General features: G+C 43.4%; 7 protein-coding genes and 1 long non-coding RNA gene across 9 annotated transcripts in view; 6 read left to right on the plus strand and 2 right to left on the minus strand.

The window, feature by feature from the left end:
* Nucleotides 1-11,555: 11,555 nt before the first annotated feature.
* On the minus strand, nt 11,556-37,941 carry LOC139405233 (cytochrome P450 3A27-like). Its single transcript, XM_071147669.1, has 13 exons — nt 37,207-37,941; nt 36,915-37,005; nt 36,478-36,530; nt 34,910-35,009; nt 34,338-34,451; nt 25,314-25,402; nt 20,683-20,831; nt 20,237-20,364; nt 19,901-19,979; nt 19,625-19,785; nt 19,163-19,389; nt 18,789-18,951; nt 11,556-13,925 (listed from the first exon to the last, which is right to left on the minus strand). The coding sequence occupies exons 1-13, from the start codon at nt 37,281-37,283 to the stop codon at nt 13,803-13,805; spliced, it is 1,554 nt and encodes a 517-aa protein (XP_071003770.1). The 5' UTR covers nt 37,284-37,941; the 3' UTR covers nt 11,556-13,802.
* An 8,279-nt stretch (nt 37,942-46,220) lies between these two features.
* LOC139405235 (cytochrome P450 3A27-like) lies at nt 46,221-69,212 on the plus strand. Its single transcript, XM_071147670.1, has 13 exons — nt 46,221-46,553; nt 46,757-46,850; nt 47,173-47,225; nt 48,884-48,983; nt 49,590-49,703; nt 54,588-54,676; nt 57,285-57,433; nt 61,901-62,028; nt 62,373-62,451; nt 63,078-63,238; nt 63,491-63,717; nt 63,960-64,122; nt 68,583-69,212. Exons 1-13 carry the CDS (start codon nt 46,480-46,482, stop codon nt 68,706-68,708), a joined length of 1,557 nt encoding a protein of 518 aa, XP_071003771.1. The 5' UTR covers nt 46,221-46,479; the 3' UTR covers nt 68,709-69,212.
* A 2,266-nt stretch (nt 69,213-71,478) lies between these two features.
* Nucleotides 71,479-172,209, plus strand: LOC139405236 (cytochrome P450 3A27-like). Of its 2 annotated transcripts, XM_071147672.1 has the most exons (14): nt 71,479-71,812; nt 72,004-72,097; nt 72,479-72,531; nt 73,353-73,452; nt 73,679-73,792; nt 76,340-76,428; nt 78,846-78,994; nt 79,333-79,460; nt 79,805-79,883; nt 81,867-82,027; nt 82,183-82,409; nt 82,652-82,814; nt 94,699-94,861; nt 172,186-172,209. In XM_071147672.1, the coding sequence occupies exons 1-13, from the start codon at nt 71,739-71,741 to the stop codon at nt 94,822-94,824; spliced, it is 1,557 nt and encodes a 518-aa protein (XP_071003773.1). In that variant the 5' UTR covers nt 71,479-71,738; the 3' UTR covers nt 94,825-94,861; nt 172,186-172,209. The 2 variants fall into 2 exon arrangements, with proteins under 2 accessions (XP_071003773.1, XP_071003772.1); XM_071147671.1 differs by lacking the exon at nt 172,186-172,209 and having other exon boundaries at nt 94,699-95,626.
* LOC139405237 (cytochrome P450 3A27-like) lies at nt 97,317-172,979 on the plus strand. The gene is made up of 13 exons (XM_071147673.1): nt 97,317-97,605; nt 99,611-99,704; nt 100,193-100,245; nt 104,201-104,300; nt 104,424-104,540; nt 107,714-107,802; nt 111,556-111,704; nt 112,070-112,197; nt 115,102-115,180; nt 118,402-118,562; nt 118,819-119,045; nt 119,260-119,422; nt 172,031-172,979. The coding sequence occupies exons 1-13, from the start codon at nt 97,532-97,534 to the stop codon at nt 172,133-172,135; spliced, it is 1,539 nt and encodes a 512-aa protein (XP_071003774.1). The 5' UTR covers nt 97,317-97,531; the 3' UTR covers nt 172,136-172,979.
* An 830-nt stretch (nt 172,980-173,809) lies between these two features.
* On the plus strand, nt 173,810-195,271 carry LOC139405238 (cytochrome P450 3A27-like). Its single transcript, XM_071147675.1, has 13 exons — nt 173,810-174,050; nt 177,126-177,219; nt 177,560-177,612; nt 179,119-179,218; nt 179,453-179,566; nt 183,755-183,843; nt 187,328-187,476; nt 187,641-187,768; nt 188,193-188,271; nt 190,833-190,993; nt 192,153-192,379; nt 192,513-192,675; nt 194,253-195,271. Exons 1-13 carry the CDS (start codon nt 173,977-173,979, stop codon nt 194,376-194,378), a joined length of 1,557 nt encoding a protein of 518 aa, XP_071003776.1. The 5' UTR covers nt 173,810-173,976; the 3' UTR covers nt 194,379-195,271.
* Nucleotides 195,272-212,189: 16,918 nt separating this feature from the next.
* LOC139405255 (forkhead box protein K1-like) lies at nt 212,190-269,543 on the plus strand. Its single transcript, XM_071147700.1, has 9 exons — nt 212,190-212,907; nt 215,601-215,813; nt 227,927-228,104; nt 228,240-228,386; nt 261,726-261,919; nt 262,481-262,647; nt 266,291-266,575; nt 268,584-268,745; nt 268,911-269,543. Exons 1-9 carry the CDS (start codon nt 212,477-212,479, stop codon nt 269,129-269,131), a joined length of 1,998 nt encoding a protein of 665 aa, XP_071003801.1. The 5' UTR covers nt 212,190-212,476; the 3' UTR covers nt 269,132-269,543.
* A 1,457-nt stretch (nt 269,544-271,000) lies between these two features.
* On the plus strand, nt 271,001-272,311 carry LOC139405254 (uncharacterized). The gene is made up of 3 exons (XR_011633873.1): nt 271,001-271,492; nt 271,832-272,077; nt 272,202-272,311. It is a non-coding gene; the product is annotated as an uncharacterized lncRNA (long non-coding RNA).
* Nucleotides 272,312-277,278: 4,967 nt separating this feature from the next.
* LOC139405250 (ras-associating and dilute domain-containing protein-like) overlaps nt 277,279-288,358 on the minus strand; it is a 97,689-nt gene continuing 86,609 nt past the window's right edge. Inside the window, exons 18-20 of the mRNA XM_071147689.1 lie at nt 288,346-288,358; nt 279,894-280,033; nt 277,279-278,223 (exon numbers count right to left, since the gene is read on the minus strand). The exon at nt 288,346-288,358 is cut by the window's right edge and continues 118 nt beyond it. Coding sequence (XP_071003790.1) covers nt 278,124-278,223; nt 279,894-280,033; nt 288,346-288,358 — 253 coding nt within the window. The 3' untranslated portion in view covers nt 277,279-278,123. The remainder of the gene's footprint in view (nt 278,224-279,893; nt 280,034-288,345) is intronic.

A 288,358-nucleotide genomic window follows, 5' to 3' on the forward strand; every position in this document is an offset into this window, starting at 1 on the left:
GGAGATGGACAACCAAGGTTATGTTCTGTTCTGTTATTCCCTATAGAACCTGTTGGAGATGGACATCCAAGGTTATGTTCTGTTCTGTTATTCCCTATAGAACCTGTTGGAGATGGACAACCAAGGTTATGTTCTGTTCTGTTATTCCCTATAGAACCTGTTGGAGATGGACAACCAGGGTTATGTTCTGTTCTGTTATTCCCTATAGAACCTGTTGGAGATGGACAACCAAGGTTATGTTCTGTTCTGTTATTCCCTATAGAACCTGTTGGAGATGGACATCCAAGGTTATGTTCTGTTCTGTTATTCCCTATAGAACCTGTTGGAGATGGACAACCAAGGTTATGTTCTGTTCTGTTATTCCCTATAGAACCTGTTGGAGATGGACATCCAAGGTTATGTTCTGTTCTGTTATTCCCTATAGAACCTGTTGGAGATGGACAACCAAGGTTATGTTCTGTTCTGTTATTCCCTATAGAACCTGTTGGAGATGGACATCCAAGGTTATGTTCTGTTCTGTTATTCCCTATAGAACCTGTTGGAGATGGACATCCAAGGTTATGTTCTGTTCTGTTCTTCCCTATAGAACCTGTTGGAGATGGACAACCAGGGTTATGTTCTGTTCTGTTATTCCCTATAGAACCTGTTGGAGATGGACAACCAAGGTTATGTTCTGTTCTGTTATTCCCTATAGAACCTGTTGGAGATGGACAACCAAGGTTATGTTCTGTTCTGTTATTCCCTATAGAACCTGTTGGAGATGGACATCCAAGGTTATGTTCTGTTCTGTTATTCCCTATAGAACCTGTTGGAGATGGACAACCAAGGTTATGTTCTGTTCTGTTATTCCCTATAGAACCTGTTGGAGATGGACATCCAAGGTTATGTTCTGTTCTGTTATTCCCTATAGAACCTGTTGGAGATGGACAACCAAGGTTATGTTCTGTTCTGTTATTCCCTATAGAACCTGTTGGAGATGGACATCCAAGGTTATGTTCTGTTCTGTTATTCCCTATAGAACCTGTTGGAGATGGACATCCAAGGTTATGTTCTGTTCTGTTATTCCCTATAGAACCTGTTGGAGATGGACAACCAAGGTTATGTTCTGTTCTGTTATTCCCTATAGAACCTGTTGGAGATGGACATCCAAGGTTCTGTTCTGTTCTGTTCTTCCCTATAGAACCTGTTGGAGATGGACAACCAGGGTTATGTTCTGTTCTGTTATTCCCTATAGAACCTGTTGGAGATGGACAACCAAGGTTATGTTCTGTTCTGTTATTCCCTATAGAACCTGTTGGAGATGGACATCCAAGGTTATGTTCTGTTCTGTTATTCCCTATAGAACCTGTTGGAGATGGACAACCAAGGTTATGTTCTGTTCTGTTATTCCCTATAGAACCTGTTGGCGATGGACATCCAAGGTTATGTTCTGTTCTGTTATTCCCTATAGAACCTGTTGGAGATGGACATCCAAGGTTATGTTCTGTTCTGTTCTTCCCTATAGAACCTGTTGGAGATGGACAACCAGGGTTATGTTCTGTTATTTTATTCTCTATAGATCCCATTGGAGATGGACAAGCAGGGTTTGCTGATGCCCAAACGACCAATCAAACTGAGGCTGGAGTCCCGTAGCAACACCCCCAGCAACACCACTGCTGCCTTTCTGAGGAGTCCACTAACAACATTACCAAATGCAGAAGTAACCTACCCTACAGTACCCTACCCTACCCTACCCTACCCTACAGTACCGTACCCTAGAACACCCTACCCTACCCTACAGTACTCTACTCTACCCTAGAACACCCTACCCTAGCCTACAGTACCCTACTCTACCCTAGAGTACCCTACCCTACAGTAACCTACTCTACCCTACAGTAACCCACCCTACCCTACAGTACCCTACTCTACCCTAGAACACCCTACCCTAGGCTACAGTACCCTACTCTACCCTAGAACACACTACCCTACAGTACCCTACTCTACCCTAGAGTACCCTACCCTACAGTAACCTACTCTACCCTACAGTAACCCACCCTACCCTACAGTACCCTACTCTACCCTAGAACACCCTACCCTACCCTACAGTACCCTACTCTACCCTAGAACACCCTACCCTAGCCTACAGTACCCTACTCTACCCTAGAGTACCCTACCCTACAGTAACCTACTCTACCCTACAGTAACCCACCCTACCCTACAGTACCCTACTCTACCCTAGAACACCCTACCCTAGCCTACAGTACCCTACTCTACCCTAGAACACCCTACCCTACAGTAACCTACTCTACCCTAGAACACCTTACCCTACAGTAACCTACTCTACCCTAGAACACCCTACCCTACCGTACCCTACTCTACCCTAGAACACCCTACCCTACCCTACAGTACCCTACTCTACCCTAGAACACCCTACCCTACCCTACAATACCCTACTCTACCCTAGAACACCCTATCCTACCCTACAATACCCTACTCTACCCTAGAACACCCAACCCTACCCTACAGTACCCTACTCTACCCTAGAACACCCTACCCTACAGTACCTTACTCTACCCTAGAACACCCTACCCTAGCCTACAGTACCCTACTCTACCCTAGAACACCCTACCCTACAGTAACCTACTCTACCCTACAGTAACCCACCCTACCCTACAGTACCCTACTCTACCCTAGAACACCCTACCCTAGCCTACAGTACCCTACTCTACCCTAGAACACCCTACCCTACAGTACCCTACTCTACCCTAGAACACCCTACCCTACAGTACCCTACTCTACCCTAGAACACCCTACCCTACCCTACAGTACCCTACTCTACCCTAGAGCACCCTACCCTACCCTACAGTACCCTACTCTACCCTAGAACACCCTACCCTACCCTACAGTACCCTACTCTACCCTAGAACACCCAACCCTACAGTACCCTACTCTACCCTAGAACACCCTACCCTAGAACACCCTACCCTACCCTACAGTACCCTACTCTACCCTAGAACACCCTACCCTACCCTAGAACACCCTCCCCTACCCTACAGTACCCTACTCTACCCTAGAACACCCTACCCTACAGTACCCTACTCTACCCTAGAACACCCTACCCTACCCTACAGTACCCTACTCTACCCTAGAACACCCTACCCTACAGTACTCTACTCTACCCTAGAACACCCTACCCTACAGTACCCTACTCTACCCTAGAACACCCTACCCTAGAGTACCCTAATCTACCATAGAACACCCTACCCTACCCTAGAGTTCCCTACCCTACCCTAGAACACCTTACCTTAGAGCCCCCTACCCTACCCTAGAACACCTTACCCTAGGGCCCCCTAGCCTAGAGCACCCTATCCTACCCTAGATCACCCTACCCTACATTACCCTACCCTAGAACACCCTATCCTACCCTAGAGTACCCTACCCTAGAGTACCCTACCCTAGAGTACCCTACCCTAGAGTATCCTACCCTAGTGCACCCTACCTTACCCTAGAGCACCCTACTCTACCCTAGAGCACCCTACCCTAGAGTATCCAACCGTACCCTGAAGCACCTTTACCTACCCTAGTGTAACCTACCCTAGAGTACACTACCCTAGAGTTTCCTACCCAACCCTACAGATTCTCACCCCACCCTGGAGGACCCTACCCTACCCTGGAGTATACCACCCTACCCTGGAGGACCTTACACTACCCTGGAGGACCCCACCCTAGAGTTTCCTACCCTACCCTGGAGCACCCGACTCTAACCTGGAGTATACCACCCTACCCTGGAGGACCCCACCCTAGAGTTTCCTACCCTACCCTGGAGCACCCAACTCTACCCTGGAGTATACCACCCTACACTGGAGGACCTTACCCTACCCTAAATTTTCCTACCCTACACTGGAAATACCCTACCCTACCCTAGAGTTTACAACTCTACTCTAGAGTATACTACCTTACCCTAGAGTATACTACCTTAGAGTATTCTACCCTACCCTACAGTATACTACCCTACTCTGGATACACCCTACCTTAGAGTATACTACTCCACCATAGAGTACCCTACCCTACCCTGGAATATACGACCCTACCCTATAGGATCCTACCCTACCCTGGAATATACGACCCTACCCTAGAGGATCCTACCCTACCATGGAGTACCCACCCTACCCTGGAGATACATAACCTAGGGTACCCCCCAGAAATGTCCAGGACTTGCCGGTGCCTTAGTGGAAGAATGGGGTAACATCTCACAGCAAGAACTGGCAAATCTGTTGCAGTCCATGAAGAGGAGATGCACTGCAGTACTAAATGCAGCTGGTGGCCACACCAGATACTGACTGTTACTTTTGATTTTGACCCCCTCTTTGTTCAAGGACACATTATTCCATTTATGTTAGTCACATGTCTGTGGAACTTGTTCAGTTTATGTCTCAGTTGTTGAATCTTGTTATGTTCATACAAATATTTACACATGTTACGTTTGCTGAAAATAAACCCAGTTAAGAGGACGTGTCTTTATGTATTGATATATTGATTGATTGATGTTATTTATCAAGACATATTCACAATTCCATTCAACTAGGCTCCCGAGTGGCACTGTGTTTCAGTGCTAGAGGCGTCACTACAGACCCTGGTTCAATTCCAGGCTGTATCACAGCATTGTCCAGTTTTGGTCAGGTTAGGCCTTCATGGATGTAAATACACAGGCCTGGTAACTCGCCTGGTCCTATTCCAAACTACTGATCCACTCTCCACACTTTCCAGTTCTCTTGTACTTTCCGCGTTCATGAGCACAGTGCGGAGAATCTCTGGTCACCAAGTTCACCTCCTTCACACAGAGCGAAGTTTACCTTCATATCCCGATACAAAACAAACAGTTGAAGATAGCAGCGACCAAACAAGTAATCGGAAAACATTTCTCAATCTGGCCTGGAACCAAATACTAACCCTTCCCTTCCAAGGGATTAACTCTGTTAAGTGTTTACATTTTAGGGAGAAAAAAAAAAATATATATATATATATTTTTTTAAATCTGAAGATAATATTTCAACTTAGAATTAGTTGGAATTGCAGGCTCACACCTTAGATCTTAGATAACTTCCCTTTTCACCTAATTTAACACTGTATATATACAGAACCAGTCAAACGTTTGGACACACCTACTCATTCAAGGGTTTGTCTTTATTTTTACTATTTTCTACATTGTAGAATAATAGGGAAGAAATCACAACTCTGAAATTACACATATGGAATAATGTAGTAACCAAAAAAATGTTAAACAAATCCAAGTATATTTGAGATTCTTCAAAGTAGCCACTTCCTTGCCTTGATGACAGCTTTCCTCACTCTTGGCATTCTCTCAACCAGCTTCATGAGGTAGTCACCTGGAATGCATTTAAACGAACAGGTGTGCCTTGTTAAAAGTTCATTTGTGGAATTTATTTCCTGCAATGGAGCCAATCAGTTGTGTTGTGACATGGTAGGGGTTGTATACAGAAGATAGCTCTATTTGGCAAGAACAGCTCAAATAAGCAAAGCGAAATGCCAGTCCATCATTACTTTAAGACTTGAAGGTCAGTCAATGTGGAACATTTCAAGAACTTTCAAAGTTTCTTCAAGTGCAGTCGCAAAAACCATCAAGCGCTATGATGAAACTGGCTCTCATGAGGACTGCCACAGGAAAGGAAGACCCAGAGTTACATCTGCTGCAGAGAAATTGCACTAAATCAAATCTAATTTAATTTGAGATGTACTGGGCTGTATTCACTACCCTCTGTTGCCATACCAGGCAGTGATGCAACCAGTCAGGATGCTCTCGATGGTGCAGCTGTAAAACCTTTTGAGCATCTGAGGACACATGCCAAATCTTTTCAGTCTCCTTAAGGGGAATAGGTTTTGTCATGCACTCTTCACGACTGTCTTGGTGTGTGTGCTTGGATCATGTTAGTTTGTTGGTGATGTGGACACCAAGGAACTTGAAGCTCTCAACCTGCTCCACTACAGCCCCATCGATGATAATGGGGGCGTGCTCGGTCCTCCTTTTCCTGTAGTCCACAATCATCTCCTTTGTCTAGATCACGTTGAGGGAGAGGTTGTTCTCCTGGGACCACATGGCCAGGTCTCTGACCTCCTCTCTATAGGCTGTCTTGTCATTGTCGTTGATCAGGCATACCACTGTTGTGCCATCAGAAAACTTAATGATGGTGTTGGAGTCGTGCATGGATGTGCAGTCATGAGTGAACAGGGAGTACAGTAGGGGGCTGAGCACGCACCCCTGAGTGGCCCCCGTGTTGAGGATCAGCGTGGCGGGTGTGTAGTTACCTACCCTAACAACCTGGGGGAGGCCCGTCAGGAAGTCCAGGATCCATTTGCTTAGGGAAGTGTTTAGTTCCAGCAAACGTATTGATGAGCTTTGAGGTCACTATGGTGTTGAATGCTGAGCTGAGGTCAATGAACAGCATTCTCATATAGGTGTTCCTTTTGTCCAGGTGTGAAAGGGCAGTGTGGAGTGCAATAGAGATTGCAATCATCTGTGGATATGTTGAGGCGGTATGCAAGTCGGAGTGGGTTTCTGGGATAATTGTGTTGATGTGAGCCATGAAGTAGCCTTTCACAGCACTTCATGGCTACAGATGTGAGAGCTACGGGTCGGTAGTCATTTAGGCAGGTTGCCTTAGTGTTCTTGGGCACAGGGCCTATGGTGGTCTGCTTGAAACATGTTGGTGTTACAGACTCGGACAGGGAGAGGTTGAAAATGTCAGTGAAGACACTTACCATTTGGTCAGTGCATGCTCAGAGTACACATACTTTTATTCTGTCTGGGCCTACGGTCTTGTGAATGTTGACCTGTTTAAAAAGGTCTTATTCACATCGGATGCGGACAGTCGTCCGGAAACAGCTGATGCTCTCATGCATGTGTCAGTGTTACTTGCCTCGAAGAGAGCATAGAAGTAATTTAGCTTGTCTGGTAGGCTTGTGTCACTGGGCAGCTCTTGGCTGTGCTTCTCTTTGTAGTCTGTAATAGTTTGCAAGCCCTGCCACATCTGACCATCTCAGTCAATGCGGTCTTAGTGCTCTTAGCCTCTGACTGTGGTGGTGTGTAAACAGCTATAAATAATACAGATGAAAACTATCTCAGTAGGTAGTGTGGTCTACAGCTTATCATGAGATACTCTACCTCAGGCAAGCAATAGCTTGAGACTTCCTTAGACACCGTGCACCAGCTGCATCACCGGGGGCAAACTACCTGCCCTCCAGGACACCTACACCACCCGATGTCACAGGAAGGCCATAAAGATCATCAAGGACAACAACCACCCGAGCCACTGCCTGTTCACCCCGCTATCATCCAGAAGGCGAGGTCAGTACAGGTGCATCAAAGCTGGGACCGAGAGACTGAAAAAAAGCTTCTATCTCAAGGCCATCAGACACTAACATTGAGTGGCTGCTGCCAACACACTGACTCAACTCCAGCCACTTTAATAATGGGAATTGATGGAAATTGATGGAAAATATATCACTAGCCACTTGAAGCAATGCTACTTTATATAATGTTACTTACCCTACATTATTCATCTCATATGTATATGTATGTACTGTACTCTATTTCATCTACTGCATCTTTATGTAATACATGTATCACTAGCCACTTTAACTATGCCACTTTGTTTACATACTCATCTCATATGTATATACTGTACTCGATACCATCTACTGTATCCTGCCTATGCTGCTCTGTACCATCACTTATTCATGTATCTTTATGTACATATTCTTTACCCCCCTACACTTGTGTGTATGAGACAGTAGTTTTGGTATTGTTAGTTGGATTACTTGTTGGTTATTACTGCATTGTCGGAACTAGAAGCACAAGCATTTCGCTACACTCGCATTAACATCTGCTAACCATGTGTATGTGATAAATAAAATTTGATTTGATTTGATTTACCTATTGCAGATTCAGTCTTCCCAGCCTGGTGCAGGTCTACAATTTTGTTTCTGGTGTCGTTTGACAGCTCTTTGGTCTTGGCCATAGTGGAGTTTGGAGTGTGACTGTTTGAGGGCAGGTAGTTTGCCCCCGGTGATGCGTTGTGCAGACCTCACTACCCTCTGGAGAGCCTTACGGTTGTGGGCGGAGCAGTTGCCGTACCAGGCGGTGATATAGCCCGCCAGGATGCTCTCGAATGTGCATCTGTAGAAGTTTGTGAGTGCTTTTGGTGACAAGCCGAATTTCTTCAGTCTCCGGAGGTTGAAGAGGCGCTGCTGCGCCTTCTTCACGATGCTGTCTGTGTGGGTGGACCAATTCAGTTTGTCTGTGATGTGTATGCCGAGGAACTTAAAACTTGCTACCCTCTCCACTACTGTTCCATCGATGTGGATAGGGGGTGTTCCCTCTGCTGTTTCCTGAAGTCCACAATCATCTCCTTAGTTTTGTTGACGTTGAGTGTGAGGTTATTTTCCTGACACCACGCTCCGAGGGCCCTCACCTCCTCCCTGTAGGCCGTCTCGTCGTTGTTGGTAATCAAGCCTACCACTGTTGTGTCGTCCGCAAACTTGATGATTGAGTTGGAGGCGTGCGTGGCCACGCAGTCGTGGGTGAACAGGGAGTACAGGAGAGGGCTCAGAACGCACCCTTGTGGGGCCCCAGTGGTGGGGATCAGCGGGGTGGAGATGTTGTTGCCTACCCTCACCACCTGGGGGCGGCCCGTCAGGAAGTCCAGTACCAAATTGGAGTGGGTCTAGGGTGTCAGGTAGGGTGGAGGTGATATGGTCCTTGACAAGTCTCTCAAAGCACTTCATGATGACGGAAGTGAGTGCTACGGGGCGGTAGTCGTTTAGCTCAGTTACCTTAGCTTTCTTGGGAACAGGAACAATGGTGGCCCTCTTGAAGCATGTGGGAACTTGCGGAGGGAATAGTTGCACTGTTTGTATTCACCTTGCCCTGATTAAAAGCAGTGGTTCCCGCTTTCAGTTTCACGCGAATGCTGCCATCAATCCACGGTTTCTGGTTTGGGAATTTTTTTCATCGTTGCTATGGGAATGACATCTTCAACGCACGTTCTAATGAACTCGCACACCGAATCAGCGTATTCGTCAATGTTGTTGTCTGACGCAATACGAAACATATCCCAGTCCACGTGATGGAAGCAGTCTTGGAGTGTGGAATCAGATTGGTCGGACCAGCGTTGAACAGACCTCAGCGTGGGAGCTTCTTGTTTTAGTTTCTGTCTGTAGGCAGGGATCAACAAAATGGAGTCGTGGTCAGCTTTTCCGAAAGGAGGGCGGGGCAGGGCCTTATATGCGTCGCGGAAGTTAGAATAGCAGTGATCCAAGGTTTTGCCAGCCCTGGTTGCGCAATCGATATGCTTATACAATTTAGGGAGTCTTGTTTTCAGATTAGCCTTGTTAAAATCCCCAGCTACAATGAATGCAGCCTCAGGATGTATGGATTCCCGTTTGCAAAGAGTCAAATAAAGTTTGTTCAGAGCCATCAATGTGTCTGCTTGGGGGGGGATATATACGGCTGTGATTATAATCGAAGAGAATTCCCTTGGTAGATAATGCGGTTGACATTTGATGGTGAGGAATTCTAAATCAGGTGAACAGAAGGACTTGAGTTCCTGTATGTTGTTATGGTCACACCACGTCTCGTTAATCATAAGGCATATGCCCCCGCCCCTCTTCTTACCAGAAAGATGTTTGTTTCTGTCGGCGCGATGCGTGGAGAAACCAGCTGGCTGCACCGACTCCGATAGCGTCTCTCCAGTGAGCCATGTTTCCGTGATGCAAAGAACGTTACAGTCTCTGATGTCCCTCTGGAATGCTACCCTTGCTCGGATTTCATCAACCTTGTTGTCAAGAGACTGGACATTGGCGAGAAGTATACTGGGGAGTTGTGCACGATGTGCACGTCTCCGGAGTCTGACCAGAAGACCGCTTCGTTTCCCTCTTTTACGAAGTCGTTTTTTTGGGTCGCCGGCTGGGATCCATTCCGTTGTCCTGTGTGAAAGGCAGAACACAGGATCCGCTTCGCTTGGTTTGAAGAAATCAACTGTGGGAGCAATTATTAGGAAATGGAAGACATACAAGACCACTGATAATCTCCCTCGATCTGGGGCTCCACGCAAGAGCCCAGACCCCTGTGGGGTCAAAATGATCACAAGAACGGTGAGCAAAAATCCCAGAACCACATGGGGGGACCTAGTGAATGGCCTGCAGAGAGCTGGGACCAAAGTAACAAAGCCTACCATCAGTAACACACTACGCCGCCAGGGACTCAAATCGTGCAGTGCCAGACGTGTCCCCCTGCTTAAGCCAGTACATGTCCAGGCCCGTCTGAAGTTTGCTAGAGAGCATTTGGATGATCCAGAAGAAGATTGGGAGAATGTCATATGGTCAGATGAAACCAAAATATAACTTTTTGGTAAAAACTCAACTCGTTGTGTTTGGAGGACAAAGAATGCTGAGTTGCATCCAAAGAACACCATACCTACTGTGAAGCATGGGGGTAGAAACATCATGCTTTGGGGCCGTTTTTCTGCAAAGGGACCAGGACGACTGATCTGTGTAAAGGAAAGAATGAATGGGGCCATGTATCATGAGATTTTGAGTGAAGGAGTGGCTTCGTAATAAGCATTTCAAGGTCCTGGAGTGGCCTAGCCAGTCTCCAGATCTCAACCCCATAGAAAATCTTTTGAGGGAGTTGAAAGTCCCTGTTGCCCAGCAACAGCCCCAAACATCACTGCTCTAGAGGAGATATGCATGGAGGAATGGGCCAAAATACCAGCAACAGTGTGTGAAAACCTTGTGAAGACTTACAGAAAACGTTTGACCTCTGTCATTGCCAACAAAGGGTATATAACAAATTATTGAGATAAACTTTTGTTATAGACCAAATACTTATTTTCCACCATAATTTGCAAATAAATTCATAAAAAATCCTACAATGTGATTTTCTGGATTTTTTTCTCATTTTGTCTGTCATAGTTGAAGTGTACCTATGATGAAAATTACAGGCCTCTCTCATCTTTTTAAGTGGGAGAACTTGCACAATTGGTGGCTGACTAAATACATTTTTGCCCCACTGTATGTCTCTCCACGTGTTGTTCTGTTTGCTTCCGTTTAAAAGGCTATTTCCAAAATAGTTTTATTCTAATAATTAGTTTTATTTAGTATAGGAGAAGTTGGTCTTAAGGATCCTAAATAAGGCCATAGATCACATTAAAATGTATTAAACTAGGTGGCACTAGAAGTATGATGTAAGATGTGATCCTGGTGTTCCAATGAGCTGCAAGATTATCTCTGATTCAAAATGTTTTTCTGATTTACAAGAGCTGGAAAATGTGGAAAGTGGATTAACAGTTTGTAATGGGACCTGGGCTGTGTATTTACATCCAACGGCCACACAGGGGCGGTATTGGGATCTGAAAAGAAACGTGTGTGGATGACCAAGGTCGTAACACTACAATTAGGCCTAGCTGAATGAAATTATAAATACAGTATGTCTTGATAAAAAACACAAATCAATCTATATTGATCGTTCTCATGTATATGTGTGTGTTTGTGTCTTAAGTTTTGTCTTATGAATGTTAATGAATACACAGACGACCTTGTTCATTAGTGTGATGATTTTATTGGTTTGTGATGATTAAAGTGAAAACCAAGCAGCTGCAGGGATCATCTCAACAGACAGTAAAGATTCTATTTTGGAATGACTGGACAGCAGAACACCCAGAGGAACAGAATGAGAGTACAGTTCTAGAGAACACCAGCTAGAGTTCTACATTCTAGGAGAATTCCAGCCACACAGTAGTGTGCAGGATCCATACATGACATCATGCCATGGTGTCTAACTTTAACAAGACATGTACCTCTAATGCATCCATAGTATTACTATCTCTCTTCTCTCTGGTGGAAATGGGTTTCTGAGTCCTACTCAAACCAAGCATGAGACTGAGACGAGGCTTCAATCCCAGCGCTTTGTCAGCTATGTGCCATTTTAAAGGTAATTTCTGATTGAACTGACTTATCATACAGTCATTGTGAACACAGTCTTATTATCATATTATATTAAGTAGTAACTATAATCAGCTGCAGGGTCAGGACAGAATATTCAGTGGCCTATAGCAGGGTCAGGACAGAATATTCAGTAGCCTATAGCAGGGTCAGGACTGAATATTCAGTAGCCTATAGCAGGGTCAGGACTGAATATTCAGTAGCCTATAGCAGGGTCAGGACAGAATATTCAGTAGCCTATAGCAGGGTCAGGACTGAATATTCAGTATCCTATAGCAGGGTCAGGACTGAATATCCAGTTGCCAATAGATAGATAGATAAAGTGATTGATAGATAGATAGATAGATAGATAGATAGAGTGATAGAGCAATAGAGTGATAGATAGATAGTGATATACTTAACAAAAACGTTTCATGAGCTGAAATAAAAGATCCCAGAATTTTAACATACGCAGAAAAGGCCTATTTCTCTCAAATGTTGTCCACAAATCTGTTTACATCCCTGTTAGTGAGCATCTTATCCTTTGTCAAGAGAGTCCATCAACCTGACAGGTGTGGCATATCAAGAAGCTGATTAAACAACATGATCATTACACAGGTGCACCTTGTGCTGGGGGGAAATAACAGGCCACTCTAAAATGTGCAGTTTTGTCACACAATACAATGCAATGCCACAGTCAGCATGCTGACTGCAAGAATGTCCACCAGAGCTGTTTTCAGATAATTGAATGTTCATTTCTCTACCATATGCCGTCTCCAAAGTTGTTTTAGAGAATTTGGCTCTATGTCCCAACCGGCCTCACAACCGCAGACCACTTGTAACCACACCAGCGCAGGATCTCCACATTCGGCTTCTTCCCCTGCAGATCATCAGCAGGGGGAGGGGGCGTGCGGAGGAGTATTTCTATCTGTAATTAAGCCCTTTTGTTTGGAAAAACTCATTCTGAGTGGCTGAGCCTAGCTCCCCAGTGGGTCGGCTTGGCTCTCAAGTGGGTGGACATATGCCCTCACAGGCCCAGCCATGGCTGCACCCCCGGCCCAGTCATGTGAAATCTGTAGATTAGGGCCAAATTATTTTATTTCAATTGTTACATTTCCTTAAGTGAACTGTAGCAGAGAAAAATCTTTTAAATTGTTCCATGTTGCGTTTAGATTTTTGTTCAGTATAGATAGATAGATAGATAGACTCATATATGAAAAGATAGAGAGGGTAGGGTACTCTAGGGTAGGGTACTCTAGGCTAGGTTACTTTAGGGTAGGTTACTCCAGGGGAGGGGAGGGTGTTCTTGGGTAGGGTGCTCCAGGGTAGGGTAGGGTTCTCCAAGGTGGCGTAGGGTGTTCTAGGGTAGGGTGTTCTAGGGTAGGGTGTTCTAGGGTAGGGTACTCTAGGGTAGGGTAGGGTGTTCTAGGGTTTGGTGTTCTAGGGGAGGGTAGGTTCCTCCAGGGTAGGGGGCTCTATGGTAAGGTACTTTAGGGTAGGGCATGGTACTCTAGGGTAGGGTAGGGTATTCTAGGTAGGGGGCTCTAGGGAAGGTAGGGTCCTCCAGGGTAGGGTGCTCTAGGATAGGGTAGGGTGCTGTAGTTAGGGTAGGCTACTCTAGGGTAGGGTACTCTAAGGTAGGGTACTTTAGGGTAGGGTAGGGTACTTTAGGGTAGGGTAGGGTGCTGTTTGTGTTCTAGGGTAGGGTACTTTAGGGTAGGGTAGGGTGCTGTTTGTGTTCAGGGTAGGGTACTAGTAGAAAGAGTTATAGGTAGATGGTGTGATCGATCGATAGTACTCCAGGGTAGGGTACTCCTGCATTTGGTTCATGTCGTTGGACTGTTCAGAGTGGTGGTGGTGTTGCTAGAGGTGTTGCTACGGGGCTCCAGCCTCAATTTGATTGGTCGTTTTGGAATCAACAGAATCTGCTTGTCCAGCTCCAACGGGATCTATAGAGAATAACAGAACAGAACATAACCTTGGATGTCCATCTCCAACAGGTTCTATAGGGAATAACAGAACAGAACATAACCTTGGTTGTCCATCTCCAACAGGTTCTATAGGGAATAACAGAACAGAACATAACCTTGGATGTCCATCTCCAACAGGTTCTATAGAGAATAACAGAACAGAACATAACCCTGGTTGTCCATCTCCAACAGGTTCTATAGGGAATAACAGAACAGAACATAACCTTGGATGTCCATCTCCAACAGGTTCTATAGAGAATAACAGAACAGAACATAACCCTGGTTGTCCATCTCCAACAGGTTCTATAGGGAATAACAGAACAGAACATAACTCTGCTTGTCCATCTCCAACAGGTTCTATAGAGAATAACAGAACAGAACATAACCCTGGTTGTCCATCTCCAACAGGTTCTATAGGGAATAACAGAACAGAACATAACTCTGCTTGTCCATCTCCAACAGGTTCTATAGGGAATAACAGAACAGAACATAACCCTGGTTGTCCATCTCCAACAGGTTCTATAGAGAATAACAGAACAGAACATAACCCTGGTTGTCCATCTCCAACAGGTTCTATAGGGAATAACAGAACAGAACATAACCCTGGTTGTCCATCTCCAACAGGTTCTATAGGGAATAACAGAACAGAACATAACTCTGCTTGTCCATCTCCAACAGGATCTATAGAGAATAACAGAACAGAACATAACCCTGGTTGTCCATCTTCAACAGGTTCTATAGGGAATAACAGAACAGAACATAACCTTGGATGTCCATCTCCAACAGGTTCTATAGAGAATAACAGAACAGAACATAACCCTGGTTGTCCATCTCCAACAGGTTCTATAGGGAATAACAGAACAGAACATAACCCTGGTTGTCCATCTCCAACAGGTTCTATAGGGAATAACAGAACAGAACAGAACCTTGGTTGTCCATCTCCGACTGGATCTAAATAGAATAATAGACCATGTTAAAACAGATGCTGACCATGTTAAACAGGCAGTGACCATGTTAAAACAGGTGCTGACAATTTTCAAAAGGCGTTGACCATGTTAAAACAGGCGGTGACCATGTTAAAACAGGCAGTGACCATGTTAAAGCAGTTGGAGACCATGTTATAGCAGGTGGTGACCATGTTAAAACAGGTGGTGACCATGTTAAAACAGGTGGTGACCATGTTAAAGCAGGTGGTGACCATGTTAAAAGAGGTCAATTTTAAAGCAGGTGGTGACCATGTTACAGCAGGCGGTGACCATGTTACAGCAGGTGGTGACCATTTTACAGCAGGTGGTGACCATGTTAAAACAGGCACTGACCATGTTACAACAGACGCTGACCATGTTACAGCAGGTGCTGACCATGTTAAAACAGGTGGTGACCATGTTAAAACAGGCACTGACCATGTTATAACAGGCGTTATAACAGACACCGCCTGGTGTAGAGGTCATGGATGGCAGGCAGCTTAGACCCAGTGATGTACTGGTTCGTCCGCACTACCCTCTGTAGTGCCTTGTGGTCGGAGGCTGAGCAATTACTGTACCAGGCAGTGATGCAACCAGTCAGGATGTGCTCGATGTTGCAGCTGTAGAACCTATTGAGGATCTGAGGACCCATGCCAAATCTTGTTAGTTTCCTGAGGGGGAATAGGCTTTGTCGTGCCCTCTTCGCGACTGTCTTGGGGTGTTTGGACAATTCTAGTTTGTTGGTGATGTGGACGCCAAGGAACTTGAAGCTCTCAACCTGCTCCACTACAGCCCCGTCGATGAGAATGGGGGCCTGCTCGGTCCTCCTTTTCCTATAGTCCACAATCATCTCCTTAGTCTTGGTTACGTTGAGGGATAACTTGTTATTCTGGCACCACCCGGCCAGTTCTCGGACCTCCTCCCTATGGGCTGTCTCGTCGTTGATCAGGCATACCACTGTTGTGTAGTCTGCAAACTTAATGTCGGTGTTGGAGTCGTGTCTGGCCATGCAGTCGTGGGTGAACAGGGAGTACAGGAGGGGACTGAGCACCCACCCTTGGGGGGCTCCAGTGTTGAGGATCAGCATGGCAGATGTGTTGCTACCTACCCTCACCACCAGGGGGCGGCCCGTCAGGAAGCCCAGGATCCAGTTGCAGAGGGAGGTGTTTAGTCCCAGGATCCTTAGCTTAGTGATGAGCTTTGAGGTAACTATGGTGTTGAACGCTAAGCTGTAGTCAATGAATAGCATTCTCACATAGGTGTTCCTTTTGTCCAGGTTGGAAAAGGCAGTGTGGAGTGCAATAGAGATTGCATCATCTGTGCATCTGTTTTGGCGGTGTACAAATTGGAGTGGGTCTAGGGTTTCTGGGATAATGGTTTTTATGTGAGCCATTATTAGCCTTTCAAAGAACTTCATGGCTATGGACGTGATGTGAGTGCTACAGGTCTGTAGTCATTTAGGCAGGTTGTCTTCGTGTTCTTGGGCACAGGGACTATGGTGGTCTGCTTGAACCATGTTGGTATTACAGACTCAATCAGGGTTATGTTGAAAATGTCAGTGAAGACACCTGCCAGTTGGTCAGCACATGCCCCGAGCACACGTCCTGGTAATCCATCTGGACCCGCAGCCTTGTGTATGTTAAAACAGGTGACCATGTTAAACAGGTGTTGACCATGTTAAAACAGGTCCATGTTAAAACAGGTGGTGACCATGTTAAAACAGGTGGTGACCATATAAAACAGGTGGTGACCATGTTAAAACAGTTCCATGTTAAAACAGGTGGCTACCATGGTAAATCAGGTGGTGACCATGTTAAAACAGGTAGTGACCATGTTAAAACAGGTGGTGACCATGTTATACAGGTGCCTACCATGTTTAAACAGGAGAGGACCATGTTTAAACAGGTGGTGACCATGTTAAAACAGGTGGTGACCATGTTAAAACAGGTCCATGTTAAAACAGGTTGTGACCATGTTAAAACAGGTGGTGACCATGTTAAACAGGTGTTGACCATGTTAAAACAGGTCCATGTTAAAACAGGTGGTGATCATGTTAAAACAGGTGGTGACCATGTTAAAACAGGTGGTGACCATGTTAAAACAGGTGTTGACTAGGTTAAAACAGGTCCATGTTAAAACAGGTGGTGACCATGTTAAAACAGGTGGTAACCATGTTAAAACAGGTCCATGTTAAAACAGGTGGTGACCATGTTAAAACAGATGGTGACCTTGTTAAAATAGGCGGTGACCATGTTAAAACAGGTGGTGACCATGTTAAAACAGGTCCATGTTAAAACAGGTGGTGACCATGTTAAAACAGGTGTTGACCATGTTAAAACAGGTCCATGTTAAAACAGGTTGTGACCATGTACTAAAATAGGTGCTGACCATGTTAAAACAGGAGATGATCATGTTAAAACAGATGGTTACCATATTAAAACAGGTGGTGACCATGTTAAAACAGGTGGTGACTATGTTAAAACAGGTCCATGTTAAAACAGGTGGTGACCATGTTAAAACAGGTGTTGACCATGTTAAAACAGGTCCATGTTAAAACAGGTGGTGACCATGTACTAAAATAGGTGCTGACCATGTTAAAACAGGTGATGATCATGTTAAAACAGATGGTGACCATGTTAAAACAGGTGCTGACCATGTTAAAACAGGTCCATGTTAAAACAGGTGGTCACCATGTTAAAACAGGTGGTAACCATGTTATAACAGGTCAATGTTAAAACAGGTGGTGAACATGTTAAAACAGGTGGTGACCATGTTAAAACAGGTGCTGACCATGTTAAAACAGGTCCATGTTAAAACAGGTGGTCACCATGTTAAAACAGGTGGTAACCATGTTAAAACAGGTCCATGTTAAAACAGTTGTTGTCCATGTTAATACAGGTGGTGACCATGTTAAAACAGGTGTTGACCATGTAGTAAAATAGGTGGTGACCATGTTAAAACAGGTGGTGACTATGTAAAACAGGTGCTGACCATGTAAAACAGGTGGTGACCATGTTAAAACAGGTCCATGCTAAAACAGGCGGTGACCATGTTAAAACAGGTGGTGACCATGTTAAAACAGTTCCATGTTAAAACAGGTCCATGTTAAAACAAGTACTGACCATGTTAAAACAGGTGGTGACCATGTTAAAACAGGTCAATGTTAAAACAGGTGGTGACCATGTTAAAACAGGTGGTGACCATGTTAAAACAGGTGGTGACCATGTTAAAACAGGTGGTGACCATGTTAAAACAGGTGTTGACTAGGTTAAAACAGGTCCATGTTAAAACAGGTGGTGACCATGTTAAAACAGGTGGTGACCATGTTAAAACAGGTGTTGACCATGTTAAAACAGGTCCATGTTAAAACAGGTGGTGATTGTGTACTAAAATAGGTGCTGACCATGTTACAACAGGTGGCGACCGTGTTAAAACAGGTTCTGACCATGTTAAACAAGCACTTACCATGTTAAACAGGCGCTGACCATGTTAAAACAGGTGGTGACCATGTTAAAACAGGTCCATGTTAAAACAGGTGGTGACCATGTTAAAACAGTTGGTGACCATGTTAAAACAGGTGGTGACCATGTTAAAACAGTTGGTGACCATGTTAAAACAGGTGGTGACCATGTACTGAAATAGGTGCTGATCATGTTAAAACAGGTCCATGTTAAAACAGGTGGTGACCATGTTAACAGGTCCATGATAAAACAGGTGGTGACCATGTAAAACAGGTCCATGTTAACACAGGTGGTGACCATGTTAAAACAGGTGGTGACCATGTTTAAACAGGTGCTGCGGAAAGTGCAGTCTCTATCAATGAATGCTACTGATGTTTGATGATGCCATATTCTGTCTGCTCGGGTGAGCGTCTCACCTCGGTCTCGTCGCAGACGGAGAAAGTGAAACTCTGGAGGATCTCGACCATGGCCAGTTTGATCATGATCAGGGCGAAGCGCATCCCGATACAGTTCCTGGGCCCCGCCCCAAACGGCATGTACGTGTACGGATCAATAGGCTCCTTGTTCTCCTTACTGAACCTGGACAGGGGGAGGGCAGACACATTACACATTGTATTGTAGTTGATTTGTGGTTGTTGTTCAGACACAACACATTGCACTACAGTATTATAATGCACTGTAGTTGTGGTTAGCAAAATGTATTAATGATCTTGTGTTTGTATTGTGGTTGTATTATGGTTATGTTATGGTTGTGTTATGGTTGGATTGTGGTTACGGTGCGGTCCAGTACCTCTCTGGTTTGAACTCCTCAGGGTCGGACCAGATCTCTGGGTCACGGTGGAGGGTCCACGTGGGAACCAGGACAACGCAGTCTTTGGGGATGATGATGCCGTTAATCTCCACCGTCTTCTTGGCGACCCTCTCCAGTCGCGGGGAGATGGGGTACAGTCTCAGAGACTCATTCAACACACAGTCCAAATAGTCCATCTGCATCAGAGCTTCGTACTGGATTGGAGCCTGCACCGTGGTTATATACAAATCAGTACCTCACCTCATCTGACACCGGGGATACACACACATTACTACCTCACCCCATCTGACACCGGGGTTACACACACATCAGGACCTCAACATATCTGGCACCCACACAGTATCTATCTCCTCCTGTAGTTTGGTCATGGTGTGGGGGTTACCTTGTTGGGGAACACAGTATCTACCTCCTCCTGCAGTTTGGTCATGGTGTGGCGGTTACCTTGTTGGGGAACACAGTATCTATCTCCTCCTGAAGTTTGGTCATGACGTGGGGATTGGTTGCCAGGTTATAGGCCAGGAAACTCATAGTACTGCTGCTGGTCTCATAGCCGGCGAAGATGAAGATCATGGCCTGAGACAAGATCTCATGATCAGTCAGTCCTGTGGAGGGAGGGAGAGAGAGAGAGAGAGAGAGAGAGAGAGAGAGAGAGAGAGGAGAATAGTTTCCAGGTGTGTGTTGGTAACATTAGTTTCCAGGTGTGTGTTCGGCAGGTACCTTTAGTCTGTTCCCCTCCTGTCTTTGTGTCGCTGCCTTTCTGAGAGTCGATCATCAGCTGTAAGAAATCCACCCGACTCTGGAAGCAGAAAGACATGAGGTCAAATCCATCCAATCACATCCAACACAAACAGATTCCACTGGATCTGGTCCAATCACAAACAACACAAACATATTATTATGGATCTGGTCCAATCACAACCAACACAAACATATTCTTATGGATCTTGTCCAATCACAACCATCACAAACATATTCTTATGGATCTGGTCCAATCACAACCATCACAAACATAAACAAACAACATAATCAAATATAAATATAAAACATGTTTACGGTTGAGATCCCAGTTTCACGTCCAGATTTGATCTTAATCAGCGAGGCGTAAAAGAAGTCTGTCACCGCAGTCGGGAAGATAGAAAACTTCATCTTCTCCAAGATAGGACCAGTGAAGGGAAACAAAGCTGGAGAATGAGAGGAGAGGAGGAGAAGAGGAGAAGAGAGGAGGACAGGAGAGGAGAGGAGAGGAGAGGAGAGGAGAGGAGAGGAGAAAAGCAGAGGAGAGGCGGGAGAGGAGAGGAGAGGAGAGGAGAGGAGAGGAGAGGAGAGGAGAGGAGAGGAGAGGAGAGGAGAAAAGCAGAGGAGAGGCGGGAGAGGAGAGGAGGGGCGGGAGAGGAGAAGAGGAGGAGAGGAGAGGAACAATTTATTGAAAGATGTACAACTTCATATGATTAAAAAGTACAATTCTGCGTCCGTGTGTGTCTGTGCATGTGTTGTCTCACCGACTAGGAGGAACAGTGGGTTTAAAAGGTCAAACTTGACCATCTTCTTGACGTTGGAGACGAAGGGGTCTGAAGGGTTGTTCAGAGAGTCAATGTCCACACTGAAGGCTGTGCTGGTGACCACGTCCATACTGTAGGGCCCAAAGAACCTGCAACACAACCAGAATTACACAACTACTGATCACAACTACACAACTACTGACCCATTACTGCTCTCCAGCGCCTGACTTCCCTGCAGCTGTTATACACTCCCTTACATATAAAAGGGCACACTTAACGGCATTTGCTGTATAATCGATGAGAAACTCCATATTGCTAATGTTCGGTCCCTTACTAGACGTTCGCGAATATTTGTAAAATTTGCAGACGTGCACCGGGGCCAGATCTTCTGTGAAGTCATCGAACGAAGTCTCTCGGAAATTCCACCAGATGGCGAATGGACTCTTATTGCAAATGTACAAAACATCACCAATCACTACATGACCATTTCTCCTAAACGGAAAAGACATCGAAGATGAAACTTGGGCTGTCAGCACCGAAACAAGAGGCCTCAATGTATTTTGTGTTAAGGCCATTTTTCTGGGATTAAAGGTCAAAAACGAAAATAGAGCGCTAATTTGACCGCTTCACGTCAAAGTACATGAACCTACTGTGTAAGGAAAAAAGAACCAGCCATTTATCTATCATAATTTAAGAGAGATTGTACATTGTACAATTGGTGATGTTCAAATATATATACATTTTTTTAAAGTTTTTGATCCAGTTGCGGAATGTTCAGACGAATCTGTTAAAGTGGGTTTCGGAATTCGTGATTTCTGATATTTTATGTGATTTTTTGAAATAACACTCAATCATTCAACCCTCTGTAAATCAGTCAATTCTTAACATAAAGACTTTAAACTCAGGATTATTCTGTAAGAGCCTACCCCAATGAGGATATGTGTTTACTTTCAGCTTCCTGTGCCAACCGGAAGTGCCTTAAATTGGGGTCATAAGGGATGTTTCGAAGGGTTGAAACAGTCAGATCTTTCCAAAACTTCATAAGTGTGATTAGGCAACCCTCATGAACTGTAAATCAGTCATTTCTCCAATCAGATTTGCAAGAAAAACTCACACACACACAACAAGGATGGAGTGACACAGTGTGGGACTTACAGCCACACAGAGCCTGCAATAGTTACCTTTGTTCAAACAATCAAAGAACCGTCAGACCTAGAGCTCTGAAAGTTTGGAAACCTGTTCTAGAGCTCAAGTCAATAGTGCACGGTGAGTTATGTGGCTCTAGAATGTTATCAGACCGAGAAACAGCCTTGTACATTTGCAATAACTTCGATTAATTTTGACCGTCACGAAAATGACGACATTTAGAAAAGTCCCAGAGTTGCAAGACTAGGTGCATTGACACCGCCTCGGCCCATAGAGACGGATCCTTATGTTTCTGTCCGATAGCTCATTCAAGGACCCCGTAGCAATGCCCGGAAAATGTGGATTTTCAGCACCAATTAAGGTTGCAGCTCATGCTTCAAATGACATATCAAGCCAAAACTTGGGATTCGGGGGTCGCCTCAGCTGGACCCGCAGCTAGAACGTAACCACGTGTTTTACGTCTTTATTATGGTGTAAACTGAAAGAGCTGTGAATATTGGGTCTGCTCTGAAATATGTGATAGTTGGCTTTTAAACGAGTTGGAAACAGTAGGTTTGGTGTCAGTTGGTATCAGTTTGGTGTCAGAATTATATCTAATTGATGGATGGACGGTGACTTGCTAGCTGACTTTTGTCCATTTGCAATATGTCTAAACAGTGATAGACATTTAGGTACCATCACCAAATTGACAATCTGAAATCAACACCAACGAGCGATGGAGAGGAACCAGAATCACTGCCCGGCCATCCCGAGTTCATCGGGCCAGTCAATTTCACATTCCTGCAGTTTTTTTGAGCGTGTCAAATTTGTGATGGTAAATGCCCAATTAAACATATTGCAAATGGACAGTTGGGCGCCTGGTGATTGGAACGGGTTACCAGGAGCACATTTTAAAAATGGTTTTAATTGCCTTTAGGGGGTGCAAGGGGTCCACGGTTGGGTAGGGAGCACCCCTCACCTGTGCCCATCCAATAGGGGGTGCCCCTGGTCATTTTGGGAATTAAAAAAAAATTGACCTCAGTTTTGTAAGCATATATTGAAGATAAATACACATTGCAGAGTTTGAGAGTTTGAGAGGATGAGAGGACTAGAGTACTAGAGTACTAATGGTCAATAGTGAATTGTAAATAGGAGTTGGGTTTCAGTTCAACATTTGTTCATGTAAGGAAATACCCCCCTGAAATGGACAAAAATTAATGGGAACTTATTGGCATCGTACGAAACATATACACGATGTACAATACCACTCAAATGGACGCCATTTCATTCAAAACTTATTGCAAACGTCATATGGCCAAGTGTCACACAGCGAAAATCCAATAGATGGCAAGCGCGCTCCACGGTAAATTTTCATATTGCAAATGCACATCAAGTCCAAGAGTCAAATTTAGAAAGTTTGAAGAAAAAAAATAACGTATCACTGACCACAACCACACAACTACTGACCACAACCACACAACTACCGACCACAACTACTGACCACAACCACACAACTACTGACCACAACTACTGACCATATAACTACTGACCGCAACCACACAACTAAGTATGTGAATCCTTTGGAATTACCTGGATTTCTGCATAAATTAGTTATACAATTTAATCTGATCTTAAAGGCACAGCACACCAACAAAACCTCATCCCAACTGTGAAGTATGGTAGAGCATCACGGTTTGGGGCCTCAGGGCCTGCTTGCTGTTTGCAGCTTGCTGTAATCAACAGAAAAATACATTTCTAAGTTTATCAAGACTTTTTGCAGGAGAATGTAAGGCCATCTGTCTGCAAATTGAAGCTTAACAGAAGTTGGGTGAAGTTGGGTGAAGTAAATCAACAACGGAATGGCTTCAAGAGAAGAAAATTCACCATCTGGAGTGGCCCAGTCAGAGTCCTGACCACACAACTACTGACCACACAACTATTGACCACAACCACACAACTATTGACCACAACCACACCACTACCGACCACACAACCACCGACCTCAACCACCGACCACAACTACTGACCATACAGCTACTGACCACACAACTACCGACCACAGTTACTGACCACACAACTACTGACCACAAAACGATTGACCACAACCACACATCTACTGACCACACAACTATTGACCACACGACTACCGACCACACAACTACCGACCACAACTACTGACCATACAGCTACTGACCACACAACTACCCACCACATCTACTGACCACACAACTACTGACCACAAAACGATTGACCACAACCACACATCTACTGACCACACAACTATTGACCACACGACTACTGACCACAACTACTGACCGCACAACTATTGACCACAACCACACAAGTACTGACCACACAACTATTGACTGCATCCCCACAACCACTGACCACACAACTACTGACCACCTCTAGACCACACAACTACTGACTAAAACTACTGACCAGCTGGCAGCTTCATTAAATAGTACCCGCAAAACACCAGTCTCAACGTCAACAGTGAAGAGGAGACTCCGGGATTCTAGCCTTCTAGGCAGAGTTCCTCTGTCCAGTGTCTGTGTTCTTTTGCCCATCTTTACGTTTTATTGGCCAGTCTGAGATATAGCTTTTTCTTTGCAACTCTGCCTAGAAGGCCAGCATCCAGGAGTCGCCACTTCACTGTTGATGTTGAGACTGGTGTTTTGTGGTTACTATTTAATGAGGCTGCCAGTTGAGGACTTGTCAGAAGTTGGGTGAAGTTGGGTGAAGTTTCTCAAACTAGACACTCTAATGTCCTCTTGCTCAGTTGTGCACCGGGGCCTCCCATTCCTCTTTCTATTCTGGTTAGAGCCAGTTTACGCTGTTCTGTGAAGGGAGTAGTACACATCGTTGTACGAGCTTCAGTTTCTTTGGCAATTTCTCGCATGGAATAGCCTTCATTTCTCAGAACAAGAGTAGACTGACTAGTTTCAGGAGAAAGTTATTTGTTTCTGGACATTTTGAGCCTGTAATTGAACCCACAAATGCGGATGCTCCAGATACTCAACTAGTCTAAAGAAGGCCAGTTTTATTGCTTCTTTAATCAGAGCCATAGTTTTCAGCTGTGCTAACATAATTGCAGAAGGGTTTTCTAAGGATCAATTAGCCTTTTAAAATGATAAACTTGGATTAGCTAACACAACGTGCCATTGGAACACAGGAGTGATGGTTGCTGATAATGAGCCTCTGTAGATATTCCATACAAAATAATAAGTTTTCAGCTACAATAGTCATTTACAACATTAACAATGTCTACACTGTATTTCTGATCAATTTGACGTTATTTAAATGATGAAAAAAACGTGCTTTTCTTTCAAAAACAAGGACATTTCTAAGTGATCCCCAAATTCTTTGAACGGCACTGTATATGATATATATATTTATATGTTATAATATTTAAATATCTATGTATGTGTATTACAATGAAGACTCAGGGGTGTAAGGTGAAAGGTGTAGAGGTTAGAGGTTAGAGGTCAGAGTTCAGGACTCACTCCTTCACTTCGATGGTCTGGTCTTTATCTGCCTGCTTCTTCATTCCGTTCAGCAGGTTAGCAGAGTGCTGCTTCATGATACCAAACATCTAGATGTATAGAGAGAGACAGAGACAGAGAGAGAGAGAGAGAGACAGAGAGAAACAGAGACAGAGACAGAGAGAGAGAGAGAGAGACAGAGAGAGAGACAGAGAGAAACAAAGACAGAGGGAGACAGAGACAGAGAGCAATAGAGACAGAGAGAGAGAGAGAGAGAGAGAGAGAGAGAGAGAGAGGTTAACAGAGCGCTGCTTTATGATACCAAACATCTATATGTATAGAGAGAGACAGAGACAGAGACAGAGAGAGACAGAGAGAAACATAGACAGAGATAGAGACAGAGAGAGAGAGAGAGAGGTTAACAGAGTGCTGCTTTATGATACCAAACATATATATATATATATATATATATATATATATATATATATATATATATATTGTGGAGAATGCGGGCATTAGGTGGAGACCGCAAGGAAGGTGTACAGTCAAGGCAGGGAAAGTACCCCAGCTGAAGGTGCCATTATTGACTGGGAGAGACTGCCCCCTATATAAGGAGCTTCGGCACATTATTGACTGGGAGAGACTGCCCCCTATATAAGGAGCTTCAGCACATTATTGACTGGGAGAGACTGCCCCCTATATAAGGAGCTTCGGCACATTACTGACTGGGAGAGACTGCCCGCCATATAAGGAGCTTCGGCACATTATTGACTGGGAGAGACTGCCCCCTATATAAGGAGCTTCAGCAGATGACGTTACACACAGGAAAAAGGGGATCAGGTCTCTCTATCACACGGCAAGAGCCGGGCCACCGAAGGGGGACATGAACGCTAAACAAATCCAAGCTCGAGGTAGTAGCCCTACAAGGAAACGTAGCCTCGACCTCGTCCTCTGGAGCAGAGGAAGAAATAGCGACCCAACGTCTCCGACAGCTATTCCAGGAAACCACCGGTGAAGACACCTGCGAAGGGTTATATACGACCAGGAAGGAAGGAGCAACCAGGGGCTAAGCGATAAATTTGAAGCCCCATCCGAGGAGGGAACATGGAAAGGATTCTCCTCGGCACCCCTGGCGGGGATGGGGAACAACCTCCACACCCCTCTACCGAGGTCGACCTGTCCCAAGAATGAATGGGACAGTTCGGCACCTCTCAGCATAGAGACCCAGACCTACGGGATGCCATGAGGAAGGTGAAGGTGATCGACGGGAGGAACGTTGACGGATCAGGTGAGCCCTCTCTTCCCTACTATGCAATCAGGCAACGAAGGGGGAAAAACAGGAATTATTAATGGTGCCTAGACCATACAGGGATACTGTCCTACAGCTGGCACATTCCCACGTCTTAGGAGGACACCTGGCACGGGACAAAACTATCGACAGAATCATGCAGAGGTTCTATTGGCCCCGTGTCACCCGAGATGTGGCCAGGTATTGTAGGACGTGTGATCAATGTCAGCGTACAGCCCCACGGCAACACCTGAGGTTCTATTGGCCCCGTGTCACCTGGGATGAGGCCAGGTATTGTAGGACGTGTGATCAATGTCAGCGTACAGCCCCACGGCAACACCTGAGGTTCTATTGGCCCCGTGTCACCTGGGATGAGGCCAGGTATTGTAGGACGTGTGATCAATGTCAGCGTACAGCCCCACGGCAACACCTGAGGTTCTATTGGCCCCGTGTCACCTGGGATGAGGCCAGGCATTGTAGGACGTGTGATCAATGTCAGCGTACAGCCCCACGGCAACACCTGAGGTTCTATTGGCCCCGTGTCACCTGGGATGAGGCCAGGTATTGTAGGACGTGTGATCAATGTCAGCGTACAGCCCCACGGCAACACCTGAGGTTCTATTGGCCCCGTGTCACCTGGGATGAGGCCAGGTATTGTAGGACGTGTGATCAATGTCAGCGTACAGCCCCACGGCAACACCTGAGGTTCTATTGGCCCCGTGTCACCTGGGATGAGGCCAGGTATTGTAGGACGTGTGATCAATGTCAGCGTGCAGCCCCACGGCAACACCTGAGGTTCTATTGGCCCCGTGTCACCTGGGATGAGGCCAGGTATTGTAGGAAGTGTGATCAATGTCAGCGTACAGCCCCACGGCAACACCTGAGGTTCTATTTGCCCCGTGTCACCTGGGATGAGACCAGGTATTGTAGGAAGTGTGATCAATGTCAACGTACAGCCCCACGGCAACACCTGCGTGCTTTGATTCCTCTCCCCATCATAGAGACCCCCTTTGAACGCATAGCTATGGACCTCGTGGGACCCCTCCCAAAAATCTGCCAGAGGACACGAGTACATCCTAGTTGTCGTAGATTACGCTACCAAGTTCCCAGAGGCCATACACTTTCGTAACTTGTCGTCAAAGGGAATCTCCAAGGAATTGTTCATGATGTTCTCTCGGATGGGCCTTCCCAAGACAATCCTAACCGATCAGGGAACCCCGTTCATGTCCCGGTTGATGAAGGACTTGTGTCGGTTATACCAGGTTCAACAGATACGCACAAGCACATTCCACCCACAGACAGACGGTTTGTGCGAACGCCTGAACAAAACGATTAAAAGCATGTTGAGAAGAGTGATGTCCAGAGATGGGACAATCTGGGACATGCTTCTCCCTCTACTTAATGTTTGCCCTGCGAGAAGTACACTGGGTTTTCCCCATTTGAATTGCTCTACTGCAGGCCCTGTCGAGGGATCCTCGATTTAGTCAAGGAGACCTGGGAGACCCAACCATGCCCATTCCGGTCCACGATGGTACACGTTACCCTAATGAGAGACCGCCTGTCGGCAGTGTGGCCCATATTAAAGGCCCATATTAAAGGAGCATATGGAGAAGACGCAACGGACCCAAGGCCGGGCCTACGATAAGTCAGCGACACCCCGTGAGAGAAAGTGATGGTGCTCGTGCCCACGGCTGAACACCGCTTGCTAGCGTAGTGGAGGGGGCCCCTACGAGGTAGCGGAAAGGGTCTCACCGGTCAATTACCTCATCAAGCTGACCTCAACCTGACAGGAGGAAGAAGGTCCAACTCTATCACATAAACCTGTTGAAGAAGAGAGGAGGAGGTGGCTTTGATGGCCCTGGAGGGCAAAGGAAAAAGAGGAGGCCTTACCACAGGTGCGCCGTGGCCGAACTCTCCTGCCGGAGCAGTCGAGATGGCTTGACACGCTGATTATGCAATACGGCAGGGTGTTCTCAAAAACAGATGTCCTGTTTCACCATATCCACACTGAACCCGGCATATCCGGCCTTAGAGGAATTCTGAGGCCCGCCGAGTCATCGCTAAGAACGAGGTAAAGGGAGATGCTGAGGATGGGTGTGATCGAGCCATCGACGAGTGAGTGGTCCAGTCCCATAGTCCTGGTCCCCAAACCCGGTGGTAGTATGACATTCGACTTTAGGAGGGTGAACGCCATCTCTACATTCGAGGCGTATCCCATGCCCCGTGTGGATGAACTCTTGGAGCGCTTAGGAAAGGCCAAGTTCATCACCACCCAGGATTTGATGAAGGGATATTGGCAAGTGTCTGTGCTCTGGAGGATCGCCCAGTATGTGAGGATGCCCTTCGGACAGCATGGTACTGCGACAACTTTCCAACACCTCATGGATGCCATTCTACAGCCCCATCAAGAGTCTTCAGCGGCATACATAGACGATGTGGTCATCCACAGCGAGGACTGGGACAGTCACCTCCTGCGACTACGGGCGGTGCTCGTGAGCCTGAAAGCTACAGGGTTGACGGCCAATCACAAAAAATGCTGCCTGGGTCTGTCCGAAGCGAAATACCCGGGATACACCGTGGGGAACGGGAAAATACGCCCACAGGCAGAGAAGACCAGGGCAATTCGGGACTGGCCTCGACCCCAGACAAAGCGGGATGTTCGGGCCTTCTTGTGGATAACGGGATGTTATCGCCGTTTCATCCCAGGATATGCAACCATTGCCAACCCCCTCACAAACCTCATCAAGAAAAACCTGCCAAACCGTGTAGTGTGGAAGGACAAGACGCCTTTCAGTTGCTTAAAGATAGCCTGTGCTCTGATCCCGTCCTGCAGGCTCCTGACTTCTCCCAAGAGTTCATTGTGCAGGTCGACGCCTCGGATACGGGGTGAAGGCGAAGCAGAGAGGCCTATTCTCTTCATAAGTAGGAAGCGCAGTGATCGGGAACAGTGGGCCCTCGATTATCTCCGGTACTACCTGCTTGGACGTAGGTTTGCCCTCGTTACCGACCATGCTCCCCTCACGTGGATGACTGGTAAGAGAAACAATAACAACACAATAGCCAGATGGTTTCTTGCTTTACAACCGTTTTCTTTCCATGTCATCAACAGGGCCGGATCGAGGAACGGGAATGCAGACGTGCTGTCCCGGCCCTCCGGTCCGGTCCTGAGGGGGGAGGTATGTGGAAGGACCGCCAGATGGCTGGATAGTAGCCCAGCCAGGCATGTGGGTCAAGGTGATCAGAGGCAATTAAGCACAGCTGACAGTACTATTGACCTATTCTCTTTTCCCTACAAAAGAGAGGAGGGAGGTGGAAGATATAAAAGAAAAGAGTGTTTGCTCCTCCAAAGGAGGAGACGTACCTTTCAGAAGGTGAAAAGAAGAAGACAAACTACCTCAGGGGGAGGGAGCTATCCACGAACAAACCATTAAGACGGTGACAAATCAGTGATTTATGTTATAGTGTAAAGATACTCGTCTTGTGTTCCTTTTTCGTGTACAGAAGAAGATTTATGTTTTCCTTGGGAGATAATCATTGATTGTGTTGGAGTGTTGGAGTTGAAAGAAATCCCTCAATGGAGAACTTTGTTCAATTAAGAAAACATACTCCTGACTCGTTTATTCCACCTTTCCGCTTTAGAGTAACACCAAATTACTTGGTCCGCTCACTATATATATATATATATATATCGAGAGAGAGAGATAGAGAGAGAGAGACGTAGAGATAGAGAGAGAGAGTGAGAGAGAGAGAGAGAGAGAGAGATAGAGAGAGCGAGAGAGTGGTTAACAGAGTGCTGCTTCATGATACCAAACATCTACATATCTACATATATATATATATATATAGCAGTTATTAATTCAGACCCATAACCATTCAGATGGCAGTAGACTATAGCAGTTATTAATTCAGACCCATAACCATTCAGATGGCAGTAGACTATAGCAGTTATTAATTCAGACCCATAACCATTCAGATGGTGGTAGACTATAGCAGTTATTAATTCAGACCCATAACCATTCAGATGGTGGTAGACTATAGCAGTTATTAATTCAGACCCATAACCATTCAGATGGCAGTAGACTATAGCAGTTATTAATTCAGACCCATAACCATTCCGATGGGGGTAGACTATAGCAGTTATTAATTCAGACCCATAACCATTCAGATGGTGGTAGACTATAGCAGTTATTAATTCAGACCCATAACCTAACCATTCAGACCCATAACCATTCAGATGGTGATAGACTATAGCAGTTATTAATTCAGACCCATAACCATTCGGATGGTGGTAGACTATAGCAGTTATTAATTCAGACCCATAACCATTCAGATGGTGGTAGACTATAGCAGTTATTAATTCAGACCCATAACCTAACCATTCAGACCCATAACCATTCAGATGGTGATAGACTATAGCAGTTATTAATTCAGACCCCAGAATGACAGATTTGTACCTTGTCAGCGCGGGGATTTGAACTTGCAACCTTCCGGTTACTAGTCCAATGCTCTCACCACTAGGCTAACCTGCCGTCCCTACGCTCTAACCACTAGGCTAACCTGCCGTCCCTACGCTCTAACCACTAGGCTAACCTGCCGTCCCTACGCTCTAACCACTAGGCTAACCTGCCGTCCCTACGCTCTAACCACTAGGCTAACCTGCCGTCCCTACGCTCTAACCACTAGGCTACCCTGCCGCCCCTACGCTCTAACCACTAGGCTAACCTGCCGTCCCTACGCTCTAACCACTAGGCTAACCTGCCGCCCCTACGCTCTAACCACTAGGCTACCCTGCCGCCCCTACGCTCTAACCACTAGGCTAACCTGCCGTCCCTACGCTCTAACCACTAGGCTAACCTGCCGCCCCATGTATACAATTCTATCCATGTATTCCACAGATATGCTATATTGTCTAGCCACATACTGTCCATAATGTCTATACATCACATCACATATATATATATATATGTATCAGAGCATACTACTATATACAGTTGAAGTAGGAAGTTTACATGCACCTTATCCAAATACATTTAAACTCAGTTTTTCACAATTCTTCACACTTAATCCTAGTACAAATTCCCTGTTTTATGTCAGTTAGAATCACCACTTCATTTTAAGAATATGAAATGTCAGAATAATAGTAGAGAGAATGATTTATTTCAGCTTTTTACTTCTTTCTTCCACATTCCCAGTGAATCAGAAGTTTACATATGCTCAATTAGTATTTGGTAGCATTGCCTTTAAATTGTTTAACTTGGGTCAAACGTTTCGGGTAGCCTTCCACAAGCGTCCCACAATAAGTTGGGTGAATTCTGGCCCATTCCTCCTGACAGAGCTGATGTAACTGAATCAGGTTTGTAGGCCTCCTTGCTCGCACACGCTTTTTCAGTTCTGCCCACACATTTTCTATGGGATTGAGGTCAGGGCTTTGTGATGGCCACTCCAATACCTTGACTTTGTTGTCCTTAAGCCATTTTGCCACAACTTTGGAAGTATGCTTGGGGTCATTGTCCATTTGGAAGACCCATTTGTGATCAAGCTTTAACTTCCTGACTGATGTCTTGAGATGTTGCTTTAATATATCCACAAAATGTTCCCTCCTCATGATGCCATCTATTTTGTGAAGTGCACAAGTCCCTGCTGCAAAAAGTACGATCTTTGTCCCCATGTGCAGTTGCAAACCGTAGTCTAGCTTTTATATGGCGGTTTTGGAGCAGTGGCTTCTTCCTTGCTGAGTGGCCTTTCAGGTTATGTCAATATAGGACTCGTTTTACTGTGGATATAGATACTTTTGTACCTGTTTCCTCCAGCATCTTCACAAGGTCCTTTGCTGTTGTTCTGGGATTGATTTGCACTTTTCGCACCAACGTACGTACATCTCTAGGAGACCGAACGCGTCGCCTTCCTGAGCGGTATGACGGCTGCGTGGTCCCATGGTGTTTATACTTGTGTACTATCGTTTGTACAGATGTGGCACCTTCAGGTGATTGGAAATTGCTCCCAAAGATGAACCAGACTTGTGGAGATCTACAATAATTTTTTAGAGGTCTTGGCTGTTTTCTTTTGATTTTCCCATGATGTCAAGCGAAGAGGCACTGAGTTTGAAGGTAGGCCTTGAAATACATCCACAGGTACACCTCCAATTGACTCAAATTATATCAATTAGCCTATCAGAAGCTTCTAAAGCCATGACATTCTTTTTCTGGAATTTTCCAAGCTGTTTAAAGGCACAGCCAACTTAGTGTATGTAAACTTCTGACCCACTGGAATTGTGATACAGTAAATTATAAGTGAAATAATCTGTCTGTAAACAATTGTTGGAAAAATGACTTGTGTCATGCACAAAGTATATGTCCTAACCGACTTGTCAGAACTATAGTTTGTTAACAAGACATTTGTGGAGTGGTTGAAAAACGAGTTTAATTGACTCCAACCTAAGTGTATGTCCTAACCGACTTGTCAGAACTATAGTTTGCTAACAAGACATTTGTGGAGTGGTTGAAAAACGAGTTTAATTGACTCCAACCTAAGTGTATGTCCTAACCGACTTGTCAGAACTATAGTTTGTTAACAAGACATTTGTGGAGTGGTTGAAAAACGAGTTTAATTGACTCCAACCTAAGTGTCTGTCCTAACCGACTTGTCAGAACAATAGTTTGTTAACAAGACATTTGTGGAGTGGTTGAAAAACGAGTTTAATTGACTCCAACCTAAGTGTATGTCCTAACCGACTTGTCAGAACTATAGTTTGCTAACAAGACATTTGTGGAGTGGTTGAAAAACGAGTTTAATTGACTCCAACCTAAGTGTATGTCCTAACCGACTTGTCAGAACTATAGTTTGTTAACAAGACATTTGTGGAGTGGTTGAAAAACGAGTTTAATTGACTCCAACCTAAGTGTATGTCCTAACCGACTTGTCAGAACTATAGTTTGTTAACAAGACATTTGTGGAGTGGTTGAAAAACGAGTTTAATTGACTCCAACCTAAGTGTATGTCCTAACCGACTTGTCAGAACTATAGTTTGTTAACAAGACATTTGTGGAGTGGTTGAAAAACGAGTTTAATTGACTCCAACCTAAGTGTATGTCCTAACCGACTTGTCAGAACTATAGTTTGTTAACAAGACATTTGTGGAGTGGTTGAAAAACAAGTTTGATTGACTCCAACCTAAGTGTATTTAAACTTCCGACTTCAACTGTCATTTTATACTCCAGACTTCGACGTTGCTCATCCTAATATTTATATATTTCTTAATTCCATTATTTTACTTTTAGACTTGTGCGTATTGTTGTGTCTTGTTAGAAATTACTGCACTGATGGAGCCAGGAACAGAAACATTTCACTACACCCATAACTGCTAAATATGTGTTAGCGACTAATACAATTTGATTTGATTTAGGTTTGAGTTTATAACAAGCGATAATGAGTTAGTTTATAACAAGCTATAATGAGTTAGTTTATAACAAGCTATAATGAGTTAGTTTATAACAAGCTATAATGAGTTAGTTTATAACAAGCTATAATGAGTTAGGAAAGAGTTTATAACAAGCTATAATGAGTTAGTTTATAACAAGCTATAATGAGTTAGGAAAGAGTTTATAGCAAGCTATAATGAGTTAGTTTATAACAAGCGATAATGAGTTAGAAAACAGTTTATAACAAGCTAGAATGAGTTAGGAAAGAGTTTATAACAAGCTATAGAGTTTATAACAAATTGATAAAGCAGAAAGGGAGAGATGGAGGGATGGTTCTACCTCTTTCAGTCGTCCAGAGGTAAAGGAAGGTGAGAGGACACTGCGGATCCGTCTCCATGCATCGTCCTCGACAACGGACAACGCATCAAACATCTCACCATTCAGATGGAAGTCCTAAAGCATGGAGGACAGTTGTATTAATTATCAAACAGCTCACCATTCAGACAGACATCCTAAAACATGGAGGACAGGTGTATTAATTATCAAACAGCTCACCATTCAGAATGATGTTCTTAAACAACAGTTGTATTAATTATATGATTTAATAATGAACATATTATTTACATAATATTCACACTACTTTAAAATGAATGAATAATGAACGACACAAATAATGAATAAATAATATCAGTCATAATGTTAGGATTATTATTATTCAGATTATTATTAGGGGGATGTGTGTGTGTGTGTGTGTGTGTGTGTGTGTGTGTGTGTGTGTGTGTGTGTGTGTGTGTGTGTGTGTGTGTGTGTGTGTGTGTGTGTGTGTGTGTGTGTGTGTGTGTGTGTGTGTGTGTGTGTGTGTTTGTGTGTGTGTGTGTGTGTGTGTGTGTGTGTTTGTGTGTTTGTCTCACCCTGCGGTTGATGAAGATGTTGTAACACTCTTTAATCAGGATGGTCTTGATCATGCTTTTGTCCATGACACACAGAACAGGCTGCCTCCCATCATAGATCCTTCACAGAGGAGAAACACACACCTGGCTTTAACCACTATATATACACCTACATGGTACACAGAACAGACTGCCTCCCATCATAGATCCTTCACAGAGGGGAAACACACACCTGGCTTTATGGTACACAGAACAGACTGCCTCCCATCATAGATCCTTCACAGAGGAGAAACACACACCTGGCTTTAACCACTATATATACACCTACATGGTACACAGAACAGACTGCCTCCCATCATAGATCCTTCACAGAGGAGAAACACACCTGGCTTTAACCACTATATACCCAATTACATGGTACAGACTGCCTCCCATCATAGATCCTTCACAGAGGAGAAACACACAGGGTTGTATTGGCTGTATTGTCTGTTCATATGTGTAGGAGGAAACTCAGCGTAGCAGAACGGGTTAACTATCATGATGTGAATATGTCTGATGCATGTATTGACCCTGATGGGATGAATAAACTTTATTTGAGCTTTACTAATCGTCTGTGAGTTTTACTAGGTTCATTTAGAGCCTAACAGTAGAAAAGAGATGGAAGCCCACATAACCAACCCATGTCAGGATTTGGCCAGGGTTGTTCCGGTTTTTGGTCACTAGATGCCCCCATTGTGCTTTTTGACCCTTTTGTTTTCCCTTGTTCCCAGTTATTATTTGCACCTGTGCCTCGTTTCCCCTGATTGTATTTAAACCCTTAGTTTTCCTCAGTTCTTTGCTCTGTGTTTGTATGTTAGCACCCAGCCCTAGTATTCTGTGAACGCTTGTTGATCCCGGTGGACGCTCTTGTGGAATTCTGTTTTTGTTTATTTATTTTTGAGTATCTTTTGAGGCTTTTTATGCTATACCTACCACCTTGTGGATTTACCTTTTTGTCTTGGAGGATTACCTTTGTTCTTGTGGAATTCCTTTTGAGGTTGTGGAGTTACATGTTTTCCTGAAGGACTTCTCTTTTTACTTCATTAAATACACCGTCTCAAGTACTGCTGTGTCTGCCTCATCTTCTGGGTTCTGCCGACTATTCGTGGCTCAGTAGGTTAAGTGACTGTTTCTCACTCCGGAGACCCGGGTTCGTAACCGGGTCCTGACAACCCATAAAGTACAATGTATTGCCTCTTAAAGGGAAAGTAACCTAAAAGTAACTGAATGTAATCAGATTACATTATTGAGTTTGGGGTAATGTTGGACAGGTAAAATTAGTAACTGAATGTAATCAGATTACGGTACTGAGTTTGGGGTAATGTTGGACATGTAAAACTAGTTACGGATTACATTTAGAAAGTAACCATGGAAACCCACACATTTAACCACCTCTTATAAAAACTACATAGAAAACATTATTCTGGTCGTGGTTGATATTATTACTATTTTTCATGGTCACATGGCAGCTCGAGCAGGTGATGAATTGAACTGAAAGAGCATAGTACAGTTGTAAGTCATCCTAGTACGGTACAGCCGACTGAACTCACCCCCAGATTCTCCCGTACTTCTGAAAGCACTCTGTGTCAAAGTTAGTGAAACCCTGTAGAGAGACAGAGAGAGAGAGAGAGAGAGGTAGAGAGAGAGTGAGAGAGAAAGAGAGAGGTAGAGAGAGAGAGAGAGAGAGAGAGAGAAGAAGAAACAGCTGATTCATGCCATAGGAGGTCACGTAGGTGTGTCTGACACCTGAACAGATAACACACCTGAAACAGGTGAGAGTTGAGGAGGGTTTGTTATTTTCTATGGTCCCCCAGGGTCAAGGAACACAACTTCTAGACTGATCAAGTCTCGTATTACCTTGTATTTATCTATTGTTAAAACAACCGTCTAGTCCTCTTTTTCCTTCTCAATGCATTGTTTTACATGGGGGGAAATAACACTGTTGTTTAAAATATGAGAGAGATATTTATTCTGAATGGGTACTAACCTTTTTATACTCCAACATTGTGCCAAAGTAAGGTAGGGGTTTGGGACCAGGGATACCCATCTTAGTGAATACACCATAGGGCCAGTACCCGTACCAGTACACACACACACGCGCGTACGCACACACGCACACACACGTTAACTATCAGTATGTTCTAGAGAACTATACAATATATATATATATCCAGCTCATCTTGCATTGTTGGAAAAGGACCCCTAACTAAGCATTTCACTGTTAGTCTACACCTTTTAACTACGATAAATGTGATAACATTTGATTTGATGTAAGTCCTTACACTACAATGAGGGTGATGAGGAGGGCCAGGAGGGTCCAGGTCTCAGCGGAGAAGTATGGCAGAAAACTCATCATCTTTCCTCCGGTTCGGCTCCCTGCTGCTTCTGAAAAGCGTTTTCCGTTTTCTCTCAGACTCGTTCAAGTTCACTTCTCCGATGGTCTGACAGGTTGTGAGTTGTTTTTTCTGTTCAGGTTCTAGTTTGATTCTTCTGTGACGCGGCAGATCTCGACTAACGACCGTTGCTCTTCTCCGTTCTCTGTTTGAGACCGTGCAGGTTGGAAGTTACTCTTTTACCCCGTTGAAGTCCAACAGTGGCTGTATTAGAATTGCATTGAGGCAGACTTCTATTGCACTGTACAGCGTTACCTCTGGATCTTGGGTCCATGAAATGTGAAGAGTTTACACAAATATTAGCGTTTTAGCTCTTATTACAGGACTTTAACTGTGGAAATCACCTCACAATTCCATAAGTAAAAAAATAAAATAAATAATAATAATAATAATAAAATAAAATAATAACGTTTAACCTTTATTTAACTAGGCATGTCAGTTAAGAACAAATTCTTATTTACAATGACAGCCTACCCCAGCCAAACCCAGACGATGCTGGGCCAATTGTGCACCGCCCTGTGGGACTCCCAATCACGACCAGATGTGATACAGCCTGCATTTGAACCAGGGACTGTAGTGACGCCTCTTGCATAGCGATGCAGTGCCTTAGACCGCTGCACCACTCTGGAGCCCTGTACATTGCAATATGAATGTTCTATAGGCTGAGTTGTGAGGTGATTTCCCTCCGTTAAAGTCCTGCAATAAGAGCCGCGATTGAATATTTGTGTAAACTCTTTATAATTGTAATCTGTGGGTGTCAATGAGTAGGCTGGTACCCCGTGTCATGATCCCAAGATCCATAAGGCTGGTACGATATGTCATGAACCCAGGATCCATAAGGCTGGTACGATATGTCATGAACCCAGGATCCATAAGGCTGGTACGATATGTCATGAACCCAGGATCCATAAGGCTGGTACGATATGTCATGAACCCAAGACCCATAAGGCTGTACATTGAAGGTGTGTTTTAGTCCTGAAGACTATACATCCACAGTGCAATATAAACACATTTTTTGGGGGGCATCAAATTAAACAAATTATTGTCTTTTTAAAAATGTATATAACAGTATTCCAACCTTGTTTCGAATTATCTCGTCCAAATGTAGTGCAATACCAACAGATTTTATTTGGTGTCAAATGAACTAATTATTGTCTTTTGTTGAATGTATTATATATGTTTAGCAACATAAAGGCCCTCCAGGATTGTTGCATGATTCCACAATTTATTTCCATTTGCATCAGATTCAATGGGTAACTTTTATTTTGAAAACCGAACCGCCGATTTTACTATTGATGCTCAGGCAAATGTTGTTCACGACACAAACACAATAAAGAGATCAGAGGGAGACTGTGTGAGAGGTGAATGCGAAGCAGGGATATTTATTCTCCCTTTTGTACTTTAACTATTTGCACATCATTACAACACTGTGTGTAGACATAATATGACATTTGTGTTTTTGTGTTACGACACTTGTGTTGATGATCTATTTCACTTCTTTTTTGCAATGTAAACATATGTTTCCCATGGCCAATAAAGCCCCTTAAATTGAATTTAAATTGGTGAATGATCGACAAGAGAGAGCAGGGGTGTATTCATTATGGAAACCGTGTTTAAGAACTAAATGGAAGCAAACGGAGCAAAATTTGAGTTAATATTGGATAAATCCACATTTCGTTCAGTCCGTTTATTAAACGCTTTGCAACTAGGCCCCTGGCAGAGAGACTTTGAATACAAGAGTGCCATGCCAACAGTAACAACACAGCATTTTCCACTCACAAGAGTCAATCACAGATCAAACAATGAGCCAGATGTTGTTCAGTAGTTGTGTGTTCAGTAGTTGTGAGGTCAGTAGTTGTGAGGTCAGTAGTTGTGTGATTGTGGTCAGTGGTTGTGTGATCAGTAGTTGTGAGGTCAGGAGTTGAGGTCAGTAGTTGTGTGATTGTGGTCAGTGGTTGTGTGATCAGTAGTTGTGAGGTCAGGAGTTGAGGTCAATAGTTGTGGTCAGTAGTTGTGTGACTGTGGTCAGTGGTTGTGTGATCAGTAGTTGTGTGGTCAGTAGTTGCGGTCGGTAATTGTGGTCGGTGGTTGTGTGGTCAGTAGTTGTGCGGTCAGTAGTTGTGTGGTCAGTAGTTGTGTGGTTTTGGTCGGTGGTTGTGTGGTCAGTAGTTCTGGTCAGTAGTTGTGTGGTCAGTAGTTGTGTGGTTTTGGTTGGTGGTTGTGTGGTCAGTAGTTCTGGTCAGTAGTTGTGCGGTTGTGGTCAGTGGTTGTGTGGTCAGTGGTTCTGGTCAGTAGATCTGGTCAGTAGTTGTGTGATTGTGGTCAGTAGTTGCATAGTCAGTAGTTGTGGTCAGTAGATCTGGTCAGTAGTTGTGTGATTGTGGCCAGTGGTTGTGTGGTCAGTAGATCTGGTCAGTAGTTCTGGTCAGAAGTTTTGGTCAGTAGTTGTGTGATTGTGGCCAGTGGTTGTGTGGTCAGTAGTTGCTGTCAGTCGTTGTCGTCCATTGTTGTGCTCGGTAGTTGTGGTAGGCAGTTGTTTGGTCAGTAGTTGTGTGGTCAGTAGGTGTTGGGTCGGTAGCTGTGGGGTCAGTTGTTGTGGTCAGTAGTTGAGTGTTTGGTAGTTGTGGGAAAGTGGTCAGTAGTTGTGTGGTCACTAGGTGTTTGGTCAGTAGTTATGTGGTTGTAGTCAGTAGGTGTGGTCAGTAGGTGTTTTCAGTAGTTGTAGTCAGTTGGTGTGGGCAGTTGGTGTGGTCAGTTGTTGTGTGGTTAGCAGTTGATGTCAGTAGTTGTGTGGTCAGTAGCTGTGGTCGGAAGTTGTGTAGTCGATGTGTGTGGTGTGTAGTTGCAGTCAGTGGTTGTGGGACCGGTAGTTGCGAACCTCCAGACGAGCTTCAATTCCATACAACTCTCCTTCCGTGGCCTCCAACTGCTCTTAAACACAAATAAAACTAAATGCATGCTATTAAATCGATCACTGCACCTGCCCACCTATCCAGCATCACTACTCTGGACGGCTCTGACTTAGAATACGTGGATAACTACAAATACCTAGGTGTCTGGCTAGACTGTAAACTCTCCTTCCAGACTCACATTAATAACTGTTGCGACTCTAGGTGCAGAATTTTCATTTTTGGAAAAAAAACGTTCCCGTTTTATACGTGATATTTTTTCAGGACAATATGCTAGAATATGCATATAATTGACAGCTTAGGATAGAAAACACTCTAACGTTTACAAAACTGTAAAGATATTGTCTGTGAGTATAACAGAACTGATGTTGCAGGTGAAAGCCTGAGAAAAATCCAATCCGGAAGTGCTCCATATTTTGAAAGCACTGCGTTCCAATGAGTCCCTATTGAGCTATAAATGCCCTATCAACCAGCTTACGCTTTCTACGAATTCCCCAAGGTGTGTACAGCATTGTGACGTAGTTTTACGCATTTATGTTGAAGAATAGCCGTAGGTGGCTACATTGCGTAAGTGGTCACATGATGGCTCCGAGAATGATTCTCCCGTAAAATACAGAGATAGCCATTACTCCAATCGGTCCAACTGAAAAACTAAACTACGGATATATTATCGAATAGATATTAGAAAAACACCTTGAGGATTGATTATAAACAACGTTTGCCATGTTTCTGTCGATATTATGGAGCTAATTTGGAATATATTTCGCCGTTTTCTTGACGGGCGATTTCTCAGCCAAACGTGAAGAACAAACGGAGCTATTTCGCCTACAAAAATAATATTTTGGGGAAAAATGAACTTTGGCTGTCTACCTGGGAGTCTCGTGAGTGAAAACATCCAAAGTTCATCAAAGGTAAACAATTTAATTTGATTGCTTTTCTGATTTCCGTGACAAGGTTGCCTGCTGCTAGCAAGGCATAATGCTAGTCTATGATAAACTTACACAAATGCTTGTCTAGCTTTGGCTGTAAAGCATATTTTGAAAATCCGAGATGACAGGATGATTAACAAAAGGCTAAGTTGTGTTCCAATACATTTCACTTGTGATTTTCATGAATAGGAAGATTTTCTAGGAAGATTTATGTCCGTTGCGTTATGCTAAATAGTGTCAGGCGATGATTACGCTCCCGGACCCGGGATGGGGAGTCACAAGAAGTAGTAAAGCATCTCCAATCCAAAGTTAAATCTAGAATCAACTTCCTATTTCGCAACAAACATCCTTCACTCATGCTGCCAAACATACTCTCGTAAAACTGACCATCCTACCGATCCTTGACTTCGGTGATGTCATCTATAAAATAGCCTCCAACACTCTACTCAGCAAACTGGATGTAGTCTATCACAGTGCCATCCGTTTTGCCACCAAAGCCCCATACACTACTCACCACTGCGACCTGTACGCTCTCGTTGGCTGGCCCTCGCTTCATGCTCGTCGCCAAACCCACTGGCTACAGGTTATCTACAAGTCTCTGCTAGGTAAAGCTCCGCCCTATCTCAGCTCGCTAGTCACCATAGCAGCACACCCACTCGTAGCACGCGCTCCAGCAGGTATATCTCACTGGTCACCCCCAAAGCCAATTCCTCCTTTGGTCGCCTTTCCTTCCAGTTCTCTGCTGCCACTGACTGGAACAAACTGCAAAAATCACTGAAGCTGGAGATTCCCATCTCCCTCACTAGCTTTAAGCACCAGCTGTCAGAGCAGCTCACAGATCACTGCACCTGTACAGAGCCCATCTGTTAACAGCCCATCTATATACCTCATCCCCATACTGTATTTATTTATCTTGCTCCTTTGCACCCCAGTATCTCTACTTGCACATTAATCTTCTGCACATTCTACCATTCCAGTGTTTAATTGCCATATTGTAATTACTTCGCCACCATGGCCTATTTATTGCCTTAACTCCCTTATTTGACCTAATTTGCACTAACTTTTTCTTTTTTCTACTGTATTATTGACTGTATGTTTTGTTTATTCCATGTGTAACTCTGTGTTGTTGTATGTGTCGAACTGCTATGCTTTATCTTGGCCAGGTCGCAGTTGCAAATGAGAACTTGTTCTCAACTAGCTTACCTGGTTAAATAAAGGTGAAATAAAAAAATGAAATAAAAAATGTGAGAATGCTGTTCATCGAGGACAGCTCAGCATTTAACACCATAGTACCCTCCAAACTCGTCATCAAGCTCGAGACCCTGGGTCTCGACCTCGCCCTGTGCAACTGGGTACTGGACTTCCTGATGGGCCGCCCCCAGGTGGTGAGGGTAGGTAACAACATCTCCACCCCGCTGATCCTCAACACTGGGGCCCCACAAGGGTGCGTTCTGAGCCCTCTCCTGTACTCACTGTTCACCCATGACTGCGTGGCCATGCACTCCTCCAACTCAATCATTAACTCAATCATCAAGTTTTTCGTACGACACTACAGTGGTAGGCTTGATTACCAACAACGATGAGACGGCCTACAGGGAGGAGGTGAGGGCTCTCGGAGTGTGGTGTCAGGACAATAACCTCACACTCAACGTCAACAAAACAAAGGAGATGATTGTGGACTTCAGGAAACAGCAGAGGGAGGACCCCCCTATCCACATCGATGGGACATGCGCTGACCAACTGGCAAGTGTCTTCACTGACATTTTCAACCTCTCCCTGTCCGAGTCTGTAATACCAATATGTTTAAGCAGACCAACGTAGTCCCTGTGCCCAAGAACAGTAAGGTAACCTTCCTAAACAAATACTGACCCATAGCACTCACGTCTGTAGCCATGAAGTGCTTAGAAAGGATGTTCATGGCTCACCTCAACACCATCATCCCAGAAACCCTAGACCCACTCCAATTCGCATACCGCCCCAACAGTTCAACAGATTATGCAAATTCCATTGCACTCCACACCGCCCTTTCCCACCTGGACAAAAGGAACTCAGGGTTCAACACCATAGTGTCCTCAAAGCTCATCAATAAGCTCAGGACCCTGGGACTAAACACCTCCCTCTGCAACTGGATCCAGGACTTCCTGATGAGCCACCCCCTGGTGATGAGGGTAGGTAACACCATGCTGATCCTCAACACTGGGGCCCCCTCAGGGTTGCGTGTTCAGTCCCCTCCTGTACTCCCTGTTCACTCAAGACTGCACGGACAGGCATGACTCCAACACCATCATTACATTTGCTGATGACAACAGTGTCAGGCGTGATCAACGACGAGACAGCCTATAGGGAGGAGGTCAGAGACCTGGGCGTGTGGTGCCAGGACAATAACCTCTCCCTCAGTGTGATCAAGACAAAGGAGGTAATTGTGGACTACAGGAAAAGGAGGACGGAGCCACGCCCCCATTCTCATTGCCGGGGCTGCAGTGGAGCAGGTTGAGCGCTTCAAATTCCTTGGTGTCCACATCATCAACAAACTATTATGGTCCAAACACACCAAGACAGTCGTGAAGGGGGCACGACAAAGCCTATTCCCCCTCAGGACACTGAAAAGATTTGTCACGGGTTCCTCAGATCCTCAAAAGGTTTTACAGCTGCACCCTCGAGAGCATCCTGACTGGTTGCATCACTGCCTTTTATGGCAACGGCTCAGCCTCTGACCGCAAGGCACTACAGAGGGTAGTGCGAATGGCCCAGTACATCACTGGGGCCAAGCTTCCTGCCATCCAGGACCTCTATACCAGGCGGTGTCAGAGGAAGGCCTTAAAAATTGTTAAAGACTCCAGCCAACCTAGTCATAGACTGTTCTCTCTGCTACCGCACGGCAAGTGGTACCGGAGCGCCAAGTCTATGTCCAAGAGGCTTCTAAACAGCTTCTACCCCTAAGCCATAAGCCCCTGAGCCAAATGGCTACTGAGACTATTTGCAGTGCCCCCCCCCCCCCCACTCCCTAACCTCTCTTTACACCACTGCTGCTCTCTGTGGTCATCTATGTATAGTTACTTTAATAACTCTATCTACATGTACATACCACCTCAAATAACCGGTGCTCCTGCACATTGACTCTGTATCGGTACCCGCCTGTATATAGTCTCACTATTGTTATTTCACTGCTGCTCTTCAATTACTTTTTTACTTTTGTCTCTTGTTCTTATCTATATTTTTTTAAACTGCATTGTTGGTTAGGGGCTCGTAAGTAAGCATTTCAACATAAGGTCGACACCTGTTGTATTCGGCGCATGTGACTAATACAATTTGATTTGATTTGATTTCCGTTAGGGAACACCTACTCTGTGAGGTTAATGTGTGCATTGACTCAATTCGCCCTTGCACTCATCCTAAACAATGCCATTTTTTTTTTAAATTTGGCAAAGGCTAAAGTTGCCAACAGATTCTAGTTTGGGAAACAGAAAACCGACTGAGATATTATGTTTCGTCAATGAGAATCTCGCTCCGTCTTCTCCCACTGACGGCCACTGGACTTCCTCTCATCACCATATTTGGCGACGGAAATACCAACCGGATGCTTCAGGTGAAACATCTGTCTCGTTGTTCAATCTGTGATTTACTGTTGTGTATGGAAAATGCTGTGTTGTTACTGTTGGCACGGCACCAGGACTGATGATTACAGGTGAGTGACTGTGTCGGGTCAGGCGGCGATAACGTGTGTGTGTGCGTGCGTGCGCACGCATGCGAGTCTCCTAATGTAACGAGAAAGTGAGTTAGCTTGTTATTGTGTTTGTGATTTTAACCGTCCTTTCGACCAAAGTAAACATCCAGATGAACACTTTTCCACATCCAGATTTCAAATGTCGTATTATGTCTACACACAGTGTTGTAATGATGTGCAAATAGGGAGAATAAATATCCCTGCTTCGCATTCACCTCTCACACAGTCTCCCTCTAATCTCTTTATTGCGTGTGTGTGTCGTGAACAATATTTGCAGGAGCAACAATAGTTGAATCGGCGGTTCGGCTTTCAAAATAAAAGTTTCCCATTGAATCTGATGCAAACGGATACAAATGGAATCATGCTACATTTGGACGAGATCATTTGAAAACAAGGTTGGAATATTGTTATATAAATTCAACAAAAAAAATAATAATTAGTTAATTTGACACCAAATAAAATATGTTAAAATGGCACTGTGTATGTATAGTTTTTTGGACTGCAACATAGCGTCAATGTACAGCCTTATGGGTCTTGGGTTCATGACATGAGGTACCAGCCTACTCATTGACACCCACAGATTACAATTCTAAAGAGTTTACACAAATATTGGCAGGACTTTAACTGTGGGAAATCACCTCACAATTCAGCCTATAGTGCCTGTTGAACATTCATATTGCAATGTACAGGGCTCCCGAGTGGCACAGCGGTCTGAATTGTGAGGTGATTTCCCACAGTTAGTCCGCAATAAGAGCTACGATGCTAATATTTGTGTAAACTCTTCAGAATTGTAATCCGTCACTACAGTCCCTGAAACGAATACAGGCTGTATCACATCCGAATGTGATTGGGAGTTTCATAGGGTGGCGCACAATTGGCCCAGCATCATCTGGGTTTGGCTGGGCTAGGGCGTCATTGTAAATAAGAATTTGTTCTTAACTGACTTGCCTAGTTTAATAAAGGTTAAATGTTATTATTTTGTTTAATGAACTTATGGAATTGTGAGGTGATTTCCCACAGGTAAAGTCCTGCAATAAGAGCTAAGACGCCAATATTTGTGTAAACTCTTCACATTTCATGGACCCAAGATCCAGCGGTTACGCTGTACAGTGCAATAGAAGTCTGCCTCAATGCAATTCTAATACAGCCACAATGGGACTTCAACTATGTTTGTGTGTCAAATTAACTACTCATTGTCTTTTGTTTAATTCATATAACAACATTCTAACCCTGTTTAGCAATATCTAATCCAAATATGGCATTATTCCACCATTTGAATCCGTTTGCATCAGTTTCAGCATGGGACTTTTATTTTGAAGTCGAACCGCAAATTCCATTGTTGCTCAACCTTATTCTAGCTAGCATCACACAGGTGCTTTTCCGACGGGATACAATACTCGCTTGTAACAAACAGAGCACGGAGAAGAGCAACGGTCGTTAGTCGAGATCTGCCGCGTCACAGAAGAACCACACTAGAACTTGAACAGAAAAAACAACTCAAAACCTGTCAGACCATCGGAGAAGTGAACTCGAATGAGTCTGAGAGAAAACGGAGCCTTTGTTTTCAGAAGCAGCAGGGAGCCGAACCGGAGGAAAGATGATGAGTTTTCTACCATACTTCTCCGCTGAGACCTGGACCCTCCTGGCCCTCCTCATCACCCTCATTGTAGTGTAAGGACTTACATCAAATCAAATGTTATTTGTCACATTTATCGTAGTTAAAAGGTGTAGACTAACAGTGAAATGCTTAGTTAGGGGTCCTTTTCCAACAATGCAAGATAAGATATATATTGTATAATTCTCAAGAACATACTGATAGTTAACGTGTGTGTGCGTGTGTGTGTGTGTGTGTGTGTGTGTGTGTGTGTGTACAGGTACGGGTACTGGCCCTATGGTGTATTCACTAAGATGGGTATCCCTGGTCCCAAACCCCTACCTTACTTTGGCACAATGTTGGAGTATAAAAAGGTTAGTACCCATTCAGAATAAATATCTCTCTCATATTTTAAACAACAGTGTTATTTCCCCCCATGTAAAACAATGCATTGAGAAGGAAAAAGAGGACTAGCCGGTTGTTTTAACAATAGATAAATGAAAGGTTATATGAGACTTGATCAGTCTAGAAGTTGTATTATTGACCCTGGGGACCATATAAAATAACAAACCCTCCTCAACCCTCACCTATTTCAGGTGTGTTCTCTGTTCAGCTGTAGGACACACCTACACGACCTCCTAGGGCATGCCCAGGCATGAATCAGCTGTTTTCTCTTTTTTCTATCTCTCTCTGCAGGGCTTCACTAACTTTGACACAGAGTGCTTTCAGAAGTACGGGAGAATCTGGGGGTGAGTTCAGTCGGCTGTACCATACTAGGATGACTTACAACTGTACTATGCTCTTTCCTTTCAATTCATCACCTTCATCACCTCCTTTCAATTCATTCAGTTACTAGTTTACCTGTCCAACATAACCCCAAACACAGTAACGTAATCTGATTACATTCAGTTACTAGTTTACCTGTCCAACATTACCCCAAACTCAGTACCGTAATCTGATTACATTCAGTTACTAGTTTACCTGTCCAACATTACCCCAAACTCAGTACCGTAATCTGATTACATTCAGTTACTAGTTTACCTGTCCAACATAACCCCAAACACAGTAACGTAATCTGATTACATTCAGTTACTAATTTTACCTGTCCAACATTACCCCAAACTCAGTAACGTAATCTGATTACATTCAGTTACTAGTTTTACCTGTCCAACATCACCCCAAACTCAGTACCGTAATCTGATTACATTCAGTTACTAGTTTTACCTGTCCAACATTACCCCAAACTCAGTAACGTAATCTGATTACATTCAGTTACTAGTCTTACCTGTCCAACATTACCCCAAACTCAGTAACGTAATCTGATTACATTCAGTTACTAGTCTTACCTGTCCAACATTACCCCAAACTCAGTAACGTAATCTGATTACATTCAGTTACTAGTTTTACCTGTCCAACATCACCCCAAACTCAGTAACGTAATCACGGTTGTCATGGTGACTGGTACCAGACTGTGTCTCTTCTCCTCCAATAGGATCCCTGATAACGATAACATATCCTGACGAAACAGGAACATAAACATTATAATTTCCCCTCTTTCCATCAGTGACTGGAATATGTATATTTTATAGGGTCAAGCAATCAGAACCCAACACTAATATATATAATAATATGATTAAACAAATGTAAACTCTTTTCAATGCTGGTTTGAACGTCATTGAGAAAACAGAGAAGTGTCAAAGATTTAAAAAAATTCGCAAACATCCTTTTCTGATCTTAAAGTAATCCTCAAAGTTATCATCTAGTTTTAGTAATCTGTAATCTGATTATAATATATTTTGCTTTTAATTTAACAGATTACAGTTACCGTTTAAAAAAATCTATCTTCTTTACATGTAATCAGTTACTCCCCAACCCTGTGTGTTTCTCCTCTGTGAAGGATCTATGGTGGGAGGCAGTCTGTACCATGTAGGTGTGTATATATAGTGGTTAAAGCCAGGTGTGTTTCTCCTCTGTGAAGGATCTATGATGGGAGGCAGTCTGTAATGTGTACCATGTAGGTCTATATATAGTGGTTAAAGCCAGGTGTGTTTCTCCTCTGTGAAGGATCTATGATGGGAGGCAGTCTGTACCATGTAGGTGTGTATATATAGTGGTTAAAGCCAGGTGTGTTTCTCCTCTGTGAAGGATCTATGATGGGAGGCAGTCTGTAATGTGTACCATGTAGGTGTATATATAGTGGTTAAAGCCAGGTGTGTGTTTCTCCTCTGTGAAGGATCTATGATGGGAGGCAGCCTGTTCTGTGTATCATGTAGGTGTATATATAGTGGTTAAAGCCAGGTGTGTGTTTCTCCTCTGTGAAGGATCTATGATGGGAGGCAGCCTGTTCTGTGTATCATGTAGGTGTATATATAGTGGTTAAAGCCAGGTGTGTTTCTCTTCTGTGAAGGATCTATGATGGGAGGCAGCCTATTCTGTGTATCATGGACAAAAGCATGATCAAGACCGTCCTGATTAAAGAGTGTTACAACATCTTCACCAACCGCAGGGTGAGACACACACACACACACACACACACACACACACACACACACACACACACACACACACACACATCCCCTAATAATAATCTGAATAATTATAATCCTAACATTATGACTGATATTATTAATACATTATTTGTGTCGTTCATTATTCATTCATTTTAAAGTAGTGTGAATATTATGTAAATACTATGTTCATTATTCATTCATTTTAAAGTAGTGTGAATATTATGTAAATACTATGTTCATTATTCATTCATTTTAAAGTAGTGTGAATATTATGTAAATACTATGTTCATTATTCATTCATTTTAAAGTAGTGTGAATATTATGTAAATACGGTTATCATTATTCATTCATTTTAAAGTAGTGTGAATATTATGTAAATACTATGTTCATTATTAAATCATATAATTAATACAACTGTTGTTTAAGAACATCATTCTGAATGGTGAGCTGTTTGATAATTAATACAACTGTCCTCCATGTTTTAGGACGTCTGTCTGAATGGTGAGCTGTTTGATAATTAATACAACTGTCCTCCATGTTTTAGGACTTCCATCTGAATGGTGAGCTGTTTGATAATTAATACAACTGTCCTCCATGTTTTAGGACTTCCATCTGAATGGTGAGCTGTTTGATGCGTTGTCCGTTGCCGAGGACGATACATGGAGACGGATCCGCAGTGTCCTCTCACCTTCCTTTACCTCTGGACGACTAAAAGAGGTAGAACCATCCCCCCATCTCTCCCTTTCTATGTTTATCAACTCTTTAAAAAACTCATTATAGCTTGTTATAAACACTTTATAGCTTATTATAAACTCTATAAACTCATTATAGCCTGTTATAAACTCTATAAACTCATTATAGCTTGTTAAACTCTATAAACTCATTATAGCTTGTTATAAACTCATTATAGCTTGTTATAACTCTATAAACTCATTATAGCTTGTTATAAACTCTATAAACTCATTATAGCTTGTTATAAACTCTATAAACTCAATATAGCTTGTTATAAACTCTTTATAAACTCAATATAGCTTGTTATAAACCCTTTATAAACTCATTATAGCTTGTTATAAACACTTTATAGCTTATTATAAACTCTATAATCTCATTATAGCTTGTTATAGCTCTATAAACTCATTATAGCTTGTTATAAACTCAATATAGCTTGTTATAAACTCTATAAACTCAATATAGCTTGTTATAAACTCTATAAACTCAATATAGCTTGTTATAAACTCTATAAACTCAATATAGCTTGTTATGAACTCTATAAACTCAATATAGCTTGTTATAAACTCTATAAACTCAGTATAGCTTGTTATAAACTCTATAAACTCATTATAGCTTGTTATAAACTCTTTATAAACTCAATATAGCTTGTTATAAACCCTTTATAAACTCAGCTTGTTATAAACACTTTATAGCATTTTATAAACTCTATAAACTCATAGCTTGTTATAACCTCTTTATAAACTCAATATAGCTTGTTATAAGCTCTATAAACTCATTATAGCTTGTTATAAACTATATAAACTCAATATAGCTTGTTATAAACTCTATAAACTCAATATAGCTTGTTATAAACTCTATAAACTCAATATAGCTTGTTATAAACTCTATAAACTCATTATAGCTTGTTATAAACTCTATAAACTCATTATAGCTTGTTATAAACTCTATAAACTCAATATAGCTTGTTATAAACTCTATAAACTCAATATAGCTTGTTATAAACTCTATAAACTCATTATAGCTTGTTATAAACTCTATAAACTCATTATAGCTTGTTATAAACTCTATAAACTCAATATAGCTTGTTATAAACTCTATAAACTCAATATAGCTTGTTATAAACTCTTTATAAACTCAATATAGCTTGTTATAAACCCTTTATAAACTCATTATAGCTTGTTATAAACACTTTATAGCTTATTATAAACTCTATAATCTCATTATAGCTTGTTATAGCTCTATAAACTCATTATAGCTTGTTATAAACTCAATATAGCTTGTTATAAACTCTATAAACTCAATATAGCTTGTTATAAACTCTATAAACTCAATATAGCTTGTTATAAACTCTATAAACTCATTATAGCTTGTTATAAACTCTATAAACTCAATATAGCTTGTTATAAACTCTATAAACTCAATATAGCCTGTTATAAACTCTATAAACTCGTTATAGCTTGTTATAAACTCTATAAACTCATTATAGCTTGTTATAAACTCTATAAACTCAATATAGCTTGTTATAAACTCTATAAACTCATTATAGCTTGTTATAAACTCTATAAACTCATTATAGCTTCTTATAAACTCTATAAACTCATTATAGCTTGTTATAAACTCTTTCTAAACTTATTTTAGATACCTTATTTACATTATTACTCAAAGATGGAGTTATGCCTCCTCTGAAACATGACCCTTTTGACCACCTACTTCCTGCTTGACCTGGTTGTCAGCAGCACTAATGTGAATCACCCTTCGACTGACAACCCGAGTCAGCTTGCAGGCGCTCGGCCCTGTCACAAGGAGTCGCTGGAGCACGATAAGACAAGGTCCCGGACGGCGCTGGTACAATTGTGTGCCATCCTATGGGGTTCCCGGTCACAGTCAGTTGTGACACAGCCTGGGATCGAACACCAGGCTGTATTGTCGCTCTGCAATGGTATTGACCGCTGCACCACCCAGGACCCAGATCTTCTTCATATAGGACTAGAATTACATGGTGATGGCTTTCACTTCTCTTCACAAAGTTTTCATTCTTATTTGGGTCTGAATTAATAACTGCTATAGTCTACCACCATCTGAATGGTTATGGGTCTGAATTAATAACTGCTATAGTCTACCACCATCTGAATGGTTATGGGTCTGAATGGTTATGGGTCTGAATGGTTATGGGTCTGAATTAATAACTGCTATAGTCTACCACCATCTGAATGGTTATGGGTCTGAATGGTTATGGGTCTGAATGGTTATGGGTCTGAATTAATAACTGCTATAGTCTACCACCATCTGAATGGTTATGGGTCTGAATTAATAACTGCTATAGTCTACCACCATCTGAATGGTTTTGGGTCTGAATTAATAACTGCTATAGTCTACCACCATCTGAATGGTTATGGGTCTGAATTAATAACTGCTATAGTCTACCACCATCTGAATGGTTATGGGTCTGAATTAATAACTGCTATAGTCTACCACCATCTGAATGGTTATGGGTCTGAATTAATAACTGCTATAGTCTACCACCATCTGAATGGTTATGGGTCTGAATTAATAACTGCTATAGTCTACCCCCATCTGAATGGTTATGGGTCTGAATTAATAACTGCTATAGTCTACCGCCATCTGAATGGTTATGGGTCTGAATTAATAACTGCTATAGTCTACCACCATCTGAATGGTTATGGGTCTGAATTAATAACTGCTATAGTCTACCCCCATCGGAATGGTTATGGGTCTGAATGGTTATGGTTCTGAATTAATAACTGCTATAGTCTACCACCATCTGAATGGTTATGGGTCTGAATTAATAACTGCTATAGTCTACCACCATCTGAATGGTTATGGGTCTGAATTAATAACTGCTATAGTCTACCGCCATCTGAATGGTTATGGGTCTGAATGGTTTTGGGTCTGAATTAATAACTGCTATAGTCTACCACCATCCGAATGGTTATGGGTCTGAATTAATAACTGCTATAGTCTACCACCATCTGAATGGTTATGGGTCTGAATGGTTAGGTTATGGGTCTGAATTAATAACTGCTATAGTCTACCGCCATCTGAATGGTTATGGGTCTGAATTAATAACTGCTATAGTCTACCACCATCCGAATGGTTATGGGTCTGAATTAATAACTGCTATAGTCTATCACCATCTGAATGGTTATGGGTCTGAATGGTTAGGTTATGGGTCTGAATTAATAACTGCTATAGTCTACCGCCATCTGAATGGTTATGGGTCTGAATTAATAACTGCTATAGTCTACCGCCATCTGAATGGTTATGGGTCTGAATTAATAACTGCTATAGTCTACCACCATCTGAATGGTTATGGGTCTGAATTAATAACTGCTATAGTCTACCACCATCTGAATGGTTATGGGTCTGAATTAATAACTGCTATAGTCTACCATCATCTGAATGGTTATGGGTCTGAATTAATAACTGCTATAGTCTACCACCATCTGAATGGTTATGGGTCTGAATGGTTATGGGTCTGAATTAATAACTGCTATAGTCTACCCCCATCTGAATGGTTATGGGTCTGAATGGTTATGGGTCTGAATTAAAAACTGCTATAGTCTACCACCATCTGAATGGTTATGGGTCTGAATGGTTATGGGTCTGAATGGTTATAGGTCTGAAATAATAACTGCTATAGTCTACCACCTTCTGAATGGTTATGGGTCTGAATTAATAACTGCTATAGTCTACCCCCATCTGAATGGTTATGGGTCTGAATGGTTATGGGTCTGAATGGTTATGGGTCTGAATTAATAACTGCTATAGTCTACCCCCATCTGAATGGTTATGGGTCTGAATTAATAACTGCTATAGTCTACCACCATCTGAATGGTTATGGGTCTGAATGGTTATGGTTCTGAATTAATAACTGCTATAGTGTACCACCATCTGAATGGTTATGGGTCTGAATTAATAACTGCTATAGTCTACCACCATCTGAATGGTTATGGGTCTGAATGGTTATGGGTCTGAATTAATAACTGCTATAGTCTACCCCCATCTGAATGGTTATGGGTCTGAATTAATAACTGCTATAGTCTACCCCCATCTGAATGGTTATGCGTCTGAATTAATAACTGCTATAGTCTACCACCATCTGAATGGTTATGGGTCTGAATTAATAACTGCTATAGTCTACCACCATCTGAATGGTTATGGGTCTGAATGGTTTTGGGTCTGAATTAATAACTGCTATAGTCTACCACCATCTGAATGGTTTTGGGTCTGAATTAATAACTGCTATAGTCTACCACCATCTGAATGGTTATGGGTCTGAATGGTTATGGGTCTGAATGGTTATGGGTCTGAATGGTTATGAGTCTGAATGGTTATGGGTCCTAATTAATTTTGGCTATAGTCTACCACCATTGCGCGTTCACTCTTCTTTCAAACTACCCGTGATTTCTACCCGTGATTCTACCCGGGATTTCTACCAGTGATTTCTAACCGTGATTTCTATTCACTGCTGTATTTAACATTCAGCAAACAAGAGCATCCCTCTTCGATTAGTCTATTTGTATAGGAAATGCAACAACAACAACAATATTCAGCAAGCTATTCTAGTCTATCTTTTTCTGAATGGGAATCCAAGCACTAAGGAACGTAATTGACTGGTTCCTCTTAGTTATTTATCCCGGGAAAAGGGAGTGGTTTTGTGTGTTAATCTCGGTAACTGGTTTATGGCCATTCAACCCTAATAATGAAGCAGCACTCTCTCTACCTCTCTCTCTCTCGCTACCTCTCTCTCTACCTCTCTCTCTACCTCTCTCTCTACCTCTCTATCTCTCTCTCTCTCTACCTCTCTCTCTACCTCTCTACCTCTCTCTATCTCTCTCTCTCCTCTAGATGTTTGGTATCATGAAGCAGCACTCTTCTACCCTGCTGAGTGGAATGAAGAAGCAGGCAGATAAAGACCAGACCATTGAACTGAAGGAGTGAGTCCTGACCTCTAACCTCTTACCTCTGACATTTCACCTTACACCTCTGAGTCTTTATTGTAATACACATACATACAGTGGCAAGAAAAAGTATGTGAACTCTTTGGAATTACCTGTATTTCTGCATAAATGGTCATCAAATTTGATCTGATCTTCATCTAAGTCACGACAATTCTGTTGTTGATTTACTTCTGTGTTTTGGGTCGTTGTCCTGTTGCATCACCCAACTTCTGTTGATCTTCAATTGGCGGACAGATAGCCTTCCATTCTCCTGCAAAATGTCTTGATAAACTTGGGAATACATTTTTCCGTTGATGACAGCAAGCTGTCTAGGCCCTGAGGCATCAAAGCGGCCCTGAGGCATCAAAGCAGCCCCAAACCATGATGCTCCACCAGACTTTACAGTTGGAAAGAGGTTTTTATGTTGGTGTGCTGTGCCTTTTTTTCCTCCACACATGGTGTTGTGTGTTCCTTCCAAACAACTAAACTTTCTGTCCACAAAATATTTTGCCAGTAGCGCTGTGGAACATCCAGGTGCACTTCTGCGAACTTCAGATGTTCTGAAATGTTTTTTTTGGGGGAAAGCAGTGGCTTCTTCTGTGGTGTCCTCCCATGAACACCATTCTTGTTTATTGTTTTACGTATCGCAGACTCGTCCACCGAGATGTTAGCATGTTCAAGAGGTTTCTGTAAGTCTTTAGCTGACAATATAGGATTCTTCTTAATCTCATTGAGCATTCTGCACTGTGCTCTTGCAGTCATCTTTGCAGGACGGCCAGTCCTAGGGAGAGTAGCAACAGTGCTGAACATTCTCCATTCATAGACAATTTGTCTTACCGTGGACTGATGAACATCAAGGCTTTTAGAGATACTTTTGTAACCCTTTCCAGCTTTATGCAAGTCAACAATTCTTAATCTTAGGTCTTCTGAGATCTCTTTTGTTCGAGCCATGGTTCACATAAGGCAATGCTTCTTGTGAATAGCAAACTCACATTTTGTGTGTTTTTTATAAGGCAGGGCAGCTCAAAACAACATCCCCAATCTCGTCTCATTGATTGGATTCCAGGTTAGCTGACTCCTGACTCCAATTTGTTTTTGGAGAAGTCATTAACCTAGGGGGGTTCACATACTTTTGAATGTTTAAATTATGTATTCAAAATAGACAAGAAAAATACAATAATTTGTGTTATTAGTTTAAGAAGACTGTGTTTGTCTGTTGTTGTGACTTAGATGAAGATCAGATCAAATTGTATAACTAATTTATGCAGAAATCCAGGTAATTCCAAAGGGTTCACATACTTTGTCTTGCCAATGTAGTTGTGTGGTCAGTAGATGTGTGGTCAGTAGATTTGTGGTCAATAGTTGAGTGGTTGTGGTCAGTAGTTGTGTGGTCAGTAGATGTGTGGTCAGTAGATTTGGGGTCAGTAGTTGTGGTGAATAGTTGTGTGGTTGTGGTCAGTAGTTTTGTGGTTAGTAGTTGTGGTTGGTAGTTGTGGTCAGTAACTGTGTGGTTGTGGTCAATAATTGTGTGGTTGTGGTCAACAGTTGTGTGGCTGTGGTCAGTAGTTGTGTGGTCAGTAACTGTGTGGTTGTGGTCAATAGTTGTGTGGTTGTGGTCAGTAGTTGTGTGGTTGTGGTCAGTAGTTGTGTGGTCAGTAGTTGTGTAGTCAGTAAATGTGTGATTGTGGTCAGTTGTTGTGTGGTCAGTAGTTGTGTGATTGTGGTCAGTTGTTGTGTGGTCAGTAGTTGTGTGATTGTGGTCAGTAGTTGTGTGATTGTGGTCAGTAGTTGTGTGGTTGTGGTCAGTAACTGTGTGATTGTGGTCAGGAGTTGTGTGGCTGTGGTCAGTAGTTATGTGGTCAGTAACTGTGTGGTTGTGGTCAATAGTTGTGTGGTTGTGGTCAGTAGTTCTGTGGTCAGTAACTGTTTGGTTGTGGTTAGTAGTTGTGGTCAGTAACTGTGTGGTTGTGGAAAATAGTTGTGTGGTTGTGGTCAGTAGTTGTGTGATTGTGGTCAATAGTTGTGTGGTCTGTAGTTGTGTGGTTGTGGTCAGTAGTTGTGTTGTCAGTAGTTGTGTGGTTGTGGTCAGAGGTTGTGGTCAGTAGTTGTGTTGTGGTCAGTAGTTGGGTGGTCAGTAGTTGTGGTCAGTAGTTGTGGTCAGTAGTTGGGTGGTCAGTAGTTGTGGTCAGTAGTTATGCTGTTGTGGTCAGTAGTTGGGTGGTCAGTAGTTGTGGTTAGTAGGTGTGATCAGTAGTTGGGTGGTCAGTAGTTGTGTGGTTGTGGTCAGTAGTTGTGTTGTTGTGGTCAGTAGTTGGGTGGTCAGTAGGTGTGATCAGTAGTTGTATGGTGAGTAGTTGTGTGGTTGTGGTCAGTAGTTGTGTGGTTGTGGTCAGTAGTTGGGTGGTCAGTAGTTGGGTGGTCAGTAAGTTGTGTAATCAGTAGTTGTGTAATTGTGGTTGTGTTGTAGGTTCTTTGGGCCCTACAGTATGGACGTGGTCACCAGCACTGCTTTCAGTGTGGACATTGTTGTCAGTAGTTGTGTGGTCAGTAGTTGTGTGGTCAGTAGTTGTGTGGTTGGTGGTCAGTAGTTGTGGTTGTGTTGCAGGTTCTTTGGGCCCTACAGTATGGACGTGGTCACCAGCACAGCTTTCAGTGTGGACATTGACTCTCTGAACAACCCTTCAGACCCCTTTGTCTCCAACGTCAAGAAGATGCTCAAGTTCGACCTGTTCAACCCACTGTTCCTCCTAGTCGGTGAGACACACGCATGCGCAGACACACATGGACGCAAAGTTTACTTTTTAATCCTATGAAGTTGTATACCTCTGTATAAGAAGGGTATAAAGTCTGACCCTGGGAATTGTAGGCCTGTATATATCCTCTATGCAACATCAAAATCGTGCAGGGAATTGTACATGAGCAAATGTATGAATATGTTAAACCTGTTTGGGAAAGGGTGCAGTATTGTCTCCTCCGGATGAGAAGCGTGCCCAAAGTAAACTGCCTGATACTCAGGCCCAGAAGCTAGAATATGCATATAATTGGTAGATTTAGATAGAAAACACTCTAAAGTTTCTAAAACTGTTTAAATGATATGGCAGGCAAAGCCTCGAGGACAAACCATCCCCCCCAAAAAGATATTCAGTTTACCACTATTTTCAATGTCTAGTACTATAATTATAAGCCCAAGTCCTCCCAGATTGCAGTTACTAGGGCTTCCACTAGATGTCAACAGTCTTTAGAAAAAGTTTCAGGCTGGTTTTTGGAAAAAGGACACAGGCCTTAAATTGTATTATTTATTTGCGTATTAGGGTACCTAAGCTTTTCATTTTAAATGTTGTTTGACTTGTTTGTAAAAGTTTATTAGTAACGTTTGGGATTCATTTCGTATGCGTTTTGATGGAGGGAAACTGGATGGATTATTGACTGAGGCGCGCCAGCTAAACTGAGTTTTTATGGATATAAAGAAGGACATTATCTAACAAAATGACCATTTGTGATGTAACTGGGACCTTTTGGAGTGCCAACAGAAGAAGATCATCAAAGGTAAGGCATTTTTTTATATCGCTATTTCTGACTTTCGTGTCGCTCTGGTTGAAATATGTTTTTCATGTGTTGGTATGCGGGGCGCTGTCCTCAGATAATTGCATGGTTTGCTTTTGCCGTAAAGCCTTCTGGAAATCTGACACGGCGGCTGGATTAGAAGTTAAGCTTTATTTTGATGTATTACACTTGTGATTTTATGAAAGTTAAATATTTATAGTAATTTAATTTGAATTTGGCGCTCTGCAATTTCAGCGGATGTTGTCGAGGTGCTAGCGGCACGGCACGCCTTTCCCAAACAGGTTCTAATGTATGATTTTCAGTCGTTTTTTAGAAAAACACTGATTAATGTCTACTTTACTTGACTGACTTCATCAGGAAAGAGATTGATGAGGGAAATCTGTGTGGAATGGTACTGCTTGACCGACAGAAGGCCTTTGATACAGTTAACCACTGTCTCCTAATCTCCAAACTGGAGGCACTGGGGTTGAGCAGTATCCCTCTAGGCTGGGTAAAGTCCTATTTATCAGGAAGGGAGCAAGTAGTAGAGGTTAATGATTCACTGTCTCAGGCAAAACCAATGAGTTGTGGGGTTCCGCAGGGGAGCGTGCTTGGGCCTCTGCTGTTTTTATTGTATATTAATGATATGAAAGATGCTTGTTCTTGCCGTCTTTTTCTTTATGCGGATGACTACACTTCTGGTGTCTCACAAAAGTAAAACTATGTTGGAGAGCATACTTAGCACAGAGTTTACTAACATTAGAAAATAGCTTGGAAATATTAATTTATCTGTACTTAGGGAAAACCTGAAGCAATTATTTTTGGATCCAGACCTAAATTGAGTAGGTCCTCTAAAATCAGAGTGGAGTTAGGTGGGTGAGGTGCTGACTACTCAAACCTCTGTTAGCTACTTTGGATGTATCCTTGATGGATGCTTGGGAGATGTGAGCATGGCCAATAAGGTGCTAGGGAAGGTTAATGCCAGGACTAAGTTTTTGGCTAGAAAGTCCAAGATGTTGGATAAGGACTCCATGAAAGTGCTAGCTACTGCCCTCATTCAATGCAATTTTGACTATGCTAGTACTTCCTGGTTTGTGGGCTTACCTAAATTTATGAAGGGGAAGCTCCAGATAGCCCAGAATAAGCTGATCAGGGTAGTGTTGAATGTGAGTCCACATACACACTTAGGCAGGAGCTGCTTTCAGGAACTAAACTGGCTGCCTGTTGAGGCTAGGGTTTCCCAGATTAGACTAGGTTTGGTTTACAGAAGTATTTATGGTCCTGGGCCCAGATATCTACAGTGCCTTGCGAAAGTATTCGGCCCCCTTGAACTTTGCGACCTTTTGCCACATTTCAGGCTTCAAACATAAAGATATAAAACTGTATCTTTTTGTGAAGAATCAACAACAAGTGGGACACAATCATGAAGTGGAACGACATTTATTGGATATTTCAAACTTTTTTAACTAATCAAAAACTGAAAAATTGGGCGTGCAAAATTATTCAGCCCCCTTAAGTTAATACTTTGTAGAGCCACCTTTTGCTGCGATTACAGCTGTAAGTCGCTTGGGGTATGTCTCTATCAGTTTTGCACATCGAGAGACTGAAATGTTTTCCCATTCCTCCTTGCAAAACAGCTCGAGCTCAGTGAGGTTGGATGGAGAGCATTTGTGAACAGCAGTTTTCAGTTCTTTCCACAGATTCTCGATTGGATTCAGGTCTGGACTTTGACTTGGCCATTCTAACACCTGGATATGTTTATTTTTGAACCATTCCATTATAGATTTTGCTTTATGTTTTTGATCATTGTCTTGTTGGAAGACAAATATCCGTCCCAGTCTCAGGTCTTTTGCAGACTCCATCAGGTTTTCTTCCAGAATGGTCCTGTATTTGGCTCCATCCATCTTCCTATCAATTTTAACCATCTTCCCTGTCCCTGCTGAAGAAAAGCAGGCCCAAATGATGCTGCCACCACCATGTTTGACAGTGGGGATGGTGTGTTCAGGGTGATGAGCTGTGTTGCTTTTACGCCAAACATAACGTTTTGCATTGTTGCCAAAAAGTTCAATTTTGGTTTCATCTGACCAGAGCACCTTCTTCCACATGTTTGGTGTGTCTCCCAGGTGGCTTGTGGCAAACTTTAAACGACACTTTTTATGGATATCTTTAAGAAATGGCTTTCTTCTTGCCACTCTTCCATAAAGGGCAGATTTGTGCAATATACGACGGATTGTTGTCCTATGGACAGAGTCTCCCACCTCAGCTGTAGATCTCTGCAGTTCATCCAGAGTGATCATGGGCCTCTTGGTTGCATATCTGATCAGTCTTCTCCTTGTATGAGTTGAAAGTTTAGAGGGACGGCCAGGTCTTGGTAGATTTGCAGTGGTCTGATACTCCTTCCATTTCAATATTATCGCTTGCACAGTGCTCCTTGGGATGTTTAAAGCTTGGGAAATATTTTTGTATCCAAATCCGGCTTTAAACTTCTTCACAACAGTATCTCGGACCTGCCTGGTGTGTTCCTTGTTCTTCATGATGCTCTCTGCGCTTTTAACGGACCTCTGAGACTATCACAGTGCAGGTGCATTTATACGGAGACTTGATTACACACAGGTGGATTGTATTTATCATCATTAGTCATTTAGGTCAACATTGGATCATTCAGAGATCCTCACTGAACTTCTGGAGAGAGTTTGCTGCACTGAAAGTAAAGGGGCCGAATAATTTTGCACGCCCAATTTTTCAGTTTTTGATTTGTTAAAAAAGTTTGAAATATCCAATAAATGTCGTTCCACTTCATGATTGTGTCCCACTTGTTGTTGATTCTTCACAAAAAAGACAGTTTTATATCTTTATGTTTGAAGCCTGAAATGTGGCAAAAGGTCGCAAAGTTCAAGGGGGCCGAATACTTTCGCAAGGCACTGTAAGTGACTATTTTCCTCGTGGATGCACAATAGATCAGGTGTTGCTGATGTGTGCTTATACAGGTTCAGGAGTAATGCTGGGAAAGGTACTTTCTTGTATACTGGAGCCTCAGAATGGAATGAGTTGCCTCTGCCTATAAATACAACGTCCTCTCTGGACAGCTTTATAAACAAAGTAAAAATATGTTTGATGTCCTCTGTGCCCATATGAATAACCCCTATGATGTAACTGGAATGATGAGATAGATGTTCTTCTTCTCTGTTTTTGGTGAGACAGATGTTCTTCTTCTCTGTTTTTGATGAGACAGATGTTCTTCTTCTCTGTTTTTGATGAGATTGATGTTCTTCTTCTCTGTTTTTGTTTGATTATTTCTCAGCCATACCGGGTTGGATCTTGTCTAGTCATCTTGTCTGAAGAGGAACACAATGGAAATAAGTCCCAGACTTTATAGTGTGTTATCCTCCATGATTTAACAATGGAAATAAGTCCTAGAATGTATTGTTTGTTATCCTCCATGATCTAACAATGGAAATAAGTCACAGAATGAATTGTCTGTTATCCTCCATGATTTTACTCATGTGCATGTATGGCTTTTTCAAGTTTTATGTGTGCTTGTTTTTTTAAATGGTCAAATTAATAAACTAAACTAAAACTTTCTGTAAAACGTTCCTCTCCTCCTCTCCCGCCCTCCCCTCCATTCCTCTCCTCCCCTCCCCTCCTCTCCTCTTCTCCTCCCCTCCTCTCCTTCTCCAGTTGTGTTTCCCTTCACTGGTCCTATCTTGGAGAAGATTAAGTTTTCTTTCTTCCCGTCTGCGGTGACAGACTTCTTTTACGCCTCGCTGGCTAAGATCAAATCTGGACGTGACACTGGGAACTCAACTGTAAACATGTTTTATATTTATATTTGATTATGTTGATATTTTCATCTATACATTTATATTTGTATTGGAATATTCTGTATTTATTTATTAAGATTAGGAAAACCTCCGTAACTAGTAATGGACATCAATATGAAACGTCCATATCGATATCTTGTTGGAATTTAAAAAGACTATTATTGGGACCCTAATATCTACATTCATATTAGAATCTGTTTATGTTGGTTGTGATTGGACGGGATCCATTAGAATCTGTTTGTGTTGGTTGTGATTGGTCCAGATACAGTGGAATCTGTTTGTGTTGGATGTGATTGGACAGATTTGACCTCATGTCTTTCTGCTTCCAGAATCGGGTGGATTTCTTACAGCTGATGATCGACTCTCAGAAAGGCAGTGACACAAAGACAGGAGAGGAACAGACTAAAGGTACCTGCCGAACAAACACCTGTAAACTACTGTTACAAACACACACCTGTAATCTACTGTTACAAACACACACCTGTTACAAACACACACCTGTAATCTACTGTTACAAACACACTTTCCTGTAAACTACTGTTACAAACACACACCTGTAATCTACTGTTACAAACACACACCTGTAAACTATTGTTACAAACACACACCTGTAATCTACTGTTACAAACACACACATGTAAACTACTGTTACAAACACACACCTGTTACAAACATACACCTGTAAACTACTGTTACAAACACACACCTGTAAACTACTGTTACAAACACACACCTGGACACTACTGTTACAAACACACACCTGTAAACTACTGTTACAAACACACACCTGTAATCTACTGTTAAAAACACACACCTGTAAACTATTGTTACAAACACACACCTGTTACAAACATACACCTGTAAACTACTGTTACAAACACACACCTGTTACAAACATACACCTGTAAACTACTGAGACACACACCTGGAATCTCTCTCTCTCTCCTTTCCTCTCTCTCTCTCCTTTCCTCTCTCTCTCTCTCTCTCTCCTTTCCTCTCTCTCTCTCCTTTCCTCTCTCTCTCTCCCTCCACAGGACTGACTGATCATGAGATCTTGTCTCAGGCCATGATCTTCATCTTCGCCGGCTACGAGACCAGCAGCAGTACTATGAGTTTCCTGGCCTATAACTTGGCAACCAACCACCATGTCATGACCAAACTGCAGGAGGAGATAGATACTGTGTTCCCCAACAAGGTAACCCCCACACCATGACCAAACTGCAGGAGGAGGTAGATACTGTGTTCTCCAACAAGGTAACCCCCACACCATGACCAAACTGCAGGAGGAGATAGATACTGTGTTCTCCAACAAGGTAACCCCCACACCATGACCAAACTGCAGGAGGAGATAGATAGTGTGGGTGCCAGATGTGGTGAGGTACTGATGTGTGTGTAACCCCGGTGTCAGATGGGGTGAGTTACTGATGTGTGTGTAACCCCGGTGCAGGCTCCAATCCAGTACGAAGCTCTGATGCAGATGGACTATTTGGACTGTGTGTTGAACGAGTCTCTGAGACTGTACCCCATCGCCCCGCGACTAGAGAGGGTCGCCAAGAAGACGGTGGAGATCAACGGCATCGTCATCCCCAAAGACTGCGTTGTCCTGGTTCCCACGTGGACCCTCCATCGTGACCCAGAGATCTGGTCTGACCCTGAGGAGTTCAAACCAGAGAGGTACTGGACCGCACCGTAACCACAATCCAACCACAACACAACCTTAATACAACCATAACACAACCATAACATAACCATAACACAACCACAATACAAACACAAGATCATTAATACATTTTGCTACAACGTAACAGCACAGCACAACCACAAATGAACTACAATACAATGTGTAATGTGTCTGAACCACAACCACAAATCAACTACAATACAATGTGTAATGTGTCTGCCCTCCCCCTGTCCAGGTTCAGTAAGGAGAACAAGGAGTCTATTGATCCGTACACGTACATGCCGTTTGGGGCGGGGCCCAGGAACTGTATCGGGATGCGCTTCGCCCTGATCATGATCAAACTGGCCATGGTCGAGATCCTCCAGAGTTTCACTTTCTCCGTCTGCGACGAGACCGAGGTGAGACGCTCACCTGAGCAGACAGAATATGACATCATCAAACATCAGTATCTGTTTCAGGATGGTCACCACCTGTTTTAACATGATCACCTCCTGTTTTAACATGGTCACCACCTGTTTTAACATGGTCACCACCTGTTTAACATGGTCACCACCTGTTTTACATGGTCACCAGCTGTTTTAACATGGTCACCACCTGTTTTAACATGGTCACCACCTGGTTTAACATGGACCTGTTTTAACATGGTCACCACCTGGTTTTACATGGTCACCACCTGTTTTAACATGGACCTGTTTTAACATGGTCACCACCTGTTTTACATGGTCACCACCTGTTTTAACATGGTCACCACCTGTTTTTACATGGTCACCACCTGTTTTAACATGGTCATCAACTGTTTTAACATGGTCAGCACCTGTTTTAACATGCACCTGTTTTAACATGGTCAGCATCTGTTTTAACATGGTCACCACCTGTTTTACATGGTCACCTGATTTAACATGGTCACCACCTGTTTTACATGGTCACCTGATTTAACATGGTCACCACCTGTTTTAACATGGTCACCACCTGTTTTTACATGGTCACCACCTGTTTTAAAATGGTCAGCACCTGTTTTAACATGGTCAGCACCTGTTTTAACATGGCCAACACCTGTTTAAACATGGTCACCACCTGTTTAACATGGCCACCACCTGTTTTAACATGGTCACCACCTGTTTAACATGGTCACCACCTGTTTTACATGGTCACCAGCTGTTTTAACATGGTCACCACCTGTTTTAACATGGTCACCACCTGTTTTACATGGTCACCAGCTGTTTTAACATGGTCACCACCTGTTTTAACATGGTCACCACCTGTTTAACATGGTCACCACCTGTTTTACATGGTCACCACCTGTTTTACATGGTCACCACCTGTTTAACATGGTCACCACCTGTTTTACATGGTCACCAGCTGTTTTAACATGGTCACCACCTGTTTAACATGGTCACCACCTGTTTTACATGGTCACCAGCTGTTTTTACATGGTCACCACCTGTTTTAACATGGTCACCACCTGGTTTAACATGGACCTGTTTTAACATGGTCACCACCTGGTTTTACATGGTCACCACCTGTTTTAACATGGACCTGTTTTAACATGGTCACCACCTGTTTTACATGGTCACCACCTGTTTTAACATGGTCACCACCTGTTTTTACATGGTCACCACCTGTTTTAACATGGTCATCAACTGTTTTAACATGGTCAGCACCTGTTTTAACATGCACCTGTTTTAACATGGTCAGCATCTGTTTTAACATGGTCACCACCTGTTTTACATGGTCACCTGATTTAACATGGTCACCACCTGTTTTACATGGTCACCTGATTTAACATGGTCACCACCTGTTTTAACATGGTCACCACCTGTTTTTACATGGTCACCACCTGTTTTAAAATGGTCACCACCTGTTTTAAAATGGTCAGCACCTGTTTTAACATGGTCAGCACCTGTTTAACATGGTCACCACCTGTTTAACATGGCCACCACCTGTTTAAACATGGTCACCACCTGTTTAACATGGCCACCACCTGTTTAAACATGGTCACCACCTGTTTAACATAATCACCACATGTTTTAACATGGTCACCACCTGTTTTAACATGGTCACCACCTGTTTAAACATGGTTACCACCTGTTTTAACATGGACCTGTTTTAACATGGACCTGTTTTACATGGTCACCACCTGTTTTAATATGGACCTGTTTTAACATGGACCTGTTTTAACATGGTCACCACCTGTTTTAACATGGACCTGTTTTAACATGGTCAGCACCTGTTTTAACATGGACCTGTTTTAACATGGTCAGCACCTGTTTTAAAATGGTCAGCACCTGTTTTAACATGGTCACCACCTGTTTTAACATGGACCTGTTTTAACATGGTCAGCACCTGTTTTAAAATGGTCACCACCTGTTTTTACATGGTCACCACCTGTTTTAACATGGACCTGTTTTAACATGGTCACCACCTGTTTAACATAATCACCACATGTTTTAACATGGTCACCACCTGTTTTAACATGGTCACCACCTGTTTAAACATGGTTACCACCTGTTTTAACATGGACCTGTTTTAACATGGACCTGTTTTACATGGTCACCACCTGTTTTAATATGGACCTGTTTTAACATGGACCTGTTTTAACATGGTCACCACCTGTTTTAACATGGACCTGTTTTAACATGGTCAGCACCTGTTTTAACATGGACCTGTTTTAACATGGTCAGCACCTGTTTTAAAATGGTCAGCACCTGTTTTAACATGGTCACCACCTGTTTTAACATGGACCTGTTTTAACATGGTCAGCACCTGTTTTAAATTGGTCACCACCTGTTTTTACATGGTCACCACCTGTTTTAACATGGACATGTTTTAACATGGTCACCACCTGTTTTTACATGGTCACCACCTGTTTTTACATGGTCACCACCTGTTCTAACAATGTCACCACCTGTTCTAACATGGTCAGCAACTGTTTTAACATCATCAGCACCTGTTTTAACATGGTCACCTCCTGTTTTAACATGGACCTATTTTAACATGGTCACCACCTGTTTTAACATGGTCAGCACCCGTTTTACATGGTCACCACCTGTGTTAACATGGTCACCACCTGTTTTAACATGGTCAGCACCTGTTTTAACATGGTCACCACCTGTTTTAACATGGTCAGCACCTGTTTTAAAATGGTCAGCACCTGTTTTAACATGGTCACCACCTGTTTTAACATGGTCAGCACCTGTTTTAACATGGTCACCACCTGTTTTAACATGGTCAGCACCTGTTTTAACATGGTCACCACCTGTTTTAACATGGACCTGTTTTAACATGGTCAGCACCTGTTTTAAAATGGTCACCACCTGTTTTTACATGGTCACCACCTGTTTTAACATGGACCTGTTTTAACATGGTCACCACCTGTTTTTACATGGTCACCACCTGTTTTTACATGGTCACCACCTGTTTTTACATGGCCACCACCTGTTTAAACATGGTCTCCACCTGTTTAACATAATCACCACATGTTTTAACATGGTCACCACCTGTTTTAACATGGTCACCACCTGTTTAAACATGGTTACCACCTGTTTTAACATGGACCTGTTTTAACATGGACCTGTTTTACATGGTCACCACCTGTTTTAATATGGACCTGTTTTAACATGGACCTGTTTTAACATGGTCACCACCTGTTTTAACATGGACCTGTTTTAACATGGTCAGCACCTGTTTTAACATGGACCTGTTTTAACATGGTCAGCACCTGTTTTAAAATGGTCAGCACCTGTTTTAACATGGTCACCACCTGTTTTAACATGGACCTGTTTTAACATGGTCAGCACCTGTTTTAAATTGGTCACCACCAGTTTTTACATGGTCACCACCTGTTTTTACATGGTCACCACATGTTTGACATGGTCACCACCTGTTTTTACATGGTCACCACCTGTTTTAACATGGTCATCACCTGTTTTAACATGGACCTGTTTTAACATGGTCACCATCTGTTTTAACATGGTCATCACCTGTTTCAACATGGACCTGTTTTAACATGGTCACCGCCTGTTTTAACATGGTCACCACCTGTTTTAAAATGGTGAGCACCTGTTTTAAATGTGTCAGCACCTGTTTTAACATGGTCGCCAACTGTTTTAATATGGTCATCACCTGTTTTAACATGGTCACCATCTGTTTAACATGGTCACCACCTGTTCTAACATGGTCAGCAACTGTTTTAACATCATCAGCACCTGTTTTAACATGGTCACCTCCTGTTTTAACATGGACCTATTTTAACATGGTCACCACCTGTTTTAACATGGTCAGCACCCGTTTTACATGGTCACCACCTGTTTTAACATGGTCAGCACCTGTTTTAACATGGTCAGCACCTGTTTTAACATGGTCAGCAATTGTTTTAACATGGTCAGCACCTGTTTTAACATGGTCACCACCTGTTTTAACATGGTCACCACCTGTTTTAACATGGTCACCACCTGTTTTAACATGGTCAGCGCCTGTTTTAACATGGTCAGCACCTGTTTTAACATGGACCTGTTTTAACATGGTCACCACCTGTTTTAACATGGTCAGCACCTGTTTTAACATGGACCTGTTTTAACATCGTCACCACCTGTTTTAACATGGTCACCACCTGTTTAACATGGTCACCTCCTGTTTTACATGGTCACCTCCTGTTTTAACATGGTCACCTCCTGTTTTAACATGGTCACCACCTGTTTTAACATGGTCACCACCTGTTTAACATGGTCAGCACCTGTTTAACATGGTCACCACCTGTTTTAACATGGTCAGCACCTGGTTTAACATGGTCTGTTATTCTCTATAGATCCTGTTGGAGATGGACAACCAGGGTTATGTTCTGTTATTTTAATCTCTATAGATCCCTCTGGAGATGGACAACCAGGGTCTGCTGATGCCAAAACGACCAATCAAACTGAGGCTGGAGGCCCGTAGAAACACCCCTAGCAACACCACCGCTACCACTCTGAAGAGTCCAACAACGTGACCAAATGCAGGAGCACCCTACCCTGGAGTACCTCTCTCTCTCTCTCTCTCTCTCGCTCTTCCCTCTCTCTCTCTTCCCCCTCTCTCTCTCTTTTCCCCCCCTCCCCCCCCCCCCCCCCCCCAGACAAAAGGGCTTTACTACAGACAGAAAAACTCCTCCGCAAGCCCCCTCACCCCGCTAATGAAAATTTCTGGTATCTTTTATTTCAGCTCATGAAACATTTTTGTTCAACTGCCTCTCTATCTATCTATCTATCTATCTATCTATCTATCTGTCGATCGGCTACTGAATATTCAGTCCTTATCCTAACCCTGCTATGGGCTACTGAATATTCAGGGTGGGATTCAATAGGCTACTTAATATAATATGATATGATTCAAAAATAATATGATTCAAAAATGGTCATTCCAAAATAGAATCTTTACTGTCTGTTGAGATGATCCCTGCAGCTGCTTGGTTTTCACTTTAATCATCACAAACCAATAAAATCATCACACTAATGAACAAGGTCGTCTGTGTATTTATTAACATTCATAAGACAAATCTTAAGACACAAACACACACAAATATACATGAGAACGATCAATATAGATTGATTTGTGTTATTTATCAAGTCATACTGTATTTATAAATTCATTCAGCTAGGCCTAATTGTAGTGTTACGACTTGGTCATCCACACACGTTTCTTTTCAGATCCCAATACCGCCCCTGTGTGGCCGTTGGATGTAAATACATAACCCATTACAAACTATTAATCCACTTTCCACATTTTACAGCTCTTGTACTTTCTGCATTCATAAAAACAGTGCAGATAATCTCTGGTCGCGAAGTTCACCCCCTTCACATAGAGCAAAGTTCACCTCCTACACACAGAATAAAGTTCACCCCCTTCAAATAGAGCAAAGTTCACCTCCTTCACACAGAATAAAGTTCACCCCATTCACATAGAGCAAAGTTCACCTCCTTCACACAGAGCAAAGTTCACCTCCTTCACACAGAATAAAGTTCACCTCCTTCACACAGAGCAAAGTTCACATCCTTCACATAGAGCAAAGTTCACATCCTTCACATAGAGCAAAGTTCACCTCCTTCACACAGATCGAAGTTCACCTTCATATTCCGATACTAAACAAACCATAATCAGCTCAAATTAAAAACCATTTCTGGTTCTGACCCAGAACCAATGCCATGTGTCACGTACATGCAATCCGGTTCCTGGATCCGAGTACTAGCCCTCTCCCTTCCAAGGGCAGAGTCTGTTCAGCACCTTTTGAGGAAAGAAAGGAATCAGAAAAACATTTTGAATCAGAGATAATCTTGCAGCTCATTGGAACAACAGGATCACATCTTACATCATACTCCTAGTGCCATCTAGTTTAATACATTTTTTAAATGTAATATATGGCCTTATTTAGGATCCTTGGAGATGGAGAGACATACCTGAGTTTATCCCAGTAGAAACTCTCATTTTGCTCTGTGCTTCCTTTTAGTTCTTAAACGTTAAACTGTTTTCCGTAATGAATCTGCCCCTGCTCTCTCTGTCAATCATTCACCATCCCTCCCTGCTTCACTTTCACCTCTCACACAGTCTCCCTCCTATCTCCTTATTGCGTGTGTGTTGAACAACATTTTACAACAATAGTAGAATCGGCTGTTCGGGTTCAAAATAAAAGTTGCCCATTGAAACGGATATAAATTGTGGAATCGTGACACGATTGGACAATACAATCAGTCCCTCCAGGTGTCCAAGATCGCACAATTCAATGCCAAATCAACCAATCAGTGCATATTGCGCGAGTGCTCGCAATTTTGACCAATCCTCTCACCATTAGTGCATAAAATGATCCAATCAAAAGCGGCTTCGTAATTTTGACCAATTATTACCGTGGCAAAGGGCCCAAAATGTATTCTGCTTAAAATCGGCCAATCACTGAGCACATATGACTTTTTATTGCTTTACATGAAATTAACGTGAAAAGAAACATCACAAAATGTATCTCAGAATTTCGTAAAAATCAACTATTTTTATAAAACAGCTGAACAAGTTTGGAATATGTTATATAAACTCAACGTAAACAATAATTAGTTAATTTGACACCACAAAACATTTGTTGAAATTGCACTGTATAGTTTTCAGGACTGCAACATACCTTCAACGTACAGCCTGGATCATGGGGTACCAGCCTTATGGGTCTTGGGTTCATGACTTATCGCACCAGCCTTATGGATCCTAGGTTCATGACTTATCGTACCAGCCTTATGGATCCTGGGTTCATAACAGGGGGTACCAGCCTACTCATTGACACCCACAGATTACAATTATAAAGAGTTTACACAAATATTAGCATTGCAGCTCTTATTGCAGGACTTTAACTGTGGGAAATCGCCTGGCCTCATATTTTAATGTACAGCCTTACCAATGTAATTCTGAGGTGATTTCCCACAGGTAAAGTCCTGCAATTAGAGCTACGACGCCAATATTTGGGTAACTCTTCACATTTCATGGACCCAAGATCCAGAGGGAACGCTGTACAGTGCAATAGAAGTCTGTCTCAATGCAATTCTAATACAGCCACAGTGGGACTTCAACTATTTTTCGTGTGTTAAATTAACTACTCATTGTCTTTTGTTTAATTCATATAACAACATTCCAACCCTGTTCAGCATTATCTTGTCCAAATATGGCATTATATCCACTATTTTTATCCGTTTGCATCAGTTTCAGTATGGGACTTTTATTTTGAAGGCGAAACGCAAATTCCATTGTTGCTCATCCTTATTCTAGCTAGCATCACACAGGTGCTTTTCCGACAGGATACAATAATAACTTGTACGGTCTCAAACATAGTACGGAGAAGAGCAGTGGTCGGTAGTTGAGATCTACCGTGTGCACAGAAGAACCAAACTAGAACCGGACAGAAAAAACAACTCAAAACCTGACAGACCATCGGAGAAGTGAACTCGAACGAGTCTGAGAGAAAACAGAGCCTTTGTTTTCAGAAGCAGCAGGGAGCCGAACCGGAGGAAAGATGATGAGTTTTCTACCATACTTCTCCGCTGAGTCCTGGACCCTCCTGGCCCTCCTCATCACCCTCATTGTAGTGTAAGGACTTACATCAAATCAAATGTTATTTGTCACATTTATCGTAGTTAAAAGGTGTAGACTAACAGTGAAATGCTTATTGAGGGGTCATTTTCCAACAATGCAAGATAAGATATATATTGTATAATTCTCAAGAACATACTGATAGTTAACGTGTGTGTGTGTGTGTATGTGTGTGTGTGTGTATACAGGTACGGGTACTGGCCCTATGGTGTATTCACTAAGATGGGTATCCCTGGTCCCAAACCCCTACCTTACTTTGGCACAATGTTGGAGTATAGAAAGGTTAGTACCCATTCAGAATAAATATCTCTCTCATATTTTAAACAACAGTGTTATTTCCCCCCATGTAAAGCAATGCATTGAGAAGGAAAAAGAGGACTAGCCGGTTGTTTGAACAATAGATAAATACAAGGTAATTTGAGACATGATCAGTCTAGAAGTTGTGTTATTGACCCTGGGGACCATATAAAATAACAAACCCTCCTCAACCCTCACCTATTTCAGGTGTGTTCTCTGTTCAGCTATAGGACACACCTACACGACCTCCTAGGGCATGAATCAGCTGTTTCTTCTCTCTCTCGCTCTCTCTATATCTCTCTCTCTCTCTCTCTCTCTCTCTCTCTCTCTCTCTCTCTCTCTCTCTCTCTCTCTTTCTCTCTGCAGGGTTTCACTAACTTTGACACAGAGTGCTTTCAGAAGTACGGGAGAATCTGGGGGTGAGTTCAGTTGGCTGTACCGTACTAGGATGACTCACAACTGTACTATGCTTTTTCAATTCATCACCTGCTGGAGCTGTCATGTGATAATGAGGAATGATAGTAATAATATCAACAACAACCCAACTAATGTTTTCTTTGTAGTTTTATAAGAGGTGGTTAAATGTGTCGGTTTCCATGGTTACTTTCTAAATGTAATCCGTTACTAGTTTTACCTGTCCAACATTACCCCAAACTCAGTACCGTAATCTGATTACATTCAGTTACTAGTTTTACCTGTCCAACATTAACCCAAACTCAGTACCGTAATATGATTACATTCAGTTACTAGTTTTACCTGTCCAACATTACCCCAAACTCAGTACCGTAATCTGATTACATTCAGTTACTAGTTTTACCTGTCCAACATTACCCCAAACTCAGTAACGTAATCTGATTACATTCAGTTACTAGTTTTACCTGTCCAACATTACCCCAAACTCAGTAACGTAATCTGATTACATTCAGTTACTAGTTTTACCTGTCCAACATTACCCCAAACTCAGTACCGTAATCTGATTACATTCAGTTACTGGTTTACCTGTCCAACATTACAATGTCATTGAGAAAACAAAGAAGTGTCAAAGATATTTTTTTCTCACAAAGGATCTATGATGGGAGGCAGCCTGTTCTGTGTATAATGTAGGTGTATATATAGTGGTTAAAGCCAGGTGTGTGTTTCTCCTCTGTGAAGGATCTATGATGGGAGGCAGCCTGTTCTGTGTATAATGTAGGTGTATATATAGTGGTTAAAGCCAGGTGTGTGTTTCTCCTCTGTGAAGGATCTATGATGGGAGGCAGCCTGCTCTGTGTATCATGGACAAAAGCATGATCAAGACCATCCTGATTAAAGAGTGTTACAACATCTTCACCAACCGCAGGGTGAGACACACACACACACACACACACACACACACACACACACATCCCCTAATAATAATCTGAATAATTATAATCCTAACATTATGACTGATATTATTTATTCATTATTTGTGGCATTCATTATTCATACATTTTAAAGTAGTGTGAATATTATGTAAATACGGTTATCATTATTCAATCATATAATTAACACGTGTTATCATTATAACTGTCCTCCATGTTTTAGAACTTACGTCTGAACGGCGAGATGTTTGATTCGTTGTTCGTTGCCGAGGACGATGCATGGAGACGGATCCGCAGTGTCCTCTCACCTTCCTTTACCTCTGGACGACTGAAAGAGGTAGAACCATCCCTCCATCTCTCCCTTTCTGCTTTATCAACTTGTTATAAATGCTTTATAGCTTGTTATAAACTCTATAAACTCATTATAGCTTGTTATAAACTGTTTACTAAGTCTTTATAGCTTGTTATGAACTCAAACCTAAATCAAATCAAATTGTATTAGTCACAAACACATATTTAGCAGTTATGGGTGTAGTGAAATGTTTCTGTTCCTGGCTCCAACAGTGCAGTAATATCAAACAAGACACAACGATACACACAAGTCTAAAAGTAAAATAATGGAATTAAGAAATATATAATTATTAGGATGAGCGACGTCGAAGTCTGCAGTATAAAATTATATATATAAGTATATATTTTTAAAATTGATTTTACCTTTATTTAACTAGGCAAGTTAGTTATGAACAAATTCTTATTTACAATGACGGTGTAGGAACAGTGGGTTAACTGTCTTGTTTTTAGTGGCAGAACAACTGATTTGTACCTTGTCAGCTCGGGGATTCGATCTAGCAACCTTCCGGTTACTAGTCCAACGTCCTAACCACTAGGTTACCTGCCTCCCCTAATGTGATGTATAGACATTATGGACATTATGTTGATAGAATATATAGCAAATCTGTAGAATACATGGATAGAATTGTATACAGTTGAAGTTGGAAGTTTACATGCACTTAGGTTGGAGTCATGAACATCTCTGGGGGACGTGGGATGGTAGGAGTCCCAGCTGACCAACATCCAGTGAAATTCTCTGTTTTTTTCACCTGCCATATCAGTTATTTTATACTCACAGACATTATGTTTTGGAAACTTTAGCGTGTATTCTATCCAAATCTACCAATTATATGCTTCTGTGCCTGAGTAACAGGCAGTTTACTTTGGCCTCGCTTTGCATGCGGATGTCAAAATACTGCCCCCCAGTGAAGTTAAAACTAGTTTTTCAACCAATCTACAAATTTCTTGTTCACAGACTATAGTTTTCTCAAGTCGGTTAGGACATCTACTTTGTGCATGACACAAGTAATTTTTCCAACAATTGTTTACAGACAGATTATTTCACTTGTAATTCACTGTACAACAATTCCAGTGGGTCAGAACTTCACATTCACTAAGTTGACTGTGCCTTGAAACAGAAAATTCCAGAAAATGATGTCATGTTAATTAAACATGTTAAACTTAAACACGCAGCCTTCATACCGCTCAGGATGGAGACACGTTCTGTCTCCTAGAGATGATCACAATTTGGTGCAAATCAAGCCTAGAACAACAGCAAAGGACCTTGTGAAGATGCCGGAGGAAACAGGTGCAAAAGTATCTATATCCACAGTAAAAGGTGTGCTAAATCGACATAACCTGAAAGGCCGCTCAGCAAGGAAGAAGCAACTGCTCCAAAACGGCCCAAAAAATGCCAGACCATGGTTTGAAACTGCACATGGGGGACAAAGGTTGTACTTTTAGAGAAATATCCTCTGGTCTGATTAAACAAAAATAGAACTGTTTTGGCCATAATGACCATCATTATGTTTGAAGGAAAAAGGGGGAGGCTTGCAAGCTGAAGAACACCATCCCAACTGTGAAGCATGGGGGTGGCAGTATCATGTTGTGGGGGTGCTTTGCTGCATGAGGGACTGGTGCACTTCACAAAATCGATGGCACCATGAGGAACAAACATGATGTGGATATATTGAAGCAACATCTCAAGACATCAATCAGAAAGTTAATGCTTGCTATTCCAAATGGACAAATGACCCCAAATAGTTTCTGACCCGGAATGTATGAAATAAATAAAAATAAAAGATGAAATAAAATAATTTATAATAATAATTCTCTCTACTTTTATTGTGACATTTCACATTCTTAAAATGAAGTGGTGATCCTAACTGACCTAAGACAGGGAATTTTTACTTGGATTAAATGTCAGGAATTGTGAAAAAAACTGAGTTTAAATGTATATACAGCAATAACTAGCCTTGACTAGAAACAGTATATACAGTGCATTCGGAAAGTATTCACTCTCTCTCTCTCTCTCTCTGTCTCAAAATCTTGCTGCTGTGATGGCAGGATGTATTTCATACAGTAGATCAAAATCGTGCTTGTTTTCAAATTATTTGTGTATCTGTGTAATCTGAGGGAAATATGTGTCTTTAATATGGTCATATATTGTGCAGGAGTTTAGGAAGTGCAGCTCAGTTTCCACCTCATTTTGTGGGCAGTGAGCACATAGCCTGTCTTCTCTTGAGAGCCAGGTCTGCCTACGACGGCCTTTCTCAATAGCAAGGCTATGCTCACTGAGTCTGTACATAGTCAAAGCCATCCTTAAGTTTGGGGCAGTCACAGTGGTCAGGCCAGGTTATGCCACTGTGTAGTCTCTGTTTAGGGCCAAATAGCATTCTAGTTTGCTCTGTTTTATATTAATTCTTTCCATCTCTCTCTCTCTCTCTCTCTACCTCTTTCTCCACCTCTCCATCTCTACCTCTCTCTCTCTCTCTCTCTGTCTACCTCTCTGCCTCTACCCTCTCTCTCTCTCTCTCTATCTCTCTCTCTCTAGATGTTTGGTATCATGAAGCAGCACTCTGCTAACCTGCTGAATGGAATGAAGAAGCAAGCAGATAAAGATCAGACCATCGAAGTGAAGGAGTGAGTCCTGATTCCTAACCTCTGGCTTTTCACCTTACAACTCTGAGTCTTGATTATAACACACACACACACACACACACACACACACACACACACACACACACACACACACACACACACACACACACACACACACACACACACACACACACACACCTCTGGTAATTCACCTTGTGCCACTTGAGATTCTGGTTCGAGTCCAGGCTCTGTCGTAGCCGCAAGCTATGAGACTGCTGAACAATTAATCAAATTGCCACCTAAACTGTATTTCTTACTTCAGTTTATTTAGTAAATATTTTCTTAACTCTAGTTCTTGAACTGCATTCTTGGTTAACTTAAGGGCATTTCACAGTTCACCGGCGGTGACAAATACATTTGATTTCATTTAGTTGTGTGGTCAGTAGTTGTGTAGTTGTGTGGTCAGTAGTTGTGTGGTCAGTAGTTGTGTAGTTGTGTGGTCAGTAGTTGTGTGGTCAGTAGTTGTGTGGTCAGTAGTTGTGTAGTTGTGGTCAGTAGTTGTGTAGTTGTGGTCAGTAGTTGTGTAGTTGTGATCAGTAGTTGTGTGGTCAGTAGTTGTGTGGTTGTGGTCAGTAATTGTGGTCAGTAGTTGTGGTCAATAGTTGTGTGGTCAGTAGTTGTGTGGTTGTGGTCAGTAGTTGTGTGGTCAGTAGTTGTGTGGTCAGTGTTGTGGTCAGTAGTTGTGTGGTTGTGGTTAGTAGGTGTGGTCAGTAGTTGTGTGGTCAGTAGTTGTGCTCAGTAGTTGTGTGGTCAGTAGTTGTGTGATCAGTTGTTGTGTAGTTGTGTGGTCAGTAGTTGTGTGGTCAGTAGTTGTAGTCAGTAGTTGTGTGGTCAGTAGTTGTGTGGTCAGTAGTTGTGTGGTCAGTAGTTGTGTGGTCAGTAGTTGTGTGGTCAGTAGTTGTGTAGTTGTGTGGTCAGTAGTTGTGTGGTCAGTAGTTGTGTAGTTGTGTGGTCAGTAGTTGTGTGGTCAGTAGTTGTGTGGTCAGTAGTTGTAGTCAGTAGTTGTGTGGTCAGTAGTTGTGTGGTCAGTAGTTGTGCTCAGTAGTTGTGTGGTCAGTAGTTGTGTGATCAGTTGTTGTGTAGTTGTGTGGTCAGTAGTTGTGTGGTCAGTAGTTGTAGTCAGTAGTTGTGTGGTCAGTAGTTGTGTGGTCAGTAGTTGTGTGGTCAGTAGTTGTGTGGTCAGTAGTTGTGTGGTCAGTAGTTGTGTAGTTGTGTGGTCAGTAGTTGTGTGGTCAGTAGTTGTGTAGTTGTGTGGTCAGTAGTTGTGTGGTCAGTAGTTGTGTGGTCAGTAGTTGTGGTCAGTAGTTGTGTGGTCAGTAGTTGTGTGGTCAGTAGTTGTGTGGTCAGTAGTTGTGTAGTTGTGGTCAGTAGTTGTGTAGTTGTGGTCAGTAGTTGTGTAGTTGTGATCAGTAGTTGTGTGGTCAGTAGTTGTGTGGTTGTGGTCAGTAATTGTGGTCAGTAGTTGTGGTCAATAGTTGTGTGGTCAGTAGTTGTGTGGTTGTGGTCAGTAGTTGTGTGGTCAGTAGTTGTGTGGTCAGTGTTGTGGTCAGTAGTTGTGTGGTTGTGGTTAGTAGGTGTGGTCAGTAGTTGTGTGGTCAGTAGTTGTGCTCAGTAGTTGTGTGGTCAGTCGTTGTGTGATCAGTTGTTGTGTGGTCAGTAGTTGCGGTCAGTAGTTGTGTAGTTGTGTGGTCAGTAGTTGTGTGGTCAGTAGATGTGGTTGGTAGTTGTGTGGTCTGTAGTTGTGGTCAGTAGTTGTGTTGTCGATGGTTGTGTGGTCGGTGGTTATGTGGTCAGTAGTTGTGTGGTCAGTAGTTTTGTGGTCAGTAGTTGTGTGGTTGTGGTCAGTAGTTGTGTGGTTGTGGTCAGTAGCTGTGTGGTTGTGGTCAGTATTTGTAGTCATTGTGTGTGTGGTCAGTATTTGTGGTCATTGTGTGTGTGGTCAGTAGGTGTGGTCATTATGTGTGTGGTTAGTAGGTGTGGCCGGTTCATGTGGTCAGTAGTTGGTGGTGACTAGTTGTGGTCTCTAGTTGTGGTCACTAGTTGTATGGTCAGTAGTTGTGTAATTGTGGTCAGTAGCTGTGGTCAGTTGTTGTGTTGTTGTGGTAGGTAGTTGTGTGGTTGTGGTCAGTAGTTGGGTGGTCAGTAGTTGGGTGGTCAGTAAGTTGTGTGGTCAGTAGTTGTGTAATTGTGGTTGTGTGGTCAGTAGTTGTGTGGTCAGTAGTTGTGTAATCAGTAGTTGTGTAATTGTGGTTGTGTTGTAGGTTCTTTGGGCCCTACAGTATGGACGTGGTCACCAGCACTGCTTTCAGTGTGGACATTGTTGTCAGTAGTTGTGTGGTCAGTAGTTGTGTGGTCAGTAGTTGTGTGGTTGGTGGTCAGTAGTTGTGGTTGTGTTGCAGGTTCTTTGGGCCCTACAGTATGGACGTGGTCACCAGCACAGCCTTCAGTGTGGACATTGACTCTCTGAACAACCCTTCAGACCCCTTCGTCTCCAACGTCAAGAAGATGCTCAAGTTTGACCTGTTCAACCCACTGTTCCTACTAATCTGTGAGACTGTATACGTACATACACACACAGACACAAAGTTGTCATTTTTTATCACATGAAGATGTTTACCTTTCTATAAAACTTTCCTCTCTACCTCTCCTCATCTCCTCTCCCATCATCCCCTCCTCTCCTCTCCTCTCCTCTTCTCCTCTCTTCTCCTCTCCCATCCTCTTCTCCTCTTCTCCTCTCCTCTCCCGACCTCTACTCCCCTCCTCATCTCCTCTCTGGTCCTCCACTCCTCTCCTCTTCTCCTCTCCCCTCCTCCTCTCCTCTTCTCCTCTCCTGTCCTCTCCTCCTCCCCTCCTCTCCTCTTCTCCTCCCCTCCTCTCCTTCTCCAGTTGTGTTTCCCTTCACTGGTCCTATCTTGGAGAAGATGAAGTTTTCTTTCGTCCCGTCTGCGGTGACAGACTTCTTTTACGCCTCGCTGGCTAAGATCAAATCTGGACGTGACACTGGGAACTCAACTGTAAACATGTTTTATATTTATATTTGATTATGTTGATATTTTCATCTATACATTTATATTTGTATTGGAATATTCTGTATTTATTTATTAAGATTAGGAAAACCTACGTAACTAGTAATGGGCATCAATATGAAACGTCCATATCGATATCTTGTTGGAATTTAAAAAGACTACTTTTGGGACCCAAATATCTACATTCATATTAGAATCTGTTTGTGTTGGTTGTGATTGGACGAGATCCATTAGAATCTGTTTGTGTTGGTTGTGATTGGTCCAGATACAGTGGAATCTGTTTGTGTTGGATGTGATTGGACAGATTTGACCTCATGTCTTTCTGCTTCCAGAATCGGGTGGATTTCTTACAGCTGATGATCGACTCTCAGAAAGGCAGTGACACAAAGACAGGAGAGGAACAGACTAAAGGTACCTGCCGAACAAACACCTGTAAACTACTGTTACAAACACACACCTGTAAACTACTGTTACAAACACACACCTGTAAACTACTGTTACAAATACACACCTGGACACTACTGTTACAAACACACACCTGTATAATAATGTAACAAACACACACCTGTAAACTACTGTTACAAACACACACCAGTAATCTACTGTTACAAGCACACACCTGTAAACTACTTTTACAAACACACTCCTGTAAACTACTGTTACAAACACACACCTGTAATCTACTGTTACAAACACACACCTGTAAACTACTGTTACAAACACACACCTGGACACTACTGTTACAAACACACAACTGTATAATAATGTAACAAACACACACCTGTAAACTACTGTTACAAACACACACCTGTAACAAACATACACCTGTAAACTGCTGTTACAAACACACACCTGTTACAAACACACACCTGTAAACTACTGTTACAAACACACACCTGTAAACTACTGTTACAAACACACACCTGTAATCTACGAATACAAACACACACCTGTAATCTACTGTTACAAACACACACCTGTAATCTACTGTTACAAACACACACCTGTTACAAACACACACCTGTAATCTACTGTTACAAACACACACCTGTAAACTACTGTTACAAACACACACCAGTAATCTACTTTTACAAACACACACCTGTAAACTACTTTTACAAACACACACCTGTAAACTACTGTTACAAACACACACCTGTAATCTACTGTTACAAACACACACCTGTAAACTAATTTTACAAACACACACCTGTAAACTACTGTTACAAACACACACCTGTAAACTACTGATACAAACGTACACCTGTTACAAACACACACCTGTTACAAACAAACACCTGTAAACTACTGTTACAAACACACACCTGTTACAAACACACACCTGTAAACTACTGTTACAAACACACACCTGTAAACTGCTGTTACAAACACACACCTGTTACAAACACACACCTGTTACAAACACACACCTGTAAACTACTGTTACAAACACACACCTGTAAACTACTGTTACAAACACACACCTGTTACAAACACACACCTGTTACAAACACACACCTGTAAACTACTGTTACAAACACACACCTGTTACAAACACACACCTGTTACAAACACACACCTGTAAACTACTGTTACAAAAACACACCTGTTACAAACACACACCTGTTACAAACACACACCTGTAAACTACTGTTACAAACACACACCTGTTACAAACACACACCTGTAAACTACTGTTACAAAAACACACCTGTAAACTACTGTTACAAACACACACCTGTTACAAACACACACCTGTTACAAACACACACCTGTAAACTATTGTTACAAACACACACCTGTTACAAACACACACCTGTAAACTACTGTTACAAACACACACCTGTAAACTACTGTTACAAACACACACCTGTTACAAACACACACCTGTTAACTACTGTTATAAACACACACCTGTAAACTACTGTTACAGACACACACCTGTAATCTACTGTTAAAAACACACACCTGTAATCTACTGTTACAAACACACACCTGTTAACTACTGTTACAAACACACACCTGTAAACTACTGTTACACACACACACCTGTAATCTACTGTTACAAACACACACCTGTCAACTACTGTTACAAACACACACCTGTTACAAACACACACCTGTTAACTACTGTTACAATCACACACCTGTTACAAACACACACCTGTTAACTACTGTTACAAACACACACCTGATACAAACACACACCTGTAAACTACTGTTACAAACACACACCTGTAAGCTACTGTTACAAACACACACCTCTTTCAAACACACAGCTGTTACAAACACACACCTGTAAACTACTGTTAACAATTATCTTGTTCCCTCTCGTTCTTTCTCTCTCTCTCTCTCTCTCTCTCTCTCTCTCTCCCTCTCTCCCTCCCTCCACAGGACTGACTGATCATGAGATCTTGTCTCAGGCCATGATCTTCATCTTCGCCGGCTACGAGACCAGCAGCAGTACTATGAGTTTCCTGGCCTATAACCTAGCAACCAATCCCCACGTCATGACCAAACTGCAGGAGGAGATAGATACTGTGTTCCCCAACAAGGTAACCTCCACACCATGACCAAACTGCTGTAGGAGATAGATACTGTGTTCCCCAACAAGGTAACCCCCACACCATGACCAAACTGCAGGAGGAGATAGATACTGTGTGGGTGTCAGATGGGGTGAGGTACTGATTTGTATGTAACAACGGTGCAGGCTTCAATCCAGTACGAAGCTCTGATGCAGATGGACTATTTGGACTGTGTGTTGAACGAGTCTCTGAGACTGTACCCCGTCGCCCCGCGACTGGAGAGGGTCGCCAAGAAGACGGTGGAGATCAACAGCATCGTCATCCCCAAAGACTGCGTTGTCCTGGTTCCCACGTGGACCCTCCACCGTGACCCAGAGATCTGGCCCGACCCTGAGGAGTTCAAACCAGAGAGGTACTGGAACGCACCGTAACCACAATCCAACCACAACACAACCTTAATACAACCATAACACAACCATAACATAACCATAACACAACCACAATACAAACACAAGATCATTAATACATTTTGCTACAACGTAACAGCACAGCACAACCACAAATGAACTACAATACAATGTGTAATGTGTCTGAACCACAACCACAAATCAACTACAATACAATGTGTAATGTGTCTGCCCTCCCCCTGTCCAGGTTCAGTAAGGAGAACAAGGAGTCTATTGATCCGTACACGTACATGCCGTTTGGGGCGGGGCCCAGGAACTGTATCGGGATGCGCTTCGCCCTGATCATGATCAAACTGGCCATGGTCGAGATCCTCCAGAGTTTCACTTTCTCCGTCTGTGACGAGACCGAGGTGAGACGCTCACCTGAGCAGACAGAATATGACATCATCAAACATCAGGATCTGTTTCAGCATGGTCAGCAACTGTTTTAACATGATCACCTCCTGTTTTAACATGGTCAGCACCTGTTTTAACATGGTCACCACTTGTTGTAACATGGACCTGTTTTAACATGGTCACCACCTGTTTTAACATGGTCACCACCTGTTTTAACATGGTCAGCTCCTGTTTTAACATGGTCAGCACCTGTTTTAACATGGACCTGTTTTAACATGGTCACCACCTGTTTTAACATGGTCAGCACCTGTTTTAACATGGTCAGCACCTGTTTTAACATGGACCTGTTTTAACATGGTCACCACCTGTTTTAACATGGTCACCACCTGTTTTAACATGGTCACCGCCTGTTTTAACATGGTCACCACCTGTTTTAACATGGTCAGCACCTGTTTTAACATGGACCTGTTTTAACATAGTCACCACCTGTTTTAACATGGTCACCACCTGTTTTAACATGGACCTGTTTTAACATAGTCACCACCTGTTTTAACATGGTCACCACCTGTTTTAACATGGTCACCACCTGTTTTAACATGGACCTGTTTTAACATGGTCACAACCTGTTTTAACATGGACCTGTTTTAACATGGTCACAACCTGTTTAACATGCTCACAACCTGTTTTAACATGGTCATTGCCTGTTTAAACATGGTCAGCACCTGTTTTAACATGGTCACCACCTGTTTTAACATGGTCACTGCTTGTTTAACATGGTCATCCCCTGTTTTAACGTAGTCACTGTTTGTTTAACATGGTCACAACCTGTTTAACATGGTTCACAACCTGTTTTAACATGCTCACTGCTTGTTTAACATGGTCAGCTCCTGTTTTAACATGGTCGCCACCTGTTTAACATGGTCACAACCTGTTTTAACATGGTCACCGCCTGTTTAACATGGTCACCACCTGTTTTAACATGGTCACGACCTGTTTTAACATGGTCACGACCTGTTTTAACATGGACCTGTTTTAACATGGTCACAACCTGTTTAACATGGTCACAACCTGTTTTAACATGGTCACCACCTGTTTTAACATGGTCAGCACCTGTTTTAACATGGACCTGTTTTAACATAGTCACCACCTGTTTTAACATGGTCACCACCTGTTTTAACATGGACCTGTTTTAACATAGTCACCACCTGTTTTAACATGGTCACCACCTGTTTTAACATGGTCACCACCTGTTTGAACATGGACCTGTTTTAACATGGTCACAACCTGTTTTAACATGGACCTGTTTTAACATGGTCACAACCTGTTTAACATGCTCACAACCTGTTTTAACATGGTCATTGCCTGTTTAAACATGGTCAGCACCTGTTTTAACATGGTCACCACCTGTTTTAACATGGTCACTGCTTGTTTAACATGGTCACCACCTGTTTTAACGTAGTCACTGTTTGTTTAACATGGTCACAACCTGTTTATCATGGTCACAACCTGTTTTAACATGGTCACTGCTTGTTTAACATCGTCAGCTCCTGTTTTAACATGGTCACCACCTGTTTTAACATGGTCAGCACCTGTTTTAACATGGTCACCACTTGTTGTAACATGGACCTGTTTTAACATGGTCACCACCTGTTTTAACATGGTCACCACCTGTTTTAAGAATGTCACCACCTGTTTTAACATGGTCACAACCTGTTTTAACATGGTCAGCTCCTGTTTTAACATGGTCACCGCCTGTTTTAACATGGACCTGTTTTAACATGGTCACCACCTGTTTTAACATGGTCACCACCTGTTTTAACATGGTCACTGCTTGTTTAACATGGTCACCACCTGTTTAACATGGTCACAACCTGTTTTAACATGGTCACTACCTGTTTTAACATGGACCTGTTTTAACATGGTCACAACCTGTTTAACATGGTCACAACCTGTTTTAACATGGTCATTGCCTGTTTAAACATGTCCAGCACCTGTTTTAACATGGTCACCACCTGTTTTAACATGGTCACTGCTTGTTTAACATGGTCACCACCTGTTTTAACGTAGTCACTGTTTGTTTAACATGGTCGCCACCTGTTTAACATGGTCACAACCTGTTTTAACATGGTCACCGCGTGTTTATCATGGTCACCACCTGTTTTAACATGGTCACGACCTGTTTTAACATGGTCACGACCTGTTTTAACATGGACCTGTTTTAACATGGTCACAACCTGTTTAACATGGTCACAACCTGTTTTAACATGGTCACCACCTGTTTTAACATGGTCAGCACCTGTTTTAACATGGACCTGTTTTAACATAGTCACCACCTGTTTTAACATGGTCACCACCTGTTTTAACATGGACCTGTTTTAACATAGTCACCACCTGTTTTAACATGGTCACCACCTGTTTTAACATGGTCACCACCTGTTTTAACATGGACCTGTTTTAACATGGTCACAACCTGTTTTAACATGGACCTGTTTTAACATGGTCACAACCTGTTTAACATGCTCACAACCTGTTTTAACATGGTCATTGCCTGTTTAAACATGTTCAGCACCTGTTTTAACATGGTCACCACCTGTTTTAACATGGTCACTGCTTGTTTAACATCGTCAGCTCCTGTTTTAACATGGTCACCACCTGTTTTAACATGGTCAGCACCTGTTTTAACATGGTCACCACTTGTTGTAACATGGACCTGTTTTAACATGGTCACCACCTGTTTTAACATGGTCACCACCTGTTTTAACATGGTCACAACCTGTTTTAACATGGTCACCACCTGTTTTAAGAATGTCACCACCTGTTTTAACATGGTCACAACCTGTTTTAACATGGTCAGCTCCTGTTTTAACATGGTCACCGCCTGTTTTAACATGGTCAGCTCCTGTTTTAACATGGACCTGTTTTAACATGGTCACCACCTGTTTTAACATGGTCACCACCTGTTTTAACATGGTCACTGCTTGTTTAACATGGTCACCACCTGTTTAACATGGTCACAACCTGTTTTAACATGGTCACTACCTGTTTTAACATGGACCTGTTTTAACATGGTCACAACCTGTTTAACATGGTCACAACCTGTTTTAACATGGTCACTGCTTGTTTAACATGGTCAATGCTTGTTTAACATGGTCAGCTCCTGTTTTAACATGGTCACTGCCTGTTTTAACATGGTCAGAACCTGTTTAACATGGTCATTGAGCGTTTAAACATGGTCACCATCTTTTTAACATGGTCACCACCTGTTTTTAACATGGTCACCACCTGTTTTAACATGGTCAGCACCTGTTGTAACATGGTCACCACCTGTTTTAACATGGTCAGCACCTGTTTTAACATGGTCACCACTTGTTGTAACATGGACCTGTTTTAACATGGACACCACCTGTTTTAACATGGTCACCACCTGTTTTAACATGGTCATCAACTGTTTTAACATGGACCTGTTTTAACATGGTCACCACCTGTTTTAACATGGTCACCACCCCTTTTAAGATGGTCGCCACCTGTTTTAAGATGGTCACCACCTGTTTTAACATGGTCACAACCTGTTTTAACATGGTCAGCTCCTGTTTTAACATGGTCACAGCCTGTTTTAACATGGTCAGCTCCTGTTTTAACATGGACCTGTTTTAACATGGTCACCACCTGTTTTAACATGGTCACCACCCCTTTTAACATGGTCATCAACTGTTTTAACATGGACCTGTTTTAACATGGTCACCACCTGTTTTAACATGGTCACCACCCCTTTTAAGATGGTCGCCACCTGTTTTAAGATGGTCACCACCTGTTTTAGCATGGTCACAACCTGTTTTAACATGGTCAGCTCCTGTTTTAACATGGTCACAGCCTGTTTTAACATGGTCAGCTTCTGTTTTAACATGGACCTGTTTTAACATGGTCACCACCTGTTTTAACATGGTCACCACCTGTTTTAACATGGTCACCACCTGTTTAACATGGTCACAACCTGTTTTAACATGGTCACTACCTGTTTTAACATGGACCTGTTTTAACATGGTCACAACCTGTTTAACATGGTCACAACCTGTTTACACATGGTCACTGCTTGTTTAACATGGTCAATGCTTGTTTAACATGGTCAGCTCCTGTTTTAACATGGTCACTGCCTGTTTTAACATGGTCAGAACCTGTTAAACATGGTCATCAGCTGTTTTAACATGGTCACCGCCTGTTTTAACATGGACCTGTTTTAACATGGTCAACACCTGTTTTAACATGGTCACCACCCCTTTTAACATGGTCATCAACTGTTTAACATGGTCACCACCTATTTTAACATGGACCTGTTTTAACATGGTCACCACCTCCTGTTTTAACATGGTCACTGCCTGTTTTAACATGGTCAGAACCTGTTTAACATGGTCATTGAGCGTTTAAACATGGTCACCATCTTTTTTAACATGGTCACCACCTGTTTTAACATGGTCACCACCTGTTTTAACATGGTCACCACCTGTTTTAACATGGTCAGCACCTGTTGTAACATGGTCACCACCTGTTTTAACATGGTAAGCACCTGTTTTAACATGGTCACCACCTGTTTTAACATGGACCTGTTTTAACATGGTCACCACCTGTTTTAACATGGTCACCACCCCTTTTAAGATGGTCATCAACTGTTTTAACATGGTCAGCACCTGTTTTAATATGGACCTGTTTTAACATGGTCACCACCTGTTTTAACATGGTCACCACCTGTTTTAACATGGTCACCACCTGTTTTAAGATGGTCACCACCTGTTTTAACATGGTCACAACCTGTTTTAACATGGTCAGCTCCTGTTTTAACATGGTCACAGCCTGTTTTAACATGGTCAGCTCCTGTTTTAACATGGACCTGTTTTAACATGGTCACCACCTGTTTTAACATGGTCACCACCTGTTTTAACATGGTCACCACCTGTTTTAAGATGGTCACCACCTGTTTTAACATGGTCACTGCTTGTTTAACATGGTCACCACCTGTTTAACATGGTCACAACCTGTTTTAACATGGTCACTACCTGTTTTAACATGGACCTGTTTTAACATGGTCACAACCTGTTTAACATGGTCACAACCTTTTTACACATGGTCACTGCTTGTTTAACATGGTCAATGCTTGTTTAACATGGTCAGCTCCTGTTTTAACATGGTCACTGCCTGTTTTAACATGGTCAGAACCTGTTAAACATGGTCATCAGCTGTTTTAACATGGTCACCGCCTGTTTTAACATGGACCTGTTTTAACATGGTCAACACCTGTTTTAACATGGTCACCACCCCTTTTAACATGGTCATCAACTGTTTAACATGGTCACCACCTATTTTAACATGGACCTGTTTTAACATGGTCACCACCTCCTGTTTTAACATGGTCACTGCCTGTTTTAACATGGTCAGAACCTGTTTAACATGGTCATTGAGCGTTTAAACATGGTCACCATCTTTTTTAACATGGTCACCACCTGTTTTAACATGGTCACCACCTGTTTTAACATGGTCACCACCTGTTTTAACATGGTCAGCACCTGTTGTAACATGGTCACCACCTGTTTTAACATGGTCAGCACCTGTTTTAACATGGTCACCACTTGTTGTAACATGGACCTGTTTTAACATGATCACCACCAGTTTAACATGGTCACAACCTGTTTTAACATGGTCACTACCCTTTTTAACATGGACCTGTTTTAACATGGTCACCACCTGTTTTAACATGGTCACCACCCCTTTTAAGATGGTCATCAACTGTTTTAACATGGTCAGCACCTGTTTTAATATGGACCTGTTTTAACATGGTCACCACCTGTTTTAACATGGTCACCACCTGTTTTAACATGGTCACCACCTGTTTTAAGATGGTCACCACCTGTTTTAACATGGTCACAACCTGTTTTAACATGGTCAGCTCCTGTTTTAACATGGTCACAGCCTGTTTTAACATGGTCAGCTCCTGTTTTAACATGGACCTGTTTTAACATGGTCACCACCTGTTTTAACATGGTCACCACCTGTTTTAACATGGTCACCACCTGTTTTAAGATGGTCACCACCTGTTTTAACATGGTCACTGCTTGTTTAACATGGTCACCACCTGTTTAACATGGTCACAACCTGTTTTAACATGGTCACTACCTGGTTTAACATGGACCTGTTTTAACATGGTCAGAACCTGTTAAACATGGTCATCAACTGTTTTAACATGGTCACCGCCTGTTTTAACATGGACCTGTTTTAACATGGTCACCACCTATTTTAACATGGACCTGTTTTAACATGGTCACCACCTGTTTTAACATGGATCTGTTTTAACATGATCACCTCCTGTTTTAATATGGTCAGCACCTGTTTTAACCTGGACCTGTTTTAACATGGTCACCACCTGTTTTAACATGGTCACCACCTGTTTTAAGATGGTCACCACCAGTTTTAACATGGACCTGTTTTAACATGGTCACCACCTGTTTTAACATGGTCACCACCTGTTTTAACATGGATCTGTTTTAACATGATCAACCCCTGTTTTAACATGGTCAGCACCTGTTTTAACATGGACCTGTTTTAACATGGTCACAACCTGTTTTAACATGGTCAGCTCCTGTTTTAACATGGTCACCGCCTGTTTTGACATGGTCAGCTCCTGTTTTAACATGGACCTGTTTTAACATGGTCACCACCTGTTTTAACATGGTCACCACCCCTTTTAACATGGTCATCAACTGTTTTAACATGGTCACCACCTGTTTTAACATGGACCTGTTTTAACATGGTCACCACCTGTTTTAACATGGTCACCACCCCTTTTAAGATGGTCATAGACTGTTTTAACATGGTCAGCACCTGTTTTAACATGGACCTGTTTTAACATGGTCACCACCTGTTTTAACATGGTCACCACCTGTTTAACATGGTCACCGCCTGTTTTAACATGGTCAGCTCCTCTTTTAACATGGACCTGATTTAACATGGTCACCACCTGTTTTAACATGGTCACCACCTGTTTTAACATGGTCACCACCTGTTTTAACATGGTCACAACCTGTTTTAACATGGTCAGCTCCTGTTTTAACATGGTCAGCTCCTGTTTTAACATGGTCACCGCCTGTTTTAACATGGTCAGCTCCTCTTTTAACATGGACCTGATTTAACATGGTCACCACCTGTTTTAACATGGTCACCACCTGTTTTAAGATGGTCACCACCTGTTTTAACATGGTCACTACCTGTTTTAACATGGACCTGTTTTAACATGGTCACAACCTGTTTTAACATGGTCACTGCTTGTTTAACATGGTCAATGCTTGTTTAACATGGTCAGCTCCTGTTTTAACATGGTCACTGCCTGTTTTAACATGGTCAGCACCTGTTTTAACATGGTCACCACCTGTTTTAACATGGTCACCACCTGTTTTAACATGGTCAGCACCTGTTTTAACATGGTCATAACCTGTTTTAACATGGTCACCACCTGTTTTAACATGGTCACCACCCCTTTTAACATGGTCATCAACTGTTTTAACATGGTCACCACCTGTTTTAACATGGACCTGTTTTAACATGGTCACCACCCCTGTTAACATGGTCATCAACTGTTTTAACATGATCACCGCCTGTTTTAACATGGACCTGTTTTAACATGGTCACCACCTGTTTTAACATGGTCACCACCCCTGTTAACATGGTCATCAACTGTTTTAACATGGTCACCACCTGTTTTAACATGGACCTGTTTTAACATGGTCACCACCCCTGTTAACATGGTCATCAACTGTTTTAACATGGTCACCACCTGTTTTAACATGGACCTGTTTTAACATGGTCACCACCTGTTTTAACATGGTCACCACCTGTTTTAACATGGTCACCACCTGTTTTAACACGGTCACCACCTGTTTTAAGATGGTCACCACCTGTTTTAACATGGTCACAACCTGTTTTAACATGGTCAGCTCCTGTTTTAACATTGTCACCACCTGTTTTAACATGGTCAGCTTCTGTTTTAAGATGGTCACCACCTGTTTTAACATGGTCAATGCTTGTTTAACATGTTCAGTTCCTGTTTTAACATGGTCACTGCCTGTTTTAACATGGTCAGAACCTGTTTAACATGGTCATTGAGCATTTAAACATGGTCACCATCTTTTTTAACATGGTCACCACCTGTTTTAACATGGTCACCACCTGTTTTAACATGGTCAGCACCTGTTTTAACATGGTCACCACCTGTTTTAACATGGTCACCACCTGTTTTAACATGGTCAGCACCTGTTTTAACATGGTCACAACCTGTTTTAACATGGTCACTACCTGTTTTAACATGGACCTGTTTTAACATGGTCACAACCTGTTTAACATGGTCACAACCTGTTTTAACATGGTCACTGCTTGTTTAACATGGTCAATGCTTGTTTAACATGTTCAGCTCCTGTTTTAACATGGTCACTGCCTGTTTTAACATGGTCAGAACCTGTTTAACATGGTCATTGAGCGTTTAAACATGGTCACCATCTTTTTTAACATGGTCACCACCTGTTTTAAGATGGTCACCACCAGTTTTAACATGGACCTGTTTTAACATGGTCACCACCTGTTTTAACATGGTCACCACCTGTTTTAACATGGATCTGTTTTAACATGATCACCTCCTGTTTTAACATGGTCAGCACCTGTTTTAAGATGGTCACCACCAGTTTTAACATGGACCTGTTTTAACATGGTCACCACCTGTTTTAACATGGATCTGTTTTAACATGATCACCTCCTGTTTTAACATGGTCAGCACCTGTTTTAACATGGACCTGTTTTAACATGGTCACCACCTGTTTTAACATGGTCACCACCTGTTTTAACATGGATCTGTTTTAACATGATCACCTCCTGTTTTAACATGGTCAGCACCTGTTTTAACATGGACCTGTTTTAACATGGTCACAACCTGTTTTAACATGGTCAGCTCCTGTTTTAACATGGTCACCGCCTGTTTTGACATGGTCAGCTCCTGTTTTAACATGGACCTGTTTTAACATGGTCACCACCTGTTTTAACATGGTCACCACCCCTTTTAAGATGGTCATAGACTGTTTTAACATGGTCAGCACCTGTTTTAACATGGACCTGTTTTAACATGGTCACCACCTGTTTTAACATGGTCACCACCTGTTTTAACATGGTCACAACCTGTTTTAACATGGTCAGCTCCTGTTTTAACATGGTCACCACCTGTTTTAACATGGTCACCACCTGTTTTAACATGGTCACCACCTGTTTTAAGATGGTCACCACCTGTTTTAACATGGTCACTACCTGTTTTAACATGGACCTGTTTTAACATGGTCACAACCTGTTTAACATGGTCACAACCTGTTTTAACATGGTCACTGCTTGTTTAACATGGTCAATGCTTGTTTAACATGTTCAGCTCCTGTTTTAACATGGTCACTGCCTGTTTTAACATGGTCAGAACCTGTTTAACATGGTCATTGAGCGTTTAAACATGGTCACCATCTTTTTTAACATGGTCACCACCTGTTTTAAGATGGTCACCACCAGTTTTAACATGGACCTGTTTTAACATGGTCACCACCTGTTTTAACATGGTCACCACCTGTTTCAACATGGATCTGTTTTAACATGATCACCTCCTGTTTTAACATGGTCAGCACCTGTTTTAAGATGGTCACCACCAGTTTTAACATGGACCTGTTTTAACATGGTCACCACCTGTTTTAACATGGATCTGTTTTAACATGATCACCTCCTGTTTTAACATGGTCAGCACCTGTTTTAACATGGACCTGTTTTAACATGGTCACCACCTGTTTTAACATGGTCACCACCTGTTTTAACATGGATCTGTTTTAACATGATCACCTCCTGTTTTAACATGGTCAGCACCTGTTTTAACATGGACCTGTTTTAACATGATCACAACCTGTTTTAACATGGTCAGCTCCTGTTTTAACATGGTCACCGCCTGTTTTGACATGGTCAGCTCCTGTTTTAACATGGACCTGTTTTAACATGGTCACCACCTGTTTTAACATGGTCACCACCCCTTTTAAGATGGTCATAGACTGTTTTAACATGGTCAGCACCTGTTTTAACATGGACCTGTTTTAACATGGTCACCACCTGTTTTAACATGGTCACCACCTGTTTTAACATGGTCACAACCTGTTTTAACATGGTCAGCTCCTGTTTTAACATGGTCACCACCTGTTTTAACATGGTCACCACCTGTTTTAACATGGTCACCACCTGTTTTAAGATGGTCACCACCTGTTTTAACATGGTCACTACCTGTTTTAACATGGACCTGTTTTAACATGGTCACAACCTGTTTTAACATGGTCACTGCTTGTTTAACATGGTCAATGCTTGTTTAACATGGTCAGCTCCTGTTTTAACATGGTCACTGCCTGTTTTAACATGGTCAGCACCTGTTTTAACATGGTCACCACCTGTTTTAACATGGTCACCACCTGTTTTAACATGGTCACCACCTGTTTTAACATGGTCAGCACCTGTTTTAACATGGTCATAACCTGTTTTAACATGGTCAGCACCTGTTTTAACATGGTCACCACCCCTTTTAACATGGTCATCAACTGTTTTAACATGGTCACCGCCTGTTTTAACATGGACCTGTTTTAACATGGTCACCACCTGTTTTAACATGGTCACCACCCCTGTTAACATGGTCATCAACTGTTTTAACATGGTCACCACCTGTTTTAACATGGACCTGTTTTAACATGGTCACCACCCCTGTTAACATGGTCATCAACTGTTTTAACATGGTCACCACCTGTTTTAACATGGACCTGTTTTAACATGGTCACCACCTGTTTTAACATGGTCACCACCTGTTTTAACATGGTCACCACCTGTTTTAACACGGTCACCACCTGTTTTAAGATGGTCACCACCTGTTTTAACATGGTCACAACCTGTTTTAACATGGTCAGCTCCTGTTTTAAGATGGTCACCACCTGTTTTAACAGGGTCGCTGCTTGTTTAACATGGTCAATGCTTGTTTAACATGTTCAGTTCCTGTTTTAACATGGTCTCTGCCTGTTTTAACATGGTCAGAACCTGTTTAACATGGTCATTGAGCGTTTAAACATGGTCACCATCTTTTTTAACATGGTCACCACCTGTTTTAACATGGTCACCACCTGTTTTAACATGGTCAGCACCTGTTTTAACATGGTCACCACCTGTTTTAACATGGTCACCACCTGTTTTAACATGGTCACCACCTGTTTTAACATGGTCAGCACCTGTTTTAACATGGTCACCACCTGTTTTAACATGGTCAGTACCTGTTTTAACATGGTCACCACTTGTTGTAACATGGACCTGTTTTAACATGATCACCACCTGTTTTAACATGGTCACCACCCCTTTTAACATGGTCATCAACTGTTTTAACATGGTCACCACCTGTTTTAACATGGACCTGTTTTAACATGATCACCTCCTGTTTTAACATGGTCAGCACCTGTTTTAACATGGACCTGTTTTAACATGGTCACCACCTGTTTTAACATGGTCACCACCTGTTTTAACATGGTCACCACCTGTTTAAAGATGGTCACCACCTGTTTTAAGATGGTCACCACCTGTTTTAACATGGTCACAACCTGTTTTAACATGGTCAGCTCCTGTTTTAACATGGTCACCGCCTGTTTTAACATGGTCAGCTCCTGTTTTAACATGGACCTGTTTTAACATGGTCACCACCTGTTTTAACATAGTCAGCACCTGTTTAACATGGTCAGCATCTGGTTTTACATGGTCTGTTATTCTCTATAGATCCTGTTGGAGATGTACAACCAGGGTTATGTTCTGCTCTGTTTTTCTCTATAGATCCCATTGGAGATGGACAAGCAGGGTTTGCTGATGCCAAAACGACCAATCAAACTGAGGCTGGAGTCCCGTAGCAACACCCTTAGCAATACCACCGCCACGTCTCTGACAAGTCCAACAACATGACCGAATGCAGTAGCACTCTACCCTGTAGTACCCCTCCCTCTCTCTCTCTCTCTCCCCACACACAAAAGGGCTTTACTACAGACATAAATACTTCTCCGCATGCCCCCTCACCCCGCTAATGATCCTGAGCTGGTGTGGTTACATGTGGTCTGTCGTTGTGAGGCCGGTTGGACGTGCTGCCAAATTTTCTATCTATCTATCTATCTATCTGTCTATCTATCTATCTATCTGTCTGTCTGTCGATCGGCCACTGAATATTCAGTCCTTATCCTGACCCTGCTATAGGCTACTGAATATTCAGGCTGGGATTCAATAGGCTACTTAATATAATATGATAATAAGAACTGCATTCATGATAAATGTTGCATATGTCAGTTCAATCAGAAATGACCTTTAAAATGGCACATAGCTGACAAAGCGCTGGGATTGAATCCTGGTCTCAGTCTCATGCTTGGTTTGAGTAGGACTCAGAAACCCATTTCCACCAGATAAAAGAGAGATAGTAATACTATGGATGCATTAGAGGTACATGTCTTGTTAAAGTTAGACACCAGGAGGTATTAAATCCATGGCATGATGTCATGTCTGGATCCTGCACACTACTGGCTGGTGGCTGGAATTCTCCTAGAATGTAGAACTCTAGCTGGTGTTCTCTAGAACTGTACTGTCATTCTGTTCCTCTGGGTGTTCTGCTGTCCAGTCATTCCAAAATATAATCTTTACTGTCTGTTGAGATGATCCCTGCAGCTGCTTGGTTTTAACTTTAATCATCACAAACCAATAAAATCATCACACTAATGAACAAGGTCGACTGTGTATTTATTCATAAGACAAAACTTAAGACACAAACACACACAAATATACATGAGAACAATCAATATAGATTGATTTGTGTTATTTATCAAGACATACTGTATTTATAATTTCATTCAGCTAGGCCTAATTGTAGTGTTACGACTTGGTCATCCACACACGTTTCTTTTCAGATCCCAATACCGCCCCTGTGTGGCCATTGGATGTAAATACACAGCCCAGGTCCCATTACAAACTATTAATCCACTGTCCACATTTTCCAGCTCTTGTAAATAAGAAAAACATTTTGATTCAGAGATAATCTTGCAGCTCATTGGAACACCAGGATCGCATCTTACATCATACTCCTAGTGCCATCTAGTTTATTACATTTTTTAAAGTAATCTATGGCCTTATTTAGGATCCTTAAGACGAACTTCTACTATACTAAATAACACTAATTATTAGAATAACAGTGTGGTTTCAAATGAAACTATTGTGGAAATAGTTTGACTTTAAACGGAAGCAAACGTAACGAAACATGGAGAGACAAACCTGAATTTATCCCAGTAGAAACTCTCATTTTTCTCTGTTGCTTCCTTTTAGTTCTTAAACGTTAAACTGTTTCCGTAATGAATCTGCCCCTGCTCTCTCTGTGAATCATTCACCATCCCTCCCTGCTTCGCTTTTCACCTCTCACACAGTCTCCCTCTAATTTCCTTATTGTGTGTGTGTCGTGAACAACATTTGCCTGAGCATCAATAGTAGAATCGGTGGTTCGGTTTTCAAAATAAAAGTTACCCATTGAATCGGATGCAAATGGAAATAAATTGTGGAATCATGCAACAATCCTGGAGGGCCTTTATGTTGCTAAACATATATAATACCTTCAACAAAAGACAATAATTAGTTCACTTGACACCAAATAAAATCTGTTAAAATTGCTCTGTGGATGTTTAGTATTCAGGAATGCAAAATACCTTCAACATGCAGCCTTATGGATCTGGATTCATGACATATCGTACCAGCCTTATGGGTCTGGGTTCATGACATATCGTACCAGCCTTATGGGTCTGGGTTCATGACATATCGTACCAGCCTTATGGGTCTGGGTTCATGACATATCGTACCAGCCTTATGGGTCTGGGTTCATGACATATCGTACCAGCCTTATGGGTCTGGGTTCATGGCAGGGGGTACCAGCCTTATGGATCTGGGTTCATGACATATCGTACCAGCCTTATGGATCTTGGGTTCATGACATATCGTACCAGCCTTATGGATTTAATGTACAGCCTTACCTATGTACTTGTGAGGGGATTTCCCACATTTAGTCCTGCAATAAGAGCTATGACATAATTATTTGCGTAATCTCTTCACATTTCATGGACCCAAGATCCAGAGGTAACGCTGTACAGTGCAATAGAAGTCTGCCCCAATGCAATTCTAATAAAGCCACAGTGGGACTTCAACTATTTTTTATGTGTCAAATGAACTACTTACTGTCTTTGTTTTAATTCATATAACAACATTCCAACCTTGTTTAGCATTATCTAATCCAAATATGGCATTATATCCACCATTTGAATATTTTTGCATCCGTTTCAATATTGGACCCTTATTTTGAAGGCGAACTGCAAATTCCATTGTGGCTCATCCTTATTCTAGCTAGCATCACACAGGTGCTTTTCCGAAGGGATACAATAACAACTTGTAACCTGCACGGTCTCAAACAGAGTACGGAGAAGAGCAGCGGTCGGTATTCGAGATCTGCCGCGTCACAGAAGAACCACACTAGAACCGGGCAGACCCAACTCAAAATCTGTCAGACCATCGGAGAAGTGAATTCGAACGAGCCTGAGAGAAAACGGAGCCTTTGTTTTCAGAAGCAGCAGGGAGCCGAACCGGAGGAAAGATGATGAGTTTTCTGCCATACTTCTCCGCTGAGACCTGGACCCTCCTGGCCCTCCTCATCACCCTCATTGTAGTGTAAGGACTTACATCAAATCAAATGTTATTTGTCACAGGCATCATAGTTTATCTCGTGGAAATAATCAGTCAATAATATTTCACAAATAAAATAAAAGCCGAGCTGGTTCGTGAAAACAACAACTTTTCCAGTCTTGGCAAACACTTCTTATACAGCTGTCCTCCTTACGTGACACCCATAGTAACTCCTCTCAATGACTCGTCACCTCTGGCATTTAACCACCGTTATCTTATTGTCTTGCATTAAGTTTAGGGTATGGACACTTTAGAGCCACAGCAATAGTTCAACACTACAGACTAGGACCATAGCAACAGTCCATAGAAATAACCAATACATGTCATCCTGCTAACTCCTCTGAAAGGAACACTCATGTTCTGATAAAATCCCAAGAGGTATAACAATAGCAAACAGTATATATTAGACCATACCACTGCTACCAAAATAAACAGCCATGTCCACTCCCCAGACAGGTGCATGTCTAATGGTGTTTGATGACCCAAACCCACATAAAGAGGGCACTTATCTTGCAGACCTTCCTGAAATGTATCATGGCCACACATGTTCTGGAAAGGGCTCAATGTTAACCGATGTAGACTAATAGTGAAATGCTTACTTACGGGTCATTTTCCAACAATGTATCATAACTCAAGAAGAGACCTAGATGGGGTCACGGGAGGAAGATGGTAGGAGTCTTAGATGTTTAATCATCCAAAAGGAGGAAAGTGAATGGTCGTGGACAGGCAAAAGGTCAAAACCAGATCAGAGTCCCGGAGGTACAGAGTGGCAGACAGGTTCGAGGTCAAGGCAGGCAGAATGGTCAGGCAGGCGGGTACAGAGTCCAGGAGGTACAGAGTGGCAGACAGGCTCGAGGTCAAGGCAGGCAGAATGGTCAGGCAGGCGGGTACAGAGTCCAGGAGGTACAGAGTGGCAGACAGGCTCGAGGTCAAGGCAGGCAGAATGGTCAGGCAGGCGGGTACAGAATCCAGGAGGTACAGAGTGGCAGACAGGCTCGAGGTCAAGGCAGGCAGAATGGTCAGGCAGGCGGGTACAGAGTCCAGGAGGTACAGAGTGGCAGACAGGCTCGAGGTTAAAGGCAGGCAGAATGGTCAGGCAGGCGGGTACAGAGTCCAGAAACAGGCATGGGTCAAAATCAGGAGGACTAGAAAAAGGAGAAAGAGCAAAAGCAGGAGAATAGGAAAAAACGCTTGTTGACTTGGACATAGAAGACGAACTGGCACAGAGAGACAGGAAACACAGGGATAAATACACTGGGGAAAACAAGCAACACCTGGAGGGAGGTGGGGGAAATTACAAGGACAGGTGAAACAGATCAGGGTGTGACACAATGATAACATGGTTATTTGCAGAATAACATGGATATATACAGAACAACATGGCTATATACAGAATAACATGGCTATATACAGAACAACATGGCTATATACAGAATAACATGGCTATATACAGAATAACATGGCTATATACAGAATAACATGGCTAGATACAGAATAGCATGGCAATATACAGAATAACATGGTTCTATACAGAATAACATGGCTATATACAGAATAACATGGTTAAATACAGAATAACATGGTTATATACAGAATAACATGGCTAGATACAGAATAACATGGTTATATACAGAATAACATGGCTATATACAGAATAACATGGTTATATACAGAATAGCATGGTTATATACAGAATAACATGGTTATATACAGAATAACATGGTTATATACAGAATAACATGGCTATATACAGAATAACATGGCTATATACAAAATAACATGGTTAAATACAGAATAACATGGTTATATACAGAATAACATGGTTATATACAGAATAACATGGTTATATACAGGGATACTATACTTAATATAACTTCTCTATAACATATTACTATTTACTGTGTGTGTGTGTGTGTGTGTGTGTGTGTGTGTGTGTGTGTGTGTGTGTGTGTGTGTGTGTGTGTGTGTGTGTATATGTATATATATACAGGTACGGGTACTGGCCCTATGGTGTATTCACTAAGATGGGTATCCCTGGTCCCAAACCCCTACCTTACTTTGGCACAATGATGGAGTATAGAAAGGTTAGTACACATTCAGAATAAACATCTCTCTCATATTTTAAACAACAGTGTTATTGTTCTCCTATGTAAAACACTGTATTGAGAAGGAAAAAGAGAACTAGCTTTGTTTGTTGTTTTAACAATAGATAAATACAAGGTCATTTGAGACATGATCAGTCTAGAAGTTGTGTTATTGACCCTGGGGACCATATAAAATAACAAACCCTCCTCAACCCTCACCTATTTTAGGTGTGTTCTCTGTTCAGGTGTAGAACACACCTACGCGACCTCCTAGGGCATGTTTTTTTCCTCGCTCGCTCTCATTCCATCTCTCTCTCTCTCTCTCTCTCTCTCTCTCTCTCTCTCTCTCTCTCTCTCTCTCTCTCTCTCTCCCTCTCTCTCCCTCTCTCTCTCTCTCTCTCTCTCTCCCTCTCTCTCTCTCTCCCTCTCTCTCTTTCTCTCTCTCTCTCTCTCTCTCTCTCTCTCTCTCTCTCTCTGTCTCTCTGCAGGGCTTCACTAACTTTGACACAGAGTGCTTTCAGAAGTACGGGAGAATCTGGGGGTGAGTTCAGTTGGCTGTACCGTACTAGGATGACTCACAACTGTACTATGCTTTTTCAATTCATCACCTGCTGGAGCTGTCATGTGATAATGAGGAATGATAGTAATAATATCAACAACAACCCGACTAATGTTTTGTTACATTACAGCATTATTCTGAAATGGATTCAATTGTTTTTTCCCCTCATCAATCTACTCACACAATACCCCATTATGACATCACCATACCCCATAATGACATCACAATACCCCATAATGACAAAAACAAAACCTGTTTGTTTTTTAAAGTTTTGCAAATGTATAAAAACAAAACAAATTAAATATCACATTTACGTAAGTATTCAGTCCCTTTACTCAGTACTTTGCTGAAGCACTTTCGGCAGCGATTACAGCCTCACGTCTTCTTGGGTATGATGCTACTAGCTTGGCACACCTATATTTGGGGAGTTTCTCTAATTCTTCTCTGCAGATCTGGTCTCTGGCTGGGCCACTCAATGACATTCAGAGAACTGTCCTAAAGCCACTCCTGTGTTGTCTTGTCTGTGTGCTTAGGGTTGTTGTCCTGTTGTAAGGTGAACCTTCACTCCAGTCTGAGATCCTGAGCGCTCTTAAGCAGGTTTTCATCAAGAATCTCAGTACTTTTCTCCGTTCATCTTTCCCTCGATCCTGACTAGTCTCCCAGTCCCTGCCGCTGAAAAACCTCCCCACAGCATGATGCTGCCACCACCATGCTTCACTGTAGGGATGATGCCAGGTTTCCTCCAGACGTGACACTTTTCATTCAGGCCAAGGAGTTTAATCTTGGTTTCATCATCAGACCAGAGAATCTTGTTTCTCATGGTCTGAGTGTCACGACTTCCTCCGAAGTTGGTCCCTCTCCTTGTTGACGTCACTGGCCTTCTGGCCGTCGCCGATCTACTTTTCATTTTCCATTTGTTTTGTCTTTGTCTTTTTCACACCTGGTTTCAATTCCCCAATTACTTGTTCATTATTTAACCCTCTGTTCCCCCATGTTTGTTTGTGAGTAATTGTTTGTATGTTATGCGGTCCGTTATGTGCTTTATTGTATTGTATTTTGAGTATCTTGAGTAAATTCCGTTTATTTACTCATATCTGCAGTCCTGCTCCTGACTCCTCTACACAGGCTACACAAAGACCTCATTACACTGAGAGTCTTTAGGTACCTTTTGACAAACTCCAAGCAGGCTGTCATGTGCCTTTTACTGAGGAGTGGCTTCTATCTGGCCACTCTACCATAAAGGCCTGATTGGTGGAGTGCTGCTGAGATGCTTGTCCTCCTGGAAGGTTCTCCCATCTCCACAGAGGAACTCTGGAGCTCTGTCAGAGTGACCATCAGGTTATCTCCTTGACCCAGGCCCTTTTCCCCCGATTGTTCAGTTTGGACAGGCGGCCAGCTCTAGGAAGAGTCTTGGTAGTTATTTGATTAAAGAATGATGGAGGCCACTGTGTTTTGGGGGACCTTCAATGCTGCAGAAATGTTTCCCAGATCTGTGGCTCAACACAATCCTGTCTCGGAGCTCTACGGACAATTCTTTCGACCTCATGGCTTGGTTTTTGCTCTGACATGCACTGTCAACTGTGGACCTTTATATAGACAGGTGTGTGCCTTTCCAAATCATGTGCAATGAATGGAATTTACCACAGATGGGTATTTCTGTTTTCGGTTTCTCGTTATGGGGTATTGTGATGTTGTTATAGGGTATTGTGATGTTGTTATAGGGTATTGTGATGTTGTTATGGGGTATTGTGATGTCATTATGGTGTATTGTGATGTCATTATGGTGTATTTCTTTCACCTTTATTTAACCAGGTAGGCTAGTTGAGAACAAGTTCTCATTTGCAACCTGGCCAAGATAAAGCGTAGCAATTCGACACATACAACAACACAGAGTTAGACATGGAATAAACAAAACATACAGTCAATAATACAGTAGAACTAAAGAAAACAAAAAGTCTATATACAGTGAGTGCAAATGAGGTAAGTTAAGGAAATAAATAGGCCATGGTGGCGAAGTAATTACAATATAGCAATTAAACACTGGAATGGTAGATTGGCAGAACATGAATGTGCAGGTAGAGATACTGGGGTGCAAAGGAGCTAGATAAATAACTAAATAAATAAATACATACAGTTTGGGGATGAGGTAGGTAGATAGATGGGCTGTTTACAGATGGGCTATGTACAGGTGCAGTGATCTGTGAGCTGCTCTGACAGCTGGTGCTTAAAGCTAGTGAGGGAGATATGAGTCTCCAGCTTCAGAGATTTTTGCAGTTCGTTCCAGTCATGGGCAGCAGAGAACTGGGAGGAAAGTAGACCAAAGGAGGAATTGGCTTTGGGGGTGACCAGTGAGATATACCTGCTGGAGCGTGTGCTACAAGTGGGTGCTGCTATGGTGGCCAGGTAGCTGAGATAAGGTGGGGCTTTACCTAGCAGAGACTTGTAGATAACATGTAGCCAGTGGGTTTGGCGACGAGTATGAAGCGAGGGCCAACCAACGAGAGCGTACAGGTCGCAATGGAAGGTTGTGTATGGGGCTTTGGTGACAAAACGGATGGCACTGTGATAGACTGCATCCAGTTTGTTGAGTAGAGTGTTGGAGGCTATTTTATAGATGACATCACCAAAGTCGAGGTTCGGTAGGATGGTCAGTTTTATGAGGGTATGTTTGGCAGCATGAGTGAAGGATGCTTTGTTGCGATATAGGAAGCCGATTCTAGATTTAATTTTGGATTGGAGATGCTTAATGTGAGTCTGGAAAGAGAGTTTACAGTCTAACCAGACACCCAGGTATTTGTAGTTGTCCACGTATTCTAAGTCAGAGCCGTCCAGAGTAGTGATGCTGGACGGGCGAGCAGGTGCGGGAAGTGATCGATTGAATAGCATGCATTTAGTTTTACTTGTGTTTAAGAGCAGTTGGAGGCCACGGAAGGAGAGTTGTATGGCATTGAAGCTCGTCTGGAGGTTAGTCAACACAGTGTCCAAAGAGGGGCCAGAAGTATACAGAATGGTGTCGTCTGCGTAGAGGTGGATCGGCGACTCACCAGCAGCAAGAGTAACATCATTGATGTATACAGAGAAGAGAGTCGGCCCGAGAATTGAACCCTGTGGCACACCCATAGAGACTGTCAGAGGTACGGACAACAGGCCCTCCGATTTGACACACTGAACTCTATCAGAGAAGTAGTTGGTAAACCAGGCGAGGCAATCATTTGAGAAACCAAGTCTGTCGAGTCTGCCTAGAAGAATGTTGTGATTGACAAAGTCGAAAGTCTTCGATGAATACGGCTGCACAGTAATGTCTCTTGTCGATGGCGGTTATGATGCCGTTTAGGACCTTGAGCGTGGCTGAGGTGCACCCATGACCAGCTCTGAAACCAGATTGCATAGCGTATTGTGTGTAGATTTATGAGGGTTTTGTATTTATCCATTGTAGAATAAGGCCGTAACTTAACAGAATGCCATAGATGTACGATGAGAGGTACTGTCACGCCCTGACCTTAGTTCTCTTTGTTTTCTTTATTATTTGGTCAGGGTGGTGTGTTGAGTTTTTTTATTGTATAGGGGTTTATCTAGTCTAGGTGTTTATATGTCTATGGTTGCCGAGATTGGTTCTCAATCAGCTGTTTATCGTTGTCTCTGATTGGGGACCATATTTAGGTAGCCATATTCCTTGGAGAGTTTTGTGGGTTGTTATTCTATGTTTTGCTTACGACGCTGCCTCTTTATGACGACCAGTCTCCTCGTTACGGTGAAATGCCTCTGCGATCTATGATGGGAGGCAGTCTGTTCTGTGTACCATGTAGGTGTATATATATAGTGGTTAAAGCCAGGTGTGTGTTTCTCCTCTGTGAAGGATCTATGATGGGAGGCAGTCTGTACCATGTAGGTGTGTATATATAGTGGTTAAAGCCAGGTGTGTTTCTCCTCTGTGAAGGATCTATGATGGGAGGCAGCCTGTTCTGTGTGTCATGGACAAAAGCATAATCAAGACCGTCCTGATTAAAGAGTGTTACAACATCTTCACCAACCGCAGGGTGAGACACACACACACACGCACACGCACACGCACACACGCACACACACACACACACACACACACACACACATAAACTGAATAATAATAACCCTGATTAATACAACTGTCCTCCATGTTTTAGAACTTTGCATTTCTGAATGGGGAGATGTTTGACGCGGTGTCCGTTGCCGAGGACGATACATGGAGACGGATCCGCAGTGTCCTCTCACCTTCCTTTACCTCTGGACGACTGAAAGAGGTAGAACCATCCCTCCATCTCTACCTTTCTGTTTTATCAACTTGTTGTAAACTCATTATAGCTTGTTATAAACTCTTTAAAAACTCATTATAGCTTGTTATAACTCTTCATTAACTCATTATAGCTTGTTATAAACTCTTTATTAACTCATTATAGCTTGTTATAAACTCTTAATAAACTCTATAGCTTGTTATAATTCTTCATTAACTTATTATAGCTTGTTATAAACTCTATATAAACTAATTATAGCTTGTTATAAACTCAGAACTTGTTATAAACTCTTCAACTCATTATAGCTTGTTATAAACTCATAACTTGTTATAAACGCTATATAAACTCATTATAGCTTGTTATAAACTCATCATAGCTTGTTATAAACTCATAACTTGTTATAAACTCTTCAGCTCATTAAAGCTTGTTATAAATTCTATATAAACTCATTGTAGCTTGTAATGAACTTTATCACATCACAAATAAATTTAAACTGAGCCAAATTTCCCTGTCTTGGGTCAGTTAGGATCACCACTTAATTTTAAGAATGTGAAATGTCAGAATAATAGTAGAGAGAATGATTTATTTCAGCTTTATTTCTTTCATCACATTCCCAGTGGGTCAGAAGTTTACATACACTCAATTAGTATTTGGTAGCATTGCCTTTAAATTGTTTAACATGGGTCAAATGTTGTGGGTAGCGTTCCACAAGCTTTCCACAATAAGTTGGGTGAATTTTGGCCCATTCCTCCTGACAGAGCTGGTGTAACTGAGTCCGGTTTGTAGGCCTCCTTGCCCGCACCCTCACAACATGATGCTGCCACCCCCATGCTTCACGGTGGGATGGTGTTCTTCGGCTTGCAAGCCTCCCCCTTTTTCCTCCAAACATAACGATGGCCATTATGGCCAAACAGTTCTATTTTTGTTTCATCAGACCAGAGGACATTTCTCCCAAAAAGTACAATATTTTTCTCCATGTGCAGTTGCAAACCGTAGGCTTTTTTATGTCAGCTTTGCAGCAGTGGCTTCTTCCTTGCTGAGCGGCCTTTCAGATTATGTCGATATAGGACTCGTTTTACTGTGGATATAGATACTTTTGTACCTGTTTCCTCCAGCATCTTCACAAGGTCCTTTGCTGTTGTTCTGGGATTAATTTGCTCTTTTTGCACCAAAGTGCGTTTATCTCTAGGAGACAGAACGAGTCTCCTTCCTGAGCGGTAGGACGGCTGCTATTGTTTGTACAGATGAACGTCGTACCTTCAGACATTTGGAAATTTCTAGGACAATGCCTCAGGACTACCTGGCCTGATTACTCCTTGCTGTCTCCAGTCCACCTGGCCATGCTGCTGCTCCAGTTTCAACTGATCTGCCTGCGGCTACGGAATCCTGACTTGTTCACCGGACGTGCTACCTGTCCCAGACCTGCTGTTTTCAACTCTCCAGAGACAGCAGGAGCGGTAGAGATACTCTGAATGATCGGCTATGAAAAGCCAACTGATATTTACTCCTGAGGTGCTGACCTGTTGCACCCTCGACAACCACTGTGATTATTATTATTTGACCCTGCTGGTCATCTATGAACATTTGAACATCTTGGCCATGTTCTGTTATAATCTCCATCCGGCCCAGCCAGAAGAGGACTGGCCACCCCACATAGCCTGGTTCCTCTCTAGGTTTCTTCCTAGGTTCTGGCCTTTCTAGGGAGTTTTTCCTAGCCACCGTGCTTCTACACCTGCATAGCTTGCTGTTTGGGGTTTTAGGCTGGGTTTCTGTACAGCACTTTGAGATATCAGCTGATGTACGAAGGGCTCTATAAATACATTTGATTTGATTTTGATTTGCTCCCAAGGATGAACCAGACTTGTGGAGGTCTACAATGTTTTTTTCTGAGGTCTTGGCTGATTTATTTAGTTTTTCCCCATGATGTCAAGCAAAGGGGCACTGAGTTTGAAGGTAGGCCTTGAAATTCATCCACAGATACAACTCCATTTGACTCAAATTATGTCAATTAGCCTATCAGAAGCTTCTAAAGCCATAACATAATTTTCTGGAATTTTCAAAGCTGTTTAAAGGTACAGTCAACTTATTGTATGTGAACTTCTAACCCACTGGAATTGTGATACAGTGAATTATAAGTGAAATAATCTGTCTGTAAACAATTGTTGGAACAATTACTTGTGTCATGCACAAAGTAGACTGACAACCAGAGTCAGCTTGCAGGCGCCCGGCTCTGTCACAAGGAGTTGCTAGTGTACGGTAAGCCAAGGTCCTGGACGGCGCTAGCCCAATTATGTGCCATCCCTATGGGGTTCACGGTCACGATCGGTTGTGACACAGCCTGGGATCGAACACCAGGCGGTGCAGTGTTTTCACCGCTGCACCACCCAGGACCCCTTATTCATTCTAATGACATGATTGAATCATAATATAGGACTAGAATTAGATGCGGGTCACTTCTCCTCACGAAGACTTAATGGTTTAATGCTAAAGAGCTTTTTTTAAAGACACGTCATGCTGTTCATACAAATAACTTACCGGCTCCTCCTCCATTCCTTTCTCTCTGTTCTTTATCCTGGGAAAGGGGAGGAGTTACCGGTTTCGCTCTGTTCTTTATCCTGGGAAAAGGGAGGAGTTACCGGTTTCTCTCTGTTCTTTATCCTGGTAAAGGGGAGGAGTTATCGGTTTCGCTCTGTTCTTTATCCTGGGAAAGGGGAGGAGTTACCGGTTTCTCTCTGTTATTTATCCTGGGAAAGGGGAGGAGTTACCGGTTTCTCTCTGTTATTTATCCTGGGAAAGGGGAGGAGTTACCGGTTTCTCTCTGTTATTTATCCTGGGAAAGGGGAGGAGTTGCCTGTTTCTCTCTGTAATTTATCCTGGGAAAGGGGAGGAGTTACCGGTTTCTCTCTGTTATTTATCCTGGGAAAGTTATTGGCGTAAATCTGGGTAACTGGGTTATTGCCATTCCACCCTAATCATTAGGCAGCACTCTGCTAACCACTCTCTCTGTCTCTCTGTCTCTCTCTACCTCTCTCTTTCTACCCCTCTCTCTCTCTCTACCTCTACCTCTCTCTCTACCTCTCTCTAACTCTACCCCCCCCCTCTCTCTCTCTCTCTCTCTCTCTCTCCCCCTCTCTCTCTCTCTCTCCCCCTCTCTCTCTCTCTCTCTATCTCTCTCTCTCTAGATGTTTGGTATCATGAAGCAGCACTCTGCTAACCTGCTGAATGGAATGAAGAAGCAAGCAGATAAAGACCAGACCATCGAAGTGAAGGAGTGAGTCCTGATTCCTAACCTCTGGCTTTTCACCTTACAACTCTGAGTCTTGATTATAATACACACACACACACACACACACACACACACACACACACACACACACACACACACACACACACACACACACACACACACACACACACACACAGCCACCAATTGCCTTGATAACAGCTTTGCACACTCTTGGCCTGAGGTAGAGTACCTCATCATAAGCTGTAGACACTATCTACAAAGATTTCATCTATAGACATCTATAGACATATATATATATATATAGACGTCATTGAACCACCAACAGATCCATAGCACTCACGTTGGTATCCATGAAGTGTTTTGAAAGGCTGGTCGTGGCTCACATCAACACCATCATCTCGGAAACACTACACCCACTCCAATTCACATAACGCCCCAACTGATCCACAGATGATGCAATCTTTATTGCACTCCACACTGCCCTTTCCCACCTGGACAAAAGGAACACCTACGTGAGAATGCTGTTCATTGACTACAGCTCAACGTTCAACACCATAGTGCCCACAAAGCTCATCACTAAGTTAAGAACCCTGGGACTAAACACCTCCCTCTGCAACTGGATCCTGGACAGCCAATAGGGAGGAGGTCAGAGACCTGGCTGTGCGGTGCCAAGACAACAACCTCTCCCTCAATGTTTGCAAGACAAAGTAGCTGATCGTGGACTACAGGAAAAGGAGGACTGAACACGCCCCCATTCACATCGACAGGGCTGTAGTGAAGTGTGTCGAGAGTTTCAAGTTCCTTGGCGTCCACATCACCAACAAACTAACATGGTCCAAACACACCAAGACAGTCGTGAAGTGGGCATGACAACGCCTTTTTTTACCTAAGGAGACTGAAAAGATTTGGCATGGGTCCCCAGATCCTCAAAAGGTTCTACAGCTGCACCATCGAGAGCATCCTGACCGGTTGCATCACCGCCTGGTATGGCAACTGCTCGTTATCTGACAGTAAGGAGCTACAGAGCGCAGTGCATACGGCCTAGTACATCACTGGTGCCAAGCCATCCAGGACCTATATACTAGGCGGTGTCAGTTTAGTTAGTTTATTTAGGAAATGTTTTCTTAACTCTGTTTCTTGAATTGCTTTCTCAGTTAAGGGCTTGTAAGTAAGCATTTCACGGTTCTACACCTGTCGTATTCTGCGCATGTGACAAATACATTTCATTTGATTTAGTTGTGGTCTGTAGTTGTGTGGTCAGTAGTTGTGTGGTCAGTAGTTGTGTGGTCAGTAGTTGTGTAGTTGTGATCAGTAGTTGTTGTCAGTAGTTGTGTGGTCAGTAGTTGTGTGGTCAGTAGTTGTAGTCAGTAGTTGTGTGGTCAGTAGTTGTGTGGTCAGTAGTTGTGTGGTCAGTAGTTGTGTGGTCAGTGGTTGTGTGGTCAGTAGTTGTGTGGTCAGTAGTTGTGTGGTCAGTAGTTGTGTGGTCAGTAGTTGTGTGGTCAGTAGTTGTGTGGTTAGTGGTTGTGTGGTCAGTAGTTGTGTGGTCAGTGGTTGTGTGGTCAGTAGTTGTGTGATCAGTAGTTGTGTGGTCAGTAGTTGTGTGGTCGGTAGTTGTGTGGTCAGTAGTTGTGGGGTCAGTAGTTGTTTGGTCGGTAGTTGTGTGGTCAGTAGTTGGTGGTCAGTAGTTGTGTGGTCAGTAGTTGTGGTCAGTGGTTGTTGCCAGTAGTTGTGTGGTCAGTAGTTGTGTGGTTGTGGTCAGTAGTTGTGTAGTTGTGGTCAGTAGGTGTGTGTTCAGCGGTTGTAGTCAATAGGTGTGTTGTCAGTAGTTGTGGTCAGTAGTTGTGTGGTTGTGGTCAGTATGTGTGGTCGATAGTTGTGTGGTCGGTAGTTGTGTGGTCAGTAGTTGGTGGTCAGTAGTTGTGTGGATAGTAGGTGTGGTCAATAGTTGTGTGCCCAGTAGGTGTCAATAGTTGTGTGGTCAGTAGTTGTGTGGTAAGTAGTTGTGTGTTTGTGGTCAGTAGTTGTGTGGTCAGTAGTTGTGTGGTTGTGGTCAGTAGTTGTGTGGTTGTGGTCAGTAGTTGTGTGGTTGTGGTCAGTTGTTGTGTGGTCAATAGGTGTCAATAGTTGTGTGGTCAGTAGGTTTGGTCAATAGTTGTGTGGTCAGTAGGTGTGGTCAATAGTTGTGTGGTCAGTAGGTGTGGTCAATAGTTGTGTGCCCAGTAGGTGTCAATAGTTGTGTGGTCAGTAGTTGTGTGGTAAGTAGTTGTGTGTTTGTGGTTGTGGTCAGTAGTTGTGGTCAGTAGTTGTGTGGTTGGTAGTTGGTGGTCAGTAGTTATGGTCAGTAGTTGTGGTCAGTAGTTGTGTGGTCAGTAGTTGTGGTCAATAGTTGTGTGGTTGGTAGTTGGTGTTCAGGAGTTGTGTGTTTGTGGTCAGTAGTTGTGTGGTCAGTAGTTGTGTGGTTGTGGTCAGTAGTTGTGTGGTTGTGGTCAGTAGTTGTGTGGTTGTGGTCAGCTGTTGTGTGGTCAGTAGTTGTGTGGTCAGTAGTTGTGTGGTTGTGGTCAGTTGATGTGTGGTCAGTAGTTGTGTGGTTGTGGTCAGTAGCTTTGGTCAGTAGTTGTGTGGTTGATAGTTGGGGGTCAGTAGTTGTGGTCAGTAGTTGTGTGGTCAGTAGTTGTGTGGTTGGTAGTTGGTGGTCAGTAGTTGTGTGGTCAGTAGTTGTGGTCAGTAGTTGTGTGGTTGGTAGTTGGTGGTCAGTAGTTGTGTGGTCAGTGGTTGTGTGGTTGGTAGTTGGTGGTCAGTAGTTGTGTGGTTGTGGTCAGTGGTTGTGTGGTTGTGTTCAGTAGTTGTGGTCAGTAGTTGTGTGGTTGTGGTCAGTAGTTGTGTGGTTGTGGTCAGTGGATGTGGTCAGTAGTTGTGGTCAGTAGTTGTGTGGTTGTGGTCAGTAGTTGTGTGGTTGTGGTCAGTAGGTGTGTGGTTGTGGTCAGTAGTTCTGTGGTTGTGGTCAGTAGTTGTGTGGTTGTGGTCAGTAGGTGTGTGGTTGTGGTCAGTAGTTCTGTGGTTGTGGTCAGCAGTTGTGTGGTTGTGGTCAGTAGGTATGTGGTTGTGGTCAGTAGTTGTGTGGTTGTGGTCAGCAGTTGTGTGGTTGTGGTCAGTAGTTGTGGTCAGTAGTTCTGTGGTTGTGGTCAGCAGTTGTGTGGTTGTGGTCAGTAGGTATGTGGTTGTGGTCAGTAGTTGTGTGGTTGTGGTCAGCAGTTGTGTGGTTGTGGTCAGTAGTTGGGGGTCAGTATGTGTTTATTTTTATTTAAGCTTTATTTTTTTCAACAGTTAAGAACAAATGACAGCCTAGGAACAGAGGGTTAACTGCCTTGTTCCGGGGCAAAACAAGATATTTTTACCTTGTAATCTTGGGGATTCGATTTAGAAACCTTTCGATTCCTGGCCCAATGCTCTAACCACTAGGCTACCTTCCGCCGCGGTGTGGTCAGTAGTTGTGGTCAGTAGTTGTGTGGTCAGTAGTTGTGTGGTCAGTAGTTGTGTGGTTGTGGTCAGTATTTGTGTGGTTGTGGTCAGTATTTGTGGTCATTGTGTGTGTGGTCAGTAGGTGTGGTCATTATGTGTGTGGTTAGTAGGTGTGGCCGGTACATGTGGTCAGTAGTTGGTGGTGACTAGTTGTGGTCTCTAGTTGTGGTCTCTAGTTGTGGTCAGTATTTGTGTGGTCAGTAGTTGTGTGGTCAGTAGTTGTGTGGTTGGTGGTCAGTAGTTGTGGTTGTGTTGCAGGTTCTTTGGGCCCTACAGTATGGATGTGGTCACCAGCACAGCTTTCAGTGTGGACATTGACTCTCTGAACAACCCTTCAGACCCCTTCGTCTCCAACGTCAAGAAGATGACCAAGTTCGACCTGTTCAACCCACTGTTGCTCCTATTCGGTGAGACCACACACAGACACACGGACACAAAGTTGAACTTTTTAATCATATGCAGTTGTACACCTTTCTATAAAACGTTCCTCTCCACCTTACTTCTGCTCTTCGCCTCTCCTGTCCTCCCCTGCTCTCCTCTTCTCCCATCCTCCCCTCCTCTCCCCTCCTCCTCATCTCCTCTCCTCTTCTCCTCTCCTATTCTCCTCTCCCCTCCCTTTCTCCTCTCATACTCCTCTCCTCTCCTATTCTCCTCTCCTATTCTCCTATTCTCCTCTCCCCTCCCTTTCTCCTCTCATACTCCTCTCCTCTCCTCATCTCCTCTCCTCCCCTCCCCTCCTCTCCTCTTCTCCTCCCCTCCTCTCCTTCTCCAGCTTTGTTTCCCTTCACTGGTCCTATCTTGGAGAAGATGAAGTTTTCTTTCGTCCCGTCTGCGGTGACAGACTTCTTTTACGCCTCGCTGGCTAAGATCAAATCTGGACGTGACACTGGGAACTCAACTGTAAACTTGTTTTATATTTATATTTGTATGATTGTTATATTGATATTTTCATCTGTACATTTGTATTTGTACTGTAATATTCTGTATTTACTTATTATATAACTATGAAACTATGAAATGTAACTAGTGATGGGGACCAATATGGAATGTCTATATCGATATCATGTCGCAATTTAAAAACACTATTATTGGGACCCAAAAATCTACAGTCATATTAGAATCTGTTTGTGTTGGTTGTGATTGGACCAGATCCATTAGAATCTGATGGTCTTGGTTGTGATTGGACGAGATCCAGTAGAATCTGTTTGTCTTGGTTGTGATTGGACCAGATCCATTAGAATCTGATTGTCTTGGTTGTGATTGGACCAGATCCATTAGAATCTGTTTGTGTTGGTTGTGATTGGACGAGATCCAGTAGAATCTGTTTGTCTTGGTTGTGATTGGACCAGATCCATTAGAATCTGATTGTCTTGGTTGTGATTGGACCAGATCCATTAGAATCTGATTGTGTTTTGCATGTTTTTGTATTTTGTATTTTATTAAGCTCCCCATGGGGAGGCAGGTAGCCTAGTAGTTAGAGTGTTGGACTAGAAACCGAAAGGTTGCAAGATCGAGTCCCTGAGCTGACAAGGTAAAAATCTATCCTTTTCCACCTGAACAAGGCAGTTAACCCAATGTTCCCTGGTAGGCCGTCATTGAAAATTAGAATTTGGTCTTGACTGACTTGCCTAGTTAAATAAAACAATTAGATGTTGCAAAAGCAGCAGCTACTCTTCCTGGGGTCCACATAAAACAGAACATTATGAGGCAAGGACAGAACTACATACATTTTAAAAAGGCACACGTAGTCTACATATCAATGCATATACACAAACTGTCTAGGTCAAATAGGGGAGAGGCGTTGTGCTGTGAGGTGTTGCTTTATCTGTTTTTTGAAACCAGGTTTGCTGTTTATTTGAGCAATATGAGATGGAAGGAAGTTCCATGCAACAAGGGCTCTATATAATTCTGTACATTTTCTTGAATTTGTTCTGGATTTGGGGACGATGAAAAGATCCCTGGTGGCATGTCTGGTGGGACAAGTGTGTTTGTCAGAGCTCTGTGTAAGTTGACTATGCAAACAATTTGGGATTTTTAACACATTGTTTCTTATCAAAAGTGATGCAGTCAGTCTCTCCTCAACTCTTAGCCAAGAGAGACTGGCATGCACAGTATTTATATCAGCCCTCTGATTACAATTAAGAGCAAAACGTGCCGCTCTGTTCTGGACCAGCTGCAGCTTAACTAGGTCTTTCCTTGCAGCACTAGACCACAGATTAGACAAAACTAGAACCTGCAGAACTTGCTTTTTGGGTGTCAAAAAAGCGGAGCATCTCTTTATTATGGCGCGACCTCTCCCCATCTTTTTAAAAATGCCAGTTGAGAACAAGTTCTCATTTACAACTGCAAACTGGCCAAGATAAAGCAAAGCAGTGCGACACAAAAAACAACACAGAGTTACATATTGAATAAACAAGTGTACAGTCAATAACACAATAGAAAAAGAGAAAGTCTATATACAGTGTGTGCAAATGGCGTGAGGAGGTAAGGCAATAAATAGGCCACAGTAGCGAAGTAATTACAATTTAGCAGATTAACACTGGAGTGATAGATGAGCAGATGATGATGTGCAAGTAGAAATACTGGTGTGCAAAAATAAAAACAAGATGTGGATGAGGTCGGTAGATTGGGTGGGTTGTTTACAGATGGACTATGTACAGCTGCAGCGATCGGTTAGCTGCTCAGATTGCTGATGTTTAAAGTTAGTGAGGAAAATGTAAGTCTCCAGCTTCAGCGATTTTTGCAATTCGTTCCAGTCACTGGCAGCAGAGAACTGGAAGGAAAGGCGGCCAAAGTTGGTGTTGGCTTTGGGGATGACGAGAGAGATATACCTGCTGGATCGCGTGCTACGAGTGGGTGTTGTTATCGTGACCAGTGAGCTGAGATAAGGTGGAGCTTTACCTAGCATAGAATTATAGATAACCTGGAACCAGTGGGTCTGGCGACGAATATGTAGAGAGGGCCAGCCTACTAGAGTATACAGGTCGAAGTGGTGGGTGGTATAAGGGGCTATGGTAACAAAACGGATGGCACTGTGATAGACTACATCCAATTAGCTGAGTAGAGTATTGGAAGCTATTTTGTAGATGGCATCACCGAAGTCGAGGATCGGTAGGATAATCAGTTTTACGAGGGTAAGTTTGGCGGCGTGAATGAAGGAGGCTTTGTTGCGAAATAGGAAGCTGATTCTAGATTTGATTTTGGATTGGAGATGTTTGATTTGAGTCTGGAAGGAGAGTTTACAGTCTAGCCAGACACCTTGGTATTTGTCGTTGTCCAAGTATTCTAGGTAGGAACCGTACAGAGTAGTGATGCTAGTCAGGCGGGCGTGTGCGGGCAGCGAACGGTTGAAAAGCATGCATTTGGTTTTACTAGCATTTAAGAGCAGTTGGAGGCCAAGGAAGGAGTGTTGTATGGCATTGAAGCTCATTTGGAGGTTAGTTAACACAGTGTCCAAAGAAGGGCGAGATGTATACAGAATGGTGTCGTCTGCATAGAGGTGGATCAGGGAATAACCCGCAGCAAGAGCGACATCGTTGATATATACAGAGAAAAGAGTTGGCCAAAGAATTGAACCCTGTGGTACCCCCATAGAGACTGCCAGAGGAAAGGACAACAGGCCCTCCGATTTGACACACTGAACTCTGTCTGTGAAGTAGTCGGTGAACCAAATATCTGTTGGTTGTGATTGGACCAGATCCAGTAGAATCTGTTTGTGTTGGCTGGGATTGGACCAGATCCAGTAAAATCTGTTTGTGTTGGCTGTGATTGGACATATTTGACCTAAATTCATTCTGCTCGCAGAGTCGGGTGGATTTCTTACAACTGATGATCGACTCTCAGAAAGGCAATGACACGAAGACAGGAGGGGAACCGACTAAAGGTACCTGCCGAACAAACACCTGTTAACTACTGTTACAAACACACACCTGTAAACTAATGTTAAGAACACACACCTGTTACAAACACACACCTGTAAACTAATGTTAAGAACACACACCTGTTACAAACACACACCTGTAAACTACTGTTACAAACAAACACCTGTAAACTACTGTTACAAACACACACCTGTAAACTACTGTTAAGAACACACACCTGTAAACTAATGTTACAAACACACACCTGTAAACTACTGTTACAAACACACACCTGTAACTACTGTTAAGAACACACACCTGTAAACTAATGTTACAAACAAACACCTGTAAACTACTGTTACAAACACACACCTGCAAACTACTGTTACAAACACACACCTGTAAACTAATGTTAAGAACACACACCTGTAACTACTGTTACACACACCTGGAAAGACAGGACAATACAGTGGCCTAGAAATGTTTCATGTACGAGACTGAGAGCGCGCCTTTCTTGTTTACCTTTTATATTGACGACGTTATTGTCCGGTTGAAATATTATAGATTATTTAGGCAAAAAAAAACAACCTGAGGATTGATTTTAAACATTGTTTGTACGAACTTTACGGATACTATTTGGATTTTTTGTCTGCCTGTTGTGACTGCGTTTGAGCCTGTGGATTACTGAACAAAACGTGCAAGCAAAACTGAGGTTTTTGGATATAAAGAGAGACTTTATCGAACAAAACAAACATTTATTGAGTAAAAGAATGTCTTCTGCGTGCAACCATATGAAGATCATCAAAGGTAAGTGATTCATTTTATCTCTATTTCTGACTTGTGTAACTCTTCTACTTGGCTGGTTACTGTTTGTTATGATTTGTCAGCTGGGCGCTCTTCTCAGATAATCGCATGGTATGCTTTAGCCATAAAGCCTTTTTGAAATCTGACATCGTGGTTGGACTAACAAGAAGTTAATCCTTAAACCTATGTATAACACTTGTATGTTTTATGAATTTTTATATTGGGTATTTCTGTTTTTGAATTTGGCGCTCTGCAATTTCACTGGACGTTGGCCAGGTGGGACGCTAGCGTCCCACTTACCCTAGTGAGGTTTTAAACTACTGATACAAACACACACCTGTTAAAAACACACACCTGTTACAAACACACACCTGTTACAACCACACACCTGTTACAAACACACACCTGTTACAACCACACACCTGTTACAAACACACACCTATAAACTACTGTTACAAACACACACCTGTTAAAAACACACACCTGTTACAAACACACACCTGTTAAAAACACACACCTGTTACAAACACACACCTGTTACAACCACACACCTGTTACAAACACACACCTATAAACTACTGTTACAAACACACACCTGTTACAAACACACACCTGTAAACTACTGTTACCAGCACACACCTTTACACTACTGTTACAAACACACACCTGTTACAAACACACACATGTTACAAACACATACCTGTTACAAACACACACCTGTAAACTTCAATTACCAACACACACCTGTAAACTACTGTTACAAACACACACCTGTTACAAAAATGTCACGTAGAGTAGAGCTAGAAGTCTAAATTGAAAAACCTGACCTCTATCAAATATAATGATGGCGGAGCCACAAAAGGTCTTCTGGGTGTTTATTTACAGAGTGATTCCGGAAGAAAAACAACAGTAGTCATCCAAAGTATCCTTTATGGGGGCAGCTTAACCTCTCTTGGGTAGGGGGCCTCCGGATGAAAATGGAGCCCAAAGTAAACTCCCTGTTACTCAGGCCCATAAGCTGGGATATGTATAACATTGGTAGATTTGGATTAAAAAAAACACTCTAAAGTTTCTACAACTGTTAAAATAATGTCTGTGGGTATAACAGAACTGAAATGGTAACCCCGAGGATGAACCAACCCCCCTCCCCCCTCAAACAAATTCTACCACTATTTTCAAGGACTGTCACTTTTATTATAAGGCCAAATCCTCCCAGATTGCAGTTCCTAGGACTTCCACTAGATGTCAACAGTCTTTAGAAAGAGTTTCAGGCTGTTTTTTGTAATTTGGCTAGATGAGGTAACAGTAGTAGTGGGTCCCGTTTTGGCTGTAGTGTTACCATGCGCATGGACGAGAGCGCGTTCTTTCTGTTTATCTCCGGTAAAGATAATAACGATTCTCCGTCTTAAAATGTATCATTTTTTTACGTATTAGGGTACCTAAGGTTGGATTATAAACGTTGTTTGACTTGTTTAGATACGTTTATTAGTAACGTTTGGGATTCATTTTGAAGGAGGGAAACCGGTGGATTATTGAATGAAGTGAGCCAGCCAAACTGAGTTTTTATGGATATAAAAAATAACTTTATGAAACAAAAGGACCATTTGTGATGTGACCGGGACCTTTTGGAGTGCAAACAGAAGAAGATCTTCAAAGGTAAGGCATTTATTATATCTATTTCTGACTTTCATGTCATGTCTATTTCTGACTTTCATGCATTTGTATGCTGTCCTCACATGGTGAGCTTTCGCCGTAAAGCCTTTTTGAAATCTGACACAGCGGCTGGATTAACAAGAAGTTAAGCTTTATTCTGATGTATTGCACTTATATTTTAATGAATGTTAGATATTTATAATACTGTAGTTTGTATTTCACTTGTATTTTAATGAATGTTGAATATGAATGATATTTAAAATACTGTAGTTTGAATTTCGCGCTCTGGAATTTCACAGGATGTTGTCGAGGCGCCCCGCACGTCTAACCGTAACATTACACACCTGTTACAAACACAAACACACACCTTTAAACTACTGTTACAACCACAAACCTGTTAATGTAACTAATGTTACAAACACACACCTTTAAACTACTGTTACAACCACACACCTGTTAATTTAACTAATGTTACAAACACACACCTGTTACAAACACACACCTGTTAATTTAACTACTGTTACAAAATCACACCTGTTACAAACACACACCTGCTACAAACACACACCTTTAAACTACTGTTACAACCACACACCTGTTAATTTAACTAATGTTACAAACACACACCTGTTACAAACACACACATAAACTACAGCTACAAACACACAACTGTTACAAACACACACCTGTAATCTACTGTTACGAATACACACCTATAAACTACTGTAACAAATACACACCTGTTACAAACTATTCCCTCCTCTCTGCTCCCTCTCTCCCTCCACAGGACTGACTGATCATGAGATCTTGTCTCAAGCCATGATCTTCATCTTCGCCGGCTACGAGACCAGCAGCAGTACTATGAGTTTCCTGGCCTATAACCTGGCAACAAATCCCCACACCATGACCAAACTGCAGGAGGAGATTGATACTGTGTTCCCCAACAAGGTAACCCCCACACCATGACCAAACTGCAGGAGGAGGTAGATACTGTGGTCCCCAACAAGGTAACCCCCACACCATGACCAAACTGCAGGAGGAGATAGATACTGTGTTCTCCAACAAGGTAACCCCCACACCATGACCAAACTGCAGGAGGAGATAGATACTGTGTGGGTGCCAGATGTGGTGAGGTACTGATGTGTGTGTGTATCCCCGGAGTAAGATGGGGTGAGGTACTGATGTGTGTGTAACCACGGTGCAGGCTCCAATCCAGTACGAAGCTCTGATGCAGATGGACTATTTGGACTGTGTGTTGAACGAGTCTCTGAGACTGTACCCCGTCATGCTGCGACTGGAGAGGGTCGCCAAGAAGACGGTGGAGATCAACGGCATTGTCATCCCCAAAGACTGCATTGTCCTGGTTCCCACGTGGACCCTCCACCGTGACCCAGAGATCTGGTCCGACCCTGAGGAGTTCAAACCAGAGAGGTACTGGACCGCACAGTAACCACAATCCAACCATAACACAACCATAACATAACCATAATACAACCACAATACAAACACAAGATCATTAATACATTTTGCTACAACTTAACTACAGTGCATCATTATATCATCATACAATGTGAAATGTTTCTGAACCACAACCACAAATCAACTACAATACAATGTGTAATGTGTCTGCCCAATCCCTGTCCAGGTTCAGTAAGGAGAACAAGGAGACTATTGATCCGTACACGTACATGCCATTTGGGGCGGGGCCCAGGAACTGTATCGGGATGCGCTTCGCCCTGATCATGATCAAACTGGCCATGGTCGAGATCCTCCAGAGTTTCACTTTCTCCGTCTGTGACGAGACCGAGGTGAGACGCTCACCTGAGCAGACAGAATATGACATCAACAAACATCAGTATCTGTTTCAGCATGGTCACCACCTGGTTTACCATGGACCTGTTTTAACATGGACCTGTTTTAACATGGTCACCACCTGTTTTAACATGGTCACCACCTGTTTTAACATGGTCAACACCTGTTTTAACATGGTCACCACCTGTTTTAACATGGTCAGCACCTGTTTTAACATGGTCAACACCTGTTTTAACATGGTCAGCACCTGTTTTAACATGGTCAACACCTGTTTTAACATGGTCAGCACCTGTTTTAACATGGTCAACACCTGTTTTAACATGGTCAACACCTGTTTTAACATGGTCAGCACCTGTTTTAACATGGTCAACACCTGTTTTAACATGGTCAGCACCTGTTTTAACATGGTCACCACCTGTTTTAACATGGTCACCACCTGTTTTAACATGGACCTGTTTTAACATGGTCACCACCTGTTTTAACATGGTCACCACCTGTTTTAACATGGTCACCACCTGTTTTAACATGGACCTGTTTTAACATGGTCACCACCTGTTTTAACATGGTCAACACCTGTTTTAACATGGTCAGCACCTGTTTTAACATGGTCAACACCTGTTTTAACATGGTCAGCACCTGTTTTAACATGGTCACCACCTGTTTTAACATGGACCTGTTTTAACATGGTCACCACCTGTTTTAACATGGTCACCACCTGTTTTAACATGGTCACCACCTGCTTTAACATGGTCGCCACCTGTTTTAACATGGTCAGCACCTGTTTTAACATGGTCAACACCTGTTTTAACATGCTCAGCACCCGTTTTAACATGGTCACCACCTGTTTTAACATGGACCTGTTTTAACATGGTCACCACCTGTTTTAACATGGACCTGTTTTAACATGGTCACCACCTGTTTTAACATGGTCACCACCTGTTTTAACATGGACACCACCTGTTTTAACATGGTCACATCCTGTTTTAATATGGTCACCACCTGTTTTAACATGGTCACCACCTGTTTTTTACATGGACCCGTTTTATCATGGTCACCACCTGTTTTAACATTGTCACCACTGTTTTAACATGGTCACCACTTGTTTTAGCATGGACCTGTTTTATCATGGTCACCACATGTTTTAACACAGTCACCTCCTATTTTAACATGGTCACCACCTGTTTTAACACGGTCACCACCTGTTTTAACATGGTCACCACCTGTTTTAACATGGTCACCACCTGTTTTAACATGGTCACCACTGTTTTAACATGGTCACCACTGTTTTAACATGATCACCACCTGTTTTAACATGGTCACCACCTGTTTTAAGATGGTCAGCTCCTGTTTTAACATGGTCACCACCTGTTTTAAAATGGTCAGAACCTGTTTTAACATGGTCACCGCCTGTTTTAACATTGTCACCACCTGTGTTAACATGGTCAGACCCTGTTTTACATGGTCACCACCCGTTTTAACATGGTCACCACCTGCTTTAACATGGTCGCCACCTGTTTTAACATGTTCAGCACCTGTTTTAACATGGTCAACACCTGTTTTAACATGCTCAGCACCCGTTTTAACATGGTCACCACCTGTTTTAACATGGACCTGTTTTAACATGGTCACCACCTGTTTTAACATGGTCACCACCTGTTTTAACATGGTCACCACCTGTTTTAACATGGACCTGTTTTAACATGGTCACCACCTGTTTTAACATGGTCAACACCTGTTTTAACATGGTCAGCACCTGTTTTAACATGGTCAACACCTGTTTTAACATGGTCAGCACCTGTTTTAACATGGTCACCACCTGTTTTAACATGGACCTGTTTTAACATGGTCACCACCTGTTTTAACATGGTCACCACCTGTTTTAACATGGTCACCACCTGCTTTAACATGGTCGCCACCTGTTTTAACATGGTCAGCACCTGTTTTAACATGGTCAACACCTGTTTTAACATGCTCAGCACCCGTTTTAACATGGTCACCACCTGTTTTAACATGGACCTGTTTTAACATGGTCACCACCTGTTTTAACATGGACCTGTTTTAACATGGTCACCACCTGTTTTAACATGGTCACCACCTGTTTTAACATGGACACCACCTGTTTTAACATGGTCACATCCTGTTTTAATATGGTCACCACCTGTTTTAACATGGTCACCACCTGTTTTTTACATGGACCCGTTTTATCATGGTCACCACCTGTTTTAACATTGTCACCACTGTTTTAACATGGTCACCACTTGTTTTAGCATGGACCTGTTTTATCATGGTCACCACATGTTTTAACACAGTCACCTCCTATTTTAACATGGTCACCACCTGTTTTAACACGGTCACCACCTGTTTTAACATGGTCACCACCTGTTTTAACATGGTCACCACCTGTTTTAACATGGTCACCACTGTTTTAACATGGTCACCACTGTTTTAACATGATCACCACCTGTTTTAACATGGTCACCACCTGTTTTAAGATGGTCAGCTCCTGTTTTAACATGGTCACCACCTGTTTTAAAATGGTCAGAACCTGTTTTAACATGGTCACCGCCTGTTTTAACATTGTCACCACCTGTGTTAACATGGTCAGACCCTGTTTTACATGGTCACCACCCGTTTTAACATGGTCACCACCTGCTTTAACATGGTCGCCACCTGTTTTAACATGTTCAGCACCTGTTTTAACATGGTCAACACCTGTTTTAACATGCTCAGCACCCGTTTTAACATGGTCACCACCTGTTTTAACATGGACCTGTTTTAACATGGTCACCACCTGTTTTAACATGGACCTGTTTTAACATGGTCACCACCTGTTTTAACATGGTCACCACCTGTTTTAACATGGACACCACCTGTTTTAACATGGTCACATCCTGTTTTAATATGGTCACCACCTGTTTTAACATGGTCACCACCTGTTTTTTACATGGACCCGTTTTATCATGGTCACCACCTGTTTTAACATTGTCACCACTGTTTTAACATGGTCACCACTTGTTTTAGCATGGACCTGTTTTATCATGGTCACCACCTGTTTTAACATGGTCACCACCTGTTTTAACATGGTCACCACCTGTTTTAACATGGTCACCACCTGTTTTAACATGGTCACCACCTGTTTTAACACAGTCACCACCTGTTTTAACATGGTCACCACCTGTTTTAACACAGTCACCACCTGTTTTAACACGGTCACCACTGTTTTAACATGGTCACCACTGTTTTAACATGATTTTACCTGTTTTAACATGGTCACCACCTGTTTTAAGATGGTCAGCTCCTGTTTTAACATGGTCACCACCTGTTTTAACATTGTCACCACCTGTGTTAACATGGTCAGACCCTGTTTTACATGGTCACCACCTGTTTTAACATGGTCACCACTGTTTTAACATGGTCACCACTTGTTTTAGCATGGACCTGTTTTAACATGGTCACACTGTTTTTACATGGTCACCACCTGTTTTAACATGGTCACACTGTTTTAACATGGTCACCACCTGTTTTTAACATGGTCACCACCTGTTTTAACATGGGCACCACCTGTTTTAACATGGGCACCACCTGTTTTTAACATGGTCACCACTTGTTTTAGCATGGACCTGTTTTAACATGGTCACACTGTTTTTACATGGTCACCACCTGTTTTAACATGGTCACCACCTGTTTTAACACAGTCACCACCTGTTTTTAACATGGTCACCACCTATTTTAACATGGGCACCACCTGTTTTAACATGGACCTGTTTTAACATGGTCACCACCTGTTTTAACATGGTCTGCACCTGTTTAACATGGTCACCACCTGTTTTAACATGGTCACCACCTGTTTTAACATGGACCTGTTTTAACATGGTCACCACTTGTTTTAACATGGTCACCACCTGTTTTAAAATTGACCTGTTTTAACATGGTCTCCACCTGTTTTAACATGGTCACCACCTGTTTTAAAATTGACCTGTTTTAAGATGGTCACCATCTGTTTTAACATGGTCACAACCTGTTTTAACATGGTCACCACCTGTATTAACATGGTCACCACCTGTTTTAACATGGTCAACTCCTGTTTTAACATGGTCACCGCCTGTTTTAACATGGTCACCACCTGTTTTAACATGGTCAGAACCTGTTTTAACACAGTCACTACCTGTTTTAACATGGTCACCACCTGTTTTAACATGGTCACCACCTGTTTTAACATGGTCAGAACCTGTTTGAACATGGTCAGTTCTTGTTTAACATGGTCACCACCTGTTTTAACATGGACCTGTTTTAACATGGTCACCACCTATTTTAACATGGACACCACCTGTTTTAACATGGTCACATCCTGTTTTAATATGGTCAGCACCTGTTTTAACATGGTCACCACCTGTTTTTTACATGGACCCGTTTTATCATGGTCACCACCTATTTTAATATTGTCACCACTGTTTTAACATGGTCACCACTTGTTTTAGCATGGACCTGTTTTATCATGGTCACCACCTGTTTTAACATGGTCACCACCTGTTTTAACATGGTCACCACCTGTTTTAACATGGTCACCACCTGTTTTAACATGGTCACCACCTGTTTTAACACAGTCACCACCTGTTTTAACATGGTCACCACCTGTTTTAACATGGTCACCACTGTTTTAACATGGTCACCACTGTTTTAGCATGGACCTGTTTTAACATGGTCACACTGTTTTTACATGGTCACCACCTGTTTTAACATGGTCACCACCTGTTTTAACACAGTCACCACCTGTTTTTAACATGGTCACCACCTGTTTTAACATGGTCACCACCTGTTTTAACATGGACCTGTTTTAACATGGTCACCACCTGTTTTAACATGGTCAGAACCTGTTTGAACATGGTCAGTTCTTGTTTAACATGGTCACCACCTGTTTTAACATGGTCACCACCTGTTTTAACACAGTCACCACATGTTTTAACACAGTCACCTCCTATTTTAACATGGTCACCACCTGTTTTAACACGGTCACCACCTGTTTTAACATGGTCACCACCTGTTTTAACATGGTCACCACCTGTTTTAACATGGTCACCACCTGTTTTAACATGGTCACCACTGTTTTAACATGGTCACCACCTGTTTTAACATGGTCACCACCTGTTTTAACACAGTCACCACCTGTTTTAACACAGTCACCACCTGTTTTAACATGCACCTGTTTTAACCTGTTGCGACGACCAAACCCGGATCCGGGATTCTATTTATAGACCTAAGCTCATTACCATAACGCAACGTTAACTATTCATGAAAATCGCAAATGAAATGAAATAAATATGCTATCTCTCAAGCTTAGCCTTTTGTTAACAACACTGTCATCTCAGATTTTCAAAATATGCTTTTCAACCATAGGAAAACAATCATTTCTGTAACAGTAGCTAGCTAGCGTAGCATTTAGCGTTAGCATTAGCGTTAGCATTTAGCAGGCAACTATCACAAAAACAAGTAAAGCCTTCAAATAAAATAACTTACCTTTGAAGAACTTCTGATGTTTTCAATGAGGAGACTCTCAGTTAGATAGCAGATGCTCAGTTTTTCCAAAAAGATTCTTTGTGTATTAGAAATAGCTCCGTTTTGTACATCACATTTGGCTACCAAAAAAAAAAAAAAAAAAAAAAAAAAAAAAACGAAAATTCAGCCCTCAAAACGCGAACTTTTTTCCAAATTAACTCCATAATATCGACTGAAACATGGCAAACGTGGTTTAGAATCAATCCTCAAGGTGTTTTTCCACATATCTCTTCAATGATATATCCTTCGTGGAAGCCTGGTTTCTCCTTGCTCTCAAATGGAAAAATAATTGCACCTGGCTTTACGCTCCAATTTCGACGCAGGGACACCAGGCGGACACTTGGAAAATGTAGACTCTTATGGTCAATCTTCCAATGATATGCCTACAAATACGTCACAATTCTGCTAACGCCTTGGGGGAACGACAGAAAGTGTAGGCTCATTCCTTGCGCAATCACAGCCATATAAGGAGACAATGGAAAACAGAGCTTCAGAAATTCTGCTCATTTCCTGGTTGACGCATCATCTTGGTTTCGCCTGTAGAATGAGTTCTGGGGCACTTACAGACAATATCTTTGCAGATTCTGAAACTTCAGAGTGTTTTCTTTCAAAAACTGTCAAGAATATGCATAGTCGAGCATCTTTCGTGACAAAATATCGCGCTTAAAACAGGAACGTTTTTTATCCAAAAATGAAATAGCGCCCCTAGAGATCAAAGAGGTTAACGTGGACCTGTTTTAACATGGACCTGTTTTAACATGGACCTGTTTTAACATGGTCACCACCTGTTATAACATGGTCACCACCTGTTATAACATGGTCACCACCTGTTTTAACATGGGCACCACCTGTTTTAACATGGACCTGTTTTATCATGGTCACCACCTGTTTTAACATGGTCACCACCTGTTTTAACATGGTCACCAACTGTTATAACATGGTCACCACCTGTTTAACATGGTCACCACCTGTTTTAACATGGTCACCACCTGTTTTAACATGGACCTGTTTTATAATGGTCACCACCTGTTTTAACATGGTCACCACCTGTTTTAACATGGTCACCACCTGTTTTAACATGGTCACCACCTGTTATGACATGGTCACCACCTGTTTAACATGGTCACCACCTGTTTTAACATGGTCACCACCTGTTATGACATGGTCACCACCTGTTTAACATGGTCACCACCTGTTTTAACACAGTCACCACATGTTTTAACACAGTCACCTCCTATTTTAACATGGTCACCACCTGTTTTAACACGGTCACCACCTGTTTTAACATGGTCACCACCTGTTTTAACATGGTCACCACCTGTTTTAACATGGTCACCACCTGTTTTAACATGGTCACCACTGTTTTAACATGGTCACCACCTGTTTTAACATGGTCACCACCTGTTTTAACACAGTCACCACCTGTTTTAACACAGTCACCACCTGTTTTAACATGCACCTGTTTTAACCTGTTGCGACGACCAAACCCGGATCCGGGATTCTATTTATAGACCTAAGCTCATTACCATAACGCAACGTTAACTATTCATGAAAATCGCAAATGAAATGAAATAAATATGCTATCTCTCAAGCTTAGCCTTTTGTTAACAACACTGTCATCTCAGATTTTCAAAATATGCTTTTCAACCATAGGAAAACAATCATTTCTGTAACAGTAGCTAGCTAGCGTAGCATTTAGCGTTAGCATTAGCGTTAGCATTTAGCAGGCAACTATCACAAAAACAAGTAAAGCCTTCAAATAAAATAACTTACCTTTGAAGAACTTCTGATGTTTTCAATGAGGAGACTCTCAGTTAGATAGCAGATGCTCAGTTTTTCCAAAAAGATTCTTTGTGTATTAGAAATAGCTCCGTTTTGTACATCACATTTGGCTACCAAAAAAAAAAAAAAAAAAAAAAAAACGAAAATTCAGCCCTCAAAACGCGAACTTTTTTCCAAATTAACTCCATAATATCGACTGAAACATGGCAAACGTGGTTTAGAATCAATCCTCAAGGTGTTTTTCCACATATCTCTTCAATGATATATCCTTCGTGGAAGCCTGGTTTCTCCTTGCTCTCAAATGGAAAAATAATTGCACCTGGCTTTACGCTCCAATTTCGACGCAGGGACACCAGGCGGACACTTGGAAAATGTAGACTCTTATGGTCAATCTTCCAATGATATGCCTACAAATACGTCACAATTCTGCTAACGCCTTGGGGGAACGACAGAAAGTGTAGGCTCATTCCTTGCGCAATCACAGCCATATAAGGAGACAATGGAAAACAGAGCTTCAGAAATTCTGCTCATTTCCTGGTTGACGCATCATCTTGGTTTCGCCTGTAGAATGAGTTCTGGGGCACTTACAGACAATATCTTTGCAGATTCTGAAACTTCAGAGTGTTTTCTTTCAAAAACTGTCAAGAATATGCATAGTCGAGCATCTTTCGTGACAAAATATCGCGCTTAAAACAGGAACGTTTTTTATCCAAAAATGAAATAGCGCCCCTAGAGATCAAAGAGGTTAACGTGGACCTGTTTTAACATGGACCTGTTTTAACATGGACCTGTTTTAACATGGTCACCACCTGTTATAACATGGTCACCACCTGTTATAACATGGTCACCACCTGTTTTAACATGGGCACCACCTGTTTTAACATGGACCTGTTTTATCATGGTCACCACCTGTTTTAACATGGTCACCACCTGTTTTAACATGGTCACCAACTGTTATAACATGGTCACCACCTGTTTAACATGGTCACCACCTGTTTTAACATGGTCACCACCTGTTTTAACATGGACCTGTTTTATAATGGTCACCACCTGTTTTAACATGGTCACCACCTGTTTTAACATGGTCACCACCTGTTTTAACATGGTCACCACCTGTTATGACATGGTCACCACCTGTTTAACATGGTCACCACCTGTTTTAACATGGTCACCACCTGTTATGACATGGTCACCACCTGTTTAACATGGTCACCACCTGTTTTAACATGGTCACCACCTGTTTTAACATGGTCACCGCCTGTTTAACATGGTCACCACCTGTTTTAACATGGTCACCACCTTTTTTAACATGGTCACCACCTGCTTTAACATGGTCGCCACCTGTTTTAACATGGTCAGCACCTGTTTTAACATGGACCTGTTTTAACATGGTCACCACCTGTTTTAACATGGACCTGTTTTAACATGGTCACCACCTGTTTTAACATGGTCACCACCTGTTTTAACATGGACCTGTTTTAACATGGTTCGCACCTGTTTTAGCATGGTCACCACCTGTTTTAACATGGTCACCACCTGTTTTAACACGGTCACCACCTGTTTTAACATGGTCACCGCCTGTTTTAGCATGGTCACCACCTGTTTTAACATGGTCACCACCTGTTTTAACATGGTCACATCCTGTTTTAATATGGTCACCACCTGATTTACATGGACCCGTTTTATCATGGTCACCACCTGTTTTAACATTGTCACCACTGTTTTAACATGGTCACCACTTGTTTTAGCATGGACCTGTTTTATCATGGTCACCACCTGTTTTAACATGCTCACCACCTGTTTTAACACAGTCACCACCTGTTTTAACATGGTCACCACCTGTTCAAACACAGTCACCACCTGTTTTAACACGGTCACCACTGTTTTAACATGGTCACCACTGTTTTAACATGATCACCACCTGTTTTAACATGGTCACCACCTGTTTTAAGATGGTCAGCTCCTGTTTTAACATGGTCACCACCTGTTTTAAAATGGTCAGAACCTGTTTTAACATGGTCACCGCTTGTTTTAACATTGTCACCACCTGATTTAACATGGTCAGACCCTGTTTTACATGGTCACCACCTGTTTTAACATGGTCACCACTTATTTTGGCATGGACCTGTTTTAACATGGTCACACTGTTTTTACATGGTCACCACCTGTTTTAACATGGTCACACTGTTTTAACATGGTCACCACCTGTTTTTAACATGGTCACCACCTGTTTTAACATGGGCACCACTTGTTTTAACATGGGCACCACCTGTTTTTAACATGGTCACCACTTGTTTTAGCATGGACCTGTTTTAACATGGTCACACTGTTTTTACATGGTCACCACCTGTTTTAACATGGTCACCACCTGTTTTAACACAGTCACCACCTGTTTTTAACATGGTCACCACCTGTTTTAACATGGGCACCACCTGTTTTAACATGGACCTGTTTTAACATGGTCACCACCTGTTTTAACATGGTCTGCACCTGTTTAACATGGTCACCAACTGTTTTAACATGGTCACCACCTGTTTTAACATGGACCTGTTTTAACATGGTCACCACTTGTTTTAACATGGTCACCACCTGTTTTAAAATTGACCTGTTTTAACATGGTCTCCACCTGTTTTAACATGGTCACCACCTGTTTTAACATGGTCACCACCTGTTTTAAGATGGTCACCACCTGTTTTAACATGGTCACAACCTGTTTTAACATGGTCACCACCTGTATTAACATGGTCACCACCTGTTTTAACATGGTCAACTCCTGTTTTAACATGGTCACCGCCTGTTTTACCATGGTCACCACCTGTTTTAACATGGTCAGAACCTGTTTTAACATGGTCACCACCTGTTTTAACATGGTCAGTTCTTGTTTAACATGGTCACCACCTGTTTTAACACGGTCACCACCTATTTTAACATGGTCACCACCTGTTTTAACACGGTCACCACCTATTTTAACATGGTCACCACCTGTTTTAACACGGTCACCACCTGTTTTAACATGGTCACCACCTGTTTTAACATGGTCACCACCTGTTTTAACATGGTCACCACCTGTTTTAACATGGTCACCACTGTTTTAACATGGTCACCACCTGTTTTAACATGGTCACCACTGTTTTAACACAGTCACCACCTGTTTTAACATGCACCTGTTTTAACGTGGACCTGTTTTAACATGCACCTGTTTTAACATGGTCACCGCCTGTTTTAACATGGTCACCACCTGTTTTAACATGGTCACCACCTGTTATAACATGGTCACCACCTGTTTAACATGGTCACCACCCGTTTTAACATGGACCTGTTTTATCATGGCCACAACCTGTTTTAACATGGTCACCACCTGTTTAACATGGTCACTACCTGTTTAAACATGGTCACCACCTGTTATAACATGGTCACCACCTGTTTTAACATGGACCTGTTTTAACATGGTCACCACCTGTTTTACATGGTCACCACCTGTTTACATGGTCACCGCCTGTTTTAACATGGTCACCACCTGTTTTAACATGGTCACCACCTGTTTTAACATGGACCTGTTTTAACATGGACCTGTTTTAACATGGACCTGTTTTAACATGGTCACCACCTGTTATAACATGGTCACCACCTGTTTTAACATGGACCTGTTTTATCATGGTCACCACCTGTTTTAACATGGTCACCACCTGTTTTAACATGGTCACCAACTGTTATAACATGGTCACCACCTGTTTAACATGGTCACTACCTGTTTAAACATGGTCACCACCTGTTATAACATGGTCACCACCTGTTTTAACATGGACCTGTTTTATCATGGTCACCACCAATATGCATAGTCGAGCATCTTTTCGTGACAAAATATCGCGCTTAAAACAGGAACGTTTTTTATCCAAAAATGAAATAGCGCCCCTAGAGATCAAAGAGGTTAACGTGGACCTGTTTTAACATGGACCTGTTTTAACATGGACCTGCTTTAACATGGTCACCACCTGTTATAACATGGTCACCACCTGTTATAACATGGTCACCACCTGTTTTAACATGGGCACCACCTGTTTTAACATGGACCTGTTTTATCATGGTCACCACCTGTTTTAACATGGTCACCACCTGTTTTAACATGGTCACCAACTGTTATAACATGGTCACCACCTGTTTAACATGGTCACCACCTGTTTTAACATGGTCACCACCTGTTATAACATGGTCACCACCTGTTTTAACATGGACCTGTTTTATCATGGTCACTACCTGTTTTAACATGGTCACCACTGTTTTAACATGATCACCACCTGTTTTAACATGGTCACCACCTGTTTTAAGATGGTCAGCTCCTGTTTTAACATGGTCACCACCTGTTTTAAAATGGTCAGAACCTGTTTTAACATGGTCACCGCCTGTTTTAACATTGTCACCACCTGATTTAACATGGTCAGACCCTGTTTTACATGGTCACCACCTGTTTTAACATGGTCACCACTTATTTTGGCATGGACCTGTTTTAACATGGTCACACTGTTTTTACATGGTCACCACCTGTTTTAACATGGTCACACTGTTTTAACATGGTCACCACCTGTTTTTAACATGGTCACCACCTGTTTTAACATGGGCACCACTTGTTTTAACATGGGCACCACCTGTTTTTAACATGGTCACCACTTGTTTTAGCATGGACCTGTTTTAACATGGTCACACTGTTTTTACATGGTCACTACCTGTTTTAACATGATCACCACCTGTTTTAACACAGTCACCACCTGTTTTTAACATGGTCACCACCTGTTTTAACATGGGCACCACCTGTTTTAACATGGACCTGTTTTAACATGGTCACCACCTGTTTTAACATGGTCTGCACCTGTTTAACATGGTCACCAACTGTTTTAACATGGTCACCACCTGTTTTAACATGGACCTGTTTTAACATGGTCACCACTTGTTTTAACATGGTCACCACCTGTTTTAAAATTGACCTGTTTTAACATGGTCTCCACCTGTTTTAACATGGTCACCACCTGTTTTAACATGGTCACCACCTGTTTTAAGATGGTCACCACCTGTTTTAACATGGTCACAACCTGTTTTAACATGGTCACCACCTGTATTAACATGGTCACCACCTGTTTTAACATGGTCAACTCCTGTTTTACCATGGTCACCACCTGTTTTAACATGGTCAGAACCTGTTTTAACATGGTCACCACCTGTTTTAACATGGTCAGTTCTTGTTTAACATGGTCACCACCTGTTTTAACATGGTCACCACCTGTTTTAACACAGTAAGCACCTATTTTAACATGGTCACCACCTGTTTTAACACGGTCACCATCTGTTTTAACATGGTCACCACCTGTTTTAACATGGTCACCACCTGTTTTAACATGGTCACCACCTGTTTTAACATGGTCACCACTGTTTTAACATGGTCACCACCTGTTTTAACATGGTCACCACCTGTTTTAACACAGTCACCACCTGTTATAACATGGTCACCACTGTTTTAACACAGTCACCACCTGTTTTAACATGCACCTGTTTTAACGTGGACCTGTTTTAACATGCACCTGTTTTAACATGGTCACCACCTGTTATAACATGGTCACCACCTGTTTAACATGGTCACCACCCGTTTTAACATGGACCTGTTTTATCATGGCCACAACCTGTTTTAACATGGTCAACACCTGTTTAACATGGTCACTACCTGTTTAAACATGGTCACCACCTGTTATAACATGGTCACCACCTGTTTTAACATGGACCTGTTTTAACATGGTCACCACCTGTTTTACATGGTCACCACCTGTTTACATGGTCACCGCCTGTTTTAACATGGTCACCACCTGTTTTAACATGGTCACCACCTGTTTTAACATGGACCTGTTTTAACATGGACCTGTTTTAACATGGACCTGTTTTAACATGGTCACCACCTGTTATAACATGGTCACCACCTGTTTTAACATGGGCACCACCTGTTTTTAACATGGTCACCACCTGTTTTAACATGGGCACCACTTGTTTTAACATGGGCACCACCTGTTTTTAACATGGTCACCACCTGTTTTAACATGGGCACCACTTGTTTTAACATGGGCACCACCTGTTTTTAACATGGTCACCACTTGTTTTAGCATGGACCTGTTTTAACATGGTCACACTGTTTTTACATGGTCACTACCTGTTTTAACATGATCACCACCTGTTTTAACACAGTCACCACCTGTTTTTAACATGGTCACCACCTGTTTTAACATGGGCACCACCTGTTTTAACATGGACCTGTTTTAACATGGTCACCACCTGTTTTAACATGGTCTGCACCTGTTTAACATGGTCACCAACTGTTTTAACATGGTCACCACCTGTTTTAACATGGACCTGTTTTAACATGGTCACCACTTGTTTTAACATGGTCACCACCTGTTTTAAAATTGACCTGTTTTAACATGGTCTCCACCTGTTTTAACATGGTCACCACCTGTTTTAACATGGTCACCACCTGTTTTAAGATGGTCACCACCTGTTTTAACATGGTCACAACCTGTTTTAACATGGTCACCACCTGTATTAACATGGTCACCACCTGTTTTAACATGGTCAACTCCTGTTTTACCATGGTCACCACCTGTTTTAACATGGTCAGAACCTGTTTTAACATGGTCACCACCTGTTTTAACATGGTCAGTTCTTGTTTAACATGGTCACCACCTGTTTTAACATGGTCACCACCTGTTTTAACACAGTAAGCACCTATTTTAACATGGTCACCACCTGTTTTAACACGGTCACCATCTGTTTTAACATGGTCACCACCTGTTTTAACATGGTCACCACCTGTTTTAACATGGTCACCACCTGTTTTAACATGGTCACCACTGTTTTAACATGGTCACCACCTGTTTTAACATGGTCACCACCTGTTTTAACACAGTCACCACCTGTTATAACATGGTCACCACTGTTTTAACACAGTCACCACCTGTTTTAACATGCACCTGTTTTAACGTGGACCTGTTTTAACATGCACCTGTTTTAACATGGTCACCACCTGTTATAACATGGTCACCACCTGTTTAACATGGTCACCACCCGTTTTAACATGGACCTGTTTTATCATGGCCACAACCTGTTTTAACATGGTCAACACCTGTTTAACATGGTCACTACCTGTTTAAACATGGTCACCACCTGTTATAACATGGTCACCACCTGTTTTAACATGGACCTGTTTTAACATGGTCACCACCTGTTTTACATGGTCACCACCTGTTTACATGGTCACCGCCTGTTTTAACATGGTCACCACCTGTTTTAACATGGTCACCACCTGTTTTAACATGGACCTGTTTTAACATGGACCTGTTTTAACATGGACCTGTTTTAACATGGTCACCACCTGTTATAACATGGTCACCACCTGTTTTAACATGGGCACCACCTGTTTTAACATGGACCTGTTTTATCATGGTCACCACCTGTTTTAACATGGTCACCACCTGTTTTAACATGGTCACCAACTGTTATAACATGGTCACCACCTGTTTAACATGGTCACTACCTGTTTAAACATGGTCACCACCTGTTTTAACATGGTCACCACCTGTTTTTTACATGGACCCGTTTTATCATGGTCACCACCTATTTTAATATTGTCACCACTGTTTTAACATGGTCACCACTTGTTTTAGCATGGACCTGTTTTATCATGGTCACCACCTGTTTTAACATGGTCACCACCTGTTTTAACATGGTCACCACCTGTTTTAACATGGTCACCACCTGTTTTAACATGGTCACCACCTGTTTTAACACAGTCACCACCTGTTTTAACATGGTCACCACCTGTTTTAACACAGTCACCACCTGTTTTAACACGGTCACCACTGTTTTAACATGGTCACCACTGTTTTAGCATGGACCTGTTTTAACATGGTCACACTGTTTTTACATGGTCACCACCTGTTTTAACATGGTCACCACCTGTTTTAACACAGTCACCACCTGTTTTTAACATGGTCACCACCTGTTTTAACATGGTCACCACCTGTTTTAACATGGACCTGTTTTAACATGGTCACCACCTGTTTTAACATGGTCAGAACCTGTTTGAACATGGTCAGTTCTTGTTTAACATGGTCACCACCTGTTTTAACATGGTCACCACCTGTTTTAACACAGTCACCACATGTTTTAACACAGTCACCTCCTATTTTAACATGGTCACCACCTGTTTTAACACGGTCACCACCTGTTTTAACATGGTCACCACCTGTTTTAACATGGTCACCACCTGTTTTAACATGGTCACCACCTGTTTTAACATGGTCACCACTGTTTTAACATGGTCACCACCTGTTTTAACATGGTCACCACCTGTTTTAACACAGTCACCACCTGTTTTAACACAGTCACCACCTGTTTTAACATGCACCTGTTTTAACCTGTTGCGACGACCAAACCCGGATCCGGGATTCTATTTATAGACCTAAGCTCATTACCATAACGCAACGTTAACTATTCATGAAAATCGCAAATGAAATGAAATAAATATGCTATCTCTCAAGCTTAGCCTTTTGTTAACAACACTGTCATCTCAGATTTTCAAAATATGCTTTTCAACCATAGGAAAACAATCATTTCTGTAACAGTAGCTAGCTAGCGTAGCATTTAGCGTTAGCATTAGCGTTAGCATTTAGCAGGCAACTATCACAAAAACAAGTAAAGCCTTCAAATAAAATAACTTACCTTTGAAGAACTTCTGATGTTTTCAATGAGGAGACTCTCAGTTAGATAGCAGATGCTCAGTTTTTCCAAAAAGATTCTTTGTGTATTAGAAATAGCTCCGTTTTGTACATCACATTTGGCTACCAAAAAAAAAAAAAAAAAAAAAAAAAAAAACGAAAATTCAGCCCTCAAAACGCGAACTTTTTTCCAAATTAACTCCATAATATCGACTGAAACATGGCAAACGTGGTTTAGAATCAATCCTCAAGGTGTTTTTCCACATATCTCTTCAATGATATATCCTTCGTGGAAGCCTGGTTTCTCCTTGCTCTCAAATGGAAAAATAATTGCACCTGGCTTTACGCTCCAATTTCGACGCAGGGACACCAGGCGGACACTTGGAAAATGTAGACTCTTATGGTCAATCTTCCAATGATATGCCTACAAATACGTCACAATTCTGCTAACGCCTTGGGGGAACGACAGAAAGTGTAGGCTCATTCCTTGCGCAATCACAGCCATATAAGGAGACAATGGAAAACAGAGCTTCAGAAATTCTGCTCATTTCCTGGTTGACGCATCATCTTGGTTTCGCCTGTAGAATGAGTTCTGGGGCACTTACAGACAATATCTTTGCAGATTCTGAAACTTCAGAGTGTTTTCTTTCAAAAACTGTCAAGAATATGCATAGTCGAGCATCTTTCGTGACAAAATATCGCGCTTAAAACAGGAACGTTTTTTATCCAAAAATGAAATAGCGCCCCTAGAGATCAAAGAGGTTAACGTGGACCTGTTTTAACATGGACCTGTTTTAACATGGACCTGTTTTAACATGGTCACCACCTGTTATAACATGGTCACCACCTGTTATAACATGGTCACCACCTGTTTTAACATGGGCACCACCTGTTTTAACATGGACCTGTTTTATCATGGTCACCACCTGTTTTAACATGGTCACCACCTGTTTTAACATGGTCACCAACTGTTATAACATGGTCACCACCTGTTTAACATGGTCACCACCTGTTTTAACATGGTCACCACCTGTTTTAACATGGACCTGTTTTATAATGGTCACCACCTGTTTTAACATGGTCACCACCTGTTTTAACATGGTCACCACCTGTTTTAACATGGTCACCACCTGTTATGACATGGTCACCACCTGTTTAACATGGTCACCACCTGTTTTAACATGGTCACCACCTGTTATGACATGGTCACCACCTGTTTAACATGGTCACCACCTGTTTTAACATGGTCACCACCTGTTTTAACATGGTCACCGCCTGTTTAACATGGTCACCACCTGTTTTAACATGGTCACCACCTTTTTTAACATGGTCACCACCTGCTTTAACATGGTCGCCACCTGTTTTAACATGGTCAGCACCTGTTTTAACATGGACCTGTTTTAACATGGTCACCACCTGTTTTAACATGGACCTGTTTTAACATGGTCACCACCTGTTTTAACATGGTCACCACCTGTTTTAACATGGACCTGTTTTAACATGGTTCGCACCTGTTTTAGCATGGTCACCACCTGTTTTAACATGGTCACCACCTGTTTTAACACGGTCACCACCTGTTTTAACATGGTCACCGCCTGTTTTAGCATGGTCACCACCTGTTTTAACATGGTCACCACCTGTTTTAACATGGTCACATCCTGTTTTAATATGGTCACCACCTGATTTACATGGACCCGTTTTATCATGGTCACCACCTGTTTTAACATTGTCACCACTGTTTTAACATGGTCACCACTTGTTTTAGCATGGACCTGTTTTATCATGGTCACCACCTGTTTTAACATGCTCACCACCTGTTTTAACACAGTCACCACCTGTTTTAACATGGTCACCACCTGTTCTAACACAGTCACCACCTGTTTTAACACGGTCACCACTGTTTTAACATGGTCACCACTGTTTTAACATGATCACCACCTGTTTTAACATGGTCACCACCTGTTTTAAGATGGTCAGCTCCTGTTTTAACATGGTCACCACCTGTTTTAAAATGGTCAGAACCTGTTTTAACATGGTCACCGCTTGTTTTAACATTGTCACCACCTGATTTAACATGGTCAGACCCTGTTTTACATGGTCACCACCTGTTTTAACATGGTCACCACTTATTTTGGCATGGACCTGTTTTAACATGGTCACACTGTTTTTACATGGTCACCACCTGTTTTAACATGGTCACACTGTTTTAACATGGTCACCACCTGTTTTTAACATGGTCACCACCTGTTTTAACATGGGCACCACTTGTTTTAACATGGGCACCACCTGTTTTTAACATGGTCACCACTTGTTTTAGCATGGACCTGTTTTAACATGGTCACACTGTTTTTACATGGTCACCACCTGTTTTAACATGGTCACCACCTGTTTTAACACAGTCACCACCTGTTTTTAACATGGTCACCACCTGTTTTAACATGGGCACCACCTGTTTTAACATGGACCTGTTTTAACATGGTCACCACCTGTTTTAACATGGTCTGCACCTGTTTAACATGGTCACCAACTGTTTTAACATGGTCACCACCTGTTTTAACATGGACCTGTTTTAACATGGTCACCACTTGTTTTAACATGGTCACCACCTGTTTTAAAATTGACCTGTTTTAACATGGTCTCCACCTGTTTTAACATGGTCACCACCTGTTTTAACATGGTCACCACCTGTTTTAAGATGGTCACCACCTGTTTTAACATGGTCACAACCTGTTTTAACATGGTCACCACCTGTATTAACATGGTCACCACCTGTTTTAACATGGTCAACTCCTGTTTTAACATGGTCACCGCCTGTTTTACCATGGTCACCACCTGTTTTAACATGGTCAGAACCTGTTTTAACATGGTCACCACCTGTTTTAACATGGTCAGTTCTTGTTTAACATGGTCACCACCTGTTTTAACACGGTCACCACCTATTTTAACATGGTCACCACCTGTTTTAACACGGTCACCACCTATTTTAACATGGTCACCACCTGTTTTAACACGGTCACCACCTGTTTTAACATGGTCACCACCTGTTTTAACATGGTCACCACCTGTTTTAACATGGTCACCACCTGTTTTAACATGGTCACCACCTGTTTTAACATGGTCACCACCTGTTTTAACATGGTCACCACTGTTTTAACACAGTCACCACCTGTTTTAACATGCACCTGTTTTAACGTGGACCTGTTTTAACATGCACCTGTTTTAACATGGTCACCGCCTGTTTTAACATGGTCACCACCTGTTTTAACATGGTCACCACCTGTTATAACATGGTCACCACCTGTTTAACATGGTCACCACCCGTTTTAACATGGACCTGTTTTATCATGGCCACAACCTGTTTTAACATGGTCACCACCTGTTTAACATGGTCACTACCTGTTTAAACATGGTCACCACCTGTTATAACATGGTCACCACCTGTTTTAACATGGACCTGTTTTAACATGGTCACCACCTGTTTTACATGGTCACCACCTGTTTACATGGTCACCGCCTGTTTTAACATGGTCACCACCTGTTTTAACATGGTCACCACCTGTTTTAACATGGACCTGTTTTAACATGGACCTGTTTTAACATGGACCTGTTTTAACATGGTCACCACCTGTTATAACATGGTCACCACCTGTTTTAACATGGGCACCACCTGTTTTAACATGGACCTGTTTTATCATGGTCACCACCTGTTTTAACATGGTCACCACCTGTTTTAACATGGTCACCAACTGTTATAACATGGTCACCACCTGTTTAACATGGTCACTACCTGTTTAAACATGGTCACCACCTGTTATAACATGGTCACCACCTGTTTTAACATGGACCTGTTTTATCATGGTCACCACCAATATGCATAGTCGAGCATCTTTTCGTGACAAAATATCGCGCTTAAAACAGGAACGTTTTTTATCCAAAAATGAAATAGCGCCCCTAGAGATCAAAGAGGTTAACGTGGACCTGTTTTAACATGGACCTGTTTTAACATGGACCTGCTTTAACATGGTCACCACCTGTTATAACATGGTCACCACCTGTTATAACATGGTCACCACCTGTTTTAACATGGGCACCACCTGTTTTAACATGGACCTGTTTTATCATGGTCACCACCTGTTTTAACATGGTCACCACCTGTTTTAACATGGTCACCAACTGTTATAACATGGTCACCACCTGTTTAACATGGTCACCACCTGTTTTAACATGGTCACCACCTGTTATAACATGGTCACCACCTGTTTTAACATGGACCTGTTTTATCATGGTCACTACCTGTTTTAACATGGTCACCACTGTTTTAACATGATCACCACCTGTTTTAACATGGTCACCACCTGTTTTAAGATGGTCAGCTCCTGTTTTAACATGGTCACCACCTGTTTTAAAATGGTCAGAACCTGTTTTAACATGGTCACCGCCTGTTTTAACATTGTCACCACCTGATTTAACATGGTCAGACCCTGTTTTACATGGTCACCACCTGTTTTAACATGGTCACCACTTATTTTGGCATGGACCTGTTTTAACATGGTCACACTGTTTTTACATGGTCACCACCTGTTTTAACATGGTCACACTGTTTTAACATGGTCACCACCTGTTTTTAACATGGTCACCACCTGTTTTAACATGGGCACCACTTGTTTTAACATGGGCACCACCTGTTTTTAACATGGTCACCACTTGTTTTAGCATGGACCTGTTTTAACATGGTCACACTGTTTTTACATGGTCACCACCTGTTTTAACATGATCACCACCTGTTTTAACACAGTCACCACCTGTTTTAACATGGTCACACTGTTTTTACATGGTCACCACCTGTTTTACATGGTCACCACCTGTTTACATGGTCACCGCCTGTTTTAACATGGTCACCACCTGTTTTAACATGGGCACCACCTGTTTTAACATGGACCTGTTTTATCATGGTCACCACCTGTTTTAACATGGTCACCACCTGTTTTAACATGGTCACCAACTGTTATAACATGGTCACCACCTGTTTAACATGGTCACCACCTGTTTTAACATGGTCACCACCTGTTATAACATGGTCACCACCTGTTTTAACATGGACCTGTTTTAACATGGTCACCACTGTTTTAACATGATCACCACCTGTTTTAACATGGTCACCACCTGTTTTAAGATGGTCAGCTCCTGTTTTAACATGGTCACCACCTGTTTTAAAATGGTCAGAACCTGTTTTAACATGGTCACCGCCTGTTTTAACATTGTCACCACCTGATTTAACATGGTCAGACCCTGTTTTACATGGTCACCACCTGTTTTAACATGGTCACCACTTATTTTGGCATGGACCTGTTTTAACATGGTCACACTGTTTTTACATGGTCACCACCTGTTTTAACATGGTCACACTGTTTTAACATGGTCACCACCTGTTTTTAACATGGTCACCACCTGTTTTAACATGGGCACCACTTGTTTTAACATGGGCACCACCTGTTTTTAACATGGTCACCACTTGTTTTAGCATGGACCTGTTTTAACATGGTCACACTGTTTTTACATGGTCACCACCTGTTTTAACATGATCACCACCTGTTTTAACACAGTCACCACCTGTTTTTAACATGGTCACCACCTGTTTTAACATGGGCACCACCTGTTTTAACATGGACCTGTTTTAACATGGTCACCACCTGTTTTAACATGGTCTGCACCTGTTTAACATGGTCACCAACTGTTTTAACATGGTCACCACCTGTTTTAACATGGACCTGTTTTAACATGGTCACCACTTGTTTTAACATGGTCACCACCTGTTTTAAAATTGACCTGTTTTAACATGGTCTCCACCTGTTTTAACATGGTCACCACCTGTTTTAACATGGTCACCACCTGTTTTAAGATGGTCACCACCTGTTTTAACATGGTCACAACCTGTTTTAACATGGTCACCACCTGTATTAACATGGTCACCACCTGTTTTAACATGGTCAACTCCTGTTTTAACATGGTCACCGCCTGTTTTACCATGGTCACCACCTGTTTTAACATGGTCAGAACCTGTTTTAACATGGTCACCACCTGTTTTAACATGGTCAGTTCTTGTTTAACATGGTCACCACCTGTTTTAACATGGTCACCACCTGTTTTAACACAGTAAGCACCTATTTTAACATGGTCACCACCTGTTTTAACACGGTCACCACCTGTTTTAACATGGTCACCACCTGTTTTAACATGGTCACCACCTGTTTTAACATGGTCACCACCTGTTTTAACATGGTCACCACTGTTTTAACATGGTCACCACCTGTTTTAACATGGTCACCACCTGTTTTAACACAGTCACCACCTGTTATAACATGGTCACCACTGTTTTAACACAGTCACCACCTGTTTTAACATGCACCTGTTTTAACGTGGACCTGTTTTAACATGCACCTGTTTTAACATGGTCACCGCCTGTTTTAACATGGTCACCACCTGTTTTAACATGGTCACCACCTGTTATAACATGGTCACCACCTGTTTAACATGGTCACCACCCGTTTTAACATGGACCTGTTTCATCATGGCCACAACCTGTTTTAACATGGTCACCACCTGTTTAACATGGTCACTACCTGTTTAAACATGGTCACCACCTGTTATAACATGGTCACCACCTGTTTTAACATGGACCTGTTTTAACATGGTCACCACCTGTTTTACATGGTCACCACCTGTTTACATGGTCACCGCCTGTTTTAACATGGTCACCACCTGTTTTAACATGGTCACCACCTGTTTTAACATGGACCTGTTTTAACATGGACCTGTTTTAACATGGACCTGTTTTAACATGGTCACCACCTGTTATAACATGGTCACCACCTGTTTTAACATGGGCACCACCTGTTTTAACATGGACCTGTTTTATCATGGTCACCACCTGTTTTAACATGGTCACCACCTGTTTTAACATGGTCACCAACTGTTATAACATGGTCACCACCTGTTTAACATGGTCACTACCTGTTTAAACATGGTCACCACCTGTTATAACATGGTCACCACCTGTTTTAACATGGACCTGTTTTATCATGGTCACCACCAATATGCATAGTCGAGCATCTTTTCGTGACAAAATATCGCGCTTAAAACAGGAACGTTTTTTATCCAAAAATGAAATAGCGCCCCTAGAGATCAAAGAGGTTAACGTGGACCTGTTTTAACATGGACCTGTTTTAACATGGACCTGCTATAACATGGTCACCACCTGTTATAACATGGTCACCACCTGTTATAACATGGTCACCACCTGTTTTAACATGGGCACCACCTGTTTTAACATGGACCTGTTTTATCATGGTCACCACCTGTTTTAACACAGTAAGCGCCTATTTTAACATGGTCACCACCTGTTTTAACACGGTCACCACCTGTTTTAACATGGTCACCACCTGTTTTAACATGGTCACCACCTGTTTTAACATGGTCACCACCTGTTTTAACATGGTCACCACTGTTTTAACATGGTCACCACTGTTTTAACATGGTCACCACCTGTTTTAACATGGTCACCACCTGTTTTAACACAGTCACCACCTGTTATAACATGGTCACCACTGTTTTAACACAGTCACCACCTGTTTTAACATGCACCTGTTTTAACGTGGACCTGTTTTAACATGCACCTGTTTTAACATGGTCACCGCCTGTTTTAACATGGTCACCACCTGTTTTAACATGGTCACCACCTGTTATAACATGGTCACCACCTGTTTAACATGGTCACCACCCGTTTTAACATGGACCTGTTTTATCATGGCCACAACCTGTTTTAACATGGTCACCACCTGTTTAACATGGTCACCACCTGTTTTAACATGGTCACCACCTGTTATAACATGGTCACCACCTGTTTTAACATGGACCTGTTTTATCATGGTCACTACCTGTTTTAACATGGTCACCACTGTTTTAACATGATCACCACCTGTTTTAACATGGTCACCACCTGTTTTAAGATGGTCAGCTCCTGTTTTAACATGGTCACCACCTGTTTTAAAATGGTCAGAACCTGTTTTAACATGGTCACCGCCTGTTTTAACATTGTCACCACCTGATTTAACATGGTCAGACCCTGTTTTACATGGTCACCACCTGTTTTAACATGGTCACCACTTATTTTGGCATGGACCTGTTTTAACATGGTCACACTGTTTTTACATGGTCACCACCTGTTTTAACATGGTCACACTGTTTTAACATGGTCACCACCTGTTTTTAACATGGTCACCACCTGTTTTAACATGGGCACCACTTGTTTTAACATGGTCACCACCTGTTTTTAACATGGTCACCACTTGTTTTAGCATGGACCTGTTTTAACATGGTCACACTGTTTTTACATGGTCACCACCTGTTTTAACATGATCACCACCTGTTTTAACACAGTCACCACCTGTTTTTAACATGGTCACCACCTGTTTTAACATGGGCACCACCTGTTTTAACATGGACCTGTTTTAACATGGTCACCACCTGTTTTAACATGGTCTGCACCTGTTTAACATGGTCACCAACTGTTTTAACATGGTCACCACCTGTTTTAACATGGACCTGTTTTAACATGGTCACCACTTGTTTTAACATGGTCACCACCTGTTTTAACATGGTCACCACCTGTTTTAACATGGTCACCACCTGTTTTAAGATGGTCACCACCTGTTTTAACATGGTCACAACCCGTTTTAACATGGTCACCACCTGTATTAACATGGTCACCACCTGTTTTAACATGGTCAACTCCTGTTTTAACATGGTCACCGCCTGTTTTACCATGGTCACCACCTGTTTTAACATGGTCAGAACCTGTTTTAACATGGTCACCACCTGTTTTAACATGGTCAGTTCTTGTTTAACATGGTCACCACCTGTTTTAACATGGTCACCACCTGTTTTAACACAGTAAGCACCTATTTTAACATGGTCACCACCTGTTTTAACACGGTCACCACCTGTTTTAACATGGTCACCACCTGTTTTAACATGGTCACCACCTGTTTTAACATGGTCACCACCTGTTTTAACATGGTCACCACTGTTTTAACATGGTCACCACCTGTTTTAACATGGTCACCACCTGTTTTAACACAGTCACCACCTGTTATAACATGGTCACCACTGTTTTAACACAGTCACCACCTGTTTTAACATGCACCTGTTTTAACGTGGACCTGTTTTAACATGCACCTGTTTTAACATGGTCACCGCCTGTTTTAACATGGTCACCACCTGTTTTAACATGGTCACCACCTGTTATAACATGGTCACCACCTGTTTAACATGGTCACCACCCGTTTTAACATGGACCTGTTTTATCATGGCCACAACCTGTTTTAACATGGTCACCACCTGTTTAACATGGTCACTACCTGTTTAAACATGGTCACCACCTGTTATAACATGGTCACCACCTGTTTTAACATGGACCTGTTTTAACATGGTCACCACCTGTTTTACATGGTCACCACCTGTTTACATGGTCACCGCCTGTTTTAACATGGTCACCACCTGTTTTAACATGGTCACCACCTGTTTTAACATGGACCTGTTTTAACATGGACCTGTTTTAACATGGACCTGTTTTAACATGGTCACCACCTGTTATAACATGGTCACCACCTGTTTTAACATGGGCACCACCTGTTTTAACATGGACCTGTTTTATCATGGTCACCACCTGTTTTAACATGGTCACCACCTGTTTTAACATGGTCACCAACTGTTATAACATGGTCACCACCTGTTTAACATGGTCACTACCTGTTTAAACATGGTCACCACCTGTTATAACATGGTCACCACCTGTTTTAACATGGACCTGTTTTATCATGGTCACCACCAATATGCATAGTCGAGCATCTTTTCGTGACAAAATATCGCGCTTAAAACAGGAACGTTTTTTATCCAAAAATGAAATAGCGCCCCTAGAGATCAAAGAGGTTAACGTGGACCTGTTTTAACATGGACCTGTTTTAACATGGACCTGCTTTAACATGGTCACCACCTGTTATAACATGGTCACCACCTGTTATAACATGGTCACCACCTGTTTTAACATGGGCACCACCTGTTTTAACATGGACCTGTTTTATCATGGTCACCACCTGTTTTAACATGGTCACCACCTGTTTTAACATGGTCACCAACTGTTATAACATGGTCACCACCTGTTTAACATGGTCACCACCTGTTTTAACATGGTCACCACCTGTTATAACATGGTCACCACCTGTTTTAACATGGACCTGTTTTATCATGGTCACTACCTGTTTTAACATGGTCACCACTGTTTTAACATGATCACCACCTGTTTTAACATGGTCACCACCTGTTTTAAGATGGGCAGCTCCTGTTTTAACATGGTCACCACCTGTTTTAAAATGGTCAGAACCTGTTTTAACATGGTCACCGCCTGTTTTAACATTGTCACCACCTGATTTAACATGGTCAGACCCTGTTTTACATGGTCACCACCTGTTTTAACATGGTCACCACTTATTTTGGCATGGACCTGTTTTAACATGGTCACACTGTTTTTACATGGTCACCACCTGTTTTAACATGGTCACACTGTTTTAACATGGTCACCACCTGTTTTTAACATGGTCACCACCTGTTTTAACATGGGCACCACTTGTTTTAACATGGGCACCACCTGTTTTTAACATGGTCACCACTTGTTTTAGCATGGACCTGTTTTAACATGGTCACACTGTTTTTACATGGTCACCACCTGTTTTAACATGATCACCACCTGTTTTAACACAGTCACCACCTGTTTTTAACATGGTCACCACCTGTTTTAACATGGGCACCACCTGTTTTAACATGGACCTGTTTTAACATGGTCACCACCTGTTTTAACATGGTCTGCACCTGTTTAACATGGTCACCAACTGTTTTAACATGGTCACCACCTGTTTTAACATGGACCTGTTTTAACATGGTCACCACTTGTTTTAACATGGTCACCACCTGTTTTAAAATTGACCTGTTTTAACATGGTCTCCACCTGTTTTAACATGGTCACCACCTGTTTTAACATGGTCACCACCTGTTTTAAGATGGTCACCACCTGTTTTAACATGGCCACAACCTGTTTTAACATGGTCACCACCTGTATTAACATGGTCACCACCTGTTTTAACATGGTCAACTCCTGTTTTAACATGGTCACCGCCTGTTTTACCATGGTCACCACCTGTTTTAACATGGTCAGAACCTGTTTTAACATGGTCACCACCTGTTTTAACATGGTCAGTTCTTGTTTAACATGGTCACCACCTGTTTTAACATGGTCACCACCTGTTTTAACACAGTAAGCACCTATTTTAACATGGTCACCACCTGTTTTAACACGGTCACCACCTGTTTTAACATGGTCACCACCTGTTTAAACATGGTCACCACCTGTTTTAACATGGTCACCACCTGTTTTAACATGGTCACCACTGTTTTAACATGGTCACCACCTGTTTTAACATGGTCACCACCTGTTTTAACACAGTCACCACCTGTTATAACATGGTCACCACTGTTTTAACACAGTCACCACCTGTTTTAACATGCACCTGTTTTAACGTGGACCTGTTTTAACATGCACCTGTTTTAACATGGTCACCGCCTGTTTTAACATGGTCACCACCTGTTTTAACATGGTCACCACCTGTTATAACATGGTCACCACCTGTTTAACATGGTCACCACCCGTTTTAACATGGACCTGTTTTATCATGGCCACAACCTGTTTTAACATGGTCACCACCTGTTTAACATGGTCACTACCTGTTTAAACATGGTCACCACCTGTTATAACATGGTCACCACCTGTTTTAACATGGACCTGTTTTAACATGGTCACCACCTGTTTTACATGGTCACCACCTGTTTACATGGTCACCGCCTGTTTTAACATGGTCACCACCTGTTTTAACATGGTCACCACCTGTTTTAACATGGACCTGTTTTAACATGGACCTGTTTTAACATGGACCTGTTTTAACATGGTCACCACCTGTTATAACATGGTCACCACCTGTTTTAACATGGGCACCACCTGTTTTAACATGGACCTGTTTTATCATGGTCACCACCTGTTTTAACATGGTCACCACCTGTTTTAACATGGTCACCAACTGTTATAACATGGTCACCACCTGTTTAACATGGTCACTACCTGTTTAAACATGGTCACCACCTGTTATAACATGGTCACCACCTGTTTTAACATGGACCTGTTTTATCATGGTCACCACCAATATGCATAGTCGAGCATCTTTTCGTGACAAAATATCGCGCTTAAAACAGGAACGTTTTTTATCCAAAAATGAAATAGCGCCCCTAGAGATCAAAGAGGTTAACGTGGACCTGTTTTAACATGGACCTGTTTTAACATGGACCTGCTATAACATGGTCACCACCTGTTATAACATGGTCACCACCTGTTATAACATGGTCACCACCTGTTTTAACATGGGCACCACCTGTTTTAACATGGACCTGTTTTATCATGGTCACCACCTGTTTTAACACAGTAAGCACCTATTTTAACATGGTCACCACCTGTTTTAACACGGTCACCACCTGTTTTAACATGGTCACCACCTGTTTTAACATGGTCACCACCTGTTTTAACATGGTCACCACCTGTTTTAACATGGTCACCACTGTTTTAACATGGTCACCACCTGTTTTAACATGGTCACCACCTGTTTTAACACAGTCACCACCTGTTATAACATGGTCACCACTGTTTTAACACAGTCACCACCTGTTTTAACATGCACCTGTTTTAACGTGGACCTGTTTTAACATGCACCTGTTTTAACATGGTCACCGCCTGTTTTAACATGGTCACCACCTGTTTTAACATGGTCACCAACTGTTATAACATGGTCACCACCTGTTTAACATGGTCACCACCCGTTTTAACATGGACCTGTTTTATCATGGCCACAACCTGTTTTAACATGGTCACCACCTGTTTAACATGGTCACCACCTGTTTTAACATGGTCACCACCTGTTATAACATGGTCACCACCTGTTTTAACATGGACCTGTTTTATCATGGTCACTACCTGTTTTAACATGGTCACCACTGTTTTAACATGATCACCACCTGTTTTAACATGGTCACCACCTGTTTTAAGATGGTCAGCTCCTGTTTTAACATGGTCACCACCTGTTTTAAAATGGTCAGAACCTGTTTTAACATGGTCACCGCCTGTTTTAACATTGTCACCACCTGATTTAACATGGTCAGACCCTGTTTTACATGGTCACCACCTGTTTTAACATGGTCACCACTTATTTTGGCATGGACCTGTTTTAACATGGTCACACTGTTTTTACATGGTCACCACCTGTTTTAACATGGTCACACTGTTTTAACATGGTCACCACCTGTTTTTAACATGGTCACCACCTGTTTTAACATGGGCACCACTTGTTTTAACATGGGCACCACCTGTTTTTAACATGGTCACCACTTGTTTTAGCATGGACCTGTTTTAACATGGTCACACTGTTTTTACATGGTCACCACCTGTTTTAACATGATCACCACCTGTTTTAACACAGTCACCACCTGTTTTTAACATGGTCACCACCTGTTTTAACATGGGCACCACCTGTTTTAACATGGACCTGTTTTAACATGGTCACCACCTGTTTTAACATGGTCTGCACCTGTTTAACATGGTCACCAACTGTTTTAACATGGTCACCACCTGTTTTAACATGGACCTGTTTTAACATGGTCACCACTTGTTTTAACATGGTCACCACCTGTTTTAACATGGTCACCACCTGTTTTAACATGGTCACCACCTGTTTTAACATGGTCACCACCTGTTTTAACATGGTCACAACCCGTTTTAACATGGTCACCACCTGTATTAACATGGTCACCACCTGTTTTAACATGGTCAACTCCTGTTTTAACATGGTCACCGCCTGTTTTACCATGGTCACCACCTGTTTTAACATGGTCAGAACCTGTTTTAACATGGTCACCACCTGTTTTAACATGGTCAGTTCTTGTTTAACATGGTCACCACCTGTTTTAACATGGTCACCACCTGTTTTAACACAGTAAGCACCTATTTTAACATGGTCACCACCTGTTTTAACACGGTCACCACCTGTTTTAACATGGTCACCACCTGTTTTAACATGGTCACCACCTGTTTTAACATGGTCACCACCTGTTTTAACATGGTCACCACTGTTTTAACATGGTCACCACCTGTTTTAACATGGTCACCACCTGTTTTAACACAGTCACCACCTGTTATAACATGGTCACCACTGTTTTAACACAGTCACCACCTGTTTTAACATGCACCTGTTTTAACGTGGACCTGTTTTAACATGCACCTGTTTTAACATGGTCACCGCCTGTTTTAACATGCACCTGTTTTAACATGGTCACCACCTGTTATAACATGGTCACCACCTGTTTAACATGGTCACCACCCGTTTTAACATGGACCTGTTTTATCATGGCCACAACCTGTTTTAACATGGTCACCACCTGTTTAACATGGTCACTACCTGTTTAAACATGGTCACCACCTGTTATAACATGGTCACCACCTGTTTTAACATGGACCTGTTTTAACATGGTCACCACCTGTTTTACATGGTCACCACCTGTTTACATGGTCACCGCCTGTTTTAACATGGTCACCACCTGTTTTAACATGGTCACCACCTGTTTTAACATGGACCTGTTTTAACATGGACCTGTTTTAACATGGACCTGTTTTAACATGGTCACCACCTGTTATAACATGGTCACCACCTGTTTTAACATGGGCACCACCTGTTTTAACATGGACCTGTTTTATCATGGTCACCACCTGTTTTAACATGGTCACCACCTGTTTTAACATGGTCACCAACTGTTATAACATGGTCACCACCTGTTTAACATGGTCACTACCTGTTTAAACATGGTCACCACCTGTTATAACATGGTCACCACCTGTTTTAACATGGACCTGTTTTATCATGGTCACCACCAATATGCATAGTCGAGCATCTTTTCGTGACAAAATATCGCGCTTAAAAAAGGAACGTTTTTTATCCAAAAATGAAATAGCGCCCCTAGAGATCAAAGAGGTTAACGTGGACCTGTTTTAACATGGACCTGTTTTAACATGGACCTGCTATAACATGGTCACCACCTGTTATAACATGGTCACCACCTGTTATAACATGGTCACCACCTGTTTTAACATGGGCACCACCTGTTTTAACATGGACCTGTTTTATCATGGTCACCACCTGTTTTAACACAGTAAGCACCTATTTTAACATGGTCACCACCTGTTTTAACACGGTCACCACCTGTTTTAACATGGTCACCACCTGTTTTAACATGGTCACCACCTGTTTTAACATGGTCACCACCTGTTTTAACATGGTCACCACTGTTTTAACATGGTCACCACCTGTTTTAACATGGTCACCACCTGTTTTAACACAGTCACCACCTGTTATAACATGGTCACCACTGTTTTAACACAGTCACCACCTGTTTTAACATGCACCTGTTTTAACGTGGACCTGTTTTAACATGCACCTGTTTTAACATGGTCACCGCCTGTTTTAACATGGTCACCACCTGTTTTAACATGGTCACCACCTGTTATAACATGGTCACCACCTGTTTAACATGGTCACCACCCGTTTTAACATGGACCTGTTTTATCATGGCCACAACCTGTTTTAACATGGTCACCACCTGTTTAACATGGTCACTACCTGTTTAAACATGGTCACCACCTGTTATAACATGGTCACCACCTGTTTTAACATGGACCTGTTTTAACATGGTCACCACCTGTTTTACATGGTCACCACCTGTTTACATGGTCACCGCCTGTTTTAACATGGTCACCACCTGTTTTAACATGGTCACCACCTGTTTTAACATGGACCTGTTTTAACATGGACCTGTTTTAACATGGACCTGTTTTAACATGGTCACCACCTGTTATAACATGGTCACCACCTGTTTTAACATGGGCACCACCTGTTTTAACATGGACCTGTTTTATCATGGTCACCACCTGTTTTAACATGGTCACCACCTGTTTTAACATGGTCACCAACTGTTATAACATGGTCACCACCTGTTTAACATGGTCACTACCTGTTTAAACATGGTCACCACCTGTTATAACATGGTCACCACCTGTTTTAACATGGACCTGTTTTATCATGGTCACCACCAATATGCATAGTCGAGCATCTTTTCGTGACAAAATATCGCGCTTAAAACAGGAACGTTTTCTATCCAAAAATGAAATAGCGCCCCTAGAGATCAAAGAGGTTAACGTGGACCTGTTTTAACATGGACCTGTTTTAACATGGACCTGCTATAACATGGTCACCACCTGTTATAACATGGTCACCACCTGTTATAACATGGTCACCACCTGTTTTAACATGGACCTGTTTTATCATGGTCACCACCTGTTTTAACATGGTCACCACCTGTTTTAACATGGTCACCACCTGTTTTAACATGGTCACCGCCTGTTTAACATGGTCACCACCTGTTTTAACATGGTCACCACCTTTTTTAACATGGTCACCACCTGCTTTAACATGGTCGCCACCTGTTTTAACATGGTCAGCACCTGTTTTAACATGGTCAACACTTGTTTTAACATGCTCAGCACCTGTTTTAACATGGTCACCACCTGTTTTAACATGGACCTGTTTTAACATGGTCACCACCTGTTTTAACATGGACCTGTTTTAACATGGTCACCACCTGTTTTAAGATGGTCACCACCTGTTTTAACATGGTCACAACCTGTTTTAACATGGTCACCACCTGTATTAACATGGTCACCACCTGTTTTAACATGGACCTGTTTTATCATGGTCACCACCTGTTTTAACATGGTCACCACCTGTTTTAACATGGTCACCACCTGTTTTAACATGGTCACCACCTGTTATAACATGGTCACCACCTGTTTAACATGGTCACCACCTGTTTTAACATGGTCACCACCTGTTTTAACATGGTCACCACCTGTTTTAACATGGTCACCGCCTGTTTAACATGGTCACCACCTGTTTTAACATGGTCACCACCTTTTTTAACAATGTCACCACCTGCTTTAACATGGTCGCCACCTGTTTTAACATGGTCAGCACCTGTTTTAACATGGTCAACACTTGTTTTAACATGCTCAGCACCTGTTTTAACATGGTCACCACCTGTTTTAACATGGACCTGTTTTAACATGGTCACCACCTGTTTTAACATGGACCTGTTTTAACATGGTCACCACCTGTTTTAAGATGGTCACCACCTGTTTTAACATGGTCACAACCTGTTTTAACATGGTCACCACCTGTATTAACATGGTCACCACCTGTTTTAACATGGTCAACTCCTGTTTTAACATGGTCACCGCCTGTTTTACCATGGTCACCACCTGTTTTAACATGGTCAGAACCTGTTTTAACATGGTCACCACCTGTTTTAACATGGTCAGTTCTTGTTTAACATGGTCACCACCTGTTTTAACATGGTCACCACCTGTTTTAACACAGTCACCACCTGTTTTAACACAGTAACCACCTATTTTAACATGGTCACCACCTGTTTTAACACGGTCACCACCTGTTTTAACATGGTCACCACCTGTTTTAACATGGTCACCACCTGTTTTAACATGGTCACCACTGTTTTAACATGGTCACCACCTGTTTTAACATGGTCACCACCTGTTTTAACACAGTCACCACCTGTTTTAACACAGTCACCACCTGTTTTAACATGGTCACCACTGTTTTAACACAGTCACCACCTGTTTTAACATGGTCAGCACCTGTTTTAACATGGTCAACACTTGTTTTAACATGCTCAGCACCTGTTTTAACATGGTCACCACCTGTTTTAACATGGACCTGTTTTAACATGGTCACCACCTGTTTTAACATGGACCTGTTTTAACATGGTCACCACCTGTTTTAAGATGGTCACCACCTGTTTTAACATGGTCACAACCTGTTTTAACATGGTCACCACCTGTATTAACATGGTCACCACCTGTTTTAACATGGACCTGTTTTATCATGGTCACCACCTGTTTTAACATGGTCACCACCTGTTTTAACATGGTCACCACCTGTTTTAACATGGTCACCACCTGTTATAACATGGTCACCACCTGTTTAACATGGTCACCACCTGTTTTAACATGGTCACCACCTGTTTTAACATGGTCACCACCTGTTTTAACATGGTCACCGCCTGTTTAACATGGTCACCACCTGTTTTAACATGGTCACCACCTTTTTTAACAATGTCACCACCTGCTTTAACATGGTCGCCACCTGTTTTAACATGGTCAGCACCTGTTTTAACATGGTCAACACTTGTTTTAACATGCTCAGCACCTGTTTTAACATGGTCACCACCTGTTTTAACATGGACCTGTTTTAACATGGTCACCACCTGTTTTAACATGGACCTGTTTTAACATGGTCACCACCTGTTTTAAGATGGTCACCACCTGTTTTAACATGGTCACAACCTGTTTTAACATGGTCACCACCTGTATTAACATGGTCACCACCTGTTTTAACATGGTCAACTCCTGTTTTAACATGGTCACCGCCTGTTTTACCATGGTCACCACCTGTTTTAACATGGTCAGAACCTGTTTTAACATGGTCACCACCTGTTTTAACATGGTCAGTTCTTGTTTAACATGGTCACCACCTGTTTTAACATGGTCACCACCTGTTTTAACACAGTCACCACCTGTTTTAACACAGTAACCACCTATTTTAACATGGTCACCACCTGTTTTAACACGGTCACCACCTGTTTTAACATGGTCACCACCTGTTTTAACATGGTCACCACCTGTTTTAACATGGTCACCACTGTTTTAACATGGTCACCACCTGTTTTAACATGGTCACCACCTGTTTTAACACAGTCACCACCTGTTTTAACACAGTCACCACCTGTTTTAACATGGTCACCACTGTTTTAACACAGTCACCACCTGTTTTAACATGCACCTGTTTTAACGTGGACCTGTTTTAACATGCACCTGTTTTAACATGGTCACCGCCTGTTTTAACATGGTCACCACCTGTTTTAACATGGTCACCACCTGTTTTAACATGGACCTGTTTTAACATGGACCTGTTTTAACATGGACCTGTTTTAACATGGTCACCACCTGTTATAACATGGTCACCACCTGTTTTAACATGGTCACTACCTGTTTTAACATGGACCTGTTTTATCATGGTCACCACCTGTTTTAACATGGTCACCACCTGTTTTAACATGGTCACCAACTGTTATAACATGGTCACCACCTGTTTAACATGGTCACTACCTGTTTAAACATGGTCACCACCTGTTATAACATGGTCACCACCTGTTTTAACATGGACCTGTTTTATCATGGTCACCACCAATATGCATAGTCGAGCATCTTTTTGTGACAAAATATTGCGCTTAAAACAGGAACGTTTTTTATCCAAAAATGAAATAGCGCCCCTAGAGATCAAAGAGGTTAACGTGGACCTGTTTTAACATGGACCTGTTTTAAAATGGACCTGCTTTAACATGGTCACCACCTGTTATAACATGGTCACCACCTGTTATAACATGGTCACCACCTGTTTTAACATGGGCACCACCTGTTTTAACATGGACCTGTTTTATCATGGTCACCACCTGTTTTAACATGGTCACCACCTGTTTTAACATGGTCACCAACTGTTATAACATGGTCACCACCTGTTTAACATGGTCACCACCTGTTTTAACATGGTCACCACCTGTTATAACATGGTCACCACCTGTTTTAACATGGACCTGTTTTATCATGGTCACCACCTGTTTTAACATGGTCACCACCTGTTTTAACATGGTCACCACCTGTTTTAACATGGTCACCACCTGTTTTAACATGGTCACCGCCTGTTTGACATGGTCAACACCTGTTTTAACATGGTCACCACCTTTTTTAACATGGTCACCACCTGCTTTAACATGGTCGCCACCTGTTTTAACATGGTCAGCACCTGTTTTAACATGGTCAACACTTGTTTTAACATGCTCAGCACCTGTTTTAACATGGTCACCACCTGTTTTAACATGGACCTGTTTTAACATGGTCACCACCTGTTTTAACATGGACCTGTTTTAACATGGTCACCACCTGTTTTAAGATGGTCACCACCTGTTTTAACATGGTCACAACCTGTTTTAACATGGTCACCACCTGTATTAACATGGTCACCACCTGTTTTAACATGGTCAACTCCTGTTTTAACATGGTCACCGCCTGTTTTACCATGGTCACCACCTGTTTTAACATGGTCAGAACCTGTTTTAACATGGTCACCACCTGTTTTAACATGGTCAGTTCTTGTTTAACATGGTCACCACCTGTTTTAACATGGTCACCACCTGTTTTAACACAGTCACCACCTGTTTTAACACAGTAACCACCTATTTTAACATGGTCACCACCTGTTTTAACACGGTCACCACCTGTTTTAACATGGTCACCACCTGTTTTAACATGGTCACCACCTGTTTTAACATGGTCACCACTGTTTTAACATGGTCACCACCTGTTTTAACATGGTCACCACCTGTTTTAACACAGTCACCACCTGTTTTAACATGGTCACCACTGTTTTAACACAGTCACCACCTGTTTTAACATGCACCTGTTTTAACATGGTCACCGCCTGTTTTAACATGGTCACCACCTGTTTTAACATGGTCACCACCTGTTATAACATGGTCACCACCTGTTTAACATGGTCACCACCCGTTTTAACATGGACCTGTTTTATCATGGCCACAACCTGTTTTAACATGGTCACCACCTGTTTAACATGGTCACTACCTGTTTAAACATGGTCACCACCTGTTATAACATGGTCACCACCTGTTTTAACATGGACCTGTTTTAACATGGTCACCACCTGTTTTACATGGTCACCACCTGTTTACATGGTCACCGCCTGTTTTAACATGGTCACCACCTGTTTTAACATGGTCACCACCTGTTTTAACATGGACCTGTTTTAACATGGACCTGTTTTAACATGGACCTGTTTTAACATGGTCACCACCTGTTATAACATGGTCACCACCTGTTTTAACATGGGCACCACCTGTTTTAACATGGACCTGTTTTATCATGGTCACCACCTGTTTTAACATGGTCACCACCTGTTTTAACATGGTCACCAACTGTTATAACATGGTCACCACCTGTTTAACATGGTCACTACCTGTTTAAACATGGTCACCACCTGTTATAACATGGTCACCACCTGTTTTAACATGGACCTGTTTTATCATGGTCACCACCAATATGCATAGTCGAGCATCTTTTCGTGACAAAATATTGCGCTTAAAACAGGAACGTTTTTTATCCAAAAATGAAATAGCGCCCCTAGAGATCAAAGAGGTTAACGTGGACCTGTTTTAACATGGACCTGTTTTAACATGGGCCTGCTTTAACATGGTCACCACCTGTTATAACATGGTCACCACCTGTTATAACATGGTCACCACCTGTTTTAACATGGGCACCACCTGTTTTAACATGGACCTGTTTTATCATGGTCACCACCTGTTTTAACATGGTCACCACCTGTTTTAACATGGTCACCAACTGTTATAACATGGTCACCACCTGTTTAACATGGTCACCACCTGTTTTAACATGGTCACCACCTGTTATAACATGGTCACCACCTTTTTTAACATGGACCTGTTTTATCATGGTCACTACCTGTTTTAACATGGTCACCACCTGTTTTAACATGGTCACCACCTGTTTTAACATGGTCACCACCTGTTATAACATGGTCACCACCTGTTTAACATGGTCACCACCTGTTTTAACATGGTCACCACCTGTTTTAACATGGTCACCACCTGTTTTAACATGGTCACCGCCTGTTTAACATGGTCACCACCTGTTTTAACATGGTCACCACCTTTTTTAACATGGTCACCACCTGCTTTAACATGGTCGCCACCTGTTTTAACATGGTCAGCACCTGTTTTAACATGGTCACCACCTGTTTTAACATGGTCACCACCTGTTTTAACATGGACCTGTTTTAACATGGTTCGCACCTGTTTTAGCATGGTCACCACCTGTTTTAACATGGTCACCACCTGTTTTAACACGGTCACCACCTGTTTTAACATGGTCACCGCCTGTTTTAGCATGGTCACCACCTGTTTTAACATGGTCACCACCTGTTTTAACATGGTCACATCCTGTTTTAATATGGTCACCACCTGTTTTTTACATGGACCCGTTTTATCATGGTCACCACCTGTTTTAACACTGTCACCACTGTTTTAACATGGTCACCACTTGTTTTAGCATGGACCTGTTTTAACATGGTCACCACCTGTTTTAACATGCTCACCACCTGTTTTAACACAGTCACCACCTGTTTTAACATGGTCACCACCTGTTTTAACACAGTCACCACCTGTTTTAACACGGTCACCACTGTTTTAACATGGTCACCACTGTTTTAACATGATCACCACCTGTTTTAACATGGTCACCACCTGTTTTAAGATGGTCAGCTCCTGTTTTAACATGGTCACCACCTGTTTTAAAATGGTCAGAACCTGTTTTAACATGGTCACCGCCTGTTTTAACATTGTCACCACCTGATTTAACATGGTCAGACCCTGTTTTACATGGTCACCACCTGTTTTAACATGGTCACCACTTATTTTGGCATGGACCTGTTTTAACATGGTCACACTGTTTTTACATGGTCACCACCTGTTTTAACATGGTCACACTGTTTTAACATGGTCACCACCTGTTTTTAACATGGTCACCACCTGTTTTAACATGGGCACCACTTGTTTTAACATGGGCACCACCTGTTTTTAACATGGTCACCACTTGTTTTAGCATGGACCTGTTTTAACATGGTCACACTGTTTTTACATGGTCACCACCTGTTTTAACATGGTCACCACCTGTTTTAACACAGTCACCACCTGTTTTTAACATGGTCACCACCTGTTTTAACATGGGCACCACCTGTTTTAACATGGACCTGTTTTAACATGGTCACCACCTGTTTTAACATGGTCTGCACCTGTTTAACATGGTCACCAACTGTTTTAACATGGTCACCACCTGTTTTAACATGGACCTGTTTTAACATGGTCACCACCTGTTTTAAGATGGTCACCACCTGTTTTAACATGGTCACAACCTGTTTTAACATGGTCACCACCTGTATTAACATGGTCACCACCTGTTTTAACATGGTCAACTCCTGTTTTAACATGGTCACCGCCTGTTTTACCATGGTCACCACCTGTTTTAACATGGTCAGAACCTGTTTTAACATGGTCACCACCTGTTTTAACATGGTCAGTTCTTGTTTAACATGGTCACCACCTGTTTTAACATGGTCACCACCTGTTTTAACACAGTCACCACCTGTTTTAACACAGTAACCACCTATTTTAACATGGTCACCACCTGTTTTAACACGGTCACCACCTGTTTTAACATGGTCACCACCTGTTTTAACATGGTCACCACCTGTTTTAACATGGTCACCACTGTTTTAACATGGTCACCACCTGTTTTAACATGGTCACCACCTGTTTTAACACAGTCACCACCTGTTTTAACATGGTCACCAATGTTTTAACACAGTCACCACCTGTTTTAACATGCACCTGTTTTAACGTGGACCTGTTTTAACATGCACCTGTTTTAACATGGTCACCGCCTGTTTTAACATGGTCACCACCTGTTTTAACATGGTCACCACCTGTTATAACATGGTCACCACCTGTTTAACATGGTCACCACCCGTTTTAACATGGACCTGTTTTATCATGGCCACAACCTGTTTTAACATGGTCACCACCTGTTTAACATGGTCACTACCTGTTTAAACATGGTCACCACCTGTTATAACATGGTCACCACCTGTTTTAACATGGACCTGTTTTAACATGGTCACCACCTGTTTTACATGGTCACCACCTGTTTACATGGTCACCGCCTGTTTTAACATGGTCACCACCTGTTTTAACATGGTCACCACCTGTTTTAACATGGACCTGTTTTAACATGGACCTGTTTTAACATGGACCTGTTTTAACATGGTCACCACCTGTTATAACATGGTCACCACCTGTTTTAACATGGGCACCACCTGTTTTAACATGGACCTGTTTTATCATGGTCACCACCTGTTTTAACATGGTCACCACCTGTTTTAACATGGTCACCAACTGTTATAACATGGTCACCACCTGTTTAACATGGTCACTACCTGTTTAAACATGGTCACCACCTGTTATAACATGGTCACCACCTGTTTTAACATGGACCTGTTTTATCATGGTCACCACCAATATGCATAGTCGAGCATCTTTTCGTGACAAAATATTGCGCTTAAAACAGGAACGTTTTTTATCCAAAAATGAAATAGCGCCCCTAGAGATCAAAGAGGTTAACGTGGACCTGTTTTAACATGGACCTGTTTTAACATGGACCTGCTTTAACATGGTCACCACCTGTTATAACATGGTCACCACCTGTTATAACATGGTCACCACCTGTTTTAACATGGGCACCACCTGTTTTAACATGGACCTGTTTTATCATGGTCACCACCTGTTTTAACATGGTCACCACCTGTTTTAACATGGTCACCAACTGTTATAACATGGTCACCACCTGTTTAACATGGTCACCAGCTGTTTTAACATGGTCACCACCTGTTATAACATGGTCACCACCTTTTTTAACATGGACCTGTTTTATCATGGTCACTACCTGTTTTAACATGGTCACCACCTGTTTTAACATGGTCACCACCTGTTTTAACATGGTCACCACCTGTTATAACATGGTCACCACCTGTTTAACATGGTCACCACCTGTTTTAACATGGTCACCACCTGTTTTAACATGGTCACCACCTGTTTTAACATGGTCACCGCCTGTTTAACATGGTCACCACCTGTTTTAACATGGTCACCACCTTTTTTAACATGGTCACCACCTGCTTTAACATGGTCGCCACCTGTTTTAACATGGTCAGCACCTGTTTTAACATGGTCAACACTTGTTTTAACATGCTCAGCACCTGTTTTAACATGGTCACCACCTGTTTTAACATGGACCTGTTTTAACATGGTCACCACCTGTTTTAACATGGTCACCACCTGTTTTAACATGGACCTGTTTTAACATGGTTCGCACCTGTTTTAGCATGGTCACCACCTGTTTTAACATGGTCACCACCTGTTTTAACACGGTCACCACCTGTTTTAACATGGTCACCGCCTGTTTTAGCATGGTCACCACCTGTTTTAACATGGTCACCACCTGTTTTAACATGGTCACATCCTGTTTTAATATGGTCACCACCTGTTTTTTACATGGACCCGTTTTATCATGGTCACCACCTGTTTTAACACTGTCACCACTGTTTTAACATGGTCACCACTTGTTTTAGCATGGACCTGTTTTAACATGGTCACCACCTGTTTTAACATGCTCACCACCTGTTTTAACACAGTCACCACCTGTTTTAACATGGTCACCACCTGTTTTAACACAGTCACCACCTGTTTTAACACGGTCACCACTGTTTTAACATGGTCACCACTGTTTTAACATGATCACCACCTGTTTTAACATGGTCACCACCTGTTTTAAGATGGTCAGCTCCTGTTTTAACATGGTCACCACCTGTTTTAAAATGGTCAGAACCTGTTTTAACATGGTCACCGCCTGTTTTAACATTGTCACCACCTGATTTAACATGGTCAGACCCTGTTTTACATGGTCACCACCTGTTTTAACATGGTCACCACTTATTTTGGCATGGACCTGTTTTAACATGGTCACACTGTTTTTACATGGTCACCACCTGTTTTAACATGGTCACACTGTTTTAACATGGTCACCACCTGTTTTTAACATGGTCACCACCTGTTTTAACATGGGCACCACTTGTTTTAACATGGGCACCACCTGTTTTTAACATGGTCACCACTTGTTTTAGCATGGACCTGTTTTAACATGGTCACACTGTTTTTACATGGTCACCACCTGTTTTAACATGGTCACCACCTGTTTTAACACAGTCACCACCTGTTTTTAACATGGTCACCACCTGTTTTAACATGGGCACCACCTGTTTTAACATGGACCTGTTTTAACATGGTCACCACCTGTTTTAACATGGTCTGCACCTGTTTAACATGGTCACCAACTGTTTTAACATGGTCACCACCTGTTTTAACATGGACCTGTTTTAACATGGTCACCACCTGTTTTAAGATGGTCACCACCTGTTTTAACATGGTCACAACCTGTTTTAACATGGTCACCACCTGTATTAACATGGTCACCACCTGTTTTAACATGGTCAACTCCTGTTTTAACATGGTCACCGCCTGTTTTACCATGGTCACCACCTGTTTTAACATGGTCAGAACCTGTTTTAACATGGTCACCACCTGTTTTAACATGGTCAGTTCTTGTTTAACATGGTCACCACCTGTTTTAACATGGTCACCACCTGTTTTAACACAGTCACCACCTGTTTTAACACAGTAACCACCTATTTTAACATGGTCACCACCTGTTTTAACACGGTCACCACCTGTTTTAACATGGTCACCACCTGTTTTAACATGGTCACCACCTGTTTTAACATGGTCACCACTGTTTTAACATGGTCACCACCTGTTTTAACATGGTCACCACCTGTTTTAACACAGTCACCACCTGTTTTAACATGGTCACCAATGTTTTAACACAGTCACCACCTGTTTTAACATGCACCTGTTTTAACGTGGACCTGTTTTAACATGCACCTGTTTTAACATGGTCACCGCCTGTTTTAACATGGTCACCACCTGTTTTAACATGGTCACCACCTGTTATAACATGGTCACCACCTGTTTAACATGGTCACCACCCGTTTTAACATGGACCTGTTTTATCATGGCCACAACCTGTTTTAACATGGTCACCACCTGTTTAACATGGTCACTACCTGTTTAAACATGGTCACCACCTGTTATAACATGGTCACCACCTGTTTTAACATGGACCTGTTTTAACATGGTCACCACCTGTTTTACATGGTCACCACCTGTTTACATGGTCACCGCCTGTTTTAACATGGTCACCACCTGTTTTAACATGGTCACCACCTGTTTTAACATGGACCTGTTTTAACATGGACCTGTTTTAACATGGACCTGTTTTAACATGGTCACCACCTGTTATGACATGGTCACCACCTGTTTTAACATGGGCACCACCTGTTTTAACATGGACCTGTTTTATCATGGTCACCACCTGTTTTAACATGGTCACCACCTGTTTTAACATGGTCACCAACTGTTATAACATGGTCACCACCTGTTTAACATGGTCACTACCTGTTTAAACATGGTCACCACCTGTTATAACATGGTCACCACCTGTTTTAACATGGACCTGTTTTATCATGGTCACCACCAATATGCATAGTCGAGCATCTTTTCGTGACAAAATATTGCGCTTAAAACAGGAACGTTTTTTATCCAAAAATGAAATAGCGCCCCTAGAGATCAAAGAGGTTAACGTGGACCTGTTTTAACATGGACCTGTTTTAACATGGACCTGCTTTAACATGGTCACCACCTGTTATAACATGGTCACCACCTGTTATAACATGGTCACCACCTGTTTTAACATGGGCACCACCTGTTTTAACATGGACCTGTTTTATCATGGTCACCACCTGTTTTAACATGGTCACCACCTGTTTTAACATGGTCACCAACTGTTATAACATGGTCACCACCTGTTTAACATGGTCACCACCTGTTTTAACATGGTCACCACCTGTTATAACATGGTCACCACCTTTTTTAACATGGACCTGTTTTATCATGGTCACTACCTGTTTTAACATGGTCACCACCTGTTTTAACATGGTCACCACCTGTTTTAACATGGTCACCACCTGTTATAACATGGTCACCACCTGTTTAACATGGTCACCACCTGTTTTAACATGGTCACCACCTGTTTTAACATGGTCACCACCTGTTTTAACATGGTCACCGCCTGTTTAACATGGTCACCACCTGTTTTAACATGGTCACCACCTTTTTTAACATGGTCACCACCTGCTTTAACATGGTCGCCACCTGTTTTAACATGGTCAGCACCTGTTTTAACATGGTCAACACTTGTTTTAACATGCTCAGCACCTGTTTTAACATGGTCACCACCTGTTTTAACATGGACCTGTTTTAACATGGTCACCACCTGTTTTAACATGGACCTGTTTTAACATGGTCACCACCTGTTTTAACATGGTCACCACCTGTTTTAACATGGACCTGTTTTAACATGGTTCGCACCTGTTTTAGCATGGTCACCACCTGTTTTAACATGGTCACCACCTGTTTTAACACGGTCACCACCTGTTTTAACATGGTCACCGCCTGTTTTAGCATGGTCACCACCTGTTTTAACATGGTCACCACCTGTTTTAACATGGTCACATCCTGTTTTAATATGGTCACCACCTGTTTTTTACATGGACCCGTTTTATCATGGTCACCACCTGTTTTAACATTGTCACCACTGTTTTAACATGGTCACCACTTGTTTTAGCATGGACCTGTTTTAACATGGTCACCACCTGTTTTAACATGCTCACCACCTGTTTTAACACAGTCACCACCTGTTTTAACATGGTCACCACCTGTTTTAACACAGTCACCACCTGTTTTAACACGGTCACCACTGTTTTAACATGGTCACCACTGTTTTAACATGATCACCACCTGTTTTAACATGGTCACCACCTGTTTTAAGATGGTCAGCTCCTGTTTTAACATGGTCACCACCTGTTTTAAAATGGTCAGAACCTGTTTTAACATGGTCACCGCCTGTTTTAACATTGTCACCACCTGATTTAACATGGTCAGACCCTGTTTTACATGGTCACCACCTGTTTTAACATGGTCACCACTTATTTTGGCATGGACCTGTTTTAACATGGTCACACTGTTTTTACATGGTCACCACCTGTTTTAACATGGTCACACTGTTTTAACATGGTCACCACCTGTTTTTAACATGGTCACCACCTGTTTTAACATGGGCACCACTTGTTTTAACATGGGCACCACCTGTTTTTAACATGGTCACCACTTGTTTTAGCATGGACCTGTTTTAACATGGTCACACTGTTTTTACATGGTCACCACCTGTTTTAACATGGTCACCACCTGTTTTAACACAGTCACCACCTGTTTTTAACATGGTCACCACCTGTTTTAACATGGGCACCACCTGTTTTAACATGGACCTGTTTTAACATGGTCACCACCTGTTTTAACATGGTCTGCACCTGTTTAACATGGTCACCAACTGTTTTAACATGGTCACCACCTGTTTTAACATGGACCTGTTTTAACATGGTCACCACTTGTTTTAACATGGTCACCACCTGTTTTAAAATTGACCTGTTTTAACATGGTCTCCACCTGTTTTAACATGGTCACCACCTGTTTTAACATGGTCACCACCTGTTTTAAGATGGTCACCACCTGTTTTAACATGGTCACAACCTGTTTTAACATGGTCACCACCTGTATTAACATGGTCACCACCTCTTTTAACATGGTCAACTCCTGTTTTAACATGGTCACCGCCTGTTTTACCATGGTCACCACCTGTTTTAACATGGTCAGAACCTGTTTTAACATGGTCACCACCTGTTTTAACATGGTCAGTTCTTGTTTAACATGGTCACCACCTGTTTTAACATGGTCACCACCTGTTTTAACACAGTCACCACCTGTTTTAACACAGTAACCACCTATTTTAACATGGTCACCACCTGTTTTAACACGGTCACCACCTGTTTTAACATGGTCACCACCTGTTTTAACATGGTCACCACCTGTTTTAACATAGTCACCACTGTTTTAACATGGTCACCACCTGTTTTAACATGGTCACCACCTGTTTTAACACAGTCACCACCTGTTTTAACATGGTCACCACTGTTTTAACACAGTCACCACCTGTTTTAACATGCACCTGTTTTAACGTGGACCTGTTTTAACATGCACCTGTTTTAACATGGTCACCGCCTGTTTTAACATGGTCACCACCTGTTTTAACATGGTCACCACCTGTTATAACATGGTCACCACCTGTTTAACATGGTCACCACCCGTTTTAACATGGACCTGTTTTATCATGGTCACAACCTGTTTTAACATGGTCACCACCTGTTTAACATGGTCACTACCTGTTTAAACATGGTCACCACCTGTAATAACATGGTCACCACCTGTTTTAACATGGACCTGTTTTAACATGGTCACCACCTGTTTTACATGGTCACCACCTGTTTACATGGTCACCGCCTGTTTTAACATGGTCACCACCTGTTTTAACATGGTCACCACCTGTTTTAACATGGACCTGTTTTAACATGGACCTGTTTTAACATGGTCACCACCTGTTATAACATGGTCACCACCTGTTATAACATGGTCACCACCTGTTTTAACATGGGCACCACCTGTTTTAACATGGACCTGTTTTATCATGGTCACCACCTGTTTTAACATGGTCACCACCTGTTTTAACATGGTCACCAACTGTTATAACATGGTCACCACCTGTTTAACATGGTCACTACCTGTTTAAACATGGTCACCACCTGTTATAACATGGTCACCACCTGTTTTAACATGGAATTGTTTTATCATGGTCACCACCTGTTTTAACATGGTCACCACCTGTTTTAACATGGTCACCACCTGTTATAACATGGTCACCACCTGTTTAACATGGTCACCACCTGTTTTAACATGGTCACCACCTGTTTTAACATGGTCACCGCCTGTTTAACATGGTCACCACCTGTTTTAACATGGTCAACACCTGTTTAAACATGGTCACCAACTGTTATAACATGGTCACCACCTGTTAAACATGGTCACTACCTGTTTAAACATGGTCACCACCTGTTATAACATGGTCACCACCTGTTTTAACATGGACCTGTTTTATTATGGTCACCACCTGTTTTAACATGGTCACCACCTGTTTTAACATGGTCACCAACTGTTATAACATGGTCACCACCTGTTTAACATGGTCACCACCTGTTTTAACATGGTCACCACCTGTTTTAACATGGTCACCGCCTGTTTAACATGGTCACCACCTGTTTTAACATGGTCACCACCTGTTTTAACATGGTCACCGTCTGTTCAACATGGTCACCACCTGTTTTAACATGGTCACCACCTGTTTTAACATGGTCACCACCTGTTTTACATGGTCACCACCTGTTTTCCATGGTCACCGCCTGTTTTAACATGTTCACCACCTGTTTTAACATGGACCTGTTTTAACATGGTCACCACCTGTTTTAACATGGTCACCACCTGTTTTAACATGGTCACCGCCTGTTTTAACATGGTCACCGCCTGTTTTAACCTGGTCACCACCTGTTTTAGCATGGTCAGCTCCTGTTTTAACATGGTCACCGCCTGTTTTAACATGGTCAGCTCCTGTTTTAATATGGACCTGTTTTAACATGGTCACCACCTGTTTTAACATGGTCACCACCTGTTTAAACATGGTCAGAACCTGTTTGAACATGGTCAGTTCTTGTTTAACATGGTTACCACCTGTTTCAACATGGTCACCACCTGTTTTAACATGGTCAGAAAGTGTTTGAACATGGTCAGAACCTTTTTTAACATGGTCAGTTCTTGATTAACATGGTCAGTGCCTGTTTAACATGGTCACCTCCTGTTTTAACATGGTCACTACCTGTTATAACATGGACCTGTTTTAAAATGGTCACCATCTGTTTTAACATGGTCACCACCTGTTTTAACATGGTCACCACCTGTTTTAACATGGTCAGCTCCTGTTTTAACATGGTCACCACCTGTTTAAACATGGTCAGAACCTGTTTGAACATGGTCAGTTCTTGTTTAGCATTGTTACCACCTGTTTTAAAATGGTCACCATCTGTTTTAACATGGTCACCACCTGTTTTAACATGGTCACCACCTGTTTTAACATGGTCAGCTCCTGTTTTAACATGGTCACCGCCTGTTTTAACATGGTCAGCACCTGTTTTAACACAGTCACCACCTGTTTTAACATGCACCTGTTTTAACGTGGACCTGTTTTAACATGCACCTGTTTTAACATGGTCACCGCCTGTTTTAACATGGTCACCACCTGTTTTAACATGGTCACCACCTGTTATAACATGGTCACCACCTGTTTAACATGGTCACCACCCGTTTTAACATGGACCTGTTTTATCATGGTCACAACCTGTTTTAACATGGTCACCACCTGTTTAACATGGTCACTACCTGTTTAAACATGGTCACCACCTGTAATAACATGGTCACCACCTGTTTTAACATGGACCTGTTTTAACATGGTCACCACCTGTTTTACATGGTCACCACCTGTTTACATGGTCACCGCCTGTTTTAACATGGTCACCACCTGTTTTAACATGGTCACCACCTGTTTTAACATGGACCTGTTTTAACATGGACCTGTTTTAACATGGTCACCACCTGTTATAACATGGTCACCACCTGTTATAACATGGTCACCACCTGTTTTAACATGGGCACCACCTGTTTTAACATGGACCTGTTTTATCATGGTCACCACCTGTTTTAACATGGTCACCACCTGTTTTAACATGGTCACCAACTGTTATAACATGGTCACCACCTGTTTAACATGGTCACTACCTGTTTAAACATGGTCACCACCTGTTATAACATGGTCACCACCTGTTTTAACATGGAATTGTTTTATCATGGTCACCACCTGTTTTAACATGGTCACCACCTGTTTTAACATGGTCACCACCTGTTATAACATGGTCACCACCTGTTTAACATGGTCACCACCTGTTTTAACATGGTCACCACCTGTTTTAACATGGTCACCGCCTGTTTAACATGGTCACCACCTGTTTTAACATGGTCAACACCTGTTTAAACATGGTCACCAACTGTTATAACATGGTCACCACCTGTTTAACATGGTCACCACCTGTTAAACATGGTCACTACCTGTTTAAACATGGTCACCACCTGTTATAACATGGTCACCACCTGTTTTAACATGGACCTGTTTTATTATGGTCACCACCTGTTTTAACATGGTCACCACCTGTTTTAACATGGTCACCAACTGTTATAACATGGTCACCACCTGTTTAACATGGTCACCACCTGTTTTAACATGGTCACCACCTGTTTTAACATGGTCACCGCCTGTTTAACATGGTCACCACCTGTTTTAACATGGTCAACACCTGTTTTAACATGGTCACCACCTGTTAACATGGTCACCGTCTGTTCAACATGGTCACCACCTGTTTTAACATGGTCACCACCTGTTTTAACATGGTCACCACCTGTTTTACATGGTCACCACCTGTTTTCCATGGTCACCGCCTGTTTTAACATGTTCACCACCTGTTTTAACATGGACCTGTTTTAACATGGTCACCACCTGTTTTAACATGGTCACCACCTGTTTTAACATGGTCACCGCCTGTTTTAACATGGTCACCGCCTGTTTTAACCTGGTCACCACCTGTTTTAGCATGGTCAGCTCCTGTTTTAACATGGTCACCGCCTGTTTTAACATGGTCAGCTCCTGTTTTAATATGGACCTGTTTTAACATGGTCACCACCTGTTTTAACATGGTCACCACCTGTTTAAACATGGTCAGAACCTGTTTGAACATGGTCAGTTCTTGTTTAACATGGTTACCACCTGTTTCAACATGGTCACCACCTGTTTTAACATGGTCAGAAAGTGTTTGAACATGGTCAGAACCTTTTTTAACATGGTCAGTTCTTGATTAACATGGTCAGAGCCTGTTTAACATGGTCACCTCCTGTTTTAACATGGTCACTACCTGTTATAACATGGACCTGTTTTAAAATGGTCACCATCTGTTTTAACATGGTCACCACCTGTTTTAACATGGTCACCACCTGTTTTAACATGGTCAGCTCCTGTTTTAACATGGTCACCACCTGTTTAAACATGGTCAGAACCTGTTTGAACATGGTCAGTTCTTGTTTAGCATTGTTACCACCTGTTTTAAAATGGTCACCATCTGTTTTAACATGGTCACCACCTGTTTTAACATGGTCACCACCTGTTTTAACATGGTCAGCTCCTGTTTTAACATGGTCACCGCCTGTTTTAACATGGTCAGCACCTGTTTTAACATGGACCTGTTTTAACATGGTCACCACCTGTTTTAACATGGTCACTACCTGTTTTAAAATGGTCACCACCTGTTTTAACATGGTCAGCTCCTGTTTTAACATGGACCTGTTTTAACATGGTCACCACCTGTTTTAACATGGACCTGTTTTAACATGGTCACCGCCTGTTTTAACATGGTCACCACCTGTTTTAACATGGTCACCTCCTGTATTAACATGGTCACCACCTGTTTTAACAAGGTCACCACCTTTTTTAACATGGTCAGCTCCTGTTTTAACATGGGCCTGTTTTAACATGGTCACCACCTGTTTTAACATGGACCTGTTTTAACATGGTCACCACCTGTTTTAACATGGACCTGTTTTAACATGGTCACCACCTGTTTCAACATGGTCAGCTCCTGTTTTAACATGGTCACCACCTGTTTTAACATGGTCAGCTCCTGTTTTAACATGGACCTGTTTTAACATGGTCACCACCTGTTTCAGCATGGTCACCACCTGCTTAAACATGGTCAGAACCTTTTTTAACATGGTCAGTTCTTGTTTAACATGGTCAGAGCCTGTTTTAACATGGTCATCACCTGTTTTAACATGGTCACCACCTGTTTTAACATGGCCACTACCTGTTTTAACTTCTTGCTCCTACTTGAGACGCAGATGTCTCAAGTAGACACCTGGAAATGCAAATGCGCTACGCTAAATGCTAAATGTACTCGTTAAAACTCAAACCTTAATCAAAATTCACATGCAGGGTATTGAATTAAAGCTACACTCGTTGTGAACCTAGCCAACAAGTCAGATTTTTAAAATGCTTTTCGGCGAAAGCATGAGAAGCTATTATCTGATAGCATGCAACACCTCAAAATGCCTGAATGCGACGTAAACAAAGACTTTGCTTATCCGGCGCTACACAAAACGCAGAAACAAAATATAAAACATTCATTACCTTTGACGAGCTTCTTTCTTGGCACTCCTATATGCCCCATAAACATCACTATTGGGTCTTTTTTTCGTTTAAATCGGTCCATATATACCCAAAATAGTTTTCTATGGAAGCGGTGTCATTCAGAAAAAAACATTGTTTTTAAACGCTGCGTCATTTTTTAAAATTAAAAAAGTCGACGATAAACTTTCACAAAACACTTCGAAATACTTTTGTAATCCAACTTTAGGTATTAGTAAACGTTTATAATCTATCAAAATGATTACAGGGCAATGTATATTCAATAGCTCCTCGTCTGCAAATCAATGGCTGCCAATGTGCACATTCAAAACATCCTGGTGGAGACCGGAAGAAACGGAATCCAGTTAGTTGGATTTACCAAGAAAAAACTCCATTGAAAATGACGACAATGGCGACATCGTGTGGAATCTGTAGGAATTGCATGCAGGTCGATAATATAATAATTTTTAGCTTTCAGAGAGCAGTTTTTCTTGCGCTTTTCAATGAAACACACGATCTGTTATAGTCACAGCCGTGATTTAACCAGTTTTAGAAACTTCAGAGTGTTTTCTATCTACACATACTAATCATATGCATATACTATATTCCTGGCATGAGTAGCAGGACGCTGAAAAGTTGCGCGATTTTTAACAGAATGTTCGAAAAAGGAGAGGGTAGACTTAACAGGTTTAACATGGACCTGTTTTAACATGGTCACCACCTGTTTTAACATGGTCACCACCTGTTTTAACATGGTCACCACCTGTTTTAACATGGTCACCACCTGTTTTAACATGGTGAACTCCTTTTTTAACATGGACCTGTTTTAACATGGTCACCATCTGTTTTAACATGGTCACCACCTGTTTTAACATGGTCACCACCTGTTTTAACATGGTGAACTCCTTTTTTAACATGGACCTGTTTTAACATGGTCACCACCTGTTTTAACATGGTCACCACCTGTTTAAACATGGTCAGCTCCTGTTTTAACATGGTCACCACCTGTTTTAACATGGTGATCTCCTGTTTTAACATGGACCTGTTTTAACATGGTCACCACCTGGTTTTACATGGTCTCTTATTCTCTATAGGTCCTGTTGGAGATGTACAACCAGGGTTATGTTCTGTTCTGTTTTTCCCTATAGATCCCATTGGAGATGGACAAGCAGGGTTTGCTGATGCCCAAACGACCAATCAAACTGAGGCTGGAGTCCCGTATCAACACCCTTAGCAATACCACCGCCACCTGACAAGTCTAACAACATGACCGAATGCAGTACCCCCCTCTCTCTCTCTCTCTCTCTCTCTCTCCCCACACACAAAAGGGCTTTACTACAGACAGAAATTCTTCTCTGCAAGCCCCCTCACCCCGCTAATGATCCTGAGCTGGTGTGGTTACATGTGGTCTGCCGTTGTGAGGCCGGTTGGATGTGCTGCCAAATTTTCAATCTATCTATCTATCTATCTATCTATCTATCTATCTATCTATCTATCTATCGGCTACTGAATATTCGGTCCTTATCCTGACCCTGCTATAGGCTACTGAATATTCAGTCCTTATCCTGACCCTGCTATAGGCTACTGAATATTCAGGCTGGGATTCAATAGGCTACTTAATATAATATGATAATAAGAACTGCATTCACGATAAATGTTGCATATGTCAGTTCAATCAGAAATGACCTTTAAAATGGCGCATAGCTTACAAAGCGCTGGGATTGAATGCTGGTCTCAGTCTCATGCTTGGTTTGATTAGGACTCAGAAACCCATTTCCACCAGATAAAAGAGAGATAGTAATACTATGGATGCATTAGAGGTACATGTCTTGTTATAGTTAGACACCAGGGGGTATTAAATCCATGGCATGATGTCATGTCTGGATCCTGCACACTACTGGCTGGTGGCTGGAATTCTCCTAGAATGTAGAACTCTAGCTGGTGTTCTCTAGAACTGTACTCTCATTCTGTTCCTCTGGGTGTTCTGCTGTCCAGTCATTCCAAAATATAATCTTTACTGTCTGTTGAGATGATCCCTGCAGCTGCTTGGTTTTAACTTTAATCATCACAAACCAATAAAATCATCACACTAATGAACAAGGTCGTCTGTGTATTTATTCATAAGACAAAACTTAAGACACAAACACACACAAATATACATGAGAACAATCAATATAGATTGATTTGTGTTAGTTATCAAGACATACTGTATTTATAATTTCATTCAGCTAGGCCTAATTGTAGTGTGACGACTTGGTAATCCACACACGTTTCTTTTCAGATCCCAATACCGCCCCTGTGTGGCCGTTGGATGTAAATACACAGCCCAGGTCCCATTACAAACTATTAATCCACTTTCCACATTTTACAGCTCTTGTACTTTCTGCATTCATAAACACAGTGTAGAGAATAGAGCAAAGTTCACATAGAGCTACTATCTACCATTACTGCATAGTGAGGTGATTTCCTCCCAGTTCACATAGAGCTAATATCTACCATTACTGCATCGTGAGTTGATTTCCTCCCAGTTCAGCCTATAGTGCCTATTGACCATTCATATTTTAATGTACATTCTTACCTATGTACTTGTGAGGTGATTTCCCACAGTTAAAGTCCTGCAATATGAGCTATGACACAATTGTTTGTGTAAACTCTTCACATTTCATGGACCCAAGATACAGAGGTAATGCTGTAAAGTGCAGTAGAAGTCTGCCTCAATGCAATTCTAATACAGCCACAGTGGGACTTCAACAATTTTTTTGTGTGTCAAATGAACTACTTATTATCTTTGTTTAGCATTATCTCATCCAAATATGGCATTATTACATGATTTGTATCTGTTTGCATCCGTTTCAATATTGGACTCTTATTTTGAAGGCAAAACGCAAATTCCATTGTTGCTCAACCTTATTCTAGCTAGCATCACACAGGTGCTTTTCCGACAGGATATAATAATCACTTGCAACCTGCACGGTCTCAAACAGAGCACGGAGAAGAGCAGCGGTCGGTAGTCGACATCGGAGAAGTGAACGAACCTGAGAGGAAACGGAGCCTTTGTTTTCAGAACCAGCAGGAATCCGAAACGGGGGAAAAGATGATGAGTTTTCTGCCATACTTCTCCGCTGAGACTTGGACCCTCCTGGCCCTCCTCATCACCCTCATTGTAGTGTAAGGACTTACATCAAATCAAATGTTATTTGTCACATGCATCGTAGTTTATGTCGTGGAAATAATCAGTCAATAATATTTCACAAATTCCGGAGCCTGTGAGTTCAAATAGACTTGTATTAAGACTTGTATTAAAAGCAGAGCGAGCTGGTTCATTGAAAACAACAACTTTTCCAGTCTTGGCAAACACTTCTTATACAGCTGTCCTCCTTACGTGACACCCATAGTAACTCCTCTAAAGGACTCAATCCCATCTGGCATTTAACCACCGTTATCTTATTGCCTTGCACTAAGTTTAGTTTGGTTTCACTTTAGGGCTTGGAAACTTTAGAGCCACAGCAATAGTTCAACAATACAGACATGTTCTCGACTAGGACAGGTGAATGTAGGAACATAGCAGCAGTCCATAGAAATAACCAGTACATGTCATCCTGCTAACTCCTCTGAAAGGAACACTCATGTTCTGATAAAATCCCAAGTTGTATAACAATAGCAACAGTCCATAGAAATAACCAGTACATGTCATCCTGCTAACTCCTCTGAAAGGAACACTCATGTTCTGGTAAAATCCCAAGAGGTGTAACCATAGCAACAGTATATATTAGACCATACCACTGCTACCAAAATAAACAGCCATGTCCACTCCCCAGACAGGTGCATGTCTAATGGTGTCTGATGACCCAAACCCACATAAAGAGTGCACTCATCTTGCAGACCTTCCTGCAATGTATCATGGCCACACATGTTCTGGAAAAGGCTCAATAGACAGGTGAAACAGATCAGGCTGTGTCACAATGGTAACATGTTAATATACAGAATAACATGGCTATATACAGAAAAACATGGTTATATACAGAGTAACATGGCTATATACAGAATAACATGGTTATATACAGAAAAACATGGTTATATACAGAATAACATGGTTATACACAGAATAGGATGGTTATTTAGAGATTAGCATGGTTATATACAGAGTAACATGGCTATATACAGAATAACATGGTTATATACAGAAAAACATGGTTATATACAGAATAACATGGTTATATACAGAATACCATGGTTATATACATAATAACATGGTTATGTACTAAATAACATGGTTATACACAGAATAGCATTGTTATTTAGAGATTAGCATGGTTATATACAGAATAACATGGTTATGTACAGTTTAACATGGTTATATACAGAATAACATGGCTAAAAACAGAATAACATGGTTGTATACAGAATAACATAGCTATATAGAGAGTAACATGGCTATATACAGAATAACATGGTTATGTACAGTTTAACATGGTTATATACAGAATAACATGGCTAAAAACAGAATAACATGGTTGTATACAGAATAACATGGCTATATACAGAGTAACATGGCTATATACAGAATACCATGGTTATATACAGAATAACATGGTTATGTACTAAATAACATGGTTATACACAGAAAAGCATGGTTATTTAGAGATTAACATGGTTATGATGACTCCTTGCTGTCCCCAGTCCACCTGACCGTGCTGCTGCTCCAGTTTCAACTGTTCTGCCTTACTATTATTCGACCATGCTGGTCATTTATGAACATTTGAACATCTTGGCCATGTTCTGTTATAATCTCCACCCGGCACAGCCAGAAGAGGACTGGCCACCCCACATAGCCTGGTTCCTCTCTAGGTTTCTTCCTAGGTTTTGGCCTTTCTAGGGAGTTTTTCCTAGCCACCGTGCTTCTACACCTGCATTGCTTGCTGTTTGGGGTTTTAGGCTGGGTTTCTGTACAGCACTTTGAGATATCAGGTGATGTAAGAAGGGCTATATAAATAAATTTGATTTGATTTGATATACAGAATAACATGGTTAAAAACAGAATAACATGGCTATATACATAATAACATGGCTATATACATAATAACATGGCTATATACATAATAACATGGCTATATACATAATAACATATACATATTAACATGGTTATATACAGAGTAACATGGCTATATACAGAATAACATGGTTATATGCAGAATAACATGGTTATGTACTAAATAACATGGTTATACACAGAATAGCATGGTAATTTAGAGATTAACATGGTTATATACAGAATAACATGCCTAAAAACAGAATAACATGGTTGTATACAGAATAACATGTTTATATAGAGAGTAACATGGCTATATACAGATTAACATGGTTATATACGCAATAACATGGTTTTATACAGAATAACATGGCTAAAAACTGAATAACATGGTTATACACAGAATAGCATGGTTATTTAGAGATGAACATGGTTATATACGCAATAACATGGTTTTATACAGAATAACATGGCTAAAAACTGAATAACATGGTTATACACAGAATAGCATGGTTATTTAGAGATTAACATGGTTATATACGCAATAACATGGTTTTATACAGAATAACATGGCTAAAAACTGAATAACATGGTTATACACAGAATAGCATGGTTATTTAGAGATTAACATGGTTATATACGCAATAACATGGTTTTATACAGAATAACATGGCTAAAAACTGAATAACATGGTTATATACTGAATAACCTGGCTATATACAGAATAACATGGCTATATATAGAGAATAACATGGCTATATACAGAATAACATGGTTATATACAGAATAAAATAGGTATGTACAGAATAACATGGTTATGTACAGAATAACATGGCTATATACAGAATAACATGGCTATATACAGAATAACATGGTTAAATACAGAATAACATGGCTAGATACAGAATAACATGGTTATATACAGAATAAAATAGGTATGTACAGAATAACATGGTTATGTACAGAATAACATGGCTATATACAGAATAACATGGCTATATACAGAATAACATGGCTATATACAGAATAACATGGTTATACACTGAATAACATGGTTATATACAGAAACACTTGGTTATTTACAGATATTTTACTTAATCTGACTTCTCTAGAACATATTACTATTTACAGTGTGTGTGTGTGTGTGTGTGTGTGTGTGTGTGTGTGTGTGTGTGTGTGTGTGTGTGTGTGTATGTGTGTGTGTGTGTAAACAGGTACGGGTACTGGCCCTATGGTGTATTCACTAAGATGGGTATCCCTGGTCCCAAACCCCTACCTTACTTTGGTACAATGATGGGGTATAGAAAGGTTAGTACCCATTCAGAATAAATATCTCTCTCATATTTTAAACAACAGTGTTATTGTTCTCCTATGTAATACAATGAATTGAGAAGGAAAAAGAGGACTAGCCAGTTGTTTTAACAATAGATAAATACTAGGTAATTTGAGACATGATCAGTCTAGAAGTTGTGTTATTGACCCTGGGGACCATATAAAATAACAAACCCTCCTCAACCCTCACCTGTTTCAGGTGTGTTCTCTGTTCAGCTGTAGGACACACCTACACGACCTCCTAGGGCATGAATCAGCTATTTTCTCTCTCTCTCTCTCTCTCTCTCTCTCTCTCTCTCTCTCTCTCTCTCTACAGGGCATCACTAACTTTGACACAGAGTGCTATCAGAAGTACGGGAGAATCTGGGGGTGAGTTCAGTTGGCTGTACCGTACTAGGATGACTCACAACTGTACTATGCTCTTTCAATTCATCACCTGCTGGAGCTGTCATGTAATAATGAGGAATGATAGTAATAATATCAACAACAACTCGACTACTGTTTTCTTTGTAGTTTTATATGAGGTGGTTAAATGTGTGTCTGTGTTTCTACTCTGTGAAGGATCTATGATGGGAGGCAGTCTGTTCTGTGTACCATGTAGGTGGATATATAGTGGTTAAAGCCAGGTGTGTTTCTCCTCTGTGAAGGATCTATGATGGGAGGCAGTCTGTTCTGTGTACCATGTAGGTGGATATATAGTGGTTAAAGCCAGGTGTGTTTCAGTCTGTTCTGTGTACCATGTAGGTGTATATATATATAGTGGTTAAAGCCAGGTGTGTTTCTCCTCTGTGAAGGATCTATGATGGGAGGGAGTCTGTTCTGTTTATCATGTAGGATTGTAGGTGCATCCAGACAACCTTCACTTTCTTCCACATTTATTTACATTATAGCCTTATTCTAAAATGGATTTAATCGTTTTTTTCCTCATCAATCTACTCACACAATACTCCATTATGACATCACAATACCCCATAATGACAAAGCAAAACCTGTTTGTTTTCACTCCAGTCTGAGGTCTTGAGCAGACTTTCATCATGGATCTCTCTAAACTTTGCTCTGTTCATCTTTCCCTCAATCCTGACTAGTCTGCCAGTCCCTGCCGCTGAAAAACATCCCAACATAATGATGCTGCCACCACCATGCTTCACCAAAGGGATGGTGCCATGTTTCATCCAGACGTGAACCTTGGCATTCAGGCCAAAGAGTTTAATCTTGATTTCATCTGACTAGAGAATCTTGTTTCTCATTGTCTGAGAGTCTTTAGTTACCTTTTGACAAACTCCAAGCGGGCTGTCATGTGCCTTTTTACTGAGGAGTGGCTTCCGTCTGGCCACTCTACCATAAAGGCCTGATTGGTGGAGTGCTGTAGATATGGTTCTCCTCCTGGAAGGTTCTGCCATCTTCGACCTCATGGCTTGGCGTTTGCTCTGACATGCTCTGTCAACTGTGGAACCTTAAAAAGACAGGTGTTTGCCTTTCCAAATCATGTCCAATCAATGGAATTTACCACAGGTGTACTCCAATCAAATTGGAGAAACATCTCAAGCATGACCAATAGAAACAAAATGCACCTGAGCTCAATTTTCAGTCTCTTAGCAAACGGTCTGAATACTTATTTAACTAAGGTATTTCTGTTTTTCTCTTCTCGTTATGGGGTATTGTGATGTCATTATGGGGTATTGTGATGTCATTATGGGGTATTGTGTGTAGATTTATGATTTTTTTATTTTATTTAATCCATTTTAGAATAAGGCTGTAACTTAATGAAATGCCTCTGTGAAGGATCTATGACGGGAGGATCTGTGAAGCATCTATGATGGGAGGCAGTCTGTTCTGTGTACCATAAAGCCAGGTGTGTGTTTCTCCTCTGTGAAGGATCTATGATGGGAGGCAGCCTGTTCTGTGTATCATGGACAAAAGCATGATCAAGACCGTCCTGATTAAAGAGTGTTACAACATCTTTACCAACCGCAGGGTGAGACACACACACACACACACACACACACACACACACACACACGCACACGCATACACACACATACACACACCCCTAATAATAATCTGAATAATTATAATCCTAACATTATGACTGATATTATTTATTCATTTTTTGTGGCATTCATTATTCATACATTTTAAAGTAGTGTGAATATTATGTAAATACTGTGATCATTATTAAATCATATAATTAATACAACTGTTGTTTAAGAACATCATTCTGAACGGTGAGCTGTTTGACGCGGTGTCCATTGCCGAGGACGATACATGGAGACGGATCCGCAGTGTCCTCTCACCTTCCTTTACCTCTGGACGACTGAAAGAGGTAGAACCATCCGTCCATCTCTCCCTTTCTATGTTTATCAACTTGTTATAAACTCATTATATATGTTATATATGTTATATGTTATATATGTTATAACTCTTCATTAACTCATTATAGCTTGTTATAAACTCTATAAACTCATTATAGCTTGTTATAAACACTTAATTAACTCATTATAGCTTGTTATAAACACTTAATTAACTCATTATAGCTCGTTAAACACTTAATTAACTCATTATAGCTCGTTATAAACACTTAATTAACTCATTATAGCTCGTTAGAAACACTTTATAGCTTGTTATAAACACTTTATTAACTCATTATAGCTTTATATAAACAACTTATAGCTTGTTATGAACTCTTTACTAACTCATAGCTTATTATAAACTCCTCAAACTCATTATAGCTTGATGTAAACTCTTTATAAACTAATTTTAGCTTGTTATAAACTCTTTATAAATTAATTATAGCTTGTTATAAACTCTCTATTAACTCATTATAGCTTGTTATAAACTGTTTACTAACTCATTATAGCTTGTTATAAACTGTTTACTAACTCATTATAGCTTGTTATAAACTGTTTACTAACTCATTATAGCTTGTTATAAACTGTTTACTAACTCATTATAGCTTGTTATAAACTGTTTACTAACTCATTATAGCTTGTTATAAACTCTTTATAGCTTGTTATAAACTATTAACTCATTATAGCTCGTTATAAACTCTTTACTAACTCAATTTAACTTGTTATAAACTCTCTAACTCATTTTAGCTCGTTATAAACTCTGTATAGCTTGTTATAAACTCTTTACTAACTCATTATAGCTTGTTATAAACTATTAACTCATTATAGCTTGTTATAAACTATTAACTCATTATAGCTTGTTATAAACTCTTTCCTAACTCATTATAGCTTGTTATAAACTATTAACTCATTATAGCTTGTTATAAACTCTTTCCTAACTCATTATAGCTTGTTATAAACTATTAACTCATTATAGCTTGTTATAAACTATTAACTCATTATAGCTTGTTATAAACTATTAACTCAGTATAGCTTGTTATAAACTTTTTACTAACTCATTATAGCTTGTTATAAACTCTTTCCTAACTCATTATAGCTTGTTATAAACTATTAACTCATTATAGCTTGTTAGAAACTAACTCATTATAGCTTGTTATAAACTAACTCATTATAGCTCATTATAAACTCTTTATAAACTCATTATAGCTTGTTATAAACTCTTTACTTACTCATTATAGCTTGTTATAAACTAACTCATTATAGCTCGTTATAAACTCTTTCTAAACTCATTATAGCTTGTTATAAACTCTTTATAAACTCATTATAGCTTGTTATAAACTCTTTATTAACTTATTATAGCTTGTTATAAACTCTTTATAATCTCATTATAGCTTGTTATAAACTCTTTATTAACTCATTATAGCTTGTTATAAACTAACTCTTTATAGCTTGTTATAAACTCTTTATAATCTCATTATAGCTTGTTATAAACTCTTTATAAATTAATTATAGCTTGTTATAAACTCTTTATTAACTCATTATAGCTTGTTTTAAACTCTTTATAACTTGTTATAAACTATTAACTCGTTATCGCTTGTTATAAACTCTATTTAAACTAATTTTAGCTTGTTATGAACTAACTCATTATAGCTCGTTATAAACTCTTTATAAACTCATTATAGCTTGTTATAAACTCTTTATAAACTCTTTTTAGCTTGTTATAAACTCTTTATAAACTCTTTATAGCTTGTTTTAAACTCTATTAACTCATTATAGCTTGTTATAAACTCTTTATAACTTGTTATAAACTATTAACTCGTTATCGCTTGTTATGAACTCAAACCTAAATCAAATCAAATTGTATTAGTCACAAACACATATTTAGCAGTTATGGGTGTAGTGACATGTTTCTGTTCCTGGCTCCAACAGTGCAGTAATATCAAACAAGACACAACAATACACACAAGTCTAAAAAGTAAAATAATGGAATTAAGAAATATAGAAATATTAGGATGAGCAACGTCGAAGTCTTGAGTATAAAATATAATATAAAAGGATATCTTTTTAAAATGGATTTTACCTTTATTTAACTAGGCAATTCAGTTACAAACAAATTCTTATTTACAATGACGGCCTAGGAACAGTGGGTTAACTGGTCTAGGAACAGTGGGGTTAACTGGTCTAGGAACAGTGGGTGAACTGGTCTAGGAACAGTGGGTTAACTGGTCTAGGAACAGTGGGTTAACTGGTCTAGGAACAGTGGGTTAACTGGTCTAGGAACAGTGGGTTAACTGGTCTAGGAACAGTGGGTTAACTGGTCTAGGAACAGTGGGTTAACTGGTCTAGGAACAGTGGGTTAACTGGTCTAGGAACAGTGGGTTAACAGGTCTAGGAACAGTGGGTTAACTGGTCTAGGAACAGTGGGTTAACTGGTCTAGGAACAGTGGGTTAACTGGTCTAGGAACAGTGGGTTAACTGGTCTAGGAACAGTGGGTTAACTGGTCTAGGAACAGTGGGTTAACTGGTCTAGGAACAGTGGGTTAACTGCCCTTTTCAGGGGTAGAACAAATGGTTTTTACCTTGTCAGTTCGGGGATTCGATAAAGCAACCTTCCTGTCCTAGCCACTAGGTTACCTGCCTCCCCTAATGTGATGGGATGTATAGACATCATGTACATTATGTTGATAGAATCGTCGGTGAGGACATCTACTTTGTGAATGACAAAAGTACATTTTTCCAACAATTGTTTACAGACAGATTATTTCACTTATAATTCACTATATCACAATTCCAGTGGGTCAGAAGTTCACACACACTAAGTTGACTGTGCCTTTAAGTTTGGAATATTCCAGAAAATTCTGTCATGGCTTTAGAAGCTTCTGATAGGCTAATTGACATCATTTGAGTAAATTGGTGGTGTACCTGTGGATGTATTTCAAGGCCTTCCTTCAAACTCAGTGTCTCTTTGCTTGACATCATGGGAAAATCAAAAGAAATCGGCCAAGACCTCAGAAAAAAAAATGTAGCCCTCCAAAAGTCTGGTTCATCCTTGGAAGCAATTTCCAAATGGTCGGTCTGTCTGCAGTATATACACGAAATCAACAAAAGTATGTGGACACCTGCTCGTCAAACATCTCAATCCAAAATCATGGGCATTTGCATGGAGTTGGAATCTAGTTTTCTCTGTTTTTAATTATATCTTTCCATCTCTCTCTACCTCTTTCTCTGTCTACCTCTCTACTGCTCTCTACTGATGTCTCTCTACCTCTCTCTCTACCTCTCTCTCTCTACCTCTCTACTGCTGTATCTCTACCTCTCTCTCTTTCTCTACCTCTACTGCTCTCTACTGCTGTCTCTCTACCTCTCTCTCTCTACCTCTCTACTGCTCTCTACTGCTGTATCTCTACTTCTCTCTCTCTCTACCTCTCTACTGCTGTCTCTACCTCTCTCTCTCTCCCCCTCTCGCTACCTCTCTAACTCTCTACTGCTGTCTCTCTACCTCTCTCTACCTCTCTACTGCTCTCTACTGCTGTCTCTACCTCTCTCTCTCTCTCTCTACCTCTCTACTGCTGTCTCTCTACCTCTCTCTCTCTCTCTACCTCTCTACTGCTCTCTACTGCTGTCTCTCTCTCTCTCTCTCTCTCTCTCTCTCTCTCTCTCTCTCTCTACCTCTCTACTGCTGTCTCTCTACCTCTCTCTCTCTCTCTACCTCTCTACTGCTCTCTACTGCTGTCTCTCTCTCTACCTCTCTCTCTCTACCTCTCTACTGCTCTCTACTGCTGTATCTCTACCTATCTCTCTCTCTACCTCTCTACTGCTCTCTACTGTTGTCTCCCTCTCTCTCTCTCTCTCTCTCTCTCTCTCTCTCTCTCTCTACCTCTCTACTGCTGTCTCTCTACCTCTCTCTACCTCTCTACTGCTCTCTACTGCTGTCTCTCCTCTCTCTCTCTCTCTAACTCTCTACTGCTGTCTCTCTACCTCTCTCTCTCTCTCTCTCTCTACCTCTCTACTGCTCTCTACTGCTGTCTCTCTACCTCTCTCTCTCTCTCTCTACCTCTCTACTGCTGTCTCACTACCTCTCTCTCTCTCTCTACCTCTCTACTGCTCTCTACTGCTGTCTGTCTACCTCTCTCTCTCTCTCTACCTCTATCTCTCTCCTCTAGATGTTTGGTATCATGAAGCAGCACTCTGCTAACCTGCTGAATGGAATGAAGAAGCAGGCAGATAAAGACCAGACCATCGAAGTGAAGGAGTGAGTCCTGATTCCTAACCTCTGGCTTTTCACCTTACAACTCTGAGTCTTGATTATAATACACACACACACACACACACACACACACACACACACACACACACACACACACACACACACACACACACACACACACACACACACACACACACACACACACACACACACACACACACACACATATAGCCACCCATTGCCTTGATAACAGCTTTGCACACTCTTGGCCTGAGGTAGAGTACCTCATGATAAGCTGTAGACCACACTATCTACCAAGATTTCACCAATAGTATCGTAGCAGTCTATTTACCACCACAACCCGACGCCCCCGACCAATAGTATCGTAGCAGTCTATTTACCACCACAACCCGACGCCCCCGACCAATAGTATCGTAGCAGTCTATTTACCACCACAACCCGACGCCCCCGACCAATAGTATCGTAGCAGTCTATTTACCACCACAACCCGACGCCCCCGACCAATAGTATCGTAGCAGTCTATTTACCACCACAACCCGACGCCCCCGACCAATAGTATCGTAGCAGTCTATTTACCACCACAACCCGACGCCCCCGACCAATAGTATCGTAGCAGTCTATTTACCACCACAACCCGACGCCCCCGACCAATAGTATCGTAGCAGTCTATTTACCACCACAACCCGACGCCCCCGACCACACTCTTGGCCTGAGGTAGAGCACCTCATGATAAGCTGTATAAGGGACAGTATCATTGAAAATAAAAATGTAATCTTAACTGACCTGTTAATTAAAGGTCAAATAAAATGTAATCTTAACTGACTTGCCTAGTTAATTAAAGGTCAAATAAAAATATACAAAAATAAGGCCATGAGCGGTGTGGCCGGGGACTTTAACTTAAATCCGTTTGATCTAATATCTACCAGTCAACCGCAGGGCAGGACGGATTACCAGGATGTGTACTCAGAGCATGTCCTGACCAACTGGCAAGTGTCTTCACTGACATTTTCAACCTCTCCCTGTCCGAGTCTGTAATGCCTACATGTTTCAAGCAGACCGCCATAGTCCCTGTGCCCATGAAAACGAACGTAACCTGCCTACATGACTAGCATACTGCGCCAACAGATCCATAGCACTCACGTTGGTAACCATGAAGTGCTTTGAAAGGCTGGCCGTGGCTCACATCAACACCATCATCTCGGAAACACTACACCCACTCCAATTCACATACCGCCCCAACTGATCCACAGATGATGCAATCTCGATTGCACTCCACACTGTGTTTTCCCACATGGACAAAAGGAACACCTATGTGAGAATGCTGTTCATTGACTACTGCTCAGCGTTCAACACCATAGTGCCCACAAAGCTCATCACTAAGCTAAGAACCCTGGGACTAAACACCTCCCTCTGCAACTGGATCCTGGACTTCCTGATGGGCCGCCCCCAGGTGGTGAGGGTAGGTAACAACACATCCGCCACGCTGATCCTCTCCACGGGGGCCCCGCATGGGTTTGTGCTTAGACCCATCCTGTACTCCCAGTTCACCCACGACTGCATGACCAGGCACGACTCCAACACCATCATTAAGTTTGCTGATGAGAAGACAGTGGAAGGCTTGATCACCGACAACGATGAGACAGCTTATAGGGAGGAAGTCAGAGACCTGGCAGTGTGGTGCCAAGACAACAACCTCTCCCTTAATGTGAGCAAGACAAAGTAGCTGGAATAAAAAATAAAAAGGAGGACCGAACACGTTCCCATTCACATCGACGGGGCTGTAGTGAAGTGGGTTGAGAGTTTCAAGTTCCTTGGTGTCCACATCACCAACAAACTAACATGGTCCAAACACACCAAGACAGTCGTGAAGAGGGCACGACAAATGCCTTTCCCCCCCTAAGGAGACTGAAAAGATATGGCATTGGTCCCCAGATCCTCAAAAAAAGTTCTACAACTGCACCATCGAGAGCATCCTGACCGGTTGCATCACCACCTTGTATGGTAACTTCTCAGTATCTTACCATAAGGCACTACTGAGGGTAGTGCGTACAGACCAATACATCACTGGGGCCAAACTTCCTGCCATCCAGGACCTACAGTTGAAGTCGGAAGTTTACATACACTTAGGTAGGAGTCATGGTCGCTTTTCAACCAGTCCACAAATGTCTTGTTAACAAGCTATAGTTTTGGCAAGTCGGTTAGGAAAAAGGGGGAGGCTTGCAAGCCGAAGAACACCATCCCAACCGTGAAGCACGGGGGGTGGCAGCATCATGTTGTGGGGGGTGCTTTGCTGCAGGAGGGACTGGTGCACTTCACAAAATAGATGGCATCATGAGGAACGAAAATTATGTGGATATATTGAAGCAACATCTCAAGACATCAGTCAGGAAGTTAAAGCTTGGTCGCAAATGGGTCTTCGAAACGGACATTGACCACAAGCATACTTCCAAAGTTGTGGCAAAATGGCTTAAGGACAACAAAGTCAAGGTACACGAGTGGCCATGACAAAGCCACGACCTCAATCATATAGAAAATGTGTTGGCAGAACTGAAAAAGCGTGTGCGAGCAAGGAGGCCTACAAACCTGACTCAGTTACACCAGCTCTGTCAGGAGGAATGGGCCAACATTCACCCAACTTATTGTTGGAAGCTTGTGGAAGGCTACCCCAACACGTTTGACCCAAGTTAAACAATTTAAAGGCAATGCTACCAAATACTAATTTAGTGTATGTAAACTTCTGACCCACTGTGAATGTGATGAATGAAATAAAGCTGAAATAAATAATTCTCTATACTATTATTCTGACATTTCACATTCTTAAAATAAAGTGGTGATCCTAACTGACCCAAGACAGGGACATTTTACTAGGATTAAATGTCAAGAATTGTGAAAAACCGAGTTTAAATGTATTTGGCTTGGCTTCCGACTTCAACAGTGTCATCCAGGACCTATATACTAGGCGTTGTCAGAGCCCCAAAACTTGTCAAAGACTCCAGTCATCCGGAGCCTCCCAAGTGGTCTAAAGCATCACAGTGCCACTAGAGATCCTGGTTCGAGTCCAGGCTCTGTTGCAGCTGGCAAGTTGTGTGACAAATACATTTGATTTGTTTTAGTTGTGTGGTCAGCAGTTGTTGCCAGTGGTTGTGTGGTCAGTAGTTGCGGTCAATAGTTGTGGTCAGTCATTGTGCAGTTGTGGTCAGTAGTTGTGTGGTCCGTAGTTGTGTTGTCGGTAGTTTTGTGGTCTGTAGTTGTGTGGTCTGTAGTTGTGTGGTCGGTAGTTTTGTGGTCTGTAGTTTTGTGGTTGTGGTCCGTAGTTGTGTGGTCAGTAGTTGTGGTCAGTAGTTGTGTAGTTGTGGTCAGTAGTTGTGGTCTCTAGTTGTGTGGTCAGTGGTTGTGTGGTCAGTGGTTGTGTGGTTGGTGGTCAGTAGTTGGTGGTGACTAGTTGTGTTCTCTAGTTGTGGTCACTAGTTGTATGGTCAGTAGGTGTGTAATTCTGGTTGTGTTGCAGGTTCTTTGGGCCCTACAGTATGGATGTGGTCACCAGCACAGCCTTCAGTGTGGACATTGACTCTCTGAACAACCCTTCAGACCCCTTCGTCTCCAACGTCAAGAAGATGTTCAAGTTTAATCTGTTCAACCCACTGTTCCTCCTAATCTGTGAGACCACACACAGACACAAAGTTGTTCTTTATAATCGTGTGTACCTTTTTATAAAACTTTCCTCTCCTCTTCCATCCTCAACTCCTCTCCTCCTCTCCCGTCCTCCTCTCTTCCTCTCTTCTTCCCTCCCCTCCTCCTCCTCCCCTCCTCTCGTTCTGCAGTGTTTTTTCCCTTCACTGGTCCTATCTTGGAGAAGATGAAGTTTTCTTTCTTCCCGACTGCGGTGTTGGACTTCTTTTACACCTCGCTGGCTAAGATCAAATCTGGACGTGACACTGGGAACTCTACCGTAAACATGTTTTATATTTATATTTGATTGTTATGTTGATATTTTCATCTGTACATTTATATTTGTACTGTAATATTCTTCACCAATATGGAATGTCCAAATCGATATCATGTCGGAATGGAAAAACACTATTACTGGGACCCAAATATCTTCATTCATATTAGAATCTGTTTGTGTTGATTATTATTGGACGAGATCCATTAGAATCTGATTGTGTTGGTTGTGATTGGAATCAGATCCATTAGAATCTGATTGTGTTGGTTGTGATTGGACCAGATCCATTAGAATCTTATTGAGTTGGTTGTGATTGGAATCAGATCCATTAGAATCTGATTGTGTTGGTTGTGATTGGACCAGATCCATTAGAATCTTATTGTGTTGGCTGTGATTGGACATATTTGACCTAATTTCATTCTGCTCGCAGAGTCGGGTGGATTTCTTACAGCTGATGATCGACTCTCAGAAAGGCAACGACACAAAGACAGGAGAGGAACAGTCTAAAGGTACCTGCCGAACAAACACCTGTAAACTACTGTTACAAACACACACCTGTAAACTACTGTTACAAACACACACCTGGAAACTACTGTTACAAACACACACCTGTAAACTACTGTTACAATCACACACCTGTAAACTACTGTTACAAACACACACCTGGAAACTATTGTTACCAACACACACCTGTAAACTACTGTTACAAACACACACCTGTAAACTACTGTTACAAACACACACCTGTAAACTACTGTTACAAACACACAACTGTAAACTACTGTTACAAACACACATCTGGAAACTACTGTTACAAACACACACCTGTTACAAACACACACCTGTAAATTACTGTTACAAACACACACCTGTAAACTACTGTTACAAACACACACCTGGAAACTACGGTTACAAACACACACCTGTTACAAACACACACCTGTAAACTACTGTTACAAACACACACCTGGAAACTATTGTTACCAACACACCTGTAAACTACTGTTACAAACACACACCTGGAAACTACTGTTACAAACATACACCTGGAAACTATTGTTACCAACACACCTGGAAACTATTGTTACAAACACACACCTGGAAACTACTGTTACAAACACACACCTGGAAACTATTGTTACCAACACACCTGTAAACTACTGTTACAAACATACACCTGGAAACTATTGTTACCAACACACCTGGAAACTATTGTTACCAACACACCTGTAAACTACTGTTACAAACACACACCTGTAAACTACTGTTACAAACACACACCTGTAAACTACTGTTACAATCACACACCTGTAAACTACTGTTACAATCACACACCTGTAAACTACTGTTACAAACACACACCTGTAAACTACTGTTACAAACACACACCTGTTACAAACACACACCTGTAAACTACGGTTACAAACACACACCTGTTACAAACACACACCTGTAAACTACTGTTACAAACACACACCTGTAAACTACTGTTACAAACACACACCTGGAAACTATTGTTACCAACACACACCTGGAAACTACTGTTACAAACATACACCTGGAAACTATTGTTACCAACACACCTGGAAACTATTGTTACCAACACACCTGTAAACTACTGTTACAAACACACACCTGGAAACTACTGTTACAAACACACACCTGTTACAAACACACACCTGTAAACTACTGTTACAAACACACACCTGTTACAAACACACACCTGTAAACTACTGTTACAAACACACACCTGTTACAAACACACACCTGTAAACTACTGTTACAAACACACACCTGGAAACTATTGTTACCAACACACCTGTAAACTACTGTTACAAACACACACCTGGAAACTACTGTTACAAACATACACCTGGAAACTATTGTTACCAACACACCTGGAAACTATTGTTACCAACACACCTGTAAACTACTGTTACAAACACACACCTGTAAACTACTGTTACAAACACACACCTGTAAACTACTGTTACAATCACACACCTGTAAACTACTGTTACAATCACACACCTGTAAACTACTGTTACAAACACACACCTGTAAACTACTGTTACAAACACACACCTGTTACAAACACACACCTGTAAACTACTGTTACAAACACACACCTGTTACAAACACACACCTGTAAACTACTGTTACAAACACACACCTGTAAACTACTGTTACAAACACACACCTGGAAACTACGGTTACAAACACACACCTGTTACAAACACACACCTGTAAACTACTGTTACAAACACACACCTGTTACAAACACACACCTGTAAACTACTGTTACAAACACACACCTGTAAACTATTGTTACAAACACACACCTGTAAACTACTGTTACAAACACACACCTGGAAACTATTGTTACCAACACACACCTGTAAACTACTGTTACAAACACACACCTGGAAACTACTGTTACAAACACACACCTGTTACAAACACACACCTGTAAACTACTGTTACAAACACACACCTGTAAATTACTGTTACAAACACACACCTGTTACAAACACACACCTGTAAATTACTGTTTCAAACACACACCTGTAAACTACTGTTACAAACACACACCTGTAATCTACTGTTACAAACACACACCTGTAAACTACTGTTACAAACACACACCTGTACACTACTGTTACAAACACACACCTGTTACAAACACACACCTGCAAACTGCCGTTACAAACACACCTGTTACAAACACACACCTGGAAACTACTGTTACAAACACACACCTGTTACAAACACACACCTGGAAACTACTGTTACAAACACACACCTGGAAACTACTGTTACAAACACACACCTGTAAATTACTGTTACAAACACACACCTGTTACAAACACACACCTGTAAATTACTGTTTCAAACACACACCTGTAAATTTCTGTTACAAACACACACCTGTAAACTACTGTTACAAACACACACCTGTAAATTACTGTTTCAAACACACACCTGTTACAAACACACACCTGTAAATTACTGTTTCAAACACACACCTGTAATCTACATATTCTCTCTCCGTCTCTCCCTCCCTCCACAGGACTGACTGATCATGAGATCTTGTCTCAGGCCATTATCTTCATCTTCGGTGGCTACGAGACCAGCAGCACTACTATGAGTTTCCTGGCCTATAACCTGGCAACCAATCCCCACACCATGACCAAACTGCAGGAGGAGATAGATACGGTGTTCCCCAACAAGGTAACCCCCAAACCATGACCAAACTGCAGGAGGAGATAGATACGGTGTTCCCCAACAAGGTAACCCCCACACCATGACCAAACTGCAGGAGGAGATAGATACTGTGTTCCCCAACAAGGTAACCCCCAAACCTTGACCAAACTGCAGGAGGAGGTAGATACTGTGTTCCCCAATAAGGTAACCCCCACACCATGACCACACTGCAGGAGGAGGTAGATACTGTGTTCCCCAACAAGGTAACCCCCACACCATGACCAAACTGCAGGAGGAGATAGATACTGTGTTCCCCAACAAGGTAACCCCCACACCATGACCAAACTGCAGGAGGAAATAGATACTGTGTTCCATAACAAGGTAACCCCCACACCATGACCAAACTGCAGGAGGAGGTAGATACTGTGTTCCCCAACAAGGTAATCCCCACACCATGACCAAACTGCAGGAGGAGGTAGATACTGTGTTCCCCAACAAGGTAACCCCCACACCATGACCAAACTGCAGGAGGAGGTAGATACTGTGCACCCCAACAAGGTAACCCCCACACCATGACCAAACTGCAGGAGGAGATAGATACTGTGTTCCCCAACAAGGTAACCCCCACACCATGACCAAACTGCGGGAGGAGAAAGATACTGTGTTCCCCAACAAGGTAACCCCCACACCATGACCAAACTGCAGGAGGAAATAGATACTGTGTTCCATAACAAGGTAACCCCCACACCATGACCAAACTGCAGGAGGAGATAGATACTGTGTTCCCCAATAAGGTAACCCCCACACCATGACCAAACTGCAGGAGGAAATAGATACTGTGTTCCATAACAAGGTAACCCCCACACCATGACCAAACTGCAGGAGGAAATAGATACTGTGTTCCATAACAAGGTAACCCCCACACCATGACCAAACTGCAGGAGGAGATAGATACTGTGTTCCCCAATAAGGTAACCCCCACACCATGACCAAACTGCAGGAGGAGATAGATACGGTGTTCCCCAACAAGGTAACCCCCACACCATGACCAAACTGCAGGAGGAAGTAGATACTGTGTTCCCCAACAAGGTAATCCCCACACCATGACCAAACTGCAGGAGGAAATAGATACTGTGTTCTCCAACAGATGTGGTGAGGTTCTGATTTGTATGTAACCACGGTGCAGGCTCCAATCCAGTACGAAGCTCTGATGCAGATGGACTATTTGGACTGTGTGTTGAACGAGTCTCTGAGACTGTACCCCATCGCCCCGCGACTGGAGAGGGTCGCCAAGAAGACGGTGGAGATCAACGGCATCGTCATCCCCAAAGACTGCGTTGTCCTGGTTCCCACGTGGACCCTCCACCGTGACCCAGAGATCTGGTCTGACCCTGAGGAGTTCAAACCAGAGAGGTACTGGACCGCACCGTAACCACAATCCAACCACAACACAACCTTATTATTAATACAACCACAGTACAACAATAACACAACCACAAATCAACTACAATACAATGTGTAATGTGTCTGCCCTCCCCCTGTTCAGGTTCAGTAAGGAGAACAAGGAGCCTATTGATCCGTACACGTACATGCCATTTGGGGCGGGGCCCAGGAACTGTATCGGGATGCGCTTCGCCATGATAATGATGAAACTGGCCATGGTCGAGATCCTCCAGAGTTTCACTTTCTCCGTCTGCGACGAGACCGAGGTGAGACGCTCACCTGAGCAGACAGAATATGACATCATTAAACATCAGTATCTGTTTCAGCATGGTCACCACCTGTTTTAACATGGTCACCACCTGTTTTAACATGGTAACCACCTGTTTAACATGGTAACCACCTGTTTTAACATGGTCCTGTTAACATGGTCACCACCTGTTTTAACATGGTAACCACCTGTTTTAACATGGTCCTGTTAACATGGTCACCACCTGTTTTAACATGGTCACCACCTGTTTTAACATGGTCACCACCTGTTTTAACATGGACCTGTTTTAACATGGTCACCACCCTGTTTTAACATGGACCTGTTTTAACATGGTCACCGTCTGTTTTAACATGGTCACCGTCTGTTTTAACATGGTCACCACCTGTTTAACATGGTCACCTCCTGTTTTAACATGGTCACTGCCTGTTTTAACATGGACCTGTTAACATGGTCACCACCTGTTTTAACATGGACCTGTTAACATGGTCATCACCTGTTTTAACATGGTCACCGCCTGTTTTAACATGGACCTGTTAACATGGTCACCACCTGTTTTAACATGGTCACCACCTGTTTTAACATGGTCACCGCCTGTTTTAACATGGACCTGTTAACATGGTCACCACCTGTTTTAACATGGTCACCACCTGTTTTAACATGGTCACCACCTGTTTTAACATGGTCACCACCTGTTTTAACATGGACCTGTTTTTACATGGACCTGTTAACATGGTCACCGCCTGTTTTAACATGTTCAGCACCTGTTTTAACATGGTCACCGCCTGTTTTAACATGGACCTGTTAACATGGTCACCACCTGTTTTAACATGGTCACCACCTGTTTTAACATGGTCACCATCTGTTTTAACATGGTCACCACCTGTTTTAACATGGACCTGTTTTTACATGGACCTGTTAACATGGTCACCGCCTGTTTTAACATGGTCAGCACCTGTTTTAACATGGTCACCACCTGTTTTAACATGGTCACCACCTGTTTTAACATGGTCACCGCCTGTTTTAACATGGACCTGTTAACATGGTCACCACCTGTTTTAACATGGTCACCACCTGTTTTAACATGGTCACCACCTGTTTTAACATGGACCTGTTAAAATGGTCACCACCTGTTTTAACATGGACCTGTTAACATGGTCACCACCTGTTTTAACATGGACCTGTTAACATGGTCACCACCTGTTTTAACATGGTCACCACCTGTTTTAACATGGACCTGTTAACATGGTCACCACCTGTTTTAACATGGACCTGTTTTAACATGGACCTGTTAACATGGTCACCGCCTGTTTTAACATGGTCATCACCTGTTTTAACATGGACCTGTTAACATGGTCAGCACCTGTTTTAACATGGTCACCGCCTGTTTTAACATGGACCTGTTTTAACATGGACCTGTTAACATGGTCACCGCCTGTTTTAACATGGACCTGTTAACATGGTCACCACCTGTTTTAACATGGTCACCACCTGTTTTAACATGGACCTGTTAACATGGTCACCACCTGTTTTAACATGGTCACCACCTGTTTTAACACGGTCTGTTATTCTCTATAGATCCCTTTGGAGATTGACAACCAGGGTTTGCTGATGCCAAAACGACCAATCAAACTGAGGCTGGAGCCCCGTAGCAACACCCTTAGCAACACCCCCGCCACCTCTCTGAAGAGTCCAACAACGTGACCAAATGCAAGAGCACCCCACCCTACCCTAGAGCACCCCACCCTACCCTAGAGCCCCCCACCCTACCCTACCCTGGAGAACCCTACCATATACAGTGGGGCAAAAAAGTATTTAGTCAGCCACCAATTGTGCAAGTTCTCCCAATTAAAAAGACGAGAGGCCTGTAATTTTCATCATAGGTACACTTCAACTATGACAGACAAAATGAGAAAAAAATCCAGAAAATCACATTGTAGGATTTTTTATGAATTTATTTGCAAATGATGGTGGAAAATAAGTATTGGTCACCTACAAACAAGCAAGATTTCTGGCTCTCACAGACCTGTAACTTCTTCTTTAAGAGGCTCCTCTGTCCTCCACTCGTTACCTGTATTAATGGCACCTGTTTGAACTTGTTATCAGTATAAAAGACACCTGTCCACAACCTCAAACAGTCACACACACAATGAATGTTCAGTTCAGTCAGTTCAATCAGAAATGACCTTTAAAATGGCACATAACTGACAAAGCGCTGGGATTGAAGCCTGGTCTCAGTCTCATGCTTGGTTTGAGTAGGACTCAGTAACCCATTTCCACCAGATAAAAGAGAGATATTAATACTATGGATGCAATAGAGGTACATGTCTTGTTAAAGTTAGACACCAGGGGGTATTAAATCCATGGCATGATGTCATGTCTGGATCCTGCACACTACTGGCTGGTGGCTGGAATTCTCCTAGAATGTAGAACTCTAGCTGGTGTTCTCTAGAACTGTACTCTCATTCTGTTCCTCTGGGTGTTCTGCTGTCCAGTCATTCCAAAATAGAATCTTTACTGTCTGTTGAGATGATCCCTGCAGCTGCTTGGTTTTAACTTTAATCATCACAGACCAATAAAATCATCACACTAATGAACAAGGTCGTCTGTGTATTCATTAACATTCATAAGACAAAACATTATAGATGATAGTCTACTGTAGGCATGTTGGTTGAAGCTCACTGTTGAATTCAAATTTCTTCATCTAAACCAATCTCTTAGGAAAATTCACAAATCAACTTGATTGGAGGCACACAACACAAGTTTAAATACACTTAGGTTGGAGTCATTAAAACTAGTTTTTCAACCACTCCACAAATTTCTTGTTAACAAACTATAGTTTTGGCACGTCGGTTAGGACATCTACTTTGTGCATGACACAATTTTTCCAACAATAGTTTACAGACAGATTATTCCACTGTATCACAATTCCAGTGGGTCAGAATTTTACATGCACTAAGTTAACTGTGCCTTTAAACACATTGGAAAATTCCAGAAAATGTCATGGCTTTAGAAGCTTCTGATAGGCTAATTGACATCATTTGAGTCAATTGTAGGTGTACCTGTGGATGTATTTCAAGGCCTACCTTCAAACTCAGTGTCTCTTTGCTTGACATCATGGGAAAATCAAAAGAAAGCAGCCAAGACGTCAGAAAAGAAATGTAGCCCTCCAAAAGTCTGGTTCATCCTTGGGAGCAATTTCCAAACACCTGAAGGTACCACGTTCATCTGTACAAACAATTTTACGCAAGTATAAACACCATGGGACCACTCAGCCGTCATACCGCTCAGGAAGGAGACCCGCTCTGTCTCCTAGAGATGAATGTACTTTGGTGTCGAAAAGTGCAAATCAATCACAGAACAACAGCAAAGGACCATGTGAAGATGCTGGAGGAAACGGGTACAAAAGTATCTATATCCACAGTAAAACGAGTCCTATATCGACATAACCTGAAAGGCCGCTCAGCAAGGAAGAAGCCACTGCTCCAAAACCGCCATAAAAAAGCCAGACTACGGTTTGCAACTGCACATGGGGACAAAGATTGTACTTTTTGGAGAAATGTCCTCTGTTCTGATGAAACAGAAATAGAACTGTTTGGCCATAATCACCATCGTTATGTTTGGAGGAAAAAGGGGGAGGCTTGCAAGCCGAAGAACACCATCCCAACTGTGAAGCACGGAGGGTGGCAGCATCAGGTTGTGGGGATCCTTTGCTGCAGGAGGGACTGGTTCCCTTCACAAAATAGATGGCATCATGAAGCAGGAAAATTATGTGGATATATTGAAGCAACATCTCAAGACATCAGTCACAAAGTTAAAGCTTGGTCGCAAATGGGTCTTCCAAATGGACAATGACCCCAAGCATACTTCCAAAGTTGTGACAAAATGGACAACAAAGTCAAGGTGTTGGAGTGGCCATCACAAAGCCCTGACCTCAATCCCATAGAAAATTTGTGGGCAGAACTGAAAAAGTGTGTGCGAGCAAAGAGGCCTACAAACCTGACTCAGTTACACCAGCTCTGTCAGGAGGAAAGGGCCAAAATTCACCCAACTTATTGTGGGAAGCTTGTGGAACGCTACCCGAAACGTTTGACGCAAGTTAAACAATTTAATGGCAATGTTTCCAAATACTAATTGAGTGTATGTAAACTTCTGACCTACTGGGAATGTGATGAAATAAATAAAAGCTGAAATAAATAATTCTCTCAACTATTATTCTGACCTTTCACAATCTTAAAATAAAGTGGTCATCCTAACTGACCTAAGACAGGGAATTTTTACTAGGAGCTGAAATAAATAATTCCCTCTACTATTATATTCTGACATTTCACATTAAAATAAATGATCCTAACAGACATAAAACATTGATACAGATTAATTGTCAGGAATTATGAAAAACTGAGTTTAAATGTATTTGGCTAAGGTGTATGTATCCTTCCGACTTCAACTGTATATAAGTCTCAAATATTAATGTTTCAGGTGAGATCTATGCACAGCAAGTTTTTTTTGTCAATTAGTAATTAAGCTATTCTTGGAATATTTTTTAACGGTGTCCCAATTACATGGCTTTACTGTTTAATCCTAGTTTTCCCAACCGTGCAGATTTATTTCGGCTATACAGTTCCGGTCAAACGGCTAAAGGGACATTAATGCTCAGTTAGAGAACTGCTACACGTTATGTTTTGAATTGGCTATCCAGTCATCATTATATGCTGCTGAAATGTCGCGGTTCTCTCTTCGGATAACGGACACACACACACACCGCACGCGCACTGAAGGGTCATTGCGGTAATGAATTCTTACAATTTCTGAGTGTCAATCTGGACCGGTTTTAGGCTACTTTGTTTAATAGAGGAATCCCAAAAATTAGAAGTATCGGTAAGGCGCTCTGGACAGCTCCGGCCCAAGTCAAGCACTCTCCATATATATAACAATACGAGCGTTTATTTCAAAGAGCGCTCCATAAGCCACGCCCCAGTGGGCGGAGCTAGGCACGTTGCAGTGGGACACCTTTTAATATGGTGAAGAGCCTCTCATTTTACCAATGGGTCCGCCGTGGTTCTGTGTTGCCTAGTTATGGTAATACAGGTTTAAAGCAGTGAATGTCTTCTATTAATTTACTAGCAGCCATATAACAGCCAGGGGAAACCAATTGTTCTCACTTTATGATACTTCACAATGTTCTGCCTTGACTGGGGCGATCTTTACCCGAATTGTTAGGATTTTCTTGTGAATCCCAGGAAAACGAGTTAAATAAATGGTGTTTTATTTTTAAAGAGACGAGCCTGGTTTAGAATAGAACATTCCGTTTTCTGCCTGAGTGTGGCGCTGTCTATTGCATTTTTTTCTGGATTATCTTGTGACCGGGAACAAAACGACTTATTTTACTCAACTAGAGATTGAAATAAATGGTGTTTCTTTAAAAAAAAAAAAGATGCGCCTAGTTGACATGGAATGATTCCTCACCTTATTCTGCTTTTCGTTATCTATGGTTGTTGGTTATTTACCAGGCAATAAAAGGTGAAAACGGAACTAGATTGAAATAAATTGTGTTTCTTTGAAAAGATGGACCTGGGTTGACATGAACATTACATTTAGGGGAAAAGATCCTCAGACACAGAGGCTGATTATCGTTCGGGCAATCATGTCGTTATTTAAATTTCTGGTTGCCATGGTAAACACAAACACAGGAGGAACTTGGAATGCTTTCTGAATTCACCCAGTAAAGTAACATAAGTAGTTCTACAGTATCACAGCCAGGTCCAAACAGGTGCAGTAGTCCTACAGTATCACAGCCAGGTCCAACAGGTGCAGTAGTCCTATAGTATCACAGTCAGGTCCAACAGGTGCAGTAAGACTACAGTATCACAGCCAGGTCCAACAGGTGCAGTAGTCCTACAGTATCACAGCCAGGTACAACAGGTGCAGTAGTCCTATAGTATCACAGTCAGGTCCAACAGGTGCAGTAAGACTACAGTATCACAGCCAGGTCCAACAGGTGCAGTAGTCCTTCAGTATCACAGCCAGGTCCAAACAGGTGCAGTAGTCCTTCAGTATCACAGCCAGGTCCAAACAGGTGCAGTAGTCCTTCAGTATCACAGCCAGGTCCAACAGGTGCAGTAGTCCTACAGTATGACAGCCAGGTCCAACAGGTGCAGTAGTCCTACAGTATCACAGCCAGGTCCAAACAGGTGCAGTAGTCCTACAGTATCACAGCCAGGTCCAAACCGGTGCAGTAGTCCTACAGTATCACAGCCAGGTCCAAACAGGTGCAGTAGTCCTACAGTATCACAGCCAGGTCCAACAGGTGCAGTAGTCCTACAGTATCACAGCCAGGTACAACAGGTACAGTAGTCCTACTGCACCTGTTTTAGACCAGGGCCCATAGGGCAATAAATATAGTTTAGGGGCAAATTTATGTAATCTTGTCATCAGGAGATTTCATTAGCTATTTACTCATACTTATTCCCTCACAGAACACTACTGTTATTCCCCACAGAACTCTACTGTTATTCCCCACAGAACTCTACTGTTATTCCCCACAGAACCCTACTGTTATTCCCCACAGAACACTACTGTTATTCCCCACAGAACACTACTGTTATTCCCCACAGAACACTACTGTTATTCCCCACAGAACAACACTGTCATTCCCCACAGAACAACACTGTTATTCCCCACAGAACACTACTGTTATTCCCCACAGAACACTACTGTTATTCCCCACAGAACACTACTGTTATTCCCCACAGAACACTACTGTTATTCCCTCACATGTGTTTTACTATTCCACTTCTTCACAGCTATGCCAGTGTAAATCACATGGTAATAATCTGATATCCATACTAGTGTGTTTTGACAACGAAAGATATGAGGTTATGTATTTATTTTTTTTTGCAGCCATTCATGGACTGTTTTGAATAAAGTCATACAAATAAGCATTGGATATGAAACAAATACGAGAAACAAATATAATTTATTGACATGTTATTATTGTGCATATATATATATACATATTAGGAAGAGATGGTAGGGGGGGGGACTCTCAACTCATAAACACATCATCTTTTCCCTCTGTAAAGGTAAGATGACGTCGTGGATCTTCAACCGGTCGGCATAAAACCACCTGAATATTGACATTAATTTAGATTGTTCTAGAAAGTTGGGTGATTTTGAGAAATGAATCGTTATGACAAGAACATTTTTCCAAACACCCAGAACAGACACAGATCAAGGGATGTCCAACTCTCCTGGAGAGTTTCTTCCAGACATATTGTTAAAGAGATAGTTCACCAAAAATTACTAAATGTTTTGCGTCCTTACCTTGAAAGTAGTCTTCGGACAAGCAGACTGCAATCTATGATTTGGTTCCCTTCTGCCATTAACAATTAATAGAACATCCTTCCTGTGCAGAGCCTTGGTGTGGTGGTAAAACTCCCTGGCACGTTGTCACATACAACTTTCCACCTGAGAACATGGATCAATCCCTGCATCCCAACCTTCTCACCGTTTCTAGCATTTGCCAGTCTCCCGATCTCATTTCCTTACTGTCTGAATAAACCAATAATTCCCCCCCCCTCCTCCCCCCCCAAAAAATATATATTATCACACTTTCCATTTCATTCCCCATAAATCTCAAAGCAAAAAAAGTAGTCTAATTTGTTGTGTTCATTTCATGTTTATCTAATTTGTTGTGTTCATTTCATGTTTATCTAATTTGTTGTGTTCATTTCATGTTTATCTAATTTGTTGTGGTCATTTCATGTTTACCTAATTTTCCACCCTGGTCATAGACATGTCTATGTATTGTATTGTAGGGTTAAAGGTATTGTATTATAGGGCTAGAGGTATTGTATTGTATTGTAGGGCTTAAGGTATTGTATTGTAGGGCTAGAGGTATTGTATTGTAGGGCTAAAGGTATTGTATTGTAGGGCTAAAGGTATTATATTGTATTATATAGAGGTATTGTATTGTAGGGCTAAAAGTACTGTATTGTAGGGCTAGAGGTATTGTATTGTAGGGCTAGAGGTATTATATTGTAGGGCTAGAGGTATTGTATTGTATTGTAGGGCTGAAGGTATTGTATTGTAGGGCTAGAGGTATTGTATTGTAGGGCTAAAGGTATTGTATTGTGGGGCTAGAGGTATTGTATTGTAGGGCTGAAGGTATTGTATTGTAGGGCTAGAGGTATTGTATTGTAGGGCTAGAGGTATTGTATTGTAGGGCTGAAGGTATTGTATTGTAGGGCTAGAGGTATTGTATTGTAGGGCTAGAGGTATTGTATTGTATTGTAGGGCTAGAGGTATTGTATTGTAGGGCTAGAGGTATTGTATTGTAGGGCTAGAGGTATTGTATTGTAGGGCTAGAGGTATTGTATTGTAGGGCTAGAGGTATTGTATTGTAGGGCTAGAGGTAATGTATTGTATTGTAGGGCTGAAGGTATTGTATTGTAGTGCTAGAGGTATTGTATTGTATTGCTAGAGGTATTGTATTGTATTGTAGGGCTAGAGGTATTGTATTGTAGGGCTAGAGGTTTAGTATTGTAGGGCTAGAGGTATTGTATTGTATTGTAGGGCTAGAGGTATTGTATTGTAGGGCTAGAGGTATTGTATTGTAGGGCTAGAGGTATTGTATTGTAGGGCTAGAGGTATTGTATTGTAGGGCTAGAGGTATTGTATTGTGTTGTAGGGCTAGAGGTATTGTATTGTAGGGCTAGAGGTATTGTATTGTATTGTAGGGCTAAAGGTATTGTATTGTATTGTAGGGCTAGAGGTATTGTATTGTGGGGCTAGAGGTATTGTATTGTAGGGCTAGAGGTATTGTATTGTATTGTAGGGCTAGAGGTATTGTATTGTAGGGCTAGAGGTATTGTATTGTAGGGCTGAAGGTATTGTATTGTATTGTAGGGCTAGAGGTATTGTATTGTAGGGCTAGAGGTATTGTATTGTATTGTAGGGCTAGAGGTATTGTATTGTATTGTAGGGCTAGAGGTATTGTATTGTATTGTAGGGCTAGAGGTATTGTATTGTATTGTAGGGCTGAAGGTATTGTATTGTATTGTAGGGCTAGAGGTATTGTATTGTATTGTAGGGCTAGAGGTATTGTATTGTATTGTGGGGCTAGAGGTATTGTATTGTAGGGCTGAAGGTATTGTATTGTAGGGCTAGAGGTATTGTATTGTAGGGCTAGAGGTATTGTATTGTAGGGCTAGAGGTATTGTATTATATAGAGGTATTGTATTGTAGGGCTAGAGGTATTGTATTGTAGGGCTAGAGGTGTTGTATAGTAGGGCTAGAGGTATTGTATTGTAGGGCTAGAGGTATTGTATTGTAGGGCTAAAGGTATTGTATTGTAGGGCTAGAGGTATTGTATTGTAGGGATAGAGGTATTGTATTGTATGGCTAGAGGTATTGTATTGTAGGGCTAGAGGTATTGTATTGTAGGGCTAGAGGTATTGTATTATAGGGCTAGAGGTATTGTATTGTAGGGCTAGAGGTATTGTATTATAGGGCTAGAGGTATTGTATTGTAGGGCTAGAGGTATTGTATTGTAGGGCTAGAGGTATTGTATTGTATTGTAGGGCTAGAGGTATTGTATTGTATTGTAGGGCTAGAGGTATTGTATTGTAGGGCTAGAGGTATTGTATTGTAGGGCTAGAGGTATTGTATTGTATTGTAGGGCTAGAGGTATTGTATTGTAGGGCTAGAGGTATTGTATTGTAGGGCTGAAGGTATTGTATTGTAGGGCTAGAGGTATTGTATTGTAGGGCTAGAGGTAATGTATTGTATTGTAGGGCTAGAGGTAATGTATTGTATTGTAGGGCTAGAGGTATTGTATTGTAGGGCTAGATGTATTGTATTGTGTTGTAGGGCTGAAGGTACCACCTGTGTATCTGAAGATTGTGGGTTCACTTCCTGGAGTATACATTTAGACAATTCTTAATTTACAGTGTTGACATCCCCCTTCTCCGACACACACACACACGCACGCACGCACACACACAGACAGACACACACACACACACACATACACTTATTTCCATTTATTAAGTGTGGTACTACCGTGTGTGTCTTACTAGTGTCAGTGAGTGTGGTGGTACTACTGTGTGTGTCTTACTGGTGTCAGTGAGTGTGGTGGTTGGTACTACTGTGTGTGTCTTACAAGTGTCAGTGAGTGTAGTGGGTACTACTGTGTGTGTCTTACAAGTGTCAGTGAGTGGTACTACTGTGTGTGTCTTACTGGTGTCAGTGAGTGTAGTGGTGGGTACTACCGTGTGTGTCTTACTAGTGTCAGTGAGTGTGGTGGTTGGTACTACTGTGTGTGTCTTACTAGTGTCAGTGAGTGGTACTACTGTGTGTGTCTTACTAGTGTCAGTGAGTGTAGTGGGTGGTACTGTGTGTGTCTTACTAGAACAGAGGAGAGACCAGCTCTCATCGATTCTCATCTGTGAGATGCAGAAGCCATCACTACGGTACTGCCTAGGGACACAGTGGGTGGTACTAGAACAGAGAGACCAGCTCTCATCGATTGTTATCTGTGAGATGCAGAAGCCATCACTACGGTACTGCCTAGGGACACAGTGGGTGGTACTAGAACAGAGAGACCAGCTCTCATCGATTCTCATCTGTGCGATGCAGAAGCCATCACTACGGTACTGCCTGGGGACACAGTGCTTTATGGCAGAGTAGAGGGGGATTGTGGGAATGCGCCCCTTTGTCACGGAGAATGTCCGACTACTTATGCCAATTCAAAACGTAAACAGCAGTAAACGCACTGCGTCGCACACGATACTTAATATGTATGTTCTGTCTCCAAAGCTGTGAGTTCTCTGTTTTCCTATTTATTCTGCCATTTATAAATGAGGATGTGTGTGATGTTTTACTGGAGTTGGACAGCACAGTGAAATGCTGAATACAACAGGTGTAGTAGACCTTACAGTGAAATGCTGAATACAACAGGTGTAGTAGACCTTACAGTGAAATGCTGAATACAACAGGTGTAGTAGACCTTACAGTGAAATGCTGAATACAACAGGTGTAGTAGACCTTACAGTGAAATGCTGAATACAACAGGTGTAGTAGACCTCACAGTGAAATGCTGAATACAACAGGTGTAGTAGACCTCACAGTGAAATGCTGAATACAACAGGTGTAGTAGACCTTACAGTGAAATGCTGAATACAACAGGTGTAGTGGACCTCACAGTGAAATGCTGAATACAACAGGTGTAGTAGACCTCACAGTGAAATGCTGAATACAACAGGTGTAGTAGACCTCACATTGAAATGCTGAATACAACAGGTGTAGTAGACCTTACAGTGAAATGCTGAATACAACAGGTGTAGTAGACCTTACAGTGAAATGCTGAATACAACAGGTGTAGTAGACCTTACAGTGAAATGCTGAATACAACAGGTGTAGTAGACCTCACAGTGAAATGCTGAATATAACAGGTGTAGTACACCTCACAGTGAAATGCTGAATACAACAGGTGTAGTAGACCTTACAGTGAAATGCTGAATACAACAGGTGTAGTAGACCTTACAGTGAAATGCTGAATACAACAGGTGTAGTAGACCTTACAGTGAAATGCTGAATACAACAGGTGTAGTAGACCTCACAGTGAAATGCTGAATACAACAGGTGTAGTAGACCTTACAGTGAAATGCTGAATACAACAGGTGTAGTAGACCTTACAGTGAAATGCTGAATACAACAGGTGTAGTAGACCTTACAGTGAAATGCTGAATACAACAGGTGTAGTAGACCTCACAGTGAAATGCTGAATACAACAGGTGTAGTAGACCTCACAGTGAAATGCTGAATACAACAGGTGTAGTAGACCTCACAGTGAAATGCTGAATACAACAGGTGTAGTAGACCTTACAGTGAAATGCTGAATACAACAGGTGTAGTAGACCTTACAGTGAAATGCTGAATACAACAGGTGTAGTAGACCTTACAGTGAAATGCTGAATACAACAGGTGTAGTAGACCTCACAGTGAAATGCTGAATACAACAGGTGTAGTAGACCTCACAGTGAAATGCTGAATACAACAGGTGTAGTAGACCTCACAGTGAAATGCTGAATACAACAGGTGTAGTAGACCTCAGTGAAATGCTGAATACAACAGGTGTAGTAGACCTTACAGTGAAATGCTGAATACAACAGGTGTAGTAGACCTTACAGTGAAATGCTGAATACAACAGGTGTAGTAAACCTTACAGTGAAATGCTGAATACAACAGGTGTAGTAGACCTCACAGTGAAATGCTGAATACAACAGGTGTAGTAGACCTTACAGTGAAATGCTGAATACAACAGGTGTAGTTGACCTCACAGTGAAATGCTGAATACAACAGGTGTAGTAGACCTCACATTGAAATGCTGAATACAACAGGTGTAGTAGACCTTACAGTGAAATGCTGAATACAACAGGTGTAGTAGACCTTACAGTGAAATGCTGAATACAACAGGTGTAGTAGACCTTACAGTGAAATGCTGAATACAACAGGTGTAGTAGACCTCACAGTGAAATGCTGAATATAACAGGTGTAGTACACCTCACAGTGAAATGCTGAATACAACAGGTGTAGTAGACCTTACAGTGAAATGCTGAATACAACAGGTGTAGTAGACCTTACAGTGAAATGCTGAATACAACAGGTGTAGTAGACCTTACAGTGAAATGCTGAATACAACAGGTGTAGTAGACCTCACAGTGAAATGCTGAATACAACAGGTGTAGTAGACCTTACAGTGAAATGCTGAATACAACAGGTGTAGTAGACCTTACAGTGAAATGCTGAATACAACAGGTGTAGTAGACCTTACAGTGAAATGCTGAATACAACAGGTGTAGTAGACCTCACAGTGAAATGCTGAATACAACAGGTGTAGTAGACCTCACAGTGAAATGCTGAATACAACAGGTGTAGTAGACCTCACAGTGAAATGCTGAATACAACAGGTGTAGTAGACCTTACAGTGAAATGCTGAATACAACAGGTGTAGTAGACCTTACAGTGAAATGCTGAATACAACAGGTGTAGTAGACCTTACAGTGAAATGCTGAATACAACAGGTGTAGTAGACCTCACAGTGAAATGCTGAATACAACAGGTGTAGTAGACCTCACAGTGAAATGCTGAATACAACAGGTGTAGTAGACCTCACAGTGAAATGCTGAATACAACAGGTGTAGTAGACCTCAGTGAAATGCTGAATACAACAGGTGTAGTAGACCTTACAGTGAAATGCTGAATACAACAGGTGTAGTAGACCTTACAGTGAAATGCTGAATACAACAGGTGTAGTAAACCTTACAGTGAAATGCTGAATACAACAGGTGTAGTAGACCTCACAGTGAAATGCTGAATACAACAGGTGTAGTAGACATTACAGTGAAATGCTGAATACAACAGGTGTAGTTGACCTCACAGTGAAATGCTGAATACAACAGGTGTAGTAGACCTCACAGTGAAATGCTGAATACAACAGGTGTAGTAGACCTCACAGTGAAATGCTGAATACAACAGGTGTAGTAGACCTTACAGTTAAATGCTTACTTACAGGCTCTAACCAACAGTGCGAGAGAGAAAAAAGTGCGTGTGTGTGTTTGTAGGTAAGTAAAGAAATAAAAACTGGACATTTGTAGCTGAAGTTTTGTATTCAAGGGTTTGGAGCACCCATCCACTTTCAGATTGGTAAATATGTCTATAATTTTCTCTCGTGAGTTTTGTGCTTGTCTAATGACTTTGTATTTTGTAGCTGTTTCTCAGCAGTTTGTCATGTTGTTACAGTGTTTGTGGCAGGAGTTATCCAAATTTGCTCTTGACAATCTACAAGGTTATGCAGGTGAACAGCCCTACCTACGGTGGTTGTCTGGTTATGGAATGGGCAGGCATAAGCTACACAATTGCATTTTATCGATGGCAATTTGAATTGCACAGAGATACCGTGACGAGATCCTGAGGCCCGTTGTCGTGCCATCACTTCCTGTTTCGGCATGATAATACACGGTCCCATGTCGCAAGGATCTGTACACAATTCCTGGAAACTGAAAATGTCCCGGTTCTTCCACGGCCTGCATACTCACCAGACATGTCACCCATTGAGCATGTTTGGGATGCTCTGGATCGACTTGTACGACAGTGTGTTCCAGTTCCCGCCAATATCCAGCAACTTCAACCACAGCCATTGAAGAGCAGTGGAACAACATTCCACAGGCCACAATCAACAGCCTGATCAACTCTATACGAAGGAGATGTGTCGCGCTGCATGAGGCAAACGGTGGTCACACCAGACACTGACTGGTTTTCTGATCCACCAGCCCCTGAAAGAAAACCTTTACACAAAAAAACCCTGTATTCCCAGTCATGTGAAATCCATAGATTGACTGGCCTAATTTATTTATTTCAATTGACTGATTTCCTCATATGAACTGTAACTCAGTAAAATCTTATTTTTACATAACACATTAATATTTATATTTTTGTTCAGTGTAAGTTTAAAAGCAACATTTGCTTTCATTGAATTATTATTATTATTTTTTTAAAGCATGAAAAGGTATAGAGTAATGGGATACTATCTTACTGTGGTGTGTGAAGAATTCAATACGTTACCTTGTCTGTGGCACAAATCACACTATTGTGGAAGCACCTCCTCTAGCAGTATGAATGAGGCTGTTTGAGAAGGTTTTTGAATCCTAAGCAACCTGCCTTACACATTGTTTTAAAGTACAATAGACCAACATGGCTACTGTAGTAGGTCAAAAAGCTGTGGTGCTGGGAAAACCCTTGGTAGAGCATGGGTGGAAGAGGCCTTGTGGTGCTGGGAAAACCCTTGGTAGAGCATGGGTGGAAGAGGCCTTGTGGTGCTGGGAAAACCATTGGTAGAGCATGGGTGGAAGAGGCCTTGTGGTGCTGGGAAAACCCTTGGTAGAGCATGGGTGGAAGAGGCCTTGTGGTGCTGGGAAAACCCTTGGTAGAGCATGGGTGGAAGAGGCCTTGTGGTGCTGGGAAAACCCTTGGTAGAGCATGGGTGGAAGAGGTCTTGTGGTGCTGGGAAAACCCTTGGTAGAGCATGGGTGGAAGAGGCCTTGTGGTGCTGGGAAAACCCTTGGTAGAGCATGGGTGGAAGAGGCCTTGTGGTGCTGGGAAAACCCTTGGTAGAGCATGGGTGGAAGATGCCTTGTGGTGCTGGGAAAACCCTTGGTAGAGCATGGGTGGAAGAGGCCTTGTGGTGCTGGGAAAACCCTTGGTAGAGCATGGGTGGAAGAGGCCTTATGGTGCTGGGAAAACCCTTGGTAGAGCATGGGTGGAAGAGGCCTTGTGGTGCTGGGAAAACCCTTGGTAGAGCATGGGTGGAAGAGGCCTTGTGGTGCTGGGAAAACCCTTGGTAGAGCATGGGTGGAAGAGGCCTTGTGGTGCTGGGAAAACCCTTGGTAGAGCATGGGTGGAAGAGGCCTTGTGGTGCTGGGAAAACCCTTGGTAGAGCATGGGTGGAAGAGGCCTTGTGGTGCTGGGAAAACCCTTGGTAGAGCATGGGTGGAAGAGGCCTTGTGGTGCTGGGAAAACCCTTGGTAGAGCATGGGTGGAAGAGGCCTTGTGGTGCTGGGAAAACCCTTGGTGGAGCATGGGTGGAAGAGGCCTTGTGGTGCTGGGAAAACCTTTGGTAGAGCATGGGTGGAAGAGGCCTTGTGGTGCTGGGAAAACCCTTGGTAGAGCATGGGTGGAAGAGGCCTTGTGGTGCTGGGAAAACCCTTGGTAGAGCATGGGTGGAAGAGGCCTTGTGGTGCTGGGAAAACCCTTGGTAGAGCATGGGTGGAAGAGGCCTTGTGGTGCTGGGAAAACCCTTGGTAGAGCATGGGTGGAAGAGGCCTTGTGGTGCTGGGAAAACCCTTGCTAGAGCATGGGTGGAAGAGGCCTTGTGGTGCTGGGAAAACCCTTGGTAGAGCATGGGTGGAAGAGGCCTTGTGGTGCTGGGAAAACCCTTGGTAGAGCATGGGTGGAAGAGGCCTTGTGGTGCTGGGAAAACCCTTGGTAGAGCATGGGTGGAAGAGGCCTTGTGGTGCTGGGAAAACCCTTGGTAGAGCATGGGTGGAAGATGCCTTGTGGTGCTGGGAAAACCCTTGGTAGAGCATGGGTGGAAGAGGCCTTGTGGTGCTGGGAAAACCCTTGGTAGAGCATGGGTGGAAGAGGCCTTGTGGTGCTGGGAAAACCCTTGGTAGAGCATGGGTGGAAGATGCCTTGTGGTGCTGGGAAAACCCTTGGTAGAGCATGGGTGGAAGATGCCTTGTGGTGCTGGGAAAACCCTTGGTAGAGCATGGGTGGAAGAGGCCTTGTGGTGCTGGGAAAACCCTTGGTAGAGCATGGGTGGAAGAGGCCTTGTGGTGCTGGGAAAACCCTTGGTAGAGCATGGGTGGAAGAGGCCTTGTGGTGCTGGGAAAACCCTTGGTAGAGCATGGGTGGAAGAGGCCTTGTGGTGCTGGGAAAACCCTTGGTAGAGCATGGGTGGAAGAGGCCTTGTGGTGCTGGGAAAACCCTTGGTAGAGCATGGGTGGAAGAGGCCTTGTGGTGCTGGGAAAACCCTTGGTAGAGCATGGGTGGAAGAGGCCTTGTGGTGCTGGGAAAACCCTTGGTAGAGCATGGGTGGAAGAGGCCTTGTGGTGCTGGGAAAACCCTTGGTAGAGCATGGGTGGAAGAGGCCTTGTGGTGCTGGGAAAACCCTTGGTAGAGCATGGGTGGAAGAGGCCTTGTGGTGCTGGGAAAACCCTTGGTAGAGCATGGGTGGAAGAGGCCTTGTGGTGCTGGGAAAACCCTTGGTAGAGCATGGGTGGAAGAGGCCTTGTGGTGCTGGGAAAACCCTTGGTAGAGCATGGGTGGAAGAGGCCTTGTGGTGCTGGGAAAACCCTTGGTAGAGCATGGGTGGAAGAGGCCTTGTGGTGCTGGGAAAACCCTTGGTAGAGCATGGGTGGAAGAGGCCTTGTGGTGCTGGGAAAACCCTTGGTAGAGCATGGGTGGAAGAGGCCTTGTGGTGCTGTGAAAACCCTTGGTAGAGCATGGGTGGAAGAGGCCTTGTGGTGCTGTGAAAACCCTTGGTAGAGCATGGGTGGAAGAGGCCTTGTGGTGCTGGGAAAACCCTTGGTAGAGCATGGGTGGAAGAGGCCTTGTGGTGCTGGGAAAACCCTTGGTAGAGCATGGGTGGAAGAGGCCTTGTGGTGCTGGGAAAACCCTTGGTAGAGCATGGGTGGAAGAGGCCTTGTGGTGCTGGGAAAACCCTTGGTAGAGCATGGGTGGAAGATGCCTTGTGGTGCTGGGAAAACCCTTGGTAGAGCATGGGTGGAAGATGCCTTGTGGTGCTGGGAAAACCCTTGGTAGAGCATGGGTGGAAGAGGCCTTGTGGTGCTGGGAAAACCCTTGGTAGAGCATGGGTGGAAGAGGCCTTGTGGTGCTGGGAAAACCCTTGGTAGAGCATGGGTGGAAGAGGCCTTGTGGTGCTGGGAAAACCCTTGGTAGAGCATGGGTGGAAGAGGCCTTGTGGTGCTGGGAAAACCCTTGGTAGAGCATGGGTGGAAGAGGCCTTGTGGTGCTGGGAAAACCCTTGGTAGAGCATGGGTGGAAGAGGCCTTGTGGTGCTGGGAAAACCCTTGGTAGAGCATGGGTGGAAGAGGCCTTGTGGTGCTGGGAAAACCCTTGGTAGAGCATGGGTGGAAGAGGCCTTGTGGTGCTGGGAAAACCCTTGGTAGAGCATGGGTGGAAGAGGCCTTGTGGTGCTGGGAAAACCCTTGGTAGAGCATGGGTGGAAGAGGCCTTGTGGTGCTGGGAAAACCCTTGGTAGAGCATGGGTGGAAGAGGCCTTGTGGTGCTGGGAAAACCCTTGGTAGAGCATGGGTGGAAGAGGCCTTGTGGTGCTGGGAAAACCCTTGGTAGAGCATGGGTGGAAGAGGCCTTGTGGTGCTGGGAAAACCCTTGGTAGAGCATGGGTGGAAGAGGCCTTGTGGTGCTGGGAAAACCCTTGGTATAGCATGGGTGGAAGAGGCCTTGTGGTGCTGGGAAAACCCTTGGTAGAGCATGGGTGGAAGAGGCCTTGTGGTGCTGGGAAAACCCTTGGTAGAGCATGGGTGGAAGAGGCCTTGTGGTGCTGGGAAAACCCTTGGTAGAGCATGGGTGGAAGAGGCCTTGTGGTGCTGGGAAAACCCTTGGTAGAGCATGGGTGGAAGAGGCCTTGTGGTGCTGGGAAAACCCTTGGTAGAGCATGGGTGGAAGAGGCCTTGTGGTGCTGGGAAAACCCTTGGTATAGCATGGGTGGAAGAGGCCTTGTGGTGCTGGGAAAACCCTTGGTAGAGCATGGGTGGAAGAGGCCTTGTGGTGCTGGGAAAACCCTTGGTAGAGCATGGGTGGAAGAGGCCTTGTGGTGCTGGGAAAACCCTTGGTAGAGCATGGGTGGAAGAGGCCTTGTGGTGCTGGGAAAACCCTTGGTAGAGCATGGGTGGAAGAGGCCTTGTGGTGCTGGGAAAACCCTTGGTAGAGCATGGGTGGAAGAGGCCTTGTGGTGCTGGGAAAACCCTTGGTAGAGCATGGGTGTTCATTTCCTATCTTTTGTTTGGCTTCAGACCAATGTCCATTCTCACTTAAAACTGAGTTTCTGTTTTGTTTTTAATCACACACAATATATATATATATATATATATATATATATATATATATATATATATATATAAACTTTTTTTTTGATTGATCAATACACATTTATAATTTATTCAGTTAAGCCTAATTGTCGTGTTAAGACTGGGTCATTACGTAGGTTTCGTTTCCGATCCCAATACCGCCCTCGTGTGGATGCAAATACACAGCGCTGCCCTTACAACAACAACAAAAAAATATTAGTTTTGAAACATCAGTCAACTGTGGTATTTTGGATGCAGTATAATTACTCTATTTAAAAATATATATATAAAAAACAGTGCTATTTTGTACGCAGTATTTGTAACATACAGCTGTTAGACTTTAAATGCAGTTATACTGCACTGACTGCAATCTTTTTTCCCGTTAGGGTGGTAACTCGCCTGGTCCCATTCCAAACTGTTGATCCACTCTCCACACTTTCCAGTTCTCTTGTACTTTCCGCATTTATAAACACAGTGTAGAGAATCTCTGGTCACCAAGTTCATCTCCTTCACAAAGTGAAAAGTTCACCTTCATGTTACGAACAAACAGTCGGGGATAGCAGTGACCAAACAAGTAATCTGCTCAAATTAAAAAAACATTTCTCATTCTGGCCCGGAACCAATGCCATGTGTCACGCACGTGTCGTCCGGTTCCTGGAAACGAGCATTAACCCTCTCCCGTCCAAAGCCTCCTTTTCCCGTTTAGAAACAAATAAGACAAAAACAATTCATCTTAAGATAATATTGTTAAATAAGATTCCAATATGCCTAACATCTTCAATAATAAGTAATTCTGGTCTTGAACAATGCTACAAATAAATAGGCCTCGTGGGTTATAGGATGGGGGTGTATATATTGAGCAGCAACAGTGTGATGTTTACCACTTCTCTTATCGGTGTTATTGGACTGAGGGTCGAGACAACTTTTTCGAAACTAACGCCATTTCCGGATTCACACTCCCTCATTCACCCCGGGTTTTCGCCGCGGCCAGAATCCATGTTGTTTCTGTCTCTCTCCCACAGCGACGGAGCTCGTGAGCGGCCCGTCCAATAACCCTTCACGTTACTGGGACCTGTGTGTCTGAGAGTGTGTTTGTATTCACCCCCCCCCCCCCCACCCCCAAAAAAGAAGATGGCAGACTTTCGGGACGACACCGGAGCTCGAGCCCTACTGGCCTTGCAATCTGCCCCGTGCAGCCCTGTTCGAGTCGGGGTGACCTCACCCGCATACCCTCCCAATTTCACCTTCTCGGGCTCTTCGGTGCTGAGTCGGGGCTGCGCGATGCCTCCTCGCCTCGAGTCTCCTCCTCGGGCCCTGGCCAGGCTCGAAGGCCGGGACTTTGATTTCGTCATGAGGCAGCGGACGGTGACCGTAGGCCGTAACTCGTCGCACGGCTCCGTGGATATAAACATGGGTCACTCGAGCTTCATCTCTCGGCGGCACCTCCAGATCACCTTCGAGGAGCCGTGCGGGTTTTCGCTGCGCTGCCTCGGGAAGAACGGCGTGTTCGTGGACGGCGTGTTTCAGAGGAGAGGCGCGCCTCCCCTGCAGCTGCCCCGGGAGTAAGTACCTGCCACAAGTCACAGTTTTAGCTGCCTACTGTAAAGTTAGCAACATTAGCATGCTAGTTATGTTAAGCAAACTTTTTTTGGGGACTTGTTAATAAACAAACACCTGCCACAATTCACATTTTTAGCTTCCTACTGTAAGTTAGAAAGTTAAGACCACTAGTCAAAGTTGTCTACTCTATGCATTAGCCATTCGCATTGAAAAGACATTGTAAAAAAAAAAATATATATATATAGCGCCACAGTCTCCTAACTTGGTTTAAAACTACATTGGGAAGATACGAGCTAACTTGAGCTGTTTAGCTGAAGTGAATCCATTGCAGACGTGAGTAAAGTCGTATGGTCTTTAGGAGACAGTGTAGCTAAACGGAAACATTTTAGAGTTAATTTGTGTTAACTAGCTACTCACTGTGGGGTTTTGACGGACGGTGGTGGCGACATTGCGTCCCGTAAACACCAGAATGTAAACAGTCACTCTCAAGTCAGCATGACGGCTATTTACTATCAAATCAAAGTTTATTGGTCGCGTAACACAGATTTGCAGGTGCAGTAATATACGTGTGTTTCTAGCTCCCAACAGGGCACTAATACCTAGCAAGAAATAATACAAAAAAATACACACATTATCCCCCCCCCCCCCCCCCAAAAAAAAAGATCTATAGACAGACATCACACACTAATCCACTAATTTTAAGGGGTTTAATATATACATGAATAATACATGGCCAAAAGTGCGTGGACACTCCTTCAAATGAGTGGATTCGTTTATTTCAGCCGCACCTGTTCCTGACAGCTGTATATAATCGAACACACGGCCATGCAATCTCCATAGACAAACATTGGCAGTAGAATGGCCTTTAGTGAAGAGCTCAGTGACTTTCAACGTGGCACCGTCATAGGATGCCACCTTTTCCAACAAGTCAGGTTGTGAAATGTCTGCCCTGCTAGAGCTGCCCCCCAGTCAACTGTAAGTGCTGTTATTGTGAAGGGGAAACGTCTAGGAGCAACAACGGCTCGGCCTCGACGTGGTAGGACACACCATTTTTAAATGTTATTTATTTAATCTTTCAACTAGGCAAGTCAATTAAAAACAAATTCTTATTTATAATGACTGCCAAACCCGAACCTGGACAACTCTGGATTGATTATGGGACTCCCAATCACAGCTGGTTGTGATACAGCCTGGAATCGACCCAGGGTCTGTAGTGACACCTCTAGCGCTGAGATGCAGTGCCTTAGACCGCAGCGCCACCCGGGAGCCCAAGCTCACAGGAAGGGGCCGCTGAAGCGTCCATTTGTTGTTGTTGTTGTCTGTCCTCCGTTACAACACTCGCTACAGAGTTCCAAACTGCCTCTGGAAGCAACGTCAGCACAACAACTGTTGATCGAGAGCTTCATGAAATGGGTTTCGTGACTGAGCAGCCGCGCACAAGCCTAAGATCACCGTGCCGCAGCGCCCAAGCCGTCAGCTGATCACACAGATGACAATACTGTTGCTTTGTTTTTTTTGTAATGAGGAATAGAAATAAGAATCCTATGATGTCATCTAAAATCATCCAATGGGATCTCATCAATTAGAGATGTGTCTCCTCCTTTCCCGGTCTCACACACATTTTGAAAGGAGAACAAGGGATAGCTCCTGTTCTTACCCAGGTATGTGGGTGTTTTCAAAAAATGAAGTGTGAGGCAGGTACAGCTGTCAACGGAACTGTGTGTGTGTGTGTGTGTGTAAGTCTGCCTGTCTGTCTATATGCTAACCTGCTGCCATCAACTGAAAAACTTAATGGCACCAGTATCACCAAGAGAAAATGTTAGTCTGGAGGCCTGTACACACAGGTGTAACCAGGTGTGTTAAAAGCTTCCGCCCCTTTAAAAAAAAACATACCCAAAAACTAACTGCCTGTAGCTCAGGACCTGAAGCAAGGATATGCATATTCATGATACCAAAAGCAAGGATATGCATATTCATGATACTATTTGAAAGGAAACACTGAAGTTTGTGGAAATGTTAAATTAATGTAGGAGAATGTAACACATTAGATCTGGTAAATGATAATACATTTCCTTATCTAACTTAGGACTTAGGTGCAAATTAGATTTTGGCCACTAGATGGCAGCAGTGTATGTGCAAAGTTTTAGCCTGATCCAATGAACCATTGCATTTCTGTTCAAAATATTGTATCAAGACTGCCCAAATGTGCCTAATTGGTTTATTAATATATTTTCAAGTTCATAACTGTGCACTCTCCTCAAACAATAGCATGGTATTAGTTCACTGTAATAGCTACTGTAAATTGGACAGTGCAGTTAGATTAACAAGAATTTAAGCTTTCTGCCAATATCAGGTATGTCTATGTCCTGGGAAATGTTCTTGTTACTTACAACCTCATGCTAATCACATTAGCCTACGTTAGCTCAACCGCCCCGCGGAGGGACCCACCGATTCTGTTGAGGTTTTAAACTTATTACTGGGTTGGAACTAAAGCCTGCACTACCAGGAAGTAGGAAGTGTTCTACTGAAGAGATGTCTAGTAACTCTAAGATACACTGAAGTAAACACCTCTGTCCGTCTTTCTCCCGATCTCGTCTTCCCTCTCCTCCTCTTCCCTCTCCTCCTCTGCCCTCTCCTCCTCTGCCCTCTCCTCCTCTGCCCTCTCCTCCGCTTCCTTCTCCTCTCCTCCTCCTAGATGTGTGTTCAGGTTCCCCAGTACAGTGATCAAAATCCAGTTCTCCTCACTGTTGTCTGGGGAGGAGTCGAGAGAGGAGGAGCAGCGGTCTCCCCCGCCCCGCCTCACCCTCCTCCCACACATCTCCCCCCTCAAGATCAGCATTCCCACAATGCACCACGAGGACCTGCGACACCTGGTCAGCCCGCTGCCCTCTCCGACAGGGACCCTCAGGTGAGGAGACACACCAACACATGCCTGCTCACACACACACACACACACACTCAGAATCTCTGAATTGGCTTTAGTGGAGGCTCGTGCCATGACATCATCATTCAGGGGAAATTCAGATTGTCCCTTGTTTGTCTTGTTTTTGTTTTGGTGATTGTTAGTTCTCAAACAACATGATCTTATTTCAATATATAGATCTATCTTTTATTTCAATATATAGATCTATCTTTTCTACGTACTTTTATATCTGGGTTTTAGTCATTTTAATTTGACAATAAAAACATTTATCCGTTTTGAAAAATGATATACTTTTATTATTATTATTATTATTATTATTATTATTATTATTATTATTATTATTATTATTATTATCTTCTTTACTGTTTGGACATAGGCACCTGAAAACACTCGCCCAATACTTTGAATCAGAATTTTAAAAAACCTGGAAAGAGGAAGTATTCTAGCACATTCCCTGTGTGTCTGTCTCCCCCTGGTGGTGTGTGTGTTGTCCTGCACCACGTGGGCCATCCGGTGTCATAGTATGTGTACACAAGCCATATATGGCAGGGCAGCCGCTAGCAGGCTCCTGATTGGTCCAACCCCAGGTTTTTTTTTTTTTTTTTGCCTAGGCTTGTGTTTTTTTTCTCCTGCTCTCCACTCACTGGTTTCCTTTTCAGAGCTCCCCCTTAGGCCCCACTCACTCACACACACTCACTCCCCCCCCCCCATACACACACTCCCCCATACACACACTCTCCCCCATACACACACACACACCCCTTCCCTCGCTCCTATCACACTGTGACCTTTTTCAGGCTTGCTACCCCCCCACAACAATTAACACATATACGTACATACACATACACTAACACATACACACACACACACACACACACACACACACACACACACACACACACACACACACACTCCCAAAACAAAAACATTGGGCCTTCACATGGTAATACGAGCCACTGATCTAGTTGGACAAGTTTATACTGTGTGTGTTTATATTCTCCCCAAACCTCCCCCTCTCCTTGGCAGTTCTTGTGCTGACACTGTTGGGGGGGGGGGGGGGGAGACGGAGAAAAGGAGGGATGTGTAGGGAGAGGAGGGGGTGGAGTGTTGTCGTTTGTAGCACAAGTAAGGTGCTGAAAAAAGACTGATTTATTAAAAAATACATGAGTGAAGAAAAGGTTGTGAGAGGTTAATGACAGGGGTTACCACCCTGTTAATTACAACTATCTATTTCTCTAGTTCTACAGTTGTGTCGTTTTGGAGGTTCTAGAGTTGTACGCCTATTTGCATAGTTCTAGAGTTGTACACCTATTTACATAGTTCTAGACCTATTTACATAGTTCTAGAATTGTACACCTATTTACATAGTTCTAGACCTATTTACATAGTTCTAGAGTTGTACACCTATTTACATAGTTCTAGACCTATTTACATAGTTCTAGAGTTGTACACCTATTTACATAGTTCTAGACCTATTTACATAGTTGTACACCTATTTGCATAGTTCTAGAGTTGTACACCTATTTGCATAGTTCTAGAGTTGTACACCTATTTGCATAGTTCTAGAGTTGTACACCTATTTGCATAGTTCTAGAGTTGTACACCTATTTGCATAGTTCTAGAGTTGTACACCTATTTGCATAGTTTTAGAGTTGTACACCTATTTGCATAGTTTTAGAGTTGTACACCTATTTGCATAGTTTTAGAGTTGTACACCTATTTGCATAGTTTTAGAGTTGTACACCTATTTGCATAGTTTTAGAGTTGTACACCTATTTGCATAGTTCTAGAGTTGTACACCTATTTGCATAGTTCTAGAGTTGTACACCTATTTGCATAGTTCTAGAGTTGTACACCTATTTGCATAGTTCTAGAGTTGTACACCTATTTGCATAGTTCTAGAGTTGTACGCCTATTTGCATAGTTCTAGAGTTGTATCATTGTACTTTTCCAGTTAGTTCTACGGTTGTTTGATTATAGCTCCAGTTAGTTCTACGGTTGTTTGATTATAGTTCTACGGTTGTTTGATTATAGCTCCAGTTAGTTCTACGGTTGTTTGATTATAGCTCCAGCTAGCTCTACGGTTGTTTGATTATAGTTATATAGCTCCAGCTAGCTCTACGGTTGTTTGATTATAGCTCCAGCTAGTTCTACGGTTGTTTGATTATAGTTCTACGGTTGTTTGATTATAGCTCCAGTTAGTTCTACGGTTGTTTGATTATAGCTCCAGTTAGTTCTACGGTTGTTTGATTATAGCTCCAGCTAGTTCTACGGTTGTTTGATTATAGTTCTACGGTTGTTTGATTATAGCTCCAGTTAGTTCTACGGTTGTTTGATTATAGTTCCAGCTAGTTCTACGGTTGTTTGATTATAGCTCCAGCTAGTTCTACGGTTGTTTGATTATAGCTCCAGCTAGTTCTACGGTTGTTTGATTATAGCTCCAGTTAGTTCTACGGTTGTATTGATTATAGTTCCAGCTAGTTCTACGGTTGTTTGATTATAGTTCTACGGTTGTATTGATTATATTTCCAGTTAGTTCTACGGTTGTATTGATTATAGTTCCAGTTAGTTCTATGGTTGTTTGATTATAGCTCCAGCTAGTTCTATGGTTGTTTGATTATAGCTCCAGTTAGTTCTACGGTTGTTTGATTATAGTTCTACGGTTGTATTGATTATAGTTCCAGTTAGCTCTACGGTTGTTTGATTATAGTTCCAGCTAGTTCTACGGTTGTTTGATTATAGCTCCAGTTAGTTCTACGGTAGTTTGATTATAGTTCTACGGTTGTTTGATTATAGCTCCAGTTAGTTCTACGGTTGTTTGATTATAGTTCCAGTTAGTTCTACGGTTGTTTGATTATAGCTCCAGCTAGTTCTACGGTTGTTTGATTATAGTTCTACGGTTGTTTGATTATAGCTCCAGTTAGTTCTACGGTTGTTTGATTATAGCTCCAGTTAGTTCTACGGTTGTTTGATTATAGCTCCAGCTAGTTCTACGGTTGTTTGATTATAGTTCTACGGTTGTTTGATTATAGCTCCAGTTAGTTCTACGGTTGTTTGATTATAGTTCCAGCTAGTTCTACGGTTGTTTGATTATAGCTCCAGCTAGTTCTACGGTTGTTTGATTATAGCTCCAGCTAGTTCTACGGTTGTTTGATTATAGCTCCAGTTAGTTCTACGGTAGTTTGATTATAGTTCTACGGTTGTTTGATTATAGCTCCAGTTAGTTCTACGGTTGTTTGATTATAGTTCCAGCTAGTTCTACGGTTGTTTGATTATAGTTCCAGCTAGTTCTACGGTTGTTTGATTATAGTTCCAGCTAGTTCTACGGTTGTTTGATTATAGCTCCAGTTAGTTCTACGGTTGTTTGATTATAGTTCTACGGTTGTTTGATTATAGTTCTACGGTTGTTTGATTATAGTTCTACGGTTGTTTGATTATAGCTCCAGCTAGTTCTACGGCTGTTTGATTATAGTTCTACGGTTGTTTGATTATATCTCCAGTTAGTTCTACGGTTGTTTGATTATAGTTCTACGGTTGTTTGATTATAGTTCTACGGTTGTTTGATTATAGCTCCAGCTAGTTCTACGGCTGTTTGATTATAGTTCTACGGTTGTTTGATTATAGTTCTACGGTTGTTTGATTATAGCTCTACGGTTGTTTGATTATAGCTCTACGGTTGTTTGATTATAGCTCTACGGTTGTTTGATTATAGCTCTACGGTTGTTTGATTATAGCTCTACGGTTGTTTGATTATAGCTCTACGGTTGTTTGATTATAGCTCTACGGTTGTTTGATTATAGCTCTACGGTTGTTTGATTATAGTTCTACGGTTGTTTGATTTATAGTTCTACGGTTGTTTGATTATAGCTCCAGCTAGTTCTACGGTTGTTTGATTATAGCTCCAGCTAGTTCTACGGTTGTTTGATTATAGCTCCATCTAGTTCTACGGTTGTTTGATTATAGCTCCAGCTAGTTTTACGGTTGTTTGATTATAGCTCCAGCTAGTTCTACGGCCGTTTGATTATAGTTCTACGGTTGTTTGATTATAGTTCTACGGTTGTTTGATTATAGCTCTACGGTTGTTTGATTATAGCTCTACGGTTGTTTGATTATAGCTCTACGGTTGTTTGATTATAGCTCTACGGTTGTTTGATTATAGTTCTACGGTTGTTTGATTTATAGTTCTACGGTTGTTTGATTATAGCTCCAGCTAGTTCTACGGTTGTTTGATTATAGCTCCATCTAGTTCTACGGTTGTTTGATTATAGCTCCAGCTAGTTTTACGGTTGTTTGATTATAGCTCCAGCTAGTTCTACGGCCGTTTGATTATAGTTCTACGGTTGTTTGATTATAGTTCTACGGTTGTTTGATTATAGCTCTACGGTTGTTTGATTATAGCTCTACGGTTGTTTGATTATAGCTCTACGGTTGTTTGATTATAGCTCTACGGTTGTTTGATTATAGCTCTACGGCTGTTTGATTTATAGTTCTACGATTGTTTGATTTATAGTTCTACGGTTGTTTGATTATAGCTCCAGCTAGTTCTACGGTTGTTTGATTATAGCTCCAGCTAGTTCTACGGTTGTTTGATTATAGCTCCAGCTAGTTCTACGGTTGTTTGATTATAGCTCCAGCTAGTTCTACGGTTGTTTGATTATAGCTCCATCTAGTTCTACGGTTGTTTGATTATAGCTCCAGCTAGTTCTACGGTTGTTTGATTATAGCTCCAGCTAGTTCTACGGTTGTTTGATTATAGCTCCAGCTAGTTCTACGGTTGTTTGATTATAGCTCCAGCTAGTTCTACGGTTGTTTGATTATAGCTCCAGCTAGTTCTACGGTTGTTTTGATTATAGCTCCAGCTAGTTCTACGGTTGTTTGATTATAGCTCCAGCTAGTTCTACGGTTGTTTGATTATAGCTCCAGCTAGTTCTACGGTTGTTTGATTATAGCTCCAGCTAGTTCTACGGTTGTTTGATTATAGCTCCAGCTAGTTCTACGGTTGTTTGATTACAGCTCCAGCTAGTTCTACGGTTGTTTGATTATAGCTCCAGCTAGTTCTACGGTTGTTTGATTATAGCTCCAGCTAGTTCTACGGTTGTTTGATTATAGCTCCATCTAGTTCTACGGTTGTTTGATTATAGCTCCATCTAGTTCTACGGTTGTTTGATTATAGCTCCATCTAGTTCTACGGTTGTTTTGATTATAGCTCCAGCTAGTTCTACGGTTGTTTGATTATAGTTCTACGGTTGTTTGATTATAGCTCCATCTAGTTCTACGGTTGTTTGATTATAGCTCCAGCTAGTTCTACGGTTGTTTGATTATAGCTCCAGCTAGTTCTACGGTTGTTTGATTATAGCTCCAGCTAGTTCTACGGTTGTTTGATTATAGCTCCATCTAGTTCTACGGTTGTTTGATTATAGCTCCAGCTAGTTCTACGGTTGTTTGATTATAGCTCCAGCTAGTTCTACGGTTGTTTGATTATAGCTCCAGCTAGTTCTACGGTTGTTTGATTATAGCTCCAGCTCCAGCTAGTTCTACGGTTGTTTGATTATAGCTCCAGCTAGTTCTACGGTTGTTTGATTATAGCTCCATCTAGTTCTATGGTTGTTTTGATTATAGCTCCAGCTAGTTCTACGGTTGTTTGATTATAGTTCTACGGTTGTTTGATTATAGCTCCAGCTAGTTCTACGGTTGTTTGATTATATCTCCATCTAGTTCTACGGTTGTTTGATTATAGCTCCAGCTAGTTCTACGGTTGTTTGATTATAGCTCCAGCTAGTTCTACGGTTGTTTGATTATAGCTCCAGCTAGTTCTACGGTTGTTTGATTATAGCTCCAGCTAGTTCTACGGTTGTTTGATTATAGCTCCAGCTAGTTCTACGGTTGTTTGATTATAGCTCCAGCTAGTTCTACGGTTGTTTGATTATAGCTCCAGCTAGTGCTACGGTTGTTTGATTATAGCTCCATCTAGTTCTACGGTTGTTTGATTATAGCTCCAGCTAGTTCTACGGTTGTTTGATTATAGCTCCAGCTAGTTCTACGGTTGTTTGATTATAGCTCCAGCTAGTTCTACGGTTGTTTGATTATAGCTCCATCTAGTTCTACGGTTGTTTGATTATAGCTCCATCTAGTTCTACGGTTGTTTGATTATAGCTCCATCTAGTTCTACGGTTGTTTGATTATAGCTCCAGCTAGTTCTACGGTTGTTTGATTATAGCTCCAGCTAGTTCTACGGTTGTTTGATTATAGCTCCATCTAGTTCTACGGTTGTTTGATTATAGCTCCATCTAGTTCTACGGTTGTTTGATTATAGCTCCAGCTAGTTCTACGGTTGTTTGATTATAGCTCCAGCTAGTTCTACGGTTGTTTGATTATAGCTCCATCTAGTTCTACGGTTGTTTGATTATAGCTCCATCTAGTTCTACGGTTGTTTGATTATAGCTCCAGCTAGTTCTACGGTTGTTTGATTATAGCTCCATCTAGTTCTACGGTTGTTTGATTATAGCTCCAGCTAGTTCTACGGTTGTTTGATTATAGCTCCAGCTAGTTCTACGGTTGTTTGATTATAGTTCTACGGTTGTTTGATTATAGCTCCAGCTAGTTCTACGGTTGTTTGATTATAGCTCCAGCTAGTTCTACGGTTGTTTGATTATAGCTCCAGCTAGTTCTACGGTTGTTTGATTATAGCTCCATCTAGTTCTACGGTTGTTTGATTATAGCTCCAGCTAGTTCTACGGTTGTTTGATTATAGCTCCAGCTAGTTCTACGGTTGTTTGATTATAGCTCCATCTAGTTCTACGGTTGTTTGATTATAGCTCCATCTAGTTCTACGGTTGTTTGATTATAGCTCCAGCTAGTTCTACGGTTGTTTGATTATAGCTCCATCTAGTTCTACGGTTGTTTGATTATAGCTCCAGCTAGTTCTACGGTTGTTTGATTATAGCTCCAGCTAGTTCTACGGTTGTTTGATTATAGTTCTACGGTTGTTTGATTATAGCTCCAGCTAGTTCTACGGTTGTTTGATTATAGCTCCAGCTAGTTCTACGGTTGTTTGATTATAGCTCCATCTAGTTCTACGGTTGTTTGATTATAGCTTCAGCTAGTTCTACGGTTGTTTGATTATAGCTCCAGCTAGTTCTACAGTTGTTTGATTATAGCTCCAGCTAGTTCTACGGTTGTTTGATTATAGCTCCAGCTAGTTCTACGGTTGTTTGATTATAGTTCTACGGTTGTTTGATTATAGCTCCAGCTAGTTCTACGGTTGTTTGATTATAGCTCCAGCTAGTTCTACGGTTGTTTGATTATAGCTCCATCTAGTTCTACGGTTGTTTGATTATAGCTTCAGCTAGTTCTACGGTTGTTTGATTATAGCTCCAGCTAGTTCTACAGTTGTTTGATTATAGCTCCAGCTAGTTCTACGGTTGTTTGATTATAGCTCCAGCTATTTCTACGGTTGTTTGATTATAGCTCCATCTAGTTCTACGGTTGTTTTGATTATAGCTCCAGCTAGTTCTACGGTTGTTTGATTATAGTTCTACGGTTGTTTGATTATAGCTCCAGCTAGTTCTACGGTTGTTTGATTATAGCTCCATCTAGTTCTACGGTTGTTTGATTATAGCTCCATCTAGTTCTACGGTTGTTTGATTATAGCTCCATCTAGTTCTACGGTTGTTTGATTATAGCTCCATCTAGTTCTACGGTTGTTTGATTATAGCTCCAGCTAGTTCTACGGTTGTTTGATTATAGCTCCAGCTAGTTCTACGGTTGTTTGATTATAGCTCCAGCTAGTTCTACGGTTGTTTGATTATAGCTCCATCTTGTTCTACGGTTGTTTGATTATAGCTCCAGCTAGTTCTACGGTTGTTTGATTATAGCTCCATCTAGTTCTACGGTTGTTTGATTATAGCTCCAGCTAGTTCTACGGTTGTTTGATTATAGCTCCAGCTAGTTCTACGGTTGTTTGATTATAGCTCCAGCTAGTTCTACGGTTGTTTGATTATAGCTCCAGCTAGTTCTACGGTTGTTTGATTATAGCTCCAGCTAGTTCTACGGTTGTTTGATTATAGCTCCATCTAGTTCTACGGTTGTTTGATTATAGCTCCAGCTAGTTCTACGGTTGTTTGATTATAGCTCCAGCTAGTTCTACGGTTGTTTGATTATAGCTCCAGCTAGTTCTACGGTTGTTTGATTATAGCTCCAGCTAGTTCTACGGTTGTTTGATTATAGCTCCAGCTAGTTCTACGGTTGTTTGATTATAGCTCCAGCTAGTTCTACGGTTGTTTGATTATAGCTCCAGCTAGTTCTACGGTTGTTTGATTATAGCTCCATCTAGTTCTACGGTTGTTTGATTATAGCTCCAGCTAGTTCTACGGTTGTTTGATTATAGCTCCAGCTAGTTCTACGGTTGTTTGATTATAGCTCCAGCTAGTTCTACGGTTGTTTGATTATAGCTCCAGCTAGTTCTACGGTTGTTTGATTATAGCTCCAGCTAGTTCTACGGTTGTTTTGATTATAGTTTTATAGTTGTACAGTTTAATTTGAGTTTGAACGTTTTTTAATTCTAACTTTTCCTGTCTATTTTCTTTCTCTCTCCTTTCATACGTCTTTCACTCTTCTTCTTCCTCATCTCTCCTTCCTCTTCTTTTGTTTGAACCACCTGCAGACGCACTACAGCATCTGAGCCAAAACAAACACACACACTCTCCCCTGGAAACCAGTGTTTACTTTGCTGCCCAGAGGAGGGGCCTGTGTGTGTGTGGTCTTGGGATCTTCCACTGTAACGTAGGGATATACAGTGCCTTCAGAAAGTATTCAAACCACTTGACTTTTTACACCTTTTGTTAACGTTAAAGCCTTATTCTAAATTGGATTATATCGTCCCCCCCCCCACCTCATCAATCTACACACAATACCCCATAATGACATCACAATACCCCATAATGACATCACAATACCCCATAATGACATCACAATACCCCATAATGACAAAGGGAAAATAGGTTTTTAGAAATGTTTGCAAAAAAAATGATATATATATATATAATCACATTTTACGTAAGTATTCAGACCCTTTCCTCAGTACTTTGTTGAAGCACCTTCGGCAGCGATTACAGCATCGAGTCTTCTTGGGTATGACGCTACAAGCTTGGCACATCTGTATTTGGGGAAATTTCTCCCATTTTTCTCAGCAGATCCTCTCAAGCTCTGTCAGGTTGGATGGGGAGCGTCGCTGCACCGTTATTTTCAGGTCTCTTCAGAGATGTTTGATCGGGTTCAAGTCCGGGCTCTGGCTGCTGCTGGGGGTGCAGGCTTTTACTCCAGCCCTGCTCTAACACAACCACGTTGTAAAATATCAGCTGCTCAACCTTGATAAGCTGACTGGTGTGTTTGAGCAGGGTTGGACCAAGAACCTGCACACCCAGTAGCTCTCCAGATGGAGGGGTGACGGACCACATGTGTTTTATACAGCAGCCAATCAGAGCAGAGCAGGCTCCAATAGCAGGAGATGGTATCTAATACATGGGATCAGACAGCAGCAGGAGATAGTATCTAATACATGGGATCAGACAGCAGCAGCAGGAGATGGTATCTAATACATGGGATCAGACAGCAGGAGATGGTATCTAATACATGGGATCAGACAGCAGCAGGAGATGGTATCTAACACATGGGATCAGACAGCAGCAGGAGGAGATGGTATCTAATACATGGGATCAGACAGCAGCAGGAGATGGTATCTAATACATGGGATCAGACAGCAGCAGGAGATGGTATCTAATACATGGGATCAGACAGCAGCAGGAGGAGATGGTATCTAATACATGGGATCAGACAGCAGCAGGAGATGGTATCTAACACATGGGATCAGAGGTGTGTGGCGTTCGTCTAGACACATCACATACCCCTATTTTAGTGGTGTTAGTATGGTGGTGTTATTGGCACAGTGGGAGGTTATTTTAGTGGTGATGGTATGGTGGTGTTATTGGCACAGTAGGAGGTTATTTTAGCGGTGTTATTGGCACAGTGGGAGGTTATTTTAGCGGTGATAGTATGGTGGTGTTATTGACACAGTGGGAGGTTATTTTAGTGGTGATGGTATGGTGGTGTTATTGGCACAGTGGGAGGTTATTTTAGTGGTGTTATTGGCACAGTGGGAGGTTATTTTAGTGGTGATAGTATAGCTCTGTTATAGTAGTGATGGTGATAGCATGGTGGTGTTGTCATATGGTGGGTTATGGTGACACCCAGGGGCCTCTTTCAGTGTTACAAATCACCAAGGTCCAAATAAATTAATCTGGAACACAGCGTAGGGGTTGGCGGCGCTCAGTAAATCTGCACAGTTGTTCCAGGTAATGGGTTCTTGTCAAATGTTCCGTGTAAATGGTTTAAAGTAGTCCTAGGATTGTATGGTTTGTTCAACTTTGTACTCGATGGTTTCTCCTTGACATACATTTTTAAGTTTAAAAAAATGAGTGTATTCGCAATTCCCTTAGGTGGAGTTACCCTATTCTATTCTAGATCTTACTCTCTCTCTCCTCATCCTTCTCTCATCCTTCTCTCCTCATCCTTCTCTCATCCTTCTCTCCTCTCCTTCTCATTCTCCTCTCCTTCTCCCCTCTCATCCTTCGCCCCTCTCATACTTCTCCCCTCTCATCTTTCTCCTCTCTCATCCTTCTCCTCTCAAATCAAATTTTATTTGTCACATACACATGGTTAGCAGATGTTAATGCGAGTGTAGCGAAATGCTTGTGCTTCTAGTTCCGACAATGCAGTAATAACAAGTAATCTAACTAACAATTCCAAAACTACTGTCTTGTACACAGTGTGAGGGGATAAAGAATATGTACATAAGGATATATGAATGAATGATGGTACAGAGCAGCATAGGCAAGATACAGTAGATGGTATCGAGTACAGTATATACATATGAGATGAGTATGTAAACAAAGTGGCATAGTTAAAGTGGCTAGTGATACATGTATTACATAAGGATGCAGTCGATGATATAGAGTACAGTATATACGTATGCATATGAGATTAATAATGTAGGGTAAGTAACATTATATAAGGTAGCATTGTTTAAAGTGGCTAGTTATATATTTACATCATTTCCCATCAATTCCCATTATTAAAGTGGCTGGAGTTGAGTCAGTGTCAGTGTGTTGGCAGCAGCAACTCAATGTTAGTGGTGGCTGTTTAACAGTCTGATGGCCTTGAGATAGAAGCTGTTTTTCAGTCTCTCGGTCCCAGCTTTGATGCACCTGTACTGACCTCGCCTTCTGGATGATAGCGGGGTGAACAGGCAGTGGCTCGGGTGGTTGATGTCCTTGATGATCTTTATGGCCTTCCTGTGACATCGGGTGGTGTAGGTGTCCTGGAGGGCAGGTAGTTTGCCCCCGGTGATGCGTTGTGCAGACCTCACTACCCTCTGGAGAGCCTTACGGTTGAGGGCGGAGCAGTTGCCGTACCAGGCGGTGATACAGCCCGCCAGGATGCTCTCGATTGTGCATCTGTAGAAGTTTGTGAGTGCTTTTGGTGACAAGCCGAATTTCTTCAGCCTCCTGAGGTTGAAGAGGCGCTGCTGCGCCTTCTTCACGATGCTGTCTGTGTGAGTGGACCTCTCTCATCCTTCTCTCCTCCTTCTCTCCTCTCCTCCTTCTCCTCTCCTTCTCCCCTCTCATACTTCTCCCTCTCATACTTCTCCCCTCTCATACTTCTCCCCTCTCATCCTTCTCCCCTCTCATCCTTCTCCCCTCTCATCCTTCTCCCCTCTCATCCTTCTCTCCTCTCCTCCTTCTCCTCTCCTCCTCCCCTCTCATCCTTCTCTCCTCCTCCCCTCTCATCCTTCTCTCCTCCTCCCCTCTCATCCTTCTCTCCTCCTCCCCTCTCATCCTTCTCTCCTCCTCCCCTCTCATCCTTCTCTCCTCCTCCCCTCTCATCCTTCTCTCCTCCTTCTCCTCTCCTTCTCCCCTCTCATCCTTCTCCCCTCTCATTCTTCTCTCCTCTCCTTCTCATTCTCCTCTCCTTCTCTCCTCTCCTTCTCATTCTCCTCTCCTTCTCATTCTCCTCTCCTTCTCCCCTCTCATCCTCCTCTCCAGTGTTCCTAACTCGTGCCCGGCCAGTCCGAGGGGTGCGGGGTCATCGGGTTATCGCTACGGACGCAACGTGACATCTGACCTCCAGCTGGCTGCGGAGTTCGCTGCCAAGGCTGTCTCCGAGCAACAGCGGGGCGTTGCCGAGCAACACGGAGAGTCCGGCGGTGGAGACAGCCCCAAGGTATACTTCACTCTGTGTGTGTGTTTTATTTATATATATATATATATATATATATATATATATATATATATATATATATATATATATATATATATATATATATATAAATTAACCCCTCTCTCCTGTCTTATCCAGGATGAATCTAAGCCTCCCTACTCGTACGCCCAGTTGATAGTCCAGGCCATCTCTTCAGCACCAGACAGACAGCTGACCCTGTCTGGAATCTACACACACATCACCAAACACTACCCCTACTATCGCACTGCAGACAAGGGCTGGCAGGTAACTAGACACACACACACACGTCACCTACCACTACTACCAGGTAACTAGACACGTCACCTACCCCTACCACTACTACCAGGTAACTAGATACGTCACCTACCCCTACTACCAGGTAACTAGACACGTCACCTACCCCTACTACCAGGTAACTAGACACATCACCTACCCCTACTACCAGGTAACTAGACACGTCACCTACCCCTACTACCAGGTAACTAGACACGTCACCTACCCCTACTACCAGGTAACTAGACACATCACCTACCCCTACTACCAGGTATCTAGACACGTCACCTACCCCTACTACCAGGTAACTAGACACGTCACCTACCCCTACTACCAGGTAACTAGACACGTCACCTACCCCTACTACCAGGTAACTAGACACGTCACCTACCCCTACTACCAGGTAACTAGACACATCACCTACCCCTACTACCAGGTAACTAGACACGTCACCTACCCCTACTACCAGGTAACTAGACACGTCACCTACCAGGTAACTAGACACGTCACCTACCCCTACTACCAGGTAACTAGACACGTCACCTACCCCTACTACCAGGTAACTAGACACGTCACCTACCCCTACTACCAGGTAACTAGACACGTCACCTACCAGGTAACTAGACACGTCACCTACCCCTACTACCAGGTAACTAGACACGTCACCTACCCCTACTACCAGGTAACTAGACACGTCACCTACCCCTACTACCAGGTAACTAGACACGTCACCTACCCCTACTACCAGGTAACTAGACACGTCACCTACCCCTACTACCAGGTAACTAGACACGTCACCTACCCCTACTACCAGGTAACTAGACACGTCACCTACCCCTACTACCAGGTAACTAGACACGTCACCTACCCCTACTACCAGGTAACTAGACACGTCACCTACCCCTACTACCAGGTAACTAGACACGTCACCTACCCCTACTACCAGGTAACTAGACACGTCACCTACCTCTACTACCAGGTAACTAGACACGTCACCTACCCCTACTACCAGGTAACTAGACACGTCACCTACCCCTACTACCAGGTAACTAGACACGTCACCTACCCCTACTACCAGGTAACTAGACACGTCACCTACCCCTACTACCAGGTAACTAGACACGTCACCTACCTCTACTACCAGGTAACTAGACACGTCACCTACCCCTACTACCAGGTAACTAGACACGTCACCTACCCCTACTACCAGGTAACTAGACACGTCACCTACCCCTACTACCAGGTAACTAGACACGTCACCTACCCCTACTACCAGGTAACTAGACACGTCACCTACCCCTACTACCAGGTAACTAGACACGTCACCTACCCCTACTACCAGGTAACTAGACACGTCACCTACCCCTACTACCAGGTAACTAGACACGTCACCTACCCCTACTACCAGGTAACTAGAGACGTCACCTACCCCTACTACCAGGTAACTAGACACGTCACCTACCCCTACTACCAGGTAACTAGACACGTCACCTACCCCTACTACCAGGTAACTAGACACGTCACCTACCCCTACTACCAGGTAACTAGACACGTCACCTACCCCTACTACCAGGTAACTAGACACGTCACCTACCCCTACTACCAGGTAACTAGACACGTCACCTACCCCTACTACCAGGTAACTAGACACGTCACCTACCCCTACTACCAGGTAACTAGACACGTCACCTACCCCTACTACCAGGTAACTAGACACGTCACCTACCCCTACTACCAGGTAACTAGACACGTCACCTACCCCTACTACCAGGTAACTAGACACGTCACCTACCCCTACTACCAGGTAACTAGACACGTCACCTACCCCTACTACCAGGTAACTAGACACGTCACCTACCCCTACTACCAGGTAACTAGACACGTCACCTACCCCTACTACCAGGTAACTAGACACGTCACCTACCCCTACTACCAGGTAACTAGACACGTCACCTACCCCTACTACCAGGTAACTAGACACGTCACCTACCCCTACTACCAGGTAACTAGACACGTCACCTACCCCTACTACCAGGTAACTAGACACGTCACCTACCCCTACTACCAGGTAACTAGACACGTCACCTACCCCTACTACCAGGTAACTAGACACGTCACCTACCCCTACTACCAGGTAACTAGACACGTCACCTACCCCTACTACCAGGTAACTAGACACGTCACCTACCCCTACTACCAGGTAACTAGACACGTCACCTACCCCTACTACCAGGTAACTAGACACGTCACCTACCCCTACTACCAGGTAACTAGACACGTCACCTACCCCTACTACCAGGTAACTAGACACGTCACCTACCCCTACTACCAGGTAACTAGACACGTCACCTACCCCTACTACCAGGTAACTAGACACGTCACCTACCCCTACTACCAGGTAACTAGACACGTCACCTACCCCTACTACCAGGTAACTAGACACGTCACCTACCCCTACTACCAGGTAACTAGACACGTCACCTACCCCTACTACCAGGTAACTAGACACGTCACCTACCCCTACTACCAGGTAACTAGACACGTCACCTACCCCTACTACCAGGTAACTAGACACGTCACCTACCCCTACTACCAGGTAACTAGACACGTCACCTACCCCTACTACCAGGTAACTAGACACGTCACCTACCCCTACTACCAGGTAACTAGACACGTCACCTACCCCTACTACCAGGTAACTAGACACGTCACCTACCCCTACTACCAGGTAACTAGACACGTCACCTACCCCTACTACCAGGTAACTAGACACGTCACCTACCCCTACTACCAGGTAACTAGACACGTCACCTACCCCTACTACCAGGTAACTAGACACGTCACCTACCCCTACTACCAGGTAACTAGACACGTCACCTACCCCTACTACCAGGTAACTAGACACGTCACCTACCCCTACTACCAGGTAACTAGACACGTCACCTACCCCTACTACCAGGTAACTAGACACGTCACCTACCCCTACTACCAGGTAACTAGACACGTCACCTACCCCTACTACCAGGTAACTAGACACGTCACCTACCCCTACTACCAGGTAACTAGACACGTCACCTACCCCTACTACCAGGTAACTAGACACGTCACCTACCCCTACTACCAGGTAACTAGACACGTCACCTACCCCTACTACCAGGTAACTAGACACGTCACCTACCCCTACTACCAGGTAACTAGACACGTCACCTACCCCTACTACCAGGTAACTAGACACGTCACCTACCCCTACTACCAGGTAACTAGACACGTCACCTACCCCTACTACCAGGTAACTAGACACGTCACCTACCCCTACTACCAGGTAACTAGACACGTCACCTACCCCTACTACCAGGTAACTAGACACGTCACCTACCCCTACTACCAGGTAACTAGACACGTCACCTACCCCTACTACCAGGTAACTAGACACGTCACCTACCCCTACTACCAGGTAACTAGACACGTCACCTACCCCTACTACCAGGTAACTAGACACGTCACCTACCCCTACTACCAGGTAACTAGACACGTCACCTACCCCTACTACCAGGTAACTAGACACGTCACCTACCCCTACTACCAGGTAACTAGACACGTCACCTACCCCTACTACCAGGTAACTAGACACGTCACCTACCCCTACTACCAGGTAACTAGACACGTCACCTACCCCTACTACCAGGTAACTAGACACGTCACCTACCCCTACTACCAGGTAACTAGACACGTCACCTACCCCTACTACCAGGTAACTAGACACGTCACCTACCCCTACTACCAGGTAACTAGACACGTCACCTACCCCTACTACCAGGTAACTAGACACGTCACCTACCCCTACTACCAGGTAACTAGACACGTCACCTACCCCTACTACCAGGTAACTAGACACGTCACCTACCCCTACTACCAGGTAACTAGACACGTCACCTACCCCTACTACCAGGTAACTAGACACGTCACCTACCCCTACTACCAGGTAACTAGACACGTCACCTACCCCTACTACCAGGTAACTAGACACGTCACCTACCCCTACTACCAGGTAACTAGACACGTCACCTACCCCTACTACCAGGTAACTAGACACGTCACCTACCCCTACTACCAGGTAACTAGACACGTCACCTACCCCTACTACCAGGTAACTAGACACGTCACCTACCCCTACTACCAGGTAACTAGACACGTCACCTACCCCTACTACCAGGTAACTAGACACGTCACCTACCCCTACTACCAGGTAACTAGACACGTCACCTACCCCTACTACCAGGTAACTAGACACGTCACCTACCCCTACTACCAGGTAACTAGACACGTCACCTACCCCTACTACCAGGTAACTAGACACGTCACCTACCCCTACTACCAGGTAACTAGACACGTCACCTACCCCTACTACCAGGTAACTAGACACGTCACCTACCCCTACTACCAGGTAACTAGACACGTCACCTACCCCTACTACCAGGTAACTAGACACGTCACCTACCCCTACTACCAGGTAACTAGACACGTCACCTACCCCTACTACCAGGTAACTAGACACGTCACCTACCCCTACTACCAGGTAACTAGACACGTCACCTACCCCTACTACCAGGTAACTAGACACGTCACCTACCCCTACTACCAGGTAACTAGACACGTCACCTACCCCTACTACCAGGTAACTAGACACGTCACCTACCCCTACTACCAGGTAACTAGACACGTCACCTACCCCTACTACCAGGTAACTAGACACGTCACCTACCCCTACTACCAGGTAACTAGACACGTCACCTACCCCTACTACCAGGTAACTAGACACGTCACCTACCCCTACTACCAGGTAACTAGACACGTCACCTACCCCTACTACCAGGTAACTAGACACGTCACCTACCCCTACTACCAGGTAACTAGACACGTCACCTACCCCTACTACCAGGTAACTAGACACGTCACCTACCCCTACTACCAGGTAACTAGACACGTCACCTACCCCTACTACCAGGTAACTAGACACGTCACCTACCCCTACTACCAGGTAACTAGACACGTCACCTACCCCTACTACCAGGTAACTAGACACGTCACCTACCCCTACTACCAGGTAACTAGACACGTCACCTACCCCTACTACCAGGTAACTAGACACGTCACCTACCCCTACTACCAGGTAACTAGACACGTCACCTACCCCTACTACCAGGTAACTAGACACGTCACCTACCCCTACTACCAGGTAACTAGACACGTCACCTACCCCTACTACCAGGTAACTAGACACGTCACCTACCCCTACTACCAGGTAACTAGACACGTCACCTACCCCTACTACCAGGTAACTAGACACGTCACCTACCCCTACTACCAGGTAACTAGACACGTCACCTACCCCTACTACCAGGTAACTAGACACGTCACCTACCCCTACTACCAGGTAACTAGACACGTCACCTACCCCTACTACCAGGTAACTAGACACGTCACCTACCCCTACTACCAGGTAACTAGACACGTCACCTACCCCTACTACCAGGTAACTAGACACGTCACCTACCCCTACTACCAGGTAACTAGACACGTCACCTACCCCTACTACCAGGTAACTAGACACGTCACCTACCCCTACTACCAGGTAACTAGACACGTCACCTACCCCTACTACCAGGTAACTAGACACGTCACCTACCCCTACTACCAGGTAACTAGACACGTCACCTACCCCTACTACCAGGTAACTAGACACGTCACCTACCCTACTACCAGGTAACTAGACACGTCACCTACCCCTACTACCAGGTAACTAGACACGTCACCTACCCCTACTACCAGGTAACTAGACACGTCACCTACCCCTACTACCAGGTAACTAGACACGTCACCTACCCCTACTACCAGGTAACTAGACACGTCACCTACCCCTACTACCAGGTAACTAGACACGTCACCTACCCCTACTACCAGGTAACTAGACACGTAACTAGACACGTCACCTACCCCTACTACCAGGTAACTAGACACGTCACCTACCCCTACTACCAGGTAACTAGACACGTCACCTACCCCTACTACCAGGTAACTAGACACGTCACCTACCCCTACTACCAGGTAACTAGACACGTCACCTACCCCTACTACCAGGTAACTAGACACGTCACCTACCCCTACTACCAGGTAACTAGACACGTCACCTACCCCTACTACCAGGTAACTAGACACGTCACCTACCCCTACTACCAGGTAACTAGACACGTCACCTACCCCTACTACCAGGTAACTAGACACGTCACCTACCCCTACTACCAGGTAACTAGACACGTCACCTACCCCTACTACCAGGTAACTAGACACGTCACCTACCCCTACTACCAGGTAACTAGACACGTCACCTACCCCTACTACCAGGTAACTAGACACGTCACCTACCCCTACTACCAGGTAACTAGACACGTCACCTACCCCTACTACCAGGTAACTAGACACGTCACCTACCCCTACTACCAGGTAACTAGACACGTCACCTACCCCTACTACCAGGTAACTAGACACGTCACCTACCCCTACTACCAGGTAACTAGAAACGTCACCTACCCCTACTACCAGGTAACTAGACACGTCACCTACCCCTACTACCAGGTAACTAGACACGTCACCTACCCCTACTACCAGGTAACTAGACACGTCACCTACCCCTACTACCAGGTAACTAGACACGTCACCTACCCCTACTACCAGGTAACTAGACACGTCACCTACCCCTACTACCAGGTAACTAGACACGTCACCTACACCTACTACCAGGTAACTAGACACGTCACCTACCCCTACTACCAGGTAACTAGACACGTCACCTACCCCTACTACCAGGTAACTAGACACGTCACCTACCCCTACTACCAGGTAACTAGACACGTCACCTACCCCTACCACTACTACCAGGTAACTAGACACGTCACCTACCCCTACTACCAGGTAACTAGACACGTCACCTACCCCTACTACCAGGTAACTAGACACGTCACCTACCCCTACTACCAGGTAACTAGACACGTCACCTACCCCTACTACCAGGTAACTAGACACGTCACCTACCCCTACTACCAGGTAACTAGACACGTCACCTACCCCTACTACCAGGTAACTAGACACGTCACCTACCCCTACTACCAGGTAACTAGACACGTCACCTACCCCTACTACCAGGTAACTAGACACGTCACCTACCCCTACTACCAGGTAACTAGACACGTCACCTACCCCTACTACCAGGTAACTAGACACGTCACCTACCCCTACTACCAGGTAACTAGACACGTCACCTACCCCTACTACCAGGTAACTAGACACGTCACCTACCCCTACTACCAGGTAACTAGACACGTCACCTACCCCTACTACCAGGTAACTAGACACGTCACCTACCCCTACTACCAGGTAACTAGACACGTCACCTACCCCTACTACCAGGTAACTAGACACGTCACCTACCCCTACTACCAGGTAACTAGACACGTCACCTACCCCTACTACCAGGTAACTAGACACGTCACCTACCCCTACTACCAGGTAACTAGACACGTCACCTACCCCTACTACCAGGTAACTAGACACGTCACCTACCCCTACTACCAGGTAACTAGACACGTCACCTACCCCTACTACCAGGTAACTAGACACGTCACCTACCCCTACTACCAGGTAACTAGACACGTCACCTACCCCTACTACCAGGTAACTAGACACGTCACCTACCCCTACTACCAGGTAACTAGACACGTCACCTACCCCTACTACCAGGTAACTAGACACGTCACCTACCCCTACTACCAGGTAACTAGACACGTCACCTACCCCTACTACCAGGTAACTAGACACGTCACCTACCCCTACTACCAGGTAACTAGACACGTCACCTACCCCTACTACCAGGTAACTAGACACGTCACCTACCCCTACTACCAGGTAACTAGACACGTCACCTACCCCTACTACCAGGTAACTAGACACGTCACCTACCCCTACTACCAGGTAACTAGACACGTCACCTACCCCTACTACCAGGTAACTAGACACGTCACCTACCCCTACTACCAGGTAACTAGACACGTCACCTACCCCTACTACCAGGTAACTAGACACGTCACCTACCCCTACTACCAGGTAACTAGACACGTCACCTACCCCTACTACCAGGTAACTAGACACGTCACCTACCCCTACTACCAGGTAACTAGACACGTCACCTACCCCTACTACCAGGTAACTAGACACGTCACCTACCCCTACTACCAGGTAACTAGACACGTCACCTACCCCTACTACCAGGTAACTAGACACGTCACCTACCCCTACTACCAGGTAACTAGACACGTCACCTACCCCTACTACCAGGTAACTAGACACGTCACCTACCCCTACTACCAGGTAACTAGACACGTCACCTACCCCTACTACCAGGTAACTAGACACGTCACCTACCCCTACTACCAGGTAACTAGACACGTCACCTACCCCTACTACCAGGTAACTAGACACGTCACCTACCCCTACTACCAGGTAACTAGACACGTCACCTACCCCTACTACCAGGTAACTAGACACGTCACCTACCCCTACTACCAGGTAACTAGACACGTCACCTACCCCTACTACCAGGTAACTAGACACGTCACCTACCCCTACTACCAGGTAACTAGACACGTCACCTACCCCTACTACCAGGTAACTAGACACGTCACCTACCCCTACTACCAGGTAACTAGACACGTCACCTACCCCTACTACCAGGTAACTAGACACGTCACCTACCCCTACTACCAGGTAACTAGACACGTCACCTACCCCTACTACCAGGTAACTAGACACGTCACCTACCCCTACTACCAGGTAACTAGACACGTCACCTACCCCTACTACCAGGTAACTAGACACGTCACCTACCCCTACTACCAGGTAACTAGACACGTCACCTACCCCTACTACCAGGTAACTAGACACGTCACCTACCCCTACTACCAGGTAACTAGACACGTCACCTACCCCTACTACCAGGTAACTAGACACGTCACCTACCCCTACTACCAGGTAACTAGACACGTCACCTACCCCTACTACCAGGTAACTAGACACGTCACCTACCCCTACTACCAGGTAACTAGACACGTCACCTACCCCTACTACCAGGTAACTAGACACGTCACCTACCCCTACTACCAGGTAACTAGACACGTCACCTACCCCTACTACCAGGTAACTAGACACGTCACCTACCCCTACTACCAGGTAACTAGACACGTCACCTACCCCTACTACCAGGTAACTAGACACGTCACCTACCCCTACTACCAGGTAACTAGACACGTCACCTACCCCTACTACCAGGTAACTAGACACGTCACCTACCCCTACTACCAGGTAACTAGACACGTCACCTACCCCTACTACCAGGTAACTAGACACGTCACCTACCCCTACTACCAGGTAACTAGACACGTCACCTACCCCTACTACCAGGTAACTAGACACGTCACCTACCCCTACTACCAGGTAACTAGACACGTCACCTACCCCTACTACCAGGTAACTAGACACGTCACCTACCCCTACTACCAGGTAACTAGACACGTCACCTACCCCTACTACCAGGTAACTAGACACGTCACCTACCCCTACTACCAGGTAACTAGACACGTCACCTACCCCTACTACCAGGTAACTAGACACGTCACCTACCCCTACTACCAGGTAACTAGACACGTCACCTACCCCTACTACCAGGTAACTAGACACGTCACCTACCCCTACTACCAGGTAACTAGACACGTCACCTACCCCTACTACCAGGTAACTAGACACGTCACCTACCCCTACTACCAGGTAACTAGACACGTCACCTACCCCTACTACCAGGTAACTAGACACGTCACCTACCCCTACTACCAGGTAACTAGACACGTCACCTACCCCTACTACCAGGTAACTAGACACGTCACCTACCCCTACTACCAGGTAACTAGACACGTCACCTACCCCTACTACCAGGTAACTAGACACGTCACCTACCCCTACTACCAGGTAACTAGACACGTCACCTACCCCTACTACCAGGTAACTAGACACGTCACCTACCCCTACTACCAGGTAACTAGACACGTCACCTACCCCTACTACCAGGTAACTAGACACGTCACCTACCCCTACTACCAGGTAACTAGACACGTCACCTACCCCTACTACCAGGTAACTAGACACGTCACCTACCCCTACTACCAGGTAACTAGACACGTCACCTACCCCTACTACCAGGTAACTAGACACGTCACCTACCCCTACTACCAGGTAACTAGACACGTCACCTACCCCTACTACCAGGTAACTAGACACGTCACCTACCCCTACTACCAGGTAACTAGACACGTCACCTACCCCTACTACCAGGTAACTAGACACGTCACCTACCCCTACTACCAGGTAACTAGACACGTCACCTACCCCTACTACCAGGTAACTAGACACGTCACCTACCCCTACTACCAGGTAACTAGACACGTCACCTACCCCTACTACCAGGTAACTAGACACGTCACCTACCCCTACTACCAGGTAACTAGACACGTCACCTACCCCTACTACCAGGTAACTAGACACGTCACCTACCCCTACTACCAGGTAACTAGACACGTCACCTACCCCTACTACCAGGTAACTAGACACGTCACCTACCCCTACTACCAGGTAACTAGACACGTCACCTACCCCTACTACCAGGTAACTAGACACGTCACCTACCCCTACTACCAGGTAACTAGACACGTCACCTACCCCTACTACCAGGTAACTAGACACGTCACCTACCCCTACTACCAGGTAACTAGACACGTCACCTACCCCTACTACCAGGTAACTAGACACGTCACCTACCCCTACTACCAGGTAACTAGACACGTCACCTACCCCTACTACCAGGTAACTAGACACGTCACCTACCCCTACTACCAGGTAACTAGACACGTCACCTACCCCTACTACCAGGTAACTAGACACGTCACCTACCCCTACTACCAGGTAACTAGACACGTCACCTACCCCTACTACCAGGTAACTAGACACGTCACCTACCCCTACTACCAGGTAACTAGACACGTCACCTACCCCTACTACCAGGTAACTAGACACGTCACCTACCCCTACTACCAGGTAACTAGACACGTCACCTACCCCTACTACCAGGTAACTAGACACGTCACCTACCCCTACTACCAGGTAACTAGACACGTCACCTACCCCTACTACCAGGTAACTAGACACGTCACCTACCCCTACTACCAGGTAACTAGACACGTCACCTACCCCTACTACCAGGTAACTAGACACGTCACCTACCCCTACTACCAGGTAACTAGACACGTCACCTACCCCTACTACCAGGTAACTAGACACGTCACCTACCCCTACTACCAGGTAACTAGACACGTCACCTACCCCTACTACCAGGTAACTAGACACGTCACCTACCCCTACTACCAGGTAACTAGACACGTCACCTACCCCTACTACCAGGTAACTAGACACGTCACCTACCCCTACTACCAGGTAACTAGACACGTCACCTACCCCTACTACCAGGTAACTAGACACGTCACCTACCCCTACTACCAGGTAACTAGACACGTCACCTACCCCTACTACCAGGTAACTAGACACGTCACCTACCCCTACTACCAGGTAACTAGACACGTCACCTACCCCTACTACCAGGTAACTAGACACGTCACCTACCCCTACTACCAGGTAACTAGACACGTCACCTACCCCTACTACCAGGTAACTAGACACGTCACCTACCCCTACTACCAGGTAACTAGACACGTCACCTACCCCTACTACCAGGTAACTAGACACGTCACCTACCCCTACTACCAGGTAACTAGACACGTCACCTACCCCTACTACCAGGTAACTAGACACGTCACCTACCCCTACTACCAGGTAACTAGACACGTCACCTACCCCTACTACCAGGTAACTAGACACGTCACCTACCCCTACTACCAGGTAACTAGACACGTCACCTACCCCTACTACCAGGTAACTAGACACGTCACCTACCCCTACTACCAGGTAACTAGACACGTCACCTACCCCTACTACCAGGTAACTAGACACGTCACCTACCCCTACTACCAGGTAACTAGACACGTCACCTACCCCTACTACCAGGTAACTAGACACGTCACCTACCCCTACTACCAGGTAACTAGACACGTCACCTACCCCTACTACCAGGTAACTAGACACGTCACCTACCCCTACTACCAGGTAACTAGACACGTCACCTACCAGGTAACTAGACACGTCACCTACCCCTACCACTACTACCAGGTAACTAGACACATCACCTACCCCTACTACCAGGTAACTAGACACGTCACCTACCCCTACTACCAGGTAACTAGACACGTCACCTACCCCTACTACCAGGTAACTAGACACGTCACCTACCCCTACTACCAGGTAACTAGACACGTCACCTACCCCTACTACCAGGTAACTAGACACGTCACCTACCCCTACTACCAGGTAACTAGACACGTCACCTACCCCTACTACCAGGTAACTAGACACGTCACCTACCCCTACTACCAGGTAACTAGACACGTCACCTACCCCTACTACCAGGTAACTAGACACGTCACCTACCCCTACTACCAGGTAACTAGACACGTCACCTACCCCTACTACCAGGTAACTAGACACGTCACCTACCCCTACTACCAGGTAACTAGACACGTCACCTACCCCTACTACCAGGTAACTAGACACGTCACCTACCCCTACTACCAGGTAACTAGACACGTCACCTACCCCTACTACCAGGTAACTAGACACGTCACCTACCCCTACTACCAGGTAACTAGACACGTCACCTACCCCTACTACCAGGTAACTAGACACGTCACCTACCCCTACTACCAGGTAACTAGACACGTCACCTACCCCTACTACCAGGTAACTAGACACGTCACCTACCCCTACTACCAGGTAACTAGACACGTCACCTACACCTACTACCAGGTAACTAGACACGTCACCTACCCCTACTACCAGGTAACTAGACACGTCACCTACCCCTACTACCAGGTAACTAGACACGTCACCTACCCCTACTACCAGGTAACTAGACACGTCACCTACCCTTACTACCAGGTAACTAGACACGTCACCTACCCCTACTACCAGGTAACTAGACACGTCACCTACCCTTACTACCAGGTAACTAGACACGTCACCTACCCCTACTACCAGGTAACTAGACACGTCACCTACCCCTACTACCAGGTAACTAGACACGTCACCTACCCTTACTACCAGGTAACTAGACACGTCACCTACCCCTACTACCAGGTAACTAGACACGTCACCTACCCCTACTACCAGGTAACTAGACACGTCACCTACCCCTACTACCAGGTAACTAGACACGTCACCTACCCCTACTACCAGGTAACTAGACACGTCACCTACCCCTACTACCAGGTAACTAGACACGTCACCTACCCCTACTACCAGGTAACTAGACACGTCACCTACCCCTACTACCAGGTAACTAGACACGTCACCTACCCCTACTACCAGGTAACTAGACACGTCACCTACCCCTACTACCAGGTAACTAGACACGTCACCTACCCCTACTACCAGGTAACTAGACACGTCACCTACCCCTACTACCAGGTAACTAGACACGTCACCTACCCCTACTACCAGGTAACTAGACACGTCACCTACCCCTACTACCAGGTAACTAGACACGTCACCTACCCCTACTACCAGGTAACTAGACACGTCACCTACCCCTACTACCAGGTAACTAGACACGTCACCTACACCTACTACCAGGTAACTAGACACGTCACCTACCCCTACTACCAGGTAACTAGACACGTCACCTACCCCTACTACCAGGTAACTAGACACGTCACCTACCCCTACTACCAGGTAACTAGACACGTCACCTACCCCTACTACCAGGTAACTAGACACGTCACCTACCACTACTACCAGGTAACTAGACACGTCACCTACCCCTACTACCAGGTAACTAGACACATCACCTACCCCTACCACTACTACCAGGTAACTAGACACGTCACCTACCCCTACTACCAGGTAACTAGACACGTCACCTACCCTTACTACCAGGTAACTAGACACGTCACCTACCCCTACTACCAGGTAACTAGACACGTCACCTACCCCTACTACCAGGTAACTAGACACGTCACCTACCCCTACTACCAGGTAACTAGACACGTCACCTACCCCTACTACCAGGTAACTAGACACGTCACCTACCCCTACTACCAGGTAACTAGACACGTCACCTACCCCTACTACCAGGTAACTAGACACGTCACCTACCCCTACTACCAGGTAACTAGACACGTCACCTACCCCTACTACCAGGTAACTAGACACGTCACCTACCCCTACTACCAGGTAACTAGACACGTCACCTACCCCTACTACCAGGTAACTAGACACGTCACCTACCCCTACTACCAGGTAACTAGACACGTCACCTACCCCTACTACCAGGTAACTAGACACGTCACCTACCCCTACTACCAGGTAACTAGACACGTCACCTACCCCTACTACCAGGTAACTAGACACGTCACCTACCCCTACTACCAGGTAACTAGACACGTCACCTACCCCTACTACCAGGTAACTAGACACGTCACCTACCCCTACTACCAGGTAACTAGACACGTCCCCTACCACTACTACCAGGTAACTAGACACGTCACCTACCCCTACCACTACTACCAGGTAACTAGACACGTCACCTACCCCTACCACTACTACCAGGTAACTAGACACGTCACCTACCCCTACCACTACTACCAGGTAACTAGACACGTCACCTACCCCTACCACTACTACCAGGTAACTAGACACGTCACCTACCCCTACTACCAGGTAACTAGACACGTCACCTACCCCTACTACCAGGTAACTAGACACGTCACCTACCCCTACTACCAGGTAACTAGACACGTCACCTACCCCTACTACCAGGTAACTAGACACGTCACCTACCCCTACTACCAGGTAACTAGACACGTCACCTACCCCTACTACCAGGTAACTAGACACGTCACCTACCCCTACTACCAGGTAACTAGACACGTCACCTACCCCTACTACCAGGTAACTAGACACGTCACCTACCCCTACTACCAGGTAACTAGACACGTCACCTACCCCTACTACCAGGTAACTAGACACGTCACCTACCACTACTACCAGGTAACTAGACACGTCACCTACCCCTACTACCAGGTAACTAGACACGTCACCTACCCCTACTACCAGGTAACTAGACACGTCACCTACCCCTACTACCAGGTAACTAGACACGTCACCTACCCCTACTACCAGGTAACTAGACACGTCACCTACCCCTACTACCAGGTAACTAGACACGTCACCTACCCCTACTACCAGGTAACTAGACACGTCACCTACCCCTACTACCAGGTAACTAGACACGTCACCTACCCCTACTACCAGGTAACTAGACACGTCACCTACCCCTACTACCAGGTAACTAGACACGTCACCTACCCCTACTACCAGGTAACTAGACACGTCACCTACCCCTACTACCAGGTAACTAGACACGTCACCTACCCCTACTACCAGGTAACTAGACACGTCACCTACCCCTACTACCAGGTAACTAGACACGTCACCTACCCCTACTACCAGGTAACTAGACACGTCACCTACCCCTACTACCAGGTAACTAGACACGTCACCTACCCCTACTACCAGGTAACTAGACACGTCCCCTACCACTACTACCAGGTAACTAGACACGTCACCTACCCCTACCACTACTACCAGGTAACTAGACACGTCACCTACCCCTACCACTACTACCAGGTAACTAGACACGTCACCTACCCCTACCACTACTACCAGGTAACTAGACACGTCACCTACCCCTACCACTACTACCAGGTAACTAGACACGTCACCTACCCCTACTACCAGGTAACTAGACACGTCACCTACCCCTACTACCAGGTAACTAGACACGTCACCTACCCCTACTACCAGGTAACTAGACACGTCACCTACCCCTACTACCAGGTAACTAGACACGTCACCTACCCCTACTACCAGGTAACTAGACACGTCACCTACCCCTACTACCAGGTAACTAGACACGTCACCTACCCCTACTACCAGGTAACTAGACACGTCACCTACCCCTACTACCAGGTAACTAGACACGTCACCTACCCCTACTACCAGGTAACTAGACACGTCACCTACCCCTACTACCAGGTAACTAGATACGTCACCTACCACTACTACCAGGTAACTAGACACGTCACCTACCCCTACTACCAGGTAACTAGACACGTCACCTACCCCTACTACCAGGTAACTAGACACGTCACCTACCCCTACTACCAGGTAACTAGACACGTCACCTACCCCTACTACCAGGTAACTAGACACGTCACCTACCCCTACTACCAGGTAACTAGACACGTCACCTACCCCTACTACCAGGTAACTAGACACGTCACCTACCCCTACTACCAGGTAACTAGACACGTCACCTACCCCTACTACCAGGTAACTAGACACGTCACCTACCCCTACTACCAGGTAACTAGACACGTCACCTACCCCTACCACTACTACCAGGTAACTAGACACGTCACCTACCCCTACTACCAGGTAACTAGACACGTCACCTACCCCTACTACCAGGTAACTAGACACGTCACCTACCCCTACTACCAGGTAACTAGACACGTCACCTACCCCTACTACCAGGTAACTAGACACGTCACCTACCCCTACTACCAGGTAACTAGACACGTCACCTACACCTACTACCAGGTAACTAGACACGTCACCTACCCCTACTACCAGGTAACTGGACACGTCACCTACCCCTACTACCAGGTAACTAGACACGTCACCTACCCCTACTACCAGGTAACTAGACACGTCACCTACCCCTACTACCAGGTAACTAGACACGTCACCTACCCCTACTACCAGGTAACTAGACACGTCACCTACCCCTACTACCAGGTAACTAGACACGTCACCTACCCCTACTACCAGGTAACTAGACACGTCACCTACCCCTACTACCAGGTAACTAGACACGTCACCTACCCTTACTTCCAGGTAACTAGACACGTCGCCTACCCTTACTTCCAGGTAACTAGACACGTCGCCTACCCCTACTACCAGGTAACTAGACACGTCGCCTACCCTTACTACCAGGTAACTAGACACGTCACCTACCCCTACTACCAGGTAACTAGACACGTCACCTACCCCTACTACCAGGTAACTAGACACGTCACCTACCCCTACTACCAGGTAACTAGACACGTCACCTACCCCTACTACCAGGTAACTAGACACGTCACCTACCCCTACTACCAGGTAACTAGACACGTCACCTACCCCTACTACCAGGTAACTAGACACGTCACCTACCCCTACTACCAGGTAACTAGACACGTCACCTACCCCTACTACCAGGTAACTAGACACGTCACCTACCCCTACTACCAGGTAACTAGACACGTCACCTACCCCTACTACCAGGTAACTAGACACGTCACCTACCCCTACTACCAGGTAACTAGACACGTCACCTACCCCTACTACCAGGTAACTAGACACGTCACCTACCCCTACTACCAGGTAACTAGACACGTCACCTACACCTACTACCAGGTAACTAGACACGTCACCTACCCCTACTACCAGGTAACTAGACACGTCACCTACCCCTACTACCAGGTAACTAGACACGTCACCTACCCCTACTACCAGGTAACTAGACACGTCACCTACCCCTACTACCAGGTAACTAGACACATCACCTACCCCTACTACCAGGTAACTAGACACATCACCTACCCCTACCACTACTACCAGGTAACTAGACACGTCACCTACCCCTACTACCAGGTAACTAGACACGTCACCTACCCCTACTACCAGGTAACTAGACACGTCACCTACCCCTACTACCAGGTAACTAGACACGTCACCTACCCCTACTACCAGGTAACTAGACACGTCACCTACCCCTACTACCAGGTAACTAGACACGTCACCTACCCCTACTACCAGGTAACTAGACACGTCACCTACCCCTACTACCAGGTAACTAGACACGTCACCTACCCCTACTACCAGGTAACTAGACACGTCACCTACCCCTACTACCAGGTAACTAGACACGTCACCTACCCCTACCACTACTACCAGGTAACTAGACACGTCACCTACCCCTACCACTACTACCAGGTAACTAGACACGTCACCTACCCCTACCACTACTACCAGGTAACTAGACACGTCACCTACCCCTACCACTACTACCAGGTAACTAGACACGTCACCTACCCCTACCACTACTACCAGGTAACTAGACACGTCACCTACCCCTACCACTACTACCAGGTAACTAGACACGTCACCTACCCCTACTACCAGGTAACTAGACACGTCACCTACCCCTACTACCAGGTAACTAGACACGTCACCTACCCCTACTACCAGGTAACTAGACACGTCACCTACCCCTACTACCAGGTAACTAGACACGTCACCTACCCCTACTACCAGGTAACTAGACACGTCACCTACCCCTACTACCAGGTAACTAGACACGTCACCTACACCTACTACCAGGTAACTAGACACGTCACCTACCCCTACTACCAGGTAACTAGACACGTCACCTACCCCTACTACCAGGTAACTAGACACGTCACCTACCCCTACTACCAGGTAACTAGACACGTCACCTACCCCTACTACCAGGTAACTAGACACGTCACCTACCCCTACTACCATGTAACTAGACACGTCACCTACCCCTACTACCAGGTAACTAGACACGTCACCTACCCCTACTACCAGGTAACTAGACACGTCACCTACCCCTACTACCAGGTAACTAGACACGTCACCTACCCCTACTACCAGGTAACTAGACACGTCACCTACCCCTACTACCAGGTAACTAGACACGTCACCTACCCCTACTACCAGGTAACTAGACACGTCACCTACCCCTACTACCAGGTAACTAGACACGTCACCTACCCCTACTACCAGGTAACTAGACACGTCACCTACCCCTACTACCAGGTAACTAGACACGTCACCTACCCCTACTACCAGGTAACTAGACACGTCACCTACCCCTACTACCAGGTAACTAGACACGTCACCTACCCCTACTACCAGGTAACTAGACACGTCACCTACCCCTACTACCAGGTAACTAGACACGTCACCTACCCCTACTACCAGGTAACTAGACACGTCACCTACCCCTACTACCAGGTAACTAGACACGTCACCTACCCCTACTACCAGGTAACTAGACACGTCACCTACCCCTACTACCAGGTAACTAGACACGTCACCTACCCCTACTACCAGGTAACTAGACACGTCACCTACCCCTACTACCAGGTAACTAGACACATCACCTACCAGGTAACTAGACACATCACCTACCCCTACCACTACTACCACGTAACTAGACACACACCTACCCCTACTACCAGGTAACTAGACACATCACCTACCCCTACTACCAGGTAACTAGACACACACCTACCCCTACTACCAGGTAACTAGACACGTCACCTACCCCTACCACTACTACCAGGTAACTAGACACGTCACCTACCCCTACCACTACTACCAGGTAACTAGACACGTCACCTACCCCTACTACCAGGTAACTAGACACGTCACCTACCCCTACTACCAGGTAACTAGACACGTCACCTACCCCTACTACCAGGTAACTAGACACGTCACCTACCCCTACTACCAGGTAACTAGACACGTCACCTACACCTACTACCAGGTAACTAGACACGTCACCTACCCCTACTACCAGGTAACTAGACACGTCACCTACCCCTACTACCAGGTAACTAGACACGTCACCTACCCCTACTACCAGGTAACTAGACACGTCACCTACCACTACTACCAGGTAACTAGACACGTCACCTACCCCTACTACCAGGTAACTAGACACGTCACCTACCCCTACTACCAGGTAACTAGACACGTCACCTACCCCTACTACCAGGTAACTAGACACGTCACCTACCCCTACTACCAGGTAACTAGACACGTCACCTACCCCTACTACCAGGTAACTAGACACGTCACCTACCCCTACTACCAGGTAACTAGACACGTCACCTACCCCTACTACCAGGTAACTAGACACATCACCTACCAGGTAACTAGACACATCACCTACCCCTACCACTACTACCACGTAACTAGACACACACCTACCCCTACTACCAGGTAACTAGACACATCACCTACCCCTACTACCAGGTAACTAGACACGTCACCTACCCCTACTACCAGGTAACTAGACACGTCACCTACCCCTACCACTACTACCAGGTAACTAGACACGTCACCTACCCCTACCACTACTACCAGGTAACTAGACACGTCACCTACCCCTACTACCAGGTAACTAGACACGTCACCTACCCCTACTACCAGGTAACTAGACACGTCACCTACCCCTACTACCAGGTAACTAGACACGTCACCTACCCCTACTACCAGGTAACTAGACACGTCACCTACACCTACTACCAGGTAACTAGACACGTCACCTACCCCTACTACCAGGTAACTAGACACGTCACCTACCCCTACTACCAGGTAACTAGACACGTCACCTACCCCTACTACCAGGTAACTAGACACGTCACCTACCACTACTACCAGGTAACTAGACACGTCACCTACCCCTACTACCAGGTAACTAGACACGTCACCTACCCCTACTACCAGGTAACTAGACACGTCACCTACCCCTACTACCAGGTAACTAGACACGTCACCTACCCCTACTACCAGGTAACTAGACACGTCACCTACCCTTACTTCCAGGTAACTAGACACGTCGCCTACCCCTACTACCAGGTAACTAGACACGTCACCTACCCCTACTACCAGGTAACTAGACACGTCACCTACCCTTACTACCAGGTAACTAGACACGTCACCTACCCCTACTACCAGGTAACTAGACACGTCACCTACCCCTACTACCAGGTAACTAGACACGTCACCTACCCCTACTACCAGGTAACTAGACACGTCACCTACCCCTACTACCAGGTAACTAGACACGTCACCTACCCCTACTACCAGGTAACTAGACACGTCACCTACCCCTACTACCAGGTAACTAGACACGTCACCTACCCCTACTACCAGGTAACTAGACACGTCACCTACCCCTACTACCAGGTAACTAGACACGTCACCTACCCCTACTACCAGGTAACTAGACACGTCACCTACCCCTACTACCAGGTAACTAGACACGTCACCTACCCCTACTACCAGGTAACTAGACACGTCACCTACCCCTACTACCAGGTAACTAGACACGTCACCTACCCCTACTACCAGGTAACTAGACACGTCACCTACCCTTACTTCCAGGTAACTAGACACGTCGCCTACCCCTACTACCAGGTAACTAGACACGTCACCTACCCCTACTACCAGGTAACTAGACACGTCACCTACCCTTACTACCAGGTAACTAGACACGTCACCTACCCCTACTACCAGGTAACTAGACACGTCACCTACCCCTACTACCAGGTAACTAGACACGTCACCTACCCCTACTACCAGGTAACTAGACACGTCACCTACCCCTACTACCAGGTAACTAGACACGTCACCTACCCCTACTACCAGGTAACTAGACACGTCACCTACCACTACTACCAGGTAACTAGACACGTCACCTACCCCTACTACCAGGTAACTAGACACGTCACCTACCCCTACTACCAGGTAACTAGACACGTCACCTACCCCTACTACCAGGTAACTAGACACGTCACCTACCCCTACTACCAGGTAACTAGACACGTCACCTACCCTTACTTCCAGGTAACTAGACACGTCGCCTACCCCTACTACCAGGTAACTAGACACGTCACCTACCCCTACTACCAGGTAACTAGACACGTCACCTACCCTTACTACCAGGTAACTAGACACGTCACCTACCCCTACTACCAGGTAACTAGACACGTCACCTACCCCTACTACCAGGTAACTAGACACGTCACCTACCCCTACTACCAGGTAACTAGACACGTCACCTACCCCTACTACCAGGTAACTAGACACGTCACCTACCCCTACTACCAGGTAACTAGACACGTCACCTACCCCTACTACCAGGTAACTAGACACGTCACCTACCCCTACTACCAGGTAACTAGACACGTCACCTACCCCTACTACCAGGTAACTAGACACGTCACCTACCCCTACTACCAGGTAACTAGACACGTCACCTACCCCTACTACCAGGTAACTAGACACGTCACCTACCCCTACTACCAGGTAACTAGACACGTCACCTACCCCTACTACCAGGTAACTAGACACGTCACCTACCCCTACTACCAGGTAACTAGACACGTCACCTACCCCTACTACCAGGTAACTAGACACGTCACCTACCCCTACTACCAGGTAACTAGACACGTCACCTACCCCTACTACCAGGTAACTAGACACGTCCCCTACCACTACTACCAGGTAACTAGACACGTCACCTACCCCTACTACCAGGTAACTAGACACGTCACCTACCCCTACTACCAGGTAACTAGACACGTCACCTACCCCTACTACCAGGTAACTAGACACGTCACCTACCCCTACTACCAGGTAACTAGACACGTCACCTACCCCTACTACCAGGTAACTAGACACGTCACCTACCCTTACTTCCAGGTAACTAGACACGTCGCCTACCCCTACTACCAGGTAACTAGACACGTCACCTACCCCTACTACCAGGTAACTAGACACGTCACCTACCCTTACTACCAGGTAACTAGACACGTCACCTACCCCTACTACCAGGTAACTAGACACGTCACCTACCCCTACTACCAGGTAACTAGACACGTCACCTACCCCTACTACCAGGTAACTAGACACGTCACCTACCCCTACTACCAGGTAACTAGACACGTCACCTACCCCTACTACCAGGTAACTAGACACGTCACCTACCCCTACTACCAGGTAACTAGACACGTCACCTACCCCTACTACCAGGTAACTAGACACGTCACCTACCCCTACTACCAGGTAACTAGACACGTCACCTACCCCTACTACCAGGTAACTAGACACGTCACCTACCCCTACTACCAGGTAACTAGACACGTCACCTACCCCTACTACCAGGTAACTAGACACGTCACCTACACCTACTACCAGGTAACTAGACACGTCACCTACCCCTACTACCAGGTAACTAGACACGTCACCTACCCCTACTACCAGGTAACTAGACACGTCACCTACCCCTACTACCAGGTAACTAGACACATCACCTACCCCTACTACCAGGTAACTAAACACATCACCTACCCCTACCACTACTACCAGGTAACTAGACACGTCACCTACCCCTACTACCAGGTAACTAGACACGTCACCTACCCCTACTACCAGGTAACTAGACACGTCACCTACCCCTACTACCAGGTAACTAGACACGTCACCTACCCCTACTACCAGGTAACTAGACACGTCACCTACCCCTACTACCAGGTAACTAGACACGTCACCTACCCCTACTACCAGGTAACTAGACACGTCACCTACCCCTACTACCAGGTAACTAGACACGTCACCTACCCCTACCACTACTACCAGGTAACTAGACACGTCACCTACCCCTACCACTACTACCAGGTAACTAGACACGTCACCTACCCCTACCACTACTACCAGGTAACTAGACACGTCACCTACCCCTACCACTACTACCAGGTAACTAGACACGTCACCTACCACTACTACCAGGTAACTAGACACGTCACCTACCCCTACCACTACTACCAGGTAACTAGACACGTCACCTACCCCTACCCCTACTACCAGGTAACTAGACACGTCACCTACCCCTACTACCAGGTAACTAGACACGTCACCTACCCCTACTACCAGGTAACTAGACACGTCACCTACCCCTACTACCAGGTAACTAGACACGTCACCTACCACTACTACCAGGTAACTAGACACGTCACCTACCCCTACTACCAGGTAACTAGACACGTCACCTACCCCTACTACCAGTTAACTAGACACGTCACCTACCCCTACTACCAGGTAACTAGACACGTCACCTACCCCTACTACCAGGTAACTAGACACGTCACCTACCCTTACTTCCAGGTAACTAGACACGTCGCCTACCCCTACTACCAGGTAACTAGACACGTCACCTACCCCTACTACCAGGTAACTAGACACGTCACCTACCCTTACTACCAGGTAACTAGACACGTCACCTACCCCTACTACCAGGTAACTAGACACGTCACCTACCCCTACTACCAGGTAACTAGACACGTCACCTACCCCTACTACCAGGTAACTAGACACGTCACCTACCCCTACTACCAGGTAACTAGACACGTCACCTACCCCTACTACCAGGTAACTAGACACGTCACCTACCCCTACTACCAGGTAACTAGACACGTCACCTACCCCTACTACCAGGTAACTAGACACGTCACCTACCCCTACTACCAGGTAACTAGACACGTCACCTACCCCTACTACCAGGTAACTAGACACGTCACCTACCCCTACTACCAGGTAACTAGACACGTCACCTACCCCTACTACCAGGTAACTAGACACGTCACCTACCCCTACTACCAGGTAACTAGACACGTCACCTACCCCTACTACCAGGTAACTAGACACGTCCCCTACCACTACTACCAGGTAACTAGACACGTCACCTACCCCTACTACCAGGTAACTAGACACGTCACCTACCCCTACTACCAGGTAACTAGACACGTCACCTACCCCTACTACCAGGTAACTAGACACGTCACCTACCCCTACTACCAGGTAACTAGACACGTCACCTACCCCTACTACCAGGTAACTAGACACGTCACCTACCCTTACTTCCAGGTAACTAGACACGTCGCCTACCCCTACTACCAGGTAACTAGACACGTCACCTACCCCTACTACCAGGTAACTAGACACGTCACCTACCCTTACTACCAGGTAACTAGACACGTCACCTACCCCTACTACCAGGTAACTAGACACGTCACCTACCCCTACTACCAGGTAACTAGACACGTCACCTACCCCTACTACCAGGTAACTAGACACGTCACCTACCCCTACTACCAGGTAACTAGACACGTCACCTACCCCTACTACCAGGTAACTAGACACGTCACCTACCCCTACTACCAGGTAACTAGACACGTCACCTACCCCTACTACCAGGTAACTAGACACGTCACCTACCCCTACTACCAGGTAACTAGACACGTCACCTACCCCTACTACCAGGTAACTAGACACGTCACCTACCCCTACTACCAGGTAACTAGACACGTCACCTACACCTACTACCAGGTAACTAGACACGTCACCTACCCCTACTACCAGGTAACTAGACACGTCACCTACCCCTACTACCAGGTAACTAGACACGTCACCTACCCCTACTACCAGGTAACTAGACACATCACCTACCCCTACTACCAGGTAACTAAACACATCACCTACCCCTACCACTACTACCAGGTAACTAGACACGTCACCTACCCCTACTACCAGGTAACTAGACACGTCACCTACCCCTACTACCAGGTAACTAGACACGTCACCTACCCCTACTACCAGGTAACTAGACACGTCACCTACCCCTACTACCAGGTAACTAGACACGTCACCTACCCCTACTACCAGGTAACTAGACACGTCACCTACCCCTACTACCAGGTAACTAGACACGTCACCTACCCCTACTACCAGGTAACTAGACACGTCACCTACCCCTACTACCAGGTAACTAGACACGTCACCTACCCCTACTACCAGGTAACTAGACACGTCACCTACCCCTACCACTACTACCAGGTAACTAGACACGTCACCTACCCCTACCACTACTACCAGGTAACTAGACACGTCACCTACCCCTACCACTACTACCAGGTAACTAGACACGTCACCTACCACTACTACCAGGTAACTAGACACGTCACCTACCCCTACCACTACTACCAGGTAACTAGACACGTCACCTACCCCTACCACTACTACCAGGTAACTAGACACGTCACCTACCCCTACTACCAGGTAACTAGACACGTCACCTACCCCTACTACCAGGTAACTAGACACGTCACCTACCCCTACTACCAGGTAACTAGACACGTCACCTACCCCTACTACCAGGTAACTAGACACGTCACCTACCCCTACTACCAGGTAACTAGACACGTCACCTACCCCTACTACCAGGTAACTAGACACGTCACCTACACCTACTACCAGGTAACTAGACACGTCACCTACCCCTACTACCAGGTAACTAGACACGTCACCTACCCCTACTACCAGGTAACTAGACACGTCACCTACCCCTACTACCAGGTAACTAGACACGTCACCTACCCCTACTACCATGTAACTAGACACGTCACCTACCCCTACTACCATGTAACTAGACACGTCACCTACCCCTACTACCAGGTAACTAGACACGTCACCTACCCCTACTACCAGGTAACTAGACACGTCACCTACCCCTACTACCAGGTAACTAGACACGTCACCTACCCCTACTACCAGGTAACTAGACACGTCACCTACCCCTACTACCAGGTAACTAGACACGTCACCTACCCCTACTACCAGGTAACTAGACACGTCACCTACCCCTACTACCAGGTAACTAGACACGTCACCTACCCCTACTACCAGGTAACTAGACACGTCACCTACCCCTACTACCAGGTAACTAGACACGTCACCTACCCCTACTACCAGGTAACTAGACACGTCACCTACCCCTACTACCAGGTAACTAGACACGTCACCTACCCCTACTACCAGGTAACTAGACACGTCACCTACCCCTACTACCAGGTAACTAGACACGTCACCTACCCCTACTACCAGGTAACTAGACACGTCACCTACCAGGTAACTAGACACATCACCTACCCCTACCACTACTACCACGTAACTAGACACACACCTACCCCTACTACCAGGTAACTAGACACATCACCTACCCCTACTACCAGGTAACTAGACACACACCTACCCCTACTACCAGGTAACTAGACACGTCACCTACCCCTACTACCAGGTAACTAGACACGTCACCTACCCCTACTACCAGGTAACTAGACACGTCACCTACCCCTACTACCAGGTAACTAGACACGTCACCTACCCCTACTACCAGGTAACTAGACACGTCACCTACCCCTACTACCAGGTAACTAGACACGTCACCTACCCCTACTACCAGGTAACTAGACACGTCACCTACCCCTACTACCAGGTAACTAGACACGTCACCTACCCCTACTACCAGGTAACTAGACACGTCACCTACCCCTACTACCAGGTAACTAGACACGTCACCTACCCCTACTACCAGGTAACTAGACACGTCACCTACCCCTACTACCAGGTAACTAGACACGTCACCTACCCCTACTACCAGGTAACTAGACACGTCACCTACCCCTACTACCAGGTAACTAGACACGTCACCTACCCCTACTACCAGGTAACTAGACACGTCACCTACCCCTACTACCAGGTAACTAGACACGTCACCTACCCCTACTACCAGGTAACTAGACACGTCACCTACCCCTACTACCAGGTAACTAGACACGTCACCTACCCCTACTACCAGGTAACTAGACACGTCACCTACCCCTACTACCAGGTAACTAGACACGTCACCTACCCCTACTACCAGGTAACTAGACACGTCACCTACCCCTACTACCAGGTAACTAGACACGTCACCTACCCCTACTACCAGGTAACTAGACACGTCACCTACCCCTACTACCAGGTAACTAGACACGTCACCTACCCCTACTACCAGGTAACTAGACACATCACCTACCAGGTAACTAGACACATCACCTACCCCTACTACCAGGTAACTAGACACATCACCTACCAGGTAACTAGACACATCACCTACCCCTACTACCAGGTAACTAGACACATCACCTACCCCTACTACCAGGTAACTAGACACGTCACCTACCCCTACTACCAGGTAACTAGACACGTCACCTACCCCTACTACCAGGTAACTAGACACGTCACCTACCCCTACTACCAGGTAACTAGACACATCACCTACCCCTACTACCAGGTAACTAGACACATCACCTACCCCTACTACCAGGTAACTAGACACATCACCTACCAGGTAACTAGACACATCACCTACCCCTACTACCAGGTAACTAGACACATCACCTACCAGGTAACTAGACACATCACCTACCCCTACTACCAGGTAACTAGACACATCACCTACCCCTACTACCAGGTAACTAGACACGTCACCTACCCCTACTACCAGGTAACTAGACACGTCACCTACCCCTACTACCAGGTAACTAGACACGTCACCTACCCCTACCACTACTACCAGGTAACTAGACACATCACCTACCCCTACTACCAGGTAACTAGACACGTCACCTACCCCTACTACCAGGTAACTAGACACGTCACCTACCCCTACTACCAGGTAACTAGACACGTCACCTACCCCTACTACCAGGTAACTAGACACGTCACCTACCCCTACTACCAGGTAACTAGACACGTCACCTACCCCTACTACCAGGTAACTAGACACGTCACCTACCCCTACTACCAGGTAACTAGACACGTCACCTACCCCTACTACCAGGTAACTAGACACGTCACCTACCCCTACTACCAGGTAACTAGACACGTCACCTACCCCTACTACCAGGTAACTAGACACGTCACCTACCCCTACTACCAGGTAACTAGACACGTCACCTACCCCTACTACCAGGTAACTAGACACGTCACCTACCCCTACTACCAGGTAACTAGACACGTCACCTACCCCTACTACCAGGTAACTAGACACGTCACCTACCCCTACTACCAGGTAACTAGACACGTCACCTACCCCTACTACCAGGTAACTAGACACGTCACCTACCCCTACTACCAGGTAACTAGACACGTCACCTACCCCTACTACCAGGTAACTAGACACGTCACCTACCCCTACTACCAGGTAACTAGACACGTCACCTACCCCTACTACCAGGTAACTAGACACGTCACCTACCAGGTAACTAGACACGTCACCTACCCCTACCACTACTACCAGGTAACTAGACACGTCACCTACCCCTACTACCAGGTAACTAGACACGTCACCTAGCCCTACTACCAGGTAACTAGACACGTCACCTACCCCTACTACCAGGTAACTAGACACGTCACCTACCCCTACTACCAGGTAACTAGACACGTCACCTACCCCTACTACCAGGTAACTAGACACGTCACCTACCCCTACTACCAGGTAACTAGACACGTCACCTACCCCTACTACCAGGTAACTAGACACGTCACCTACCAGGTAACTAGACACGTCACCTACCCCTACCACTACTACCAGGTAACTAGACACATCACCTACCCCTACTACCAGGTAACTAGACACGTCACCTACCCCTACTACCAGGTAACTAGACACGTCACCTAGCCCTACTACCAGGTAACTAGACACGTCACCTACCCCTACTACCAGGTAACTAGACACGTCACCTACCCCTACTACCAGGTAACTAGACACGTCACCTACCCCTACTACCAGGTAACTAGACACGTCACCTACCCCTACTACCAGGTAACTAGACACGTCACCTACCCCTACTACCAGGTAACTAGACACGTCACCTACCCCTACTACCAGGTAACTAGACACGTCACCTACCAGGTAACTAGACACGTCACCTACCCCTACCACTACTACCAGGTAACTAGACACATCACCTACCCCTACTACCAGGTAACTAGACACGTCACCTACCCCTACTACCAGGTAACTAGACACGTCACCTAGCCCTACTACCAGGTAACTAGACACGTCACCTAGCCCTACTACCAGGTAACTAGACACGTCACCTACCCCTACTACCAGGTAACTAGACACGTCACCTACCCCTACTACCAGGTAACTAGACACGTCACCTACCCCTACTACCAGGTAACTAGACACGTCACCTACCCCTACTACCAGGTAACTAGACACGTCACCTACCCCTACTACCAGGTAACTAGACACGTCACCTACCAGGTAACTAGACACGTCACCTACCCCTACCACTACTACCAGGTAACTAGACACATCACCTACCCCTACTACCAGGTAACTAGACACGTCACCTACCCCTACTACCAGGTAACTAGACACGTCACCTACCCCTACTACCAGGTAACTAGACACGTCACCTACCCCTACTACCAGGTAACTAGACACGTCACCTACCCCTACTACCAGGTAACTAGACACGTCACCTACCCCTACTACCAGGTAACTAGACACGTCACCTACCCCTACTACCAGGTAACTAGACACGTCACCTACCCCTACTACCAGGTAACTAGACACGTCACCTACCCCTACTACCAGGTAACTAGACACGTCACCTACCCCTACTACCAGGTAACTAGACACGTCACCTACCCCTACTACCAGGTAACTAGACACGTCACCTACCCCTACTACCAGGTAACTAGACACGTCACCTACCCCTACTACCAGGTAACTAGACACGTCACCTACCCCTACTACCAGGTAACTAGACACGTCACCTACCCCTACTACCAGGTAACTAGACACGTCACCTACCCCTACCACCAGGTAACTAGACACGTCACCTACCCCTACCACTACTACCAGGTAACTAGACACATCACCTACCCCTACTACCAGGTAACTAGACACGTCACCTACCCCTACTACCAGGTAACTAGACACGTCACCTACCCCTACTACCAGGTAACTAGACACGTCACCTACCCCTACTACCAGGTAACTAGACACGTCACCTAGCCCTACTACCAGGTAACTAGACACGTCACCTACCCCTACTACCAGGTAACTAGACACGTCACCTACCCCTACTACCAGGTAACTAGACACGTCACCTACCCCTACTACCAGGTAACTAGACACGTCACCTACCCCTACTACCAGGTAACTAGACACGTCACCTACCCCTACTACCAGGTAACTAGACACGTCACCTACCCCTACTACCAGGTAACTAGACACGTCACCTACCCCTACTACCAGGTAACTAGACACGTCACCTACCAGGTAACTAGACACGTCACCTACCCCTACCACTACTACCAGGTAACTAGACACGTCACCTACCCCTACTACCAGGTAACTAGACACGTCACCTACCCCTACTACCAGGTAACTAGACACGTCACCTACCCCTACTACCAGGTAACTAGACACGTCACCTACCCCTACTACCAGGTAACTAGACACGTCACCTACCCCTACTACCAGGTAACTAGACACGTCACCTACCCCTACTACCAGGTAACTAGACACGTCACCTACCCCTACTACCAGGTAACTAGACACGTCACCTACCCCTACTACCAGGTAACTAGACACGTCACCTACCCCTACTACCAGGTAACTAGACACGTCACCTACCCCTACTACCAGGTAACTAGACACGTCACCTACCCCTACTACCAGGTAACTAGACACGTCACCTAGCCCTACTACCAGGTAACTAGACACGTCACCTACCCCTACTACCAGGTAACTAGACACGTCACCTACCCCTACTACCAGGTTACTAGACACGTCACCTACCCCTACTACCAGGTAACTAGACACGTCACCTACCCCTACTACCAGGTAACTAGACACGTCACCTACCCCTACTACCAGGTAACTAGACACGTCACCTACCCCTACTACCAGGTAACTAGACACGTCACCTACCCCTACTACCAGGTAACTAGACACGTCACCTACCCCTACTACCAGGTAACTAGACACGTCACCTACCCCTACTACCAGGTAACTAGACACGTCACCTACCCCTACTACCAGGTAACTAGACACGTCACCTACCCCTACTACCAGGTAACTAGACACGTCACCTACCCCTACTACCAGGTAACTAGACACGTCACCTACCCCTACTACCAGGTAACTAGACACGTCACCTACCCCTACTACCAGGTAACTAGACACGTCACCTACCCCTACTACCAGGTAACTAGACACGTCACCTACCCCTACTACCAGGTAACTAGACACGTCACCTACCCCTACTACCAGGTAACTAGACACGTCACCTACCCCTACTACCAGGTAACTAGACACGTCACCTACCCCTACTACCAGGTAACTAGACACGTCACCTACCCCTACTACCAGGTAACTAGACACGTCACCTACCCCTACTACCAGGTAACTAGACACGTCACCTACCCCTACTACCAGGTAACTAGACACGTCACCTACCCCTACTACCAGGTAACTAGACACGTCACCTACCCCTACTACCAGGTAACTAGACACGTCACCTACCCCTACTACCAGGTAACTAGACACGTCACCTACCCCTACTACCAGGTAACTAGACACGTCACCTACCCCTACTACCAGGTAACTAGACACGTCACCTACCCCTACTACCAGGTAACTAGACACGTCACCTACCCCTACTACCAGGTAACTAGACACGTCACCTACCCCTACTACCAGGTAACTAGACACGTCACCTACCCCTACTACCAGGTAACTAGACACGTCACCTACCCCTACTACCAGGTAACTAGACACGTCACCTACCCCTACTACCAGGTAACTAGACACGTCACCTACCCCTACTACCAGGTAACTAGACACGTCACCTACCCCTACTACCAGGTAACTAGACACGTCACCTACCCCTACTACCAGGTAACTAGACACGTCACCTACCCCTACTACCAGGTAACTAGACACGTCACCTACCCCTACTACCAGGTAACTAGACACGTCACCTACCCCTACTACCAGGTAACTAGACACGTCACCTACCCCTACTACCAGGTAACTAGACACGTCACCTACCCCTACTACCAGGTAACTAGACACGTCACCTACCCTTACTACCAGGTAACTAGACACGTCACCTACCCCTACTACCAGGTAACTAGACACGTCACCTACCCCTACTACCAGGTAACTAGGTTTTTGTTGTAAATTTGTGTTCTCTCTCCGAAGTATCACCAACTCTCCTCCCCTTCCTCTGTTCCCAGAACTCGATCCGCCACAACCTGTCTCTGAACCGTTACTTCCTGAAGGTGGCTCGTAGCCAGGAGGAGCCTGGGAAAGGTAGTTTCTGGCGCGTGGACTCGGCCTCCGAGGGCAAGCTGGTGGAACAAGCCTTCAGGAAGAGACGGCAGAGGGGCGTGGCCTGCTTCCGCACGCCGTTCGGACCGCTCTCGTCCAGGTACGACCCCTGAACCCTGACCTCTAGCTAATCCCTGATCTCTAGCTGACCACTAGCTAATCCCTGACCTCTAGCTGACCTCTAGCTAATCAAGTTCGTGAAGAGCAACTGTTAGTAGAACCAGGTGTGTTATAGTGCAGGGTTGTAGTAAAAGCCTGCACACACAGTAGCTTCTCTTCAGACCCTCCTTAATGTATTGACCTGTAAACCCTCAGTTAAACAGTTATAATCTGTCTGTTTCTGCCTCTGTTTAACTCCCTCTCTGTCCTCTGTCAGTTAAACAGTTCTAATCTGTCTTTCTGTTTAACTCTCTCCCCTCTCTGCTTCTGCTCTCGTTTGATTGGATAGAACAAAGTAAGTCTCTCTCAGTAAGGTGTGTGTCTGAAACAATCCTGGAGTGTGTGTTCGCTCTCACCTTATGAAAAGTCCCATTCTCAGTCTGAGAGGAGAGGGGGGTGTGTTTCTCCGGAGGGGGGGGGGGGGGGGCGGGGTGGTGTGTTGTTTCGCTGGAGGGTGTTGTGTTTGCACTGTGTTAATGCCCTAACCATTCCCCCTCTCTAGGAGTGCCCCAGCCTCCCCCACCCACCAGGGTCTCCTCTCCCCTCCCTCCAGTGGTCTTCAGACCCCAGAGTGTCTCTCTAGAGAGGGATCTCCTCTGTCTCACCACCACGACCTCGCTCACAAACTGGCCTCCGTACCAGAGTACAGATATACACAGAGCGCCCCAGGTAGGAACACATCTACACCACAAACTGTCCTCCTCACTAGATACAGAGCTCCCCAGGTAGGGACACATCTACACCATAACCTGTCCTCCTCACTAGATACAGAGCTCCCCAGGTAGGGACACATCTACACCATAACCTGTCCTCCTCACTAGATACAGAGCTCCCCAGGTAGGGACACATCTACACCATAACCTGTCCTCCTCACTAGATACAGAGCTACCCAGGTAGGGACACATCTACACCATAACCTGTCCTCCTCACTAGATACAGAGCTACCCAGGTAGGGACACATCTACACCATAACCTGTCCTCACTAGATACAGAGCTCCCCAGGTAGGGACACATCTACACCATAACCTGTCCTCCTCACTAGATACAGAGCTCCCCAGGTAGGGACACATCTACACCATAACCTGTCCTCCTCACTAGATACAGAGCGCCCCAGGTAGGGACACATCTACACCATAACCTGTCCTCACTAGATACAGAGCTCCCCAGGTAGGGACAAATCTACACCATAACCTGTCCTCCTCACTAGATACAGAGCTCCCCAGGTAGGGACACATCTACACCATAACCTGTCCTCCTCACTAGATACAGAGCTCCCCAGGTAGGGACACATCTACACCATAACCTGTCCTCCTCACTAGATACAGAGCTCCCCAGGTAGGGACACATCTACACCATAACCTGTCCTCACTAGATACAGAGCTCCCCGGGTAGGGACACATCTACACCATAACCTGTCCTCACTAGATACAGAGCTCCCCAGGTAGGGACACATCTACACCATAACCTGTCCTCCTCACTAGATACAGAGCTACCCAGGTAGGGACACATCTACACCATAACCTGTCCTCACTAGATACAGAGCTCCCCAGGTAGGGACACATCTACACCATAACCTGTCCTCCTCACTAGATACAGAGCTCCCCAGGTAGGGACACATCTACACCATAACCTGTCCTCCTCACTAGATACAGAGCTACCCAGGTAGGGACACATCTACACCACAAACTGTCCTCCTCACTAGATACAGAGCTCCCCAGGTAGGGACACATCTACACCATAACCTGTCCTCCTCACTAGATACAGAGCTACCCAGGTAGGGACACATCTACACCATAACCTGTCCTCACTAGATACAGAGCTACCCAGGTAGGGACACATCTACACCATAACCTGTCCTCCTCACTAGATACAGAGCTCCCCAGGTAGGGACACATCTACACCATAACCTGTCCTCACTAGATACAGAGCTCCCCAGGTAGGGACACATCTACACCATAACCTGTCCTCCTCACTAGATACAGAGCTCCCCAGGTAGGGACACATCTACACCATAACCTGTCCTCACTAGATACAGAGCTCCCCAGGTAGGGACACATCTACACCATAACCTGTCCTCCTCACTAGATACAGAGATCCCCAGGTAGGGACACATCTACACCATAACCTGTCCTCCTCACTAGATACAGAGCTCCCCAGGTAGGGACACATCTACACCATAACATGTCCTCCTCACTAGATACAGAGCTCCCCAGGTAGGGACACATCTACACCATAACCTGTCCTCACTAGATACAGAGCTCCCCAGGTAGGGACACATCTACACCATAACCTCTCCTCCGCACTAGATACAGAGCTCCCCAGGTAGGGACACATCTACACCATAACCTGTCCTCCTCACTAGATACAGAGCGCCCCAGGTAGGGACACATCTACACCATAACCTGTCCTCACTAGATACAGAGCTCCCCAGGTAGGGACAAATCTACACCATAACCTGTCCTCCTCACTAGATACAGAGCTCCCCAGGTAGGGACACATCTACACCATAACCTGTCCTCCTCACTAGATACAGAGCTCCCCAGGTAGGGACACATCTACACCATAACCTGTCCTCCTCACTAGATACAGAGCTCCCCAGGTAGGGACACATCTACACCATAACCTGTCCTCACTAGATACAGAGCTCCCCGGGTAGGGACACATCTACACCATAACCTGTCCTCACTAGATACAGAGCTCCCCAGGTAGGGACACATCTACACCATAACCTGTCCTCCTCACTAGATACAGAGCTACCCAGGTAGGGACACATCTACACCATAACCTGTCCTCACTAGATACAGAGCTCCCCAGGTAGGGACACATCTACACCATAACCTGTCCTCCTCACTAGATACAGAGCTCCCCAGGTAGGGACACATCTACACCATAACCTGTCCTCCTCACTAGATACAGAGCTACCCAGGTAGGGACACATCTACACCACAAACTGTCCTCCTCACTAGATACAGAGCTCCCCAGGTAGGGACACATCTACACCATAACCTGTCCTCCTCACTAGATACAGAGCTACCCAGGTAGGGACACATCTACACCATAACCTGTCCTCACTAGATACAGAGCTACCCAGGTAGGGACACATCTACACCATAACCTGTCCTCCTCACTAGATACAGAGCTCCCCAGGTAGGGACACATCTACACCATAACCTGTCCTCACTAGATACAGAGCTACCCAGGTAGGGACACATCTACACCATAACCTGTCCTCCTCACTAGATACAGAGCTACCCAGGTAGGGACACATCTACACCATAACCTGTCCTCACTAGATACAGAGCTCCCCAGGTAGGGACACATCTACACCATAACCTGTCCTCCTCACTAGATACAGAGCTCCCCAGGTAGGGACACATCTACACCATAACCTGTCCTCCTCACTAGATACAGAGCTCCCCAGGTAGGGACACATCTACACCATAACCTGTCCTCACTAGATACAGAGCTCCCCAGGTAGGGACACATCTACACCATAACCTGTCCTCCTCACTAGATACAGAGCTCCCCAGGTAGGGACACATCTACACCATAACCTGTCCTCCTCACTAGATACAGAGCTCCCCAGGTAGGGACACATCTACACCATAACATGTCCTCCTCACTAGATACAGAGCTCCCCAGGTAGGGACACATCTACACCATAACATGTCCTCCTCACTAGATACAGAGCTCCCCAGGTAGGGACACATCTACACCATAACCTGTCCTCCTCACTAGATACAGAGCGCCCCAGGTAGGAACACATCTACACCACAAACTGTCCTCCTCACTAGATACAGAGCTCCCCAGGTAGGGACACATCTACACCATAACCTGTCCTCACTAGATACAGAGCTCCCCAGGTAGGGACACATCTACACCATAACCTGTCCTCCTCACTAGATACAGAGCTCCCCAGGTAGGGACACATCTACACCATAACCTGTCCTCCTCACTAGATACAGAGCTCCCCAGGTAGGGACACATCTACACCATAACCTGTCCTCACTAGATACAGAGCTCCCCAGGTAGGGACACATCTACACCATAACCTGTCCTCACTAGATACAGAGCTACCCAGGTAGGGACACATCTACACCATAACCTGTCCTCACTAGATACAGAGCTCCCCAGGTAGGGACACATCTACACCATAACCTGTCCTCCTCACTAGATACAGAGCTTCCCAGGTAGGGACACATCTACACCATAACCTGTCCTCCTCACTAGATACAGAGCTTCCCAGGTAGGGACACATCTACAGATGCTCAGACAACTAAAGACAGTGTTTGTGTGTGTGTGTGTGTCCCAGGTTCTCCAGTACATGGCCAGCCAGTGATCATGGCCGCCCCGCCCCACCCCCTGCCCTCGGGGATGGGTAAACCCCTGGCCTTGTTCTCGGGCCCCGGAGTCGCCGGGGGACAGACCCTCCACATGCTGCAGAGCCCCCCCAACACCCTCACCATGCTCCGTCTGGTCACCACGGCTACGGCCTCCCACCCCCCGAACGGGTACATCCTCACCCCCGGCGGGGGCCAGAGTCGTGGTAATACCGGCGCTGGCCAGCAGGGAGCAGAGGGCACCGGCGAGCAGAGAGGTACGGCTAGATTGTGACCCCAATCCCAAATGAACCCTCCTAGACCCTACACTCTGAGAGGATTTGACCAGTGATAGTAAAATGACAATAGTTCTACCTCGCCCTCTGATAGGCTAGGTAGAAATGGAACCATATTGCTTACACCAATCAAATCCTTTGAAATCTCCACGAGTGTATTGTGCTGAAGGTTTATAGGGTTCCTTATGGATCTGATGCATACTGTGTATAAACGGTACCTTCTGGTAAAGTATTCAGCCCCCCTTGACTTAAAATATATATATCTACATATCTCTCACCCAGACATGTCAAATCAACTTGTATTTGTCACATTCACCGAACACAACCGGTGTCTTCCAGCTGCTGTTTGTTTTTACGAGGTCAATCTGGTCGATTTTTATTCATAATCTGACATAGAATAGGTGTATACATAAATAAACAGGGAAAAGGAGGTACGGGATTATTTTATACACCTATTTATGTCAACTTTTATTTTGGTGGCAAGGAAAATGTCCAGAATTGAATTTTTCCTACCAAAATAAATAATTATAAATGCAACAATTTAAAAGATTTTAATCAGTTACAGTTCAGGAAATGAGTCCATCTGAAATAAATTCATCTAATCTATGGATTTCACATGACTGGGAACAAAGGCATGTGTTGGTCACCAGATATAATATATTTATTTATTTATTTATATATTTATTTATTTATTTATTTATTTATTTATTTATTTATTTATTTATATATTTATTTATTTATTTATTTATATATTTATTTATTTATATATTTATTTATATTTATATATTATTTATATATTTATTATATTTATATTATATTTATTATATTTATTATATTTAATATATTTATATTATATTTATATATATATATATATATATATATATAATATAAATATATATAATATAAATATATATAAAAATATATATAATATAAATATATATAATATAAATATAAATATAAATATATATAATATAAATATATATATATATAATATAAATATATTTATATTATATATATATATAAATAATATAAATATATTTATATTATATATAGTTATATTATATATATTTATATTATATATATATTTATATTATATATATTATATATATAAATATATTTATATTATATATATATTTATATTATATATATAATATATATATATATATATATAATATAACTATATATAATATAAATATATTTATATTATTTATATATATATATAATATAAATATATAATATAAATATATTTATATTATATATATATATATTTATATTATATATATTTATATTATATATATATATATATATTTATATTATATATATATATATATATTTATATTATATTATATGTCACTTTAAAATAAAACATGAAGGTGAGTCTGCAGGCCGTGGAAGAACTGGGACACTTTCATCTTCCAGGAACTGTGTCCAGATCCAACATGGGGCTCTGGTACATTATCATGCTGAAGCATGAGGTGACGGCTTCTCCAGCGAGGCCAGTGGCCATTCTGGCTTCATCACGTTGGAGGTGGCTCATGGTAGAGAAATTAACATTCAATTCTCTGGCGGACATTCCATGCAGTCAGCATGCCGATTCCACGCTCCCTCAACTTGAGACGCCTGTTGCATTGCGTTGTGATGTGTGACAAAACTGCACATTTTAGAGGGGCCTTTTATTGTCCCCCAGCACAAGGTGCACCTGTGTAATAATCATGCCGTTTAATCGGCAATCTTGACATGCCACACCTGTCGGGTGGATGGATTATCTTGACAAAGGAGAAATGCTCACTAACAGCGACGTAAACAAATTTGTGCACAACATTTTATAGAAATTAGCATTTTTGTACGTTTGGAACATTTCTGGGATCTTTTATTTCAGCTTCATGTAAACAAAACACTTTATGTTGTTTTATATCGGTGTTTTATATTGGTGTTTTATATCGTTGTTTTATATCGGTGTTCAGTATATTAATACGTTTCTCCCCCCCAGACTCGCAGCAGCAGAACAGGGAGCGAGTGATCCAGTCGTTGGAGGGAGCTCAACAGGGGGGTCAGGGGTCAGAGGGGCGTGGCCTATCTCTGGGGCTGCACCAACTTCCTGTCCGCCCTGTCACTCAGAACGGCAAACACACCGCCGTCGCCAACGCTTACGGTACGGCTACCTTAGCAACCGGTGTTGTTGGTTTTTTTGTTGACATGGTTGTTATGTTAATTTCATTTGATGCATGGTGAGTTATGTCTCATTATGGTGTTGTACTGACTCTGTCCTTCCTCTCTCCTCTTCCTCACCTCCCCTGCCTCCCATCCCCACCCCCAGCTCTGACCAGTCCTCTCCAGATCCTGGCAGCCCAGGCTTCCAGCTCCCCCCCAGTCCTGGTGAGCAGACAGCCCAGCGCGGGGCCTGATGTTGGGCCGGAGGTGCCAGGCGACCCCCAGGCTAAGAGGCCTAAGATGGAGGAGGACGAGGCGGCTCCTCCCCCCATTCAGCAGCCAGTCATCGTGGCCATGAGTTCTCAGCCACACGACAACAGAAAGTAGAACTGCTGAACTCTAACCCCCTGACCTGGTGTCTAGAGGAGGAGGAGCCTCTCTGGGTGAACCATCTCACCAGTCTGACCCCTGGGTCCCAGTGTCTGCTGGTTCACCCCCTGACCTGGTGTCTAGAGGAGGAGGAGCCTCTCTGGGTGAACCATCTCACCAGTCTGACCCCTGGGTCCCAGTGTCTGCTGGTTCACCCCCTGACCTGGTGTCTAGAGGAGGAGGAGGAGCCTCTCTGGGTGAACCGTCTGACCCCTGGGTCCCAGTGTCTGCTGGTTCACCCTCTGACCCCTGGGTCCTGCTTCAGACCAGAGCCCTACTCCCAACGTAGTGTACTGCTTCAGACCAGAGCCCTACTCCCAACGTAGTGTACTGCTTCAGACCAGAGCCCTACTCCCAACGTAGTGTACTGCTTCAGACCAGAGCCCTACTCCCAACGTAGTGTACTGCTTCAGACCAGAGCCCTACTCCCAACGTAGTGTACTGCCTCAGACCAGAGCCCTACTCCCAACGTAGTGTACTGCCTCAGACCAGAGCCCTACTCCCAACGTAGTGTACTGCTTCAGACCAGAGCCCTACTCCCAACGTAGTGTACTGCCTCAGACCAGAGCCCTACTCCCAACGTAGTGTACTGCCTCAGACCAGAGCCCTACTCCCAACGTAGTGTACTGCTTCAGACCAGAGCCCTACTCCCAACGTAGTGTACTGCTTCAGACCAGAGCCCTACTCCCAACGTAGTGTACTGCCTCAGACCAGAGCCCTACTCCCAACGTAGTGTACTGCCTCAGACCAGAGCCCTACTCCCAACGTAGTGTACTGCCTCAGACCAGAGCCCTACTCCCAACGTAGTGTACTGCCTCAGACCAGAGCCCTACTCCCAACGTAGTGTACTGCCTCAGACCAGAGCCCTACTCCCAACGTAGTGTACTGCTTCAGACCAGAGCCCTACTCCCAACGTAGTGTACTGCTTCAGACCAGAGCCCTACTCCCAACGTAGTGTACTGCCTCAGACCAGAGCCCTACTCCCAACGTAGTGTACTGCCTCAGACCAGAGCCCTACTCCCAACGTAGTGTACTGCCTCAGACCAGAACCCTACTCCCAACGTAGTGTACTGCCTGGGACCAGAGCCCTACTCCCAACGTAGTGTACTGTCTCAGACCAGAGCCCTACTCCCAACGTAGTGTACTGCCTCAGACCAGAGCCCTACTCCCAACGTAGTGTACTGCCTGGGACCAGAGCCCTACTCCCAACGTAGTGTACTGCCTCAGACCAGAGCCCTACTCCCAACGTAGTGTACTGCCTGGGACCAGAGCCCTACTCCCAACGTAGTGTACTGCCTGGGACCAGAGCCCTACTCCCAACGTAGTGTACTGTCTCAGACCAGAGCCCTACTCCCAACGTAGTGTACTGCTTTAGGTTTGAGGTATGGACCAGCAGACACTGTGGCTCAGGAGAGGAGGGGCCCTGCAGGACCCGGTGTGTGTTCAGAGGAGAGGAGGGAGGAAGAGAGGAAAGAGGAGAGGAGGGAGGAAGAGAGGAAAGAGGAGAGGAGGGAGGAGGCTAATCTAATTTAGACGATCTGATTGTGTTTAATTTCATCATTAGAAGGTGCTGATTTCTAACCTGGGTCAACGACACACTGCAAATACTCTGTACTATACTATAATACTCTGTACTATAATACTCTGTACTATACTATAATACTCTGTACTGTACTATAATACTCTGTACTATAATATTCTGTACTATACTATAATACGCTGTACTATACTATAATACTCTGTACTATAATACTCTGTACTATACTATAATACTCTGTACTGTACTATAATACTCTGTACTATACTATAATACTCTGTACTATACTGTATACCACACCTGGGTCATACAGGTGATATGATACTGATGCTGATATGATACTATAATACTCTGTACTACTCTGTGGATCTCAGCTGTGTGACCCCAGGTGTGGATCTCAGCTGTGTGACCCCAGGTGTAGATCTCCGCTGTGTGACCCCAGGTGTGGATCTCAGCTGTGTGACCCCAGGTGTGGATCTCAGCTGTGTGACCCCAGGTGTGGATCTCAGCTGTGTGGATCTCAGCTGTGTGACCCCGGGTGTGGATCTCAGCTGTGTGACCCCGGGTGTGGATCTCAGCTGTGTGACCCCGGGTGTGGATCTCAGCTGTGTGACCCCGGGTGTGGATCTCAGCTGTGTGGATCTCAGCTGTGTGACCCCAGGTGTGGATCTCAGCTGTGACCCCAGGTGTGGATCTCAGCTGTGTGGATCTCAGCTGTGTGACCCCAGGTGTGGATCTCAGCTGTGTGACCCCAGGTGTGGATCTCAGCTGTGTGACCCCAGGTGTGGATCTCAGCTGTGTGGATCTCAGCTGTGTGACCCCGGGTGTGGATCTCAGCTGTGTGGATCTCAGCTGTGTGACCCCCAGGTGTGGATCTCAGCTGTGTGGATCTCAGCTGTGTGACCCCCAGGTGTGGATCTCAGCTGTGTGGATCTCAGCTGTGTGACCCCCAGGTGTGGATCTCAGCTGTGTGGATCTCAGCTGTGTGACCCCGGGTGTGGATCTCAGCTGTGTGGATCTCAGCTGTGTGACCCCAGGTGTGGATCTCAGCTGTGTGGATCTCAGCTGTGTGACCCCGGGTGTGGATCTCAGCTGTGTGGATCTCAGCTGTGTGACCCCAGGTGTGGATCTCAGCTGTGTGTACAGTTTAATATTTTAGCATTATCTTGATCATTTTATCCCTTTAAAAAGCCTTAAATATTTCTAATTTGTTGTTGTTGTTTTATCTAGGGAACTTTTACTTTTAACATTAAAGAATGTTTTTAATGTTAAGGAGGAAGACTTTTATTTTGTAATGTTGCAGACTGCTTCAGAACAGGACTTTTATTTTGTAATGTTGCTTCAGAACAGGACTTTTATTTTGTAATGTTGCATACTGTTTCAGAACAGGACTTTTATTTTGTAATGTTGCAGACTGCTTCAGAACAGGACTTTTATTCTGTAACGTTGCAGACTGCTTCAGAACAGGACTTTTATTTTGTAATGTTGCAGACTGCTTCAGAACAGGACTTTTATTTTGTAATGTTGCTTCAGAACAGGACTTTTATTTTGTAATGTTGCTTCAGAACAGGACTTTTATTTTGTAATGTTGCAGACTGCTTCAGAACAGGACTTTTATTTTGTAATGTTGCAGACTGCTTCAGAACAGGACTTTTATTTTGTAATGTTGCAGACTGCTTCAGAACAGGACTTTTATTCTGTAACGTTGCAGACTGCTTCAGAACAGGACTTTTATTTTGTAATGTTGCAGACTGCTTCAGAACAGGACTTTTATTCTGTAACGTTGCAGAGAGAGAAGCGCGTTTCAGATCGGGTACATGGTGTTTGTGACTTGCAGGGAAGGGAAGTAGAACCTTCTGGAAGCCTGCTTCCCTAATGGCATCCTGTACCCTACATAGTGCACTACTGCAGACCGCCAGAAGGTTCTAACTTCCATCTCCCTTCCCTACAAGTCAACAAACCCCATGTCCTGATCTGAAACCTGCTTCTCTCTCTGCAACGTTACAGAATAAACAAGACTGTGATACTCTGTAAGCAGGGAAGAACCTTTCTGTCGGGGGGAATTGAAAGGTGGGACCAACTCGACTTAACTACACAGCTACAATTTATAACTTACAAAAAATAAATCATAATAATCTAACTCTCCCTTTTTCTTTCGCTCTGACTCTGTCCTGTGACTCCTCACCCTCCTGTTTCTCTCTGACTCTGTCCTGTTTGACTCCTCACCCTCCTGTTTGACTCCTCACCCTCCTGTTTCTCTCTGACTCTGTCCTGTTTGACTCCTCACCCTCCTGTTTGACTCCTCACCCTCCTGTTTCTCTCTGACTCTGTCCTGTGACTCCTCACCCTCCTGTTTCTCTCTGACTCTGTCCTGTTTGACTCCTCACCCTCCTGTTTCTCTCTGACTCTGTCCTGTTTGACTCCTCACCCTCCCGTTTCTACCTGACTCTGTCCTGTTTGACTCCTCACCCTCCTGTTTCTCTCTGACTCTGTCCTGTTTGACTCCTCCCCCTCCTGTTTCTCTCTGACTCTGTCCTGTTTGACTCCTCCCCCTCCTGTTTCTCTCTGACTCTGTCCGGTTTGACTCCTCACCCTCCTGTTTCTCTCTGACTCTGTCCTGTTTGACTCCTCACCCTCCTGTTTCTCTCTGACTCTGTCCTGTTGGACTCCTCCCCCTCCTGTTTCTCTCTGACTCTGTCCTGTTTGACTCCTCACCCTCCTATTTCTCTCTGACTCTGTCCTGTTTGACTCCTCCCCCTCCTGTTTCTCTCTGACTCTGTCCTGTTTGACTCCTCACCCTCCTGTTTCTCTCTGACTCTGTCCTGTTTGACTCCTCACCCTCCTGTTTCTCTCTGACTCTGTCCTGTTTGACTCCTCACCCTCCTGTTTCTCTCTGACTCTGTCCTGTTTGACTCCTCACCTTCCTGTTTCTCTCTGACTCTGTCCTGTGACTCCGCCCCCTCCTGTTTCTCTCTGACTCTGTCCTGTGACTCCTCACCCTCCTGTTTCTCTCTGACTCTGTCCTGTGACTCCTCACCCTCCTGTTTCTCTCTGACTCTGTCCTGTTTGACTCCTCCCCCTCCCGTTTCTACCTGTTTTCTCTCTGACTCTTTAGTCTGTAGTGTCTGTGCTGTAGCCTAGTAGTTGTCCCGCCCCTGGTGTTCTCGTCTCGGCAGTAGAGTGCTGGTCCAGAGGTGGTTCTACTGATGGAATGTACTAGGTTCTGTAGGTTCTATTCCTCAGATTTTAGCCTGTCTGTTTTAGAACTAAATCAGGACATCATTTTTTATTTTGTAACACTTCAATATGTAACACTTCACAATGTTTGTTTTTTTTTCCACCCCCTCGTTTGGTGTTTTTCTCATCTGCTGATCACAAGTCTTTATATAAAATCTATGATTGTTGCACAAAAAACCAACATAAAATAAATAAATTTAAAAAAACACTGCTAAACGAAAGCTATTTCAAGGTGGAGACCATCTTATGTGTTTTGCTAAAAGTATTTTTTTGCTATTCTATTAAAATCTTTTTTTGTTTTTGAGAAAGAAGAAAAAGTAAAAATGTATTTTAAAATGTTTGATCTGTTTTTAAAAATTTGTAGCACAAATAAATTTTAAATAAATTTAAAATTCTCTCGTTGATCTGCTGTGTCCAGCAGTCTTTTTTTTTTTTTTAAGTGTTTTATGTACATGAACTATAGCGCACATCACTACACAGCTGAAAAACATGTGTTTTATGTACATGAACTATAGCGCACGTCACTGCACAGCTGAAAAACATGTGTTTTATGTACATGAACTATAGCGCACGTCACTGCACAGCTGAAAACATGTGTTTTATTTACATGAACTATAGCGCACATCACTACACAGCTGAAAACATGGCATTTTTAAAGGAGTTTTCCAAGATGTCTGCAGGGAGACGACATTCACATTAAACACTGTACAAGGCAGCTAGCTGTACAAGGCAGCTGTACAAGGCAGCTAGCTGTACAAGGCAGCTGTACAAGGCAGCTAGCTGTACAAGGCAGCTGTACAAGGCAGCTGTACAAGTGACCCTTCAAACTGCATCATCGTGCGGCTAGAACACATCTTACATTCAATCCCGACCCTTCTAGTTTACTTTTTTTTTTTTTTCTCTCAAAGAACGAGGACAAAGAGACGTTGTCACTTCCTGTCAACAGTTTATTAATAGTCAATGACCCTGTGGTGCTTAATAAGAGTATAAATATTGAAAAGTCATCAGATCGGAGACATGCTGCTTGTATGAAACGAGGACTGGTACAAACCATTAACACTATGAAGTACAAATACAAGGTTAAATAATAATGTCATTGGATGTGTCGACCGACGCACACGAGGATATTGGCTTTAACTTCTTCAGGGCCTCTTTTATACCTGGTGCTCACATGTGTCCTGATCTTCTCCACATTCTGATTTGTACCTACATTATTTATTTTCCCCCCCAGGTGTGGACGATTATTATTATATTTTTTTAAAGAAGCAATTTTTATTTATTTTTATTTCACCTTTATTTAACCTTTTATTTAACCAGGTAGGCTAGTTGAGAACAAGTTCTCATTTACAACTGCGACCTGGCCAAGATAAAGCATAGCAGTGTGAACAGACAACACAGAGTTACACATGGAGTAAACAATTAACAAGTCAATAACACAGTAGAAAAAAGGGGAGTCTATATATACATTGTGTGCAAAAGGCATGAGAAGGTAGGCAAATAATTACAATTATGCAGATTAATAACACTGGAGTGATAAATGATCAGATGGTTATGTACAGGTAGAGATATTGGTGTGCAAAAGAGCAGAAAAGTAAATAAATAAAAACAGTATGGGGATGAGGTAGGTGAAAATGGGTGGGCTATTTACCAATAGACTATGTACAGCTGCAGCGATCGGTTAGCTGCTCAGATAGCAGATGTTTGAAGTTGGTGAGGGAGATAAAAGTCTCCAACTCCAGTCACAGGCAGCAGAGAACTGGAACGAAAGGCGGCCGAATGAGGTGTTGGCTTTAGGGATGATCAGTGAGGTACACCTGCTGGAGCGCGTGCTACGGGTGGGTGTTGCCATCGTGACCAGTGAACTGAGATAAGGCTTTACCTAGCATGGACTTGTAGATGACCTGGAGCCAGTGGGTCTGGCGACGAATATGTAGCGAGGGCCAGCCGACTAGAGCATACAAGTCGCAGTGGTGGGTGGTATAAGGTGCTTTAGTGACAAAACGGATGGCACTGTGATAAACTGCATCCAGTTTGCTGAGTAGAGTGTTGGAAGCAATTTTGTAGATGACATCGCCGAAGTCGAGGATCGGTAGGATAGTCAGTTTTACTAGGGTAAGTTTGGCGGCGTGAGTGAAGGAGGCTTTGTTGCGGAATAGAAAACCGACTCTAGATTTGATTTTCGATTAGAGATGTTTGATATGAGTAGCACGCGTCCCAGCAGGTATATCTCACTGGTCACCCCCAAAGCCAATTCCTCCTTTGGCCGCCTTTCCTTCCAGTTCTCTGCTGCCAATGACTGGAACGAACTGAATGTATTGCCTTACCTCCCTTATCCTACCTCATTTCTACACACTGTATATACATTTTTCTATTGTGTTATTGACTGCACGTTTGTTTACTCCATGTGTAACTGTGTTGTTGTTGTTTGTGTTGCACTGCTTTGCTTTATCTTGGCCAGGTCACAGTTGTAAATGAGAACTTGTGGCAACCTACCACCCAAGGCCTTTCCGTATTTGACTCTCGCCTGTAAACCCCGCCCACTGACATGTCACTGAGTTTTCATCCAACCAATGGCTTTGTTCTGCCAGTTCCCTAGAGGTCGGAGCTGCCCTCAGAACAACCTGCGGAAGCGGTCAGAAAGTGCTGATCACTAATCTTCTAATGGTCTAGAAATGTGGACGAGACCAGGACACAGGTTAGCATCAGCTATAAACAGGGTTCATGATGACATTCTTTCAGAACAATAGAACGTCACAATATTCTTCAATAGAACATCAGAACATTCTTCAATAGAACATCACAACATTCTTCAATAGAACACCAGAACATTCTTCAATAGAACACCAGAACATTCTTCAATAGAACATCACAACATTCTTCATCACAACATTCTTCATCAGAACATCACAACATTCTTCAATAGAACACCAGAACATTCTTCAATAGAACACCAGAACATTCTTCAATAGAACACCAGAACATTCTTCAATAGAGCATGTCACTCCAACAGTCCTCCATACAGAGTGTGGAAGGGCACATTGATATGTACATATAACCAAGCAGTTAGTACATACCATGTATATACTGTCAATGAGAGGCCAACATCATCATTTTGGGACAATTTCCCCATTCAATCAATCAAATTTATTTTATATAGCCCTTCGTACATCAGCTGATATCTCAAAGTGCTGTACAGAAACCCAGCCTAAAACCCCAAACAGCAAGCAATGCAGGTGAAGAAGCACCCCATTGAATCTCAATGGTTCGGTCAGCAGATTGTTTAACGGTGGCCCCAGGTTTAAGGACAGATCAGAAAGCTACAATCTCTTGGTTATAATATGAGTAAAGACGTGTTCACACACACATGAACCTGCTTCTGAGTCTATTCCCCACAACATGTTTGATTGAATGCATTGTATTGTTGACTTCAGGGGAGGAGCATCGGACCCCAAACTAACTCCTGAGTCTATTCCCCACAACATGTTTGATTGAATGCATTGTATTGTTGACTTCAGGGGAGGAGCATCGGACCCCTAACTAACTCCACTGTGCTTTAAAAGAACCCCGGCTGGAAGGGGTTAACGCTGATTGGTTAGACTTAGCTTCAAATCACTGACTATTCGCAGGTGATTGGTCGGAATGCCTTGGCAGTCATACTCAGAGACAATGGGAGTCAGGGGGGTTGTGTGTGTGTGGGGGGGGGGGGGGTGTTGACTCGGTACCTCCGCCAATCCAGGCAGGGCGTGTGTTACCGTGGTAACAGCGCAGTAAAGAACGTTAGAATGTCTGTCTGTTTTTTTAAGGTGTCTGTTGACTCCTCGTGTCGCGAAACTCCTGATCAATTCCTGAGTCTTCCCAGAGTGTTTTGGTGCTTTTGATCGATTCATTTGTGGATTTTCAGTTTGTTTTTTCCTCCAACCATCACCGTCTGAGTTCTGAGGAGGAGGCCGATGTGTGTGTGTGTCTGTGCATGTGATACTAGGGACTGAAGGAAAGCTCCGTCTCTCTCCCAGGAGAGTATCTCCTCGTTCCAGGATCTGTCCATCTTCCTGGAATCCCATCTCCTCGTTCCAGGATCTGTCCATCTTTCTGGAATCCATCTCCTCTCTTCCTCGTCTCTCCTGGTGGAGCTGTGGGGGCAGCGGTTCCCGTGGAGATTCCCGCCGTTCCCTCCAGTCAGCAGGACGAAGCGCTGATCTTCTCTGAGACCTCCAGGTCTGACTTGGCCACCAGGAAACGTAGACGTCCTCCGCCTAGACGAATCAGATCCACAGCACTGGAGAAGGGGGAGGAGCGGAGGAAAGAGAGACAGGAAAGGTGGAAGGAGAGAGGTAGAGTTGTATTACATAGTGATCACCACAGATTCAATATTAACGATAGACAGGAGAGAGGTAGTCTGCTCCTATCAGGCTGGTCCCGTTAACCGCTAGTATCCTCACCTCTGGTAGTCCTCTCCTATCAGGCTGGTACCCCTAGTATCTAGTATCCTCACCTCTAGTAGTCTGCTCCTATCAGGCTGGTCCCGTTAACCGCTAGTATCTTCACCTATGGTAGTCTGCTCCTATCAGGCTGGTCCCGTTAACCGCTAGTATCCTCACCTCTGGTAGTCTGCTCCTATCAGGCTGGTCCCGTTAACCGCTAGTATCCTCACCTCTGGTAGTCTGCTCCTATCAGGCTGGTCCCCCTAGTATCCTCACCTCTGGTAGTCTGCTCCTATCAGGCTGGTTCCCCTAGTATCCTCACCTCTAGTAGTCTGCTCCCATCAGGCTGGTTCCCCTAGTATCCTCACCTCTGGTAGTCTGCTCCTATCAGGCTGGTCCCGTTAACCGCTAGTATCCTCACCTCTGGTAGTCTGCTCCTATCAGGCTGGTCCCGTTAACCGCTAGTATCCTCACCTCTGGTAGTCTGCTCCTATCAGGCTGGTCCCGTTAACCGCTAGTATCCTCACCTCTGGTAGTCTGCTCCTATCAGGCTGGTCCCGTTAACCGCTAGTATCCTCACCTCTGGTAGTCTGCTCCTATCAGGCTGGTCCCGTTAACCGTTAGTATCCTCACCTCTGGTAGTCTGCTCCTATCAGGCTGGTCCCGTTAACCGCTAGTATCCTCACCTCTGGTAGTCTGCTCCTATCAGGCTGGTCCCGTTAACCGCTAGTATCCTCACCTCTGGTAGTCTGCTCCTATCAGGCTGGTCCCGTTAACCGCTAGTATCCTCACCTCTGGTAGTCTGCTCCTATCAGGCTGGTCCCCCTAGTATCCTCACCTCTGGTAGTCTGCTCCTATCAGGCTGGTCCCGTTAACCGCTAGTATCCTCACCTCTGGTAGTCTACTCCTATCAGGCTGGTCCCCCTAGTATCCCTCACCTCTGGTAGTCTGCTCCCATCAGGCTGGTCCCGTTAACCGCTAGTATCCTCACCTCTGGTAGTCTGCTCCCATCAGGCTGGTCCCGCTAGTATCCTCACCTCTGGTAGTCTGCTCCCATCAGGCTGGTCCCGCTAGTATCCTCACCTCTGGTAGTCTGCTCCCATCAGGCTGGTCCCCCTAGTATCCTCACCTCTGGTAGTCTGCTCCTATCAGGATGGTCCCCCTAGTATCCTCACCTCTGGTAGTCTGCTCCTATCAGGCTGGTCCCCCTAGTATCCTTACCTCTGGTAGTCTGCTCCTATCAGGCTGGTCCCCCTAGTATCCTCACCTCTGGTAGTCTGCTCCCATCAGGCTCGTCCCTCTAGTATCCTCACCTCTGGTAGTCTGCTCCTATCAGGCTGGTCCCGTTAACCGCTAGTATCCTCACCTCTGGTAGTCTGCTCCTATCAGGCTGGTCCCGTTAACCACTAGTATCCTCACCTCTGGTAGTCTGCTCCTATCAGGCTTGTCCCGTTAACCGCTAGTATCCTCACCTCTGGTAGTCTGCTCCTATCAGGCTGGTCCCGTTAACCGCTAGTATCCTCACCTCTGGTAGTCTGCTCCTATCAGGCTGGTCCCGTTAACCGCTAGTATCCGGTCTCCAATCCTCAGCCTCCCGTCAGACTCCGCCGGACCGTCTGGTATCAGAGTTCTGATATAGATCCCTGGAGCATTCAGAGGCGTGTGCTGGAGGAGGAGAGAAGTTTAGCCGTTTAAATGTTACCGCCTGCTATGTTCAGCCAAACACTATCGCCGGGTGTACATTTGGTCTTTGAATAAGTGTGTGTGTGTGTGTGTGTGTGTTTGTGTGTTTGTGTGTGTGTGTGTGTGTAAATGAGTGTATAAGGCCGGGATTCAATGGGATGGTGGATTTAGACATACGCAGCATTTAAAGGTAATGTCCCATTGTGTCGTCATACGCAGCATTTAAAGGTAATGTCCCATTGTGTCGTCATACGCAGCATTTAAAGGTAATGTCCCATTGTGTCGTCATACGCAGCATTTAAAGGTAATTTCCCATTGTGTCGTCATACGCAGCATTTAAAGGTAATTTCCCATTGTGCTGTCATACGCAGCATTTAAAGGTAATGTCCCATTGTGTCGTCATACGCAGCATTTAAAGGTAATTCCCCATTGTGTCGAACATACGCAGCATTTAAAGGTAATGTCCCATTGTGTCGTCATACGCAGCATTTAAAGGTAATTTCCCATTGTGTCGTCATACGTAGCATTTAAAGGTAATGTCCCATTGTGTCGTCATACGCAGCATTTAAAGGTAATTTCCCATTGTGTCGTCATACGCAGCATTTAAAGGTAATTTCCCATTGTGTCGTCATACGCAGCATTTAAAGGTAATTCCCCATTGTGTCGTCATACGCAGCATTTAAAGGTAATTTCCCATTGTGCTGTCATACGCAGCATTTAAAGGTAATTCCCCATTGTGTCGTCATACGCAGCATTTAAAGGTAATTTCCCATTGTGTCGTCATACGCAGCATTTAAAGGTAATTTCCCACTGTGTCAGCATTTAAAGGTAATTTCCCATTGTGTCGTCATACGTAGCATTTAAAGGTAATTTCCCACTGTGTCAGCATTTAAAGGTAATGTCCCATTGTGTCATCATACGCAGCATTTAAAGGTAATTCCCCATTGTGTCGTCATACGCAGCATTTAAAGGTAATTTCCCATTGTGTCGTCATACGCAGCATTTAAAGGTAATTCCCCATTGTGTCGTCATACGCAGCATTTAAAGGTAATTTCCCATTGTGTCGTCATACGCAGCATTTAAAGGTCATTTCCCATTGTGCTGTCATACGCAGCATTTAAAGGTAATTTCCCATTGTGCTGTCATACGCAGCATTTAAAGGTAATTTCCCATTGTGTCGTCATACGCAGCATTTAAAGGTAATTCCCCAATGTGTCGTCATACGCAGCATTTAAAGGTAATTTCCCATTGTGCTGTCATACGCAGCATTTAAAGGTAATTTCCCACTGTGTCAGCATTTAAAGGTAATTTCCCATTGTGCTGTCATACGCAGCATATAAAGGTAATTTCCCATTGTGTCGAACATACGCAGCATTTAAAGGTAATTTCCCATTGTGTCGTCATACGCAGCATTTAAAGGTAATGTCCCATTGTGCTGTCATACGCAGCATTTAAAGGTCATTTCCCATTGTGCTGTCATACGCAGCATTTAAAGGTAATTTCCCATTGTGTCGTCATACGCAGCATTTAAAGGTAATTTCCCATTGTGTCGTCATACGCAGCATTTAAAGGTAATTCCCCATTGTGTCGTCATACGCAGCATTTAAAGGTAATTTCCCATTGTGTCGTCATACGCAGCATTTAAAGGTAATTCCCCATTGTGTCGTCATACGCAGCATTTAAAGGTAATTTCCCATTGTGTCGTCATACGCAGCATTTAAAGGTAATTTCCCATTGTGTCGTCATACGCAGCATTTAAAGGTAATGTCCCATTGTGTCGTCATACGCAGCATTTAAAGGTAATTTCCCATTGTGTCGTCATACGCAGCATTTAAAGGTAATTTCCCATTGTGTCGTCATACGCAGCATTTAAAGGTAATTTCCCATTGTGTCGTCATACGCAGCATTTAAAGGTAATTTCCCATTGTGTCGTCATACGCAGCATTTAAAGGTAATTTCCCATTGTGTCGTCATACGCAGCATTTAAAGGTAATTTCCCATTGTGTCGTCATACGCAGCATTTAAAGGTAATTTCCCATTGTGTCGTCATACGCAGCATTTAAAGGTAATTTCCCATTGTGTCGTCATACGCAGCATTTAAAGGTAATTTCCCATTGTGCTGTCATACGCAGCATTTAAAGGTAATTTCCCATTGTGTCGTCATACGCAGCATTTAAAGGTAATTCCCCACTGTGTCAACATACGCAGCATTTAAAGGTAATTCCCCACTGTGTCAACATACGCAGCATTTACTTTGAATATGGTCTGATTTAACTCCGAACATTACCTTTAAAAAGTGCGTGGCAGACTTTTACATTTGATTTAACCTTCATTTACAGAGTGAGATCAGATTGAATCCTGGCCTCAATGTATATACACCTCCGTTGTGAGTGATCTCTAATGTTAAGACATGTTGTGATTGATCTCTAATGTTAAGACATGTTGTGAGTGGCTCTAATGTTAAGACATGTTGTGAGTGATCTCTAATGTTAAGAAATGTTGTGAGTGGTCTCTAATGTTAAGACATGTTGTGAGTGATCTCTAATGTTAAGACATGTTGTGAGTGATCTCTAATGTTAAGACATGTTGTGAGTGGCTCTAATGTTAAAAAACGTTGTGAGTGATCTCTAATGTTAAGACACGTTGTGAGTGATCTCTAATGTTAAGACATGTTGTGAGTGGCTCTAATGTTAAGAAACGTTGTGAGTGGTCTCTAATGTTAAGACATGTTGTGAGTGGCTCTAATGTTAAGACATGTTGTGAGTGATCTCTAATGTTAAGAAACGTTGTGAGTGGTCTCTAATGTTAAGACATGTTGTGAGTGATCTCTAATGTTAAGAAACGTTGTGAGTGGTCTCTAATGTTAAGACATGTTGTGAGTGATCTCTAATGTTAAGAAACGTTGTGAGTGGTCTCTAATGTTAAGACATGTTGTGAGTGATCTCTAATGTTAAGAAACGTTGTGAGTGATCTCTAATGTTAAGAAACGTTGTGAGTGATCTCTAATGTTAAGAAACGTTGTGAGTGGTCTCTAATGTTAAGACATGTTGTGAGTGATCTCTAATGTTAAGAAACGTTGTGAGTGATCTCTAATGTTAAGAAACGTTGTGAGTGATCTCTAATGTTAAGAAACGTTGTGAGTGGTCTCTAATGTTAAGACATGTTGTGAGTGGCTCTAATGTTAAGAAACGTTGTGAGTGGTCTCTAATGTTAAGACATGTTGTGAGTGATCTCTAATGTTAAGAAACGTTGTGAGTTGTCTCTAATGTTAAGACATGTTGTGAGTGATCTCTAATGTTAAGAAACGTTGTGAGTGGTCTCTAATGTTAAGACATGTTGTGAGTGATCTCTAATGTTAAGAAACGTTGTGAGTGATCTCTAATGTTAAGAAACGTTGTGAGTGATCTCTAATGTTAACAAACGTTGTGAGTGGTCTCTAATGTTAAGACATGTTGTGAGTGATCTCTAATGTTAAGAAACGTTGTGAGTGATCTCTAATGTTAAGAAACGTTGTGAGTGATCTCTAATGTTAAGAAACGTTGTGAATGGTCTCTAATGTTAAGACATGTTGTGAGTGATCTCTAATGTTAAGAAACGTTGTGAGTGATCTCTAATGTTAAGAAACGTTGTGAGTGATCTCTAATGTTAAGAAGTGTTGTGAGTGGTCTCTAATGTTAAGAAACGTTGTGAGTGGTCTCTAATGTTAAGACATGTTGTGAGTGATCTCTAATGTTAAGAAACGTTGTGAGTGATCTCTAATGTTAAGAAACGTTGTGAGTGATCTCTAATGTTAATAAACGTTGTGAGTGGTCTCTAATGTTAAGAAACGTTGTGAGTGGTCTCTAATGTTAAGAAATGTTGTGAGTGATCTCTAATGTTAAGAAATGTTGTGAGTGATCTCTAATGTAAAGAAACGTTGTGAGTGATCTCTAATGTTAAGAAATGTTGTGAGTGATCTCTAATGTTAAGAAACGTTGTGAGTGGTCTCTAATGTTAAGAAACGTTGTGAGTGATCTCTAATGTTAAGACATGTTGTGAGTGATCTCTAATGTTAAGAAACGTTGTGAGTGATCTCTAATGTTAAGAAACGTTGTGAGTGGTCTCTAATGTTAAGACATGTTGTGAGTGATCTCTAATGTTAAGAAACGTTGTGAGTGGTCTCTAATGTTAAGAAATGTTGTGAGTGGTCTCTAATGTTAAGAAATGTTGTGAGTGATTTCTAATGTTAAGAAACGTTGTGAGTGATCTCTAATGTTAAGACATGTTGTGAGTGATTTCTAATGTTAAGAAACGTTGTGAGTGATCTCTAATGTTAAGACATGTTGTAAGTGATTTCTAATGTTAAGAAACATTGTGAGTGATCTCTAATGTTAAGACATGTTGTGAGTGATCTCTAATGTTAAGAAACGTTGTGAGTGATCTCTAATGTTAAGAAACGTTGTGAGTGATCTCTAATGTTAAGAAATGTTGTGAGTGATTTCTAATGTTAAGAAACGTTGTGAGTGATCTCTAATGTTAAGACATGTTGTGAGTGATTTCTAATGTTAAGAAACGTTGTGAGTGATCTCTAATGTTAAGACATGTTGTGAGTGATTTCTAATGTTAAGAAACGTTGTGAGTGATCTCTAATGTTAAGAAACGTTGTGAGTGATCTCTAATGTTAAGAAACGTTGTGAGTGGTCTCTAATGTTAAGAAACGTTGTGAGTGGTCTCTAATGTTAAGACATGTTGTGAGTGATCTCTAATGTTAAGAAACGTTGTGAGTTATCTCTAATGTTAAGAAACGTTGTGAGTGGTCTCTAATGTTAAGAAACGTTGTGAGTGGTCTCTAATGTTAAGAAATGTTGTGAGTGATCTCTAATGTTAAGAAATGTTGTGAGTGATCTCTAATGTTAAGACATGTTGTGAGTGATCTCTAATGTTAAGAAACGTTGTGAGTGGTCTCTAATGTTAAGAAATGTTGTGAGTGATCTCTAACTTTAAGAAACGTTGTGAGTGATCTCTAATGTTAAGAAACGTTGTGAGTGATCTCTAATGTTAAGAAACGTTGTGAGTGGTCTCTAATGTTAAGACATGTTGTGAGTGATCTCTAATGTTAAGAAACGTTGTGAGTGGTCTATAATGTTAAGAAATGTTGTGAGTGGTCTCTAATGTTAAGAAATGTTGTGAGTGATTTCTAATGTTAAGAAACGTTGTGAGTGATCTCTAATGTTAAGACATGTTGTGAGTGATTTCTAATGTTAAGAAACGTTGTGAGTGATCTCTAATGTTAAGACATGTTGTGAGTGATCTCTAATGTTAAGAAACGTTGTGAGTGATCTCTAATGTTAAGAAACGTTGTGAGTGGTCTCTAATGTTAAGAAACGTTGTGAGTGATCTCTAATGTTAAGAAACGTTGTGAGTGATCTCTAATGTCAAGAAACGTTGTGAGTGGTTTCTAATGTTAAGAAATGTTGTGAGTGATTTCTAATGTTAAGAAACGTTGTGAGTGGTCTCTAATGTTAAGAAATGTTGTGAGTGATTTCTAATGTTAAGAAACGTTGTGAGTGATCTCTAATGTTAAGACATGTTGTGAGTGATTTCTAATGTTAAGAAACGTTGTGAGTGATCTCTAATGTTAAGACATGTTGTGAGTGATTTCTAATGTTAAGAAACGTTGTGAGTGATCTCTAATGTTAAGAAACGTTGTGAGTGGTCTCTAATGTTAAGAAATGTTGTGAGTGATTTCTAATGTTAAGAAACGTTGTGAGTGATCTCTAATGTTAAGACATGTTGTGAGTGATTTCTAATGTTAAGAAACGTTGTGAGTGATCTCTAATGTTATTGCCTAGTACTTCCTGTATATAGCCATGTTATTACCTGGTACTCCATGTATATAGCCATGTTATTGCCTAGTATCTGTATATAGCCATGTTATTACCTGGTACTTCCTGTATATAGCCATGTTATTACCTGGTACTTCCTGTATATAGCCATGTTATTACCTGGTACTTCCTGTATATAGCAGTTATTACCTGGTACTTCCTGTATATAGCCATGTTATTACCTGGTACTTCCTTTATATAGCCATGTTATTACCTCCCTGTATATAGCCATGTTATTACCTGGTACTCCCTGTATATAGCCATGTTATTACCTGGTACTTCCTGTATATAGCCATGTTATTACCTGGTACTTCCTGTATATAGCCATGTTATTACCTGGTACTTCCTGTATATAGCCATGTTATTACCTGGTACTTCCTGTATATAGCCATGTTATTACCTGGTACTTCCTGTATATAACAGTTATTGTTGTTCGTTATTCACTGTGTATCTATTCCTTGTTTACATGTGTTAGTCTACACCTGTTGTTTATAAAGCATGTGTTAGCCTACACCTGTTGTTTATAAAGCCTGTGTTAGTCTACACCTGTTGTTTACATTTGTTAGTCTACACCTGTTGTTTACATGTGTTAGTCTACACCTGTTGTTTATAAAGCATGTGTTAGTCTACACCTGTTGTTTACATGTGTTAGTCTACACCTGTTGTTTACATGTGTTAGTCTACACCTGTTGTTTACAAAGCATGTGTTTGTTTACATGTGTTAGTCTACACCTGTTGTTTACATGTGTTAGTCTACACCTGTTGTTTATAAAGCATGTGTTAGTCTACACCTGTTGTTTACATGTGTTAGTCTACACCTGTTGTTTATAAAGCATGTGTTAGCCTACACCTGTTGTTTATAAAGCCTGTGTTAGTCTACACCTGTTGTTTACATGTGTTAGTCTACACCTGTTGTTTACATGTGTTAGTCTACACCTGTTGTTTACATGTGTTAGTCTACACCTGTTGTTTACATGTGTTAGTCTACACCTGTTGTTTACATGTGTTAGTCTACACCTGTTGTTTACATGTGTTAGTCTACACCTGTTGTTTACATGTGTTAGTCTACACCTGTTGTTTATAAAGCATGTGTTAGTCTACACCTGTTGTTTACATGTGTTAGTCTACACCTGTTGTTTACATGTGTTAGTCTACACCTGTTGTTTATAAAGCATGTGTTAGTCTACACCTGTTGTTTACATGTGTTAGTCTACACCTGTTGTTTATAAAGCATGTGTTAGTCTACACCTGTTGTTTACATGTGTTAGTCTACACCTGTTGTTTATAAAGCCTGTGTTAGTCTACACCTGTTGTTTACATGTGTTAGTCTACACCTGTTGTTTATAAAGCATGTGTTAGTCTACACCTGTTGTTTACATGTGTTAGTCTACACCTGTTGTTTACATGTGTTAGTCTACACCTGTTGTTTACAAAGTCTGTGTTAGTCTACACCTGTTGTTTATAAAGCATGTGTTAGTCTACACCTGTTGTTTACATGTGTTAGTCTACACCTGTTGTTTACATGTGTTAGTCTACACCTGTTGTTTACAAAGCATGTGTTAGTCTACACCTGTTGTTTACATGTGTTAGTCTACACCTGTTGTTTACATGTGTTAGTCTACACCTGTTGTTTACATGTGTTAGTCTACACCTGTTGTTTACATGTGTTAGTCTACACCTGTTGTTTATAAAGCATGTGTTAGTCTACACCTGTTGTTTACATGTGTTAGTCTACACCTGTTGTTTACATGTGTTAGTCTACACCTGTTGTTTATAAAGCATGTGTTAGCCTACACCTGTTGTTTATAAAGCCTGTGTTAGTCTACACCTGTTGTTTACATGTGTTAGTCCACACCTGTTGTTTACATGTGTTAGTCTACACCTGTTGTTTATAAATCCTGTGTTAGTCTACACCTGTTGTTTACATGTGTTAGTCTACACCTGTTGTTTACATGTGTTAGTCTACACCTGTTGTTTATAAAGCATGTGTTAGTCTACACCTGTTGTTTACATGTGTTAGTCTACACCTGTTGTTTACATGTGTTAGTTTACACCTGTTGTTTACATGTGTTAGTCTACACCTGTTGTTTACATGTGTTAGTCTACACCTGTTGTTAATAAAGCCTGTGTTAGTCTACACCTGTTGTTTACATGTGTTAGTCTACACCTGTTGTTTACATGTGTTAGTCTACACCTGTTGTTTACATGTGTTAGTTTACACCTGTTGTTTACATGTGTTAGTCTACACCTGTTGTTTACATGTGTTAGTCTACACCTGTTGTTTACATGTGTTAGTCTACACCTGTTGTTTACATGTGTTAGTCTACACCTGTTGTTTACATGTGTTAGTCTACACCTGTTGTTTACATGTGTTAGTCTACACCTGTTGTTTACATGTGGAAAAATCCCATTTGAGTTGCTTTTACTCACCAGTCCGTCTATG

This window comes from Oncorhynchus clarkii, unplaced genomic scaffold (genome assembly GCF_045791955.1).
Source record: "Oncorhynchus clarkii lewisi isolate Uvic-CL-2024 unplaced genomic scaffold, UVic_Ocla_1.0 unplaced_contig_6271_pilon_pilon, whole genome shotgun sequence".
Classification (NCBI taxonomy): Eukaryota; Metazoa; Chordata; class Actinopteri; order Salmoniformes; family Salmonidae; genus Oncorhynchus; species Oncorhynchus clarkii.

What these genes read in the sequence shown, in the direction of transcription:
- LOC139405255 (XM_071147700.1), top strand. Translation starts at nt 212,477, where the DNA reads ATGGCAGACTTTCGGGACGACACCGGAGCTCGAGCCCTACTGGCCTTG. An exon ending in CTGCAGACAAGGGCTGGCAG is followed by an intron (nt 228,387 to 261,725) that starts GTAACTAGACAC and finishes CTCTGTTCCCAG; the next exon opens with AACTCGATCCGCCACAACCT. An exon ending in TTCGGACCGCTCTCGTCCAG is followed by an intron (nt 261,920 to 262,480) that starts GTACGACCCCTG and finishes CCCCCTCTCTAG; the next exon opens with GAGTGCCCCAGCCTCCCCCA.
- LOC139405235 (XM_071147670.1), top strand. Translation starts at nt 46,480, where the DNA reads ATGATGAGTTTTCTACCATACTTCTCCGCTGAGACCTGGACCCTCCTG. An exon ending in AAGTACGGGAGAATCTGGGG is followed by an intron (nt 47,226 to 48,883) that starts GTGAGTTCAGTC and finishes TCTTCTGTGAAG; the next exon opens with GATCTATGATGGGAGGCAGC. An exon ending in CAGACCATTGAACTGAAGGA is followed by an intron (nt 54,677 to 57,284) that starts GTGAGTCCTGAC and finishes GTTGTGTTGCAG; the next exon opens with GTTCTTTGGGCCCTACAGTA.
- LOC139405233 (XM_071147669.1), bottom strand. Translation starts at nt 37,283, where the DNA reads ATGATGAGTTTTCTGCCATACTTCTCCGCTGAGACCTGGACCCTCCTG. An exon ending in AGGAGGGGAACAGACTAAAG is followed by an intron (nt 19,786 to 19,900) that starts GTACCTGCCGAA and finishes CTCCCTCCACAG; the next exon opens with GACTGACTGATCATGAGATC. An exon ending in CCGTCTGCGACGAGACCGAG is followed by an intron (nt 13,926 to 18,788) that starts GTGAGACGCTCA and finishes TATTCTCTATAG; the next exon opens with ATCCCGTTGGAGCTGGACAA.
- LOC139405238 (XM_071147675.1), top strand. Translation starts at nt 173,977, where the DNA reads ATGATGAGTTTTCTGCCATACTTCTCCGCTGAGACTTGGACCCTCCTG. An exon ending in CTCATCACCCTCATTGTAGT is followed by an intron (nt 174,051 to 177,125) that starts GTAAGGACTTAC and finishes GTGTGTAAACAG; the next exon opens with GTACGGGTACTGGCCCTATG. An exon ending in CCGTCTGCGACGAGACCGAG is followed by an intron (nt 192,676 to 194,252) that starts GTGAGACGCTCA and finishes TATTCTCTATAG; the next exon opens with ATCCCTTTGGAGATTGACAA.
- LOC139405237 (XM_071147673.1), top strand. Translation starts at nt 97,532, where the DNA reads ATGATGAGTTTTCTGCCATACTTCTCCGCTGAGACCTGGACCCTCCTG. An exon ending in GAGGAGTTCAAACCAGAGAG is followed by an intron (nt 119,046 to 119,259) that starts GTACTGGACCGC and finishes ATCCCTGTCCAG; the next exon opens with GTTCAGTAAGGAGAACAAGG. An exon ending in CCGTCTGTGACGAGACCGAG is followed by an intron (nt 119,423 to 172,030) that starts GTGAGACGCTCA and finishes TTTTCCCTATAG; the next exon opens with ATCCCATTGGAGATGGACAA.
- LOC139405236 (XM_071147672.1), top strand. Translation starts at nt 71,739, where the DNA reads ATGATGAGTTTTCTACCATACTTCTCCGCTGAGTCCTGGACCCTCCTG. An exon ending in ACATCTTCACCAACCGCAGG is followed by an intron (nt 73,453 to 73,678) that starts GTGAGACACACA and finishes TCCATGTTTTAG; the next exon opens with AACTTACGTCTGAACGGCGA. An exon ending in ATACTGTGTTCCCCAACAAG is followed by an intron (nt 82,028 to 82,182) that starts GTAACCTCCACA and finishes ACAACGGTGCAG; the next exon opens with GCTTCAATCCAGTACGAAGC.